This window comes from Limanda limanda, chromosome 21, assembly GCF_963576545.1.
Source record: "Limanda limanda chromosome 21, fLimLim1.1, whole genome shotgun sequence".
NCBI classification, from domain to species: Eukaryota; Metazoa; Chordata; class Actinopteri; order Pleuronectiformes; family Pleuronectidae; genus Limanda; species Limanda limanda.
In genome coordinates, this window is record NC_083656.1 from 5,347,539 (window position 1) to 5,623,482 (window position 275,944).

Sequence of the window (275,944 nt, forward strand, 5' to 3'; positions counted from 1 at the left end):
CATCCCAGAGGACGACACCTTTATTCCCACTGCAGGAAACAATCTCACATTTCCAGAGCTGATAAGATTCAGAGGGCGACACCCAGTGCAGTCGGGCTCGGCCGTGGACTCGCACCAGAACGAGCCATTTTAGCTCATTAAAAAGCAGACCTTTTCATATCGGAGGGAACAGTCCTGCTTGAAGTCTCCTAATTAACTCCAACCACTTTGAAAGAACACAAAGTGCCGTTTCAGACGTGGTGCATTTGTTACGAGGAACAGTCGCGTGAAACCGACTATAAACAACCGCTGGCGACTCTGCAAAGGAACATTTATTGTTTAATATCACTCTCTGGTTTTTTATATATATAATTTTATGACAAAATCCTGTAATTTGCCTTTTTTGATGCGCCCACTTTGCCTCAGCTTGTCTATGGTTAAGCAAACATCTTTTTTAATGTTAGGGAGCCTTTGATTTTACGGTTTAATAAAAGACGTTTATTTATGGTTATGAGATTATTGTGGTCATGCTTACAGAATAAAAATAAATAAAAACCAAGTGTTGGTTGGAAACAGGAGACAAACACGGCCTCTCATCATCCGACTGCCGCTGGAGGACTTTGTTGTTTCAGTGTACATTATTGTTGTTGCTCTTCTTGGGTGGACAAAGCCCCCCCCCGTACAATTACTGAGGCCTGTTGTAAAAACGCCCAGTGAAACACATGTGTGTACAACTAAGATGTTATTTGTTCTGCAGGGACACGATAGTGTTTGCAATACAAATATCCGGATGTTTACGTCTACCCGACAGATATCTACTGGCATAGAGAATAAATGAACCAATTAACAATATGGAGGAAATCCAAAGTGGTATTAAGAGGTTTAGTGGCTGAGAGGGTAATATGTTAAGGATTGGTCACTGAGATGCATTTATCTTTAAACACAAGCTCATTTACGTACGAGAAGAGATATCTCACTTTTAAATGCCACCGCCCAAACACCTCAATGTGTCTTCTAAAGTGGTATAGCTGTTATACATCCACTAGAGGGCAGCGCAGATTCGAGAGTCTCTGAGAAGTTGCGATAATATATACTTTTGAAGAAAGAAGCAATAGCGGCTGTAACGGGCAAAGTAACATCATGTAGATGCTGGAAGTATCTTACCAACTTACAAAGTCTCTCCTCAAAAAAATGAAATGAAATTTATACATTGCGTCTTCTGATCGTTTCACTTGTTCTACACTGCCCCCTCAGGATTTCCATTGGTACTGCTCCGTTTCATCTGTTGTGTTCGTATTCGTAAGCTTTCCGAAGACAAGCAGAAAAACATGGAAATGAAGTCGGAGAACGTACAAAAGGTTCCGTCTACTTCCGTATCTAACGATGAACATACATGAGCCTCGACTCCGATGAACAGTTTTTACAAATTGAATCTGGTGCAATACTGACGCAAAGTAAGTTAAGAGAGTCGGTTTGCATTCATAGATTGGACACATGTTTTATTTATACTGCAGGTTTGTTGAGCACAATGGGAGGCCGGAGGCTGTTTTTTGTCAAATTAAGTTTCAGAGAAATCCTCCTCGTCCTTTAGCTGCAGCGGAGTCTTTTGATTTGAACCCCTGGCCTGTCAGTGAGCGTGACAGCAGGGTCTGTGCTGGCTCGGGCTGTGGAAAACAAGGCCTTGTCACTTACCCGCCCCCCCCCCACCCCTACCACCCCTTGAGCGGAGCAAGATAAGCACTGAAAGACAAAAAGTTTAGAGCTGATGGACTGAAAAAAACATCATGATCTCATAATGGAGAGCCTCCACACTGTGAACTCACAGATGTGTGTCAGGACTCAGGGAGCAGGAGAAAAGCAAAAAACTAGCACATGTCACTGATGTGATGAGAGACGGCTTTGAGGATGACTGTCTTTTATCTGCGCCGAGCGGAGCTGACAACCAAGAACTTGAATAAAGGAAAGTACAGCGAGACGGCGTGCATCTCCAGCCTCATGCAAAAACCATGAGTACACTGGAACTCAAATCTCACCCGTCTGCAGACCTATTTTTCTGGGGGGGAAAAAGGTTCTATCACAGCAGTTCTCTGGATGCCATTATTGTAAGTGTGTGAGTGTGTGTTTGTGTGTCTGTGTGTGTGTAAACTATGCTCTAAACATGACATTCTCTGCAGTGACAGCTTTTGCAAGTCTGACAAACCTCTAACCATGTTCTAGTCTAACCATGTAACCGAGTAAACACGGTGGGAAAACACCAAGAACTGAGATTCTCCTCTTCCTCTTCTCACATTCCTGATCCTGAGCAGAATCATGTTCCTCCATATAAAAGTGGCGACTGGTGATCAACGGGAAATAAGTGTTTTCCCTTTGCAAAACAACAGGCATTACGCAGATTAACGGCCTTTGTAGAAACATACTATTACCACATAAGTCCCTGTCGAGAAGGACCAGATGTCAGATAATAGGCTGTGTAGAGTGAGGTAGGTGCTGGCCTGGAGCCATTGAGCAAGTAAGAACAGCTTCTTCCATATAAACCTCTTTACTTTATGGACGGTGGGTTGTCTGGGTGGGCAACCCCCTTCTAGGGAGGGTATACGATGAATATAGGTTACACAAGTACTCTATAATAGTCCTGTACGTGCACCTTGAAGTATTTTCCCCAGCAAGGTAAGAACATATTAGGGCAGATATTGGTTTTTAATAATGTAAACATGCTTTAACCCTCCTGGATACAGCAGAGCCTGGAGTCTTTAACTTGCAGTGGCCTGTCTACAGATTAGGATCTAGATCACTGTTTTGCTTTTTGTATTGGGCATTGTGCATTTCACCTTTTACTTCACTTTTGATAGCTTTTATCTTTTATATATTTTTATATAGATATGTTTATGTCTAAATAAATGCTACCTTGTATAAATATTAGAAAAAGCGAGTAAATAAGAAGTAAATAGTGAGTAAATATATATTGGGGTTTTTTATTATTACTATTGTTTTTCTTATGTGTGGTGTATTTATTGTGTTTTTATGTTTCTATGTTCATTGTATGCAGCAATAACCAAAGCAAATTCCAGGTAGGTGTAAACCTACTTGGCAATAAATACTTTCTGATTCTGATTCTGATTTTTCTTGAATCTATATCTTTACATTCATTCCTGAATTTCAGAATTTTGGGGATAAATGTCTCCAGTAGATTCGAGAATAGAAAAAAAAAACATTTAATCCTCTCAAATAAATATTAAAACCAGACAAAAATGAAAAATCCTGCAGTGGTGTCTTATATGTATATGAATGACTTCAAGCAGAAGATGAAAAACACACTAGACAATATGTTGCACATGCAGATCTACAGCAAACACACATGTTGCGATCTGCAGGCATTGAAACGCGTGTTGTTGTGCACAAAGCAGCAGATAAGTCCATCTCGTTAAACACTACTGGGGAAGGGGAGGGGGGGGTTATTGGCTTAGTAGCAACTGACTGAGCTTTGCCCATGAGCCCGGGCAAGAAATGAGCATTATGGATTATTGATTGGCTGAGCCGGACACCTCCGACACAAACACCTGATTAGAGACGTGATCAACTTCTGACATTAGGACATGGAGGAGCAGTAGAGGAGCAGTGGAAGTTCATGAAGGGTTCATTACCTCTCAGTCCAGCTCCGGCATCACCCGGCTGCCTCCGGCTCTGCAGCGGCTCCTCTCTCCCGGGGATTCACTCGACCTGGTCCCAGTCGCTCCGGAGCAGCTCGGCTGGAAACCTCCGCACCGAGCGACGCCTGCAGGTCGCAGGGCTGCCCGGGATCGCGGCTCTCTTCTCGGCTGCAGATTGTGCCAAGGGTCGGTGCCATTCACGACCTGTGTGCGCGCTGCAGCCGGAGCCAGTCGGTGCCCAGTGAGTCCCAGTAGCTCCCAGTAGCTCCCAGTTCCCCCCAGTGCTTCCTCCCAGTGCCACGCAGCGCCGCAACATGGAGCGGAGCCGCCGAGCGATGCGTGAAGATCCCCGCAGCTGTCAGGCTGCACACTTCCGGTGCTGCTTTTCAAAATAACACATCTGCAATGTCCACGAAATGAAATGAGAATACGCATAAAAAAATAAACACACACAAATAGAAGATATATCAACTACGTTTGAGGGATTATCATGCACCATATACACAAAATAACACAGAGACTAAGTTAATAGAAAATAAATAAAAGAGCAGAAAGAGCAGAATTAAAGAGGTCAAAAGATTCCAAGAGGCAATATAAAAAAAAAAAAAACACCAATAGAAGAGATGTATATGGATTATCAGGGACCATATTCACAGATAACATTAATTTAAAAATAACACAGAGACTAAGTTTATAGAAATTTTTTTATAAATTTTAAAAATAAAAGGATGAATTTGAATGAAACATTTAAAATTAATAGGAAAGAGAAAAATAGCACATATAAAACAGATGGAACTGTTTTAAAAAATAATAAAGTAAAATACTATAACCTTGCAAGATAAATTCGTTGAAGGCACGTGTGCATTTAAAAGAATAAAGCACTTCCGGTATGAGTGTGCTCTCCAGCTTGACGGGAGGTCCCAGGAGATCAGAGGCAGCTCAGCAACAAACATCCAGTGGGGGGGCAGGAGGCAGGTCTCATGGATTATTCATGAGACCAGAGGAGGAACTAATACCTTAAATCATTCATAATTATTCAACGCAAACAAGGTCGATGCCAATCAAACTTCAATCCCCCCCCCCACCCCCCCACCCCTCCACCCTGGCAGGACCACGGCGTGTGCCATTTAAAATGATAGATGGACAGAAGGTGGGTCGGTGTCAGACATTATCCTGACCTCCTCCCCCTTCTCCCCCTCCTCCCCCTCCTCCATCACTCAATAACATTACAGGCCCATCAGCCAGAATCACAATCAGGGGAGGATGGAGCAACAATAACTACACACGCTGCTCCATGGCATCGACCTGTGAGGTGTGTGACGCACATTAATACACACAGTTTCCTTAAAAGATCAAAGATAAAGGACATTTTAAAGGTGTTTTAGAACAATTTATATTGATTCTATAGTTTCAAATCGCTGCATCAGGCTCAGTCCGGAGCGAAGGCCTGTCAGCTCGCGTTTGGGACATTAAGATTTAGACCTTGTTATACTTTACTGAAACAAAACAGTTCCAACAAAGAGCAAACACTTGCCGATTAATGGGGAGACACCCGACTCGGTGAGGGTGACCATCTGCCTCGACCGGCTGGGGTGAGGGGAGAGAAGTGGGGGAGAGAGGAGAGGCCAGGGACAACTGTGCAACTGTCATGTTTCAGTCTAGTTTTACTTATAGATGTAATGATATAGCACCACCAGTTTTAAATAATGATAATAATGTGGCCCTCTTATTGCACAGTGGTCTTATTTTAAATGCTGTTTTATTTACCGCCACACAAAGTGCTGATTCGCTCAGATTACTTAGCGGCAGATAATGTCCTTATCTGGCATTAGCTGTAATCTTCTTATTCTCTAATTAATTTGCAAACCAGTATTCAGATATGAACTGAAGAGAGGTAGAACCCGTCGGTGCAGTTGTGCAGCCACTTCTTTCCCAGTGCAGCACAGAGTATATTTACTTCTCAGGCACCACTGATTTGGAGACTCTACCTTCTCTGACAGCCTGTTAAGACACAGTGAATAAACTTCAAGAGCTATTTTGACCTTTGTCCGTTCAAGTGTGAGCTTCACCGAGCTTCACTGGCATCGAATCAAGAACTCCTTTTCCAGTTTTCTACTGTTTGTGTATATTACTGCTTTAATGTGTGTATTTTTTGTGAAAGATCTACTATTACTACTACTAAGAGAGGGATATGAGGTGCAAGGTAAAAGCTACATTTATCAGAATATCATTTTCATCAGTAGAAATAGAACAATATACTGTATTATATAGTATAATAGTTGTGAGCAGGTGGAACCATGGATTGTTAATAGTGTAGGTCATAAACCCCGCCTTCTCCATGTCAGTGGATCGGACATGGACCAAATAAAAAAGTAAAAATACCTGTTGAATATGTTCATTTAATAATCAACACGACAACGTTAGTATCACGGTTATTTTGGCTCCATTTCTGGATAGTGGGAGAAACAGGAGACACGTTGTCCATCTTTATTTGCAGTTTATGGGTTTAACTCTTTATTAATGTGTCATTCGTGCATAAAGAAGAGTTTAAACACCACAACCCTTCACTCAGAGGCATAAATCAGTCTTTAAACAAAAAAAATGTGACGTTTATCATAATAAATATTAGTACAGACTGATATTAAAGTTCAAATATAATATTTGTGTCCTCCCGGCCTATGATGGGCACTAAATCATTAAAAAAAACTAATTACACAGTCTCTCAGAAAGAAGGAAAAACCTTTTGCTCTCATGTTTGACACTTGCCAACATCATAGGTCTGAGCTTGTGAGCAGTGCACCTAAATATATCCTTCAGTTGGCAGACATGACAAACCTGCCAAAGGGCATATTTGTACTTTAAAAGGCTTCCCTCCTCTCTGCAAATGGAAATGAGAAATACCTGAGGGAGGCCATGGAAACAGGCACTGGTGCAGGCTATCTGCCACGGTGTGTGTGTGTGTGTGTGTGTGAGTGTGATGGACGAGTTGGTCACAGTGGAATCCACCCCCCACCACCACCACCACCACCACCATCAGAAACCCATGCGTCTCCACCAGCATTGAATCAAACCCTGCCACATCCTTCTCTGTGTGTCCTCCACTGTACTTTTCCCTGGGTCTGAATATAAAGAATGGAGAACAGTGAAGGTTCCTTCAACTGACCACAGTGAGATTAATGGAGGGAGAAACATAAGGGAGAAGCTGGAGAAGTCTGACAGCGACTCAGTGAAGCCCGGCCCGGCTGGATCCTCTGTTAGACCACTGCAGCTCAGCAGCTCCTCTGGAGAACTGTGTGTGATGCCTGCAGGTGATTTAAATGATTCTCAGGTGTAATGCTGATTTGTGAATGAAAGATCCCTGCGTCTTTTATCAGCATTTTTAAATTTTGGTAATTTAGGTAAATTTGGCATTTTAAGTTTTTCTTCATTTTGAATGTAGTGATACTTCCTCAAACTTTCTGATGAGGCATCATTTAAAATGAGGTTTACTCTTCCCTACTTTATTTACCAATGCTTTTTAAATCGGTGATTACAGATGAAGGACAAAAACACATTTTGCCAAGTTGTGACAAATCTGCCTCCAAGACATTGTTTGGCTCCTTTTTAGTTTAAACTCTTTAATATTTCAGGTCGACCTCTCCGCCAATGGATCATTTCACTGCCTGTGTAGAAAAAAGGCTGCAGGACATCTGGATTACTTTCTATTGATGATGGATTATAGAACCTTTTATTTCCTCCTCCAGTGTTTATCAAAAGTGATTTACTAAAGAACCAAGAAGCTGTATAAATGTCAGACTTACATTTATAACCTCAATCCTTCTGAAAATGTGAAACACATTATTAATGTATTATTCTGACACAGTCTTTACAAACATATATTATTTTCCTTCTCGTATCATTAACATTCCTCATTTGCTTCATTGTTTTGTCCATATTTATGATGTTTTAAGTTTTGCACGAATTGATTTGAGTTTAAATGTCCTGCATCCCAGGAAATAAGAGGAGTAACAGCCCAGAGTCCAAAAGTTGTTCTTATTAATGACTTTTAAAGGATCTATAAAACATTAGTAGACCAAGTCATTTGTTAAACATCGATTAATCCATTAGTTTATAAATGGAGCCTCTTCAGGAAGTGCCACTGCTACCTTTACTTAAGTAAAAGACCTGAACCTTAAATATAACTGTTTCATTATCCTTTATAGCTTCTGTGTGTTTAAATAAAACGTAATATAAAAAGAAGGAATAAATGATAAAGCACAATAAGAGAAAATGAAAAGCTGCTCCGACTCCTAGAGCAGCAACAGTGGGCATAGCAACAGTTGCTAGGGAGAGACAAGGCAGATCCCCAAAGAGCTGATTTGCTCATTTGGTAAAGTCAGAAATAAAAAACATATTCCCTGAGGACGTGTATTTCCAGCATCGCAATTCCAAAACAATATGTAGTCCGAGGTAAACGGTAACCTGAGGCAGAATTATATTAAAATAAGTAAAGAACAATTGTAAAGTTGTTGTGTACGTCTCCATGGGGGGGTGTCTGTTTACCAGATGCGTGGGATCTCCATGGAAACACATCATTGGGACGGAAATACGAGAGGGTTGTTCACAGCGGACAACTTCACAACATCATGTTCCTGCTTTCATCTCTCACAGGTCTGTCGAGTGACTGAGGTGAAGCATCACAGCTTCATATACACACAAGCTGTATATCTACAGTGCTGCATATTAATACAAGGATCATTTGTATGGGATCCATCTGACACCCTTAGGCAACGTATAGTTAAATACTTAAATACTCACTTTCTGATCTGTTTACTGTCGATGTTTTATTCATAAAAAATCCTTAAAATGTCACTTTCAAAAACATTTAACTGCTCAAAGTATAATTGTCTCCCAGAGGTGTAGAAACGAACTTTGCAGATAAAGATTAAAAGTATAATTTAATTATACATGAATCTCAATTCAATGAATGTTTAATTAACAAATGTTTATTTCTCAGAAGAACACACAGGTTTATTAAATTTCTTGAAGACATATTTGCATTTCTACTGAATTTAAATTAAATCCGTAAAAAACAAGAATTAACTTTTTCAATTTTAAAGTTTGTGGCAACGCTTCCTCTCATAACAACTCGTGGTTAACTGTACAAGTCTTGGCTTAACGTTACCTTTAGCTTTGTGGCTACAGAGCCTAGCAGCAGTCGATCACACACAGTTAATACACCTGACACCTGACACCTGACAGTGGAAGCAGGTGTTACACGCTCCTACAGCCTTGTTTTCTCCGACATGATTTCACACCCGATGATGGCTGAGCCTGTAAATGCTCTTCTACACTCGCTGGCTGCCATCTGTTACGTTACAGGAGTCTTACCTCAGAACTCGGAGCGACAGGGTGCTGACAACCTCGGTAACAACAAATGTGTTTGTGGTGCACTTCCTGAAAGAGAATACTCCTTTCACTGGATCTACTGCATCGATGCTCCTTTTGAGGTGAAACAAGAGATTCCTGAGATGCACAAGTTGTTTGTTACCGTCATGGTTCATGTTTGCTGCACAGCTTGTAAGTAAAAAATACAGCAATGACAGTGAGGAGATTGGATATAGATTTTTATTTGGATCTGCACCAATATCTGAACATTTTTATCGAGATCCATGAACGATTCTCTAAGAAAACGACGGAAATATTGAAAACACTCCGATTCACCCTTTGATCAAGTTGAACTGGCTCTTCCTTGGGTCGTGCAACACCCTTCCACAAGTTTCCATGGATATTGGTTAAGTTGTTTTTGCTTAATCCTCCTAACTAACAATTAAACAAACAAATAACAGACAGAAGCCCGACCTCCTCGGTGGAGGCAACAACCCACTACATAGACTCAGGAATTGGAAATCCAACCATACAGTTGCATAATAGCGGTATTCAATATTCAATATGGCTTTCCTAGACAGCCAGACTCCAAACCCTCTTTGCATGCCACCTGCAGTCGCCCCCCCCACGTGCAGCTCTGGGAAAAGTGCTTCGTCTGAGCCGGTGGAACAAAGGCTCGGTGTCCTGCCTCCGAGCCATCTCCAGTGGAACCCAGAGCATTACTGCAGAGCTGGCAATGACTTCAAAGATCCCCCACCGAGGAAAACCCCCCCTGGCATCCAGATGTAAGTTTCCTGGGATATGTTTTGCGCTGCAGGTTTATAGCAGGTTTTCGACCGACCATTTTCCCCTCGCTACCTGCTGCTTTCCCTTTTTATCCATTCACTCGTTCGAGCTTCTGTTCCTTTTCATCTTCTCAGGTGTTATTATATATGTGGCCACGCTTTCACTGCAAGCCAATACGTTTGATTTCATCGGGAACACCGATTTTTCTCCTTCTCTTTTTCCAAGGCTGTAAAGTATACACCCTGCATAGAATCATAACAATCACAGATCTGAGCATGTGAGAGGAGGCGTATTAAATGGATCCACCCGAGGGGAAGCGAGCAAACAAACGCAAAGCCGAGACATCCTGAAGAGCGAGAACAAGATGAAACACCTCTTCAACCAAACAAACAGCGAGGAGATCACAAGACTCTGAGTGGACGACTTCCTGAGAGCGACAACCACTGTTCCACACAATTTTAATAAACTTTCTCTAGAGAATCTGAAGAGGACGAGACAGAGACGACTTCTTAACCAACCGTGCAGGACGCTCACAGCTTTCTGAGAAGAGTTTCTGTCACACTCCGACTCCACTTGCCTGACTTGTTATGGTTCTCGTAGATCACAGTCTGCACTCCATCAGATCACTAAAGCAGTACAACTTTCTTTTACCTTAAAATAGCTGCTGTTATATTAGTTAGGTGCTTCACTGACTTGGAATAAGGAGAATGTTTCATCTTTTATTCCAACTCCTCACCCTGATCGTCTGTTCTGTGGGTGCCATCTCCTGTGAGAAGTGAAGCTGAACTGTAGGTCATTTAAAAAGACTTAGAAGTCATTAAAAATTTGTGTTTATCTCTAATGTTCTGCAGGAAACTTTTTAAATATGATGAATTCTAAACATAGCTTAGTGGATTGTCACATTAAATTCAGCTACTACTGCCCCCAGTCTCAAAAACAAAACAAGGAAGAGTCATATATCATGCATGTTATGTGCAATGACATATTGACTATAAAACACAAATATAACAACAAACCACAATGCATCTAAATTAAGGCAAAGGAACAATATGTCATGGGAAATGCAAAAACTGTGGAAATATACAGTATGTGGTGAGGTCAATGTAATGTTTATTATATTTATATTGTTAATGGCAACAACAAGGTTGTTATACTGACAGGTCAACATCTTAACTGATTCACACAACACAACAAATCACTATCAATTAAGCTTTGTAGAATATACAATCAAAATAAAGAAGATATACTTCAACTCCTGACACACAGACTAGTATTATTCTCTCTTGTATCTACACTTCATTAAACTATAATCCCCTTTTTCTTGTTCCAAACATCATGGTACATCTACGACTAACACACAACCTCCACCACAAACAGTGACAGTACGACACAGTGCTCAGTAGGTGTGTGTCATCAGGACTCGACCTGGTGTTGCAGGGGAACTGGGTCTAACAATATGCACCAGTATCACATGGGTGAAGTCGCGGATGCTTTTGCTTGAGATTCCTGTGATATGACTCAGTTCTTCCACAACCTGTGACGCATGAAAACAAAGCAATTCTACATGAATACATACAGATGTAAGGATTATATACACGTACACATTAACATTAAGTGAAGCAGGTTAAAGATGATGACTTGTTTATAGTGATGAAATGACTGTAATTAATAATAAAAAAAAGGGGAATTCACACTCATATAAACCATGTGTGTTTTACCTTTGCCCATATCCGGACAGAGTGGGTGAACGTAGCCACGGCGATGACCCCAACACCGAGAAGCATGCAGTCCTCAGTCACTGTCACAAACTTCTCTCTGGTTTTTAAACAAGATTAAAGTTATTTCAGAGAGTAAATATTGGACTGTACATTTGCCAGGTGGCCACAAATGCTACATGTCTGCGGGATGTGTAAATAGGCAAATGTTTGCTAACAAGTTGGCATCAATTTCGTATTCACAGCTCGTTTCTGCTGCCCCCAAGTGGCCAAAAAACTCCACCACTTATCACAGGTTTAATAACTACCCCTACTAACAACACTAGGCTGTAGTCATTCTTAAATTAAAAACTGAGCACACACATATGATGAGTTTCTTTCACCCAGTGCGTTATATGTGTTTTTCTGCAAAGTTAAAAAGCCCAAAGGCTCTTGGGTAAAATGTTCCCAGGGGACAAGACAGAGGAAACCTGATAACACAAGACAGAGTTTGAAACTAAAACAACACTGACAGTTCCCAGCTGTTTGGAGTTTACCTCAACAGCTCATCCATCAGCTTCTTCATTGTACCATGACGCTAACCACCTGTCCCCAAGACATCAGGGAATCTGTCTCAAACCCAGATGTAATACCTCTGTTCTCTGGAGGGGCAGTTACACCGGGTGGTCATCTTCAACAACGAGTCGTAGACGGCTGCTCTGTCCAGGCTGACGAACTGCAGAACGTGGTGGCACAAGTCGTAGAGTTCCTCCACAGGCACAGACGACTCATTGTGACCTATCAGAGTTAAAATCACCACAGATCAGTGCAGTTCTTCCCATTACTGTAGTCTCATATAGTTGCTCTGTGTTTGTGATGTCTTACCGAGGACCTCCAGAAGTAGCTCTATGTATGTCAGAGGATTCGGGGTATTTAGTCTGAAATCAAGTGCTTTCAGGATCATCATCTCTGTCTCTTGGAGCGTCTGCTTGGAAACACTGAGGCCGGCTGTGTGCAGAAAGTGCACAGCAGCCATGTTTGTGATTACCTAAAAATCGTTAGAGCAATTATCGGGAGATTTATTTACTTTTAATTGCAGGGAATTGAAAGTTATCAAGGGCAGACGTCTCGGAACTTACGTCCTCTATGCTAAACAGTTTGCTGGCGAGTTGCACGCAGGCGAAGACTAACACGGGGAACTTATCCTTGATCTTGTCAAACACAGCATCCTCAAAGCGTCTGTCGGCAGCTGCTGCTCGAAGTGTGGTGGAGGTGAGCACATCGGTGAGGTGCTTGACCATGAACCTGAGGAAGATCAAAAACGAGCCTATAGAACATCAATGTATAAGGTGAGGCAGGGAAAAGGCAAATAAGCTGCTTCTTATTACCGCTGAAGCAACTCCATGGCGTGGTATCCGACCAGAGGATCGAGTCTCAGCTCTTTAATTAGGAGCAAGATGCATTCTGGGTAAAAGCAGAGAGGGACACATGTTGTTCACAAAAGCACAAAAGAGAAAAATCCATCGTTCCTTCTGAGTAAAGACGTGACAGACCATAATCAGAGCATACAAAATACATACAACAATAAAAAAATAATAGCAAGGCAATATCATGCGTGCAGTAAAAGGGAGGCAGTAAATGTGTGTGACTAATCCTGTGTAGAGTGACACAGGCAGAGATCTCGTCTACTTCTGTGAAATGGGATCAATAAAATGAAATCTGAGCCGTAACTCTCAAAGTGTCCGCTGTCATTTATGAGCTCTCTGCCGTGATGCTAATTGAACATAGTGCAAATGAAACACTATGAATATATCCCATCGTTTACCGAGGTACAAATCGTGCTCTGGATGACGATATAACATAACAAGTAGGCCTAGATGTTCCAATGAGGCAAAGAGTAAAGCATGTTAAAGAGACAGAACTTATAAAAGAGGCAATCCACGTGAATTAATTTTAGTAAAGTGCACTTTAGGTGTTGCTGAACTACTAAGCTGCTGGACGTTCATTACAAGTCATTAAAACTGTTTTATATCCTCCATCCATTGACTGTCAGCTAAGACACAGACAAAAGTGAAGCCGCCTTGTGTCTCGCCCCCTGGTGGCTTTTTGCAGTATAGGTCATAAACCCTGCCTCCTCCATGTTAGTGGATAGCACATGGAATAAACGAAAAGTCAATGTTTCTAGCAAATACATTCTTTCACACTGATGTTTGTACAGATCCTTGTTTTCCCAGTAATTTTGGTTTTAATTACTCATTTAAAGCTATAAATATGTGTAAAATCATGATTGACAGCTCGACACGGGATCCAAGTGATGAGACCTGGAGACAGCAGTGTTTGTATCTGGGATGTTTGGGCTTGATTCCTGGACAGTGGGAGGAAATTAAGATGTGTCGTCCATATTTATTCTCAGTCTTTAGCTCCCGCTGCATTGGCCGGGTTTGTTTGCTCAGGTGCTGACAGTCGGGAGTTTGCATTGCAAGTTGTTCTCCGTAATGACAGGGCTCACTCACAACCCCAGGTGGATGAAGCTTTACAGAGTGACGACAGCTCACAGCTTTATTCATACCTGGAGTCCAGAGCATTAAACACGTAAACATGTGCTCAATATCTTGGTGTAATCATGGATGAATCTGCATTTTGGCATCTAAAAAATATCACAGCTAAGATGAGAGACAAGGCAAAACTTTGTCTTTTCACTGTCGTCCAGTATATTTCAAAGTTGTACTTATTGTCTACAAGACACTACATTGGTCAGGGCCTTAACTATACTTCGTTAACTAAGTGTTCTATGTAATTAGGCCTAATAGGAATCTGCTGGAGCTGATCAGTTAGTGGTGCCTGGAGATAAATTAACTAATGGGATTTACTCACTCTACTGCCCCCTGCTGGAACCACTTTAACTCTGGATTAACTCTCTTCACTGTGCAATAATCTGTCTGAGCAAAGCAACAGTTCATGTACATTGTATATGTTCTCACACTGCACATAGTTTTATCAATTTTTTACACTGTGTATATGTACAAGTACTGTATTATTATCCTTACACTTGAGTATGTCATGTTTATTATTTCTTACTGATACCTATTTCTGACTCTTGCTGCTGTAATATAGCAAATGTGTTGTCTTACTCATGTTAACAATTACGATGTTTATTCGTTATTAAATCAAAATGAAGAATTAACTCACTCACCACATGTTCTCTGGTTCTTGAAGTTTGTGTAGTGTTGTGATAAGCTGTGCAGGTTTTCCTTGTTTCTCTTGTTCAGGTCGATGAGGACGTCAGACAGTAAATCACCTGCGGTTTCTCGAAACCTGTGACTCAACGATCTTTTTGCCATTTTCAAGTATTAAATGACTTCTGTCGAGAAACAACTCGGAAATAAAACCGTGTGAGTGTTCGATGTTTTTCCAGAAGATGGAGCTGTTTCTTCTAACTGCTACTAGGAACCTTTAGCTGCCAAGGGGGGCACATTTGGACGTAGCATATCGGTGTTACATTCACACAGGTCGTAAGCGGAAACCCATTCCTCCCAGCGCAGATCTCACATCACCCGGATGGACTCCTCTCGTCGGAGTTAAACCGGAACCTCGCTTGTAGCTCCGCGCTGCGTGTGACCGGTGAGGAAACATCCCGACTCCTCCGCGCACGGTGACAGCAGACATGGCCGACAAGACGCCGACGGAGCCCGGGTCCAAGGCGCCGTTCGCCACCAGGATCGACCCGATCAAGGCGGGTCTGTCCCTGGAGCAGATGCACTTCATCAAGCAGGTGGAGATGGATCAGTGGAAGAAGAAGACCGTGAGGCTGCGGGGCCGGAACGCGGTGACGGGGCTCGCCATCGGGGCGCTCGTCCTCGGCATCTGTATCCTTCTGTTAGCGTCAACACAAGGTGAACTATGTAACGTTAGCTTAGCATGCTAATTTGCTGGAGTTACATCACCCCCTGAGTTGTTTAATACTGAGGCTAATGCTAATGCTAACACACCTGCGGGACCGGATGTGTGTTTTAAAAGTGAATGTCAAAGCCCAAGGACTGGTTCACTGGATGCTAACGATGCTAACGTGACAGTTAGCTAATGAGTTTTTTAGCTCATTTAAACTTGAAGTGCCGAGAATATCTGGTTTACTCACCAGCTGGTTAGTCAATTAAACCAACAGTTAGTCAATTATAGACTTTAAATAACTTAATGTGATCAAATACTTTTAAATGTTCAAACTTTTTAAATGTATAGTTTACATAAAGGTAACTTAGGCACTAGGGGCTGTGTGATGCCTTCAGGGTCTGTGAGGACATGAACATCATATTCAGCTGTTCTTGGCTTATTGTATTAAACTATTAAAGGACACCATCAGTATTTTAAGCAAACTTTTTTGCTCTATTAAACTTCTACACTTAAAGAGATAGTTCACCCAAAAGTGAACATTCACTCATGATCTACTCGACTGATTCTTCAAATCGCCATAATGGTCAAGTCACAATTAAAAGATGCTAAATAATAGTGTAGGTCCTGGTTTGTAGTATTTCAATATATTATGCAATGATATTGACAAACGTATTATGACAAAGACATTGATTGAAGTGTTTCTGGCAGATATGTGGCTCATATGTTTAATATTCATATCAATAAGAGTTCTATGAATATTAAAAACAGCAACACAACCACCAGCCTCCAAAATTACCGTAATAGTGAATCAAAAACTGAATATTATAAGTGTCCTTAAGGCAGAATGTAAAACAGCTGTCAAATTGGGTTCCATAATCTTTATATATTATATTATATACCATAGAATCAAAGATGTGTATCTTTTGGTGTTTCAAAGAGTAAATAAAACATAAATACAGTTTGTATAGCCTCTGCTGTATTTACAAGCAGTGATGAGACAAAAGCATCGCTGACGTCACTTTGTTGCCATGTTGTGTCTGTGATATCATCATGTTTCCTGCTTCCAAGTTTCTGCCTTGACCACTCGCTCGTTAGACGGCTACACGTTTTACTCCGTGTCCCAGGAGACGGTGGTGGAGGAGCTGGATGAGGAGGCCCGACGTGCGAGAGCGCGGGGGACAAAGACTGATGCCAACTGAAAAACACAAGCAGCCTGGTGTTGTTGGACCGCGTGTCCGTCCTGCACTTAACCGAGAAGGGACTTATGGTGGACACTGATGCCACTGATTCATATTCCACTGCTGGCCGCTGTTTTGCTTTTTCTTCCCCCCCCCCATGTTGAGACACCACTGTAGTGGACTTTGTCTTGATTGTGAAGTTCCGCGTGTTAATATCAATTAAACTTGGCTGTCAGCGATGAGGACTAAATCCCCGGACCGTAACCAGACCTCTTACCTGTTAGACAAAAAGTCCAGATTGAGGATTAATTACAACCTGCCAGGTTTCCAGCCCTGGTGATCATATGACATGGATACAGTTTAAGGGGCACATACTTTACACCAGTCAGCAAATGTTAACTTTAGAGCAGCTTTTAACAGCAAAGAATGACCCAGCTGAAACAACACATGGATCCACTTGTTGAATTGTATTATTTATGTCAAAAAGAGTGATTTGTTGAATAAAAATCTATTGTATTTGAAGTTTTCTCCAACTATATGCAGTAAAGATGACACGAGAGAAGTGATATTTACAGTTGCATTTATTATTTGTCAAAGTTGGATACACTGTCTGATCTAGCCACCAAATCTCGAGAATAAAAATATAAAGTAAGACATTGTAAGGGAAAGGCACAGATTCAGCATGGCAGGACAGCAGCTTCTGGAAAAAGCAACACATTTTATATATTTACATTCAAAGTTCAGAACTTTCTTGTATATATTATGAATCTCACAGGAGAAAATTCAGTGTGTGTTGTGGATTTTCTCATCAAGGCCACAGCTACTGATTCACAGCTTGTCCCACAAAATGCACAATTATCTCAAACTGCAGGCGGGCAGATCATCTTCACTGGGATCGGACATGAACTGGAGAATACACTCGACCTCATGAAAAAATAAAAGGAAAACACATCAGCTCTTCCTCGACTGACTGAGAATCAAGATAGATTTTACTAAAGTGCACAAGGTGCTTGAATCATGAAACAAGCAACAAATAATTTGTCTTTTTTTGCTTGAGCAAGAATTAAAGTTGCGGAAACATTTAGTTTACTTTGAAAGTGTAAACGTGATCTATAAATGCATTCTACTATATACACATGTACAAGCCAGTAGTCTAAAACCTAAAATCAATATCAAGAAATACTTTCCATACTGTTCTAAGATTGTCGTGATGCTCTCTTTGTATCTTTTGAAGGAAGCTACGTGCACACATTCAGAACTGCTGCACAACTTTTTTCCTCCTGATGCATTAACATCTTCATGATATTTACATTATACTGCTTAACAAAGTGAGAAATCACCTTCATCCATCTGAAAATGTCAGAATCTTATCAGGTGTCAAAACCACTGAAGAAATTGTACTGAAACACAATCAAATTGTTCAATCCATCGTGACATTGTTCCCCAGGAAGGCAGCAGTCAGCTCCACTACATGACAAATATATATTAACTGTGCTGAGACATTAACTAACCACATCAGATATGAGATTATTCAAAATATTGTCGTCTGTGTACGAAAGCGAGAAGTAAGAGTTTCTCTGTGGTTCACGTCGCTGTGTTCAGAGCGATTAACGGCAGTGAGACGACAGAACTGCAGCTATCAGGCATCTGGGTCAAGGTCATTGTGTCGCCACGACTCTGCAGCACTCGACTGAAGAGCTCGATCACAGAAAACATTTAAAGGAGACATATCGTGCTCATACTCATCATTTTAATTTGGGTTATTATTTGAAAAATAACACGATTGCTGCAGCTCCTCTTTTCAGCCTCTGTCTGGAACACAAGGCCTCCTTCCTTCCTTTACCACAGACTTTGTGCTTTTCAACTATGCAGAACTTGTACATTCACACAAAAACAATAAAACACACAAAAACAGCATGATATGTCTCCTTTTAAACAAACTGTAATGGGACATTTACTGCGGCAGCTTGAACTGAAGCTGGTGACCTCTGACCCGTCGGCTCTGACACTTTATTTACAAGGACAATCAGGACTGAACGGGAATCCGATTGGTGAATATTCTGCGCTACCGGTGACAGTTTCTGTACATTTGAGGTAAATGACCACTGGCAGAGGGAAGCAGGTTTCCGTTGATCGGCGAGCGGGCGGGTGTGTGACAAGTGTTCAGTGATCCTCCTTCAGGACGGGTAGGAGCACTTTGAGTCACACTTCAGATGAGGTAGTCCAGATATACAGCTCAGCTGAGCGTTTCTTACTGGAGGAGGAAAAGATTCAAAGTTAGACTTGAGTAAGCATTTTTACGGTTATAGTTCAACTCATTGATATTATATATCATTTTATACAATAATATTGTCTTTTGCACGCTCTGTCTTCATATTCTTACACTCATAGTATATTATATTATCTATTGTATAGTCAAATACTTATATTTATACCTCTGCTATATATCATATCATATTATATCATACTCTTTGTATATTCTTGTATATACACATATTTATACATGTGTATATGTTATTATTATTATATTTACTATTATTATATATACTGTTGCTGCCATTATTACTATATACTGCTATTATATTGGTATAATTATTACTATAATATATAAATATATATTATGTTATATTATATACTATATATACTGTACTATTTTTATATACTGTCTAACAATAACATTACCATCATATCATCAGTACTATCACCATAATCTTGCCACTGCTCCTTATCTACCTATTTATCATGTGTTTCTGTTTTTATTCTTTCTACCTCAATATTTTTTATTTTATTCTATTGTATTGTATTTTATGGTATTCAAATATACCGGCTGCTATGACGACTTAATTTCCCTTCGGGGATGAATAAAGTAATCTATCTATCTATCTATCATAATTATATGAATGAAGTTTGTTTAGGCAGTGAACACTCACCATTCTACTTATGTCAGTGGCAAAGGTGACCCCTTTGCTGGGTTTATCCTGGGAGCCGCTACTGCTGCCTCCAAGAGAGTTTCTCCTAATGATACCTAGGGAAACAAAAACAGCACATTCACACGTTACCATCCTTTTGGACTTAAAGTCTTCACACATTCAGTGGAGGATGTTCTTGGATATTCCTCTTTACCTTGGAGTGGCAATATGTCCAGGCGCTGCAGGCTGTTCCGGCGCGATGAGGGGAAACCGTTTCCCTTGGACAGGCGGCGCTGTCGACTGGACAGAACCGCAGCAGGAGAGACGATGCCCGGGGGAGGAGCCTTACCCATCCGCTCATACAGCTCCTCGATCTCTTTCTTCTGGGCAGCCTGCAGGTCCTGCACCTCGGTCAGATGTCTGGTGAAGGAAGACAAATGCATAAGTCGGGGAATGCAAAGCCAGTAATCTCGGTATTTGTCTAACTGAGCACATAAACATGTATGTACAAAGCTAAACAAATGTTATGTTATTAAATTTGCAACTTTGAAAATACTTTGTTGTTTTTCCAATAAAAAGAAAATCACAGAATTTCCCAAATCACATTTGAAGTTTCCTATGTGTACAGTATGTGGATTTACTATGTTAAAGTGAGAAATCTATTGTCTGGCCATATATTGTATTGAAAAACAATACCTGGTAATGGTCTCTTACCTCTCTCTGAGTTCCTGAAGCTCCTCCACCATGTCCCCATCTTCACTGTCTGAGTCATCGCTGCTCAGGTAGGGAGCGCTGCGGCTGTAAGTCATCATCCACAGATGGTGAAGGGCATTGGTGTACTGAGGGCTGCCCGCCCCCCCGTCCCACGGCCTCCCCTCCATCTCCGCAGCCGTCAGCGAGAGTCCGCTGTCCGCAGACGTCCCCAGCAGGCTGAGGCTGTACGCTCTCCTCCGACTCCTCTTCTTCGTCCTCTGCCGCTCCCCAACTACCTCCACCTCTTCGTCCTCGTCTTCGTCCTCCACTCCTCTGTCCTGTGTCAGCTGCTCCTGCTGCTGCTCCTGGTTCCCGGGCCACACCGGCTGCCTGTCCAGCTCCTGGAGGACCACCGAGGACCCTCTTTGGGGATGTGGGTGAGGGGGGGACATGGTGAGGGAGGTGCACAGGCTGGTCTCAGACTCGCCCTGCTCCTCTGTGCTGCTCTCTGACGTGGTGCTGCTGCTGACCTCAGGCTGGAGGGCAGCAGGTACGGACAAAGCAGCCACAGGGATGTCAATGCTGGGCGTCACCTGGAACCGGCCGACAGTCACTGGTGTGGACTGGACTTCTGGAATATAGAGTGACAAAGTTTGAGTTAAAGCCATTTAGACTAAAATGATGCAAATACCTTGATCTAGGATCCTGACTTATGTCATTTAAACTGTGAGTTGTGTCCTCGATTGAGAAGTTACATCATCTGGACAGAGAGTTTATACGAGTGACAGCCAATCACTGGCTGAACAATGATTGTTCTCTAACCTGATCAGAGGTCCAAAACAAACCTGACGGCCTCAGTTTGATTAAAGAGGAACCCTTTTACAATGTGGTGCAGTGGTGTTGTGTTTCCACATGTTCCTTGATTTCTGGGGAAATAATTCATGGAAAAAAAACGTGATGGAAAAACAATCTCACAGGTTTAGGGGATTGATATCATGAGTGTTAGTAATTTGGTGCAGATCCAAATAAAAATCTGGATCTAGTGAATCTAAATGTGGTTTCATGAGGGGTCTGTTGTGTCTGTCACACCAATTTCTTACCTAAGGCTCGATGGGGCCCGACCACATCTAAATAAGATGGTTCTGGATCTAAATCCCGGTCTGGAGTGTGGGTGTCCTCCCAAAGTCTATAGAAATATAATTTGCCCATGAGTGTGAATGGTTGTTTTATGTGTAAGCCTTGTGATAGACTGGGAGTACCACCCGCCATTCACTCAATGTTAGCTGGGATTGTCCCCCCCCCTTACGACCCTCACTTTTAGCATAGCTCACTTTCTAAAATAATAATCTCCCGTTGGTAGATCTCCACTAAAGAGCCTTAATTTACAGCAGGGATAATAACTGATGACGATCGTAATGAGTAGAAACAGTCAGTCCACATCTGCAGACAATTTGAGGCTTCAGAATCCTGCAGTGTCTCACTCTGCCCACTAAGTGTCCTTCTTACAGTAAACACAGAGCGGGCCTGGGTGGGTGCCCGGCTGCAACAGAGGGTCTCTGTGCTCCGTGTGGAGGGAATAAACACTGACAGGTGTGGATGTGGGAGGAGAGGCGGGTAACGAGCTGCTCTGCTCAGCGATTGGCTGTCGACGGTGGGCAGGGCCGCCATCACACCTACGGTTGTGTTCATTTTGAATGGGACATTACATCCAGGCGCTTACGCAACATCTCCAGAGGCACCGCTAATGGATGATAATGTCGCCAAGGAGACGGCAGAGAGAAAGAGGGAGGGGGGATGGTGGGGGACTGAAAACAGCTCAAAAGGCAAGTTGTCCAGGACAGAAACTTCAGGCTGTATTTAGACCCAACACGTTATAAAACTGGAGCGCAGTAGAAAAACGTGGACTATTTGGCGGTGGGGGAGTTTGTGTATATACACAAGCATGTGTGTGGGTTTGTTTGGGGTGAAAACATGAACCTCGTCCAGTTATTTTACATCTGACGTAAGAGAAAAACACGAGAGAACATTCACAGAATTTCTTACCAGATTCAGGGGAAGAGACTTTTGGTTTTGGGACGCTGACGCTCATCTCAGGTACTGGGGGGTGCAGCTGAGAGCTGAAGGACGATAACTACACAGGCAGAATAAAGATTAGCAAAATAACTTGCATCAAATTGACCCAGCTTGATGGATCAACTTTAAATAAAGTCTCTCTGTCAATGTCGGGCAAATTAGATTTTTTCTATCCAAGATGTCAAAAATTTACAACTAGAAAAGAATGTTTTTTGGGGGTTGACCAACCAAATATACAAATTTAGCAGTTTTCAAAGACAAAGGTTGGATTGAATCATCTTAAAGTTTTTCCATTAATGATTTGCCCTTAAAATGTCAGGAAATTGTGAAGAACCCTGAGTTTGTGTTTTCAAATAATTAGTTTTCAAAGTATTCAAACCATTAAGATATTCAGTTCACAAGAAGTTTAATTCAAAAAATGTAAAACAAACAATGGAGACAAGACTTTCACATGTGATTGAAGCAGTGAATGTTGACTTGTTGCTTTACAAACGGCTCAAACTATTAATCAAGCATCAGAATTCTCTCCATGGACTTGTTGATTAATGAATCAACACATTTGCATATACAAAGACTTGCTTTGGAAATCAGATTCAATCCCTGAGATAAGAGTAATGCTGACTCACAGTGCTTTGAGGGCTCTCTGGGGGCGATGGGGAAAGATCTGACGAGGAGTCTGAGCTGGAGGTTTGTGGACTGGGCTGGGCCTGAGTTGGACCCTGTGCTGGGTACTGTGTCATGTAACTGTGGAGATTTTCCTCCTGGGTCAGACTGGGCGGACTGGAGAATCCAACCTGTTGCAGGAACTCCTGGGGAGTCGGCGGAGGAGTGGAGGCCATGGAAGGCGGAGAGACAGATTGCAACCAGCCGGGATAATTGTTCTGAGCAAAGAAAGCGGCTCCATCCATTTGTGTGTTGTCGGGGCTGTGGTAGGCATTGCTCTGGTCTGGGTTGCCTTGGTACTGGGCCTCTCCTGGAGTTTGGTACTGCTGTTGGTAGACCGAGGGGTAACCGGACTGCTGGGTCATGTGAGCGGGAAGCTGGGGGTGATACCCTGGAAAGGAGGGGATCCCCTGGCCGGGCAGGTTCGTGAAAGACTGAGCCATGCTCATGGCCATGGAGATGACATTAGCCAATGAAAACAGGGGCTGTGTGTGGGGGGGCCACATGTTGGGATGCTGAGGTGGGGACATGTTGATGCTCTCATTGCTGCCAGGACTGGGGGTCTCACGCTGAGGACTGGGGGACCCGGAGGAGGGTGAGGGGATTGAGGAGAAGGTGGGGTTGCTGGCTACGCGTGTGAGGGGGGGATGAAGCGCTGCTGGCTTGGGGGAACCTGGAGAACCAGGGTACGGGTACTGGAAGTGCGTGTGGCCCATGTAGGGTAAGTGGTAGTGCTGGTGGTGGGGCAGGAGGGACGCAGGGTGGGGGTGGTGCTGGTATTGAAGCGGAGACCCTGGGAGACAAAGACACAAAAAAAGAGTTTTAATCTGTGGTTTTGGAGTCAATCATCTGTGCAAAAAATAAATAAAAGATCCAAATGTCCTCATGTAATTGGTGCATCAGACGCAGGGTTGCACTGGGATGTTGGACGAAGTCGACCCAGAGGGACGAGTGAGATCACTCATTTCTCCTCTCGTCTGATTCTTCCGTGAACCTCCTGCCAAGACGTTCGCCACGAGGAACATAAATCTTTCCCATTCTTTCAAATAATGGGTTTCCATGGTGAACAAAGACATGTTGTTCAGGGTATAATTGCAGTCTTAAGCCGCAGCACGTGCACATTAGACTCAGATAGCTGTGAGGGCTTCTGCAGCAGTGGAGCGAGTGAGGCTTTTTGTGTATGACATCTTAGAGGAGTTTAAATCAAACACACGTGTGTGTAAACAGCCTTTTTGGGACCGCTTGTGAGATTAGAGCAGCCGGAGGTTTCTGCATCACTCCTTTAGGGAAGCCAACGTCCCAGCTCCATCCATTGATTTGACATTTACCTCAACAATGGCCCCTCAGTTATAAACCACACCTCCTGTTGCTGATGATGCAAACCAGCCTCTGCTTCTTTCCATGCTGACGGAAACGCAGGTTAGGCAACACTCTATAACAGTGGCGGGTGGCCAGGAGGCAGATTGCGAAAGCGACCACGCGGCGGACATCAAGCCGAGAGGGGGACGCGGCACGAGAGGGGATAAAGATGTTCAGATGGCCGCCGAGGCCGAGACACGGGGGCTCAGGGAGGATGTGTGTTCTTTAATTTAGTCCCGTGGGGAAGGAGGCTTTGAGGGAGGAGGAGGGGGGGGGGGGGGGCTTTCTTGGAAACTCTCTAGGAGTGTGAGCTGGCAAGCAGATGTTGCAGACGATGGCGGCGCTGGAGAGAAGCTCCCGGTTCACAGCGACAGCATTCACAGCCCCCCCCCCCCCGAGAGAGAGAGGGCCGCTCAGGTGAGGTAATTACCCAAGAGGGCCTGCTGCAGGGCAGAGACACATGAAGGCTTTGAGGTGTGGGAGACGGTGGATGGGCGGATGGCGCCATGCAAATGTCAGAACAATACAGAGAACACCCCCCCGAGGAGGGGAGTGGGGGTTTATGAGGTAGCAGAGCTTTGCTTGGACTTTATTCTCTGCCAGAGGACTGTACGAATATTTCAGTGAGCTGAAACAGTAAACAATGCTCGGCCTCTTCACGTGGGACCGGAGGGAGGGAGGGGGGGTGAGGGGGGGGGGGTATTTACCTGGGGCGTTGTGGAAAGACTGCGAGCGCATTAGAGGTCGCCCGGATGAGGTCACGTCTGCACCGTGGACGTCGCCATTGGGGCACGGGGGGGAGCCACGTACCCCTGCGCCCGGGTTAGCCAGGCCGAAGTCTGAGACAACACACACATGCATGAGATGATGACACACACACGCACACACACACACACACGTACATACATACACACACACACACACATGATGGTCATGCACAGAAAAATTGATTCAACACACAAATGCTAGGCTGTTATTGTTATTTGCCGATTTCAGGCTTGCAAGTAATTACTACATAAAGCACAGCGGTCGAGGTACTAAAGCAGTCATTAGTTTCTAGATTCGTATCAGTTTTAATCTCTTCAAACATCAGGTTGTCCACTTTCCTCTGACTGGGTTAAATGAGTTAATCAGAGCAGACGTGAGGTCTTACCGGGCAGAGAGGAGGACGAGTGTGTCCGGGGCAGCGGCTGACTGTGCAGATTAGGCTGTAAGAGAGAGAGAGAGAGAGAGTGGATGAAGCTCAGTGTCCACTTCACTTATTCATTATTCATGTTCATGTTCACATTGATTTGGTATTAGCACTGCAGCTCTCATGCCTTCATGCTCGACGCGAGACACAAATAGAAAACACAAAAAGGATAAAAGTCCTCAACACGGCTCCAAGCCACAACTTTGATTTCAACAAATACCAAAGAACTGTTTGTTTGGTGTTTTTTCAGACTTGTTTCCTCCCTCATACACAGACTCCGACACGTAAAATCCACGTAATGTCCCTTTAAGTATAAGACACTAAAGCTCAGGATGCATCTGAGTTATGATGATGAATTGTGTGACTCCCTGAGACCTGACCCCATTTACACGATGATGTATTTATTGTCAGTGTTGCATTCAATCCATTTGTATTAATTTGTGCAAAGAGCTGTTTTCTATCATAAATCTCAGCCTATTAACCTGTTAACAGAGCTATTATTGCTTTTGTTGCTCATTTAAAGGGAAAGTCTCCACAATCTGATTAAGTGGCCACTCTCATCCAGCTCTGTGAAAGCAGAGAGGAAGATATACAGAGACGTTTTCATTATCCAGGTTAGCAGCTGGGAGGATTCAGCCTCCATCCGATCAACCAGTCTGTGGGTTGGTGGGTTTCTTCCTGACTTAACCAGCTCAGAGTGGTTTTCGGGCAGGACGGTGCTGGGGAGCGCAGCCGTAATGGTTCTTACGGGATGTGGTGCATGTAATGTTTTTAATCAGGCGCTAGAGAGAAGCCAGGAGAGATCCGCCCCAAAGTGGTTCTGGGTAATTATAGTGGCCAGGGGGTCGGAAACATAGTGAACAAGGTAGATGGTTGAAGGTTGAGTCTGCTCTCTCGTCTCTTGTCCTACGTGAAACTGCATGTAACTCTTTTCTCCACTTTCTGCAAACATCTTGGATTATTTCTACTCAAGGGCCGAATGAGATTTGTTCTAGAGTAGAACATATCCTGGCAGAACAGAAGCTTCTTTCCCTTTAGCGGAAAAACTGTATCTGATTTGGCATCGGGACATATCTTGCACAGGATGGCACTGCCCTTAACAACCTCAATCATTCTTCCTGGAAATCTCCCAAGCTCACACAATCTTAATTAAAACAAACATTCATCATTGAGCCCACTCAATGTGGGCACATAATCTGGAAAATGTCCTTATGGTGGGAGCACTTGGGAACGATCTGTGGTTGTGGGAACAAATACAGTGTGTGTGAGAGAAGAGGGTTCTGGCTACGCTTCCACGAATCACAGGGTTTTATGACATTGGTGCTTTTAGGAACATTATGTTCCAAATGAAAGCGCTACCTCAGGTGGCGTTAACAACACTTAACCTTCCTTCTTAAGGCCGAGGCTCAGGAGGCGGCGTGAGGAAAGCACTCGGCCGAGCCTTTTCTTTTATCATCCAGTGTCAGAAGCACAGCGACAGCAGCAGCTATGCATTAACACCAGATTTATAGCCCTGCTTTAGATAAGCACGGCCACACACACACTAGAGCTGACTTGATTTATGACGATCAGTAAAACACACAATGCTTCGTTCCCAGCTAACAATGCTGCGATGTGGATGACTGGGGGGGGGGGGCAGGTGCTGCTGACCTGGGAGGAAGACAGCGAGTTGACCGCGCTGTGGAAAGCAGGCTGCGGCAGGGGCTGCCCGCTGGCGTGGACCGGGGGGTCTTTGGACATCAGAGCCTTGGCCCGTTTGATGATGTCACTCATGCGGTGGATGAAGCCCTCCTTCTCTGATGGCAGGATGAACTCATTGTGTACCTGGACGACACAAGGACAGTGGGAGAAGCGTTAAGATAGACGACACGACTGAGTCAAATCTAAGTAAAAACACACAGGTATTGTCAGTAGACGCCATTTCCTCCCATTGCAAAAAATTAAGCTAAAATATCCCAGAAATGTCCATCTTATATTTTTGACATCATTTGGAGCCAGAGTGAGTAAGAAGTGAGAAATGTATTTAAAGTGTACTTTGGCTGTTTAGTTTGGGCCATGTCCCATCTGCTAACGTGGAGGAGGCAGGGTTTATGACTCTTACTGCAGCCAGCCACCAGGGGGCAATCAACATGGTTTAGGCGTCATTACAGTCATGGTATTATCAGAAAATGTACCTGAAGTGTCAAAAACGTGTTATAGTGATATATTGTCAAATATTACTGTATTGTTGATAATAATAATTTCTCTGTTTAAGCTGTTTGAGGTGGAGCTAATCTTTTATGTATTTTCTTCACATATAGTTTAGTCCATCAAGTGTTAAAGCTGCAAAGTAACAACAGTTGTAAATTATTACAAGTGCAGAACAACGTGCAGCATATTTTGAAGAGTAGAAGTAGCAGGAAATAGAAAGTCAAAATACTTTTTTTAAACTGCACTTAGTTACACTGCCGGAGTCAATATTTTGTCTCCAGGTATAGTGGATGTGTATTTGTGTGTCCATCACCCACTCAGACACACACCCTTACCATCATCAGCTACTTGTTCTCAGGAAAAAACACATAAATCATTTCCTGCACAATGCAGCAGTTTATACGCAGAGGTCTATAGTTTTTTTGCATATTCATATGAATTGTGGGCAGGGGTGTGGTGAGGGTTTCCTGTCAGCGTGGCGTAACTCAGCTCATTTAACCACGGGGGCTGTTGTGATGCCAAGCACCCCCCCACTGTGCCAGGACTCAGTAAACAAAAGCCCACTGTTGGACGGGTGAGGAAACAGTATAAATTCAGTGGTGCTGCCTCTTCAGGCCCTCATCTCATTCGCCCCAACGCAAACCTCTAATGAAGCTAAGAGATAATGACAGGGGGTGGGGGGGGCTTGGCTGTTAGCCTGCGTCACTCACTTCCCAGTGACTTAGATTAAATATCAGCCACAGTTCAGATCAACAAACAAAAACACTGTTAACTAGAGGCAGAATAAATCATGTGTACGTTCGACTGTGACACAGGAATCTGCAAAACGTCTCAGCTGACACAGTGACCTCATGTTTCAGAGGAAACTGTTAACCCATTCATTTCATCTATATTTTTGCTTTGTCCGATATATGTGATGATCTGGTGTCTCCTCTATACTTTAAATATAATATGAGCAGTAATAAATGGTGCTTTGGTCGACCCATATATGTAGAAATGGAATATAAGGAGGTGGTTGACTTGACAAGTTGAAATATCATTATTGATTGTTTTTATTATTTGATCTGGTGTGATCATTTGGTTTTGGTGGCTAAAGTTAACACAGTGAGTTCAAAGTTCTGCTTATAAAAATGTGATTCTTCCTAATGTAACGTTTTTAAGTCTATCAGCATTTCTTTCAAGGTTGTATCTACCAAAAACTATAATGGTCAAATTGTGTTCTTATTGATATTATGAATATGATCTCTTGATCCCCACCATGACCGCAGCGATGTCTTCAGGGTTGTCTCCATCCAGGTCGAACTTGAAGGTCACCATCTTGTCGTTGTGCGTCTGCAGCTGACACTCGACCACCCGGTCCACTTTATCAGAGAGCTGCAGAGAGAGAGAGAGAGAGAGAGAGAGAGAGAGAGAGAGAGAGTCAGGACATGTGTCTGTTTGCTCTCTGACTCAAACACAGGGGGGTACGACATGTTTTTGTACGTATGTTTACATGTGAGCAATCGGTCACGTCATGTGTGTGAGTCTGTGACGTGCATTGTACTGTGCGCTCTTTGTAGAACATGTGCTTGTGCATGATGTGTTTGTCTCTGCCTCCTCAGTGTCCTGATCAGAGGAGACGTCCTGCGGTTGGAACAGCTCAGCTCCTGATAACACTGCACAACCAGGGTGGAGCCATCACTGTGCATCATGCCTCCGCTCATCCAGTCCTGCCCGTCGGTTTATCTGTTTACGATGCACTGTAATGCGACAGAGCTTTTGATTTATCGTACCCCTGTGATGCGCAGCCTGGAGCGAACCCTCTTCCTGAACAGCTTGGCCGCCGTTCGCCTGCCAGCCGTCTTCTCGCCCTTCTCCGATAGGCCCTCGTAGCCGTCGCTCAACCCTGAGGTCACGTCAGAGGCGTAGCTGGGGGGGAATAAAGGACAGAAGCTACTGGTTAGAACGTGAACTCAATGGTTCCTCACGCAGAAAGTCAATCTATCATTCGCAACAGAGGTGTGACAGGATGTGAATATCTATCACGGCTGATTATCTTGGCCTCACACATGAGGATAAACAGTAATCGCAAATGTCTTGATGTGTTTCTCCTGGGTGTAAACACTCAAAGTTAAACAATACGATGTAATGGGGTCTGTTCAGACTCTATAGGAAGGAGGTGTGGTCTCACGTCCATGTGATCTGTACAATGAAGGAGTTTTAGGTTCCAGAGAACTGGAGAATGTTCAGTGTGTTTTTTTTATTAAACGCTTCGGTTCAGCTAATTGCGTCTCCTGGGCCTTTTCAGTTCGCTGTGGTCACACACGCACACACACACACGCACACACACACACACACACACACACACACACACACACACTCCCCTCGGTCCGGCTCTGCAGCGCTCACTCACATTTACAGGCCTGCTGCTTGGCCTGCGTCCACTCGTCTCTATTTTAAAACCTCCCACCTCAAAGGTAACTCCAGTTCAAATAAAGCCTGTGTTCCACTCTAAAATGGAAATGACACAAAATAATATGTGTTGATATTTTTAAATCATTTCTCTATTTTGTGATCAGTATTCCAGGGCTTTTGTCAGAGGACAGAGAATAAAGCAACTGGCAGTAAGTTTGGTTCCTAGATAGTTTATAGTTTGGGGTCCTGAGCTGTTGTGAAACATGACACTCAACGAGACTGGACATTTATTTCAGTCCACCATGGACAAGCGGGAAAAACTAATAACACACAAATACATTTTAAAATGAACTGACAAGAGTTTTGAAATCTAATATGATCATAAAGGTCCAGATTTCTGTTTTCTTTTCTTTCATTTTAAACCAAATATATTTGAGCTTTGAACATGCAACCTGTCGACCCTGGATCATAGAGTTATTTTGAAAAAGTTCTTAGACTGATGAATAAAACACAAACTAGCACAGCAGATCCCCAAATTATTATTCATAAATAAACACCCTATCTTGCACTGTTAAAGAAAGTGAGACTGTGGAAATCCATCCTGTAGAAAACATAACCCCCTTGGTGGAGGTCACAACTAATATAATGAAAACAATAGTTTTAGAATTAGAAAGTGTCCCAGTCAATGGGGGCAATATAATTATGAAACATTGCCGTGTCTGAACAGAAGATGGAGCAATGATGAAAGCCCCTCACCACACAAACACACCCACACACACACACACCCAGTCTACACATCTATTATCAGCTCTCATGCCGAGAATAAAGCCCCCCCCCCTTCCTTATATCCCACCAACATGGAAAACAGGGCCTCCGCAACATCTGAGGCCGAGTCCCACAGAAACCTGCGAGGGTCCATTCTGCCTCGCTGCAATAAAAACACAGAGGAGCCAACTGCCTCGAGCTTGTTGTCACAGCCCCACAGATGTGGAGGAGGAGGAGGAGAAGGAGGAGGAGGAGGAGGAGGAAGAGGAGGCGCAGAGCGAAAACCCAGTTTCTGTTAGATTCATACAATGATTTTTCAACTCTCTGACTTTTTAAAGAAGAGAAAGTTGAAGTCCATTGTTCCTTGCATCCTGGCCAGAAAGGGAGGAGAGAGGAGAGGAGAGGAGAGAAGAAGGGATGAGGAGCGTTACCTGTCCACGGGGGAGCTGAAGCCGCTCGGGGGCTCCGAGTTGCCGTGGTCCGTGTTGTTGGAGACTGCAATGCTCTTTGAATAGAAAGGAGGAATGTGGAGGAGGTCAACATGGAGAAAGACTTGGATTCATATATTTTTAACTTTTGAGGTTTTCAGCACCAGATAGTAGCCATGAAAACATTTTCCATATGCTTATTTTTGAGTGCAGAAGTATTTAAAGTCATTCAGATTTGCACAGTTTACTTAGATAGATAGATAGATAGATAGATAGATAGATAGATAGATAGATAGATAGATAGATAGATAGATAGATAGATAGATAGATAGATAGATAGATAGATAGATAGATAGATAGATAGATAGATAGATAGATAGATAGATAGATAGATAGATAGATAGATAGATAGATAGATAGATAGATAGATAGATAGATAGATAGATAGATAGATAGATAGATAGATAGATAGATAGATAGATAGATAGATAGATAGATAGATAGATAGATAGATAGATAGATAGATAGATAGATAGATAGATAGATAGATAGATAGATAGATAGATAGATAGATAGATAGATAGATAGATAGATAGATAGATAGATAGATAGATAGATAGATAGATAGATAGATAGATAGATAGATAGATAGATAGATAGATAGATAGATAGATAGATAGATAGATAGATAGATAGATAGATAGATAGATAGATAGATAGATAGATAGATAGATAGATAGATAGATAGATAGATAGATAGATAGATAGATAGATAGATAGATAGATAGATAGATAGATAGATAGATAGATAGATAGATAGATAGATAGATAGATTACTTTATTCATCCCAGAAGGGAAATTAAGTCGTCATAGCAGCCGGTATATTTGAATACAATAAAATACAATACAATAGAATAAAATAAAAAATATTGAGGTAGAAAGAATAAAAAATAGAAACACAAGATAAATAGGTAGATAAGGTGCAGTGGCAAGATGATGGTAATAGTACTGATGATATGATGGTAATGTTATTGTTAGACAGTATATAAAAATAGTACAGTATATATAGTATATAATATAACATAATATATATTTATATATGATAGTAATTATACCAATATAATAGCAGTATATAGTAATAATGGCAGCAACAGTATATATATAATAATAGTAGTAATATAATAATAATAATTATAACATGTACACATGTATAAATATGTGTATATAGACTTATATATACAAAGAATATACAGAGAGTATGATATAATATATGATATATAGTAGAGGTATAAATATAAGTATTTGACTATACACTTAAAGGAAACTCACGGCCAAATCATGAAAATCAATCACTGATTATGAACATTCTTCATCAAGTAGCAAAAAAATACACATTCTCACTCCTCCTCTGGGAGTATCTCCCTCATCTTTACGGTCCTACGTACTCAATTCCTTTACAGTTATATACTGTTTGCATATGTGTCAGCGCTGTGTTTGATTTGAGTTGTGTCGTTTAACAAGGTCTCGTAAAATCTCTGGAAATTGCTCTTTATGGCGACCACTCACCGAGGGGAAGCGCAGGGCCGGGATGGGGGGGCCGCTTACTGTGGGGGAGCCGGCCTGCCCGGTGGGGGGGGTCGCGGGTGCGTTGAAGGTGCCGGCCTCCAGCGGATCCTGGAGCCCGGAGGAGCTCAGATAGCCGTCCGTCTCGCAGTCAGCTGTTTCAACAAAGGATGTAAACCATTAGCATGTGATCCACTGTGTGGCCTGATAGACCGACACAGACAGAACCACACACACAGGCAGGGGATGAGATATACCACACACACACACACACACACACACACACAAAAACACACAAACAATGACAATGACACCACTGTGCACCGTTCATTTAGACCAGATCCGACTGATTCACTCCCAATCTCTCAGGACGCCGTGTCGATAAAAACAGAAAGATTCGATATCTACAAACACAACTTTTGGTGATTGTGCGTCTGTGCAAAACAGCCGTGAAATCCCAGGGCCTGATTGATTCGGTTCTCCACAGATTCACATTTCACTGAACGCCTCTCATGTGCTCTGACATCTGAGCAGCTTTGACAATGGTTCAAGTAAATCAGTGAGAAACACAAACAAATCCAGCTGAGGTCAAAGGTCAAACATTGAGGGTCGTGAAGTTACTTTGTGTAGCTGCTTCACTTTGAGTTGCTTGTACTTAACTTGAGGATATATATGTTTTTTTTTACTTTCTACATATTTTCCACTACTACATGTATAACTGTTTACAACATTTATATTCGTCCTTGTTTTTGAACTGAAAACATGAAAACCAGCACACGTCGTGTTATGGGATGTGACATGAGGCCCCTCACAGTTAGCGGAGGACAGGCTGTTGTGTCGGAGGTGGTGGAAGTGCTGGTCGGCCTCGGGCTCCTCTGGTTCTGCCGGGTAGTTGGAGCTGACACCGGAGTCGGCCGAGCTGGTGACGGGGGACACGATGGGGGCCGGAGGCGTCACGGCCGGGGGGGTGGGAGACTCCGCTGCCGCGACCTCTCTGACTTTGGAGGGTGAAAAGGGCTGAGGCTCGGGTTCTTCCTCTATGGCCTCCTGCTCCAGCTTCTTCTTCTTCTTCTCCTCCGACAGCCGCCTCAGCTTCTCCCGCTGCCGCTTGATGGCCGACACCCGGTCCCGTATGGCCTTGGCCACCAGCTTGAAGTCGGCCTCGCACACGAAGCCGAGCACGACCTGAGTAACAACACACAGAGATGGTCAGGGCACAACACGAGCGGGGGCTGCATACGTCACGGTTTGGATGTGCTGTCTGCGATATGTCGACAAGTTACACAGATCTGTTGCTCTTAAGGACCTGAGCACGCAAACTGTGACATCAGCTTTGTTCTAACAGCGTTTGATTTGATTCCCTCTGACGGCTTGTCGTCTTCCAGCGCCTCTCGTGACCCCCGGTGCAGCAGAGCGGGATTCTCAGGCTGAACATGCCACTCAGCACATGGTCAGATTACAGCAGCACGGCGGCACTACATGTCCCTGTTCTGATACCAAATTTGATCTTGATGAAATACCCCAAAGAGATAAACAGGTGAGGAATTGTGGCTCGTATTTTCATTAAAAGTGACCTCTGCGGAGGACGTCAGGGCTTTTTCCTCACAACCCAGAGAGCCATTATATGATTAAAGATGCTGCTTCCTGAGACACCCGCTCAGGTTTCCACCAACTGATGATTAAAGGTTGATCCTTGTGCCCTTGACACACTCGTCAAGACTTTGCCTTTATGGCCGGCAGCACATCTCAATGTTCCCGCTGTCATAACAGAACCGTAAAAGTGTTATACTGTAATGATGCCAGGTGCATTAGTGATAATGCTTTCAGTGTCTGGGGTCGAAAGGAAGATGGCAAACCATTCATTTCTCGAATCATTTCAGAATCTGTGAATTTATGATGTCGGCGTCGTCGATAACAGGATCAACACAAGTGAATATCTGCATGTTCATGTGAAACTCTACAAAATCTACAATAACCAGGGAAAAATCAACACCTTGAAATTGATTTATGTATTTGTAAGTGATCCCATTACATTTAGCCATGGATCGAAATAAGGGGGCGGATCCAGGAACACTTTAAGATTGTGAGATAGGATGTTTTCTTTAAATTAATAGAAATATTTTCACAGATTTTTCATAGAATAATTAAAAATAAATTATCTAGGGGACTGAGATATATTAATGTGTGAAACTTGGTGGAGAATCGAAATAAAAATCAATAATTTAAATGTGGTTTCATAAGGAGACTGTCGGGCCCTGGCGGAGTTCTACGCTCTGCTGAGTGTGATTCTAGTTTTCTGATTATTGCTGTAGAAGTAAAAATAACTCATTAAGATAATGAGTCTACTTCAAGCAGCCATCTAATGACCCTTTTTAAAGCATCCAGATGAAAATTCTTTTGTGAGGAATCAATTGGAGCCTAACTGCTCTAAAAACAATAGGGGGTGGTGCCATATCCCCAGTCGTGCTCCTCTAGAAAACCTATAAAAAGCCATAATCATAAATCAAGACCAGGATGCAGAGAACATGTTGGAGCCGCGTCTATCTCATGATCTGGAATCAATTATTCAATTTCCTCACTAATGGCTGCAACAAAGTGGATCAGGCGCAGCAGCGGGGGGGCGGTGAAGCCGTGGAGGTCGACCTACCATCTCCTGCGCCACCTCCTCGGGCACGTCCTTGTAGAGCTCGAAGAGGAACTCGATGGCGTTGTTGTCCTTGTACTTCCCGTGGAGCTTCTTGGTGTCGTCCATGCGCAGCCACAGCTTCAGGCCCGACTTCACCATGTCGTCCTCTTCCGCCAGCTCCACGTGCACGCCGTTCATCTCCTGGAAGAAGGGGTGTTCCAGGAGGTCCTGGATGGTGTACCTGCAGGAAGAGAGGGGTTTAGTCGTTTACTCATGGACCCTTTGGCTAATTACAGGGTTTTCTCATTGAGCACAAACTGTGAGAATCAAAGTGTGAGCCCACAACAGTAAAAAAAAAGACAGTTACAAAACATCCTGTAACGACCTTGCCTCTCTGACTTCAGTATAACATAAAGTGAATACGATGTGAGAGAGAGTTTGGCTGCACTGTGAGAGAGCTGTGAATGTTTTGGAAAGACCAAACTTTCCAAAAAACACTTTACACTCAGTGAGAAGCTGCAGGAGAATAGTTTCTCAAACTTGACGCTCTTCTCCTGATGTTAACATCGTTCAAATGATGGAAAACAACATTTTGGTAACGTTTAAACTAGAAAAACATGCAATATTTTGTGTTATTTATTTATTTATTTTATATTTATACATTTCATGATAGCATAGGGAGACTAAAAACAGGAAAAACCTGGAAATATATAAATGATTGTATTTGTACCTCTCATCGTTGTTCATACGAATGCAGCCCTCAATGATCTCCTTCAGCTCCGGGACTTTGACTTTGTAGAAACTGTCAGGTTTTATCCCCTGTAAGAGAAATCAGAGGAGGGTTTAGATTAGATTAGACTGATGCTGTAGCCTCTTAAGCAGCGGGTGAGATTCGCCTAAAATGCCTGTCTGAGGAGAACCGAAAGTAAATTGAAAGCTGTTCTTGAACCATTTGGAGTACATGCATGATCTTGGTCTCTTTGAAAGGTAACATTCTGAACTTTCCCCCCCAACAGTCAGAATCAGTCTAAGTGCTACTGACATTGAGTAATAGCAGTTGGAACACAGTGAAGTAGAAGGTTTTTATTTCCGCCTGAATATTTTTTGTCAAACAAATGCCTGCAGATGACTCCAGCTGAGACTTATGAGCTGGACAACACACTGGGACCCTAGCATGAAGCCTTGACTAGCCATGGTTCAAATTTGATAACAATACCACAGAAAATGAATATTTCACAGATTTTTTCCTAAGGGCATGTCTAGGCGTTTTCCACAAAGGCCATTTGGAACTATGGTAACCAACTAGGCTAAAAAGGCTACTTTTACACTCAAAATATTTTTATAAAATATTATATAATATATTGAAATAGTTTACATCAGTCGAATCGGAAGAATCGTAGCTTTCTAATGATATGTTGCATCAGTATCTAGCTGTACGAGGCAGATCTGAAAATAACAATGTTTGAGGCTTATCGGCAGCACCGGCCCGCCCGTGAGCCGGTGCTGCTTAACAGTTAAGGAGAATAAGCCATCAGCAATAATGACGTCCTCTCTGTGCAATTATCCCGTGCAGTTTTGTCAAAGGAACAAAGCAAAGCGCTCGCGGCTCTCCATGCTTAACGTCCTCTTGTGCTTTGTGACATCTGCCCCTCGCCAGCATGACATTCTGCTCTGCAGTCATGTCAACACCAGGAAAACACAGCCACAAGTTCCAGCACATGGAAAAACCCCACAATGTGATAACCGAGAAGAGCTGCGGCTGGGAGCTCACAGAAAAGTATTCAGGCAGGATTCTTCTCTTACATGAACTGTAGAGGGAGGTTTTCTGAACTCTATCATGACAGCAGAGCTCCAATCCCTGTAACAACACTGATAAAGCAGCGAAGAGCCGAGGTCAAGGAGAAGTTTGTCCTGCAGATGTTCAAACAACCAGCTGATGTTCACTCAAACCACCCAAATAATTCGATCTGCCCATAAACATGTCACATAGTAACTGTGATCTTTTATTCTGTTGTGACCACAATTCACTTTCTCAAGATATTCACGCTTGTTTTAAATGAGACAAAGGAAAACAGCTTCAAGGAAGAAACGCTGACTGTGCAGAATTACTGCAGCGTTACATAATAATCACCCTAAATAAACCCCACTTAATGAATAACCATACGACCCTGCCAAGCCGGTGAACACCAACACAATCACAAAATGCTGTTATGGTGGTGAAATGTGATTCTGAGGATCTGAAGAGCAGCACAGAGGTTTCTTTGTGGAGCCAGTGTCCTCAGTCACCTTCAGAATAAATCAGTTTCTCTAATGTAATTTGCGGCTCCGCACCTTTCCTGTAGTGACAGAGCTCGAGATAAGATCTGGAGAAAAATGCCTGTGTCTCTGACTTTGTTTGGTGAATCACATTTCAGCTTGACCAGGGAGAAAAATTGATTGATTTGTTCATTTTGTTCAAAACCAAAGCAATTATCTGGCACAAATATTAGAATAAAGCACGGTGGTGGTTCACAAACAAAATGTGGTTTTCTTTGGCATCGATATAGTTAGAACAACTGAGGGAATTAACCCTGTGGCCAAAAGTATGAAGACGCCCCAAACTCATTTTCAAGATATGAGGAAAAGCACCAAAAATAACTGGTTTTAGCTGCTCGCATTTTAGAGTTTGCTGCTATTCTTGAAAACATAATAATAAAGTGAAACTCTCTGGGTTTATTCCGTCTGTACAGTTTGAGCTGTCAGCATATGTTTTTTCTGATATTCTCACATTTGATAAAGAAAATAGATAATAAATAGAAAATAGATAAATAATCAAATATCTACTAATCTCTACTGAAAGATTCCAAAAACCTGCCTGAGAATACAACTTCACAGAACATTATTGCAGCAGATTAAGTATTACATATGGGTGTGATTGTCCACATTTGCTTTTGGCAAGATAAGAAAACAACATTCCTTTATTTATTCTTAATCTATTAATTATAGATTTGTTTGTGCGGTTTCTTCCCTGACTTCATACGGAACATTATAATGACGTTCTGTTTGTGGAGGGGCCAGACGCACTCAGGCTTGTTGGCATTGTCGCGTTCTCACTTCCCAGCTTTCGTCAGCCTCGGCTTGTTTTGCATGTGCGACACTCAAGAAACAAACTGGCCTCTTTGTAAAGCGAAGCGTGAGACACACTTTTCCACAACATATACTTCTACCGGCGCCTGATCCTGCCCACCATGGCATCACCGCTGTACCTGGCAGCTTGAAGCACGGCCGCCTGGAGCCACCGCGGTGATGCTTTTAAATCTCACTCCTGTGTTCCTGGACCTGTTTTCCACATGTCTCTGTAAACCTTTTGTGTTGCTCTGAATCTTACACACCCTTAGTGGGTTCTGGGCTGGGATTCAAACCTTCGTCATCCTGCGTCAGATATTATACAATAAAAGAAAAAGAGTTTAATTTCCTAACAAATCCGTCATTTGTTAGAATATTAGTCTGCGAGGTTTAACAAAGAGCTTAGACAGAAGTTGTGCACATGTCAGCGTTCATAGGCTGCATAAGTTTTCCATTCAAACATAATTTCCATAACCAGTAATACAGGATCCTTGAACTGGTAAAGACGCCAGCAATTAGTAAGTCAAAGGTATGTGATCGTGCATTATGAAACATTTAGATCAGCGTGGCACGGTTCTGCACCCTGAGCTGGTGAAGGACAAATCTGAGCCTTTAATAGTTAAAGGTTTTCGTTCCATGTGGGCCCCACTTGTTTCCAACCATTCAGGATATCCGCACACCAGATATCCTGGTACCTCTCTAATTCCAATGTTAACATGGAAGCAAACGCACACATGTGGACAATTACATTATTAAACAAAATTAGCCGGTCCCTCTTTACTCACGCTGGTGACTTTGCGGTAGATCTGGGCGGCGTTCTGGCACTCGGAGTACGGGTACTCGGAGGTGGCCATCTCCAGGATGCACATTCCGAAGGCGTAGACGTCCACCGCCTCGTCGTACTTCTCCTCGTACATCTCCGGGGCCATGAACTCTGGTGTTCCTGTCGGGGCAGAGGGGGAAAGTCAACAGTTAGAAGCGATCAAATCTCTAGTTCTATCGTTTTTGACCTCACACATTAAGTAGAGCCGTTCTCCTCACACTGGATCTATGAAGAACTTTCCTACTTTTAAAATGCTGTTTCAAAACTAAAAAGTATTAATATGGATATGGTCTAAATAGGGTTGCAAAGGGGCGGAAAGTTTTCCGGTAAATTTCCGGAATCTTTCTGGAAACTTTCCACGGGAATATTTAGCTGGGATATTTGGGAATTTTGAAAAAAAAAAAAAACTATGCAAATTAAACGCTGAGCAATAAAAACATCATTCAAAACTCTATTTTAAAGATGCATGGAATGCAGGACACGCTGCACGTTGATTTTCAACCCTCCACTGTGCATTCTTCCATCACATGCACAGATAACTCCCAGCATGCTTCACTCTACAGCAGGGCTATTGAGGCCTGCTGTAGTGTGCAGGACTAGTCAGGTAAGATTCCATGATATTACTGGGGGAAATATATTAGCATGCTGAGTGAGGATTGTTCATCTGTTCATCTAGCCTATTTCTATTCATTTATCCATCAATTGTAAAATATTTTTACAGACATATTTTTTACAAACTTTTTCCAAGAACAATGCCACGTGCACTCTCTCATGTGTGGAGGCATTTCACCCCCTCCAATGTAGAAGGAGAGGCTGTGTACATTTGCAAATACTGTGCAAAGACCTATGTTAAGAATCCCACAACGATGCAGAAGCATATAGTCAAGTGCCCAAAGTTTCCTCAGGGCTCAAACCAGCCTATTACACAACAAAATGTTTATATTTATGTCTGTATATGACAAGGTAAATACAGTTAGTATAAATTACCCACAACATTTCCAGTTTATTCCTGTTAATTCCGGTTTATTCCCGTTAATTCCCGTGTATTCCCGTTAATTCCCATGGAAAGTTTCCAACTTTGAATATTCCCGGAATTTTGCAACCCTAGGCCTAAATATAAATATACAACAATGTATTTTTCGATAATGTGTGCACGTGCATTACTTCAATACATTTCAATCAAACAGCCAAAAGGCCGAACAAAGACAATAACTGCTTCAAGCCCGGACGTTTATCTAGATAAACGTTGTTTGCCTTGTGGTGAACTTCAGTGTTTGTGATTTCCATGAAAACCATTGAATTCAACGAAAAATTGAGCATTAATCAAATCAATCAAAGGAATCAAGTATCAACAAGTCGTTGTGACACCAACATTCAGCGACACTCCCTGCATGTGTTTGATGTGAAGGGCAAGTTCCCACTAAAATTAAAATACAACCGTATCAACTCATGCAAAGTCGTTCGTGGGAAAGAAGAAAATAAACAAGAAGGAGAAACTGGAAGCAAAACCTCAACATCTTCCGATTGGTGGCACGTTGCATGTGTTGGCTCAGCTCCAGTCGATCCCTGTCAACTGTTTCTTTCAGATTTCCGTGGAAAGTGATATTTGTGTAAATTATTCGAGGAGGGTAAACACACGCGGACCCAACTCCACACTCACCAATGACACTTTTAGCAAAAGAGGCACTTTTGAGGGTGGCCAGGCCCAGGTCTCCGATCTTGACGGAGCCGATGGGGCCGGTGATGAAGATGTTGTCGCACTTGAGGTCCCGGTGGATGATGGGGGGGGCTCGCGTGTGCAGGAAGTGGAGCCCCTTGAGGATCTGCCGACTCCAGCGCTGCAGCAGCTTCAGCTTCATCTCCTTGAACCTTTTCAAGTACCTGAAACAAACGAAGGATGAGATTAAACACCTAAATCTGAACACAGCAAGGAGAGGAAGCTTTTCTTTCGGTGTCCGAGAATAATTCATGTCTTATTTTGACAGTCCCAGAGGAAGTTTTAAAATTAGTTTGTTTCCTGAATCCTTTCCCAGAACAGTGTAACTTCTGCCGGGTCCTTTTTTATCATGACTTTAAAAGCAAAAGACAAACTGTCAACACAACACAAATGTTCTGGTTGCTACAGAGGACAAACGTATGACCATAAAAATGACATTTCTGTAATGGCTGCAGTTCAGAGGATCCACAGACTCACGTTTTGAGCGTGCCCGACGTCATGAGCTCCGTCACCAGGATGATGCACTTCTGACCCTTCGATGTCGACTTCCAGGAGTCGTGGAAGCGGACGATGTTCGGGTGCTGCAGCCCCTTCAGCATGTCCACCTCCTCGCTGAAGCGTTGCCGCTCCGCCTTCGTCAGCTTACGGGTCTGCAGAGACGGAGAAAAGCACATTTACATGAACATGACTGTTTATTATTTTTGCTAACTTTTGAGCATTTTCAAGATATGACAGGATAATTCGATTATAACCAGGAAAACAGAGCACATCTAAAAACGGCCACTGTCCGCAAGTTTAAAAAATAAATAAGAAATCATTTGACATAATCAAACGCTCCAGAATATGTTATAATTGTTTTGTTGACCACAGAAATGCACTTGTGTTGATGGGGGAGTCGCAGCCCAGCGAAGGTTGAGCTCTGCTCCCTTCACTGTTTATCTTACAGACCGGTTACGTAAGCAGGTATCAAAAAACACACAAATACACAAGACCAATTTTGATAAATCGCTGTTACTTTAGCTAATGAGCTCACTGGGGGACTGGAAACCACAGGCTGGTCCATCTGGGTGACCCCCTCGGTTACATAATCCCATTCACTTTCCATCGAGGGGAGGTCGGACCTTACAGATTGAAGGAGCAGGTTTTCCCCCCAAAATCCACGTTAAACCGAACCAAACACTGTAATCATGCTGCAGGAACAAAGACATTTTTGTGCTTCCTCTTGGATGAATGGACCAATTTTACTGCTGCTGGAGTAACTCAGTCTGCGGTGGGTGGTTGGTCGGAAAACTCCGGGGAGACTTCGGGGATCATGAATCCTGCATTGAGGCAGAATTCTGGGAAAAATGCTCTGCATATGTTTATGCTTACAATCAACGTGACCGCTACACTCTCTCCTTCCTGTCCGCTCCTTTCCCAGTGAGCGAGGAGGTGCTGCTGCAGTTAATGCACCGACTGTCTCAGGACCAGATGAAGTCACACAATGAAAGGCTCCATTTTACCTGCATCCGTCACCTGTCAACCCTCCACGTCACACCAACCACTCAGACAGGCCCCGAGCTCTTGAGCAAGAGGCGACTTCTGACTGAGTGCTTTGCTTTTAGGTCGACAGGGATCAGTTCATGATGTGAACACAGGCTGCAGCCTCTTCCTCATATGTACCACCGCTATGAGGAAGAGTCCTGCATGATGGTAATAGATCATACAGATGTACATTTATCCTCTGAGCATGTTACTTCTGATTTAATCTAATCTGTGCTACATATATTCAATTGTGCTTTCTGGTCCACATTACACACGCTGCAGTTAAGATCGACTCATCTCTGTTCTGGAGTAAACGCATGTAATATGACACAAACCAGGGTGAGTGTGTGCATTATACGAGCGCGCCAGGGTGAGTGAGTCAGTGGGTTTATGGGTTGATGGACATCTGGTTATTATCTAAGTGTGATAACATCAGACCCCCCTCTGTGCAGCGTGCTCCGTCTCCCGTGGATAGGCGCTTGCTCGGGGGAGATGGTGGCTGTTCCTGCACAGACTCCACATTAAACGCCACTTCCAAAACCACAGGATTCACTCGGGCCTGGCTTGCTGCATGGCACGGCTGCAAAATACTGAAATGCATAAAAAATTGAGGGAGTTCTTGGAAGAAGCAGAAATCCTGCTGAGGCCACTGTGAACAAAGCTATTCATGAAAAGCGAACTGGAGCGAATGTTTCTCGTGACTCATCGAAACCAGTCCCCGACTCAAATCTGAGAAATCGTTCATTTAAAATGTAAAAAAAGTTTAACGAGTATTGAAAAAGAAATGAAGCACAGACGGAGACAACAACAGCACGGAGTGTGAGTTGTGTTCACGCTGCAGTGGCGTCATCCCGTCGCATTGGGGCCGGATCTGGATAATTTCAGGGTAACATAACAAAGCCTCCTCCCAGTAAACACTCCCAGTTTAGCAGAAATGAAAAACCAGCCATAAAGTGTTGCTCAATTTCGACTGACACTTTTCAAAACATCATAACAACCACCAAATATTGAGAGGAATGACCACAAGTATTATAATGGAAAGTTTAACTCTAAATGTGATTTATTGATTTGTGTCTACAGTTGTAAAGGGAATCATCTGCTGACAGCTGAGTATCTATCTCACTTCTCCCCAGGATATTCGACTGCCTCTCTCTACCCCCACCTGTCTCTTGCCCCTGCCCCCCCGAGGCCAGATCCCCGGCCAAAAAACGTTGCATAACAGCGGAGAAAGGCCGTTCGGGGGGGTGGGGTTGGGGGTGGGGGGGGGCCACAAAAACAAACCATCTCTGTTTTGAAAAGACAAGTGGGTGTATCCACACAAACAGAACAGATTCAGAGGTGTGTTGAATGAGCCGCGGCTTAAAGTCCGATCTTTCAGCAAGACGATTTATTCTTAGCCGCTGGGAGCTGTGTGTGTGTGTGAGTTAATGTGTGTGTGTGTGTGAGTGTGTGTGTGTGTGTGTGTGTGTGTGTGTTGGGGGTCTGCAACAGCCAGTGGTGGAAATTTATGGGCTCGGTGCCAAATAGGTGGAGTTACATAAGCAGCGTCGATGGTAGAAGAGCCACTGGTATTAAGACGTCCCTGTCAACGCCCCTATTATGACAACCAGGACATGGACACGACATGTCAGCCAACATCTACACCACAACCAGGTGGTGTAACTCTGCGGCTCAACACGGGAATGAGGGGTTTGTTCAGCACTGATGTTTCACTCAGAGAGATACAGTCGGTGGCTCCGGGCTCTGGGCGACAGCCAGGCAGCGAGTGGTCGAGTATCTGTAGGAATCCACTCAGAGAGAAGTAGGGCAAGTGAAAGAAATGGATTCAGTCATACAAGTTATTGGCTGCAGGAATGTGTGTTAAGGGTTAGAAGCAGCGTTTCATATGACTTGACAACATCTTTGATTAAAGGATATAGCTGCTGTTATTCTCTCTGTCTCTTATTATTATTATATTATACGTCAATGAGAAGAAAATACTTCTCCTGGACTTCAAAGTGAAGCCTGTTTGTTCCTGAAAATGTCAATATGCAGTATAATTGTCACACAGTATCGTTCCTGTGCTTTCAATCATTTCTGAAAAAAAAAAACTGATGGACCTGTACGGCACAGAGGAATAATATAATATATGTAATATATGTTCCACTTTGTCAACACAGGCAAAACTTTCTAGTCAATTCATTGTTAGTTTTCTTCTCATTCTTCTTCAGCAGCAAATATATTTGAGTGAGTCTCGCTTTTCCAACCAATCAGAAAAAGCCAAAGTCAGGGGTTGAAGGATATAATGATCCTATTTCCACGTACGTGTTTCCCACTGTACGATAATGGCAAAATGACCATAATGCTCCATAATTTCATCAATTAGTGTAATGACAGTATTAAGATTCATGATAATCATCTGTAAGGGGAAAAAATTGATGATACAGAACAGATTTCCAGAACATGGATAATGTGGCTTCAATTAAGTCAAGTAAAAGTGCCCAAATGTTCCCGTTGGTCAATTTTTCCAGCTTATATCATTACATTTTTTCAGAAATTTTATAGCTGATGATGACAGTTAATTGAGGAATAGATGAATGGATGTTATCAGTTGCAGCCCATTAAAATCAGCTGTTAAAAGTAGAAAAGGACTGAGGGGGAAACAAGTCTGAACATTTAGTGTAATTCCAGAGATCTTCATTTTCAATCTGCCCTGGCCTCTGCTTGAATTCTTTTCGGGACTAAAAGTGCGACAGGTAAACCGGAGCTGTCCTTCCTGTCATGAACTTATTAAGTCCTGCGGCAGCTCATAACTCCCGACGCTCCAGACTCTGACAGTCAAGAGTCCTGCTGACGAAGACCAGAGTTCAGGGAGAGAATGCAGGACAGGACGTGCCCAGCGTCAGCAGCGTCACAGGACCACTGTCCATCACAGGCGCTGACGACTGACCCGCCAGGATCGAGGTCAAATGCAATGTGGGGGGGGGAAGACAGCTCTGACCTCACCCCTCTGACACGGACATACCCTCGGGGTAAACACACACGTAGGCACGCACACTGGCGCAGTGTTGCATTGAGATGTTTGCAGGTGAGGACTGAGGCGGCTGTGTGCTCCTTCCTAGGAAAGCCCAGCGTGTTCTGTAAATGGAGCGGGCACAGGGAGGTGAGCTATTAATCTGAAAAGGGATTGAGGACTCAGACCAGCGTCTCACTGCTGCTCTCACTCTGACAACCTGACCTAACGTGTGGCGCCCGGCTAATTACCTGCACAAGTAAGAGAGAGCTGGATGTAGGATTACACCGGCTCTGATAACGAGGGGGTCAAGAAGCTCTTTGTCCGTTTAGTCTAGAGACGTTTCCTCGATGTGAATAGATTTCATAGTCCAACCGTAACTGGACTGGAGGCAGATACTAATCAAATGACAGATATATCGGCCAATGTTTTTTTCTTTTCTATAAATGCTTGATGTAAACAAGAACGATATGATCTTGTTTGCATTTGTTTGTAGGATCTAGTGATTTTAATCATATCTTCATAGAGTTACTGCTTGGCCTTGCCCGAGCTATGCACTCTAATTGAATGTTTTATTTCTGGCTCCTCAAATGTTTTAATCCTGTTCCAACCACGTAAACCACTTTGTAAAGTGTGTTTTGGAAAGTTCCGTATGAATAAGGTTATTATTCCATGTGTCTGTACAGAGCTGTTGCTCCACCTCTCTGTGAGAGACACTGACGTGACTGTGTGTGTGCGAGCTGGTAGATCTTCTATCTTCGCTTGTGTTTACTTTGTTATACTTAACATCTTTTAACTGTCTGCTGTTTGCTTTTAGTCCCTCGCTGAAACCTCAGCTTCTATAAACTGCTGTGCACTTAATAGCTCGGTCACTTAAGACTTCCCTCCATATCTTCTTTGCTTTCAAACCCAGCTTCATATTGTGCAATTACCGTGACTGGTTACTTTTCCTTTGCTGCTGCCAGATCTGCCTCATCTCCTCTCGTCAGTGAACATTGTCTCGTGTTGTGGAGCTTGTGATTGCGGCAAAGACAAAGAATCCCACAGTTGCGAGTAGGTGTGGATTAAATGCTGTAATTGTGAGATGCAACGGTGGAAAGGTCAGCACAGCAAATGTGTATATGTAAGATGGTTGGGGACTTAAACTGGGCTGATCATAAATTTTGAATTATACATAAACAGAGGCTCCTTTGTGGCAGGGACACTCAGCTCTGGTGGTGTGTATGCAACAATCTGACGAACCGCTCTGACCTGTGGCACCTGCGACCTCTGGTTAAACACCGGCGAGAGGACATTCCTGTGCTACTCCGGTCGAATAACCCTGCGAGGGGAGGCAGGCCTGCCAAAGGCTGGAGGGGAGAGAGAGCATATTATCTGTTCTCTCCCAGTGTATTGGCATCTGGAGAGAGGAGCGTGAACGGGAACAAACACTTTGTCCTCACCGACCAAACCCAAAGAACCACGGCCAGATCACAAGACGCCTGGAGGACACAGGCCCGGAGGAGTTTGTGTCTCGAAAAGTACAGCGTCAACATGACGAGTGTGAGAAACAACGGAGAGCACATGTTACGGCAAGGCCGAACAACCTGGGACGTGGTTGCGAAAGGCTCTCTGTGATGAACGCAATTGAAACAAGGTGATTGTACTTATAATAAATCATATCGACCAACGATTTCTGAGCAAAAAACTGAACTTCACCACTTCGCCTCCACCACAGTTCACTGTAGCAGCCTTGTTTACACCCGTCCCGCTGCTTAAAGCTTAATGGAGCAGCTGTGTGAGGATTCAATAAACAAGTCATGTGTCACATGAGATTCGTGCACTTCCACGAATAAGCAACATATATTTAGCCGCTGCTCATCCTGGACAGCGAGGGATGTTATGGAAAATTGTTCGTCAGGAAGTCAAGGAAGACAAACCTGTTGGCTGCTAAACCATAAACTTTGTGGAATCTTCTGATCATAGAAAGCAACAACAAAAAAACATAAATATTTGATTGTCTATATTTTCCTATTGCTCAAATTCATACCATTCCTTTATCTTCATGCTTTGCTTTTGTACTTTTTTGGGCCAACATTTATTGAATCGTAAAATAAGAACGCTGTATTTTATCGTTTTACATATTTACTGTTAATGTTGATTAATGTCATTGACCTCCAGACATCATGGGGGGTTGTAGCAGACACATGCTAACGCTACAACGAGGGCGTAAATCATTTGTGTGATGTGAACACAAATCAGAAAGGCTTTGAACTGCCACAGTTACATCTATTATCTATTTTTATTGGCAGTTTAGCTTGGCTCAGATTTGATCTAATCGTTAACGTGAGTGAAACAATCAAGCTCCTACGATCTGATTCCGGGAAAGCTCTCACCCCAATTACCTAAAAACAATATTTATCAACCAAGCTGCCGTTACCAGACCACAGGCCTCAACAAGTTCACGACTATTCATATCTGACAGCTTGTTAACGTATGTCCTCCGGGGCCGACTCAGTGTCACAGTGTTACTGTTTGAAAGAGGTGGGTCCCCACAGTGATGCAGATGCTTGTGGTTACAGTTCACTTCAGTTGACTCCCATGTTACACACTTTTTACCTGTAGAAGGCAAACACTAGATCGTTGCTAGGTAAATATTCAGATTCCAAGAATCCTCTACAGGCCCGGTTATGTAAGATTAGTGTTAAAAGCACACTGGAGAGGAAGTGTAAAGATAAACTATACTTGATTTAATGTAGACGACAAATTGGTACCATTAAATTAAAGTTTTATAAGCTATAACTAAAGATTATGTGTTAATAAATCTTTCAGTAATACTTTGTTGATCACTTATAAGCCATAATTACAACAAATACAACAACTTTAAGTCGGCTAGGTTGCGACCAAACGATTTATTTTCTATTTTGATTTGAAAAAATGCATCTGTAAATGTTTGTTATCCATAGTAATGGTTCTTGGGTTTCTCACTTTCTAGTAAACCGTCAAATTTGTATTACAATAATAATAGTAAGTAAGTAAGGTTTATTTATGTGGCACTTTCCAAAACAAATTGTGAAAATTGATTTCCATGACATAGTTTGGAAGCAAGTAAGATAACAAATAATCATTTAATCAAAAGAAGCTAAATAAAATAAATATAAAAAAAATAAAAAACAATAGCGTTTCAGTTATGAGGTGAAAAAGAAAAATAAGTTAGAACACAAGCTCAGTAAAAGCCCAATTAAATAAATATGTTTTTAAGAGCGATTAAAAGGAGCATAAGGAGTCAGCCAGTCTGATCTCCTCAGGATGTTTGACATTAGTGGTAAATAACCCTGTTCTAGTTTTCTTGATCAAGACAAAGACTATGTTGTGATTAAATTATTCATCGTTAACGAAGCAATTACCTTTTGATTTCATATTTTCCCAGCCTGATCACAATTCCTTGAAATGAATCATTGTTTTCTCGTGTATCCCAGGAAGAGTTTGAAATTCATTTTTGTTCCTGTGGAAGACAACGTCCAGATGCAAGAATCTCCACACATCTGCTTCTCCGGGCAACATGCTAAGCGTTGTCGGGAACTGCCGGAGATGTGACCTCAAGAGTGTTAGAGCAAAGCCTTTTGAAATTGTCATGACCTCCGGCTCAGCAGCAGCCGGGAGGCAGAGAAGTCGCTTTCATCTCCACGCTGCTCGGCCTTTTTTTAATATAACGTTATGTGAAGTTAAAGCTGATAAAAAACCCTCAAATAAATCTGCGAATTCCAAATATCTGGAAAGAATTTCTACATTCTTTTATTCGCTTCAGAATCAAATAAAGATTTGTGTTTTGTCTTTGTATTAGTCTGAAAAAACTGAAACGCTCGAACTGAGATGTTTGGAAACGTGAACCGTGTGTTACTGTAACTTTGGTGTCTGGTGTATTTGTACTCCACTTTAGCGCTGGGCAGCAGCATAGTGTTACAGCGACAAACAGGGATGTGCTATCAAGTGCCACTGGCAACCAGGACCGGATATAGTTTACGAAGTGTCGGTATGCAAGGGGGGGGGGTGCCATGTCCCAGGGAGGCAACAGCATGAAAGATTTATGAATCCTCGACTCTGCTCGACTCGGCTCGAGGAGTCAGAATGATTTTTCCAGAGCATGAACGTGAGCACCTCAGAAACCCACCCAGCTTCCAGACTTTCTGTTGACTCAGAAAACACGTCGGAGTGTTTGTTGATGCGCGCTGCAAGGTGACGGAGCCCAAACAGGTGGAGTCATCGCTGTGCACCAACGGCCGATTCATCCTCCCAGGACTCGCATGGCAACTCGGAGCACATTCACACTCCTGACGCCTCCGTGCTGCACGCTCCGACACACACGGCCGGTTCAGAGATGACCAGAGGTTACCCCGAGGAGCAGGCTGTTCCCTTACCAACTATGGCCTCAGAGCCCTAACAGCTATTAAAACCTGAGTTCTTGGGTTTGTTTAGGAAGCAGAACTCACTGCTGCACGGTGACCACATGTTTTTCCCCCCCACAGGAACGACTGTACAGTCTCACAGTGTAAATAGCAAAAACACGGAGGTGAGAAGACTGTTTTTTCCACCAAAAGTGAAATAACTGATATTTCTCCTACAGGCTGCAGATGAAAGTCAAGTCAGTCGTCGGAGAACAAGATCTATCAAGCACATGAGATGTTTAGATTTGCCACAGAGAGACAAGCTGAACCGAGACATTCATATGTGTTTATAATCAGAGGAAAGAGCTAATCTGAATAAGGGTTTAGGTACAAGCACCACTTCAAGAATAATGAACATCCAGGATAGAAACACACATTCAAAGAGCAGACAAGAGTAAAATGCAAATACTGCTGCATAAATACAAAAGAAGAAAGAACGTTGATGTCGCTTTAAGAGAATCTCAGAGGATCAAGCCTTTAAAAAGAAACAAGCTTTCCGCTGTGACCTCTATCTAAGAAAAACAACGAGCAGCAGAGTTGGTGATTGTGCAAAATATGGGTCATCAGAGAACTATTACCAGCAGCTACAAAACTCTTAACAAACCTGGAGTACACACTTAAAACTCTCACATAAAGAGTCTCTACACAGAAGGAGCCCAATTAAAGCAGTGACTCATGTTTTACCAGCAGTACACAACTGTATATAAAAGTACAATAGCTCAGCCATTACATGTGGGAGATGAAAAACCAGTTTCCCAGTTTGTGTCCTGCAGAGTGAAGTGCAGTACAGACACTGGTGGGGATGTAACTGCACTTTTAATCCACTGCTGATCAATGCATTTTCCAAATATGATGATATGATATATCTATATATTTAATGTTGTGACTTGAAAGAATATTCTGGATGTTTGTTAAGGTTTTAAATGTAAGACCAACAGAAAGTCTGATAGCTGTGTTTGAATGAAGCCTGACTAATAATGGCTTATCTGAGCTAACATGTTTAACTTTCTGAAAATCAAAAACCAACTACTCAAGCAAGTTTATTTTATTTTTCTAAAACTTAATTTGTTACTTCTCTTTGATAGGACTAAAACAGATTTTTAAACTTTAAAAACATCCCTCTTTTCTTTTCTTTACCATTTCATTCCTGGACCCTCTCCTCCCCTAAAGGTCACAGCCTGCAGCCTCCCCCCCCCCCTGCACAGATCAGGTCAAAGGCAGGGTACAGTAAACAAGCCAAGACATACAGGAAAACACACATTCATGCTCGGCTTCACACCTACAAGCACCTTCGTTTCCAGTAGAAACATACAGACACGCCCCACGGCCCCGGGGCCCCTGAACACACCACGCTGCCCCAGCTTGCACCTTCATTATCCAGCCTGAGACGACACTCATCTACTATCAACAGCAGCCAATGTGACACTGTTATCTAGTCCCAGCGCTGAGGGGAAACTGTGCGGTGCAGACAAGCTGTATCTTGCAGCAGCAATCGCAGAATAAACGCACATTTAGTACAGTACGAGTTTCACAGGTGACGCAGTGAGGCCTTCCTCTCAGGACTGGGCAGCGCTAATTAAAAAAAAAAAACTAAACCAAACAAACAGCGCTCACGTCAAAGTGACGCGTCGCCGTGTGCAAACGCCGACTATCGTCCCGGGGCCTCCTTCACTTTCTCCTCTGAGAACATTGGCCGGCTCTGATAAGCTGCATCTCGCCTCAGCTTGGCCCCTACAAGGAAAGACAGGGTTGATGCTGGCTACAGTCGAACTGATAGGAAGCCCACAGCTTGTGTTGTGTCACTGAACACTAGCCACATTCAGATAAAGGTTACACAGCCAGGACTGTATGAGGCCAAGGCTATAGCTCCAGAGCGAGAGGGAGGGGCGACAGAGATTCAGGACTTGAGCCAAATTAGATTAATAATTTGTTATTTAGCCTCATAAGTCAAAATACAAACTGTGCAGAGCCGGTAACAGGACGTTAATAAGGTTCTACAGATTTAATTCGACCTGCTGTTATTATATGAGCTTTAAACTCGGAGCTCAAGCGTAAACAGTGCAGCTTCTACCCCACGAGCCCACGTTCACTGCCACAGTAATGCTCCCTGCTCTTATTACAGCGGGGGGGGGGTGGGGGGATGCAAATCTTCCACCACACATCCCCCCTGCCCCTAATATCTGTCCTCAGGTAACTCTGGCTCTTTGAGACTAATGACCTTTAAACAAACAGGTAAAAGCTGCAATCAACATAACTCAGTCTGCTCTGAAAGTCTGCATATCGGACAATTTGTCTTTCGCTGGTGAAAAACTGAGATATAAGATGGGTTATTACAGTTTAGCGCAAATGGAAAAGTCTTGAATCTGATTGTAAAATGAACAGGGAGCCAAAGAGGAGAGTTTAGGACTCAGGTGATGGGCTCACACTTCTTAATACCAGTCCACATCCTTCCATCTGTATTTTGGAACCTTCTCTAGGTGAGTTAATGAAGATATACAACCGGTAACAATGAGCAATAATAGCCCACACAGTCCAGTATCACCAGGAGACAGACTGTATGTGTTTCAGGGTTCAAATGTTCTCAATTTAAAAATAAAAGGTTTGTGCCATCAACAGAAACCAGGACCACACACAGAGTTCACCACCTTTGACAGGAGGGTTTGTCTCCATCAGCAGAAAACTGTCTCTGTTGGTATTTATGCATCAAAAGAGCAGGCTAATTGCTTTTGGGTCAGTTTTCTTTCTTTTAAATGCACTCAACCGGCCCATGTAAACTCTGATAATGCTGAATACACGTGGCTGTGGAGAGGATGTTTACACGGAGCATGATTACAGAGCGTGTGCTGCTTTAAGGTTAAAAACGAAACTCGAGAGGAGAAACGTGTCTCCAGAAGAAAAGTACTGAATAAAATCAAGCGGTGCCCTTTAGAGGGAAGTGGGCGGCTCAGTGACGGCTGCTCTTCATACTTGTTGCACCTTTATGAACTCTGCAATAAGTGAGACTTGCCAGCAGAGTGACAGCGGCTTGTAAACCCTCTGTCATGGCGTGATGAATGGGAGTGGGAGGGAACGATTGCAATAGCTCATCCATTTTTTATTACCACCGCATTTCCTTTCCAAGCTCTGTCGATGATGCTTATATTACACCCAGTCACCTGTGGAGCTTTGGGGGAAGGGTTGCAAGGTACCAGGTTGCTTTAAACATACAAGTGGACGTTCCATTTTTTAGAAACTGCAGTAAGACATGTAGTGAAAGGGATGATTTGCTTTCTGCTCTCTAAACTTTTTTAATGACCTGCTTTGCGTAGTAGTAACTGGAAACAAGGTGCCGTAAATAAACCCACTCGACCAGTTTCATCTGTCAATAATTACTTTTCACCTTGTTTTTATAGCATCACATAAATAATTAACAAACCTAAAATGACAGAAACGAGATGTGTCATGCCGTCCATCTTTATTCACAGGCTGTGACAGACATTTCTTGATTTAATAAGAGGACGTTCTAGATATGCTGGGGCTGGTATATCTGTGAGGAGATGATAATGCAAAGTGTAAGTGTCTCTTATCATCTTACACTTCAGGTTGATTGTTTTATTGCTTTTCTGATGTGTTACAGTCGTGATATAAACATCTGGTTCGTCTATGAGCGGTGACCTCAGAGCGTCTGGTGCTTAACGCCGTCCTGGATGAGCCGTGGTGTTGCCTGTCATGGAGGAATCTAAATGCATTGTTTACTTATTGTGCTGTAACACAAAGTTCCCCATGACAACGCCCTGACAAACCTGTGCTCAGTGCAGCCGCTGCCAAGTCACATGTGAGTCTCTCAGTGGGAGTCGACTCGTGACTGATTCCAATGATGATCCGTCCAGGTGGGAATCAGGTTAAAACAGATATTGTCTGAACTTCCTCCTGGTTATCTAAACTTCCTGCAGATTACAGCCCCGGCCTCGTAATATATAGTTAAATGAGCTTAAGGCATTTCTACCTGACTTGCAGTGACGCACCTTCAGCTGCTGCTGCATCAACATGACGGGAGTGATCGTGTTTAGCCACCAACAGCCGGCCTTTGTGTTGGTTTCAGCGATCGGGGGGGGCACATGCAACGGGACGGGTGGCGATTCTGGGGAAGACATTCCTCTGTGGCCGAGTCCGTCTCCTCTGAGGTTAACGTGTCACAACAGTAACCATATCAACAAAGGCCACCTTTAAGCTTATTAGGAGCGATTAAGGAGCTTAGCTGGGCTCACGTCCCGAGCGACGAGATGAAATAGCGTGCTCGTTTTCCAGCGTGCCCCCCCCCCCTGGTCATAATCCCAGTGTGTTTCCGAACCACAAAAGCAAGGAGCTTACTTTAAAAGTCAAAACAACAAACAGCGAGGATCTCCTGCCTGAGTTTGACCCGAGGCCGTGAGACAGTAAAGACTTGTGTTGTTACAGTAAAGGTGATGGGACGTGTGTGTCTATCAGAGGCCCGGGACTGACTTGTGTGTCTATCCCCATTTGACCTACACCTGTTGTGTGCACTGACAGGTGGGATCTTGAGGCAGCCGTCCCCACCTGCTGCTGCTGGAGCCTGAGCCTGGAGGGTGGCTTCACTTCACTCTGGGTAATCCCTGACTGTCTTTGCTCCGGTGTTTCCTGCAGAGCTGCTTGCATGAGAGACAAAGACTAACCTCTGTGCATCTTCTATCCAGAGAAGGGAGAAGGTGCTTTCATCTGCAGCTGGATCTTCAAAAAACAACATCCATTATCTTTAAGATCGGCTGAGGAGAAGAAAAGCAGCCAGTAGGTTTGTAGTTCCGTGTCAGTGGCACAGGACTTAATTTGCACCTCACACACACACAACCGGCAAATGTTAACTGAGGACGTTAAGCTTAAATCTTTAAATCCTCCAGTGTTATCAAACCATGTCTGCAGGAGCATGGGGCAGCTGCTACCCAGGCTGCTTGGTCTCTACAGGCCAAACACTGGGGTGTAATAAAAAAAAAGGGCTGACCCCTCTGCACCTTGACAGCAGAGTTCAACAGCAGCCGGCCTGTTCCACCTCTCGTGTTTACATGTGACCACGTGAGCACAAGCGCCCTGCAACACGCTGGATCATCCCCAGCTGAACGTGATCTCCCCCCCCCAGCTTCCATATCACAGGACGGAAACATTTCAAAATGCTTAAGGCTCTATTATCACACACCAAGGACCCCGGGGCCTCTGTGTCACCGGGTTGATAATGAAAACAGAGATTACAGGGGATCATGGCAGGAGGAGAGGTTCAGTTGGAGCCGGGCGCTGACAGGAGGAGCCGGGACGCCGGGCACAGGCCGGATACGTCCAGACTCAAGGTCAACCAGGGAGAGAAGGCAGTAGATTAGCTGCTTCACATGGAGAGGGAGGACGGGTGAGGGACGTGGGGGGAGGGAGGGAGGCCGGGGAAAGCATCAACCTAGATAGAGTACCTGGCCTACATGTGTTGATGGGGGAAGAGAGAGGGAGGCATGCTGCAGTGTGTGCAGGGTAAACAATGCAATGTTTGTGTGATGGACATTAAAGGCACAGGGAAAAGAGTTTTTAAAACCATTTCAGAGTAAAAAAGTGAAAATATGGAATCGGCCCATCCTACCTGGAGCTCACACCACGCCACCTCCACTGTCGTCTCGGTGTCCAGCCCTTTATAGACTGTCTTGAAGGATCCTCTCCCAATCTCTATGTTGAATTTGAGGTATCTTCCATCAGGGGAAGTGGCCACCGCTTTGGTCTCCACGTCCTCCTTCTCCTCCTGCTCGGACAGTATCCTGTGCTGCTTGCTGTGCAGGTCACTCTCAGAGTCCGAGGTGACCTCCTGACCCCTGGTTCTCTGGACGGGACCCCAGGTGCCGGGCACCAGGGGTCCTGGGTCCGGCTCCTGGCTGCTCGGGGGCGTGACGGTGCTGGTCCCCGGGCTGGACACCGGGGACGGACACGGTGGAGTGTCGGTGGTCTTCTCCTCTTCTACCCGGGACTCGCACAGGGTCGGGATGTTCTCCGCGGACCAGGACAGGGCTTTGGAGAGGACGCCGCTGTATAAAGGCGAATCCATGTCCATGCTGATCTTCTGGAGCCCGTAGGAGTTCCTCCGTGCGCCATGGCCGTGCGTCCTGAGCACGGATGGAACCCGGGACAGCAGCTCGTCGGTCATGTCCACTGGGAGGACTGGGAACCCGCGTCCGGCTCTCTCGACCTGTGCGTGGGACATGTTGGCAGGTTCAACGGCGTCTCGGTCTGGAGCCTGGAAGTGGAAACGGAGGACAATAGAGTACAGTTACTCCAAGTGACGCGTTACTTTTCCGTGATGTCAAAGGAGTGAGTGGCTTTAAATAAATAAAACAAACAAGGCTGTCAGACAGATAAAGAAACAGATCAAACCAGAAACTCACAAACTTCCACCCTGGGAAACGACCTGAAAGTTGCTTTCTTTTCAAAATAAGAGGAATAGGAATAAAACTTACTCATCCCAGCTGCTGTGTGGAGGAAATATTTCACTATTACGCACGAAAACGCATCGTTTCCATCAAATAATCCCCGGTGTCCTCTTGTCTTCACTGAGTCCTCAGCCATAACCTCCTCTGGAAGGACGGAGTTGTTCTATATCCACCGAGCACCGGAGGGTTGAGAGTCCCAATGCCCCCCCCCCAGTGCGCTCCCAGTGCGCTCCCAGCTCCGCCCACCGCTGCTCTGACGCGCCCACAGCTCCGAACCATAGACTGTATATATATTTATATAAATATAAATACATATAAAAATATTAGAAAATATGTAATATAATACAATATAATATAATATAATATTATATAATATTATATAATATATTAATATTAATATAACCGGAAGAATGTCCGCGAACCATCTCTCTGGAAAAGGCACCGTCATGTTTTTCGCTTGGATTTATGTTTCTTCTTATGCGTAATTGATATCCAAAGAAGATCAGGGTGATATTTTAAAGTCTGATAACTGGAGGAGTGTTGTGCAAAATGCATAAGATGTAAAAGAAGGGAAGGTTTTTTATTTAATATGAGGATCAGTATTTTTATGTATTTTTTTTCTTAGTATTCATTGGCTGAACAGGTGCCAAATGACATCTATTACTGCAACAGAACATGATGTATTCTCCTCTAATTGGCCTGTCACTGATCAAGACGTCAACTTCTTGCATTTCTCAGAAGTAAGATGAGTCACTACTCTCAAATCTCATTTGATTAGCGAATGGATGCTGCAACAGGGGGTGGACGGGCCTGCAGGGGGAGCCAGCCCGGAGAGCTTCTACAGAAACAGGACACCTTTATCACCAGTGACCACACTGGGCCCCACCTGTCCCACAAGATCTCACACGTTATCAGGCACACACACACACACGGACACACACGTGTCTCTGGAGCTGTGTCACCCCAACAGGCTGGGAGCCAGCAGCACATGATGCAAGTGGACTGGGCCTCCGTCACTCACTGTACAGCTGCAGCTACAGAAACTAGAGCTTATCTCCATCAGTGTGGCTGGAACCTGCACGTCGGCACAGTGGGGCCCAGTTCACATTATCCCACATCACAATAAAACCCTCAAACACACTTCAGGGATGTCGCATTGGGACGAAAAGATTGAAGAGACGTACAAGAAACAAGAAATAGCAAAGAACTAGTTTATTTTCCTACATGATATGAAAAAAGATTACAGAGAGAGGGAGTAGCAGGAGTGTCACAGTAGCAACTGCACATTATGACAGGATGACAGCAATCTGTACATGGAGTCCGCTGTTGTTCCACTCAGCTGCGTCCAGCCGGGGTCGGGGGGGCAAGTCTCTGGCCAGTTCCTCTTCTGGAAGCTTTCATTCTCAAAATAAAAGAAAGTCCCTCTGGTGTCGTGCACTGGGATTCCTTGGAGGTTTGAGGAGGAACAGCCGAGCAAAGGTCCCGAGCTAATTCTACCGTGTCAATTTATTAACATAGGAAAATTGCCATAAAACCGGTTCATATTTACTTCCTGTATTTACAATAAAGAGAGTAAAGGTTACAGCTGGTGGGAAAAGATAATTCCCTTAGGTATTCAAACATATCTATGCCCCTGATAGATTAATTGCATGTTTACACGGCAACAAAAGTTACCGGTGTCAACTTTGAACATGGCGTCGTTGCTCTTTTTACCCAAACACTTACATATTGGTTCTCCTCCAATAAGAAAAGGCTATGAATTTTAGGGCGAACCAAAAGGCAACACCACTTATTTAATATAAATATTACAAATTTGCCTGTAAGGTACAGTATGGGGGTTCACAGCTTTAGAAGAATTTGACGCCCTTTGCGTCGTCCACGCTGATGAACTCGGCTCGGCCGTCTGTTGTTAAATCCTGCAACGAGCGCTGCAGCATCGAGTCCTCCAGGCCGTGAAACTCTGCAGGAACAAAGTCAGGTTCCGGTCAGAAGGTGGAATGAAAATAAACAACTGCTGTTTAGAACATTGACTGCGTATAAAGATGGACGACATGACAGCTCCCCAGAAGGTAAGCCAACAATGTTTATCACCACCTGGTGGCAGGCTGCAGTATAGGTACAGGTTGATATTTGCTTACTCAGCGATTCAAAATTTAATACAAAACGAATAAAACTGAATAAATGTGTTGATGCAGATTGATTTAAGCATTTTAATGGATCCATACCTTCTCCCTCTGTATCATCCCCATTGGCCAACTCGTAAAGTGTAAACACAGAGTTGTTCATCCCATTTCTGGAAACCTGAAACATCACAATAAGGAATTAACGTCATTCAAATAAATGTCATGAATGATCTAAGCCCAGCAACAGGTCCTGCTTTACTGAGACTCATTTATGAACCAGCCCTCCTGTTACCTATGTACTGGAACAACATGTTTACATGCACTGTAGTAAACTGGGTATATGTTTACAAGCAGTAGGTCAGTGAGTTTTTTCCTTAAACCACATTTCAGACGCATTATTTACTTATTTTCATCTCAGCAGTGACACAATACACATGTACTCTACGTTTCATGTATTTATTCTGTAAAAAGCCTGAACCAGAGTCGTGATTTAGTCTCTTAGGTCTTAAAATGTTGTGCATATTAGCAACTAAATATCTTAAGTGGCTTTGATAACATCATAAAACTGTTACACTGGACAACATGTTCTAGATCAACAACGTACACTCGCTTTAAAACAAGGACACTTTGCACTTTCTCTTCATCTTTTATCAACTGGACAAATAAACAAAAATGCACAGTTTCTCAGACGGAACACGATGTCTCTTGGTTCGATGACTCACCCACTGGTATATTAACTTGCCCCACTCCTCTGGTCGTCTCCACATGACCAAACACCGGGACTTGTTTTTGTCCAACCATTCCAGGTTACCTGAGGTCAGCCGCAACAATAACACAAGAAGACAATTCACTCTCAGGAATGAATTTTCCACAGTGAGACAATGAGATTAGAGTTATTTCTGGACTCCGATTGAATGATCTGAACACATGATGCAAACGAGTTTATGTGACCAAAGGAAAAACATCTGGACAGAACAAAATGTACCTTTTTTCCTCAGCTCCTCAAACACAACTTGGATTGCTTCCATTGACAGTTTTCCTGGACTTCAGTTAAGGGAAGATGAAACAAAACCTGACTCATGCTCAGTGAACGAATGGATGAAAACCCTTTTAACACCTATAAAACTTCAGAGGTTCAATATTTTATATAATCATCAGACATGACCACCTGTACTGTAATGTGTGGCAAGCTTAATATCCTCTGGGTGAAGTTTAATTATATATCCCAATAAAAGCGGCAGCCTATAAACCTTTGACTCATGGTGCAAATTAAACAATGGAGGTAAAACTGATGAGCGACAACGGGGATTTGAAAACTGGTGCTTCAGGATTTACACGTGGACGGGTTAGGATACGTTCTATCTTCTTGTTGTTGAACACGGGGCTTTCCTGAGCCTCCATGATGTCCAGGGTGTAGAGCTTGTGATGCCGGCAGAACGACAGAGCCAGGGAGCACCATGCTGCCAGCTGCTTCTGTCTCGTGTCCACATTGGGCTGTAGCCTGTCCGCAGAGAGAAGAGCAGAAGATATAAAGCTCATTTTTAAGTGAGCCAGACAAGATTCAATACAGCTGTAGATCTGGTTTCTCAATCCTCTTCCTTAACTTTAATTGTATACATGAGATAATCAGTAATTCAGGAGGAAATGGGACAAAGTAGTTAGCACAGTCATCATATACTATCAGTGAGGTTTGAGTGTCACTGGTGTTACGACTGGAACTTATCAGAATAAAACTTATCAACAGGTTGCAGAGTCATACTAATTTCAAATAGTCACCGGTGTACAGCACAAAACACATAGTTACTATCTGCAGGAAAAGATAATGTTCCCTTTTATTTTCTTGTTATTTCAGTGTTAGATTTGTTTACAGGAATTTCAGCACTGGGGTCTGTAGAGGTGACGTCACAACCAGCTCCTTGAATACAACTCACTCAAACCTATAAAGTATAAGAGCTCAAAACATTAAATTACACTCTAGTCTCTGTGTAATAATCAGTTGGCAGATTATTAGTCTGCCTTATTAGTTATTTAAATTATAACTAGTTTAAATAATACATAAGTCCTGCAACAAGAAACAGTTTCAGAGAAGTGCAGATTCAACTGTTTGTTAATTAATTTTGATGGATGTCGTTTGTTGTGCTGTTTAATTGTAAAGCTTTAAACCGAGAGGTCTTTCTGTTACTTAGTCCACCTTCATTGATGGAAATAATTGTTTTATCAGGAACACGCAACATAATTTGCCAAATTCTGGTAAGTGATCCTCACATGTTTCTCTATCTCTGAGGTTTCTATGGTTTCTTCCCCTGTTGATAGGGTTCTTTGGTAGTTTTACCCTTGTTGAGGGTTAAGAACAGAGGACCTTGTTAAACCCTTTGAGACAAATTGTGAATAAGGGCTATACAAATAGAATTTAAAGTTGTTTAACATCTGTTGGTCAGTGTATGAAACAAACTGAGCACAGCTAGAGAATCTGTACGGATGTAAACACCTGTATCCATCTCAGCTGATCATACACAGCTTTGTAAACATGGACTTCTGATGTCTCTCTTGTTTTGTATTGGTTTCCTCCCTTTGCTGTGCTCGGTGGCATTATGATAATTTCTATATAACAATATATGAAGTGGGAGAATGCGGCTGCAGCTGCACAACATGTCCCAGAGTCGCAGAAGTGTCTGCTCCACCGGGTTCCTGGACGTGTTGTTGTGGCTGACAGCTCGGATCTGACACGGAGCTAACAGCTAGCCACAGCTAGCCACAGCTAGCCACAGCTAGCCACAGCTAGCCACAGCTAGCCACAGCTAGCCACAGCTAGCCACAGCTAGCCACAGCTAGCCACAGCTAGCCACAGCTAGCCACAGCTAGCCACAGCTAGCCACAGCTAGCCACAGCTAGCCACAGCTAGCCACAGCTAGCCACAGCTAGCCACAGCTAGCCACAGCTAGCCACAGCTAAACCTCGCTCCGAACACGATCCCGGAGTTAAATGTTGATTCGCATGTTTGCACGATGACCTGCTGAGACAATGAGCTCAACGAACACGACAGAAGCTGCTGGATAAACTTCTTTTTCTTTAAATCCTCCCGAGTGAGTGAATCCACTTCCCTAGCCGTTTAGCCAGTTAGCCGGCTAACATGATGCTAGCTCGTAAATCCACACATTTCGACTCGCTAACGCAGAAACAGCGGATGATAACAATCGATTTGTTCGTGTGATTAAAACAAGACTCGGGTGGAAAAGCGAACTCACGTATAAAACGGTGGGAAACTGTACTGCCAGGGCCACTCGAAGCTCATCGTGCCACCGCTGACAGCTTCCGGAAACACGTCCCCCTCTCAAAGGGCTCCGGACAAAACAACGACTCAAGGAATTAAAAAACACATTGAATCCTAGGGCTAGGTTGTAGCACTAATCACGCATTACGGTCCACTCCATCAAGTTAGAGCCCCTAGGGAAAACTTTATCTAAAATCGAATTTAGTTTTAAAACGAGGTTTACCTCCTTTTGGCAATAGGTGGCGCTATCGCCATCACTACACTAGACTAATAGATCTGTTCAGGTCAAAAACACTCTTTTCTCTTTTCAGATCGTATAAATCTTTCATCTTTGCATTTTAGACATCAAAGGATTCTAACATCACTGACACAGTGACATTGCTTGTTGAAGTACTGTACTTTCTGAGGAACTTACTTCCATTGTTTCAGTAGTAGCCAGTTTTGTTCAGTCCAGCTGCTTTACATATTAAGATTTTTGTCATAAAACAAGTGTTCAACGTACATAATACTACAGATTCTTATTGATATCCCAAAACTTCCCCTTGACTCATTAAATATAGATATTTGGAGATTTATTACACATAAAAGCATCTTTCAAAGGTTCAGTGTGAAGGATTTGGTGCCATCTAGTGGTAACGTTGCATGTTGCAGCTGAACACCCATCACCTGACTCTCCTTTAAAACATGAGAGAGAACCTTTGGTAGTCTTCAGTTGCCATAAAAACTCAAAAGGTTTAGTTTGTTCAGTTTGGGCTACTGTACAAAAAACGTGGCGGCCTCCATAGAGAGCACCCACTCCTGATGTAAATATAAAGTATTTAAATATAAAGGCTCATTCTAGGGTACAGAAAACAACAACTTTTACAATTTAGATGAAACTCAGTAGTGAAAACATCACTAGGATTGTTTTATATTCAATTTCTGCCAATAGATCCCTTATACCTGAATCTTACACCCTGGATCTGAAGGATGTTGAATATGTCTGCCTGTACTGTGAGTCATAATAAAAATATAATATGTCTGTTGACTGAAAATGTACTTGTATTTTTTTTCAACAAGAATAAACACACAACTTAGTTTTATTTTTTTACAAAGTTACTTTATTATTCAATAGCTTGTGCATTTCCAACACCTCTCAGCATAAACATTATTTCTAGTTCTATTTACAAGACATAAATCTCTGCTAATATCCAGTGAACTTGTTCATGGTCAGATTTGACCACCGACTGTCAAAAATATGTCTTACTTATTTATATTTCTATGTTATTGTACAGTTTCTTCAAGAACAGCATGATCCAAAAAACTTATTTTACAGTTCAGTGGAAGTATTCTATGTCACCATCTAGTTCACATTATTAATATTTATTTTTTATACATTTCTATATTACAATAAAACATATTCATGGGTCAAAACAAAAAAGAAAAAAAATGCAGTATTGGATTATAATCTCAGTTATTGCAATATGTGATATACTTTAATATCAAATCCAAAACAATATTTAAAAGTCATTATACTAGAATAAAGATGGAAGCAATCAGTGACAGTTTCTTACAGAGAGAATTGATGCATCTGTCCAGCTGTGACTTGGTTCCTAATTCAGCTGTGAATTAGAAAAATAAAACAAACTAACAAAAAAATAAAATAAACGATTAAATTCTCCAGAATGTGATTTGTTTCACTCTCACAGATGTGACACGGTCCTTCTCCCACCCAACAGACAGGCTCAATAATCTGAGATGGGAAACTGATCCACACCGACACCTGTGCAGGTCAATTTCCTCCAATACTGCCAAACGTAGTTCTAACTGTGTGAGCCTCCTATGGAGTAAATCTGGTTACACATGCTTCATATATTCTCAGCAAAGACTATTTGAAAGTCCCTTTACTAGTTTTTACGGTGTTATCTTCATATTCTGAACAGAGAAAGCTTCAGGAGCCCTTTCACTTATGTTAAAAGATGAGTTTTGCACCGAAGCTGTTTACGTGCACTTCAAACCACGTGAGCACATTTAGACATTCGCCCCCGTACTGCACCAGAGGCGTGTGACTGCTTTAGCTGGAGTGGAAGATACGCTCGTATTCGTTCAGAACAAACTCCACGATCTGGTTCTGAAACACCATGTGTATCGCGATGTTGGACGCCTCCATCTCTGGCCGGAGCAGCGTTGGACCGAACACGATGGCGACGTTCTGCACACTCATGCGATTCTCCTCCCAGCACTGAATGACCCTGTGAAAAGACGAGAAATAAAGTGAGGAGCTTTGTTCATGAAACACACACGGAACAGAAGAGAAGATAATAAAGTTTACCTGCGTAAATGACCAAAAAGCATCTCCATGGTGTCGTGGTTTGGAAGGGGAAGGGTTTTGACCAGATCACGCATGCAAGACACTTTTGCGTTATGATCAGGAATTCCTAAAAAAAACCCCAGTATCAATCAGTTATTAATTCATATAATCGTTTCCAATTAGCCAGACTGGAGCACTTTTATACTTAAGGATGTTAAAATGAGTTTACTGATGGCGGTGATGAAGTTTTCAAAGTGGCTGAAGGGGAAAAGCGGCTCGGGAAGCTCTCGGAAAAACAGCTTGAGCGCTCCGGTGATGACGTGGACGTCCTCCCACTGTCCGTCCTCCAGGTCCAGCTCCTCTGTTGGGACAAAACAGGTGCAGGGGCCATTACCACACAACGGAGGGCGCTGTGGTCCATTGTGAGATACGTCCACTTTCCATGCATGCACAACCATTAGGTGGATTATCCAGTTCAATGCATGGGAAGTTGTAAAATGGTTGTTTACCGTGATCCGCCTTGAAGCGCAGTTTCTGGATGACAGCAAGGTTCCCGCTCACTCTGTAGAGTCCGTCAATTTCTAAACCTGGGAAGAAAAAACACGTCAGCTCCTCAACTGCTCAACTGCAAACAGTAGAAACACTACAGTGGGATCCCGACTTTAATATGAACTCTCATTTCTCACCTCTCTTCTCCACTGCTTTGATACATCTCTCCACAAAACCGGGAACTGTGGTTCTCTCCTGTGCACAGAGTGTGGATAGGTGGCAACCAAACACATTGTCTGCAGGGAATAGTAACACAATCACAATTATCTTTATGATCATTATTATTACTTTTAGTAGTAGTAGCAGTAGTAGTAGTCGCCCTAGTGGTAGTAGTAATACTGTAGTCGTACTTCTAAAGCTCATAATTCTAACTGTATTATCATACAATTGAAGATATTAATAATCTTTATCAATATGTAAGATCACACAGAATTAATAGATGATCAGTTTGTGAAAATGTTGAATAGTTCTTAAATGGTATTAAAAGTAAAAAGTAATAAATATAAAGCCCATATAACATATTCAATATGAAATGAATAACTGAGTATAAGAGCCAAACAAGTATCAGAATATGATAATTAATGTCTATTGGTTCCATTCATAGTTTAGCACATTGTTTTATCCCTCTTGTTATCATCCCAGTTTTGTTTGCTTTGATTAAATTGACTTCCTGAAAGCTGCAGTAACTCTGGGGGTTAATTTTCTCTTTGTACTTGATTCCGCGAGTTTTTATTGGATTATAAAAGACCCACAGAGAACCACAGTACCTCGGATGTATCCCTTCTCCTTGACAGATTGCAGCGTGGGACGTTTCAAGAGGAACTTCATCAGCTTGGTTCGAACCCTCTTCTGGTCGGACTCTCCTGCAGAGCTGGATGAGTGCGTGACACTCGGCTTCGAGGCTGAAGACAGAAATATGACACATTTGAACTGGTTGTAACTGTGGCTAAAAATATCTATAACTAATCTAGTGGATCTAATTAGGTCGAAACGATTACGTCAATCATTCCACATTTAAAATCAGACAAAGTTTTTTTCCGCAGTGAAGAAGTTTGCTCCTCTTACGTCTTCGCTTGTCCAAGGCAACGTTGCTCGGCTTGTCTTCTCGCTCCGTGATCTTGTCGTATAAATTATCGTCCTCCTCCTCTGAGTGATGGTCCTGGTACTCCTGATGAACATGCACATACAGAGAGATCTCTGTTTAACAATCATCTCAATTAACAAACCTGACATGAACAGGATGTAATCCAGTGCTGCTGCACACAAACACACCACAGACTGCACACACACACACACACACACACAAGTAGGGCGCGAGCCTGAGGGTAACCTACAACCACACAGCTTATCAAAATTATTAATTTGTATTCTGACATGTTAGCAGAACAGGAAGCGTCAGCAACTATGAAATGACTGACAGAAATGATTTGACTGGGTACTTTCTTTTGTCCCCATTAAGACATTAGTCCGTGTAAACTAAGTGCCTGATCTTTTTCACTTATTGATCATTGGACATTTGAAGGACTTACCAGTTGTCGAATGGTGTCCATTAAGACTTTGTGCCAGTCGCTGATGATGCTTTCTGTGTCGTACTGTATCAGGAACTCCACTCCGTTCTTACCTTTTAACTAAAACAGATAAAATCACATATTAAATGGACGGTTTGACACATGTTTCTCATCTTAAAGGCTCTGAATATTAAAATTTAGAGCCTCTGAGGGAACCAATGTGAACACACTACTTTATATCAACATTAGTACTGTTTACTTTGTTTAGTTATAATTACTGTATATTCTATTTAGATTATTATCAATATCATTTTTTTAGCCAAGCTAGTTTCATAGCTCTGTGGTGATTCCATAACTTCTCATTTATGACCAAAGATAATTTTAATTAATGGAACTTCAGCCTAAGCAGCACTTTGTGTTATATTGTTGCTTCACAGAAACACTACAGCACATTAGAAGTGGTTGGTAAACACTTACTTTTCATGTTCTTATTTAGTAATGAGTATTTAATGACACATATTAAATAGTATAAAGTATTTTAGAAATGTATTTTCGCCGTCTTTAAGAAGAATGATGATTGGACTTGTTATTTGTTGCTTTACAGAAACACTACAGCACAATAGAAGTGGTTGGTAAACACTTACTTTTCGTGTTTTTATTTAGTAATGAGTATTTAACGACACATATTAAATAGTATAAAGTATTTTAGAATTGTTTTTGTCCGTCTTTAAGAAGAATGATGATTGGACTTGCTATTCACAGTAGGATCAAGTTAATATCAAGTTTTCTTGGGGAACATTCAATACGATGCTAAAAATAGACGTGTGTTACCTCCCCTGGATAAAAAACACACAATCAAATGCCGCACATTGCATTATGGTCTACGTCAACAAACGAACACACCTCTAAAACATTCTTTTTGCTGGACTTGTCCTTGGAGGCCCAGCCAATCGTGGCTCCTCGCAGGTCCACCGTGACCTCCGGGACAATCTGATTGGTCTTGCTCTGCACGGAGGGAAAGAACACAGCTGCTCACCAGAAACTGACGGCACCGCATTCCAAGAAACAAGCTGCGCTAAGAACAAAAGCCAGAGTGTCAGCTGATGACCGGAGGGTTGTCTGCTACGTCACTCCTCACAGAGGTGCCTCCAGACAACCTGCATCGTGCTGCTGCTTATCTTTCTATTTACTCTCTCAGGTATGAAACGTGATATGTAAATAAAATGTATTGAAAATTCAAAATAAAGCCTCAGTGACTCATTCTGAAGGTAACACGAGCTGGAACATTCAGAGTCTGATGACATTCAGAGTTTCTTATTAATGCAGGACGAGCACGTTCTCCTCAGACGAGTGTTTATCGTACCGAGGCCCCTGTCACTGCAGACTTTGGGTCTTTGTGGAACGTCAGCACTCCTCCGTGGAGAACCGTCCATGTCTGGCCCCAGTTTTTCCTGAAAAGGGGAAAAGACGCATGAGCAACTCAGGACAAAGCCATAAGAAGCTCTTTGGAGGGCAATGACACATGACTCCAACACAGTCAAACTCAAATACTGAAACGTGAGAACGTCATAATCTCACAAAGAGACTTTTTTTCATTTACCTGACTTTCTTGCCGTTCTCAGACACTTTTGTTTTGTTGAGAATTCCGGCTTTTTCTAAGTTCTGCACCTGAGAATGTGAAATAAAAACAACATTTAAGAAAACCTGCTGGATTATGTGTAATTATTCGGCTTACGCGTAAACACATATTACATGCTGATGCTGAATGAGGGACAAACCAAGCTTCGTCGAATAAAGACATGCAGACAGATTGTGTTCAATGTCATTCTCATCCAGGAGTTTCCCTGGATGACATTGATTCACAGGAATCAATACAAGATCTAGTCTTATCAATTTATGTTTAAAGTACAAAAACAGCTGTGTACTGCAGTTTTCACATGAATTCAAACAGGAGTAAATGTTCAGCACAGTATCTAAGCAAAGTATATATATACATATATTTTATAAATCTATATTTTGGCATCTACAGGTTTTTTTAAACGAAGGCTGAAATAAAGTATTAACCTAGTCAGGTATATTTAGCGCTGCAAGCCTCACAGATGCTCTTACTTTCAGAAAGTACAATTCCCACGAGCAGGTGATTATTTGCAGTTAAAAAATTTCCCCAGGACTTAAATTAGACGCTGGTCACTGTGATGGAAACGTGATGCAAAGGTTCCTACTTCCTGGTTAAAGTTTCTCTGGTTGAAACGCAGCTTCAGTGAGTTTACTTCAATGATTGTTTCCTACGGCAGGAACCAGTGAGCGGGACAGACTCAAAATAAACAAGTGTATGAAAGTACGCTTTCCCATCAAAGCTGTGGAGATCCGACTGTGACTGAACCAAGTGCTAAGAATTAAAAACTCTTATAAAAGACAAGCTTGCACTCTTCTTTAAGTCACAAGGGAGAAAATTCTTTCTTCTGCATTCAGAAATGGATCTGAAACTACGGCTCTGGCGGTTTGCATTGGACAAATCAACTGAGCCTTCTCCAATGTCAGTGTATTTTTAGAATAAAATTCCCTAATTTTAATATTTTCCATCAACCGCTGCTCAGCAAGAAAACACGGAAGGGACTTTCAAACAAAAAGGACAAACAGCACAGTCCCAGCAGGAGAAGTTCATCATTACATGGAAGACACGGTGGTTTACATGTGATTTGACGCATGGAATGAGACACAGGTACAACAGATGCTGCCTGGGTGATGTACAGTCGCCTTTTGCCTGGTCATAGATAGACAGTGTTATCTATGGATCAGACTCAGGTGAACACTAACCACCCACGTTATAGCGCAGCCACCTGGAGGTCAGATAATAAGGGCTTCTCCAGGGTCTAAACCCAAAAGCCTTAAGAGGAGAGATATACACAACACCGTTATTTTTCCATCTGGTTCATCTAGAGCAGAATGAGTCTCAGCGGACTGGGTCAGACTGGTGGGACACTCACGTTATGCTGCGTCTCTGGAGAGTTCCCTGTGCTGGAGCTGTCGCTGCTGTAGTCGGACGTGTTCCTCCTGTGAGTCGGCACGAATCTCTGAACGAGCAAGAGAGAGAGAGAGAGAGAGAGAGGGAGAACAGGCAGAGATTTATACAAAATCAGACAAGAACATCAAAAACTATACATCTATGATAAGAGAGATGTGTTAAGATATTCCAATATCAACACAAAGAAGTTATGTTCCTTTGAGGGAAAAGAAGCTGAAGATGTCAAAGAAAACGTAAAATTAGAGTAATGTCGACCTTTTTTATGTATAATTAAATATATATTTAATTCTATGTAGTGTTTTCAGCGTCTGAATGAAGATAAAAATGTATATTTGTACATTACGCATATATTTTTTCTGCGATTGTTTTTCGTAGCTTGTAGGACATGAGAGCTCCCAAAAAGTGACTCCAAATCGTCTTCATCGCCCCCTTGTGGCTGGCTGCAATGTAGGTAAAAAAAACATGCCTCCTCCATGTTAGTGGATTGGTCAAGCTAAAAAAGTAAAAACCACACATCAAACTACTTTTCTTTGTTCATTTGTTTTTTTCGCACTGGGAGGAAGTGGGGACATTAGGTGTGAATAAGCTCCGACCATAACCACATTTAGTTAAACGGCCAACTGAGGCAGACCTAATTGCGCGGCATCATTACTCCTCCTCCCTAACGCTCTCGTGGCTGAATGGGAACGAGTCCCTGCAGCCAAGCGCTGGTGGAAAACGCTCCCAGAGGAGTGGAGGCCTCCGCTGAATTCAATATTAAAGACACAGTTACACACAATGCAAAGGGGATCGGAACATATTTCTTTTAAAGCTGTGGAGGGAGATAAACCGCAGCCGTGACCTTAAATTCTACCACTGCTGTGTCCTTGTGTGAGGAATCGAACCCCCTGGCTGTCAATGGTGTGTTGCTAAAATAGGAACAAGCCCTTGTTTGTATCCAGCTGCTCTCAGGTGTGTGTGTACACATGCAGCCGCTCCTCCCTCCCCACTCTGTCCTGGAGCTCGCACTGTAAATAGGAGCAGACCACAGGTGATTTGACTTGCTAAATAAGGGTTAAAAACCTCGGAGCATCGCTGGATCAACAGAGACTCTCCCTCAGTACTTAGTGCGTAAGCCGGCTGCCACACCCTGGATGTGTGATGCAGCGCGTGCAGGTACACGCAGGTGTGAGAGAGAGAGAGTGTGTGTGTGTTTTTCTGTGTGTGTGTTAATGTACCACTTCATCCTGAGCTGAGCTGAGCTGAGCAGGTCCCATGGTGTGTCTCCAGTTTTTAATGATCGACACGTTTTCCTGCTCGACGCCGTTCTCCAGCCGAGAGTGACCCGGAGCTACAGGGGCCTGGAGGGAGCAAAACTCTGTTAGTTTAGTTCAAATACAAACAATTCAAAACTTAATGTATTGTAAATAATATATTTACAATAAAAGTTTTAATTTAAACCAGACAAGGGTAAAGAAACCATTTTCCAGGTAATATTCTCCAAAAATACAACAGAAGTAGAGGTCTGTTTAAAATATAAATATTTGAATGAACACAAACAAAACATTTTACTCAAACTAAATAAATTAAAACGGTTTGATAAATGTATCTAAACTTGCCTAAGATTGCCAAGTTTCATCTACTTTAAATAATGAACTTGGTGAATCCAGCAAAAAAGAAAGTGTATAAAATTGCATTATTACCTCAGGCAGGTTCCACTGAGACCTGGAGCCGTCTCTCAGGTAGTAGTAGGTCTGCCCTCGCTCGTCCACAGACTTGATCCACTGTTGCATAACATACGTTTCTTAGTTAGAAATGGTTCAGTTATGTTCACTAATGTTTTCAAAGAAGGAAAATTGAAGTATTTTACTGCCTAGGCATGAAAATGACGGAAATCAACTATAGCTCAGAACATAGAAATACTTTGGTTAACATTTGTTAGTATTTTAACATCCTTCTTGTAATTTAGAAAACCCTGTAGAAACTGTTCATGTGATCCAGCACTGGGACAAACCTGATCAGGAGACAGGTCACTGGTGAACACCCAGGTCCCGTTGGGTTCCACGTTGAGGCTCCAGCCACTCGGGGTGCTGCGGTCCAGGGTGGCCCTGGGGATGATGGTCCGGCTCACGTGGCTGAGGGTGTACTCTTTAGGGAGGGTGGGAGGTCCCGTGGCCAGGAGCTCCTCGTACGGCTCTGTTTGTTCAGCAGCTGATGGGTAATCCTCGGGGGGGTAGTCCTCCGCAGGCAGAGGAGGCTGCGGGACGCAAACACGACAATAACGATAATTAAAACACACACACACACACACCTGAAGGGAAAAGTCTAAAACTAGAGCAGCTAATTGGTTGGGTTTATGGTTTGTTTTTCTCTTGTGACACCGTTCACACCATTCACTTCAGTAGTACAACTCAGTAGTAGTCTATCTTTTTGGTCTTGTAACATGAGAAGTTCCACATTTTGAGATGAAGAACTTGACACCACTCTTGAACGATGAAATATGAACGATTGTACTTGACAGAACATCTAAAACTCACCAATAACATGATTTTTTTTTTTTTTTTATGAAATCAAATCTCTCGTGGGAATCTAAAAGCTTATTCCCACAAATCTGATTGGATTATTTCTCTCATCACGCCTGTGGAGTCCTGACCTTCAGACCGGGTGTAACCGCACAACTGAAGAGACTCAGACACACTGATCTTTGTCCCACTTCAGTTTTTGTGTTGAATAATGTCGGCTGAATAATTTCCTGCTGTGGCCCTGATGCAGAGCTAAAGGACTTGTCCATGACATTGATATATAGGTCACAGAATTTTCTTCAAAGTAGCTCAAGCTCGGAACACGTCATCGAGGAGGAGAAAAGAGGTCAGAGAAGAAATTGTAGGAAATCATTGGAATAATGAAATATTACGATGTGAAGTGGAACCTTTTTACATTTCTCGAAAGCCCCTGAAATCCTAAAACACTTGGGTCTCTTGAATTACTTCAAAATGAGGACAGATATTTCCGTTCTTTTAAAGTAATACTGGGGACAATCTGCACGGGAGCTGTTCTCTATCCTGATGAAAATGAGTCCTGTCTGCGACTTGGGTGCAGGAGATTTAATTTGATTAAAAGCAGACTGTATTTGCAGCTTTCCCCTGGGTGAAGCTAAAACAGGAGACGCAGAGAGGCTAAGTGGAGCAGCCAGCCCGTCCTTACCGGCCCCTCCTCGTGGAACCTGTGCACGCTCATGGGCTCCATCAGCGGCGGGTACGGGCTCAGCAGCTCCGGAGGCTCCCAGGACGTCTCCCCGGACATGGCGTTGTAGAAGTAGGGGCGACCACTGGTCTCATCCACCAACTGCTCCCACTCTGAGGTCCACGCGGGGGGGGAGGAGGTGGACGGAGAGAGGGCCGGGGACTGAGGAGGCGAGGGGTAGCAAGGGTCCTGGGCAGGGAGACGCTCGGGGTCCGTGGGCGAGTCTAGAAAGGGATTGTCCCAGGTGGTTTGCCCCGTGGACGGGTGGTAGTAGTACTCCTGTCCACTCTCCTGGTCAACGTGCACCTCCCACCCCTCCGGGTCAAGGTAGGAAGGGGAGTAGGACGAGGGAGCCGAGGGTGGGGACTCAGAGATGCTCTGGCGAAGCTGTGCTACGTTGACGTAGACGGCTGAGCGGAGGCTTTCATTCTCCACCTATGGAAAGAAAAATGAAGATTTAGAAACTCAAATACATCCATGGCTGGTTCTAGAAAACAAGGAGTACAGCCAGGGGTGAAGTCCCCCTATCCTGTCAGTCTTTTTTTAACAATACCAACATTAAATATGACAATATGAGCTTTTTTAAAGTTCACAATGTGCTAAAAAAAAATAAACACATCAGCACAAAAAGTTCTTCAACAAACCTTGAACAACTTGTAAACTCCGATTTCACGAGCTGTGTCTAAGTATCTGAAGAGGCAGGCCTCAGCTCACTAGTCACACTACAGCTCTTTATAAATCAGCCTTCCGTGTCTCTCACCCGGCTCAGGAAGTAGCCTACAGCTAAAAAAAAATACACAAACCACAACAATGATCGTTGCGTCATTCTCAGCTCATTTATCATGCACACACAAAACTTAAATTATCTTTGTGAGGAAACAATGTCGAAGTTGGTCCGTACTGATGAGTCCTCCCAGATTAGCATGTGCTGATCAGAGGTCTGTTCTGCTTAGATACAGACGATGAGCAACGATTCAACCAGCAAACCTCAGAGAACACAAGAAAGACTACTTCAGTTTTTTAATGATGATCAAGGTTTCAGAAGCTTGTAAACCTCCAGATCTCCACATGCTTCGACTCGCTGGGCGATTAAACAACAATAATTACTGTAATAGGAGTTTAGTCAATAGCAATACAACAAAAGTCCAATTTTTATCGATATATATTTTTTTGCTGTTATGGACATTTATATCTTGATATAATTTCTGGGAGCATGACCCGGCCCTACATGTAAATAGTGTCCGGAAAATGATGTTGTTTGTTCAAAGAGTGTGAGAGGAAACCAGAGTGTGATGAAAGGCCGACACTGTCCCCAGCAGCTCCACTGAAGCTGTGATGCAATGATTACACTTGAAATGACCCCGGGGCCAAACTTAAACAAACCAAAACTCAGTCATCGTTCCGCTTTCGGACTAAAAAGAATAAAACTTAGTCATCTTTCTGCTCTTCTCCCCTTCAGAGTCTAGGGGATCTACAGACCTGGAGACATGTGACGCACAGTGTCTGTCTCTGTCAGACTGAACCTCGGGTCACGCAGCTATTTACCTGAGGCTGTCTGTGCTGCGTGTTCATCACTGTGATCAATGCACAGAGCGATAAGGAAGAAACAGGTCAGTAGTGGACTGACACCAAAACTCATTCAGTCTAGTGCTTTTTACTAAAGTGCAGCTTTCATACATCATAGTTCTACATCGTACGACATTTTAAGTTACTTCTTACTTTGCAAATCATGTGACAAATTGTATCGTTTTCCTGCAGAAATCTGTTTTCTCACACCTGAGTAAATTTAGCAAGTAACTGAGCTCTGGAAGTTTTCTTTTCCTGCTAAACGAAGCAATATCTGACAAAGTGATTTCCGAAAACCTTTGAGTCATGCTTCCCTAGAAAAAAGTCTAGACAAACCGCTCTTCCTTGTTCTTTCTTGACCCAGGCTTCTTTTCTGGAGCATTTTAGATCAATTAACCGGTAGAAGACATTATTCTTTCAGATTTTTCACTTGTTGGACGATGTGATATTGAAATGTCTTCAATTGGCCTCATAGGGCACATGTCATATAAATACAGGAATTGTACTTGTCAAAGAAGAAATTCAACATTTTTTTGTGAAGCTCTTTACTTGAGTAAATGATCTGAATACTGTTTACTTGTGCGAGATGAAGATAAGATGAAGAATAAAAAAACAAAGCGAGGAGATGACAGCATTTCTTCATTATCAGCCGTGTGATTTTGATCTATTCATTGTTATCGCTTTGCTTCATTATTGATCTCAATGTAACCCTGAGCTGATCAATAGAGATAACCAGACAACTGACCCCGACACAGATTGATTCCACACGACGCTGCACAGAAACAGAGAGGAAATGAAAGAGCGGCTTCATCGATCTCTGACCCAGCGACACTGGAATGTCCCCGTCCTCTGGAACAAACCTTTAAAACCAACCACAGGCAATGAAAGGAAAACTACTCTCACTGTATTCATGGACAAGCAGATTCATATCAATAAACACTGTGATATAGATAGGCATCACTTTCAAGGGAATATTACAACTATTACTAGAGTAACTTTCAATTTGAGTCAGTCCAAGTGACATGACTCAAACTGTTTGTGGTATTTGAGGAACCTTTTTATGGTACTTTATTTTACTCCAATGCTTTTCAGGAGAACAGTCTGTATCTTTTGTTAAACTATATTTATCAGACAGCTGAACTTACAAGTTCATTTTCAAAATGGTACATTAAAACATGATTATAATCTTGAGATGAACCCGGTTTTCAGCCTTTTGGGCTTCTGATCCCTTAGATTCCTGACAGATCTGAGGGATCATTGAGACTGTGTAAGGGGCCTGACCCCTTGGCTAGAAACCAGGGAAATGCCGTATATGGCTGTAGATAAAGTGCTGCTAACATGCTGATGCATCAGTAACAACCTAAAACCGGATTTAGAATAATAATCAGTCACAAGGTTCATTTCTATCCAGGAGTACTTTCACTTTTGATTTGTTAAGTACATTTTCCTGATAATTGTTTTTAGTTATGGTTGTAAATGCAGAAGTTAGGTGTACAGTATTTCTAGAGTAATGTGGGAACTGAATATTAGTTTAGTTTCTCTGCAGTGAAAAGGTGAAAACCAACAGTTTTCTGCTCAAAAGCCACAATAACATAACACACGGTTTGAATCAAAGGACATTCGGTTTGTTTCTAGATGAAAAGCATTTCAAAAAGCTTATTTGGATCCAAAGACTCGCTCGTATCAACAGTTAGTGACTGACGTTCTCACTGTCGACAACCAAATCTGTCGAATTCAGACTATAACCCCCCAAAACTATGGTTCTTTAATACTAAAACTAAAAAAAGGCAAAAGAACAGCGTCTGAGCATCTGAACAACAGCTGCCAGCGCTGTCGCTTCTCTAGGAACGAGTGCAGATGTGAATGTTTAGGCAAAAGCAGGAAGCGAGATAGTCATCAACACAACAGAAAACACTCCGACCACACAGAGTGACACTTTGTTCTGTAGAAAGAAACGATGCCTCGATGCCGGCGTGACCACCTACCTGAGGACCCACCGGCAGGGTCAGGCCCTGCTTGGCCTGGTGACTCGACCAAACCCTGGAGTACATGTCCACCATGTTTATATGGCTCTACTGCAAAGGAGCCATTCGTCCAAATGTGCAAAACAAGGAACTCAACCCAGCGACCACGTTACACCAGCTTGTGATGGGAGAGAGTCGCGAGGCACACCCTCAAACACACATCCTCCCCTGGCTGCAGCTGTGACAGTTGCAGTGCAGACAGAAAAAGAGAACTGCGTTACAATAGCAGCAGGAAGGGACTGAGTGTGTGAGGACTGGGTGAGGGGTGTGTGTCTGTGTGTGTGTGTGTGTGAGTGTGTGTGTCTACGCATGAGCTGCCTCACACAGGATGGAGGGCTAGAGGGTAACTGTCTGTGTGTGTGTATGTGTGTGTGTGTGTGTGTGTGTGTGTGTGTGTGTGTGTGTGTGTGTGTGTGTGTGTGTGTGTGTGTGTGTGTGTGTGTGTGTGTGTGTGTGTGTGTGTGTGTGTGTGTGTGTGTGTGTGTGTGTGTGTGTGTGTGTGTGTGTGTGTGTGTGTGTGTGTGTGTGTGTGTGTGTGTGTACAGAAACAATGAAAAAAAGACAGAGAGGAGGTCTAGATAAATGGAGCAGCCTAAACTTCACAGGTCACATCAACCTACTTCCTGCCTGTGTGCCCATATGACCAAAAAGGAAATGACAGCAATGGAAACACATCTTTTACACAGTGCCTGACTTTCAGTTTAAATAACAAAACAACAATAACACGCTACAGAGCAGGAAAGCTTTTTAAAATGTCCTCTCCTCGTTTGCAGCATCTTCTCTAACATAATCTTCTGGTAAGTCACTGTGCCAATGATTCTTGAAAAAAGGGGAAGCAATCATTTCTCAAGATGAAATGGGAGAGGTGATTTTGACAATACGTCAAGTTGGCCCTGAAACAGGAAGTTTAATTGTTCAATCAACACTTCCCTCAACAGGAGACACTATTAGCCCGTCTGCAGACAGCAAACGCTGCATCATGTGGCCGAGCCGGTCGAGGTTTCTAGGTTGGGGTTGATCTCGAGGGGCCGGTGGGAAACTAGGACAACTTATCACTTTCACAGCTAATGATGAAATCGGTGGAAAATGGAATATCACGATCATGGTGACCATAGTATCACGGTTATCAGTATCACCGCAGTTTTGGTATTATGTGCTGACAGTGTTCAAACAGTACCGATAAACAAACTAACACTAACATTAAAAGGAAGAAGTTTAAGTTAATTAGGAAGCTTTGTAAAGACAAAACTTCCTCTAACGCTGGATTGAATGAACAAAACCGGAAATAAGTTAATTTAAATGTGCAAAGTTGTGCATATTGTTTTTCCTGGTAAAAAAACAGCTGATTTGTATAAGTCATTCCAGGATATCGCGATAATACTGAAGGCTTCTTGTTTCATTTCAGCTCAGTGTGAGCGTCTGTCCTGAAGTCCAGTTTCTCTCTGAGCGGAGGAGAAGCAGAGGAGAAGCAGAGGAGTCGGGTTCACGTTACGTTAAGTGCAGACCTCGACCCGTCAGGACACAGTATCAGCGTTTGTTTGCAGACAGCAGATGCTGGCAGCTGCTAATGGCCGGAGCTCCAGCATCTCCCCTGTTGTCGCTGCCTAAAGCTGCTTCTAGCATGTTTTTACTGCACATAGCAAATCTACGTTGTCTGGGAGACTGGCTAACTGTGGTTGAAGGTTCACCATTATACCGGTAAATGTTGATGATTCATTAGAAACAGGTACGCTTGTCAATCACGTTGTATTTTCCAGTATCAGGGTTTCTGCAAAAGAATAAAACATTTTTTAACACCATAACAAAGCAACTCAAGGCCGACAAGCACAACTGATATGAAAGAATATCTTCACTTTTTAATCACACTTTCCCATCACTGAAGAAAAGGAGAAGTAGCTGAGTAGAGAATAACTCTTGAAACTCTTCTTTATCTCTCAAACTACAAGACAATAAAGTGTAACGCTATAAATTCTGATCAGCTGATGTGGATTCTACCATCAGCTCCACGTTGGTCTAGTTTGTAGTTTTATTTCAGCGTGAACATATCTGTATCAACATGATTGAGACCAAGCTAAATGTCCTGTAGACCAAGTTCATACTATTTCAATGCGTTCCACTCGGCTGCAGTGGAAACATTTTGCATTTTTCCCCATTAACAGAAGACAGGAGATAATTTGTTATTCAAATGTGTCTTTGAGAAAAACCTTGACAATACTGGTGTTTTCAAATCTTATGGATATGTAGGTGAAGGTCAACGTCACATGTCACGGAAGGATTAGTCTCCAATGAGAAACTGTATTTGGCTTCTTCCTCTAACTATTAATTACAACTGCATTTAACCTTTTCAAGCATGATCTGGAAAGTAAACCCTGCAGAGCGGAGCGGGCGACTCTCTGTCCTCAGCAATGCATGAAGCAGCAATCCTCCTGATTACTTAACCACATTAGCACTCATCCAATCAGACAATGGAGCTCCAAATTGGGGCCCAAATCACGCCACAAAGCACACAGTCCGGCTATTGAATGGATGTGGCTCCGCCCCCTCTTACATAACACTCTCCGTGGCCCAGAATCCAGGATACCTCCACAAATACCCGATGCAGAATCCATCTGACAAGCATGATCCTTATCTTTAGAACTTCAGGTCAGGTCTGCACGAAACCAAACTCTGAATCTGCAACTTTCTTCCCACTCTTATTTTGTAGGTGAAATGCTTTGTGTGTAGGAGGGGAACTCTTGAATCGTCTCGGAGGAAACTGGAAACCAGCCGATCAAAATGGAAACCTCTCGGCTCTGAAAAGATTTCACACCTAAGTTTCAGGTGCAAATATCAACACAGAGCATGCAAACAAACTGCAGAACAGACTGTGCATGTGGAATCCACTTCCCTGTATCTGTTCTCACACTGTATATACTCTGTTTACACTGTTTTTATTCCATCTATCTTACTAATTACTTTACTGATGTCTATTTTTGAATTTCAAATGCCCCATTGTGAGACTATTAAAGGATTATCTTATCTTATCTTACACTTTGGGACTGCCCTTGTGGGAACCTGCAGCTCTGCACTGTGCTGACTGTAGGATGATCTGATTGTTAGGATCACTATAATCAAGCGTCGCATGGAAACTCAACAAAAACATATTACGAATAGTTATGACACAAAAGACATTCCTGCTCCTGTGACTCATGCAGCTCTTCACAGACCAGCTGAGGATTTCTGCTTTCTCTCTCCTCGTGGCTCAGGATGACAGTGAGCGCTTCTTCACGGAGCTCAACCCAATAATCGTACTGATAAAAAACTATTTCAGAATCTCAAATCTGCGTTGGCCCTAGTTTGACCTCTCATGTATGACTGACACATTCAAGTTACAGAGCAAACTTGGTGAGAAATATGAAAACATTTAATGCAGGAAGATTTAAACTTGTCTTGCTACAGTTATTTATTGTCCACAAATTAATTATTCATTTCCACACGAATCCGGCCCCAGGATCCAGATCCACATGAAAGTAGAGAGTTCATGGTATATCCTCAAAATGATTATATTGCAGGTAAATAGGTGTTGACTTCCCAGCTGCAGTCTCTGTGACGTGACTGTAAAGGTCGTATATATGAGAAGTACAAACGGGGGCCGGGCTTGTCGAACCCTCCATCACAGTTACATCCTGTGTGAGAAGCTTTAGGAACATACAGTTCGAACCAGAATGTCCCTCAGTGGAGCACATACCTCCGCCAGGGCCCTGCCAAACATTCAATCAGGTGCACCGAGTTTCACACACTCACAGGTTCCCTAAATGTGTCTGATCATCCAGATCCATGAGTTTAAAATGCCAGATCAAACTTTGTTAAAGAAAGTGACCCTCACACCGAATCCTTCCAAGTTTCATGATAACAAACCAACAAATAAACAGCTGTTAGAACACAACCTCTTCGGTGGAGGTGAATAAACAGACACTTGTGAAACTGACACTGAGACAAGATGTCCAGACTCAAACTTTCTGGTTAAATAAACACGACAACAACACTGAGAGTTAAAGGGCCTGTCCAGGTACAAGCAGGAAGTGGAGGCTCCGTGCACCTGTTCTCGACGTACACATATTCTGTCAGGTAGGCATGCACACAGAACACACACTCACACGACCTGTTGGAGCAGTTTGCTGGCATTTGATGTTTTTCTTTCGGCTCCACAGAGCAGCAATAATTAGCGCTCTGTCGTCGTGGAGGAGCTCAGGGTGGAAGCTGCCTTTCCTCCGGCTGAGCTCCGAAATGATTTCAAGACAGAAAAGGGATCGAGAGTTCAGGTAGAAACACAGAATCATCACCAACAGGACTATGATGTTTACAAGAGGACAAGAGGCAAAGTGTCTTAGTACTTGCCAAAGATCAATGGGATGTTGAACCCCTTATATCAAATATCTTGACGACAAGTGATAAAAATAAATCAATATCCATCATGAGTTCTTCAAAAAGAGCTGTGACACAATGGGGCCACACAACCGCTACGATAGAGTCAACACGATAAGATAAACAACACGAATTAGACTCAAATATTTACTTATTTTTATGTCAATTGAATCAATGAAATCGTATTCATCACAATAGGCTGTGACCTCTGACCTTAATCCTCAGCAACAGTGAGGATAATCTAACAAAAAACCTTAAATTGTACAGTTATAATTGAACAAACAGTGGATTATTAATCCCACCTGGACTGTCATCCACTAATCTGCCCTCAGAGATTCACAGAGCAGCCACTCGGTCCCTCGATATGACCCGACCCACATGTGAGCTAATTACACGTCCAGCACATTACATGTGAACTCATATGTCAGCTGTCATGGCAGGGAAAGGGGGGGGCACTGGAGGCTCCACAGCAAGGCATGCTGGGAGCCAGGCCAGGAACCCCACCACAAAGCCCTCTCCCTCCTCCTCACATCACCATGGAGATGGCCCTCCATTGTGGGCTAAGAATTACAGCACTTGAGGGGTCCTGGCACGTCTGAGGTCACCAACACACGTTTCAAGCAGCAAATGCATAAACTCATGTGAGTGCAATTAATTAATCCAAATAACAAGCGAAGCAGCAAACTTGGAATTACATGAATATAACGAACACACACACACAATCCGCTGATACACACACCAGGAGAACAATCCAAAGTTCAGAAGCGAACAGAAATCTCTCCCTGACGCATGGCTGACGCGCTCCCTCCTGCAACAGGTGCAGAGACACCACCTGTCTCCAGACTCATCGGAACCGGAGCTTCCTGTCTCTCGTACTCAGCAAACTACATCCAGCAGGACCAGGAGGCGACAGGAGGTTCTCATGGTTCCCCTGCGCTGCGGTGGATCAGGACTCCCTGGATGGACACCGGTGTTTGGGGGGGGGGAAACCAGGTAGAGCCAGCTGGTTGCAGGTTTGGGAGTGGCTGCCTCCCAGTTCCCTGCTGGTTAACTCCTTCCTCTCCACAGGTCTGAGCCTACACAACCTGTTCCTAGAACCTGTTCTAGACTGAGCTCCACTTCCCTCTGAGCCTGACGGTGAACCTGCAGCTCCTCCTTCACCAAGTTCAGCCTCAGCGCAGATCAACCATGAGTTCAACCCAAGAACCTGAGAACTGCTGTTTGGAAAACGAGTTCCCAGCAGCAGAAACTTTCACTTTTTCTACTGGTGTTGAAAACCAGCACCTCTCCTCGCCCAGTGAGAGGACAGTGAGGGGGGGGGGGGGGGGGGGGGGGGACAGGGGACCATTCATATGCTGATGAGCTGGCACAGATACTGTGAACCCGACCACTGAGGTATTTCACTAGGGAACGTTTCAGAATCAACAGGAGATTCAACAGCCGCAAGATTCAGCTAGTGTTAACAAGTTATGAATTATGATGATTAAAAACAATAATTAATTGAATATGAATCTTATAAGTAAATCAAATGAATCACAAGAGGAGTAAAGCCTTTTTATATAAGGAATATTTCAAAGCCTTATTTTTTTACATGATTAAAAGGCATAGAATATAAAATCTGAAATATAAATAAATATGTAGCAGGACTAGTCCTTATGCCTATACTCCTTTGTTGACCAAATACCGAGAACCCAACCAGTGAGGTATTATTAAATGTGTGTTTGTATATAAAAGTGGACGTAGACTCCGGGTCAGGAAAGTGAAGCCAATCTGGAAGTGTCTGAAACCTGTATTCTCTCGAATGGCCAGCAGAGGGCGACTTCTCTAGTTGTTTCTATAGCAGTCTGTGAGAAAATGTATTTACTTCTCACTTGGTTTGTAACGTCAATAAACATTTTCCTTTGGATTTTAATCAGACTAATACACTGAAGGTATTCAAACAGCATTGCAGAAACCCAAGCTCTATCTTTTATATCAAGATTTTAAAAAACTGGTTTAAGTAAAGAGCGCTCTAAGCCTAAACATGATCTTTAGAGGGAGTTTTCTGTGTTGCAGATTGTTTTTCTGCAGCTTTGTCTCAGGACTCTTTTGGGGCAACATGAAGCCGACTCTCTGTTACCTCCATGAATCAGAGCCAGCGTGAGCTCCCGTTGCTTCTCTGCCCTGCAGGCTCGTCTTTCCAGGACAAAGACTCTGTTCTGCTCGCTGTTTTTTTTATTTAACAAACTGCCCATTTAACACCAGGGTTTCATCATCTCTCCAAAAACTCAAGTGCATGTACTCTAGTAATGAACTTAAGTACCTCAAGGAAGTACGAGTAGTACTTTGAGACAGAAAACTTTAGAATTTAGTGTCTAAATTGACATCTTATAAAGGATAATACGAAATAAACACAGACATCAATGTATTCAGGAACTCAAACAAGTTAAAATCAGCTTTGTAACGCTCAGCTACATGATAAATCAAAACTTAGACTCATGTGTTTACAGGTGTATTTATACTATGATCAGCTGAGATCTCTTAACTACACACCAGTAATCCCCAACTGATCATGTGACCTTATGCTACAATGACAGCTCAGGTTTATCATATAAAATACTTGTGAATGAATTCTACGTGTATTTAATGTTTGTAACTTAGTTAAATTAATTTGTAAAATGTGTATTTTGACATTTAATGGTCTTTTCTTTTGATCAGTATCAAGAAGCCTCAATGATGACTTGTTTAAATTTGTTCACTGTAGCACACTAAATAACAGACCTATACAGTGTTATGTTATAAAACAGCGCCCTCTGTTGGCTGTGATATCACAATGACCCATTTCAACATAGACTGTAGATTTCCACCTATGAATGAAAACAGTGAAGGAGTCGTGAGTGATGATGAATGAAATCCTCACCTGCTCAGTGAGAGGAGCATCAGGGGCCGTGGGACTCAGACTCTGCTGCTCTGAGGCCGAAAGGTCACTGGAAGCCACAGGATCCGAGAGTGAGTCCAGCTCTTGGTCCAGCTCTGGGAACAGCTCTGGGTACAGCTCTGGTATGGTGTTGTATATGTTTGAAGGAGGGGGTGAAGGGAAAGAGACGTCCTCATCATCCTCAAACCACTTTTCCTCTCCGTCCACCAGCCGGGGGCTTGGTGGCTCTGGTGTCTCTGGTGTCTTTGGTGGCTCTGGTGGCTCTGGTGGTTCGTCCTCAGCCTTTGGCGGAGGAGGAGGAGGATCTGGAAGCAGCTGCAGGCCGTCGGTTTGCAGAGGAGCTGAGGTCGATGAGAAGCTTCCTGCTGAGACCTGCATCTGTAGATTATCCGGTGTGGGTGCAAAGCCGCCAGTGAGTCCTTTGTGAGGCGTCTTCACGTCTGGTAAACTGTCACAGAAACCAAATGTAGAGAACCGGTACTTCTCTCTTGAGGCATCCCGAGCCGGGACACGAATCACTGGTGTTGCTTTGCACGGGGTCATATCTGGGGTCACCATCTCCACCACGTACTGGGCAGGGACGAAGAAAGGGCTGGAGTTCGGATCCCTGCGGACGCGCCACCAGTGCTGGCTGGTCTTGGACACCAGGATGTAGCTTTCGTTAGGCTTGATGGACACGAGGCTGCCGTTCTTCGCCGTGTACTCAAACTCGTACTGTACCGACACAAGCCCCATGCTCCGGTGTGGCCTCGAGTCAACGTGCAAACATCACAGAACTGCGGATAATGGAAGAAGATGGAGAGGGTTACATTACAGATGTTAGTTAGGGTTATTATCTATAGAGAAATATCACTAATGAATAAACCCCCACACCAAATAGCTGTTTGTTGTTGAAGTTTTGTGTATTTTTTTATCTTTTTATAGTCATTTTCAGTGTCTTTGTTGTAGTTTAAGTGAATAACTGTTTTTTTTCTGCGATTATGTTGTTGTTTTCTGTCTCCTTATACTTTGTTGACATTGTGCGACTCTTTGTAGTCGTTTAATATCTCCTTGCTGAAGTTGTGTTTTTTCTGTTCCTTGGAGGAATTCATGTAACATTCTGTGTCTGTTTGTATTAATTTAGTTTTTCTTGGTTTTAGTGTCAGATAACTCTTTGTTTTTCTGTGTTTGTGTTGTTGTTGTTTTGGGGTTTATCTCTTTGTAGCCATTTAGTGTCTCTTTGATACTTTGTATCTTTTCTTTCATCTTGATGTTGTTGTTTAGTGTCTTTGCAGTCGATGGATTGACTGTGGAACAATATGTGTCACAACAGCAGTGTCAGTGTGGGTCTGTGTGGACTCAGTAATTCATGTTTGTCTAACGGTGGATGCACTTGCAGATATGAACTTGATGATTTTTATATCTGTGCACAGGAATGTGACAGGAAGTTGCTTCCATCTGCTGCAGAGCAGCTTCAGCCTAAACTTACAGACAATTTGAGCAGCAGCCTGGAAACTGCTGCTCTGCCACAAAACAGGAAGTCTGCACCAACCTCAGCTCAGTGTCGGTCCCACGTCACTTTGTAATCATAGTTTGCCTTATCGGGCTGTATTTCACCCATAAAGCTCTCGGCACATTAACAGTTATAAAGAACAAACACTACAATAAAACCTCAGGCCGCTTCGGTTAACAGCTGTATCACATGCAAGAGACACCATTTTGTGTTTTTGTTGCAGCCATATTATTAAATCTTAATATTTGAATTTATTTAATACATATTTGGGTCAACTGTCACATGTTGAAACTGTGTGTACATTGTCAAATTCATTTGAAATGCAAAACAAGAGAAGATATGGAAAATAAAACATTAACCAACATGGGAGAAGTAAGTGAGTTAAAGTTAAATTAACACAAAATGTAATTGTAAATTTGGCAAATCACATTCATATATAACTAAAGGTCAGTGTAACAACAAATAACTTCCTGTAATTTCCCGTCACATGTAATAATTCGTCTACTCGCCTGATTCCAAGATGTCCCGGTAACAGTTGTGTATCTGCAGAGCTGGAGTTGACAATCTGCTGCTTCACTGTAAACGTTTCTGTTCGCCTGCTCCTCGCTCTCATTTCCTGTTCTGTGTAAGTGCACCTCGACCGAGAGAAGCAACCGGTGACTGATCACAGCCCTGAAGCCACATGAAATGGGAAGTCTGACTTTGTATTTTTGAATTCTGTTTGTGGCATCTCATGGACGGATGCTTGTCTGGCATGAGCAGCAAGAACATGACTCATTGTGCTGTCACAACAAAGAAATACAGAAAGATGTAAAAGACTTGTTTTTAAAATATATATTTTTTAATTTGTTGCATTGTTTATGTTTATTTTAGGCAGATGATCAGCATAAAAAAAAGGTACAGTGCTACTCAGTTGAGTGCATAACTCTGCCAACGCCAGACAGTTCCCTTGTGAAACCACATTTAAATTTACTAGAACCAGATTTTTATTTAGATTTCTCATCAGTGTCACTCAACTAAACACGCCAGATTTTTTTGTTTTCATCAAGGTTTGTGAATTCCTCTCTGAAAAATCAACAAAAGTCCCACAATGTTAAAGAAAGTAATCCAGAACGCATCCTTTCACCAACTTTCTGGTCAAACAATCAAACTAATGCCAGAGAAAAACACAACCTCCCTGATGGAGCTTAAAAAACAATCTAACTTTATCTTCATCAGATTCACTGGATGCTTTAAAATTAAATCAAATAATAATGGGGTTTGTTTCATTTTTGCCTTGCAGTTACAGCCTTTGATCGATAGAGGGTGCTGCCGCCTCCCTTCAAGCCTCCTGGTCAACTAGTGAACACTGTGAGATAAGTTTTTCAACATAGTTTCTTTATTTAGGCTAAAGTTCTAAAGTTATACATGCTATTATAACTTCATGACATTTTCAATGAATTATATACATTTTCTTATTCACTTTCTGTCCTTGTCATCTTTGTATAATGCGTTAGATGTTTTAAATGAATTTGATAGTTTCTTTGTTTATAGGCTATAGGGGTTATTTTATGAATTAATAAAAGTTGTACATGTTTATAGGACTGAATCATAATGTTTTTTATTAATGGGGAATATGGAGCATGTCCCAGACGATAAAATTAAGATTATCGCACAATAAAAACTCATATCTCCACTCTTTCTTTATGAGTAGTCAGAAAACAAGACGTAGACGTAGAATGTGTTGAATCAATTTTGTAAAATACAAAGTTCAGAATTTGACATTCATGTGAATTCAGATTTTCAACAAATATCCTACATTTTCAGGAATTCAGCCAGAAAGTTATTAGATAGAAACTCTGTTACTGTATATATGTATATACTTTGTTCTACTTTATTCTATTTTATTTTATTCTATTTCTTATATATTGTTGTTGTTTTGTTTTTTTAATTGTTGTTTTATGTTCAGTGCACCAATGACACCAAGTCAATTTCCTATATGTGCAAACATACCTGGCAAATAAAAGAATTCTGATTCTGATTCTGATTCTGATTCTGAAATTCACTTGTTACAGCAGCAGGCAGGTTACAAAAAGATAGACAAGATAATACAGAAATATTATATAAAGGACTATAGACCACAACAATAAAGAATTAGATAGATAGATAGATAGATAGATAGATAGATAGATAGATAGATAGATAGATAGATAGATAGATAGATAGATAGATAGATAGATAGATAGATAGATAGATAGATAGATAGATAGATAGATAGATAGATAGATTACTTTATTCATCTCCGAAGGGAAATTAAGTCGTCATAGCAGACGGTATATTTGAATACAATAAAATACAATACAATAGAATAAAATAAAAAATATTGAGGTTGAAAGAATAAAAACAGAAACACAAGATAAATAGGTAGATAAGGTGCAGTGGCAAGATGATGGTAAAAATAGTACAGTATATATGGTATATAATATAACAAAACATAGAAATATATTTATATATGATAGTAATTATACCAATATAATAGCAGTATATAGTAATAATGGCAGCAACAGTAGATATAATAATTATAACATGTACACATATATAATATATATAGACAAATTAGAAAGTTTAAGTAAAGAATATAAATTAATTAACGCTAATATCTAAACACCAGTAGTCAGAACTCCCACTTTAAGCTGATGGGGAACTAGAGTTCTTCCATAAGAGGCTGGTTAGGAGGTTTTTTTCTTTTTCACAGTGTTAGGAGGCCCCACTTGCGCAGGGCATCAAAAAATTATTCGGAACTCATATTGTTCCTCTCCACGGAAATCTTTAGTAAAAGGCGAAAGATTTATTCGATCTGAAGAGAAACATGAGTGATCTGCCTTCCTGGTGATTGACCGGAGGTACTCACTCCCGCAGACACGTCCTTTACTCACGGTGCCTTCACACAGAAAATCCTCCACACTGTCAATAATACGCTATAATTGCAATCTAAGCTTGGACTTGTGCATCATGTGACAAAAACGTTACTTCAAATGTTATCAGGTCCAAATGATACATTTATAGGAACATTATAACTCTGTCGCGCGGTGCATGATGGGTAAGAGGGCGTTGATCCAGCCCTCTTCCGGTATTAACTCTGTCAGAGCTCGAACAAAGAAAACAACACGAACAGATGTGAAGTGAAAACCAGATGTGAAGGGAATGATTGAAAGGAGAGAAGATAAAGTTGTGTGGTCAAGAGTTAATAGAAGAATATCTCTTAACGTCACACACATGCGCAGGACACACACAGGAAGTAAAGAAACAAAGCGAGAATATTAACCCCAACTACTTCCGCCCTCACCGGAAGTCGTCCCAGCAGACGATAACACTCCCTCAATCAACCATAAAACAAGCAAAATGTAGTTTTGACATAAGGTTGAGGGTCCATGTATACATTTGATTCATAACATAATGGACACATCCTTATTTGTTTTTCATTTCTTAAAAAAATAGGCCACTTGATTACAACTTGTTCCTCCAGCGTCTGAAGATGAAGGACAACCACTCTTTGATTGAACTAAAAACCTGATTACACCAACACAAGTAAAATCCAACCTTATATATAACACTGTAAAGTCTCAACCTCACTGTGTAAAGTACCTTCATATAATGGATGCTGTGTTTGGAGTGAACACATAATACATCCTGAAAACTAAGATCGATGCAATATATTCTAGAGTATTGGGGGGGGGGGTGGGGGGGATTCATTTATTAACTTGTACAAACTTGCGGTATCTTTTCTTTGTACCCCAGCTTCATCTGTGTCCTGTGAAAGGATCTTTTCTAAAGCAGGCGAAATTATTTTTAAAAAAAAAGAAACCGCCTGAAACCCAGCACTGTTGAAAAGCTGTTGTTTTTAAATAACAATTAATAAACCATTATCTCTATTGTACGTGTTACATTTTGTCCCCCCACACACATAAGAACAGTCACAAACCCAGAAACACAAGCACATTCACATCACAACCCTCTCACTCATTTGTTTCCACTTTTGACCACGCCATTGTATCATAAAGACAGACAATATTAATAACTTTATAGACATTTAAATCTGTTTCACCACTATGTTTATTTAAAATGTCTCTCAAGGCCACACAGCATTTCACAATTTATCTGCATATTAGAGAGTTTGAACACAAAAAGTACAACACACACTCACACATATCTTCATTTCAGCATTTTCCATTAGTTCACTTTAATATTCACTCTGGCAGTGGAAAGTTTCCCACTCACTGAAAACAAAGCTTTCTCCCATCTTCCCATAATTATATTATTTAAGGATAGGCGACACATAATGAAGAGCATTCAAATGCTCTGGTTGAATATATAATTGCATCCATGTCAGGAGTGTAGTTATATTATTTGCACACACATCAGACCACACTTCAGTCGTGCAGTGACTGGTCAACCAAAGTTACTGAGGATCTTTATTATACAATACTGTCATGGAAAATACATTTTAGTAAGTTTAATATATGTAGTACTTTATTGATTAGAATATACATTTACGGTGAAGCCGTAACTTTACAATTTTTAAAAAAACAACAGATGTGATATTAAAAGTTCACAGTGGGCTTTCATTGGCACATGCGTCATTCTTTTCCTTGTTGACTTGACTGTACTTCAGCAGCTCTGGAAAAGACAGAGTAATTCAAAACTCAGCAAATGTTAAATTAACATTGGGGTAAAGCCATTCGTATGAAAATGCACAAAACTATTTGATCGGTGGTGCGATGAATGAAAACTCACCTGAAGGACTGTGACTTATATTTCTTTCATTTCATAACATCAAACATTATCCTTACTTAATTATTTTTCAAGAATTATTAGGGATGAAAAATAGTGATGTGTGTCATACCTTCTTTAAGTCTCTTATTTTCTGCTGATAGTGTTTTGAGCTGCTCTTCCAGCACGACACATCTGGCACAACCTGCAACACAAGCTGAATCATTACTGTGGACGAGGTCTCAGTCAATTTTTATTTCCTCTTTATATACAATGTTAGTTTAGTAACAGTGGTTTCCTCATTTATACATCCTCTGTGACTCGCACTTCCTCCAGCGAACACTGTTACTATCCAGAGACCAGAGGTGTAAAGTAACGAATTACATTTGCTCACGTTACTGAAATTGAGTCGTTTTTTCGTGTACTTTGTAATTTGAGTCGTTTTTGGAATGGGTAATTTTACTCTTACTTAAGTAGATTTTAACCGAAGTATTGTACTTTGCTACATTGAAAATTACAACCGTTACTGAGTAAAACAAAAACATAGTTCAGGGCGCAAGGCAATTTAAATATACAGTGGGACAGCGGCATTTTAACTTTTTATTTTAGCTGTCATTGACATGTTAAATGTTTAATGTTTGACATGTTTAATGTCATTGCACTTAAATTTGTAAAGATCTCCTTTAATTAAAAATAACTGTTTTTGGATTGGATTTATGACCCCTTGTCCTTTTTTGCACTGTATAGGAGCGGCCCCCATCAAGTTGTTGGAAGAAAAAAGTAACTTTTACTTAGAGTACATTTTAAATGAACTACTTTTTACTTTTACTTGAGTAGATTTTTAGATGGGTACTTTTACTTGTACTTAAGTAAAATTTCATCAAAGTAGAAGGTACTTTTACTTGAGTACAATATTTCAGTACTTTTTACACCTCTGCCAGAGACACCAGTTTGAGCTCCATTTCAACTACCTGTGTCACTTCTTTACTGATGTAAATATACATTTTGCAGCATTATAAAACAATCCAGTGTAAGAATTGGCCACAAAAATCTACATATACAGACTAGGTTTAACACAAGGTGTCATCTACAGAAAAACATGGATGTGCATTAAACACAGACATCCAATTCCTAAGATCTTATTATGCAGATGATGTATGAACAATTCCCTTCCTGCAGTCCCAGCTTACCATGTCCTTGTGGTTTAACTAGCTGAGATCTATGGTGGTTTACGGGCAGTTTCTGGTTTCTGATTCTGCTGGCTGCATTGCAAGATGTCATGTTTTCTGCAGCAGCAGCACTGACGGGCACTGCAGCGTCTGAAAGGCACGTAGCACGGTAAGTAAGTAGCTCACTAAAAGTCAAGAGCTTTGCATAACAGAAGAGTGTGGCATTTGTCCAACCTACCATCTCTTTGGGCTTTAGCTGGTAACACTCTCTGGTTACAGCTGGTTCCAAGCCGTTTCGGGTTTTTCAATCCGTTCCCAGCATCAGAGGCAGTTGAGGTCTCAGCGCCACTGGATGATGGTACAGGACCGTCTGACAGGAGAAGATATGTTGTTTTTAACACTATCACAATAACAGCTGAGTTGTTTTAGTCAGCGGGGTTGGATCCAACAATGAGTCCTAACAACAGAAGTCCTACAAAATAAAGATCGGTTGTAATGTACAACTACACATTTACCTGTTTTCTTCCTCTTTGGTGTTGGCAAAGGTTCACCTCTGATAAACGTGCGCTTCTTTGGTTGTGTAATCTTTGTCCCAGGGTTAGCAGCTGATAAAAAAAGTATATCACAAGATAGTTTTAGACGATACTCCAGGTCCTTAGTCCTCAATGATTGCAATATTACAAACCAAAAGGTAAAGCAATTTCAACCATGTACTGATACATTTTTGCACATATACTTTTCCTATTCATAACTGACCAAAACAATCTAAGCCTACAGTCTGACCACTGTATTATCACCTGCAGGTCCAAGGTTACTTTTAGCTGAAGGAGGCCTGAGTCCTGGTGCAGGTCTCTGGAGGCCTGATGGAATGCTGCTCAGCGGGGGTCTCGGCAGGCCAGTGTTGGGCTGCTTGGAAGCTGACATCAGCAGAGGGAAGATGGAGAGAGATGTAAATAATGTGCGACCAAAGACTTCTCATACAGAAGCCATTACACTGATGTACACAACACTGATGTAAAGCAAAATGAAACTATTTTGTGTAAACAAATATTTCACGAAATACAAAAAAAATTGCACCAGTGCCTACAAATCTCATCCCATTTTAATAATTTACTGTAAATATTTACAACTGTTTTCCACTAATCCCATTCTAAAAAGACGACTACATACTGCTTACCAGTTGTTGTAGGACGCAAGTTGTAGGAGCTTGAAATCCCTGTGATCTTAAACAGAAGATGTCAACAAGAGAAGATCATCAACACAAGCAGGCAGCGCTTGTTCTCTGGTCTCAATTATAAAAATTGTGACTTTAACAGATGATACTGACAAAGACCAAAATAGTTCATTTGATATATTCCTTTAAACAGAAATGCCATTAATCATTTGTACAAAAAAGACGTATCAGTCAAGCCCTACCCCCGGTGCTGAAGGTGCAGGGAGTTTCACGGCTTCAGTCTGGGTTCTCTGTCTCGTCATGGGCAGTCTTGAAGTTGCCGGATCACATCTTCCTGGAAGTGCGGAGGTTGGGTGGTATTTCAAAAGCTGTGAGGCAGCTTTCAAAGGAGGCAAGTGGGATCTGGCTGGCGGTTGCATCAGGGTTTTTCGGTTTGTGATTAAATTGGATGGAACATCGGGTGGCACCTGAACGACCTGCTTACTGGCTCCGTCCCCATAAAGCCTCTTCTGTGCCGCGATGGCTTTGCCCATGTCGTGTTCAGAGCCGAAGTTGACAACTTTACAGTGAGGCATCGGCGTTGAAGTTACCAACGAGTCTACCTTCAAATCTAAAGTGTCATCCAAATTGAAAGTGTGTGCTTGGTTGTTTTCCGTATCCATGCCTTGATGGCCCAAACTTTCGGAAAGACCGTCTGGCACAGATTGTGAATGATACTTTGTCTCAAGTCTACTCACTGCCGGAGCTACAGCGACACCTGGATTAGCTTCAAATGTCTTCTCAGGTGTGTCAGCCATCTTGACATCTGGGTCTGCACTAGCTGTCCCATTTTGTTTGGATACTTCAGGTGTGTGGACCTCAGAGGTGTTGTCTTTAGAGTCAAAGGTTGGATTACAGACTTTTGAAGGAGAGGGTTTGTCCAAGGTATTCTGGAGACTGTCGCTTGAGCTGGTTTCTGATATTGTTATCGTGCCATTCGGTTTACAAGGTTGATTATCAAAAGTGTTGTTCTTGAGGCAAAATGTCGCTGCACCGGTTTCCCCTAAAGCACTAGTGCCACAGGTTTTCTGAAGGGAATGTATATCAAAAGTCTCGTTCTCTACATTACCCGACTCACCTGACTTAGCAGCTGAACTATTCTGATTGGTATCAGGGGAAGTTTCAGTGGCGTTCTGAGCGTCAGCACTAACCTGATCTGCAGCCACAACTGTTTTGGGAGTGTTTACATTAGATTGTGGAAGATCCAGAGTCCTGTTCCGAGGGCAGGATGTTTGATCAGTGGTATTTAAGTTAGTGGAGGCGCTCAGATCAGAGCTCGTTTGCAGATCTTTGCCCGTTGACTCAGTATCGCGTCTGGTAAGCAGCTCTTCCTCGTTAGCCTCCACAGCTGTAGAAGTTTCCACGGGTTCGACATGAATCTCAATGGTGACATTTTTTAAACTGGTGTTATTCTTCACATCTAAGGTGGCGATTTGTGACGCAGTACTCTGAACTGACATGTCGCTGGAGGAGCTCATGTCGCGAGTCACATTAGAAGGAAGAATCTCGAGTGTGTCCTCAGCTGATGTTTGACTCTTCATGCTTTGTCCACTGAGCTCTGAGGAGGAGGAGCTGTTTTCTAAAACACTACCCACAGAAATATCCTGAGTTGCTCCCAAAGAAGACTTCACGTTTTCCTGCACAGACTTTGATTGTTCGCTAAATGAGCTTGTGGTGTTGGTGACACCGCTAGTAAGAGTACTTGACAGTTCTTCACTTTGCTTCATGTCCGGTCTGTCAGGCTCTGCCACAATCAATCCACTGAGGTCTGATGAAGGCCTGCTGGCTTTCACAGCATCCACTGGGGGAACATCCTGTGTAACTTCCATATTGGACATGTCTGCTCCCGGTGAAAGCTCTGAATCACGAGTAAGTTCGAGGAGAGTAATTTCTGGGAAATATCTTTCATCCAGCCAGCGCTCACGCTGACCATTCCTGTCAGGGGTGTCGACCATCTTAGCATTCTGATCTGTACCAGCTGTTGAGCCATTATGTTTTGACAGTTTAGGAGGCTGGATGTCAGAGGTGTTTCCTTCATTGCTAGTTATATGCATTGTGGAATCATACGTACAATCAAGGAGAGTAATTTCTGGCAGGCATTCATCCTGCAGCCAGAAAGGAGAATACTTATCGCCTGATGGTCGACCAGAATGGCTACTAGAGGGATTCGAGTTGGGATGTTGGCTCCACCCTCCAGTTGATTTTTTATAACTTGTTCCACCAAAGGAAAAAAAGGGAACACCGGGATGGGGACTGTTCCCACATTTCAAAGGCTCTGGAGATGGAGGTTTGTTTCCAATGTTTAAGTATTTTAAAATGGGTGTTAGGGCAGAATGAAGGCCAGACAGCCGTGACTTTGGCTGGGCTCCACCACTGACGCTTCCTGGGGCTGGGGTTGCAAAGGTGCAGTTCTCAGAGAGAGGCTTATTTTCTCCACCTGGATCTGCTGAGGAATATCCAGCCATGGCTCCTTGGACCTGGAGCTTTGAGGTCTCAGCTGCAGCGGCGCCTCCGGGTGGAATATTTTCACGAAATTCCTCAGCTTCTTCATTTTCTTGAATAGACGAGGTTTCCAGTGTCGACTCATCGGCCATGATGGAGAACTTCTCGTCTTCTTTCACACTTCTTTTAGGTGTCTTCTCAGATGCAGCCTGTGGATTAAAAGATTAAAACGATGGCAAACATCTTTACATTATTGTCATCATATCAACATCCTAGTTTCCAGTATGAATCTAGTGAGCCTGCACACCATCTTAGATCAGCTGATTGTATGTTGTCCTTCCTAGTTACTGCTTTTAAAACCTTCTGGGTGAATGTTAATTTACTGTTTTTATTTATTGATGTTTTATCCTGTTGTGCAGTACTTTGTAACTTTGTCAAGAAAGTGCTATTGCTGTTGTTATTAATATTATTAAAGGCAGATCTGAGACAGGCTTTTGTTTAAAAACACAAATACGTTTCTAACACTTTACGACAGATAACATTTTCCATACCATTTCCCACATCATCATCATGAAAAATGTCACATTATTATTTCTTTAAAGTTTAGATCCTGAGCAAAAGTTGAGGTCTGACATGATCAGTTGAGGTTATATTAACTTTAATTAGGTCAAAACATAAAAGTTCAGCTAATAACCATAACTCCAGTCAACACAGAGAAGTCACAGACACATAAACAACATGAAACAATCACTGACGGATGTTGTTTTTGTTATTTTAAGGAGGTGACAGCCCCAGGAGAAGCTAAGCTAACGTTAGCTCGGTAACGTGACCGTCAGTTAGGAGGCTTTTTAACAACTTACGTCAGCAGGAACTTCCGAGTGAACTTTATCCTTGAAAATACTGAAACAGGTTTTCTAAACAAATGGATCTGAACCACGAGTCCACTGATAAAAGTCAGAAATACGAGTGAAACGTCACATCTCGAACTTCAACTGAAGCAACAGAGCAGCCGCTCCAGTTCAAAGTAGAAGTCTCCCTCACGCTCATTGGACAGATCCAACCAATAAGAGCCCGATCACTTCTTCTTCGTGTGCACTGTGAGCGGTGTTCATAGAGGAAAGAGCAGCACTGCCACCTGCTGTCTCCATGGAAAGAGAAGTCCTAATTAACTACTTCTCATTAAACAAGTTTCTTTTTCACTGAAGCTTTATTATAAAACTCAAACACGACACGACGAACATCTCATCACTTTATCCAGTTTGACAAATACAACAAAAAATAAATCCATTTCTATATGATCATCAAATCTTCACACCATTCATCTTCATCACTCGTTTGTGGGCGTCCTCAGTCTGGGACCCCCAAAAGGTCAACAGACCATGGTCGTGTGTGTACTATCAAATATAAATATTCAACTCAGCGCTGAGTGCAAAGTTGTATTCCTGCAGGAAACATTGACCTACTGATGAAAACTGCTGAACAGTGGATGTGAAACAATGCAACTGCAGTGAAAACAAACTGATCTCACCGGGTTGTATTGCTCTCATAAAAAGAGGAAACGCCTTCAGGGAAGTTTCCAAACAAACAAGTAGACATCTTGTTATAGTTTCCTGTTTTTAAATGTATTTTTCACAATTCAAACTATTGCGGTTTTCTCAGACCTCACACTTAACCTTAATACTTGTATGTTGATTCCCCTGAACTGCGATTGTGACAATAACAAGTTGCAGGATGTTCACTTCTGTAACCTGATGATCAGAAGTAGGCCAAAGATTTCACACAAGACAGATGAGTCAAACATTTCCCTTTTATGTCCCAGTTAAAAGTTTCTATTATACAAATGTAATGACAGCAGAGTTAAATTTTCTTTGCATTTTCAGTCTTTGTATAGTATGAATTGTTACAAAATTGAACAATACAGCTACCACCATGAATTACTCCATCCAGTTTTATTACAACCGTACATAAAGTGTCACAATGAGAATGTAAGAAGTAAAAGAGACAAATGGCAGTTTTTGTGCAAAAAACATCATCAGAATCGCCACCAACACCCGAGCGTCAAGAAAACACAGTTAGAAACGGGCCCTGAAGAGCAGGATCCGTGCAGTACCAACAGCACTCTGAACACAGTCACGGTTTTATTCCTCATGTTAATAACGTTAGAGATCACATCAGTAGCTCTGCTGTAAACACACGGATGTTACTGGACATCACTGACAATTGAATTAGACTTTAAAAGCCCGTTTTAAAGAGGGCACCCTATCTTTGGCCTGCACCGGGAGGAGTCGGTTCCTTGGTCCTTCTGCATCAAACGGATTGATTGGTTCTACTTTAACTTTTGGTCATCTGTTCAAATATAAATATAGGTTAATATCTTAATATAAAAATAAGGCACGTTTCGTGCTCCTTCTAGTGGCAATTGTGGTCACATGTTTATGGGCATTTTGTCATCGCCCACAAAGCCACATTCTGTGTTATGGAACAACGAATGAATCAGAGCAGATTTCTGCTTCTTCATCTTCAAGGGGACAGTAAAAGTGATCCTTCAAAAGTGTCTGAGTGCAGCTTTGATCGCTCTGCTCATATAGCCTTGACATCGATGAGGTGGCCGTGCTGGGCCGACTGTCTCAGGGTCTTGATCCCTTGCAGTTTGCGGCCGTGAAGTGTGAAGCGGGACCAGGCGGCCAGCTGGAGCAGGGCACAGGTGATAGGCACGAACACCAACATGTAGAAGCAGCCCAGGCGGAGGGGCGGAGTCCCTGAGCCGGAGGCAACGTCAGGCACAGCAACCAGAGAGTCCTTCACCGGTTCCCTATCGAAAATATCATAACCTGGGACAGAGAGGAAATAGTCACACATTCAAATATACCTCTCAGTATGGATGATTCAAACTGAAAGAATAGGATGACTGACACCCCAATAATAAACAGATGAAATATTCAAATTGTTTCGTTTTGAATGTACGGCAAAGATAGTGTGGTTTGAAATAAGCTTAGCGCCACCCTGTGCTGATTTGTCCAGTTGTGTATTTCAGTCACACAACACATTACCAACAGTTTACACATTGGTCCATTTACACACTAATAACTCAAAAGAGCTGGAGTTCTAGTAATTTGAAAGGCAAATACACAACGACATAAATTTGCATCAGTTGGTCATGTGTACTTCCTTATGGAGGATCCAGTGTGTCTGTACCTGTGTAAACACACAGCAGCCAGGTGCCAATGAGTGGGGCGAAGGTCTGGCCAGGTTTGGTGAGCAGGGCGACCATCCCGAACAGGAGAGCGGAGGCGGCCTGCTGCCGTCGGTTCACCACAAAGTCTTCGTCCACCAGGTCGGAAATGACCAGTTTCAGCAGCTTGCACGTCCCCTCTGTAAACACTCGATTACTGGGAGGGAGAGAGGGAGGGTTACACTCATCAATCCGAACGGAAAACAAAGTAGTTCATCATTCATGTGCTGAGAGCAGCTTCTGGAGACGGAGACAGAGAAAGCTTAAGTGCACCTGTCTGTAAAACCACATTAAATTATGTGATCTAACAACATTATCCCCCTCATCATACGCATAGCTCAGCCTGAGGGTTTGAGAGAAAGGAACAAAATCATTCTGACACTTTTCACTTCTACCACAGCTGTGAATAATATGCAGAACACACACTCAGCTGCAAGTGCTCGACAAGGCAGTCGCATCCTGCTGTTAACTACAAGAGCAGCTCTGTTATTTAACATTCACAATGGGATAAGATGCCTGACTGAATAAAAACCTTTAAAAACACTCCTTATCTGAACAGATCTGTAGATAGAGGTTGTTTTTAAAGCTTTTTGACGCAAATTCATGATTTAGGGTAACATAAATAAAGAACTGCGTAGTGAAGTTTGTTGGAAAAAACTTGTTTAACTCAATATTTGGAAACAATCTGTAACAAATGTTGAGTTAAGTCAGTGTCTTTGTGAATGTTCTGCAAGAAGCAACCCAAACATCCTTGATAAAGTGATGTTGATAAGTGATATAAAACAAGCAAACAAAAGTACAAGCTGTCACCCATCAGATCCCTGATGCATGTCCACGGCCGTACCTAGCAATGAAGATGCACAGCAGATAAATGTGGTCGGCCCCTGCCAGCACCATAAACACACCAAGTCCCAGCTTGAGCATGAACAGCCAGCGGATAATCTGGTAAACCCCGTAGCGCTGGCACAGTGTGAGGAAATACAGGTTGTTCAGGTGGGGGGCAATGTAAGAGATCCCTGCATGGAAGCAGAAGACAGAAGCATTAAAAATGATGAAAACAAATCAGCAGAAATAATATAAGAAATTTAGGATGGATGCAAACAAACAAAACTACAAATAAACCTAGATAATGCTATTATAAGTTGTTCTTGTCTGTATAGTTTCATCACACCTGCATTGAAAAGATGTGAGAGTTAATGCTTGTTTCTTAAATATAGAGACCTTACCGAGTAAGAGAGAACCTGTGGAGGCAGAAATGTTGTCAGAGAGGAGATGTTCCAGGAAAAGAGGAAAGAAGTTGTTGTTGAAGTGGCAGTGAAATACCTGCATGGGGAGAAACAACATGAATAGAATATCACTGGACGTCGAAGTAAAAAGTACTCTGATTCAAGTAAAAATGCATCTTCACAATTTTATAGTTATTGTAATTGAATCACTAGAAAAAACGTGACTCCATAGGGTCAGCGATACTTTTACTTTTTACATGCCTGCTTTGACAACTAGTACAAATTAATCTTGTGAAAATAATCCGCCCAAACTTTTAATTCTGTTTCACGTAAAGTGATTATCTGTCATTCCCACTTTATATCTCCCAGCCCTCGTAGCACAATAAACAGTATCTCACCTGAACAAGATTCATTGACACAAACCACAAGAAATTCTTCTGTCTGGAGAGCTGCTTGAGGTACAGTCCAATCGTGACAGGTTTCTCTGGTTGGTTTAGTGCTGCATGGCCAATACTCAATCTGGGACAAAGCAAAAGAGAGTGAAAGGAGTGAGATTGAGAGGAGCAACACCAAAGTTATTCAGAATTTCTAAATCCATTAAAAATCCTTACTCTTTGAGCGTTAGTGCCTCATCCTGTCTCGGACGGACTTCCTTTTGAAAACGACGCTGTAGAACCCTGGACACTAACAAAAAGCCCATGATGGAAAAAGCTGCCAGAGCCACGCAGAAGAGACGGAATTTGTAAAAATCCTCCTTGTTCCAGAAATAATAGGACAGAAAAACGGAGAATGAGCCCAGAGCGCTGAACACCGAGCAGTGGAAGTTGAGGCGCGTGCGATCTGTGGCGGACACGGCGAGGTCGGCCATCAGGGCGCTGTGGTGGAGGTCCACCATGGTGAGGAAGCCGTCGTACACGCACAGGCACAGCATGAACTGCAGGCCTGGCCTGGCCCACGCCACCCAGAAGGCCAGGAAGGACAGAGCGAAGAGGGGGCCATTTGTGGAGAGAGCCTTCAGGCGCTTGAGCACCACCTCCGGAGTTGTGATCGCAGAGCCCGTCCTGGGGGGGGGGGGGAACAAGATGTCGACAGGAATAAGACACAACTTTGAGCTTGGTGATGATGTAAGACACAAACAAGTAATGCCAAAGGTAATGTTTTAATACTTTTAAGCTTTTGGAGAATTTTATATGAAGGTTTACTTCAGCGTTATATAACCACCTATTTAAATACAGAAAAGGAAAAATACGAACACAATGTAATAAACAAATCATATTGTAAAACTAAAATTCATTCATGAAAATACTGAGCTACACTTTGCTTTATGATAGTGAAACACAAACATAGGTGTCAGGTTCTTGTTGCATCTGATAAGAATCAATGCTGGAACATTTGCATGGGCTCCTTTTCCGTCACATGTTTGTTTAGATCTCACTGTGTAGGAAGCCCACATTAGACACATATTTGTTGACCTCTGGGTTTTCTCAGAGAGAACTGAGGAAGAAGGTCGGGTGGAGACACTTACTGAGGAGAGCTGAGGAAGGAGCGATCACTCAGCCATCCAAACAGAGGGTCATTCAGGCTGTTCCATAGAAGGAACACCGTCTGTGGAGCATCAGAGAGGAAGTCAGGACAATTATATAAATAAATATGTAGAAACATGGATTTATTGATATCAAGTTTCTGACAGTTTAAAGTAGGATAACAGCAGATTTGTTAAATTAAGCTCTTGTGTCTTTTATATGTTTATGGTGAGGAAATGAGGGGAAAAGAGAGACTTGCAACACAATAGATCTAAATAACTGTGATCCAGATGCAGAGTCTGACCTCTGTGACCATTAATCACTGAAAATATTACTGAGAACGATATACTTTTAGACTTTATTTACAGAATAATAATGTAAAATACTTGAGAGTGCCAAGTAATAGGTTCCTCTCAAATAAGGAATTCCATTTAGACATAAACACTCTTAACTTTCCAGAGTTTATCATCTTCTGGGTATAAATAGTCAGACCCCAGTTTCTTTTCACTTACCTCTCCCACCCAGAAGGAGACTTTATCAATCTTGTAGACGGACACGAAGGTCTCCATGTAGTAAAGCAGGAACACATTGTGGAGGATGGAGGTGAACAGGGCCAGTGAGCCGTACAGCACCGCAGTAGAGAAGACAACTTGCGAGCAGCCCCAGACGCTCCTGCCCATTCTCCTTTCTCAATCTCTCTGCTCCTTCCTGTCTTCGAGCCAAGCTGCAAACATCTCACGGCCTGGCCGACCCAGGGTCACCACTTCATCGTAGCCTGCCAAAACAAAAAAAAGTGATTTTATGTTCAGAAGGCAAGGGAGAAAGTGTCCTCTCACTGAAACATTACAGGCAGACTGTTAACGTGAAAAAGCTACAGACATTAGGGAGTATTCCTGTACGTCACTGCAGCGTCTCGTGGTGAAATCTCAGCATGAATAACCCAAAACCCTAATCTCTCACATTCCTGATTCGGTCTCCTCACACAGGTTCAGCAGACTAAAAGGAGCTGTGGTACGGTAAGTGTTCATTAGTTAGGCTGAGGGCCATTGCTTCCTTTCCCTCCGGCCCACTACCAGCTGTGCATTTGAGTAAAACAGTAATTTCCCTCAGTCATTTTTATGATGACTCCACCTCACTGTTCCAACCGCCCTTCTTCACAGTGAAACCACAACAGGGAAGTCACATGACCGTCTCCGCAGGCTCAGTGCTTTCACTGGGCTTTAGTATCCTCAGGTGTCATATTCAACATTGTGTTGTGATGGTGCCTGGAGTGTGCTACTCTGTAATTTACCAGTAAATGCAAAGGGTGTGGTATTAGTTTTGCAAGGCGCAACATAATGATATCTCTGTGTCACATCAGCCTGGGAAATAGAACGACACACATATTCGAGATCGTATCTACGTCAAGGCCCAACCACAGTCCCCTTGCATTTAATCGAGCTGCTGCAGATTTCACACACTCAGAGATATCAGTTCCCTTAGACTTCTTCCATTGAGGTTCCTGAATTATTGTGAAATGTTGCAAAACAGATAACTCATTTTATGGGTTCTTGCTTACAACCCAACCAACCAACAAACGGACATGGGTTAAAACATGACTTCCATGGCAGAGGTTAAACTGTCTCTTCCTACACCAGCCGAGGACAAAGCATTTAATGGAATGATGGCAAAACCTGCATCAGTTTTATGACCGTCAGTTTCCTCTCTCGCTCTTTGCACCCTTAGTGCGTCACTTCAAAAGACCTCTTACTTCACACCTGATCTACGAACCTCTGCAGCGGGAACGCCATTTTATAGCTCTCAATAACAGTGTCTCAAGGGGATGTGATCCCTTCTATCAGAGGCAGCCGCAATGCACTTTATAAACCCCTGCAAAAACCACATTTTCATCACAGCATCTGAGTGAGATAACGAACTTGACCAAAGCAATCTCCTTGGAGTGTAACTAAAAGCTTTCTAACCTTGCTCCTATCAGATGCAAGTAGTGAAGCAGGATGCCTATCAGTAGGTAAACACCACTTGCTGACATTATTGTACACACACTTTTTGCAGATCTAAATAACTGTGTTTAGAGTTGCACTTTTACATGCATGACTTATTTTTCACAATAATTATTTCAAATACTTGAGAATACAGATTTGGAAGAAAATAAAGAATGGATCTTGATTATCAGATGTATTTAGGGGAGTGATCCCTATGAGTGCTTGTAGTGCCCAAAGTTTACATTTCCCTCAGCCTAAAGACTTTAAAAGATCAAATCTGATAGAAAAAATATAGAACTGGCAGCAGAGGGGGAAAACATCTACGTTATCCATTTCCACCTGTGAAGAGTCTTCTAGGCTTCGAACATGGTGGCTGAGCAGGACAGGCGTCATCTGAACATGACAGATGGGGCTCGCAATAATCAGATGTAGGACTCCACACACCGGAAGAGAGAGACATTATCTCTTCTGTACTTGCATCTCTACTCTGGCTTCCAGTGAAGTACAGGATTCAGTATAAGAATCTTCTACTTGTTTTTAAAGCTTTAAGGACCCCACAAACCTAGAAGTGTCAGATCCTCTCAACAGCAGCTGCCAGCTGCCCCTCGGTCGAGGGTAAAGAAAGTCGGGCTTTTACTGCAGCTGCTGCACATTTTACCCATTCAGTGACATAAGGTTGAAAGTGAAGACCCACGTGTTCTCTCTACAGGCTTTAAACTGTTCCTAGTTATTTATTTATTAACTTTATAGCCTTTTATCTTATGCATTTCCTCTACCAATGAGCAATGTGATTTATTAAGATTGCACATAAACTACTGGATGGATTAGCAGGAAACTTGTCGAGGAGGAATGATGAAGTATTGGTGAGGGAAGAACACTTCCAACTTGAGTGCAGATCCAGGCTTTGTTCCACTTTGTTTAGAATCACATTTTTCTTTGATTTTTTTCAGAGAAGAATTCATGGATCTTGGTGAAAAATGCGAATGATATTTCAGAGTTTGTATAATTTGGTGCAGATCAAACAAGAACTGAATTAAATGTATTGAATTCTTGTATTTCTCTTTGTTTGGATCCATTCTACATTTTTCCAGTCAACTCTGTTTATCTTGAACATGCTTTGTAAATATACGTGACTCAAAGGCCCCAGATGCTAACACACATGAACAGTGTCTAATAAAACAATCAAGTAGCTATAGATTAATACGAATATAATAAGAAGAGCTGAAACACAAATAACAAAACGTGTCTTAACGGAAAGTTGAGGAAAATGTCGCTTCCCGAAAACAGCGACAGACATCATCGATAAACAACAACAGCTGTTATCGATAATCGATTAGAAAGGCGTCGTGATAATCGATCACATCCACAGGTAGCTAGCTAGCTAACATTTAAAGTGCTAGCAAGTGAAAGGAGCCACAACAACCACGTACAACTATACACTGATAACTGGTAGAGACTACTGGTTAGCACTGGTTAGCATTGGTAAGATGCTAGCTGGTTAGCACCGATTAGCTGACTCGTTAATTTCCAGCATTAACTTTCACGTCCGTCGGTACCGGAGCGAACAGCCGCTACGTACCGGAGGAAGGCGCCGCTGACCCGGGGGAGTTAGCGGTGTGTGGCTCGGTGTTTCCCGGGTCTGTGAGCAGCTGTGGTCGGTGGTGGAGGAAGAACACAGACTAAAGAGAGACAGACAGTCCACGTCATGACAACTACAGACGTGATGTGTCCTGTAGTCACACACACACACACACACACACACACACACACACACACACACACACACAGGAGCGCTGCAGCGACACCTAGTGGTGGACTACTGTGCATCACACCACGCCCACTTCCGTGTGACGAAACAGAGACAATAATGATGACATAAATAATCATAATAATACACTTTATTTATACAGCACCTTTCATACACTTCAAAGTAATTAACAATAACATCAAAGACATGAAATAAGATCGAACAATAACAACACGTTAGCAATGAAACAAAGACTTTAGGGTTAAAAGCATAAAACTAGTAAAATGTATAAAAAGAAGTGAAATATCAATCAAATTAATTAAAAAGCAGGATAATAGAGGTCTTGAGCTGTTTGTTATAACTATCAACAGAAGTAATTTGTCCGATGTGTGGTGGGAGTTTGTTCCATGAACTTTCTGTAGTTCATTTTTGGAATATTTAGCAATATATAATATTTACAAGACCTGAGGGAACGGATAGAAACATACTCCGAAACAGTTAGAAACGTATGAGGGTTAGGGGTTAAGAGACTTTATTACCCATAATATATATTTCTTTGAATATCTTTGTGTAGTGTTACAAATGCCTGGTTATTGTCTTTGTGTACTGCTTTTTTTTGTGGTGTATATTCAAAGAATCTGTGATGGTGGAATTCCATATATCCTTGTATAGATCAAACAATCATATCTGAATTGAAGGGCTCTCTTCAGGATTATGGCCTTCTGAAGCTCAGCAGGGGGCAGCATTGTATCAGTCGTGGTTAGGAACTTCCCAAATGAACAAGTCTAAATTGAAATAACTTCCCTATTGGTGAACATGTTATCAATACATGTAATTATGTTGGATGCAGTGGAGGTGTTTAACTATTACATGTGGGAAACATCATGATTACACATCTGGATGTTTAAATATTGGTATCACATGGAAACAGAGATACTTGCATTTAAAGTAACACTATATACTGCATTTATTGTACAATACTTCAGACTTTTTTTTAGCCAAGATATATGATGGTAATAGTAGCGATACAACAATATATTAATCACAGATTAAAACAGTGAATAAAGTTCATGGCGGCCCAAAGTTAGGGTTATGGGTAATGGTAGTACTTCAATGACTAGTGTATCTGAGCTCAGCAGGTTACCATCATATCTGTGAGTGTACTTGTCTCTTTGTCACTGAATGCATAATGGGCATTGAAAGCCGACAGTGTTAAAACTGTGAACGGACCAAATTTGATCAATACAAGGGCCTGTTCCGTCTCCACCCCCAGAAAAAGTCCTTTCCCTTCTTTCATCAATCAACAGAGGACAGGATTTATTAGCAAGGACATCATGCTACATGGAAGTGACTAAATATGCACATAGAATCACACACACACACACACACACACACACACACACACACACACACACACACACACACACACACACACACACACATTCCCCAATGCCTTTGCCATGACTCGGACACTATGCATCTGTCTCTGGGTTCAGGTCAGGTCACAGTTCAAGTGTCATATCCCGGGTTCCTAAACAGAGGAAACACAATAATTCACACACGTGTTCATTCAGAGTTTTAGAGGAAAGTAAAAGCAGCTTTTAGAGAATCCACTGCACCCAGAGCCTCTGCATCTGTATTAGACTGAGAGGGCTGAAAAGAAAGCAAACAAACACATATTTCCTTTTGTTATTACATTTGTGTTGTGTGTTTGTGTTGCCAAAGAGGTTAAAGGTCTTCAACACAGCTCCACTTCCTCCCACTATCCAGCAATTGAGCTGAAACATCCCAGATCTAAATTCCCCCTTCTTGCAACCTGCGTTTTGGAGGCTGTGCAGTAGTTGATAAATGCGCTTGACCAATTATGAGTCAGTCTCAGCTGTCAATCATAAAGTTTCACCCCACTTGTTATTAAAGCATTAAATAACACATTAAAACCAAACCTATTAGGAAAGGTGGACACTTGAAAAAGACATCAGTGTGATAAGAACTATACCTAAAACGACACAAACAGTCTTTGAGAAAACTTTATCTGACGTGTACTTTGACTTTTCATTTTGTTCCACCTCCCATCAATTCACATGGAGGAGGTGTGATTTATGGCCTATACTGCAACCAGCCACCAGTTGGCGATTGAGACATTTTGGCCTTACTTTTGGAGAGCTGTGTATTGTATATTGTGCCAACTGAGCCATATCACAACCCTGTGATTCTGAACATGGTTAATGGATAAAGAAAATGAATAGATGAAAGGTTTTTCGAAACTTTTTTAATCTGTGTCATCAGCCACGATCAAGCTACTTTGTATGATAAAATATTTGCTGTATTTATTCCTGAGATGTGGCAGCTGGTGAGCAGGGGGTGGAGGGGGAGGACGTACAGTACAGGGAGAGAAAAGGAGATCAGACAGTTCGGATCGATAAAGCACAGATGAGGGGGTCCCACGGGAAAAAGCAGGGTGTGCTGCCATCTGGTTTTAAAAAAATATCAGTTCACTCATCACATCCCGCAGCAGGAACACGCCGAAATCTAAGACATCTGCACAGACTCACCCATCATAACCTTCACTGTGCTTAATGATGCTGGTTTGCTGGAGTTCTTTTGTTTTTCTCATATTCCAAGTTGTTCTAGACATAACAGGGATGCTCCTCCGACCGCGCTGCACCGCTCTCACAACATGATACCTCTCTCATGCCGGTTATTGGTGTGAGTGCTCTCAGAGTAATTTAAGGGCTTCCTCGGCTCGTCATGTACTGCCTCTCCATCTATTACAGTACATTAGAAGGAAAGCTTGCACAGGAGGCCGGGGATCACGTTGCCAGAGCTGTTTATGCTCCTGCGTCACGGCTGTGTGTGAGTGACAGGTGAGCTGCTGCTTCTCCCTGGTCACTGTCACATGTAGAGGAATATGTACATGCACACATATACAGTATGTACAAGGGAGATATAACCAAACTGTACAGGGGCGGTCAGAGAATGCATAACTCAGCCAAAACAAATTGTAATGGAAAATTCCACCGATCAATGTCTCACTACTGTGATGAATGTCTGACTGCTGTTTTGACTGTTTTCTGTGCACTAAGCTGATGCAACCTCAAAGTTCATGCCCTTACTTGGTAATTCCACCTCCTGTTGACCAGTGTCTGTGCAACTGGGTGCTGGGGTTGATTCCTCTTTCTGTAGCAAGTGTTCCCGGACAGCAGACGATTCCTCCCTGCTTTCTTTATTGATTCCTGTTCATCACATTGTATAAAAAAACTTCCTTTATTAACTTCTCGTGGTTTCTGCGGACTGTGTAACCCTCTGCAGAGCTAATGATTAAAACTCAAAGACAACTCCTGTCTGAGAAACTCTTTGTTTCACATCTAGAGATAGATTTCCACCGCAAAATTTAAACTACAACTACTCATAGAAAACAGCCCCCTAAACAAGATCCATGAATTTTTCTCTGAGGATTCAACAAAAATGTTAATAAACAGCCTATTGCATGTTAAAGGTCCAGTGTGTCAGATTTAGGTGAAAGGAAACTTTTAGCAGATATTGAATATAAAATAATCTTAGTGATGTTTTCACTATTGTTTTTCATCTAATTTGTATGAATTGTTGCTTTTTACCCTAGAATGAACCCTTTATATTTATGTCAGGAGTGGCTCCTCTCTAAGGAGGCCGCCATGTTTTTACAGTAGCCCAAACTGAACAAACTAACATATTTTGAGTTTTTAAGACATCTGAAACTGTCACACATTCTCTGTCATGTTTGGAAGGGGAGGGTGAGGTGAGGGGTGTTCAGCTGCAACATGCAACTTCACCACTAGATGTCACTAAATTCTACACACTGAACCTTTAAAGAAAGTAATAATAAAAAATCCTGAACCAACACCAATGGTTTCTTCCCTGAAACAAATGGCATTCTTCCGTCCAGTAAATTTCTGTGTAATCCAGGACGCTAAAAGACAGACAGAAAAAATACATGGAAAGTGTAAGACTCAAACTGATGACACACACACACAAACACACTTTTCTCCGCAGCACCAACCACCTGTAACAGAATCCTTTTCCTGGAACCTGAGCTGGGACAGTGAGCGTCTTGTGGACCACCCATCCTGTGTCCCCTCGCCCGGCGACAGATGGTCAGTGTGTGCGTCAGTGTATCTGTGTGCATGTGACAAAATAGATATCAAGAGTAGAAAAAAGTTTGACTGTGACCGACAAGCATTTCACTTCTTCACAGATTTTGAGAAACTCTTCTGAAAAAACCTGTTTATAAAATGAATGGTTGAATTAAAAACAGAAATTAGGCTATTAAGTCAAACATCATGTGATAATTGATGTCTCTATCATCTGCTTATCGTCTCCTATTGAATGATTTATTATTCCAAAGTCTTCCACAGCCAATCTGTGTTAAAGTGGTTGCTTGAGGTATTCAGGCTGCTTGAAGGGCTCTTATGTCATCTCAGTATCAAAAAACACATTTTTCAAGAAAAGGAATTCAGGTACAGTTGACCGTGATTCTTTGTAATGAATCAAACAGGCCAGAAGAGTAGATAGAAAGCTGATTTTTTATTTTGAGGCACATACATGACTCTGAAATTGTGAAATTGATTATTTCTTTCCGTCTGACCCCCTCTCTCTTTCACGTCATGCATTATTTATCCAACCGTAGCATCCCAGCTTCCCCTCTCTGCTGCCCTTAGGTCCCCCATCGCCCTCATTCCTATCGTAGTGTGTGTAAATCACTTACTCAACGAGATGATGCATAGCAACGTCATTCTTAAATCTGAAAAAACACTGGCTCACAATAAACAACGTAATGATTGGATGACTTGAGTCTATCAGAAAGGATCGGTCAGTAAAGATTCTGTATACAGAAATATGACCTAGTACAGTACTGTGTGTACCTCCGCAAAGGCCCAATATTCAATCAAGCGGCACTAAATTACACACACTGATAGATATCAGTCTAACAAAAATGCCAGATTTCTTTTTTCATCAAGACCCATAAATTATTCTCTGAGAATTCAGTAGAAATGTGGAAAAATATCTCGCAATGTTCAAGAAAGTGAAACAAACTTTACTGGATTCTTTCTCTGGACCAAGCCTCCACAAAACCAACAAAAGTAGACAAAACCAGATCCTGAATCTGTGCTTCATCTCCTGAAAACATGCAAAACAGGACATACAACAAGGACGTCACTAATCCTTTGAAAAATTACTGTACTAGACAACGTCATCACCATTATTACTCCACAATGGATGTCTTGAACATACCAAGGAAGATTTGGTTTGTGCACCACTTTAGTTCTTATTATAAAGAGACATAACCACTTCTTTTGGTGCAGGGTAAATGTGCTAATAAAGACTGTGCACGACAAACTTGTTAACCTCACAAACAACTCTGTCAATCTTTGAAATCAACCTGGTCTCATATCTAATGCAATGACATGTATGGTCATGATCTGAGCCTGAGCAGAACATGATGTGCTCCCTGGTTTATACCAGGCCAACATATCGCCCCAGGTGTCGGCCTTTTCTAACACGAGCTACCCTCTTCTTATGCATAAAGGCAGCAGTGTTTCTGATGAGAGCCGCCCTGTTGTTTTTACTTAACTCCCACAGATTGATGATATTTAACATGGAGGTTTTATAACACAACTGTGCAGTTTTTATGTGTCAAACTTAGACCTTGTTCTAAGAATAAGTGCAGCTATAAAGGTTTGAGGAAGATAAACAACCTCTGAACGGATCTGATTCAAGTTTTTTTTTGCTTAATTGGTATTTTGAGTTGATACATGCACGTTACTGCAAATAGTTGAATAGCTGTAGGGATCTCAGGTGTTCTGGGTTAAAGGTGCATTCTGACAGCGTGTCCTCAGAGGGAAGCCTCTGTTGATGTGGCGGCTGTCTTCAGGCACCGACAGGCAGTGAAACAAGGTCAGCTCCATACTACAGGGAGACACAGTCACTCAGGCACCAGCACAGTGCAATCAGATGGTTCAGGGTAGAGAGAGATGAAGAAAACATCCAGTGTTTTGGGAGATCACAGCCCGGGAAACCCCACACAAGCCAAAAGCCACAGTTTACACAAGACTTAATTTGTCTGTTGATTAAAATGTAACAGGGTAGGTTTGTACGACTCAGCAAGAACCTCACAGAGGAAGATTTAAGATGTTAAAGAGAGGGCAGGTTCCTGAGTGTGTGTGTGTGCGTGTGTGTGTGTGTGTGTGTGTGTGTGCGTGTGTGTGTGTGTGTGTGTGTGTGTCTGTGTGTGGGCGTGGAGAGGGAGATGGCTCCTTCCCTGAAGCAGTCGAGCTGCGCGCTGCTGTCATATGAGCCAAGTAAAGCGCACGGAGCCAAACATCCAATGGGTCAATCTCAGCGACTTTACGCACAGACTGGATCCTCTCTGCAGCCGAGTGTGACACGCACCTGGTAGCGAAGAGTTACTTGGATGGTTTCATTTTTTTCCAACAACAACAACAACAGAAACCTAAAGAAACAGACGCGATGTTTATCCCACGGAGAAATCACTGAGAGCCGCATCCTCCAGCGTCGCATCCAACCCTTCACCCACCACCACACACCGCAAATGAGTTACAGGATGAATTCCGCGTTCCTAGCAGTGCTCCTTGCTGTGGTGAGTAGCCTCTTACATAATCAAAGTGGGTGTTAAATGTGTGCCAGGAACTTTACTTGGGTAAAACCTGCCTCGCTTTGCGGAGGCACCTGCGCAATTACGCGTCCACGAAGCCCGAGGAAGGGATGTGGTGACAAAAAGTTTCCCCCTTTCAATCTGCACAAATCTCTCTTTTTCTTTTTGGAATCGTGCCCATAAATCTCTGCGAAGGTATGTTTATAGCCCCGATTTTATTTTATGACAGCTTACATTTCATGCATTTATTGGGAAACTTTCTACAAGATGTCTTGGGGATTTAAAAGTGTTAGAAGTGAGAGTCTCAGTCCGTGCACCTGTCCTGAGCGGATGTACACAGCAGCCATTCAGGCTGTTACTCTATAGCTCCAGTTGCTGGATCTGTAGTTCCACCCGTCTCAGTTACATGTGGCTCTACAGACATCAGGACAATAACAATGTCACAGCGGCCGGTGTGGAGGAGCTCACCAATAAACTATATGCTGAGTTCACTGGATATTTTACCCCCAAAAGTTTGTGAGACTCCAGAGAACCGAGCTGTGGCCGAGAGAGGAGCAGCAATCAGCAGCAGAGATCTTGACTGAGTGGGTACATGAAATCTCTGCAGGGTCTCAGGAGGTCACAATTTCCCTCCCGACTTATCTCGGATTCCCTTGAGAACACGCAGGCAGGCCCATTAAGGAAATACACTTTCCCAGTTATGTCCGTCTGACAGGACATGGTCAGTAAAGGCTGCAGGCTCGTCAAGGTCCTGGTTTTAGGAATAGGCTGCATCACTGATACATGACAGCTGCTCCCTCTGATGGGTATGCATCCTCTGCTGGCTCAGCACATGCAATATTGATACAGTGAGCCCCCCCCTCCACACACACACACACACACACACACATTGTCCTCTCCCTTCACCTTACACTCATATCCCTTCTTCCTTGTCTGTCTTTCTCTCCCTCTCACCTCATAAGACATGAAGCTTCAGTGCAGTTTGGGGAAGACATTAGCGGTAATGTCATCGCCACCATGTGTTTCCACAGCGGTTCAAGACCCATGTCTGGATATTGAACTGGGCCCAGTTCGTTGGAAGGCAGAGGAACTCTAATGTCTTAACAAGCGCTGACAGCCGAGGTCCAGAGGTTAAGTGCCTCCAACTGAAAATTGACCGGAGCATTAGCCAGATTGGTTGGAGCTCAGAAGTTATTTCTCCAGATGCTTCTGCCCATGCATTTGAGAGTGCTCGCTGCGTTGAGTGCGTGATCGGCGGCCGTCCTGCTGTAGCTTCAGGGAGATCGGCTGACGAAAGTTGAAAAGTGCAACACACAAAGTCCCATCTAAAACCCAATTACAGGAATCAAGTCGAGCTACAACTTGCTAAGTGCTGCACATCCTTTACTTTCACTCCACAAGCTGTTTAGCTCAAATCCCATTGCCCTCTAATTCATCTGCATGCACATCTGAGCCGTGTGGATGAACTTTAATGTCAATGTTTAAAGTTTTCATGCTGTGAGACCTTTCGGTGTTGCACCCACACCTGGAGCTAGAGTAGGGTCAAAGAGAAAACAAGCATATGGAGTTGAAGACGTTTCAAAAGTGTCAGTCAGATATTTTGGAACAGGTTTGTTCACATGTGAGGTTGTTTATGGGTTTGCGCAAACGTATGTGTGCTGATGGGTGTGTACGGTATAGAAGAGGCACTCAGGGAGAAGCAGGAGAGGGACTGGCGTGTGCACTGACTTGATTCACGACATTAATGCTCGTTAATAAAGGTGCGTGTGAGGTGAGAGGAAGACATGTGTGCAAAGCTTTGGTACAAGGCCAGACATCCTGTGACGCTGAGGGTTGTCTGGTCTTCTACTGCAAGGTAACAGAAAAGATCTTTTAAACATCTCTTCAGCTCGAGGCTACTTATGTAGATTTCCTTTGTTTCTGAAATTCAAAAGGTTCATATTTTATCTGACAAGATGCATGAAACATTTCCACAAGGCCAAAGATGCAATCTGGAACATAAACGGGATAAATATATGAGTACCAGGAAATGGAAGGTGAATGGGCCGTGACACCATCCAGGGCAAGAGAGAAATGTGTGTTGGTGCACTCGCATGCACACACACACACACACACACACACACACCCACCTACACACATGTTATCTTCCAGCTGACTCAGAGGTGCCTGAGGGGACACTTGGTGTTTTGTAGACCTCCTCTCTTGTCAGCAGCATTCCACACACACCTGAACCCTGACGATTTTATATTGAGCGTGTAACACGTTCACACTTACTCAAGTCTCAATAAACACATATTTCCGGACACACGCACACTCACGCTCTAGCTGCGACTCACATGTTGCTCATAAGTTTGTTTGAGGAAACTTTACAATCCCGTTCTTTATAGTTTTAATGAAGATCAAACAGATAGATTTTTCCTATTCTTCCACACACTAAGAGAAGAACATCTTAACCTCATAAATGACGTCTTAAATCACTCATCTATCTGGAACGAAGGAAAGTCAAACCTCATCTCTGGCTCAGTGTCAGAGGGTAATTGCTGCTTTTATCAAGGTTTGATTTGGAGATGAAGGTGTGAAGGAAATTAAAGGACGTGGCACGATAGAGATTTATAATACTGATAAACTTTTAAGGCCACGTGAACTTTAAGGTTTCAGTCTGGAGTGTGTGAGTGTGTAGGAACTCTAACGCACATACACTCGCGTGTGTACAGACACGCACAAACATCTTCACCTGTCATCATCGGCCAAGACAAAGCACTCTGCAGGTTACAGTCTGAAGAATGCAGAGACAATGTAATCCAGCTTAACCTGGAGTTGCTGTGTGATTTTGTTCCCGTGACTTAAAGATCTACGTAACAATTCTTTATTAAAAAGACGTTTCGACCTATGTTACTTACATTATCCAGAATATCATGCAATAATTGCATCACATCCACTTTACCGTCTATCATGTGACGGAGGAAAGACACACTGGTAGCCACTGGGATTTTATTCCTTTTACCGTTTGTATTGGTCACTTTTCACGATTATTCGCTGCCATTAAGTGAATACAACTTGAATACGTAACCTCATCCATGAACGTGATTTGCATCTGAGTCGCATCAGGTAGATTTTCTTCAGCAATGGTGGTGAAGACACCAACTCCCATGATACCACTCTGCTACATGACATCATGAAACTAGGTCTTTTGTTATTGTTTTAATTGATAGACCCCTAGTGGCCAGAAGTGACATATTGGATGTTTGAGATGTGGCTTTAACTTTGAAAAAAGAAAATATATATTAGAATTACAGTTTCTCAAACTTTTTGGCTTGTGCTCCTTTAGGTCCCATGTGTCTGTGTGTGTGGAGAAACTCCGTGCTGGTTATTTTTCCTCCTTAGATTGATTTTGATACTGATAGGGGCCTGATAAGAACGAGCTATTTGGGATTACACAAGTACTAAGAAAATAAAGAAACAAGTTGGAACCATTAACAACTTTGTCTCTATGAAATCTACATTTTTGTATTATCCCATTAATCATCTCCCAACGGATTCCATTTATCTAGCAGCCCCTTGCAGGGTCCCGACCCGGTGCTGGGAACCACTGGTTTCGAGGTTCCAAAATAAATCTGAGTGGAAGCAGAACGATTAGAGCAGTGAGAAAGGGAACATGTTGGCTTCACAGAGCGTTTCTCATTTTCTCTTTCCTTCTAACGCCTTTTCTTGTGACGCACTGGGTGTTTTTACGTCTCTCATTGTTTGAACTGCTCTCAATGCATAATGCCAAACATTGCTTTGATTAGGACAATAAAGTTGAGCTCTCTCTAGACAATAATAAAAGTCACTCGTGTTTCTTGTTATGCACCAATAAACTTATGGATCGTGCTGAATGTGAGTGTTTCTGGGCTCTTCCCACTTTGACTCATCTCTCTGCTCATCCACAGGTCGGGGCTCTGGCCAATAAACAGGAATGTTTGTCGGGCCAGTACACAACCAGCGGGGAATGCTGCCTTCAGTGTCAGCCTGGAGAGGGGGTCATCTCACCATGTGGAGCCTCGCAGACCGTGTGCGAGCCATGCCTCGACAGTGAGTAACACACAAAAAAGACTGCGGGAATGTCGTGTAGCCACATGAAATTTGTAATGACATTCATACAGACGCACACAAAGGTACATGTGTGTACTTGAACGTCAGCGATGGTCACAAGCATTGATGGCAGACACATAAGAGCACACACACACACACACGGCATGTATTCACTGCTGTGGCTCCGGTGACCTGTGATTGTGATTTAGTGTTTCATTTGGCACAGAAATGTTTCACTGCTGCCACCATGACATCCTCTCTTTGTAAATTATGACCGCTAATACAAATCCTCGATTGTATTTGCTGTTCCAGAAGAAGACACGTGGTTATTAGTAGACTATTTGTAGTATTTGTAGACTGTTTGTACCACAGTAAGTATTCAGGGGTGTAAATTACATCCAAACTCTCGTAGGTGGTCTATAAAGCAGTGAATAAATCTAACTATAATGATGATGCTCTTCTTTTATTACCCCATTAATAGTTTTGCAAGCTCTGCTACAGCTTTTCCTTTTGACCAGTAGTAGTGGTACAAAGCACTTCATCACTTTCACTCTCTTTCTGCAGCAGAAATAAATAATAATAAAAAGACAAAGACCAATTTATTATTTTAATCGAATACAGGCAGATTGAATTGGGTGGAGTTTGTATGTTCTTCCCGTGTCTGCGTGGGTTTTTTGTCCGACCGTCCAAAGACATGCAGATATGGGGCTGGGTCGATTGGAGACTCTTAATTCCCGTAGAACATCTCAACATCAGTTTGGGTCAGAGGCAAAGGAAACTTTTGTAGACAACACTGGACGCACAAGGCTACTAAATGTCAAGGAAAGATGATAATAAAGATTTAAAGGCTGATTCAGCGAGATGCCAGACTTAGCTGAGCTCCAGTGTTACTCCCCTGTTCGAGGCCTTTACCATGTAGGGAGAGAAGCCGTGTCAGACCTAATGAGGACAGTGATGCTGAGAAGATGCACAAGCTGGACCGTTTCCAGTTGTTGTCGTTGCAATAAAATAATGTATTGGAAGATATTTAGAGCAGGACTTGGCTCAACAGACATGAGTGGAGATGTGAAACACTCGCGAGCAGGATTTAAGTTCTTCAGCAGGAGGTAGATTTCTGCTTTCGTGCAGGGACACAACATTAACATGTCAGGTTTTTTTTGTAACTCTATCGTAAGAGTTCAAAGATCAACTCGAGCCTGTAGAAGCCAGGGTTGGTCCTGAGCCAGTTTGGTCTCTGTTCCCAGAGTTCTCCCTGCAGCCTGTAAGAAATCCCTGACTATCCTGCGCCCGTGCCAGGAAGTAGTTGTAAACCTTCCCGGGTCAGTGAAGGATGGCAAACCGTGAGGCCCACAGTAAGAGAAATGATTCGGACTTCACAGGTCATGGGAGAAGTCACAGAGAATGTGGACTTGGAGGAGAGGATTTGTTTGTACAGTCGCGGCTCTTCTTTGGGATGATGTACACTCATGTGTCTCAGGTCAAGCGGTAGATTTTCTTGCCTTGTATAAAATCATTAATACTCAGACCACTTATCGTTCAACTTCATATTTTAGGCTTAAAACGACAGCTGTGGAGTTTGCTGCTCTCACGGTGCGAAGGTTCTTTCCGGGTGATGCGTTTTCACTCTGGCCGTGTTTGCTCTGCTCAGACGTGAACAAACACAGACAGTGACAGACTCTCAAAGCTGTCAGGGGGCCAAACCGGCTCTTTAGTGACTGATGGAAAAAGCAGTAATGCAGAGCAGACAGCTCTTCATCAGATAATACATCACAATAGTATTTTAGGAACACATCAATTATTGATTAGGTCTGTAATGCAGGCTGATCGAGCTCAACTGCGCAGATGTGTTTAAACAACATGTTCTGAAGCCTCACGTTTCGTTTCCACACAGTTTTGCTACGTGTCCGTAATTCCTTTTCATATTCTTATATCATTAAATTGTTACGAATGCATTTCTTTAAGGAGAGAGATTTCTGTTTTAGGTTTATGTCAATTATATATATTTCTTTTTTTCATCGTACATTGAGGAGTTTCGCGACCCATCAGAGATCTCGGAAGTTGCCATAGGAACGAATATACAACTGATTGACTTGCATACGAATACTATGAGCTCCAACATGTCCGTTAACCTTTCGCTAAAACCCACAAACGTGAAATAGTAGCTTATAGCTTGGATACCGTATCTTTGTCAATGTCTAATTCTATATTCAGCTTGTGAGAATATGCTAATATGCCGTTTTAATCTCAATCTACAACAATTCCTTTCATGTTTATAGCCGTCATGCACATATTCAATACTGTTGTGGTTATTATTAGGCCTGGAAACATAAGAGTCAGCTGCTTACTACAATTTCCCTCTTTTTTTCTATCTTCCACACCAACCATCCTTTGAGGGCCAGCACATCACAGGACCAACATTCACATCTACAATCGATTAAGATTCTTATGTATTTTCCAAGTAACCGTTCTGCACGTCTCTGGACTGTAGAAGGAAGCCGGTGTACCTGGAGAAAACCCACATGCAAGGCTGGGATTCAAACTGCACCACCCTCACAACATTTTATTTTTAGACTTATTGTTGTCCAGCATCAACTCCCAAACATCATTAGGTCTTTGCGTGTGCATTGTTTAAAAGCGCATCGCCCACGGTTGATCACTTCTAATGTGCGAAAGCATCCATTTATAAGAAACAGTCCGTCTTTGTGCAGAGCGCTAACAGGGGCCCTGATGTGCTGAAGAAGAAGTCAGCTGAAGCACACGGAGGAGTTGGTATGAATGAACAGATGAGTGGAGATGAAACAGAGCGAGTACAGCTGGAAGGAAACAAGGAAAACTTCTCAGCCAGCAGCGAACATTCATTCTTCTTCATTCACACACACACACACACACACACACACACACACACACACACACACACACACACACACACACACACAAAGTCTACTTAACTTCAGAGGACATTACATTGACTTACTCTAATTTCCGGAGATTTACTCTCACCTTAACTACTTACTATTTCTATAACCCTAACCTAAACCTAAATATAAACCTAAACTTAATACAAAACTAATCTAAGAACATTTCTTCACCTTAAGATTTCATGATTTACGTTATGGGGACTTTTATTCCCATAAGAAAGACTCCATAATGTGTGGTCCCCAAACCATGAGTTATACCAGGACCACACACACACACACACACACACACACACACACACACACACACACACACACATGTTTGCGCAGCTATCCTTAGGACCCATGAGCTCTACTGGTCTTAACAGGGTCAGGGTTTATACTTCAGTAGGTCCTAAAGAAATGAGTAAAACAAGTATACACCCACACATGCACATGGACACAGAATTCTCCCACAGATGCACACACACATGCACACACACACATGCACACACACCTCCCGGCAGAGCGGATAAACTCGGGAGTCCTTGTATGGCTGTTGAAAACAAAGCGAGGGATTGGATGTTGGACCAGAGGCGAAGCTCCTGTTATGATATGATATGTTGAGCTCGGAAAAGGCCGTCTGGTCCGTGCCCCCCTCCCCCCCTAATCCACCCCCACCCGCCCCCCCATGCTGCAGGCTAGTGTTATTAATGTATTGACTTGCATTATTGATGCATGGCATTATGATAATGGCTCTGAGAGCATTAGTGGGGAGTGGGGGTGAGGGTAGTCTGAGTGTGTGTGTGTTGTCTGTTTGAAGGGAGGGAGGAGATAATGGGGTGAGGGCGGGGGGGGGGGTAACAGTATATGACTGGTCACTAACAGGCGAGTGAGGGACGACAGTGTCCACTTCTGAAGACATAATTAAAGAAAAATGCGAAGCTCCCAGGTTTGACGCCACCGGTCGAGGACAGACGGATTCGTCCTCTCAAATGACACAGTCTCTGATTTCTTTTCACTCGTCCATCTGTGTCTCCGTCTCCCTGTCTATCTCTCCCCATCTCTGTTTTAATCTCGGCATCGTCCGAGCGATCGCCTCGGTTGGTGGGCTGGTGACGCAGAGCAAAAACTTGATATGCTGCAAGACACTGAGAAGGAAAAAAAAAAAAGGTCTTACATGGACACTGCATGCCAAAAACCCTGTAGTCTCCTGCCACACACAGTTTAGCTTGGTTTTGTTGTATCTAGTTTAGTGTAGAGCTGATATAAAAACAACAACTTTGAGATTAGGTGACGATTTGAGCCATTTTCCAGCCAAATTTCCAGATCCTATGATTCCAGCTTCTCAAACGGAACTTATTTGCTTATTTTCTTTATCATCTATGATAATATATTGAATAACTTTAGGTTTGGATTATAGGTTGGAGAAAACAAGACATTAAAAGACGATATCTGTTGCAATAAGGAAATTGATATCTATTTCTCTTTTTAATGAAAGCCAGCTCAGAAAATAATCAACAGATATTGAGTATTTAAAAGAATCTGGAAGGGATGAGATCTGGAGCTCACAGCTGCAGTCAGAGCTGAAATAAAGATTTGTTGAGTTGAGTTTATTATAACCTGACAAAGAAAAGTGTGAAAGCTTCACAAGTAAGACGCCGTAGTGAGAGAACACTTCATATCTTGAGCAATTATTAATTATTAATAATACATTTTCGGTCAATCATCTTACTGATTGATTGTTTCTACTTAACATCACCTCAACTGAAAATAAATCAAACGAGTGCTGGAAAGAATTTGCTTGTCAACTATTTATATGATAAAGATTTTGAGGATGTGCTTTCACCTCCCTCTCTCTCTCGCTCTCACTCACTCATGCACACACACAAGCACACACACACACACACACACACACACACACACACACACACACACACACACAGACACACTCACACACACACTAACGCACACAGGCTGCTCTTACAAATGGCTCTGTTGCATAATTTAGTGTGTTTCCCAGTTCTCTATCCAGCTGAAATACAATTCCATAAAACATGCAATATTGATTGCATCCTCTGCAGATATATCTGTCCACGAGAATATTGCAGGTATATAAACGATTCATAAAACATACATGATGCATGTACATTTGTCATCGAAAGAATCCTTTAAAAACAGCATATATGCTGTTATGTTATCATGTTATAAGTCATTGTGCTAAAAATACATGTTGTGGTTGTTTCTGTATATCTTTAGTTTCGTGGTAATCTGCCCAGTAGTTTTTGTGTAATGCTGCTAACTAACAGAAAAACAGGCTGATGAAAACACCACCTCCTAATAACCACGTCCTTCCTTCTTCTTCCAGGTGAAACTTTTTCAGAATACCTGAGTCACACAGACAAATGTGTTCCGTGCATACAATGCACGGGTCTATTCCGCATGGAGACACCCTGCACAGACTCCAACGACGCCACCTGTGTGTGCAACTATGCCTACTTCCTGAACGTCTCGTCTGAACGGTGCGAGCCCTGCACCAAGTGTCCGGAGGGCAAGGGCATGCTGCTCAGTTGTGAGCTGGACCACGACACTTTGTGTGAGCTGTGCACCGACGACACGTACTCAGACACGGAGAGCTCGAGAGAGCCCTGCATCCCCTGCACCACCTGTGATGACGAGGAGGTGTTAGAGGCCTGCACATCTTTGACGGATACAGTTTGTCAAGGTAAGTTGATAAGCTAGCAGAGGGTAGAGGTACAAAATAAAGTCATAGGTTATTTGCATGTAGCTGCCAAAATAAGGCACTATATTTACATATGTAGCTGGTTTGTGTGCCACGATTTCAGACTGTGTGCAAACGTCTGCTTGGACACTGCATCATAAATTGTATGTCCTGCATTTGCAGTGGACAGAGACAGACAAGCTCCTGGCTTCCTATTTACGAGCATGGTATCGATCTTTTCAGCTACAACTTGGCAAGAAAGGAAAGAAGTATAATTCTCTTCAGAGTTTGAACACATCACATGCATTGGTTGTCATTTGTACCCAATTACATTCCTGATGAGTTGACATTGACATTGTATTCTTCCTCATTGAAGTGAAAGCGGGAATCTCTGAGGTGGATTTCTCGAAGGCTTAGCAGATAAAACAAAATAAATAATCTCAATGATAAATTTAGTGAACTGTCCATTATAATTAGACTCCTGGAGGTCGTTGGCTCACCACTATTGGGTCCATGAAATGTTACCAGATCAATCCATTGTTATCATCATGCATTGATATGGTGAAATTAGTTTTAATATCTTTCTAAGACATTTATCTTGTGTTGTTCTTTCGCATAACTTAATAGAAGTGTAATTATACCAAGGGACATACTATAGATAGGATTATGAGGATCTCTGCATTATAAAGGTTACCAAGTCAAGAATGTCTAGCGCTGAGAACAAGACATGAACGAGGCCTTCATGAGGTTGTTCTACTCCTGGATAGAAAGAAAAGAGTTGAATTTCTCATAAATCAACCAATTCTTTTAACAAGACAATTAATCCACTTGTTCAGAGATATATTTTTTAGCTATTTAGCAAATGACTGTGGGATGACCCTATCAAAACAGTGGGCAAGTTTACCATGAACTTCTATGCAGAGCCATTAAAGCTGAATGACAGGGCGCATTGCCCGGGGTCATCATGGACTTATGGACATATTCCCTGCTCAGCGCTGTATGGACAGAAGCCACGATGGCCGTCCACATAATTGGACCATCTCAGCGTGACACTATACACATTGTTGGCCCATCGACCTAAATGCCACGCCAAAGGTTGTCGCACTGTCTTCACCGACTCATCCCGGCCAAAGATACAAAGACCACTCTCTCTCCGTGTCGAGGGTTTAGAGGGAGGTCATATCTCGCTGAATTTCTTTTATATCATTGCACCCTGTGGGTATCACTCTCCGAATCACAAATTCCTTATGACTACAGTCACTGCTCATTCCAATGACCTGATGCTTCGCAGATTAAATCAACGCTTTTGTGACAATAAAAGGAGTCTGTTGATCAGCCATGCAGTGTGTTGGGGCAGCAGTTTGAAGGCTGGTGTTAGCACAGTGATGAAGACAGATCGAGGGAACTCAGGCTAAAGGGAATCTTTTGTGCCTCTCCCATGATCCTGTTTGGCCGGAGAGGGGTTTCTGTTCAGCCCATGGGTCTACTTGAAGGGACGAGTAATGAGTAAAACAGATTTGGGAAACCTATGTAGATTTTTCCATGATATATTGTGATTACTTTTGTGTGTTGTCTTGGATGTGAACTTAAATTACACCAGGGGATTTGAGCTATTTTAAGGATATTGTAGAAATCAATGAAAGTTGGCTGCTTCTGCTCAGCCGACACTCTGCAGCCTAAATCTATACTTTAACCCTGAATTATTCCCCAATTTAAGAATTTTTCACCCGATCATCTGTGGTTTGATGTTCAGATTTAGAGGCGTTGATGAGATTTGTCTCATGGATCTCTGGTATGTCAGAAAACGTTGGTTGGTTGGTTGGTTATCTTGGAGTTGAGGTATTTTCATGATCCGATTTCCCACTTGACTGCCATCAAGGGATCCATCATTCACTGTAGTGAACTTGTTTTAATATTATGTGGTTACAACGTATTACAGTCATATTCACATTCATACAGCATTTGATATTTGTACTGTACTGTAATGTAATGTAATGTACTGCAGCCAGCCCAGGCGCCGATCAAGACACTTTGCCTTCACTTTTGGGAGCAGTTATGTCATCCATCTTTATATACAGTCTATGATAAGGAGCGACAAAACAAAAGAGGAAAACAGACTTGGATTATATAGTGTGAGCTAATGCAACACACAACATTAACTATATTAACAAATCACATTGTCTGCCCGGCGTTTAAAGAACCAGCAAAACCAGTTCTGATTATGTGATAACCAGAAATGGACACAACACGTATTGATGTTGCAGAGTGGTCCTCTGCTGTAAAAAAAACCAACATCTTCCATTGAGGATGAGGCTTTAATGCATCTTGATTCAACTTGCGGCCTGAGAGAGATGTGTGGTGGACGGAGGGATGATTCATCCATGATCAAGATATAAGGAACCAGAACTCCCAATAGGAAAACATCGTCTGGATAACTAATGCAGTATACCTCATAATTAATGTGAATTTGCTGTGTTTTCAGGCATGATGGCTCACAGTCATTGTGTATGAGCTTCATCATCATATATTGTTCCTCGCTCTAACTCAATCATGTGCTCTTTATTCCTAATGTAATCTCTTTACCGAAGCACAAGTGTTATCAGCACGTACAAATCGGTAGTGCAGCCAGACGTCCATATCCATTAGTGTTGTGGAGTCGTGCGACACAGGCCTGAAGGCTAAACACGCTCAGGAGGGTGGACGGAGAGGGAGGAACCCACAGGAGACCACTGCTCATGAAAAGACGATTCGTAACATGAGACATCAGAGACATATTTACACCGAAGATGGAGCAAAGGAGCTGAACATCACTTGGACTGTGGGTTATCTTTAGGGAAAACACTGGATTGGCTGTTTTATTTGAGTTGAGGCTCATGGGGAATTCTCCCTTGTAAGGATTTAGTTCCCCCCCTCTATGTGGCTCAGCTGATATCTGGAGTAAAATCCAATTTCCTTCCACATTTACAAAGGGACTAGTGGTTTGTTTTGGGCCTCACCAGCAAAAACTCCCTGCCATGGTTAAAAATTTGTAATACTGACCAGACTTTGTTTGGCTAGACCCACTGAGTTGAGGCTCTGAAGACAAGATGCTTATCTTGTGAAGTGTGATATGACTTCCACTCTTCTGTAGGCCACAGAGGTTAGAGGTTGAAGGTCATAGGGAGTGGGGGGGGGGGGGGCTTGTATGTGGAAGGGATCCTTTTTTTCGTGGAAGGTTCAGGCAATATTCCACCTTTGTAGCTTAAAGTTTCAGGTGTGAGCCCTCAAGGCGAGTGGGAAACTTTGACTCCGTGATCCTGTTCCTCCTTGAGATTGTACCCAGGGTTGACTGCACATATGTGGGCTGACCTACCAACCCAAAACCATGGGTTTCTGGTTCTGTGGCAGCAGCGGCAACTGGTTGTGGTTTGAAGGAGACTCGCAAGTATATTAACCAAGCATGTACATGCTGGATTGATTGATAAGTTCATGGCCTATTAGAGGAAGAAGCCAATTTCTGGAAACCTAGCACGTGTATTGCTTTTAATGTAGTTCACTCCTACTTATACTTACTTAGTCCAGCGATTGTGGAGCATACCGATCCCCTCTTTGTTGAATTCAGAATCTTGGAATTCCAAAAAGTCATCCACAGCAACAATGGTGCTGAGCTCTGTCTTCATGTTGGGCCAAATCAGGTCGGGAGGTGTTTGATGAATCCACATTCCTAGATGGCAGATGGATAATGCTACAAAGGCAGATTATGTTTTCAATTGTCTCAGCAGATGTTGACTGACTTGCAATTTGCAGTTGCCCAAAACAGAAATACCGCAAAAGTTATTAACTTTCTGCATTGGTGTGAGTTGAACTACATGTGAATGTAACGAGAGCTTTTCTCCCTGTACCCCAGGCCACGCACATGTCAATCACCTCTCGTCGTTTAAAGGATTAGTCGAAAGTGAGACTCAAACAGCACACACACACACACACACACCAAGCTGTGTATGCAGGCAGGCGGGATATTCCCACTCCTACACACGGATTTGGATAAACTATATGACGTATTGAGCATTACAGGTCTGAGACAGCATATGGAAGCCTGAAGGTCAAATGAGTGGGTTAGAGAGGAAACCAGAGGGGAGGGGGAGGTGGCAGAGGGGGGTTGGTTGATTGGGCCAAGTGCATTTGGTTATTGAATTGATAGGTGAGGAGGAGGAGGGAGCTGTTTCCTTCCTGAGTCTGGTTGACCTTAACGATTGACAGGCTGCCCTCCAGAAATCAGAAAGCGTAATCTGCTAACTAGCCCCACGTATGCTTGGCACTCAGGGCCAGGGCAGTTCAAGTAAATCCAGAAATAAGGAGGGAGGAAGGTTAAACTGTGGAGGGAGAAAGGGATGGAAGATGGTAATGAATTAAAGGTGGAGGGCCTTTCTTTACTTCTACTCCACCATCATGTCTATTAACCGTTCCGTTTAATCACTGCAAATCGTATGGCTTCAAATATGAATTGGTTGAAACATAATCTTTGTCTTATTTTATTTGTTCTTGAACCAAATAACTTCCCCAAATCCAAAAAAGAGCAGAACATGCAACATTACACGATAAAATAGTAGGACATGAACTGGCTTTTTTAAAGTAACATGTAACTACACAAAATATAAAGTATTAGTTTACTGGAGATGCTGATATTTGCAGGTTTTTTTCAGGTATTTTACTTCTGGGTTATGAAAAGGCTAAAAAGACACCAAACCCTTTGAATGCTGAGTATTTCTTTGATAAGAGCCCAGTGAACAGAGCTTGAACACGCTTTCCAGTGCCCCATTATGGCTGCCTCTGCTATGATTAGACTTTCCCTATATGTGGGCAGGCCTTAGCAAATGATCAGTTCCAGCAAGCGTTTGACAGACAGATAAAGAGCGGGAGACAAACGACAAAATGCCAAACGACATTCCTGATTTCCTGTGTCCGAAGCATTACCACATCAATAGCTGTGAAGAATCCCCCAGCCCCAAAGTGACTCAACAATTCACTGTCTTTGTGTGGCACAGTCACTCATTGTGTAGCTATAGCTTCATCTACACACATCTACTGACTTACATCTCCACTGACTTGGTTCTGCAGTAGAGCCACAGTTGACCTTCCCTCTATAACTCTTTTCCTCCACACTCCACACAGTGTGAGCATTGTCACAATGACGGAAGCGTTAAAGTCGACTGTGTCTCCGCCAAACAAGAATCGACCTCTTGTGGATGTGACTCGGCATCCTGAAGCTGTCCCGCCACCCCTGGGGAATTTGCCCCTTGAGGTTCAAGGGGACATTTTTGGAGGTGATTTGGCGTGAGTCAGACGTTCTGGTCCAAGGGCGACCAAACACTGGCGCTCTCGCTCGTGCCGTTCATTCATTGCCAGGATATCGGCCCAGGGAGTCAGGGTTTTCGTCTTTGGGAGTATTTGTTGGGGAATTGTGTCTCTGCCAAGCTACGCCTTTGTCTCAGCGAGATTTATCTTCCTATCTGTCATAACTGCCTAAAGCTGAATTACTACGCTGTGGCATGGTATAAGAATTTCATGGAATTTCGCATTGCATGATTTCTGTCACAGTGAAAATCTGACTTGTGGTAATGATCCATATATACAGCCATTCATTAAACCTATACAAGAAAGCAATGTCCAAACTTTAAATGACCACAATGACAAGCAAATCCAAAGCTGAATTGTACAACAGCAAATAAACGACAATGAGAGTGGTGCACAGGAGGAGCAGCAGAGAAGACAGAGATGGAGAAAGCACCAGAGAGCGGAGGGAGGCAGATGCTGAGAACAAGGTCTGGTCGATAGAAGCGATGGAGTTTGCACTCTCGGGTTTCTCTGGTTGACCTCTACGAGTGCTGATCACATTCTGCCGCAGAACAGACACACACATGCAGAGCGATGCAGGCGTGCACACACATGCATCCAATAAATGCAACAACATACATTGGGGTGTGTTTGCAGCACGTGGACAGAAAAATGTGACAGTTTGTGTGATGGGAGGAACCGAGCTTGAGAGAAAGAGATGTCAAAACAAAAGATAAGAGAAATGTCAAAGTCGTCAGGTTTGAACTCGTTGTAACAACATAAATATTGTAAAAAAACTGGACTGGTGACGGCATTTCAGGTTTTTGTGGAGCAGCTCTTGGCAGCAGTCTCAGCCGTGCTCAGGTGTAATGACATCTCATAACAAGCTTGTCTCGTAAGCCCCTCCTCTCGTTTGGTTTCAATCCAGAGTCTATAGAGATGAAACGGAGCAAAAGCAGCAACAGCTGTTTGCAAGAAAGTGGTGGGACTGAGGAGTTTAACTCAGGTGTGGCTGCCGCAGTGTATCGCACACGTACACACCTTAAATACAAATTACCCACACACTCACAGAAATGACATATATTTTTCTATATAATTACTCCTGTGACACTGACAAGTACATATGTGCCCAGATTTCCAGTCACAAGTTAATTACCCAGAAGGAAAATTCCAGTAAATTCAGTTACAACTGAATAATGCTTAACAATAAATACAATAAATGGTTTGTTGAGAGGAGTCACAATTGACTCAACCTATAATTTCGACAGTTCTTATAATTTATTGAAAAGCTGTTGCCACATGTTGACCAGAAGAACATCAGGACGTCTTTTTGCAAAGGATAGGATCAGACCACAGGAATTTTGAGGCCAATTTAAACCTCAAGAATCTGATGAGAATCTGGTCTGTAACTTTCAACTGTAAAATCTCTCCTCCAGTTAACGCTGAAGAATAGACACACCATGTTGAAGCATTGTTACCAATAGAGCGAATTGTCGCACTACACCAGTCTACATTGTGTTTGTTTTGTTTTCACCCTCACATCATAGAGGTGACGTGAGGTGGTGCCTGACTCTCTCTGGAGTGATAATCTTAATAATCTCCTGCAGTGTGTGATGTGGTGTTATCTTTAAATCTTGCTGTGTGTGTATGTTTGAGATTAGCGTGATGCCACCTGATTTCAGGGAATCGTTGCCGAGCTAATCACTAAAATGTCTTGACTCTCTCTCTCCGCGAGCATTGGCTCAGTAACCAGCTGTGTGCACTGGAAACAAGCTGAGGTCAGCAGGAGGCGGTCACTCCCCTCAGACCATCCAGCGAGTGGTTCAGTAAAGGCACTTAGGGCCCTGATTTAAGTGTTAAATATGGAGGGTGGGGGGGAGGGAGAGCACAGTCATGATGCGGAGACGTGGGGAGTAAATGGACGGATGGTTAATGAACAAAGAGAATAAAAGACGTAACCAGGAAGGGCAGACAACCATCATAGTGATGGCTTTTCAATGAAGGGGCTCGGAGAGAGAGAAAATTCGCCATCCAATCCGAACTGATTGACAGAAACTAAGATGACAGGTTGTGAGCGAGCAGAAGCACAAAGAGAAGCAGAATGGATAGACAGTGGATTGAAGGATACAGAGATGGGGAGGGGGCATTTGTACCGGACAAAGACGAGCTCTGTCAATGAATGGTGTCTGATTTCGAGTGTGTTTGTGTTGATGGGGGGGTTCGGACATTCAGCATTCAGGGAGAGACAGACAAGCCACAGTGGTGATGAAGATGATGATGATGAGGGTGTGTATGTGTGTGCCTGTGTTTGACCATGGGAGGATAGTGAAGAGGAAAGAAAAGGAATTTGATATTCTCCAGACCATCATTAGCAGCCACTTAGTTTTTATTTTGTGTTTTTTAGGCATTTGGTTCATAGATATTAGCCTAATACATCACACTGGTCATGCTCATCTTTCTAACTCCATACTTTTTCACATTTATAGTATTCAGGCCAAGCTGACACTGACTCTCGTGGGAATTATCTGATTTATCTGCCCCAAATGCTTTATGCAACTTGGTTCACATCTGCGATTGCATGGAGTTCCCCATAGCAAGAGTTTAGCTTGGTTTCCATTGTAAACAATTCAAATTAATGTTTCCATTCGCTTCTATGACGCAAATATATGGACTTGATGATACTAATTCTCTCGATGAGTGTCTTTAAGCTCTTGTAGAAGAAAAGGAAGAGGACCAGTACAACACAGTGACCTAATTACCTCTGTTCAACCCGGTCCTTTGGTCTGTTGATGGGTTTGCTTGAAGGCAAGATGACACAAGTACTACTGGAAGGATTACAAAGGAAATTGTAGTGATGAGTGTGTGCGATTTGGTTTAGATCCAAATAAAAATCAGGATCTAGTCAATTTAGATGTGGTTTCATAAAGGGAGAGTTTTGGAGAAGGTATGTGCCGTGAACCACTGAACCTCTTGGCAAAGTGAACCCAGAAGCAGGAAGCTCTACTAACCTGGCAGTGAAAAGGTGATGCTGGCGAAGCACCAATGCAAACAAACCAGCAGCAACACAATCAGCCAGTTTTGACAGTTATGAAATGTTAATACTGATAAACCTGAAATTAAATTGGCAGAGAAAAGTAAACAGTCCTGTGAAGCAATGAGTTTCCTGTAAGGCCTCGGTGCGACATGACACCCCTGCGATTTAAGGACAAAGTATTTAAGAAAAAAAAATCAATGCTTTTACATGTTAATGATTAAGGATGACGGACGTCCACCACTTTAAATTAAGAGGATGCTCTGTATATTGGTGCTGACATTGAATACTTCTCACATCCTCTTTGAGAAACGGCCCCAGGCTGCTACGTTCATCCATCTAAATAAGCTCTCTGTGAAAAAATGTTTTTGGCCTCATTAGTGAAAAATGGCCACCTTGCACTCAACAGCTCTCCCGAGGTTTTGCAGAGGCCTTAGAAGGCACCGGGATGATTTCCTGTTGATGATGTGAGTAACTGTAAGTAAGTGACAGGCGAGGATGGGTCTCCACATCCGCGGTGAGCAGCAAACAGGTCCGCTTAGCTTTAATGGCTGCAGGAAAGTGGGCCGGACTGGATGGACAAACTTGCTCTTATCCTCGTTCATGGCTCCCTGGGGACAAGGGGAAACGACCAAGTGATGTGGGTTGTAATGTATGCGTGGGTATGCTTGTTCTATGTGTGTGGGGCATTAGAGGTATTTATGGTTTCAGTGGCTACAGTAGATAGAAGCAGGGATAGGAGCTTGAAGATCTACTGTATTTGTCCTAAGCTGATCTTACAAATGAACGCTGGAAAATCGGGTCCGGCATTACAGACATTCCCCAAACGTTTACAGCAAATTTCAGATAAATGTCTGGACTTTAGTTTCCGTATTATTTATTTTCCAGCTGTTTTAGAAATAAAAAAACAAACATGCTAGCTAACGAAAATACCCGCAGGTCAAGATATTTCCAGCAGCAGTTGGTGGAGACCAAAGCGGTGGTAAAAATCAAATGAATATTTTAAGTTCAATAGATTGTTGAAACATGGTTGTAAATTAGTGCTAATTTGGCTCCTTATCTGCTTAATGCATACATAGCAACTATTTGCTTCGAATTTTGTATTATGTTTACAGTTTGTTTCTACTGCCCTCAAGTGGCCAAACCAACTGCAAATGTCGGATACATGGACAATGTCTCTTAATAAAATAAATGCCTGTTATTGAAGTACTGCTTTGTTTTTACACACTTGAATAATCTATTTCCCCTTATGAATTTTTCTCCTTCACAGTTCCATACCCTTCATTTTCCCCGACCCCCTTTTCCCCCACGTCCACCTATGACATCTTTTTGACGGATGACCCTCCACCAGAGGGCTCGACGGACCGGACCACCACCACCACAAACGGCGATTCCCAGAAGCGTCTCTACCAGGGTCTGAACGACAAACTCATCCCCATCTACTGCTCCATCTTGGCAGCTGTTGTGGTCGGACTTGTGGCCTTCATCATATTTAAGAGGTGAGGACAGAAACATTATGTTGCATCCTGGTGTCCGACCATCTCCCCCGAAGAAGTGGCCGGAAAACAGCAAAGACTTCTCTTCTGTTGTCAGTTTTAGAAAACGTTGGAATCTTTGATTCATCTGTTCTGGAAGCCCGTGCAAAATCCATTTCTCAAAGGCTTTGTTCACTAACCTTCATTTTTTCTTTGGCAAATGACACTGAGCGGAACAAAATAGTTGCATTTTTCTTTCTCTGTCCCTTCCCCCCCGTCTGCTGATCTGCACAGCTCACTGTCCGTCACAAACAAACATTTGAAATCCAGCCGTTGAAGGGAAGAGAGAGGGGAAGTTGCACTCATTACAACTTCATACAGACAACAAAACCCAATCGGATATTGAATTTCCGCAGTTTCATATTTAATGAAATCATCTGCTTCTTTCCTGGATGAGAGTGCACTGCTGCTCTGTGGGTCACAATATGGTCCCTCTAGTCTCTTTTTTCACATTTAGAGCCCATAGTCATGTTTCCTTCACAGACGACTCACGGTCAACTGCTTAAATATTGAATGTGCAATATGTTTATTGGATGGTGTTGTGTTGCATGTCAGTGCATTAAAACTCCAAAGCCTCAAGACAGATCAGAACACAGGAGGCTGAGCACTGACGCTGAGAGCAGAGTTTTAAACATTTAACTTCCACTGCCTCACTCAATATCTTTGAATTTCTTCAGTATATGAAGTGTGAAGAGGAGGCTGATGATAATCCTGGATCCCTGTGTTCATAGCTACAGACTAAAATAGGCACTTAGGTACTAAACTTACAGATCTGCTGTGTATTTACAGTATTGATAAGGTTGGTGCAGCTGGATGAACTGTTGTTTTGATGAAACTCCTCCCTTGTCCTCAAGATTTCCACAAATGCCAAACCAAGTGTTTTGCTTTCTTCCGCATTGAGACGATCTCCTCTTCTGACTCATCTTCATTCAGGTGGAACAGCTGCAAGCAGAACAAGCAAGGAGCCAACAACTGCCCAGCCAACCAGAACCAGACGCCATCGCCCGAGGGGGAGAAGCTGCACAGCGACAGTGGCATTTCTGTTGACACCCAAAGTCTGCAGGAGCAGCAGGGCCAGACTCAGGCACAGACAGGTGAAACACTGACACCTGCACCTGCACAATGGCTTGTCCCTTTCGTGCCAAGAAATACAATCACCATAATTTATCAAACTGTGCTACTGAAAATGGGTGTGAGCACATTTCAGCTCTAAAGCCAGTGTTTATCTGGGGTTGGATTCCACTCGTAATAAGTTTTCTTCTAATCCACACATAAGTCTGATTGATAGCACACCTGAAGTTTGGGTTTCGGTGAATGTGAACAAAGTGTCGGCTGCACCTCAAACTGTTCCACCGGGTCAAAGAAAGAATTTTCCCTCAGGAACGAGCCATCTGGTTGTTTCACCAGCTCCACCTAAACAACCTTTCAGACTTACTGTAGCAAATCAGCAAACAAGGATTGCAACACTGACAGAGCTATAATGTTTGTTTTTATTTGACAGCTCGTTTCCAGGAATTCCAAGTCCTGTCCCGACAAACCAGTCTGGGAGAATTCAGTTTTAAAACACAAAGATAAGATGGTAAAGACGGAAAACAAAGTTGTGAAAGAAGCAGAGAGAAAAACATTCAGACATAGGGTTTGTGGTGTGAGATATTTTTAGTCCTGAATAATTGTTGCTGTTGACCAGACAATCAGACAGTGGAGCCGGAGCTAAAAAGCCTTTACTCCTATTTTCTGAACTGATTAATGAATGGAACTTGTCGAGCGGAGAGAATATCCAGTGCTTCTCATATTTGTCCAAACAAACCACAGTTGCTGCTGCAGGAATCTCCATCACTTCCCTTTAATCGTTTTTACAGCCAGTTGAGAAGCTCACAAACAGGATGTGAGTGGAGTTCTGAAGGTGCTATCTTTGGCAGTCATGAGCTGTTTCCAGACATGTTCTCTCATAAACTCACATATGAAGAATGCAACAGGAGACTCTCCGGGTCGGATGCGTTCACAACAACAGGAACTCTGGGTAGTTTCAGGAGATTTTCCACAGTTCAGTGCATGTCTGAACGCACAAAGCAGAACAATGTGGTCATTTGATTCAGTTATTTTAATAATTTATTTGTTACGGTTCTACAGATTTAGTTCAAACATAAATCTACTTGGTTATTCAGTATTATCTCAACATCAGGAGAAGCTCGGTGTACTGTAAATAAATCCTAGAGTTCAAACAATAAACCAACTTGTTATTTTCCCTCTGCAGTCATCACCATGGACGAGGAGCCCTGTTTGCTCCTTCCTCTTCACACCAGAGAGAAAGTGGAGAAGCTGCTGTTCAGGGGCAACGAAGGGGACAACTGCGACCACATGGAAGACAGCGACTGGTGCAACCTGGCGGGCCTCCTGGGATACGAGGAGGAGCGGATTGCGACCTTCCGGCAGGAAGAGCATCCCGTCCGCGCTCTCCTGTCCGACTGGGCGAGCAAGGACTGCGCCAGCATGGACTCGCTGTGCACTGCACTGCGGAAGATCAACCGTGACGACATCGCCCAGAGTCTGCTGCTCAGCCCGAGCGCTCCCAAGCCAACCGCCACTTCAGTGGTGTGATTTACTGAGAGAGCGAAACCACCTGGACCTTAACCGTAATACTCCTCCTTCCTCAATCCAGATAAATCAAGCTACAACCACTTTCAGTTCCTCCCTCACTAAGATGCTGTGATTACACGTGTCATGTGTAGTGCAGTGTTAGGACGCCACGAACCAGACAAATTAATATCAATAAACTGAGTCAAGTGAAGGAAAAATACAGAGAATTCTTTTCTCTTAAGTATCAGGATGTGCCTGTAATCTGTCCTTGTCACATAAAAACAACACAATGCAAAAACCATTGACGATGAAGGGTAATCATTAGTAACCATTCCATTGTGAGCCTGGGAGCGCCGCCTGCCTTTCTTCTCTATTTCACATCCAGCTGACTGTTTCACTCGCCTTAGAATGTACGTTACTGTGGATAATCATCCTTCTTCTTCACTCTCAAACAAGAGTAATCCGCTCGGCCCTTAATTACAGCCTTCATACGCTACTGTCATACCTCTAAATGCTACCTTTCAAATCTACGCCACCAAAGAGGAGTGAACGTCTCCAGACGCAACCTGACAAGCGACATTACTGACATGCCATGTTAGGCGTTTTGAATTTGAGTTGACAAGTGGCTTGTGTCTGCAGCTGGGACCGGATGAGGCCTGCATACCACGGAGGATCTGGATCTTTGCAAACATGACAATCTGAGGAAAGATGCTTGGACGCTTTTCAAATGAGCCTGTTCTTCGAACGCAAGCCAAGTTCTGCTCCGGGCTCTGACTTTGAAAATGCTTGTGTTAGATTAAAGACATGGAGGTGCAGCACATGTGGGATTCATCTCAACTTTGGCTTAAGTGATTTCTGCAGACTGTTATATAAGAGCTGCCGGCTGGACTCTGCCAACCAGGTGGTCTGTGGGGCAGGTCACAGACGGAGGCAACATGAGACTCCAGTGATCAGGCCTATCCGCTTAACACAGGAGCCCCCCCACCCCCACAGACTCCCTTATGCTGACTCAGAAATGGGAAGGACGTGGTACAAAAATTATCCAACAACGACCATGTAAACTGTAAATAAGAGTGCACACACCAAATAGATTCTGTGTATACATACAAGTACACAATATGACCCACAATATGTAGCCACGCATGCATGTACTATACAAACACACGGACCATGTATGTATCTCCATTCTTATCTAATCTAGAAGACTCAGAAAACTCAACATCCTGCCATATACTGCACCGAGGGGACCATACACTGTTTAATCTCACTACTAATAGAACATATAAGGTAACTCTGTGTCTTCAAAATATGTTTAAAAACCATATAATTTTGCGGTGTGCACTAAAGATGGTGAAATGCTACGCTAACAGTAAACAGCATGCAGGAACTATAGCAACTAGCGCACAAATTCAAAGACAAAACAATCGCACATGGTGACAAAGTGACAAAATCCAGGGTTTTCTATCCTTTTCACTTCATTTCTCAGGGTTATCTCGAACTATTGTGTTCCATCGATATTAATGTTTTTGCCTTCTGTAGCTATCTGAGCGATTTCATTATTGTTCAAGAGGAGACAGTGATTATCCAAAGCAGAGATCCTTGCGATTGACAATCCTTCAAAACAGGTGAAAAAGAGACGGAGGAGAGAAAAGAGGAGGAAGGGCGTCTTGTTTCCTCATTGTTCGCATCAATGGCCTCTGGATAAAAGACATAAGTCACAGGATGTGGTGTGAATTCCCAGTGAGGGAAAACGTTCGGATGACTTAAACGTAAAAGGCCGAAACCCAGGTGTCTGCATTTACATTATTCATACATGTGATTTTTACTTTGTGTTGTGTTGCACTTATTTAGCTTTCGAATTTGTCAAAGCACACTTCAACAATCTCTTTATCGTGCTGCCAAACCCTCGGACCTACTTTTTGTTTCACTTTCTATTCTGGGGGAAGATGTGAAGGAGTCAAACCGCGTTAAACTCACCTATATCTCCGACTTCATCTGTTACTCACTGGTACAAATTGTAACTAACCACTCACATACAGAGCGTCATGTCATAGTGTTACTTTAAATGAAGGTATTCTCACTTGTATTTTAATTCCCAAATAACACGTGTAAATGGTATTATGTTTCTCTTATATTGTCCTAGATTGTAGCACTTAAATGTGTAATTATGTCTGTTTTGCATCACAAGTGCCTGGGAACTATTTCAGGTGTCCGCTGATGTACATTTGTTTTTGTATGTGTACCTTCTTTATTTGTTTTTTAAACTTGTAAATAACGTGTAATTTTCAAGTTTTTATTTCACTTAAAGCCTAGAGGGCGCCACTGTACAATATGTGAATGGGACTTTGTTACGATATCAGCGCTGTCCTGGTTTAAAAAGAAGGGCAAAGGGAAGGGAGCTACCTGTGCAATTAGCCGATTATCTACCACAAGGTGTATTAAGGTCCTGGGGACTGGAAATTAATATTAAAGTACCTTTAAGTACAGTCAGAAATGGAAATGCTCTAATCTCTCCTTTTGTAAAAACCACTTTTTCAGTCTAAGGGCTTTATGAGATTGACACCTCTGTATGTTAAAAGAAGCTACAGCAAGAATCTTAGCATAGCATAAAGACAAATTATTTTTATCACCTTAAAAACAAGCTTTTCCGAATCTCTCTTCTCAAAAACTGGGAATGAAGATACAAACTTTTCCTTGAGCACTTTTTGTTTGCTTTTGTAGATACTCAATATTAATTTAATCACAATGACCAGAAATTTAATTTCCTGTACAACAAACCGAGCTGAAGGTGAACATGTGACATCATTGCACTTGACATTAAGGTTGAGGAGGGAGAAATAAAAGACTGTGTTTAGAAGGTTCTTTGTTTTTTAACCCTGGTTATGTAGCTCAAAGTGACAAAGATGGACACCAGGACTGAATTGTACAGATGTGAGAAATACTGAATGTTCCTTGTATACTAATGACATATACTGTGCTATACTTAAATGTGAATTTGCAGAATTCCTACAGCAGACTAGCAGTAAAACCACTAATAAAGCTCTTAAATCCACTTATGATGTGTATTGATCCGACAATGTCAACACACTAACCAAAGAGTGCACGGATCCATAAGGACACTCAGTAAGATTAGTCTTAAAACACACACACACACACACACACACACAGGATAAATTACAGATTTATGATATAAATACTTGTTATAATTCAATAAAGACATTTTGTGAAATGTTATTACATTTTTCATTTTTTCTGGAGTCCATTCTGTTGCTCTAATTGGAAGGAAATAAAAAGAGAAATTCTGAAAAGGGAAATCATGGAACAAACTTTTAAAAAGGTGATTAAAACAAAAACTATAATGAAATTGAAATTAATGACAATAACAACTTTTGAAATAACATTTCATTATAATACATGGAGTTTGAATAATATCGCAACATATTCCCCCATGTATTATTTATTTATTCAGATATTTAAACATGTTTTTCATGGATTATTTATTGGAAAAAGATCTATTCCATTATTATTTGATATCGTCCCTCCATGGCTCCATACGGATTCTTTAGTGTTTCGCCTTAAGCGAGGACAAAATCCTTCTGTCATCCATCCTGAGCCAAATGAGCCAGACTGATCACTGGAGGCTTCACCAGTCACAACACAAGGAACAATGAGGGGCTCTTATAGGAGGACGACCTGTACTTCACTGGTTTCCTCAATCTGCATGAAATATGGAGACGTGCGTGTGGTCGGTGTGATGGTGACAAAACACTACCATAATAAACATCAACGGCCTGTCAACACAATTAGGCCGAGTGTGGTGAGTGACGTGGTAAAGTAACGGTGCGTGAAAAGACACGCTGTTTCCCACTGGTTTCATATTTTATGTCACTGTGGGCTTAACCCAGTGATGGTGTTACAAGTGTGAAAATATTGTGATAGGTCAGTATAAATTATGGTTGAAGGTACGTTAATGACTTTTTGTTAGAGGGTAAATATGGAGAAACTGTAAAGGAAGTCTGAAGATTTTAAAAGAAGATATCAGCTAAGACAACAAGGTTATATATATAATATAAACATGCATATTCTGTGTGTGGACTGTGGGAGGAAGCTGAGTTACCTTGAGAAAACCCACACAGACACAGGGAGAACATGCAAACTCCCAACTAAGAGGGGCTAACCGCTGGACCACCGTACCACCCTGCATGTGAACAATATATTTGTATCTTGTCAAAAAGGACTTTTTAATATAAAAAGAAACCTATTCATGAGACCTGCTCCCCTCGGTTCCCTGTTCAATTAAAACTGACGTAATTAAGCAGCAGTCTTTAACCCTCCTGCTTCCTCCAGTCTGACCTGCTTCTGTTTATCCAAATCACAAATGGCATCGGCGGGTTCTGACCCAGTCCCTGCTCCCGGGTTCGGTTTCTAAGTGAACCGTGGTCCCGAATGCAAAACACATTCCCCCAGCTAACCGTTGCTAACCTCCAGTGAGTCGTTAGTGAGGAATGCTGATGTGTGAAAGGAACCATGTGTGCAGGAGTGACATGCTGGTGAAAGAGGATAGGCCACGGCGAGTTTGGATGACCAGATGGGTTTTGGCTACAAGTTGAAGAACGTGAACAAAAGGCCGCGCTCACTAAATTACCTCAGTTCCCGACTCTGCGGAGGCACATCTCTTAAAATCAGAGATAATGTGTTAACAGAATATTTACATCATCTCCAATTATGCAAAACCTACAATGATATGACTTTTTAATGTGGTTGTAAAATGAAACAGTGGGTGTGAAAAAGATTCAAACACAACTTTCATTTGATCCATTATTCTGTTGGGACGAGAGAGAAAGAGAACTGTGTGAAAAATAAGTTAATCAGCTAAATCAATAATTAGGTTTGATAACAATAAGAACAAATCCCAGTGTCTCTGTGCACTTGGCCAGAATATTAATATAAAAGGTAGAATAAATCAAATAAATACAATGGCAAATATACATTTCAATTACAGGAAAAAGAAAACTCAAGTGATGATTTTCATGTGGTATCTCTCCCTCCTGAACAGTTACTGTGATTTACAACATGATATGGTCAATTTTATGACTTGGTCACAGTCTGAGAGTGACCCGATTATTTACTCTGCAAATCACCGCTGGGATGAAGAGAGAACATGGAAACTGGATTCCCCCGTGGACTGTCCAGACATGAGCCGTTGGGAAACCTTGGCAGTGACAAGACCTTTCCACAGGTTTCTCATGATAACACAACAACACATGATAATCTCGGGGGGGGCGTCGTCCTTCACGTCTCAAAGGAAATGACGCCCTGGTTTGAATTAACGATAATGATTCTTCATTAAACTTAACTTGTGTGCTTACATCATCCAAAATGTTTTCGACAACGTTCAAACCCAGAGAGAGAGCTTTAAAGTTACTTTTGGTGAAGAAACTGAGCTTCAAACATTCTGATCTATTCTTAAAAAAGTCTTGTTGATGGCATTCATTGGTTTCGTAGAATTATATTTGTAACTAGTCTCAGTACTGAAAGGAAACAGTCCCAAATACTTGACCCCAGTCTTCTAACCTGTATCGTTTACGCCTCATTCCAAGCAAGTTAGCACAGTGTTCTTTCAGGAGGCCGTCAGTGACAGGGGGTCAGAGGTCGGAAGCATCTTCATCTTTACGAGCAGCTGTAGAACACGTCCCGCAGGATGTCACCAGGCGCTCCACATGATGGACGGCTGACTGTAGCAGATCATCCCAGACAAGGGCACACGTGTTCTCTTTGGTCTCGGTGCACAGTAACAGGAGATCAAACTGCCGGCGCGGCCTTTGAAAGTAACTAAATGTTGTCGCTGGGTGAAGCAGTAGAGAAGACAGGACTGCTCACTGAGGGCAAAGGTCAACATCTGATAAGCTAATAGACGTGGGGCAGGTTTCTTCTGCGTCTGAGGTATGAATAAGCATGAAGTTTAGGGTCAGTTTTTCAATTTGTGTCCTGTTTTGTAAACAATGAATTTGAGGGTGAGCCACTTGAGAACGAAATACAATCTTCCCGATCCTGAAAAATTCAAAAACAAGTTCATGTTTGATCTTTGATCGTCCACTAACGTCCATAAACCTTCATAATCAAAAAAACACCTCAGCTAGGTTTTCATGGAGGTCTCCTCTGTGCAGGAGAACAAGGCAAGTATGAACTTTCACTTGAATATTCTCACCAGTATAAATGTCAAAGTTAATGTGAGACATGAGATGAAATAATCCAATTTGGAAAACACTTGTATATTGTGCTCCGTTTCTCTCGGGGACCTTGAGAAAGTTAGCCGCCCCCATATGTTGGCTTGGCTTCGGAGAAACTTGATGTTTGGGAGTTGTATCAGGGGAGAAGTAGCGTCCAGTAATGTAGATTTACAAGGAACTGCAATTCAGGATGTCTTGGCTTCTACTGGTGGGATTTTTATTTATAATCTGTCAACACGCAGCCTCCACAGCTTCACTCGCTGGAATATCTCTGATCCCCACAAACTTTACAGCCTCTTCGTTCACCTCCTATTGACCCGAAATGCAAGTATTCATCAAGACAATCCCAAAAACATATGGCCAAACTATCAGCAGGTTATAATATCATTTCAATAATTACATATCTGATGTGATTTTATCCCTTCATGGTAGCATCTCAAATATCTATTTATCAACTTTTAAATCTTTGGCCAAACTGTGTAAGTAGGGTTTTGTTATATGATCTCCTAGGGAACGTAATCCTTTGTGAGTCAGTTGTGTTCTTAAACTTGTAATTTTCAGCCAACACACAATTACTTGGTGTATTTCCACTGTAAATATACCGTGTGGTACGACACAGTGTTTCTCCTCGATCCCTCTCAGTGTTGCGCTGTGTTTACACTTGGCTGCTCAGAGGGGACCACGTAACCCATCGCTTTTACAAGCTGTCCGTCTATAAAAATGAAGTGATGTGGTTTCCCACTCTGTTCTATTATTCTGCTCCTCTTCCTCCTCACCCACCTGCCTCCGTTGGCTGGAACAGAGGGCCGGGGTTCTGCCGGCAACGCGCACAATTAAGTGAAGAGTGATGAAATTATATCTCAGGCCCCGGCAAATGGAGGGACGGGAGGAAGGAGAGGCAAAGTGGGAAAGAGGGAGAGTCCATTCTGTTTCCCTCTGGGGCCATGGGAAATTCTATTAGGCCTATAATAGAGCCATTTTTCACCTCCGTCCACATCAGTCTCTTGTACGATTCCTCCTCCTGTTCTTTCCTACCTCGTCTCTCCTCTTTAAAGATGGTGCAACATCGTTTAGTGACTGCTACTCTTCTCTCTCATTTCTCCAAGGAAAACACTTTTCTATTTCTGTCTCTTCTCTGTCAGGGGCTTTATTCTTTTATTATACTGCTGTATGCTAACAGTCGTATGTGGCTGCAAACCGATCGAAATAAAGAGTCAAGTCATTTAAAATACTGTTAATTTTGGGATAAATCGTTTCTTTGAGGAAACACTCTTGTTGACTGAAGGATTATAAAAGCGTCTGCGGCCTAAAAAGCAGGTTATTAAATCTTAATGACGGTAATGTGCCTCGGAGAGATGTGGCTTTTATCCTCCACAATCACTCCACTTTCAGTAATGATTAAGCTTTAATGGTGTGAGCAGGAAGTGACAAAATAAGTAACACTGACACAATTCACTAAGTCTCTTTCAGAAGACTTATAACTGGTGAGACATTCCGCCCAGTGGCTTTGTGGCCGGAAAAAGGATTTATTTGTTTGTCATGGTTTGGTTCAGGGAGGAAATTCATTGCAGACATTATTGGTTTAATTGCATTTAATGCAAAAGTTGCATATGCCGCCTGCTCACCAGGTGCCACAGTCAACTGTGTCGTCGGAAAGTTTTCTGCCAGGAAACTGCTTTGAAAGAGAAAATCCATCTGTTTGTCACTGTAACAACAAACGTCAAACCACACGAGCAGGTTGTTCAAAATGTTGACTTCACTCATCGCATGTTCGTGTGAACGGTTTGTACACGCCGGACATCTGATTCCTTTGTGAGACGAGTGAGTCACTGAACCAACAGAGCCCTCGTGTCATAACAGAAAAAAAATCTACAGCACGGCAACAATTGCACCAAGACAACCGAGTTCCCTCCGGAGCCGGATCTGCACCTAGAGACACGACACTGATACTCCGGGGCAGCTGTCGGCTTCCAGTGCCCAACACAGAGGACTGGCTTTGAAACCAATTAGCATGAAATACTTGATATTGAAACTTAGTTTTTGTCAGTGGACGTCATTAGACGACCTCAGATGACACGTTACTGAGGATAAGACCAATCGAATATGTTCTGTAAACAGGAATCATAAGATGTCAAGAAATTAAACCTTGAAAATGAGTTGACGACTGTAAACAACAAAGCTATGAAAAACAATCTTCCTCTTCCTACTCCTGCTTCAGACTTACTCAGCCAATTATTATCAGTAGCTTATGGCTGCTAATAGCCAATGATAAATGTTGCTGTGTTGACGACATTCTAACTTAATTAACCCGGCATTGCTTTCCTAACATAACCCATTCAACTCAATTAACCCTGCAGAGCGTCTCCTGTGCAGACGATGTCAGAGGTTTCCCCGACATTAGCAGCTCTTTATCAGAGTCAGGGAAGTTTCTGCTCTGGGAGACACAGTCAAATTCATTATCTGCAATAATGTAGTGACTCACCAAGTCAATGGTAAAACAAAACTCGTTTGAGGCTTAAAGAGTGGAAACTTACTCTTTGAATCACGTTTAGGGCGATATCGTGCTGTACAGAGAGATCCAAGACCGATTAAACATGAAAAGGTCGGTTAAAGACGCATGGAGCTAACATTAGCTGATAAAATCGTCCAGGTGGCCGCACTCCGAGAAACAAGAGCCCTGTTTGTCAACCTCTGACTGAAATCAGAGAATAGCTCATGATTTCAAGTAGTAAACTTACTACAGTTATCAATATAAACTAAATGTGCCATGCAGCAGCATAAGCTTAAACGTTACCAAGGGGGTTGAGGCGTAATAGACGATCACTTGCCTCATGGTCTGGGGACATTGTCAGAACTTCCTCCATCTTCTCCATGTTTGTTTCCAGAACCTCTCAACTCTGTGCTGCCCTCTAGTGGATGTGTTTCTTAACAGCCACTGTAAAGGACACATGGAAGTATGTCGGCAGTGTAGATTACATCGCTGGAAACAGACATATCACTTTTTATACATAAAGGCAGCAGAGCTAAGCCTTCAGTGTCTCCATGTGAGACTTGTGACACTTCCACTGTATCTGGTATCTGGACTTTGCTCTGCACACAGGAAACTGGAAATCTGTCGCTGTTCGGCCTCATGAAATCTGATTAGCCTTCAAAATAGCCAAAGACAAGCGCTGATGTGCTGCATCTCATATAATGCACAGGTTCGAGTTTCAATCCCGCCCCCCCCCCCCCCCCCCCCCCGTCTCTGCTGAACGCAGGTATAGAGTGATGGTCATGATGTCACATTGATATGGCCTCCAAATAAGAGAGTGATGTAATGTTGCACTGCGGATGTGGAAGAAGACACTGGAGCGGATTGTTGTGCTCCAGCAGATAATACAGCTCTGCAGAATGGCACGGACCTTTCCCACATCTCTCTCGACATCCAAGAAAGAGCCTGTGGGTTTCACTTCTTCATCTCAGATTGGTTCATGCTATATGAAGTCATTGACACCATGGTAAGCCAGTGTTTTCCAATAGCGTCTAGTGAATGGAGACATCGCTGAGCCAGAGATGCCAAAATCTCTTGCGTAAGGTAAGAAAGGACACCCCCCCCCCCTTTCCACCTCCGCCCCACCCTGCCGGTGTATGAAGATGATACAGCATTCCTTCAAACAAGATTCCTCAAGAGAAAGTCCAGAATACAAAGTAACACACAGTGAAGAATCCTCGTCTTTCCACTCCATTATTCAGGTATGCTCACAGCTCTTGATGACAGACATGGGCCCAATCGGTCAACATCAGTGTGAGCGCTGACCTGAGGCTGAATGTGTCGCAGCTTGTCTGTTTGTGGTGTATGCAAACTGCACTGGGGAGCTTGTGAACCAACAGTGCGCGGGCTTGCCTTTAAGTATTTCTGAGAAAACCTGAGCAAAGCACCGAACACTTCAGTGACGTGTGATAAGCTCGGTTAAGTAGATACACAATGAGACGGATGAATAACTGAAGGACGACGGGTTTTAAACACAAAAATACAGATGTCTTTGAATGCCCCATGTATCCCAAGGGATCTTCGGCTAGCCGCTGGTTAAAAGGCTTTTCTGTCAATTTAATTCAGCAGAGCTCAGATTGATGATGGCCAGACAGCACTCAGCCAATCAGAGCTTTGCAGCTAATGCTGGTGGGGCCCAGCTGAAGCACCTGCGGAGGTCTCACCAATCAGTCCATCTAGATTCCCTCTGATCCGTCCCTTCAAGGAAAATACAGTCGTCAGAACCTCAGAAATAAGATGAAAGTTATGACAGAGCTGTCTGAGGTGTCACTAAAATATCTTTCTGAACCCCACTGGTTCATTTCAAGACAGAATTCACTCTGTTATCAGTCATTCACTTCTCCCTTTGTAATATGCACTACTTTACTCACTAGTGAGCAGTACATCATCATCCTTTGCATAGTCACTGTTAGTTACAGAGATGAAAAAACATATAATACTTATTCATTGTTGCAAACCCTGTCAAAGTCTGAGGATAGAGTGATGCTATATTCATACTAATTTCATGATCGTCTGGAATTGTTATGGACTTTTGTTTTATTTCTTTCGGGACCTTTTTTTGGACTCATCGTTTTTATGGAATTTCATCTTTGCAGTTTATCTACTTCATAGTTGGTTGCTATAAACTGTTTCTAAACATCTCAGGTTTTGATTTTTTCAGTTCTTCTACTTTATAGTTGGTTGCTATGAACTGTTTCTAAACATCTCAGGTTTTGCACGTCTACACTAAAATTTTTGGGGGTTTCAAACTAAAGTGGGGCCAGACGTGTTTCTGGGATTGCACATGTAAAAAGGTGTAAAAAGTGTGGATGCAGTCCGTGTGTCGGCTCTGTGACAGACCGACGACCTTTCCAGGGTGCAGCCTGCCTCTCGCCCAATGTCAACTGGGGTCGACCCTCAAAAGGATCAGCAGCATAGACAATGAATGGAGGCTTTTGTGTGACGCAGATGCTGATACACAATCCCACAACACCATCGTGTCCAAGTTATATTTTATGTGTCCATGTGAACAGATGAAAGTGACAAAAGCATCAAGAGACACTTGTTTACCCTGGAGGCATCCGGCCTCTTCAGCGTGGGCTGTGATCTCCTCGGTCGAGTTTAACCGAGAGGGGTCGCCACGTCTGTCTGGCACACCAGACAAAAGACACTCTCGCATTCAGCCCCTGCGCTTCTCGATCCCATTCTCCTCTTCCCATTCCACATTTCTACAGAGGCAGCACCGAGTGTCGGGTTCAGCTGTGGTATCGACTGTCAGGCACTGGAGTCAGATCAAAGTGGCACAGAGAAAAGAGCGAGATCCACACCCCGACTTCGGATGGTACAAAGACGCTGAGGAGCAAACCCCCCTCCCCTGGGAGCGGTAATGGGAGCGGCCGATTGCCCCTGTGTACCGCTGCCATTTGGGCCAACCCAAGGGAGCCCTAAAGAGGCCTAGGAAACAGAAGCATGGACCAAAGGTAGACAATTTCTAACCCTGACAGTAGTATGTTCTCCTCCCAATGTCAACAATGTCAAACGCTTTGCTCACACACCAGCTGCTCTGGCTTGTCCTTACACAACGTATTTCTTATTATTTTAAAAAGGCATTAATAGCAGCACTCCACGGACCCATATTTAACTCCATCCTTGGTGTTGTTCCTGTTTGCTGCATCACAAAGAACCATCCTCCTCTTACCACCCACCCCCCTATGAAACCAGGAGCAAATCAAGTTAGGGCTGATCTGCAGCCCAATTTATCTCAAATCCTCGCCGATGCAGATCTAATTTCAGCCTCTTAGAACCACAAACAGGAAGGAGAAGCAAGTCGATAAACAGCCCATGGTCACTGTTGGAGGGAGAGAAGAAGTGGTCGGGGGTTGGTGATGGACGGGCAGGGTGGAGGAAAGAGAATATGGTGATAGTAGAAGAGGAAAGCATGAGGTAGTCATTATCCTCTGTCCAGTCCATCACTCTCTCCATCAACCTCTGGCCTCCTCATTTGTGGGATAAATGTAATTAAAGAATGGAGGCAAATTCTCTAAAAGGATTTTAAGTAAATTGGAAAACACTCGGAAAACTAAATACAACGGAGTAAATTACTTGAATACTGAAGCTGTGATATCATTTTTTCCCCCAGAGATATCGATTATTATTATATTATTTTATTTTTACATAAAATTCTTTTAAATTTTTTTTTTTTTTTAAGGAAAAACCCAAAAACCGACATGTCCAGATGCATTTTTAAAGATGTGAAACCCCTTTGGTGATATACAGTAGAAGTGAGGACTAGAGGAAGCAGTCACGGGCTGACAGAAGAACCAGATGGCAGGAGGAAGCCCTCTGGTAAATCTCTGATCTAATATTTCAAATGGATGGCTGATGGAAACAGCACAACACAGATAACTTCACAATTACCTCATTTTTATTATTATGGATTTGTATGAAAGTATAAGCATAATCACATACAAAACAAAATACAGTAATTATCAGAGACACTCACACACAATGTTAAGTATTTCTGTGTTTTACTTTGGAAGGAAGCCACAGAGACGTGGTATTAAAACACAGAAACACATCAAGACAGTTATTAAAACAGATTGGAATCTATTTCACTCTCTGATATAATGTTCAGGTCAGTAAAGGCGTCAAAGTGAATCCACAGTGAAGTCACGGTACATACTGAATATGTCACTTTACAAAGTGCGGATTTTTCACACCTGGTTTGCTAAGTCGATTTCATGACTTCTAGGATTGCAGCTGCGCTCCCCCCCAACCGTCCAGTTTTCTCAGGAGTATAGAATTCACCAGGGAAATTGAATTACTCTGTACAGAAACTGTAGATGGCCGGACTTGTCTTTATATGAAAAAAAGGGTCCAAGCAAAACAAAGGGCACAAGGAAGAAAAACAAAAACTTAATACTTCATATTTTAAACAACGGATGTGCCTGCAGAAATTTAATTTATCAGTAAAAGTATTTATTTGACCTAAATTAAAATACTACCTAAATACTACATACTAGTATTTTCGCATTATGTCTTTACCCCTGTCCATATCTTCATTGAATAGTTTGTATGTAAGCGAAGTTTCTCAAAAACTAAAGGACAGATTAGCAAGAAACTTGATAGAAAGACATCAGGCATATTTAGGGACCTGATATTTATGAGCGTATGCTATTTGGTGCAATTTGTTTTTATTAAAAGTGATCTTAGTTGTGGTTCATCTGATAGATAAATAATTGATTTGCTTATTCAGTCTTATTTTCTTATTCTTTTTATGACTTCATTGTAGAAGCCTAACTCCACTTTCCTACTCATAACCCTCAACATGCAGCATATACACTCTAGTGTGTAGTTGGTATGTTAAGGGGGGGTGGGGGGGAAATCCCAAAGCACAAAGCAAATCTATTCATTGAATCTTGAATAACTGGACTCCAGTTCAGATGGGATTATGAGCTGCAGCTTGTAGTGGCCGCTGCTGCCGACATGAGGGGCAGCATGTGGGGAGCAGGAGGTCAAACATCAGATGGGACCATTACTGACCCCTGCAGCACACCACACTGGGGACTCCATGAGGGAATCCAATTTAGCCAACTAAGCCCTCGACATCTTGTAAAAGTCAACAAGCTGCCACTCATATTTCCCTTAAGTCCCGTCCACCACTTTGTCCTCGTCTCCCTTCACTCCGTCCCCCTTAAACTCCCCTGTCAGAGCACTGGGACGAGTATTCAAGATGGTTTAATGGCTCAGAAAAGGAAACTGCTCGGGAGAAAATCCTCATGTCGATGAAGAGATTTAAACAAAATCAAAGCAAAACTGAGGGAAGCTTCAACTTGAAAAAGAAATGTGATATTACGAGGTGCAGACTGTGAAGACAGCTATTCAAACTAAATAATAAAATCACAATATAACTATTTACGTAGTTTGATTTTTCACTTTCCTCTTATAGACACTCTTTGGATCAAGCAGAGTAGAAAACAGAGATCGTTTGCCAGCGGTTCCCGAATGAAAGATAAGGTACGACTCGCCCACATGTGGATGTTGTTAAGTTTGACTTATGTGCGCGGGTTCAAAAAGGTGAGACAAAATCTGCGAAGTTTCAGGAACTGCATTTACTTAATTCGATTAGTCACTGCATAGACGTGTGGAAGAAAAGAAGTGAGCCTCTGCAAAAGACAGAGTGATGGATTTAAAGGTCACATACATTTACCTTTGAAATTGGGGGTAAAGACTTCAGGGTTATGGCCACTGTTCGCCCCTCCACAGAATTTGGTTTGTACATTTATGGTTTCAAGAGGTTAAAGCTTTGCCGACGTTGGCAAATTTCTCTTGAATTTCATGTAACATTTATCAGCTGAGGTTAAAACTAATCCGGGAAAATATCTCAACATCAGAGAGTAATTGAAAACAACACCACAGTGAAACCCTTTCATTTTGAGGCAATATTCAGTCTCTTAGGTATATTCACAACTGATCTTCAAAAATGTTAAAAGAGAGGAGAAGATCCACACGTGGGAAAACATCCAGTTAAAGGATTGTATTTATCAATATCAAACTTTTCAGTGAGCAAATCTACTTTCAAACTTCTGTGATATCCATCCATTTCCCTTCCTTCCCTGCTTTCCCATTTCTTGGAGGAAATGTATTTGAAAGACCTGTTATTTCTTATTAGTTCTCTCTTATAAATCCTCACACATTGACTTTGACAGCCTGCAAATGCTATAAGTGATAAAACAGTGACTGCTACTCCCATCATGGATTAACACGATCATACACTTCCATGTTAAACACTGCTCTGAAGACAGAAGATGTGAAACATGATGTGTCATCTCCACATAACGTGTCAGCAGTGTGGAGAGCCGGTGTCTTGGGTCATGTGTTGTCGGACACACAGCTCTTTTCTCTTTGAAGTCTCTGTACTGTAAAATACCACCTATGACAAATTACATGTTGTGGGTGTGTGGTGAGTGTTGCTATGTCTACAGTAGGTCTGGGCTCCGGGCTCAGGGCTCTGCTGTGGACACACTGACTGACAATGATGAATTTCTCCCCTAAAGAGCAGACGTGGGAGATAACGGCTCCGTCCGTCTGCACAAAAGACAGAAACCCGACCTCCTGTATCAATGAGAGCCTCTTTCATGCCAGATGAGAACCATCCTGTATTAGTCATTGAGGATTATGGTTATCCTTACATTTATGTGTCCGATGCAGAACATGCTGTCCAAAGTCCAAATTTAATTCAATGCCATTTTTATTGAAAACAAGAGAAAAGAAAGTAGAAAGAGGAGGAGACCTCGATTTTTGGTTTATACAATAGGATTCGTATTTTTTTTAATGACAATTTAAATGTTTTATTGATAATAAATGAAACTGATAAACATTTTACGGAAGAAACCTTGATTGAAGACAGATGCTGATGCAAAATGTGTGTAACGTGTACTTGATATTATGCTGCCCTCTAGCGGTGGAAATAAAAACAAATACTACATTTCAAACAGGACCGATTTGAGGGAAACAGTTCAGGAGAATGTATTCCAAAATATCCTGTAACCACAATAACTTTGTTCCATAGATTTCTGAATCACTACTACACTTATCTGTGAAGTACATAAAGAGCATATCATAAAATCAAACTCGCACTATTTTAAATCGATCACAAGGAAGAGAAATATCCACCAATTTTTAAATCAATGCACACAGGTTAAGCTACTGCTCGGTGAATGATGTGTGTATCTTGTGTCTGTGTGTGTGTGTGTGGGGAGGGGGGGTGTGTGTTTGTGTGTGTGTGTGTGTGTGTTGCCCCTTTCATTTAATTTCCCTAAGTCAGAACTTTAGAAGTCAACAAACAGACAAGCAGAGTCACCACGGAGGTCAGTCGTCCTGCAGCACTGCTCTGTCTCATTCCATCTGCAAGAGAAGAACCGAATTCTAACTTCAGCTTTTAAATAAGACAGATGGATGAACACTGCGGTCTAATGCCATTTAACACGCACATGAACCTTTTAACCCTCGGATTAAATCATCGACAAGAATACAGTTACCTTGTTTTTGGAAGAGTGGTCCTATTGAGATCGCTGCGCTGTCATGGTGAGAGACATCCCTCGCTACTCTGTTGTGAAAGCCAGGGTAGCAGTGCTGCCGGAAAAAGAATATGACAGGTTTTCAACTGAAAGTAGATGAAAGTGTCTACAACAAATCAAAGAGGTTTTGTTTCCGGGACTGATCTTTAAAGGTGGTACATACAGCTGTGCAGTTGCTGTGTCTCATGAGACAGAGATGGACTTTGCAGTGCAGGAAGATAGATGTAAAGTTGGTGAAGGTGAACATCCTGAAGGAGAAACGGGCGACGGTAGAGACGCCGTTCTGAACCAGCTCCACTGTCCCATCCTCTTCATTAGGACACCTGAAAGACAGGGAGGACTGAAGTAAGAATAGAGGGTACTGGTATGATGAATTAAAGAAGGGTTTACTGAAACAGCTTTACTCTTCACTAATGAGATTCCAGCGGACAGGGTAGCTGGCATCATTGAAAGGCGTCGCCCAGCACGAGTCCAGAATGGTGGAGATCTGCCGATCATCAACTCCCATCGTCTGAACCTCGATGTACAACCTCTGATCGATTTCCATTTCTAGATTTCGGCTTCTCGTCAGCGGGAAGCGGAAGCCAGCGTCCTCATAGGGGATCATCTTCAGGTGATAGCGACCTTGGCCAGATGGAAGCCTCTTGTTCACAATGCTACACAAAAACATGACACAATGCAATATACTCTTAGATTGTGAGTAGTAGGATTAATGCCAGAGTGGTTTTGTCAGGTATAAAAAAAAAGGTCTGGCAATAAGTACGCTGATATTTTCAGAACATGAGAGTGAGAGAGCTTCAAAGTCTGTATCATATTATAAAGTCAAACTCTTACATAGCTCAAAATCAACAAAAAGTGTGAGCAAGGTGGTACAGTGGTTATCACCTCTCCATAGGGTTGATGCCAACATCCATGGACAGGGCCTGGGCCAGAGGATATTCACAGGAGAAGTGCAGCTGAATGCTCTTCTCACGGCTAATGAGGCCCTCATGGGGGTCGACTTCGCCTTCAACAGTGTTCTCATAGATGAAATGTGTCCCGTTGCTCTATGACATGACGAAGAAGGCAAACCATGTATTTTTAATGGAATATGACTTTTAATCATTCATGTAATATGAAGCTGTTGGTTAGGAGAGTCTGCTTGTAGACAGTGTTTATGAGATGCATGGTCTGTACCCTGAGAAGTGTCCCACACAGCTGATCGTCATTATTAAAGTGGAACACCAGTCGTCCGTCCTGGAGAGAACCATTGCAGGAGTCGTCCCGCAGGTGCAGGGAACCAGGATGGAAGCCAGCCTCAAACAGCTGGCAGCGGGACAGCGACATGTTGGCTGAGCTGCTGACGCAAGTGATGGACGAGTCTGTGAAATAGAAAGGAACCAGAAACGAGGTGCAAGTGAGAACATGATGCGTTTTTGAGCTTGTACAAGGATTTAAAGTTGAAGAATTTGAAGTTAAAGTCAGTGATATGTACATAACTGTGAATATCCTTGACTTTAAAGAAATCAAATGTGAGTTGAATAGACAGCTATTATTAGTGAAAGACACGTGTTACTAGGGATGAGCGAGTACAGCATTATCTGTATCTGTATCTGTATCTGTTAACCATATGAATTATCCGTATCCGTATTCGTACTCGGAGTGGGCGGGGCCTAACCCGGAAGTGGGTGTGATTTAACCCGGAAGTGGGCTGGTTCAACATAAGTTTCTTTTTTAACTTTGAAATTTTTTTATTTTTATTTTTTTTAAATTTGTTTCCACACCAGGTGTGTGTGTGTGTGTGTGTGTGAGTGAGATGCGAGGGACGTTCACTGTCTCCCGGAGAAATGAACACTCTGTGTTTTTAGTATAGAAAGACGTGAATTATATTCGTTCACAAGTCATACAGACTGGTTTTGTTATTTTCACTTAACATTAACACTTAAAGTTTAGTGCAGTGTAATTGTTTGCCGTGATAATTAAATGCCAGTGTGATAATAGATGACAATTTCAAACCATACAAACTGTCATGTTGTACTGTATTTAATAGAGGTTTACTTTACTGTAAAGTAAGTGTAAATGTAAAGTGAAAATAACAAAACCAGTCATTATGACTTGTGAACAAATATAATTCACGTCTTTCTATACTAAAAACACAGTGTGCTCATTTCTCCGGGAGACAGTGAACGTCCCTCGCATCTCCAGCGCTCCTCTACTGAGCCAATGCAGGTCTCGTGAAAATTTTTTCAAAGACTCGTACCCGAAGACCCAGTCGTGAAATGAACGAATCATTTCTGCTTCCTTGACTGAGCCTATGGAACAGTCCCAATGCGCAGTGAACCTGAGCGACTGAGAGACAGAGAGCTGTTCTGTGAGTGAGTGAGCAGAGCCGTGTGTGACGGGAGGAGCGCTGTGACGCTGTGTGAGGATTTTCATTCAGTCCGAGCACAGATAATGACTCCGATTACTCGTATTATACTCGTAATTGGCAAAAGTGCTTTATCCGTACCGGATACTCGTTTCAGCCGAGTATCTGGCTCATCTCTACGTGTTACCCTCACCATAGCTCTCGTTGTTGGGCCGATGGTGGTGTTCGTCACACAAGCAGCCGTAAACTCCGTCCTTCTCACCGCACCACTCATGCTCGGCGCAGTCCTGCTGTTCACAGGGGTCGGACTCAGCTGCAGAAACCATGGAGAAAGAACAGAGGAGACTCAACAGGTAATAGAGAGAAGACGTTTCCTTCATTTTTCTCCTTGATCCACCCACCACATACCGCATTGCAAAGCCGGGCGCCACTCTGGGATGTTCAACCCCAGCACCGAACAAGTACTCTCATAGGCTGAGATGGCAGAGCACAGTATGCCATTGGCTGGAGTGTAGAGGCAGAGATCATAGACACAGGAAGTGAAGAACGGTTGGGGGTCAGAGTGCAGGTGACAGGCTCTGAACGGGCCGCTGGTGTTGGTGATGATGCCGCACAGCTCTGTGTATTCTTCCATGAAAGCACAGTCATTCAATCCATCATCATTTTCATCATCTGTGGATCCACATCTAGAAAAATGACAGATCATGTGCTGCCATTATTGTCTGCTGCAGTTTTCATAAACGTATCCGACATGTTCTTTTCAAAGCAGCTCACCCTGATTGGCTTATAGGTGCCTTCCAGCTGTGTCCAAACTCATTGTCATTTTGTGCCAGTGTGCCATTGGGCAAGACTTTATCATCTGCAGGATCACTGTTGAAATTTCCACACATCCCAGTGACTCTGTTTTGATGATTTTGGCCGATTCTGACCAGTAAGGTACTGGTGCCGTCAAACTGGACCATCAGGTCATTGGCATTGACCACTATGTAGCTTCCCTGCCTCTCAATGTGAGCTAAAGCTCCTCCGGTGGTGGGAAGAGAAACCTCACCTCCATTTACCTGGAGGGATGAGAGATTAGTGAATGACAAGAGTGATGCTGACACCAGACAAACGTAGAAAGTTACACAATAACACAATAATAAGTCTGTACCTTTACTCTTTTGTTGGGTCCAATCCTGATATACACTCTCTCTGGTTGATTTGAGAGGAATATATCCACTGTTGATACAAATGACACACGGTTGTTGCCACGGTGTTTATTGGTGGCTACTACCTGGAACTGGGTTTCATTGGTGCCGTGGCTCACACTCTCAGTGATGGTGTAAGAGCAAGTGCCCTGGAAATGAGCCAGTGCCCCATCAAAGGTGATGTAATGTGGATCCCCCCACACGGTGCAAGTGGACATTGCATCGAAACAGCCCAGCTCGCCATTTCTGATGGTGCACTCTTGTTCAGGCGTGCAAGATGCAGCAGAGCAGCGCAGGTCGTTTGGAGCATGACATTCACATCGCTCAGAGCAGCTGTCGGTCCAGAAGGACTCACCAGCCTGCAGTGTGGGAGGAAAAGAGACACACATTACATAATAGGCCAAATGGGAAATGCACAGGTTGGCGTGACAGTGAAGGCTGTGTTCTGTTTAGTTGAGCCACATCTCGATACTGATATTGTACATGCTGGGTCTTTGAATGGAACAGAGCCATCAATAATATTGTTCTGAGGCCACCAAGTGACAGAGAAACCAAACATAATTGTTTATTCTGGCCACAGAGGTTGATTGTCAAGTAAGCCTAACCCTGGAATGCTACCTGGGAGGTTCTTCTAGCGGCTGCATTCCTGGTTGAGCAGAGGTTATGATTAATAGTTTATACTTTTGTGTCTAATTTAAAATATCAGATTAAATCGAAATGAAATGAATGGTAATTTGATTCTGATATGATGTTGCTGCGAGCTCATAAAGAGCATCACATCGCAGAAACTACAGGTTTTCTCAAGCATTCTTCAGCATTTTAAGTAACATAGTAGCTCTGTGGATCATTTTTTATATTTATTGAGATGTGACTTACATCATAGTAGAAGCCGTCGTATTGGCAACCACAGTTTTCCACAGGGACGCACCTCGTCCCACTCCTGACAAACTCCTCATCACAGAAACATCCCTCAGAGCAAACCTGCTCACAGGTGGCATCAACGCTGCTGGCACAGGTGTGGCCACAGTCGGTACCACACAGCTCATAATGGCTGTTGACTGGACAGTCCAGTCCTTTTTAAGTGAGGAGACCATGGTAAGTGTCAGAAGGTTATGAACTAATTATTTTAACCATTAGTGGATGACTAAGACTGAACAAATGCTTGACTCACTGCAGGTTGTGTTCTCTCTCCAAGGGTAGATTTGAACATTAGCAGACTGACAGGCAGTGACATAAGCTTGAATGGCCCTGCACAGAAGATCTTCACCCGCATTTCCCGACACACAAACGTCAAACACACAGTCGTTGAAATATGGCGCCGGGTCCACTTCCTCGTGGCAGAAGCTGAAGGGGCCGTCAGCTGCTTGAATTACTTCACACTGAGCTCGAGCAGGGCGCTCATCGGCACACTGAGGGCAGGAGGAACCACAGCCATCGCTGCAGGTGTAGTTTCCTGCCACCTTCCAAGATGTTCCAAATTGACCTGGAGTGGGGACTATTGCTCCAGATGGGGTGCGGAAGTCATCACTTTGATTTCCATTGAAGTTTCCACAAAGTCCACATGTTTTTCCTCTGTGTGGGTGACAAATAATTAAGTAGATGCAGTGTCATGAGTCAGAAGATACGTGATAATGAACATGACACATGAGTCATATTTTAGCTTAGGTGAATGAGAGATACCTGTAACTGGCAGGTACAGAGATGAACACTGTACTAGATCCATCGTAAGTGACACTCAGGCCAAAATCAGCACTGACAAATACACGAGATCCACTTGCATAGATAGACACCTGACTTCCATTTAAGAGAATAGGTAAATTTCTGTTTATTCCATTGACCTAAAAGGGAAAATGGACAAAAGATCAGTTTATTTTCTAATCAAGATCACATGTACTTGCTTGCATCAGATTTAATCTAAATGATGCATGGCAGTTATGGTAAAACAATTTCAGGCAGGATTTGAATGACTTACTTGAACCACACCCCTTCTCTCCCTTACAATATGCAGTCGGTAGCCCCACACATTCACAAAAACCTCAGCTGTGACTGAAACTGACAACCCATTCCACGGCTCATTTTTAGCCTCCACTGAAAAATGGTGAAGTCCATCAGTGTCATTACAGAGGGTTGCAAGAACATATCGGCAGGTTCCCTGGAAGTCAAAGGCCTTGCGATCAAATGTGAGGTAATGGGGGTCTCCAGAGGCAGAGCAGGTACCATGAGGGTTGGGATGGCAGCCAAAGTTGCCCCCCACCACACGGCAGGACTCCTGTGGACCACAGGAGCTGGGACGACAGTGCACTAACCCAGTTGTGCCATTACAGGAACAGAAGCTCTGACATTCTTCACTGTCCCAGAACTGTTCTCCACCTTGCCGATAGCGTCCATTGTGATGGCATCCGCAGGATGTTGGTGGCACACACTGGTTGCCATTGAGGACAAAACCATTATCACACTGGCAACCCTCCTGGCACACAGTGTTACAGGTGAAGGGGAAAGAGAGGCTGGGGCAAGTGGAAGGACAAGTGGTTCCACAAGGTTTATAATGACTGTTAAAAGGACAGGTTTGTCCTAGAGGAAAAGAAACAGGTTGAAAGAGTTGTTCCATTGTTTTATACCATATTTAAAGTTAACACAATGGGAGGAAAAGTGCTTACCACAGCTAGTTGCATTCCTCCAGTGTGGCAAGGCGACGCCCTTCTGCTGACAAATCAGTGCATAATCCCGAAGGACCTCACAAAGTGTGGATGCTGGATCACTAGAGGCTCCCAGGATCTCCATGCACACTTCCACATGGGGTCTAGGGTCGACCATGGCCCAACACTGGGTAAACGGACCCTCTCTTGAGCCAATGATGCCACAGTACTCACTGGAGTTGTAGTTTGGTGTAGAATTATTATTTACACTTTCTACACAGTGTGCAGCGAGGGAGCCGTCTCGCCAGCTGTCTCCAAAGACCTGAGAGCTGTTGACCAGAATGCCATTGGGTGTGCGAAAGTCGTCATGTGAGTGACCATTGTAGTTACCACAGAGTCCACCCAGGGAACCATTGTAGACACCAGGTGCAGTGACGCGCACAAAGTGAGGCCAGACTGTCTGCACGGTCACACCAAAGGACGTGCGAATGATGATACTGTGAATGCTGCTGTGGTAGATTTGGATTCGGTTGGATGCTGAGCTGAAAGGTAGTCTGATCCGCTGACCGTCCACCTAGAGAGCCATACAGTTTCAGACTTTGTAGTTAAGACTTCAAAAAGGTTATATGCCATTAACTTTTCAGGGGAAAAATATAAAACAATGTTTTGAAAAGAGACACTAGTACACACAGATTCTAATCCCTTACCTGCACCGTGCTGCTGTTTGCCATCTCAATGGAGACTTGTGTTCCCTCTGCCTCAAACTTTAGCAACCTTGCAAAACCGTGTTGGCCTCTGGGTACTTTTTCTGCTGTCATCACAAAGTGGGTGTGAGCAGACAATCCCATCACTTTGGCCAGTGTCAGTCGACACGCCCCAGGATACTGGTACATCAGTCCATCAAATGTTTGATATGACCCTGGTCCCCTTGTCAAGCATGTTGCATAGCTGTTAGGTCTACACCCTCTTTCTCCATCCTCCACCCTGCAGGACTCAAGGGGACTGCAACTATGTGAACGACAAGTCATGCGGCCAAAACTGCAGCTACAACTTCTTCCACAGTCCTCATCAAGCATCACAGTTTCCCCAGAGCTGTAGTAACGACCCTCAAAGCTGCAGCCACACTGAGCATGTGGGACACAGACCCCAGCACTGAGGATGTAGCCTGAATTGCAGATGCAGCTCTCCTGGACAGGGAGAGGGCAGTTTTGGGTGGAATTGGGATTGACACAGGTAGCTGGACACCCTGTGCCCTGGGACTCAAAGTGGCTGTTGGATGGGCAGGGGATTTCTAGACAAAAACATAAAATAGACATTGACTATTGAATGAAAATGTTGAAATGAGGTTTTAACATAATGTTAAATGAGTGACAGACATACCACAGAATCCTTCTCTCCTCCAGCTTGGCAGCTGGATCCCACTCTGCTGACACTGACTTGCGTAAACATTTAGGGCTTGACACAGAATGGGCTGGTACCCTTCTCCTACACATAGATCAAACACACAACTCTCCACATAAATCTGTGGGGGAAATTGTTGATGGCAGGCGGCAAAAGGTCCAGAACTGCTCTGGAGGATACCGCAATGGTCTGCATTGCTGTATAAAGCTGTCTGCTGTTCAGTGCAGGCAGCACAGTCCAGGCCTTCACATTGTGCCTCGCATCCAGGCTCATCGTCGTCTAATGCCTGCCAACTGTTGGCAAATACCACATCAGAGCTCACGATTTCACCTTGGCGAGTTTTAAAGTCATCCCTGGTGTCATTGTTGAAGTTTCCACATAGGCCACAAGTTGCATTCTGATAAGTGTAGGGCAACCGGATTCTGACAAACAAACTTTTGTCATAAGAAACCTCCAAGCCAAAGTCTGTACTGATGACCGCAGAAAAACCTGACTGGTAAACCTGGACAGATCCGTTACTGAGGTAAAGCGGAGTGGCCACAAAATTTCCATTTATCTGTAAACACACAAGCATTTTACGTGTAAAAAAATACATTTGTTTTTGTATATAAATACATACTGAGATTAACTGTGGTCAAAATCACCAACCTTGGCTTTACCAGGATGTCCCTTGAGAAGTTCAATAGTGTCATCGTACACAAACACTTTAACCAGTCCAGTCCAAGAGACTCGTGTACTATCCCGATGCTCGTTCTTGGCCTCTACTCGATAGTACGGCAGCTCATGACCACATTGTTCCGACAGAACATAAGTGCAGGCACCTTGAAAGTGAAACACTTTGCCATCAAAGGTATAATAATGTGGATCACCGCTCACGGTGCAGGTGCCTTTCTGCACCGTCTGGCAGGAGAACTGAAATGCACTTGGGCGGCAGATTTGGGAGAAGGAGCAGGATTGACTGACACACTGCAGGCCTGCTGAGGTGCAGGTGCACTTCTGTGCGCAGGTTCTGTCACTCCAGAATGAGTCTCCAATCTGCACAGGTTCACCTTGACAGAAATCAAAAGAAAAGTTCACTTTAGGGCATCACTTAATTTGCGCGGTCACTACAATTACATTGCACACACAATAACATTACAATTTGGATAATCTCATTTACTATTGTTTAAGTAGGGAAGTTTTAGTGCTCTATATAAACTGCATGAGTAATTTATTGGGTCGATAACAAGCCAGGGTGTATTGTGTTGCCAGTATATAGCTAAGGAGTGGCCGCCACTGTTTCACTGATCTGAGTTTCACAATCTGACCGGGAAACAATGATTTCCAACTTAATGTCATATTGGTTCAGTGTTGGGCAAGGGTTGGTTTGTTGCACAAGACTTCAGATATGGCCTAGTTTAATGTGAAATGTGTTGGATTACCCTCAGGAAGGGGCATATAGTGCACAGCAGTAAACCTCCTCTGTGTCTGATTTACCGTTAAAAGCGCAGCCTCTAGATCCATGGTCCGTCCGGAAGGCCCAGCGACCGGGTACATTCACATTGCTTCCCAGGCGGAAAGATGAGCTACTGCCTGTGGCGGAGCCAGTGAATGACCCGGGTATGGTGGAATGGTGAGCAGAGCGAATTGTATCATAGCCAGCCTGCATAACAAAAACATAAAATTCTATAACTTTATCAAGTTAATCTAGTTGGTAGTCCTGAAATGAATCCATATAATAACTGAAATGAATCAGACCTGCACAGATTTGGAGGTTGAGGCTATTATCCCATAGTTCAGTATGACAAACGAGTACTGGCCTCCAGAGATCAACACGGCTTGGAAAGTGGTGCTCTAGAAAATATGAATGGATCATCATATATACAGCTTTCTCTATGCTCTTCTGTAGATACTGTATATATATGTATAGATATATATATTCCAATTTATTCATATTTTAATATCATCACAACAATAAGGAACATTGGCTTTGAGTTAAGACTGTCACAGAATCTATTTTTGAGGATTTGTCATTGTCCTATCACCATTCAAGAGGTAATTCTTTGGGTAATGCAGGATTAGGTTTAAGAAGTAAACTACAACTTACTGTTCCTGATGTGGGATAGTAGGCCACCCCATACCAAGTTGCAACAAAGACAAAGTTGGCATTGAAGTTAATGCTTGGGAAGTAGGTATTAATGTCCTGTGTAGCTTGTTGGAGGACACTGCCACTGGTGTACTGGTTGTAGTAGATGTGACCATTTCTCCTGTTGTCCAAATCGGTCCAGAATGGAGCGATGATGTCGAAGGAACCATGCATTGGAAACCTTTGAGGCGTGTAACTACTCAATGGAGCATTAAAAGTCAGATGTCCATTCTGGTTGACCTGCAAATATCAGTCTACAATCATCAGCTGCAATTTAGTAATATAATATTTTATAATTCAATGTGAAGAAGTTTTATCGTACAGTTTGTAATCTGTGGTGTGGGAATTTCATTCAATAGGAAAATATAAAACATGTAAATTATTTTTGATGATTCTACATACATAAATGTAATTATATGTATGTCCAAAATAGACAAAAGATCTCTGCAGAGTAATCCGTGGAGAACTTCCATCATCTGATGCAGGACTTGCAGTTCCAGATATTGGGTAAAGGGGTCCTAGGAAAAAATAAAGGGTCACACACAATTCTGTATAGTATTAAGTATATTGGTCTGGAACAGAGCAAGGATATAATTGCTATTCTGATGTGGGGCAAAGTATTTGAAACACCAGACATTTAATCTTTAGCGGAGATGTATGAATGACGGTATAACTCTCATACACTGAAGTGATGAAAACCACATTTTAAAAAGGCGTCAAGAGACGTGAACTTACTCAAATCCTGAGGAGTCACCAAACCTGTCAGGGAGAAAAAAGAGGCAGATGAGGAAAGAGATTTGTTTCTGTATCAATGGAACAACCAAGGGTGACTAGATATAATGATAATTATAATGAGAAGAAGAAGAAGAATATTTATTTAGAGCCTTAAACAAAGTCTCAAGATGCTGGTAAAATGTGAAAGAGCGAATAAAAGCGAATAACTAAAAATATAAAATTTACATCCTAATCACACAATAAAATGCAAATTGTTAAATAAATTAAATTACTTACTTATCATCCCCAAAATTAGAAGTGCCAAAAAGATTTGATTTGCCATTCTGGTTGGCTCCGGAATCAAATCTGTTCAAACAGTAAGACATATATTAACATTAAGACAAGTATAAGCTAAATACTGCAAGTACGAATTTAATATAATTGAAATGTTATTGAATGAAAAAACATTCACATTTTACCTCTTTAAAATAATCACCTGCTACCACTTATGCTGTTGCTCTCATCCGTGTGAGAGGACAGAGCTGAAACAAGGCTTTAAACAGTAAAAGCTGGCGTGGTTCCAACAACCTCATTTACTAGTTACAGATTTGTTAAACATGTGTTTTCTCATCTCTTTTTGGCTCATTTCAGTGGATTAAAGTGGCAGAATCAACTTCCCCCGAGATAAACCCAACATTTCTTTAAGCACAAATAATGATAAAATGTTTATTGCTATGTAAAAAATGTAATCGAATACTGTGCATTTAACTAGTTGTCGAGAGGGTATTTCTCAATGCCAGTTTATAAAAGAACTGTGGTGGTGAAAAGCTCTGCAATAACTTTTACAGCCTTAGATACTGAATATATTGCCCCATGTCCAATGATTTACTCAGTAAATAATTCTCACAATATTAGGGATGGGTTAGGTCCTTTCAGGAGAAAGACACAAGGAAGTATTGTTCTTTATTGTGTGTGTATCCTCCCATGATGTTGCAAGATCCATCAAGATTTAGAGACAAGCACGTAAACATGACGTACAGAACCTGAGACACAGTTGAACTCTCGTTGCATGTTGATGATGCAGTTGAAAGTTCAGCCCGAATCAAAGACTGTGCACTGCTCCACCATACCACAATAAAATAATTCATAAGCAGCCATGTTTATTCTGTCTTTATTCTTTGGTTTGAAGATGCTCCTTCAAGTTTCTGGTTCCTGCAAGTTGTTTTACATATCACAGAAGAACCACAGGGAGGATGTGTTTGTCTGGAAGGGAGGAAGGTTCCATAGGAAGTTCTGAAAGCATCAGTGTTTGCCTCAGATGACGGTTTGCAGCTTTGTTAAGACGTGTATTAGCTACAACATGAAAAACTATTAACTTAATATCCCCACGACTCGTTATAGACAGTCATGTATATAGCAGTTAACTGCTAGTTTATACGTTTGTACCATTGGTTGGCCCAGATCCTAATGAGAAGGGTTTACACACCACATGTTCTTTCACCAGGGAAAACTCCCGACAGGTATGTCTGGACTCATGAAAACACATGAGAAGTGATGATCCTTTGTGTGTCTTCCCACATTACAGATATGTGCAGTTGCCCCATCCTGCATTCTGATCGCCAGGTGTTGTTACTGACTCATCCAGATATTTAGTGAGAGTCTGCATCATGTCATTATCCCCCCTTGACGTGCATCTCTGAAGAGTTCACACTTTGCGATTGGCGTCCAGTGATCGAACGCAGATTTAGCTCTGATCTGATCTGATCTGTCAGCGACTTCCAAAACTTGCAGCGACAAGAAAGTCTGGCTAAAAACTCTGGCGTGAACTGGGCTTTACTTGGATTGAATTAAACACTGTGATACTTGGTCATTGATACACTCTGCATCTTGTGTAAAAATCGTTTATTATAGTTATGCAACTCTGTTTCAGTCTGTTGTGTTATTGCCTTCAATGATTTATAGCTTTTTATTGTAGTCTTTATAATAGTCGTTTCGTTTTTACTATAAACTGTCAAAGTAGTTTTGTTTTTAGTGTTTTATGTGAGTAGTAAGGTCTGGCAGACAACCAATTTCCTCCTCTGGGGCAATTAAGATTGGATTACCAGTAACAAATAATAATGTTATCATGCAGGAGGAACAGGAGCAGATAAAAGATATGATAGTTTTTATAAATCGTTATCATCCAAAGCCTTGTCCTGGAGGACGCAGTGCATTTCCTGACAGCCTCAAAGAAAGAAGAGATTGTTGTGTCAGAACCAATCCTATCACAAAAATGAAATAAGGTCAAATAACAGTAAATCGAGAAAGAGATGGTTCACGGTCGGAAAACACAAATGAAAGCATTTTATTCAACCGATCATTGCTAAACTCAGAGTTGGGTTCAACCTTTTTGACAAACAAATGAGTTACTCCACCAAGGAGGTCACACTACTGTATGTCTGCATTTCTGTTTGTGAGCAGGATTATGCAAAAACTACTGAACGGACTTTATTGAAATCAACAAAGATCCACCCGAACTAAAGGGTGGATCAAATCATTTTAATCAACGTCTCTGACATTGTATGTCTTTCTTTTATTTGACATTTTATCAATTTCCTATATAGAAATCCTGTATTGTAATGTAAAGCACTTCTTTGAGAACCCTCCACTTTGAACAATCACATACTTCAGTGTTCCTACTGGACTGTGATTGTGTTAAAAAAATCGGAGGCAACAAATTAGATCCACATGAAAATTCTTTAATTACCCTTGGAACCTTTACGATACATGATCATTTGATTAGACACGGTCATTTTATTACATTACATTTCATTTAGCTGACGCTTGTATCCAAAGCGACTAACAATAAGTGCATTTAACCATGAGGGTACAAACCCAGAACAGCAAGAATCAAGAAAGTGCAATTTTTCAAAATAGCATGGGATTCAATCAACGAATATAATCTGTCAACAAACCAGTGGTTTCAGCTTTATCATGCTGTATGTAAGTGCCCCTACTGATGTAAATAAAAATAAAAATCACAAGTTATTATCCAAATATGTTGAGTAATTTTAAAATACCGATCATCAATGATCTCCCTAGATCAGAATTTTGGCGGTAAGCAGACTGAGCAACAGGGTCACCAGTGGAGTCAACAGGCCTGGGGCAGAGCTTGTTTCCCTTAATATGCCTGCAAGAGAAGAATCAAAATTTCAAAGCATGAATGAAATCACACTCAAGCTCTGTGTCATCTACAAGAGTGCAAAAGTTGTGAAAAGATAAGAGAGCTTTACCCCGTGATTCTCTATTCAGGCTTAGGGGTCCAACTGACATGTATGAAGTGTCATGGAAGTTTACGTCCCTCTCAACTCGCCTGTGGTGGCCCGGGTAGCAGTGCTGCAAGAAAGAACATGAGAGGATTATGCTTATTCACCTGCTGACAATTAATCTATTCCATAAACTGCATGTTAAGATGTATTTGCATTTCTTCCCACTATACGGAAATGGATCTAAAACCTTCTGGATACGAGATGCTGCCATCTTTTGCAACATCAAATAGCATCAAATAGCATCAATTAGCTAATCAAAACCAAACTTATCAGGAGAAGCTGACCCCCAGCATTGCTGCATGGGGTTTATGACCTATCCTTTAGCCAGCCACCACATATTTTTAAAGCAACTCACAGCTGAGCAGTTGTTGTTTCTCAGAAGACACAGGTGAACCCGGCAGTGCAGGTAAATGGCAGAAAAGTTGGAAAATGTGAACATCCTGAAGGAGAAACGAGCCACAGTGGATTTGCCATTCGCAATCAGATCTACTGTCCCATCCTCTTCATTAGGGCACCTGAAAGACAGGGAACATAAAATCGTGAAAGAAAGAAATGGTAGACCAAGTGAAGAGAAGTACTTGCAATCACTCTGTTAAGACGAAAGAGTTGCAAAAGTTCCTTTACTCTGAACTGATGAGATCCCAGCGAACAGGGTAGGTCTCCAGGTTGACTGGCGTGGCCCAACAAGAGTCCAAAACAGTGGAGATCTGCTGCTGATCGACTCCATCTGTGCGCACCTCCACATACAATCTCTGGTCTACTTCCATTTCAAAATTCATGTTGCCGGTGAAGGGGTGGCGGAAGCCAGCATCCTGGTAGGGGATCATCCTCATGTGATACTCCCCTTGACCAGCTGGAAGCTTCTTCCTCACAAGGCTATGAACAAAAGATATAATGACTTTAGAAGGAATCCATTAACAGGTATTTGTTGACTTCCAAGCTCAAGAGTCTAAATTGGAAATTCGTACAAAATTAACCCTTTTCAAAAATTGAAATGCTGGGTGATGAGTGTAATTGTGAGTAATTACACAAGGTTTCCGTTCAGTGTTTAATATCATTATTTTTGAAATAGGTTACAATTGACACTCTAGTAGCATCTTATACACCATGACAGACCTTGATGGACCTAAGTGATGAAATCGATCAAATATAACATATAGAGGAAATGGGATGGTTACCTCTCTACAGGATTAATGCCCACATCCATAGACACGGCCTGAGTCAGAGGGTAGACACAGCAGAAGAGCAGATTGATGTTCCTCTGGCGGCTGATTAGTCCATTGTGAGGGTCCACATTGCCCTGGATGGTATTCTCATAGATGAAATGGGTTCCATTGCTCTTCAAATTGAAATGACAAAACAGCATTAGATGGTTTTGAAATAAACGATCAGAAATTATATTCTGAATGAACTGATCACGAGTGAATGCACCTTGAGGACCGTGCCGCAGTGACGCTCGTTGTTGTCGAAGTCGAACACCAGTCGTCCATTCTGAAGATCACCTTTACAGGAGTCCTCTTTGAGATGAAGGGCGTCGGAGTGGAAGCCTGCTTCAAAGAGCTGACAGCGGGACACGGACATGGTGCCCGAACTACTGGCGCAAGAGATGGACGAGTCTATGAGAGAGAGAGTTAGAAATAAAAATGTGACTCTTTAGTTTGTTAGAATTTAGTCTTGTTTTAGGCCACAGGAGCTTCTATAAAATGTGTATCTGTTCTGTAAGTGTCCGTGAGAATGCCTTTGTCGACAGTGTTTTAAGAGGCCTCACCGTAGCTCTCGTTATTGGGCCGATGGTGGTGTTCATCACAGAAGCAGCCGTGAACCCCGTCCTTCTGACCACACCACTCATTCTCTGTGCAGTTCAGCTCTTCACACGGGTCGGAGGTGGCTGTGGAAGTAGTGAGGAAAGGACGAGAAACAAAATGAAATAAGTCCAAGTGGTGCCAACGGCTCGCTCTATTAACCTATGGAGTTATTGTCTCATTTATCATCTCGGCTATCAATTAGTTAAGTTAAACTTTACCACAATGCAAAGCCGGGCGCCACTCAGAGATGTTCAACCCCAAAACGGTGCAGGTTCTCTCATAGGCTGAGATGGCAGAGCACAGCATGCCATTGGCTGGAGTGTAGTGGCAGAGATCATAGACACAGGAAGTGAAGAATGGCTGAGGGTCAGAGTGTGAGTGGCAGTCGCTGAATGGGCCGCTGGTGTTGGTGATGATGCTGCACAGCTCAGTGTATTCTTCCTTATAGATGCAGTTGTTCAATCCATCATCGTTCCTTTCATCAGTTGATCCACATCTAGAAAAGGCATCATACGTATTTACTCTTGAATAGACTGACTTTGTTTACTTTGCTACAACGTACTTCTCTGTAAGATTTCAACAATCCACTTATATGAGACTTGGAAACAATGTTTTAAATGTGTAGTGGTGAAACTGTAGAAGATACTATCTACTCTATGTAGAGGAAGTGTTTTAACTGACAATCATAATTCGGGTGTGGAATATCCTACATAAGTTTATTCCATAGCAGCTCACCCTGATTGGCTTGTAGGTGCCTTCCAGCTGTGTCCAAATTCATTGTCATTTTGTGCCAGTGTGCCATTGGGCAAGAATTTGTCATCTGCAGGATCATTGTTGAAATTTCCACACATCCCAGTGACTTTGTTTTGATGATTTTGGCCGATTCTGACCAGTAAGGTACTGGTGCCGTCAAACTGGACCATCAGGTCATTGGCAACGACCACTATGTAGCTCCCCTGCCTCTCAATGTGAGCTAAAGCTCCTCCGGTGGTTGGAAGAGAAACCACACTTCCATTTACCTGGAGGGATGAGAGACAGTCAAAAAGTGAAGAGGAACTTGTTCACACCAGACAGATACAGTGACTTGTTCATTCTTAAAGTAATATCAGGCTTACCGTTACTCTCTTATTTGGTCCAATCCTCAGATTCACTCTCTCTGTTTGGTTTGAGAGGAATATATCCACTTCTGACACATACGACACGCGGTTGTTTCCACGGTGATTATTGGTGGCAGCCACTAGAAATTGGGTTCCCCTGGTACTGTTGCCAACACTCTCAGTGATGGTGTAAGAGCAAGTGCCCTGGAAATGAGCCAGTGCCCCATCAAAGGTGTAGTAATGTGGATCCCCCCACACGGTGCAAATGGCCATTTCACTGAAACAGCCAAGCTTTCCATTTCTGATGGTGCACTGTTGAGCAGGTGTGCAAGATGCAGCAGAGCAGCGCAGGTCGTTTGGAGCATGACATTTACATTGTCGAGAGCAGCCGTCTGTCAAAAAGGACTCACCCGCCTGCAACATGGTAGGAAAGGAGACACATGAAATCTTCCAAAATTTAGCATTTTCTACAATAATAACACAAACAACGGAATGGAAAATGTTTTATAGCACACATTAGTTACTTATCTTGATTCATAGAATGAAGACTTTATGTAAATTATGTATGTATGTAGCAAATATGTATTCCTGGCTTAAATAATCTGATGATTGACCAAGCAACTTCACTTTTATTTAATGAGGAGGATACAGTTTTTTGATAAGCATAGTGAGGGGTGACAGACTCAGGAAGTGGACATCAGGATTCTGACATCTAAGAGAACTGCTTAATAGCTCTTTTCCAATGGTCAATGGCAATTATGTACAAAAACTGACATATTTGCGGAATTCATCTGCTAGGAACTATTCAATATTCTACAGTTCAATTTTTTTAGCATATTGATAGAAATCTTTTTTTATTGTTCATTTGTGTGACTTACATCATAGTAGAAGCCGTCGTATAGGCAGCCACAGTTTTCCACAGGGACGCACCTCGTCCCACTCCTGACGAACCCCTCATCACAGAAACATCCCTCAGAGCAAACCTGATCACAGGTGGCATCAACGCTGCTGGCACAGGTGTGGCCACAGTCGGTACCACACAGCTCATAATGGCTGTTAACTGGACAGCTCAGTCCTTAATAATTCAGGAAAGAAAAGGTGGTAATTAGATTGTTATGGTAGATTTAAAAAATCTTGATACAGTCGTTCAGTCAGTTTGCTAGTAATGCATTAATGGCTTGACTCACTGCAGGTGGTGTTCTGTCTCCAAGGGTAGATTCGAACATTAGCAGACTGACAGGCACTGACATAAGCTTGAATGGCCCTGCACACAAGATCTTCACCCGCATTTCTCGACACACAAACGTCAAACACACAGTCGGTGAAATATGTTGCCGGGTTCACATCCTCGTGGCAGAAGCTGAAGGGGCCGTCAGCTGCTTGAATCACTTCACACTGAGCTTGAGCAGGGCGCGGATCGGTACACCGAGGGCAGGAGGAACCACAGCCATCACAGGCTGTAGTGTAGTTTCCTGCCACCTTCCAAGATGTTCCAAACTCCCCTGAAGTGGGGACTATTGCTCCAGATGGGGTGCGGAAGTCATCACTTTGATTTCCATTGAAGTTTCCACAAAGTCCACATGTTTTTCCTCTATAAGGATGATAATTAATTGGGAAAATTCAGTGCTATTAACCCGGTACAATCACTCAATCAAACATTACTTGTTTTGCCCCTTTAATGTACAGTAGGTTAATGTAAAATAATTTACTTATTTACAACTTAAACAGTACTGTGAAGGTTGTTAGTGATTTAAACTCTGAATGGCAAATACCTGTAATGTGATGGCACCGAGATGTACACTGTGCTCCATCCATCGTATGAGACGCTGAGGCCGAAATCAGTATTGATAAATGTGCGTAAGCCACTTGCAAAGACCGACACATTTCCACTCAACAGAATTGGCAGATTGCTAAGTATTCCGTTAACCTAAAACATTGGAGGAAAAAATTGCAAGAATAAGTTATTTATATATATATTTATTGTTTTACTTAAAATTTGTTGGATATTTGTGACCTAGCTTCAGTTGCCAGTATTCTATGGTGATCAAACTTCTGTATGTAAAGGCAACATTTGTGAATTACCTCAAAATTATCTTCAATTTTTCAACTATAATTATGTGCTACCAGTTACACAACTTTGCAAATGCCGATGTGTTTGCAGTAAGACAGAGCCCAAACTCTGGGGCCTCAAAAACTGATAATGACCTTCTTAGCATTGTTCAACTCACCTCTACTAGACCTCTGTTGACCCTGGACACACGCAGTCGGTAACCCAATACATTCACAAAAACCTCAGCTGTGATTGAAACTCTCCTCCCATTCCACGCCTCATTCTTAGCCTCCACTGAAAAATTGTGAAGTCCATCAGTGTCATTACAGAGGGTTGCAAGAACATATCTGCAGGTTCCCTGGAAGTCAAAGGCCTTGCGATCAAATGTGAGGTAATGGGGGTCTCCAGAGGCAGAGCAGGTGCCATGAGGGTTGGGATGGCAGCCAAAGTTGCCCCCCACCACACGGCAGGACTCCTGTGGGCCACAGGAGCTGCGACGACAGTGCACTAACCCAGTTGTGCCATTACAGGAACACGAGCTCTGACATTCTTCACTGTCCCAGAACTGTTCTCCACCTTGCCGATAGCGTCCATTGTGATGGCATCCACAGGATGTTGGTGGCACACACTGGTTGCCATTGAGGACAAAACCATCATCACACTGGCAACCCTCCTGGCACACAGTGTCACATGTGAATGGGAAAGAGAGACTGGGGCAAGTGGAAGGACAAGTGGTTTCACAAAGTTCATAGCGGCTGTTTCGAGGGCAGGTTTGATCTAGAGGAAAAGAGACAGGTTGAAAGTGTCGTTACATTGTTTTATACCATATTTAAAGTTAACACAACAGGAGGCAGAGTGCTTACCACAGCTAGTTGCATTCCTCCAGTGTGGCAAGGCGACGCCATTCTGCTGACAAATCAGTGCATAATCCCGAAGGACCTCACAAAGTGTGGATGCTGGATCACTAGAGGCTCCCAGGATCTCCATGCACACTTCCACATGTGGTCTTGGGTCGACCATGGCCCAACACTGGGTAAATGGACCATCTCTTGAGCCAATGATGCCACAGTTCTCACTGGAGTTGTAATTAGTTGGAGAATTACGATTTACACTTTCTACACAGTGTGCAGCGAGGGAGCCGTCTCGCCAGCTGTCTCCAAAGACCTGAGAGCTGTTGACCAGAATGCCATTGGGTGTGCGGAAGTCATCATGTGAGTGACCATTGTAGTTACCACAGAGTCCACCCAGGGAACCATTGTAGACACCAGGTGCAGTGACGCGCACAAAGTGAGGCCAGACTGTCTGCACGGTCACACCAAAGGACGTGCGAATGATGATACTGTGAATGCTGCTGTGGTAGATTTGGATTCGGTTGGATGCTGAGCTGAAAGGTAGTCTGATCTGCTGACCGTCCACCTAGAGAGTCATTTAAACAGCCAGAGTCAGACATGCTTGGAAATAAGACGTTCATTTAAAAAATCCAAAATGTATGTATTTGTTTGGACTTTCTTTCTTTTTTTGTAATAAACTTAATAATCTTACCTGCACCGTGCTGCTGTTTGCCATCTCAATGGAGACTTGTGTTCCCTCTGCCTCAAACTTAAGCAACCTGGCAAATCCGCGGTTGCCTCTGGGTACTTTTTCTGCTGTCACCACAAAGTGGGTGTGAGCAGACAATCCCATCACTTTGGCAAGAGTCAGTCGACACGCCCCAGGATACTGGTACATCAGTCCATCAAATGTTTGATATGACCCTGGTCCCCTTGTCAAGCATGTTGCATAGCTGTTAGGTCTACACCCTCTTTCTCCATCCTCCACCCTGCAGGACTCAAGGGGACTACAACTATGTGAACGACAAGTCATGCGGCCAACACTGCAGCTGCAACGTCTTCCACAGTTATTGTCAAGTATCACTGTTTGTCCAGAGCTGTAGTAACGACCCTCAAAGCTGCAGCCACACTGAGCATGAGGGACACAGACCCCAGCACTGAGGATGTAGCCTGAATTGCAGATGCAGCTCTCCTGGGCAGGGAGAGGGCAGTTGTGGGTGGAATTGGAATTGACACAGGTAGCTGGACACCCTGTGCCCTGGGACTCAAAGTGGCTGTTGGCTGGGCAGGGGATTTCTAGACAAAAACATAAAATAGACATTGACCACATGCAAATGTTGAAATGAGGTTTTAACATAATGTTTAATGGGTGACAGACATACCACAGAATCCTTCTCTCCTCCAGCTTGGCAGCTGGATCCCACTCTGCTGACATTGACTTGCATAAACATGTAGTGCTTGACACAGAATGGGCTGGTACCCTCCTCCTACACAGAGATCATACACACAATTTTCCACAAAGGTCTGTGGGGGAAGTCGTTGATGGCAGGCGGCAAAAGGTCCAGAGCGTGTCTGGAGGAAACCACAATGGTCTGAAGTGCTGTATAACGCTGTCTGCTGTGCAGTACAGTCAGCACAGGCCAGACCTCTGCAGATGATCCCACATCCCGGCTCATCATCTCCTTGTGCTTTCCAACTCTCTGCGAATGCCACATCAGAGCTCACAATGGCCCCTTGGCGTGTTTTAAAGTCATCCCTGGGGTTGTTATTGAGGCTCCCACATAAGCCACAGGTTGCATTTTGGTAAGTGTGGGGTACGCTGATCCTGACATAATGATATGCGTCGTAAGAAACCACCAAGCCAAAGTTAGTACTGATGACCAGAGAAAAACCGGACTGGTAAACCTGGACTGAACCATTGCTCAGGGAGAATGGAATAGCAGCATAACTTCCATTGACCTGTAAGCACAGAAACAGGCAAAGACGTCATTGTTAACAATACAGAATACATTCAAAAATACTATACAAAGAGGTGGTACACATGTCGTGAGGTTGATGCGTACCTTAGCCTCACCACGATGTCCTTTGACGAGCTCGATAATGTCATTGTTCACGAACACTTTCACAAGTCGTGTCCAAGAGACTCGTGTACTGCCACGGTTCTCGTTCTTGCCCTCTACTCGATAGTACGGCAGCCCACGACCACATTGTTCTGAGAGAACGTAAGTGCAGGTACCTTGAAAGTGAAACACTTTGCCATCGAAGGTGCGGTAATGTGGATCACCACTAACGGTGCAGGTGCTTCTCTGCACCGTCTGGCAGGAGAACTGAAATGAAGCACGACGACAGATTTGGGAAAAGGAGCAGGGTTGCCTGACACACTGCAGGCCTGCTCTGGTGCAGGTGCACTTCTCTGTGCAGGTTCCGTCACTCCAGAATGAGTCTCCAACCTGCACAGGATTCCCTTTGAGAGAAATAAAAATAAAGGTTATTTGAAAGGCTTCTGTTACTATTTAACCATTTAACTTTTGGGGGCATTTTGGCCTTTAATTTCAGAGCAAGCAGTAGAGTTGTGACACAAAGAATGAGAAAGGATGAATGGTTTGCGCTAAAACAATTTGACTTACAGAAATACTTTAGCTTCCTCATAAATTCATCTTTACAAATCACCACGTTCCCTGTGTAATAGCCATTGGCTTTGTGCAGCATATAAAACCTTAATCAATGGCTTATTTGTTGATCACATATCCACATCACATTAAATAAGTATCCCCCTCTGGTTCTGGTCTAACCATTAAAACTGCAGCCTCTTGTTCCATGGTCTGTCCGGAAAGCCCAGCAACCGGGTACGTTGACGTTGCTGCCCAGACTGAAAGCTGAGCTAGGGCCTGTTGCATTTCCACTGAATGATCCTGGGATGGAGAGATGGTGAGGAGAATGGGCCGTGTCATATCCAGCCTGGAAACACATGTTGCAAAGACACAATTAATGTTTGTTCTCTTTCTATTTCTTCACTGCCATTACTGCAAGAACAGCATGGAAACTTAAAAACATGTTTTGCAGCTGTTTTTATTTGTAGGCACTAACCTGTACACTGCGGCTTGTTGCTGCTATTCGACCATAGTTCATCAACACAAATGAGTAACTGCCACCAGAGATCAAGACTGCTTGCACCGTTGTTCGCTGTAAAAAATGAGTTGTTTTTACGAATAGTAATTGATAGCACACACATGCACAACAAAATCAAGTATTTCCCCAATAAAAACAAGCTGACTTACTGTGCCAGTTGTTGGAAAGTAGGCCACCTCATACCATGTAGCAACAAAGACCCAGTTGGCATTAAAGCGCAGTAATGGGAAGAAGGTATTAATGTCCCGTGTAGCTTGTTGGAGGACACTGCCGCTGGTATATTGGTTGTAGTAGATCTGACCATTTCCTCTGTTATCCAAATCTGTCCAGAATGGAGCGATAAAATCTCTGGATCCACGTAGTGGAATCCGTTGAGGTGTGTAACGCCTCCATGCAGCATTAAAGGTCAGGTGACCATTGTGGTTCACCTGAAAACACATCAAAACAGTAATTAATAATAAAGATTTAGTGGGGATTGATCACAGACAACCGTACAAATATCATCATATTTATTTACATAAATGATGCAAAATGTTTTATGTTTATGTTTCACTACAGACTATTTCATTCTTCAAATCACTTTGGCTTTTTATCTTTACAACTAAGATCTTGAATTGGAAGGGATTGTCTAACCAGTGGATGCAAATGGGATTTGTCCGCATAGAATACAAAAAGAAAATCAAACCCAACAAAAACAATTTTTACATACATAGATCTGATTATGTGACTGTCCAAAGTAAACAAAAGCTCGTTGCAGGGGAATTCGAGGTGAACTTCCATCATCTGATCGAGAGCTTGTTGTTCCATAAATTGGGTAAAAGTGTCCTGTGTAAAGAATGAAAGAAGTGACATTACAAAATTGAATAACCATATTGCTGTTATTATCATATAAAATGTCTAGATCATCACACCTAACCATTAATATCCTTATTTGATCCTACTTGCAGAAACCCTGTATTTTTGTGGTCTCTTAAAGCAATGTAATGACCGACTAGAACAGATCTTTTTCATTTCAGAAATCTTTGCATGTCCACACGTTTTGCTTTGATTAAAAATAATAAGCAAAACTAAAGAAAAGGGCCAATTAATTGAGACATGACTTAAAGGTTCATTGTATAGGATTTACTGACATCTAGAGGTGAAGTTGCATGTTGCAGCTGAATACCCCTCACCTCACCCTCCCCTTCCAAAAATGATAGCGAACCTGTGGTAGAGTTCAGTTGTCATGTGAGTTCATAATAATAGGATAAGATAATCAGTTTGTCCAATTCTGGCTACTGTCAAACAAACACTGCTGTCTCCGTAGAGAACACCCACCCCCGATGTAAATATAAAATATTTAAATACAAAGGGCCCATTATAGGGTTAAGAAAATAACGATTCGTAGAATTGAGTTTAAAAACACACACAAATGAAAAAAGACTAGGATCATTTAATTTTCAATTTCTGCCAATAGATCCCTTTCACCTGAATCTGACACATATTTTAAAGCAAATCACTCTCGACACTGGTAATGGATGTAATCCGGTGGTAAAAGGTAAAACCCTGGCAACAAATGCTTTGAGCTGACTGACCTGAATGTGTGACTACCCTCAGAGGAGAATGATAAAAGAAAAAGTAAGAGTTTACAAAGAGTGTATTCAAACTTCAACTTACCTCGAGGATGTGGTGCCGCAGTAGCTATTAAAGCAAATGATTAGATATTAATTAGAAAAACCATGAGATTTTTTGACATCGATCAACAAGATGATCAGGTCCAAAACGTTTTCAAAGGCAAACAAATACACAGAGCTTATTAAAACTTCAACTTACTTGGACGCTGAGTAGTCCCCAAAGCTATGAAAGAAAACGTATAAATATAATTAGAAAAATACAGAGACTTTTAACATCAATCAACACAGATCAGTCAAAGAATTATGTAAATACAAAGGTAAATAAATACAAAGAGCTTATTAAAACTTCAACTTACTTGTAGTCGTTGGTGACGTTGTAGCTAATAAAGCAAATGATTAGATATAATTAGAAAAATACTGAGACTTTTAACATCAATCAACATAGATGAGTCAATGAATTAAAGTAAATACAACAACAGATGTGTATCTCATTCACATTGACCTCGGATAAATCAGCTCCAAAAGTTTACAAAGGTAAATAAATACAAAGAGTTTATTAAAACTTCAACTTACTTGTAGTCGTTGGTGGCGTTGTAGCTATAAAGCAAATAATTAGATATAATTAGAAAAATACTGAGACTTTTAACATCAATCAACATAGATGAGTCAATGAATTAAAGTAAATACAACAACAGATGTGTATCTCATTCACATTGACCTCGGATAAATCAGCTCCAAAAGTTTACAAAGGTAAATAAATACAAAGAGTTTATTAAAACTTCAACTTACTTGTAGTCGTTGGTGGCGTTGTAGCTATAAAGCAAATAATTAGATATAATTAGAAAAATACTGAGACTTTTAACATCAATCAACGTAGATGAGTCAAAGTCAATGAATTTAAGTAAATGCAACAACAAATGTGTATCTTGTTGACCTTGACTTTGGATAAATGAGTTCCAAAAGTTTACAAAGGTAAATAAATACAAAGAGCTTATTAAAACTTCAACATACTTGTAGTCGTAGGTGGCGTTGTAGCTATAAAGCAAATAATTAGATATAATTAGAAAAATACTGAGACTTTTAACATCAATCAACATAGATGAGTCAATGAATTAAAGTAAATACAACAACAGATGCGTATCTCATTCACATTGACCTCGGATAAATCAGCTCCAAAAGTTTACAAAGGTAAATAAATACAAAGAGTTTATTAAAACTTCAACTTACTTGTAGTCGTTGGTGGCGTTGTAGCTATAAAGCAAATAATTAGATATAATTAGAAAAATACTGAGACTTTTAACATCAATCAACATAGATGAGTCAATGAATTTAAGTAAATGCAACAACAAATGTGTATCTCGTTGACCTTGACTTTGGATAAATGAGTTCCAAAAGTTTACAAAGGTAAATAAATACAAAGAGCTTATTAAAACTTCAACATACTTGTAGTCGTAGGTGGCGTTGTAGCTATAAAGCAAATAATTAGATATAATTAGAAAAATACTGAGACTTTTAACATCAATCAACATAGATGAGTCAATGAATTAAAGTAAATACAACAACAGATGTGTATCTCATTCACATTGACCTCGGATAAATCAGCTCCAAAAGTTTACAAAGGTAAATAAATACAAAGAGTTTATTAAAACTTCAACTTACTTGTAGTCGTTGGTGGCCTTGTAGCTATAAAGCAAATGATTAGATATAATTAGAAAAATACTGAGACTTTTAACATCAATCAACATAGATGAGTCAATGAATTAAAGTAAATACAACAACAAATGTGTATCTCCTTGACCTTGACCTCGGATAAATCAGTTCCAAAAGTTTACAAAGGTAAATAAATACAAAGAGCTTATTAAAACTTCAACATACTTGTAGTCGTAGGTGGCGTTGTAGCTATAAAGCAAATAATTAGATATAATTAGAAAAATACTGAGACTTTTAACATCAATCAACATAGATGAGTCAATGAATTAAAGTAAATACAACAACAGATGCGTATCTCATTCACATTGACCTCGGATAAATCAGCTCCAAAAGTTTACAAAGGTAAATAAATACAAAGAGTTTATTAAAACTTCAACTTACTTGTAGTCGTTGGTGGCGTTGTAGCTATAAAGCAAATAATTAGATATAATTAGAAAAATACTCAGACTTTTAACATCAATCAACATAGATGAGTCAATGAATTTAAGTAAATACAACAACAAATGTGCATCTCGTTGACCTTGACCTCGGATAAATCAGTTCCAAAAGTTTACAAAGGTAAATTAAATGCAAAGAGCTTATTAAAACTTCAACTTACTTGGTGTCGTAGTTGGCGTTGTAGCTATTAAAGCAAATGATTTGATATAATTAGACAAATACTGAGACTTTTAACATCAATCAACATAGATGAGTCAATGAACAATGAAATACAACAACAAATGTATATCTCATTGACCTTGACCTCGGATAAATCAGTTCCAAAATTTAAAAAAGGTAAATTAAATGCAAAGAGCTTATTAAAACTTCAACCTACTTGTAGTCGTTGGTGGCGTTGTAGCTAATAAAGCAAATGATTAGATATAATTAGTAAAATAATGAGACTTTTAACTTCAATCACCATTGATGAGTCAATGAATTTAAGTAAATAAAACAACAAATGTGTATCTCGTTCACATTGACCTCATATAAATCAGTTCCAAAAGTTTACAAAGGTAAATAAATAAAAAGACCTTATTAAAACTTCAACTTACTTGGAGGCAGAGTAGTCCCCAAAGCTATGAAAGAAAACGTATGAATATAATTAGAAAAATACAGAGACTTGAAACATCAATCAATACAGATCAGTCAAAGAATTATGTAAATACAAAGGTAAATAAATGCAAAGAGCTTATTAAAACTTCAACTTACTTGTAGTCGTTGGTGCCACTGTAGCTATTAAAGCAAATGATTAGATAGAATTAGAAAAATACTGATACTTTTAACTTCAATAAACATAGAGGAGTCAATGAACTTTGTTAATACAAAAATAAATGTGCATCTCGTTCACATTAACGTCGGATAAATCAATTCCAAAAAATTACAAAGGTAAACAAATACAAAGAGCTTATTAAAACTTCCACTTACTTGTAGTCGGTGTTGGCGTTGTAGCTATAAAGCAAATGATTAGATATAATTAGAAAAATACTGAGACTTTTAACTTCAATAAACATAGAGGAGTCAATGAATTTAAGTAAATACAAAAATAAATGTGTATCTCGTTCACATTGACCTCAGATAAATCAGGTCCGAAAGTTTACAAAGGTAAACAAATACAAAGAGTTTATTAAAACTTCAACTTACTTGTAGTCGTTGGTGGCGTTGTAGCTATAAAGCAAATAATTTGATATAATTAGACAAAACCATGAGATTTTTCAACATCTATCAACAAGATGATCAGGTCCAAATGTTTTACAAGGCAAACAAATACAAAGAGCTTATTAAAACTTCAACTTACTTGGAGCATATGTTGCCGCTGTACCTATTAAAGCAAATGATTTGATATAATTAGACAAAACCATGAGATTTTTCAACATCAATCAACAAGATGATCAGGTCCAAAAGTTTTACAAGGCAAACAAATACAAAGAACTTATTAAAACTTCAACTTACTTGGAGGCAGAGTAGTCCCCAAAGCTATGAAAGAAAATGTATAGATATAATTAGTAAAATACTGAGACTTTTAACATCAATCAACATAGATGAGTGAATGAATTTAAGTAAATACAACAACAAATGTGTATCTCGTTGACCTTGACCTCGGATAAATCGGGTCCAACAGTTTACAAAGGTAAACAAATACAAAGAGCTTATTAAAACTTCAACTTACTTGTAGTCGTTGGTGTCGTTGTAGCTAATAAAGCAAATGATTTGATATAATTAGACAAAACCATGAGATTTTTCAACATCTATCAACAAGATGATCAGGACCAAATGTTTTACAAGGCAAACAAATACAAAGAGCTTATTAAAACTTCAACTTACTTGGAGCATATGTTGCCGCTGTACCTATTAAAGCAAATGATTTGATATAATTAGAAAAATACTGAGACTTTTAACATCAATCAACATAGATGAGTCAATTAGCTATGTAAATACAACAACAAATGTGTATCTCGTTCACATTGACCTCGAATAAATCAATTCCAAAAGTTTACAAAGGTAAATAAATAAAAAGCCTTATTAAAATTTCAACTTACTTGGAGGCTGAGTAGTCCCCAAAGCTATGAAAGAAAACGTATAGATATAATTACTAAAATAGTGAGACTTTTAACTTCAATCAACATAGAGGAGTCAATGAATTTAAGTAAATACAAAAACAAATGTGTATCTCGTTCATATTGTCCTCGGATAAATCAATTCCAAAAAATTACAAAGGTAAATAAATAAAAAGAGCTTATTAAAACTTCAACTTACTTGTAGGCGGTGGTGCCCCTGTAGCTATTAAAGCAAATGATTTGATATAATTAGACAAAACCATGAGATTTTTCAACATCAATCAACAAGATGATCACGTCCAAAAGTTTTACAAGGCAAACAAATACAAAGAGCTTATTAAAACGTCAACTTACTTGGAGCATATGTTGCCGCTGTACCTATTAAAGCAAATGATTTGATATAATGAGACAAAACCATGAGATTTTTCAACATCAATCAACAAGATGATCATGTCCAAAAGTTTTAAAAGGGAAAAAAATACAAAGAGCTTATTAAAACTTCAACTTACTTGGAGCATATGTTGCCGCTGTACCTATTAAGGCAAATGATTTGATATAATTAGACAAAACCATGAGATTTTTCAACATCAATCAACAAGATGATCAGGTCCAAAAGTTTTAAAAGGCAAACAAATACCAAGACCTTATTAAAACTTCAACTTACTTGGAAGCTGAGTAGTCCCCAAAGCTATGAAAGAAAATGTATCGATATAATTAGTAAAATACAGAGACTTTTAACATCAATCAACACAGATCAGTCAAAGAATTATGTAAATACAAAGGTAAATAACTGCAAAGAGCTTATTAAAACTTCAACTTACTTGTAGTCGTTGGTGCCACTGTAGCTATCAAAGCAAATGATTAGATAGAATTAGAAAAATACTGAGACTTTTAACATCAATCAACTTAGATGAGTCAATGAATTTAAGTAAATACAAAAACAAATGTCCATCTCGTTGACCTTGACCTCGGATAAATCGGGTCCAACAGTTTACAAAGGTTAATAAATACAAAGAGCTTATTAAAACTTCAACTGACTTGGAGCATATGTTGCCGCTGTAGCTATTAAAGCAAATGATTTGATATAATCAGACAAAACCATGAGATTTTTCAACATCAATCAACAAGATGATCAGATCCAAAAGTTTTACAAGGCAAACAAATACAAAGAGCTTATTAAAACTTCAACTTACTTGTAAACTGAGTAGTCCCCAAAGCTATGAAAGAAAACGTATAGATATAATTAGAGATTTTTAACATCTATCAACAAAGATCAATCAATGAATTCATGTAAATGCATCAAGATAAATAAAGGGAATTTTACTTAAAGAAAATACTTACTCATCATCCCCATAAGTAGCAGAGGCCACAGGATTTGACTTGCCATTTTTGAAAGTTCAAAAACCTGCTGATCAAATATGATGCATCAAAATTCAATGAGGGAATAAAGATCTAAAAACTAAACTAGGAATCTCACAGGAAGCACAGACCCCCACAGGAATGCAAAATCCTGTATATTTCTATCCATGAAGCACTTAAACAGTGTCTCTGTTATATTCTGCTCACTGGCTAAAGCAGGAATGATCCCCTATGGGACTGAGGTAATAATGGTATTAAACAATAAACTGGCAATGTTAGAGGATGATAAACAAAACATTGTTTCATTAGATCAAATTTGTTGTCATTACAATTAATAGTCTACAGACGGTAATCAAAAAAAAATACTATCATGCACCATCGCGCTTCTGAAATGTTGTTTCAATCTGACAAAGTGATGGAATTACCTGTGCACTGCTTGCTGCTGCTGTTCGGTTCTGTCACCTCTCATCGATGTCAGACAGCTGGAAGTGTCCAGCCTTTATACAGTGAAAGTTGGCTCAGCTCCAGGATACTGTGGTTTTACCTGTTTGCAGATAAATTCTAGTTGCTTCCTCATAACAGAGTGTGATGCAGATAAACTGCAGAAACCGAGAGGGGGATGTTAGGTATATAATTATGGTTTATATCATTATTATAAAATTCAGTTTTTAGTTATAATTATACTTTTAAGGCAAACTGTGCAAAATCATTACAAAATACCAAAAAGCAAAACAGCAACTCATTGTTGCTGAACTCAAGTTCAGCAACAATGTTTGACTATTCGTGGGGCACAGATTTGGGTGTGGACGGTCGGGACACGTCTCTACCATTGATCCACTTTTGTAAAATTGCCCTTATTAAATTAACCTTTATCATTTTGTATCACCAGCCTATGCAACATTTTGGAGTTGCCGCATATGTGTTTTCCACAGTTGCTTCTTATGGAAAGTTGGGGTCAATACTTCACTCTGCATTATGCATTACCGTGCAGCTGCAGCTCGGCAGTAGGAGTGGTGTTGATGATGACCGGTGTCGAACCTGAAGTATTTAAAAGCTTAAAGGTTGTCATGGAGTTGTAAAAATTGTCTTACTGTAAAGAAAACATCGCTTGAGATTATTTTTTTAAATTTTAGTGCTTGCACGTAAGGAAATTAGGACATCAGGTCCTTCTCATGTAAAAAAAAAGAGCCAAAGGTTACGGCTGAAATATTTACTGTGGAATGTCTGCCTCACCTTGTCCATGGGCGGATCAAGACCGGAGTTCTCAGTACATGATGTTCAGATGTCAGGTGATTTATTTGGACATGATGATGAGTTTGAGAAAAAAATTTAAAAAAGGGGCCAGTTTCTGTTAAGTTATATCAACATTCTCATTGCACTTGTGTGTGTGCGCTCATGCCCGCATATGAATGACAGGTTTCAAGTGAGCTTTGTCATTTTGGCCATCTGACAACAAAATGTCAGATTAAACCAAACCTACGCCCCAAGATCTGAAGATATAATTTAAGTCAACAACTTCCTGTTACAATGCCTTTGATTTAATTGAGACTATGCAAACTTAGAATTGAATTATTGTCGCATGGCCTCTTTTGTGTGTTGATGATGTTTCTAACACACGATGGACGCAAAACTGAAAGAAAGAATAATAAAAAGAAACAAAACAATACAAATGAATAAAAACAAGACGGCGACAATGACAATATTCACGAGTTATTACTGTCGGTGTGAGACAGCTGGTCTGTTTTCCTACTTGATCATTTTTTTAGGCTTAAAGTTTTCATTTTATTATGTTTCATTATGTTTTCGGCTAAAATGTCGTTAATATATTTGTAGTACGCCTTCAGGGAATTTCTTCAAATCTGGTTCATAGATCATCCAATGATGAACTAAATTGATTTTGTAAAGTAAAAGGTCTGACTGCTGACCTCATGGTCTATGAGTGTGATGTAGCAGGAACACCCAGTTCGTCTGTGTCTTCTCAGTGTGTGTCGTGTCACTCGGAGACAATTGTTTTAATTTTGCGTCGTTGTGTGTTAGAATCAACACCCCCACTCGTGAAACCAGAGGGTGAACCCCTGCTGTGTTCTCACATCGACTTCTCCTGGATTTCTACGAACTTTATACCCGGAGGTCAGGTGGATAGAGTCAGTAGAAAGAGCACAGAGCGTCTCACACATGCAGCTCCTCTGGAGAACATACAGAGCAACTGTGGAGGTCCGTCTGACAGAAGTTCAAAACGGATTGCGGAATCATGCCACCTCAGTCACCTTTGACTATTCCAGGATGTTATCACTGCACGTCAACAACACGAAGAATTTGGACAAATGGAGGAGGGGCCAACATGCTTGAACTTACGGGAAAATAAAATGCATCCTCATATAAACATACTTGCATACCATTCTATTCATCGAACGCAGTTAAGTAGGGGTGTGACTTATTTTGGCAACTTCTTGAATGTAAATAACTTTGTAATAGCATAACTTACTTCCCATGACCCGTCGCTAAAAGTTACATCTTGATATCACACAGCCCAGTTAAGGTTTTCTGATTCTCTTATGTAGTAGTTTTGCAACCAGGACATCAAATTCATTAACACTGCATACACTTTTCCTGTGCTTTAAATAAAACAGCAGTCTACACAGAATTATTTCAAATTATACACAAATGTTCCCTTTGACTCAAAGATTAACTGATTAGATTTCAGTGGGAAAAGGTCATTCTGACCTCATTGTAGTAAATACAATTTACAAAGTACTCTGTGACTGTTATGATGTCGATTTTTAATAATTAAAATATATGTAATTTCTACTCTTTACATTTTCAAAACTAATTTTTTTTTTTGGATCATCCAACACAACATCAAGACATACTTGAACTTAAATGGACAAGAACACAGAAACGTTTCCTCGTCCATCACAACATATGTAACGCGGTGGAACGATGTTTCTAGATGCAGCAGACGAGAGGGAAGGTCAAACTTGGAGAAAAGGCGCAGCGCAGAGGCAAGGAGTGACAGAAAGTGAAGAAGCTGATTAAGTCAACAATGTCCGAGCTGAAGCAGAGACACAAAACATTCCTCATCTCTGACCTTATTTAAATGAAGAACATTCAATTCGAAATATTGTAAAAGTTCCCTCCTGGACTATTTTTCATGCTTACAAAGATTGTTTTGCTTAACTCCTGTTTTTATTGTATTTTATTTGAAAAAAGAGTTGTTGAAGTTTAATAGACTTTGAGTCTGGCTTTGCTTTGCAAAGATACAGCTGTTAGAAATGGTTTTCGGAGGTGGAGTTTTTATTGTTATACTTTGAGTACATTTCAGAGTTTGTTGAGTAGTTTTTAACACAAGTATTTGTACTTCTACCTGAGTAATTTTGCCAGCGCTGGTCATGAACACCTGGAAGGACTGAGAGTGCACTGGTTGATGGAGGCATACATCTATCGCCCAGGGATTCTAGTTTTAGAATTCTTTAAAATTTGCTTAAAAGCTAATCTTGACAATCAGTTGATGCAGAATAAGACAATGGGTGAACAGAGAACGTGATGTACGAGTGGTGAAGGCACACAACCCTCTCTTCATCTTCATCAGATCCAGGAAGAAACCCGTACAGATGATCTAATTACTTGACTGACTTGTAAGCAGGCTAAACCAGTGTGGGTAGATGTCTCAGGTTTTAATCAGTGGTTAGTGTGGAGGGGACTTACAGTAAACCTACAAGGAAGTCAATATATATCAACTGAAACCGGAGCTGGATAATAACACATCAACAGAAACGCACACTAAGCTTTTAATTGTTTCTTGTGTTAACAATGAACTGACGTTCCCAATGGCGACTATTCGTTTTTTCAATATTTACACGTTGCACAAAGGACGGGAATATTTTTACTTCAGGTTTAATTATGGACGGGCATTATTTGAATGTGTGATAGATTAACAGCATCTTGTGCAGTGCCTGTTCGATAGCTGCCTGGTTGGTGTAGACCAGGGGTGCCCACACTTTATAGGCTTGTGAGCTACTCTTGAAATGACCAGCTCAACAAGATCTACCCCCCCCCGCCCCCCCCCCCGGCGCACGTACCCCCTCTTTTGTCGCTCCAGGAAACACACTGACAAATGATTTTAAACGATATTGATAACATATTTTATATTTTATATGAAATAAATTATTAAATATGCATCCAATAGTTTGTATTCCCCTTCTGTTGTCCTGGAGATTTAATTTTACCAATTTTACCAATCACATTATTAAATGTCCCCCTCTGCCCAGCCACAAGCAGTCATATAGATAAAAAGAGAGAGGGGGGGAGGGGGGGGCTACATATTCTCCACATAGGTTTGAGTGGAGAATACATAATTTACCCTCCACATCCGACATAGCAAACAGATGAGAAGTTCTTGAAGATGGATGATATTAAATTAATAATTTAAGTGGAGAAGTACAGTGAGCTGTATGATCCTCAGCACATATGAGACAAAGAAGACACATGTTGGGCTGTGTTGCAGTTAATGTTGGAGCAACAAGTAAGTATATGCTTGAAAAAAATGATTAAATGCCGTTTTTACTGCAGGCTGATAACAGCAAAAGTATGTGATATTATTAGCGTGGCGCTTCAGCGTCCGGTGTGAAGAGCCAAGCGCCGGCGATCTAGGGATTAGCGCGGCGCGCTTCGGCGGCGCTTCCGCGTCCGGTTTGAACCCGGCGTGACGAGCAGTCCGCCCCGCTTGACGTTCGCAACATCGGCCAGGGCGGGGGGCGTGGCGGCGGTGACGACAAAAAAAAAAAAAAGTGGGTTCGTGCTCCGGAGCGTCCACGTGACTGCCTCTTGTCCAGTTGCGCGATCGACCCACACTGCCTTCGCGATCGACCGGTCGATCGCGATCGATGTATTGGGCACCCCTGGTGTAGACTGTCAACTTGTCCTGTGCTAATGATGGTTGTAGCTGTATTTCTGAAACTGTAGAATTGACCTGAAGTCAATGAGCCGCGTCGAGTGAAGACCGGCGACAGAAACCCGAGGCCACGGCTGCTAAACAAAGAGCTGTGCACCTGTGTTAGGTGCAGCTTGATTCATTCCGCTGAACCGGTAGTTATTGTTGTTTTTGCCATTGTCACGAACATGCTGTTGTGTTGTAGTGATCAATGTCATGTCAATCAATGAGTCCCAGCTGCTGCTGCTACAGAGCGCTGGTCACTTTCTTGGGCCCTTAACAGTTCAAGTGCAAAGCCGACAAGATGAACGCTTCTCAAGATTATTATTATTATTGTTAGATAGATGTTGACGCTGGAAACTCTCGATTGCTTCAAGACTTTTGTCTATGTCAACATCATGTTTTCATAAGCGTTCAAACACACACGCAACAGAAGCAAATCTTTCACTCTGACACGACTTGATGCTGATAATATGAACCGGTTCTATTACACATAACCAATGTAATGTGGGTTAGTTCCAAAGAAGGCACGCTTCGCCTTTTTGATTTATTATAAATGAAACCCTGCGGCTGCTTCATGCAGGTGGCATGTTTAACATTTCCTAAGATGCTGTTTTGAAACGCAGACTCTCAGATCCATGGTAGCAAGAAGGAAAACAAAGGTGGCACCTTTTAGAGGCGGATAAACTATAATTACTGATTGAAGATTTATGCAAAGGAGCTTCAGGCAGGTGTATTAGAGGATTGCATGAGACATCTACTGTGTCTACTGTAAACTTTGATTGCTTAGATTGAACACTAAACAGATAATACGCAGGTAAGGTCAAGTTACAATTTATACCTGTGTTCACATTCCCCATTAGAAAATATGATAAAGAAAAACAAACTGTAGGAGTCACACTTCTCGCTCACATTCCACCGTGGGACGGATACGAAGAAGAGTTTGTATGTTATCTGCCTTTGGATCTGTATTTGTGGTGGTAGGTGTAGTTCAACCCTGCCACACTTGATGGAAGTGTGGATACTTGTGTGTTCATTACTTCACGTCCTCCTTGTTGCAGGGGTCAGGATCGGTATCATGTCTGCTGGGCCTTCCCAAGGGCTGGACGATCTCTGGAATCACTGGCTCTGAGATCTCCTCTGGAGTCTCAGTCCATCGAAAGAAGACTTTATGCAACTCAATAAATACCTGATAAAGGTTCAAATTAACTTGAAGCTCACTCCATAAGCATTTCTGATGGGAGGATAAAGGTTATTAAATCAAATCAATACTGATTGTTAGAGCGGCCCCACAGTCAGTGCAAACAGTAAAGATTATCCTTCACCACAGTTTCCATGTCTGTCTTGGAGATGTCACAAACAGGATCAACTCCATGCACCTGATGGTAAGTGATGATGTATTAATTATAACATTCAGTCGTCAAACCAGAAACTAGTTTGCGGGAAGCAGCCGTGTACCCAGGGCATCCCATCATTGTTTCAAACCCATTGTTACACAACTCTTTCGGTAAAGATTCCTTTAAATAGAAATGTTTACGTCATTGTTTCTGTAAAACCCTGAGATATTTCCCCTCAGGCTTGTTTGTTTGTTGACTTTTCAACGTGCGGCTGGTGTGACCGCAGTGATTTTACATGGCACCCGTTAGCATTTAAGCTAGCAGACATTTTTCGCTAACACTTGTAATCACAAGTCAATGGAGTTTTACATTGAGAAAATTAGCATCCCCAGTTAGCTACAAGCTAGAAGTTGACTCAACTCAATTGTGCAATGAATCAGCACATGAGCTAGAAATATGGTGTCTGTCCTCAGTGCTGTTGTTTTTTATCAATAATAAACGCGTGAGCACAATATGAATGGAAAATTTGTCACTACAATAACTTTGCTATCGGGTGCTCAGGTAAAAATGGTGTTTTGTCCTTTCACCTTCAGCATCTAACTCACCTGTCCGTGAGGAGGCGGGCTGAAGCTTCTGATTGGCTAAGGGTAAAGTGAACTGGACTTTATTGGCTGTTTCCATGCTTGTCCACAAAAACACAAGTTCATCTCTAAGGTGGTTACTGCAGATTAAGGTAACACATTCAAATAAGTCAGTCTGGAACAAGGAAACTGGCCTCTAGCCTTGAGTGAGCGACATTTGATTGTGTATTAATCTCCCTCTTTTTCGTAAACCAGGGCTTAGAAACCGAATCCTAGAGACAAACAAAACTCTGCAATGTGACCCTGAGCCACGAGCAAAGAAGTTCTTGGGAAGAGGCGGAACAGTTAATAAGTTCCCGTTAAACCTGATGATCTAAGAGCACATTCTTGTTTGTTTGACCGACACCTGACCTTCATCTCAACAAGGCAAATTAACTCAATCCACCGCAAAATAAGGTTTTAATGTACATGATTATTAAGTACACTCTTTTTCTAAAAACACAGCCACTAGAAATGACTGACACTTGATTGGTCAGGGTTTAGCAAACATTGCTTTTGATTCAGTAAGATTTGCGTGAGTCAGTCGTCCCCCAACATATGATAAGAGCAAAATTACATGAGGTCCCTAGTGAAACTGTCACAGGTCAGTGGACATCAGCTGAGTGGAGCAAAGACAAGGGCGTCAAAATCATGTGTTACACCGAATGCATATCAGGAGTCAGTGTGGACTGTGAGTGTTATGCTAGTAGCTTATGTGCATATTTCTGTGCTGTCTGGGCTGAGAGGTGATGAGGAAGAGAACTTGAGAGCTTTGTTATCTGAACCATCAGAAAAACCAACACAGTTAGAACCAGAGACAAGGTCACATGAGGCGGACCGATCTACATAGAGACTCAAGTCAGAGTTAGACAGAGGTTCGTCAGTGAGGTCAGGTCGCGGTGAACACTGGACTGGAAGTTCAGCAACACAGTTGTGTTCTTCCACGTCGTCCCAAAAAAACCCAACATTGGACACATTTAGAGAATCCTCAGGAAAAAGCCAAAACAGATTCATAAACGTGATCTGGTGCGTGACATGGAGAGCAGATCAGTTGAGGTATTTATAGGAAGATGCCCATGCTCATGTGTGGTTTGTGAAATGGGGAACGGAGGTTAGGAGGTTACCAAATTGAGCCTCATCATCAAATATGTGTGTGTGTGTGTGTGCTGCTAGTACAGTAAGCTGTGTGTGTTTCACTCTCCGCCCGCTTCCCCCTCACTTTCTGTATTTCAGTCAGCAGTGAAAGTTCACCCCCCCCCCAGCCTCTCGCTGCTGGGGGCAGTCCTTTGCCCAACATCCTTTTTGTCTGCAGACGAACGATCATCTCTGCCCAGTGGAAGGCGTTGAGGGAAATGTCACACTTTCCAGTCCTCACTTCACTTGGATTGTTTCGAGGATGTTTTAACAACAATAATCCAGAGACTAAAACTAATACACCCGTTCCAAATAAAACAAAATTCAGAAATGTGATTTTAAACCTTCCAAGTTCTGGCTGTAACTGTATTTTTTACTTTACATTTTTGGGCCTATTATTTGAATGGTAATGTTTCACAACACACAAACTGAAACTGCAGCACACTCTCCAAAGTGACGCTGATAAAATAATAATTAAATAAAATAATAATTAAACAATTAACAACACAATGCAGAATTACAGCTGGATTCATGAAGCAGCCCCGCCTCACTGTGAAATGTGCCGGTGGCTTTATGTAAGTTCCAAAAAAAACATGACTGTTGGCTTCACAGATTGAACTCATATAATAGCAACATTTCAGTCAATCCTTTCATAACGAGCAATCTAAACTCTCTCTGGTATTCAGGGCCGGGCCCGTTGTTTAATCTAGTGCCCCCTGTCATTCCTGCGCTGAAGGTTTCTGTCCTACATTCATCATGATTAGTTCCACACCTTCCTTTGTGAAGAAGTATCAGGACTATTCTGGATCCTGTATTTTATCTCTAACAGAAGTAATTTTCCTTCCCTGAGCCAAATGAACTGGAGTCTATGTCGGTAAAGTCTCATCAACTGTGGCAGCACTTATTGGATCTGGCCACAAGATGGCAGTGTTACATTTGCCTTGTACACAACAAGAAAGGGAAAAATGAATATTTTTCAATCAACTAGAAATTAATGCAAGATGATTTTCAGTGGGGGGAAAAGAGGGAAGGGAGGGGGCTACAGTGTGATAGTGTTAACATTGCATATTCTAAAAGAATTGTGTGTGTGTGTGTGTGTGTGTGTGTGTGTGTGTGTGTGTGTGTGTGTGTGTGTCTGTGTGAGTGGGAGAGAGAGTGAGAAAGGGTAAAGCAGAGAGAAAGTAAAAGTGTTGAAAATCTCCAGATCTGAGAAAACCTCTCAGTGTGTGATGCTGAGGCTGCAGATCTCTCTCTCTCTCACACACACACACACACACACACACACACACACACACAGGCTCCTGCTGGTCTTTCATGTGGATGTATCTGTTCAATGTGGAATTTCCACAACTCCACTCTTCTTTAACCAGCTTCACGTGAGAGTGGATGGATCTTCTTGTAAGATTTGATGCAACATGAAGCTGCTCGCCGGCCGCTGCTTCACGTGGATTCTTCAGAGAGGAATCTTTTGTTTGGTGAGTAAAGAAAAGCCGGAGACAGTTAACACAAATTATATGTAAGGAAAGTAAAGTGTATTCCCTAGATACAGAGCACTGACACTTACATTGATTTCTTTATGCAATTATTTCCAGCTATATTGAGCTGTTTTTCATTATAGGGCTCTGAATTGTTATTTTTTCCAGTTTTACATGCAAAAATTCATTATAAACTATTTAAATTGTGATGCATTTTTATAATTTCATCCATGTGTACAGGGAAATCACAAAGATTATTACAGACCTGTTGCTTTTAGATTTTTAAGAACATTATTTATGACTGTACGTCTTCAATTATTTTCCATCCTGGTGTTTCTGATGTAAGTTTTCCTTCTTTCTTAGTTTCACATTTTTTTGTGAGTTGGAATGCCCTGTTTAGCCTTTCTTTTTTTTGTTTTGTTTTAAATTTACTCCCAGTTGTACCTGATGTCTAATTCCTCCCTTACGTCTGTAGTTGGTCGTTGGGCAACGTCATCATGGCGTCTTCACCTCGGGCCACAGAGCATCAGCTGAGCTCAACGGAGACCAGGAGGATTCTTCACAGAAGGACCAGGAGCCTCAAACTCGGCGACTGATTCAAAACACCAAACTTCCCATCAGCCCCTTCATCCCTCTTTCAAAACAGGGACTTTGGGAAATACTTGGAGGAAACTCCCAGTCCCATTCCAACTCGTCCTTAAAAATCAAGTTTCAGCCAATAACGAAGGTTCATGGAACTTCTAAATTCTCCAGGAAGTTCAGTTGGGGGGCCTTCTACTCAAACATCAAGACGGTCAAACTGAACTTGCTGATAATGGGGAAGATCGTGGATCACGGGAACGGCTCTCTCGGAGTGTACTTCCGCCACAACTCCACAGGTGTGGGCAACGTCTCCATCAGCCTCGTGCCTCCCATGAAGGAGGTGGAGTTCGACTTGGAGCGCCAAAGTGTGGTCAACCCCAAAGACTCCAAGACGTTCAGCTGCAGGGTGGACTACAAGAAGACCGAACGCAACAAGAAGGTGATGCTGTGCAACTACGACCCATCGAAGACGTGCGACCAGGAGCAGACCCAGAGCCACGTCACCTGGATGTGCTCCAAACCCTTTCAGGTCGTCTGCATCTACGTGTCTTTCTACAGCACGGACTACAGGCTGGTTCAGAAAGTCTGTCCCGACTACAGCGACCACAAACCAGGTGCCCTCCAGCCCACAGGAGGTTGATGTTTCAGTAGATCCAGTTTCCAGCTGTACCGACACTGTGGTGGATGTTTTTGAAGGGATCGTCAAATGTAGCATTTCTCTCGATATAATATTTTCAAGTCTTGCATTTTACTAAATACTGTGATTTACATGCTTGAGCGGAATATATTTCTTGTTGTAGACTATAAGAGTTGTATTAGCCTGCTTTTTTTAAAGACATGCATAGTGCTGTAATTTAGAATTCGTCTCACTCTATAGGTGAACATGATTAGATGATTGATTAAAAACTTATAAGATTTGATCATTTTAGTCATTTTTCATGAAAAGGTTTTAGAAAAACACATACTTGTGTCCAGCTGAACCTTATCTGTTTGAAAATTTAATATCTTTGGGTTTTTGACTTGTGATTGAACAGAACAAGAAATTAGAAAATGTCACCTTCCCCTTTGGGAAACTGTGACGTAGGTAAGATGCTGCGTTCAAGGCTCGGATGAGGTGAATGTTCCAGGGGGACCAGAGTTCAGAAGGGGTCCTGGAATAAATTTGGGGGTTTTACAGATTTGCTGATGTCAATTGTGGCTTTTGCTTCAATGGCGACAACTAAACTACAAATCAGCCAAAGGTCTGAGCTTCAGTTAACTCCGGACCATCGTAAACCTGAAGGTTTACACACATACACTAGTTAAGTATTTTGAATAAAACACAACTGTAGATTTTAGATGGTAGCTGCTTGGCATTAAGTTAATGACACCTTTGTGTTGAGAGCACAGACTGTAAATAAAGATGGACGCCATGACTGCTCCCAAAAGTGAAGCCAATGCCTCTTGATTGTCCCCTAGTGGCTGGCTCTCGTATTGGTCATAGACTCAGCCTCCTCCATGTTTGTGGACTTAAATAAAATAAAAAATATATTCTCAAAAATGGTTTCTGTCATTTTAGGTAGTTCTTCTCACACTGATGTTTGTTTGCGTGTGAATTGGTGTTCTTAATTGGTTATTTGATGCTGTAAAAACAGAGGGGAGTCATCATGATTGACAGCTGAGACTGACTCACGATTGGTCGAGTGCATGAATGGGCAGCGTTTGTATTCTGTATATTTTGGCTTCATGATAAATTCCAAGTGAAACTTCCGCAGGGTTTTTTTTAATGACAACTAAAGGTAAAAAAATTCATCACATTAGTTTACACAAAAATACCCAGACAAATGTTTGCATTGCATTCAATACAAAATAGTTGTGGTTTATTTTTTTTGGGAACAAAAAATGGCAACAACTAAGTGTCACTTCTCATGACCAGCGATATCTACAGGAAAGAAACAACGATTGGTTCCTTCTTTCGATTTACCATTTCCCACCAGGTTTCAAATGATAACTTCAAATGTATTACATGTGGTTCTCCATTGTTTCACATTCTGTCTTTTCTGAACATTAAAACGTGTTCATTTCAATTTCACTTCCCCCCTCAGTCTTCATGCCTGCAAAGAAAACACTTGTCCACTTCTCTCTCTCTCTCAATTTCATGTTCAAAAATGCTTTTTGTTTTACACAGCTTCAAAAACACTAGTGTCTGTACAAATTCCTATGAAAAAAATAGAAATGACAGTTCTGAGGGGAAAAGAACAAATAAGGAATTTGTCATTAAAGAACATTAACATGCCCGACTGAATCCAAACGTTGTTTTTTGACTATATCTGGACATTTCATTTCTCAGCCACTTGTTTGTCTGGTGACACCTTGAATTGCATTTTCTCTCAGGGGCTACAAAGACAGATCCACACACACAATACTGTTTCCCCAAATATGACATCCAGTTGTGCGTTGCTGTTTTCCTGTATCCTCTCAACACTGGCTTATATTTCTGGGTTTTTTAAAAATGAAAACGGACGCAGATGAAGCTTGGAGAGTTCTGTATGGGAGTGTCTGTGTTGTTTTTGTCACTTGTTGATAAATCTTCTTAAAGGGAACTTGTTCTTGGTGGTCCAGCTGCGTCTTTAGTCCATGAAGCTTGCTTCAATGTGTGCTTGCCGACAGTATTTCTACATTACTGCTGGTAAGGGTTGACAAGGTGTAACCTGTGACTTTAGTGCAATGTTTTCCCAACGTCATTTAGGAATATGATTTTGATTTTCGTCCCATTTTCTGCTTCTTTGTGACTAGCCCTTGGTTGTCTTTCTCGGGAGTGGGGGGGGCTTCTAGTTTGTAACCAACAGGCCCACGTCTACTTCTTCAGTCCGTCACGGACCCCTATGTCCTTAAGATCAGGGGCTTCTCCACCGGCTCAACTCCAAACTCTAAGAACTGCGCGAAAAAAAGCCTGATGATTAAAGTTGACAGTTTAGACTTAATTTATCTGCACTTTTCCTTTGAGCCTTTGAAATTTCCAGATACTCGTCTATTCGCTGAGTTCTCGTGTCCAGTTCGTCCTTCCGATCGGATTCCCAAGTTGGAACTAGCAGGATGTCGAAGGATTTCATTTTCACACGCAGGAAGGAACACAACGTCAGATCTCACTACGCCAGAGCCGAGGAGAAAAGGGAAGGTTGTTGTGGTTCTTATGTAAACGACAATCATCCACTTCACAAGCCCACCTGTCCCTCTCTTCCTGTTCCTCCTCCTCCTCCCTCTTCTTCTTCTTCCCTCCATCTTTAGAAGAGACTAAATACAGCAGGTTTGGATGGGGCAGAAGGGGGAGATTTGGGGGAGGCTGTAGGTAGTGTAGTAGGTAACAGCGAGGGGAAGGTTTGTCCCTGTGTGTTTGAGAGGGGGGGTCTCTGTATGTGTGTAGGTGCGTATGAGTATGTTGACGCCTTGCTGTGAGGCTGTTAGGATTGTTTGAGGCGCTTGCGGGGGGGTCCGAGGAAAGGGCACTGAGCGGACGCCAGGGAGCGGTAGGCCTCGGCCACCAGGTGAGGATGAGACGCGACCATGGACTTCCAACCGGCGGTCTCCATCACCTCGGCGGCGTGGCTGGAGAGGCGAGGAAGAGAGACAGAGAGACAACAGTCAGGGGAAATCAATTTGTGCAAATAAATACAGCGCAGCATCTTAAGGATGAGATCATCATCGATTATTTCCTTGATTAAACAAATGCTAGATCATATTCTTTAAGGTACTAGTCCAGTTAAGTCTCTCACAGTTGTTGAGCTGGGAGCTACACTGGAGACTCGTGTAATGTGCTTCCTGCTGCACAGGAAATGATGAAAGCGTTTGCGGTCGTCTTTATTGCACAACCAGATTGAACTGAAGTCATGAGTAAAGCAGCCAAGATTCATCGCTGTCACAGCTGATGTGAGAAGAGACAAAAGTCTGAGGAAAATCATTTAGCGAGTTTCCAGAGCCTGAAAGTCGAATGTGAGAGTCTGTGGTAGATTGACAAACCTCACTAATCAGATTTACATCATGTTTTAATTGTAATATCTTTTGTTTCACTTTCACGTGTATTATTTAATCGTTCTGACTATTTTCTCCTTGGATAAGCTGCATCTAAGATAAATTGGAATTGAAAATCTTATTATTAGGAGTTTACTTGTGACACAGAACTGCAGGTGTCAGAAGTCTAGAAGTTGAACATTTAGATTTAAATTTGTTTAATATTTTTCATTGGCAAATTACTTAGATGATCAATCAATTCATAAAAGAGTTAGATATTTAATTATTTTATCTGTCAATCCACTAATCTACTCCTTGTTTCAGTTCTGTGAATATAAATCCTGAACCATGTAGCCAGGGGAGAAAAGCAATCTGAAGAGATTTGTGTGAGAGGAACATTCTGCTGACACATGTCCTAAGTTACGTTTGATCACACGTTCATCTGAGTCAACAGAGGAGGGGACGGCCGACCGAGTGAGGAGTCAGGTTGCCCTGATCCCTCAGAAAGCCTCTACAGGGTTTAATAATATCCGACAAACTACTTGAGGAAGGGACATGTGAAATTAGATTAACTGTGACACCAAGACATGAGTGGAGAGGATGAGACCGGGTGCTGCCACAGTCGGTAATGATGCGGAGATAAAGAGGAGAGGGATATAACAAATCGACAGAGACAAAATGTGCAGCGGACACTGGATGAGAGTTTGTGAAACGCTGCTTGAAACTCAATTAGAAGTGATGAAAAGCTCCTTCCCGCGTGTGAACTCACTAGTTGATGAAGTCGACGGCCTGTGTTTTGAGCTGGTCGGCGCTGTGCAGGTCGGCCAGGATGAGGATCTCAGCAGCGTTTTCCACGGACAGGCTAGTGCACAGAGCGTCCTCGCACATGACCTTCAGTCTCTCCAGAGCATACTAGCAAAGAGAGGAGAGAAGGTTAACACACCTCCCTTCTTCATTGCTATTCAGTTATTCTCAGAAATGATCTTTGAGTTCAAAATGACAGTGAAACCTCAAATATGCATTTAGTTTTAAGGATGCAGGACCAAGGAATAAACATTTCAATGCTAAACCTCTGAGGGAAAGTAAGTAATTCTCCCATTTGGTTGCACAGTCCGAGGAGTGAGATCAGCGTGAAATCATCCAACTGTCTCTTGGAATCCTGATGGTTTACTGCGACAGGGTTTGTGCACTGGTATCTTCTTATTACCTTGTAGGAAATATTGGAAATCTCAAGTGTTTGCCTTAAGCCTGCAACTTTTAAGATGAATCTTCATCCAGACAAATGTTTCAGTTCTGTATCAGAAATGATCTTGATCCAAACTGACAGAATTGAGAATCGTATCACAGTACATCACATGACCATCCACATACACTGGCCAGGTTCTTGCCGGTGTAGGAGGAAGCAGATTGTCTATTTGACATAAATGAATGATGAGACATGAAACCTCTTCAACGATCTGCAACCGAGTCCAGTTACTTCTTGGAATATATTTATCACCTTGTCAGCTGCTGCCAGCAAGTCGTCAGCCATCTTGTCCAGGTTGGGAGCCTTGTCTGTGTAGATGAAGCACATCATCTCTTTAAACACCTCGGGCTCCACGTCGTTGATCTCCACGCGGTTCTGGCAACAAAGAACAAAGCAGAGTTAGACTGGAACAATTCACCGGGACACAAGCTTCAACTGCTGTGATGGAGAAGGTGAAAACAGGAAAAAGTCATCTTACAGCAAAGAAAGACATATAATTCCATCTTGTATCACTTAGGCCAATTATCTGAATTATTATTATTAATTTAAATTGTTTTTCATGATTATTCAATGAATAATTGATTGGAAATAATACCAGACAATGTGGTTCTATTTGCTGGACATTCAAAACAAAATTGGAAATGTATGCTTTCCCTGTATTCCATCAATCGCTTCTCAGGGAAATATAATACTCCACATTTTGAAATGTTTGATTCTTCCAGACGGCCATGATTTCAAAAAACATCAGAGCGGCTTCTCCTGCAATTTCATTTGTTGCAGTCACGTGCACAAATAGGAAAAAAAGCAATTCTCTGCTTCTGCGGCTTTGTCAGTGAGGGATGAATCCTGACCCTCGTGTACAGCAGGACAATTTCATTTCAGGTGGGCGCTATCATTCAGTTTCACCAAACAGCTTTGTGCTGCGGCCCTTTGACAGCACACAATCCTTTACTCACTTTAACCCTTCAACACAGCAGTGGAAGTCTGAGCTGGAACAAAACAAATTTATTTCTAAGAGTAAAAAAGCTCTAGGACATCGGGCTCACCTTTTTGCTCTCCTCCATCTCGTGCTCAAACATGGCGCTGAATACAGGGGAGCGAGCTAAAAGCAGTGTTGTGGAGAAAGATTAGGACAACAGGATCAAACATTAATGTGTGAGTAATTTGTGGGATTAAACGACAGGCAGAGGGCCGAGTGAGAGCAAGGACAATAGAAGTGACTCATGTTTGTACCTGCCAGGATGGCTTTGTGGGCCTGAAACTCCTGACCGGCCACACAAAGGGAACAGTCTGTGAAACGCGAGTTCTCCCACAGCCCCCCCAGCTCGTCTGCTAGCCGGCAGTCAGGCACCTTCACCATATTCATAGTGTTCTGACCCGATATGTTGACTGAGTCTTGCACTACACTCACCTGGTGGAGAGAGAGATTCAATGAGATGCAAGACTGAACACTCTGCGTGCTTTCAAAATAAAAGGTTGAACCAGAGGAGAAAGCTACCTCACAGAAGAGTGTGAGCTTGTCGTCAGGTAGAAGACCGTTGGCCTCATCTAGAAGGAAGTCTCTCCGGATGAACTTTTTAAAGCCCCAGTCCTTCCCCTGGACGAAGCGATATGCTCTCTGGCTTTCTGCAGACAGCCGGGAAACAAAGTAAAAGACATAAGTCCAAGTAATCTTTAAAAAGTACAAGTCCATGTGACTCTTTAATGGCCTCTGTCACAGCTAGAGAGTTTGTTGTATGCAGCTGACTCACCCATGGCTTTGGTCTCCTCTCCCTTGGCGTTGAGGATGGAGAACTTGAACTTGGCGCGCACCTCGGCCTTCGGACAGCTGACCAGCAGCAGGTAGAGAGACAGGTAGTCTTTACTCTCCTCATCTAGGCCCTTGGGATTCACTCGCAAACACCTGATCGTGGCGAAAGTTTCAGAAATTAAGATCTCTAGTAAAGGGGATAGAGTTAGTAATGCATTAATCATTTGATCAAAAAGATCTGAGAAGTCACAAGGTTCTGATTTGAAACTTGAAACTTTAAAATTGGTGGTAGACATAAAAGAAAAAAGGACAAAAAGCCAGTAATAAAAAAACATGTTGGATTTTGTAAATGTTTCTTGTGTAAATAAAATACTGAACATTTGAATAAGATGAAACCCGGCAGCATCTTTCCCACTCACCATTTCAGCTTGTCATTGGCCCCTGAAGAGAAGGTGGAGCTCTTGATGACCTCACCCATCTCCTCACGACAGAAGCTGAAGTTGTTTATGGTCCACATGTAAGAGAACTTCACCACTTTGATCTGGTTGGTAAACACACAAAACACACGTATTAAGTCAGCAAAACATAAGTGGTGACAAGAGCGTGCTGTGTGGGGTCACGTTTACCTGTGTGTAGCACCAGCTCTCGGCCACTGGCCCGCTGGACATTTCCGCAGGGGGAGGGGGACTCGGGACTCTTGACATTGCCAGCGTGACAGAAGGTGTGGGGGCAAGAGGGTGAGGGGGATGAATCCGTCACTTCCACTCGTCAACGTGCTGTCCTGACGTCCATCTGCATCCGCACGCGCCAGATGGAAGCAGTTTGCCCCCTAGAAACGGACAATGCGGGTGTGATTAACTGATGAGACGAGGAATTAATCCCACCTCCAGAAAGTCTGGTTAAACCTGAAACTCATTCTTCAAAGACAAACTCCTTAACTTGTTTATTTCTATATGAGATCAAAGCCTTTGCACCTCGGATCCTTTGAACCTTGAACACAGGCAAGCAATGCCAGAACACCATGCCTTAAACAAAGCACAACTTATTGTGATGCGACACACAAACTCAGCACCTTCCATTAATCCAGTGTCTTTTAATTCATGTGGCCCTACAGCCTGCTGCTTGGGTCTGTGGTGATGAGGAGAGGAGAATGGGCCCTGACCCATCGGGGGACAGCAGGAGATCAAAGGCTCGTGTCTCTTTGAAAATCAATAACCTCTACAATTGCAATTAAGTCTAAAAAATGAACTGTAAATAAACAAGTCGTCTCACAGGACTTTGGTGAGGGTCGAAGGCACTCGTTAAATCCAAGGTTCCCAAAAAACCTTCATGTCATAAAGGGAAGAAATTAAAAACTGGTCAGCTAAGACTATTTGATGCTACAAAATATTAAATCCTTGGAAGAATGAGTTTTATGTCCATCTCTCAAAGGGTCAGTTATCTTTTCTTGAACTAAAAAGGCTTTTTACAAGGCTTTCACATTTATCCTGTGAATTGTTTGCTTGTGTGACAAACTACTGCAAGCTTTTTGTTCCCTGAACATGGTTTCTACCACACAGGACAGTGAGGGGGGGGGGGGGGGGATAATAATGCAACATTCATGCCTGTATAAAAAAGGCCACCGAGTCTAAACAACAGAAAACGACCCACGACAGATGACTGGTTCTGCCCGGTTCCAAGACTGGCTTTACAAAATTCGATGAATGAAGAACCAACCAATCTGTCCCATTCCTCAACACTGGCCACCGGTAAGATGGAGTGAGACGATGAAGATAGAGGAAGGTGGCACAGGGGAAGAAAATGAAAAGTAAAGTGATAGAGAAGCCAAATGGAAAAACAGGTGGCGAATGAAAGATTGACCAAACGTCTGCAGGACCAAACGCAAGGAGATAAATTGCCACAAAAAGGAGGTTAGATGGAGAGAAAGTTAAAATCAAACAGGGGTATGAGAAAGGAATAAAAAGCCTGAGTATTGGGCTGAAGAAGACACAGGATTAAAGACAGATAGTTAATTAACAGTGAAATAGCACAGTAACAGTATATTTTAACAATAAAATCTCACAATAACTAAGTTGAAGCAGTATTCAGTAAATACAATACATTTTCCATACAGTTTTCTTTACAAATAGTCATTCAGTGAATTTACATTCAGAAACAATCTGTGGTTTTGTTTTATGAGCAGAGTCAAAGTCCACCGTTCCCACGCTACCCACACACGCCATCACTGCGTGTTCATGCCAGCGTCACAGTTAACTGATCGTTCTCTTCACTTTGTGTCAGAGCGGAATTGAGGAACTGCCAACTGAACATTTTTCCACTGTCACTGTGATCACTCACCAAAACTGCACCTCAAAAGCAAATGTGTGTTCATTTTCTGCAGTTTTTTTAAAGTAAGCACATCGACAGTGAATGAGCCGTTTCCGTTGACGCCCTCAAACACGACGGCTACACCAACGTCACTTTGTAAGAAACAAGAACATCAGTCTCCAAAAGCACAAGCTTCCCCTAGAAGAGGTCAAAGGCTAAAGGCAAATACATTTTTATAGTTGTCAGCTGAACTTTAACCGGTCGATCTTAACACTTATCACCAATACACAGTACATTGATTATCTGTGGGTCCAATACTAATAAAAAAAGTTATACCTGGCAAAGTTTGTGCAAATTACAATGGCTACAAGTAAAATCCATTCACAGTAGATGGCGAAGATATTCAACAAACAAGAACTCTATTCTGTGAATCCTTCAATCTGATGTTTTTACTTTTCTACATTGACCCTGAGAAACCAGACAGACTAGATCTCACAGTTGTGGCTCTACTGACCCAGTTACTAAAAGCACAACCACAACAACAGGATGCAAATATCTTCTAATCCACTGAGTCACCTTGTATGTGCAGACCTCATTGATATGCTTCGGAAATCAGCACTTATTCAACTAATGTGATCTACATTTTCCGGAAAGGCAAGATGACACAGCGAGAAAACAAAAAAATTCATACATTCCTCCATATCTCTGAAATTCCTGAATCTTTATCTGTGAGAATATAACACATAAGGTGGCAGTTTAGACCACAATGCCTTTTCTCTCCTGACATTTCACTCCACAGATCAAATCAATCTCTGCTCCAAATTAAAGGCAGGAGCTGTGGAGCCATTTCAGACGGCAATTTCCAAGGGGGATGAAAAAATTGCAACCCCTTGTTGAAGTGTCAGTGAACACAATGTCTATTTCCAAAGCTTTGGTCTTCGAGGACTGCAGTAAGCCACACACAAACCTTAAAACTATAATTGGTACAGGGCCTGGGGATCGATTGCACGGCGCGTGCTGGGCCTCTATGGGAGTGATTTCATATTCTGCCCTTGGTCGTGGTGCTCTTCCTTTCCTAAAAACTCAATCTCAGAAAGGTATGAACTATTGATTTTGCTGCAGCGATCAGCTTGCCTCTCGCTGGTATCCTCGACTTTGTGCAGACTCACAATTACACTGAAGGGGATTTGACGGGGCAAGAAAAGCATTAGCACCCAGGCTTCACTGTGCTGCCTGCACTGCTTCACTAAACCCACCCCTCACTTCACAAGGCATGGGAGGTTAAAGGGAGGAGGGAACTCAATGCATATCTAATGTCTCCAGTCACCTGCGTCATAGCATTACAGCACTAACACTTGACATGTTGACCTGCCAGACTCAAAGTGATATTAAAACTTCAAAAGGGGATTTAGCTTCACACCACAGCAGAGGAACTGTACTCTCACAAAATTAGAATGTGATTTCCACTGGAAAGTTCTTAGTTTACAATTTTAGAGAATAATCTGGTTTGCCTGAACTCCTCAGGGAACTATCTCTCTACTAACACCAGAACCCTCTCGAGAACAGCTCATTTTATAGGCTTCAAACTTGTTAATTGTGTTGTTAAGTGCAGTGTGAAACTTAAGCAACAACAACATTTGTTACTTCAGTTCGGGTCTTTACTCTCCTGGACTCGACGTTATTCAGGATGGGAAACGGGAACAGTCATGAGCACACGTCAAGCAAACTACATGCGCGTTTAGAACGTGCACTCGTTCACATCAAGTTTGTTCAACACTGACAGGCTTTTGGCAAACTAACTTTCCTCAATGATTTACTTCACTTGAGCGATGTTCTGATCAAAAGGTGGATTAGTCTTTCCCTCGGACATGCTTGTGTTGTTCATCAGGAATGCAATTGGATTCAATCAATCTCCCAAGGACACAAACCTCTGAAACAACAATGACCAACAATCCACATTTGCCAAGATGGTAACAGATGTTCATTTTAGAAAAGTTTCCATAAATCAACAACAGTATTTTAAGATACAAACAAAGACACGTTTTGCACGTAAGCACCAGAGTTTCCCTTGAAACTGTTGATGACATTGTGAGGGCAGAAAAACAGAGCAACACCTTTTTACTGGTGGCTATTGGCACAGATCATTGTTTTGAAGGCCTGTAAATACATTAGTTGACATTCATTTACTTAAGTGTGATTTATAATACTGTGATACGGATATAAACAACCAGCAATATTGTACTTATTAGGGATGGGAAAATGATTTGTCTGTTAAAATAAACAAAATGCTCTTACATGACGCGACAATGGCCTGAAACTGACAGGATTTTTTTCCAGCTGAATTGAGTGATGTTTACTGAGAGTATGAAAACAGATGAACTCAGGTAAAACCTCAATTAAAAGCCATTTTAAATCTAAGTGAGTAAGAAGTCTTGGATGAACACAGGTAAATGCTACTTAGAAAAACACCCCTCTTCCATCAAACCAAACCAAGTCACAGTGCTGGTTTGAAACTGGTTTTGAGAACATTTTAAGAACCATTTTGCTTTTCCACATAATAACATCACCACAAACCTCACTGTGTGCATCTCTATGCTTCATGTTTAAAATAACTCACGACCTTGCACTTATTAAACATCATATCAAATATGTATATATGTATTCATTGATTCATTCACACCATCCTGACTCCGACAACAGACAACTTATTCACAGACTTTACAAAAAACACTGATTGTCTAATTATAGTTTCCACCAAAACACAAACTGTGTGGAAGCCACTTTTCTAAGTTCTTGGTTGCACAGATGAATATTACAATCTTTACAATGGACATTTTCTAAAGGTATTGTGCTGGAATATCTGAGATTATACTGTCACCTCCTGCATGGATTAATCAGCAATAAAATCAAGAATAAATAACATAAATCATGTCATACATCCAACCAACCTGCAGCATCGAATGAGCCATAAAGTTTAACTTTAAGAAAACATGTGATGAAGGCCCAGGACGTGTGTCCTCTCATTCCTGAAATCCACTGAGGAATCACACAATCTACACAATGCTTTTAACACAAAGTCTGAACCCTTCTGTTAAGATACGTGTTAACTTGAAGGAGGTTGTTGTTGGGGACATGGAGTCAGACAGTGGATGCAGGCGGTGACAGTAGCAGGTAGTCAACCTGCTAGCAACACACATAAAGTAGTGTTTCTACACTTTTAACTTGGCTCCTTGCTTCGGCTGCACGTCAACACAACCCGGGCTTTCAGAGCAGAGTCACACATGGACACCAGCACCTGCTTCTTCAGTGATATAAACCACACGAACCCACGTTAGCTCGGTGGCTAGCTGCCCCCGAGCTAGCTGTCCAGTTAGCCCAGTTCCTGTAGCAGCTAATCTGAGCCAAACAAAAAAAAAAGGTCGTGGAAAGAACCACAGACACCGCGGGAACACACGTACTTCATGGGTTACGTGTTGTGTCACCGCGTCGCCACCTGGTTGTGTGTTCAGCGCCACACTCACCTTTGTGTTGGGTTTGATTGTAACGGTGGTCGACCGGGATCTTGTGTTGTTGTTAGCTAGCAGGCTAGCTGTCTTCATGAGGGGCAGACATTGGCAGCCTCATCTCACAGCCAGCGCCCCCTGCTGCACGGGAGGGGTTTCATCCCCAGGGAATAGTGGGAAATAAAAAGAGATGAATGAGAAATAAAAATGTTATTAAGTTTAATGATTCATATTCTGAAACAAGGGTCAGAAATGATCTTACAGAGCCTCAATGGGTTATTTAATACTCTAGTAAAAAGACGCTTCAACACAGACTGAATGAAAGTGTTGCAAATTTATATTATTGTATTGGAAAATAGCTTCTTACTTGAAAGGTATATGCATTTTGGATGCACATTATATCTGTTATATTGGGTTTAATCAAATATTGTACATACAGTGTGATTTTACAATTATTTTAGTGTTTTCCTGCTTTTCTTGTGAGGTTGAATATTCAAGTCGCAGGGGCCAGATTTGACCCACAAGCTGCTATGTTCCCAAATTAAACCACAGTGCATTTACAAATATTTCTTGCTATCTAATTGAGTTTGGTCTTTATTGATTTTTTTGCACATTAGTTAAAAAATCTCTACCGGTCATTCCCCTGGTTCCACTGCCTCGGTTTAATTTCCACCATCACTGACGACTAATTTATCATAATTTAATCAGCATAGTAGATGAGCTATCGTACGTACGCCAAGATTAACACCAAGATTAAGAGATATTGACTGTTGAAGGTTGAATTTAATTAAGATGTGAATGGCATTAATCTCTGGATTCATCCGCTCAGCTTGAATGTGTCTTTAATACATCTCTGTCCTCTCATGTTCACATACTAACACACGCTCTGCTGAGGAATTGCGATAGTAAACTTTAAATATCAAAGATGTGTTAGTCCTTAATGGCTTAAAATTAAGCACAAAGAACAGGGACAGGGACCTTTATTTCAATATTTATTCATTTTCAAAGACTGTGTAGCCTCTTTTTCTTTCATGCTGTCAGACAAGAAATCATGTGCATAAAGAGCTCACTGAAGAAAAGTGACAAATACATCAACACTCACATTATTTCATTACAGAAAAAGCCAAGACAGAAAGATTCATAAACATCACTGACAAAATAAAATTGTCAGTGTTGAATATATTAACAAATATTTACAAATCTATACAAAACTTAACATTCAAAATAACAGCATTTTAAACAAATGCAGTGTAAGAAAAATGTGAAGATATCAGAGATGAAACCAAATAAAAAGCATGAGGCTGTACATGAAATATTCAAATCAGTTTTTTAGGGATGACAACATTTCCACTTGTCGCGATGGGGATCAAGAGCTTACGCTGCTCCATGCGAAGATATTTCTCAATGAGCACTTCCACCGGCACCTTGTCATTCACATGACCCTGCCTGCAGAGTGACACAAAACACACAGCAGTCAAGTTTAATGGTTAAAACGAATGCTCCCATAGATTAGTGTAGTGTATCAGAGGGAGATTTCAGAGTAAAAGTTTCCTTCTTCACCATCACGTCCCCTCTTAACACGCCACATGGAGTTCAAGGTTGCCATCTAGTGGTTACTATAATATTTGTGTGGCACTGATGTCTTAATTTTTGTCATGTTCTGCTACAAACTTTAATTCTTCATACTTTATGTCTAGCAGCATTGCAACCATCTCGAAGACTATTGCTCTTCTTCACTGTCAATTCATAAAGATATACTGTGAATTCCAGCAGGGCAATGTTGTCCCAGATCAGGAAGCATTTAGCCACTAAAGAACCACATATTTTTGTTAGGAGCCAAAAGAACATGAAATATTGTATTTACATTTATCACATTGTAGTATGAATTAAGACCAATGTTGGCCTTTGTCTAGTTGGCATGTCATTTATTCATTAATTGCATCTAAGCCTAATGGCAAGTTGGAGCTGGAAGTCAAACTAATAATAAAATATGAAATAATGATGTTACAATGTTTTTTTAAACACCTAGTATTTTGTTTTTGTATGTAAATATGTCAAACTACTTTAACACATTACTACTACTATTTTTTTTAAAACTCTCCATCAAAAAATAACTTCAGAAAGAGCTAGTGCACGCTGATTTAAACCCAAAACCCACTGACCTTTTCAGCAGCAGCACAACATCCTCGACCTCGATGGTTTTTCTCTTTGCATGACCTGCATAAGTCTCCAGGTCGTCCGCCAGCCGCTCGAAGAATTTATCCATTCTGTCAAAAAGATGACGCACATCGGTTATCTCACTAGTAACATATTCACCAAATTACAAAACAGAAGATTCCAAATGGCTTAGAAAGAATTTCACAACTTTTAATTTCACTTGTTGCTTAATTTGTTCCAGCAGTGGTCCTGTAGTCCTGGTTACTTACACTTCATCCAGGACAGGGTACACATCTGCAGAGACCTTTGCTTTTGCAAAGTGTCTGAACGCACCCATCAGGTAGCTCTTAGGGAGGGTTGTTTTTTTCTTGTTCGGGGCGCTCTTCTTCCGCGGCACCTGCTTTGGTTTAGCTGCTGGTAAAACTTCACTTGTACCACTGGTGGAGCTGCAGAGAGAAGAACGGGTCAGTTACATAAAACATGAGGAATTTTCAGCACATTTAAACTGACTGTACTGTGAACCTCCAGCAAAACACACAAGCTTATTTTAACATGTGTTATTACAATGGAAATGCAACTTACCTGGTTTGAATATTCTTCGGAACAGAAGTTGAGGCCTGACGGTCCAGGAAGGAAAAGTTTCTTTTCTCTTTCACAAAGGCTGGGGCCTCGCGCATGTAGTCTGAGGGGTTAGAAATGGTAAAACAACATGTTACTCATTTGTTTAAAATAAAACACATACACACGATAGGGTCAAAGAGAGACTCCATAGACTCGCATTAATTTCCTGGAGACCAACTCAACATCCACCTGGCACCAAGTTTAACCACGGACCCATAAATCATCTTCAAGTGTGGACACAATGACAGAAACACTGACCCTCGTTCTCTTCTCCATCTTCTTCCTCCCACTCTTCTTCCTGTTCAGCAGGGTCCAAAGCAGCGGCCTCTTCTTCAGATGCAGCATCACTCAGGTGGTCGTCATCTACGATATCATGCGTCAACTCCAGTGGAAGAGGAAGGTTTTCTTTACCAGCATCAGACTCTGTCTCTGACTGAGAATCATCATTCTGTCCTCGGGTCGAAGACTCAGCCACGTCAGGCATCTCAGAATGAGGATGGCTTCTCTCGCTCGGCTCTATAGCAGCGTGCGCTTTGCCCTCACTCCATCCTACATGCAAGCAACAACACTTAAATAAGAAAACTGGGAAACATCTATAACTTGCATTGAAACATATTTAATATAAACTAGACATGACGTTCCGAACAAAACAGTCTTATGATTGGTAATGATAAAGAGTTTGTGTATATTATTATTATTTGACAGCATCAATATTTAAATTTAGTCTGTCAGTGATAAATAAAAACTGTATTATCTATACTTTAAATTAAGTGACAAGTGAAGTAATCCATCCCCGTCGAGTTTTGAATTGTGAGTGGGCGAAAAAAAACAAATGATATTAGAAGATCCCTATTATCTACAGTAAGAGATTCTATTTGTGACTTTACCTTCTATCGTTGCATCCGGCAAATCTCCCACAGCTCCTGCAACCGGCATAATGAGGCCGCCCTGCGAGCGCTGAGCCCTTCGACTGATGTGCTCCAGCAGGTCTGAGGCCTGCTCACCTTCCTCCCCCTCCTCTTGCTCATCTTCAACCACAGGCTTTTCTTTCTCAGATTGAGAATTGGCTGCAGGTTCTTCTTGGTCACTTTGATATTCCTCTTCATCACCCACTGCCTCCGGCTGAGACCCGGCTTGAACATCCTCCTCAGACCGAGAATCAACTGCCCCTTCTTCTTCCTCAGTTTGAGACTCAGGTGCAACCTCCTCTTCCTCTTCCTCAGACCTGGCTGTCACATCCTCTTCAGGCTGAGAATCCACTACAACTTCCTCAGTTTGATACTCAGGTGCAACCTCCTCTTCCTCCTCCTGAGACATTGATACAACATTCTCTTCAGGCTGAGAATCCACTACAACTTCCTCAGTTTGATACTCAGGTGCAACCTCCTCTTCCTCAGACCTGGCTGCGACATCCTCTTCAGGCTGAGAATCCACTACATCTTCTTCTTCCTCAGTTTGAGACTCAGGTGCAACCTCCTCTTCCTCCTCCTGAGACATGGCTACAACCTCCTCTTCAGGCTGAGAATCCCCTACATCTTCATCTTCCTCAGTTTGAGACTCAGGTGCAACCTCCTCTTCCTCAGACCTGCCGGCAACCTCCTCTTCAGGCTGAGAATCCACTACATCTTCTTCTTCCTTAGTTTGAGAGTCAGGTGCAACCTCCTCTTCCTCAGACTGAGACCTGCTTGCAGCGGTTTGAGAATCAGATGCACCTTCCTCCTCCGTTTGAGCTTCAACTCTGTTCTCCTCTTCCTCAGAGTGTTGACCATCAGATGTACTCTTCATCTCCACCTCTTCAGCTGCATCCACATCTTTCTCTGACTGATCCTCAGAAACACCTTCTTCACTCTGAGGTTCTGCTGCACCTCCTCCCTCGGTTGGCTCCATGTCTCTCGTCTCCCCTTTGTCCTCTGGTGCAACGATGGACGAGCTGGAGGTCATGGAATTAGGTTCTGTGTAGAGGGCTGTGTTACAGTTGACGATATCTGTTGAGATATCAGGTAAACTGAGAGCACTTAGGCCCAGGTTGAAGCCCTCAGAGTAGGTGGTCATATTCGGATCCTGTGGTTTGTCTAGGCGATAAAAGAAAATCAATAACTGTTGACACATATGTTTCATCATTAACTAAAAAAAAAAAGAATAATCAGTGCTCTCTTCAACTTGTTATACATACGATATAAAATTGGGGGGAAAATAGAACATTTGCTAGGTTAAGAAAAGCTATTTAATCACCATGACCGTCTCCCATATGCCATTTATTTACACCAGCACCGAATTCTTCTTCTGTGATTTTTCTACGGTTGGTCAGTCTCCTCTGCAGACCCCTCCTTTCTGACCGCATGTCTACGAAGGGGGTTTTCAAACCCAAAGAAGTGGAGCTGTCAAACAGAGTAAAGAGACAATACAGTCAATTAGATACTCAAGGTATTCAGGAATCTAATTGTTGTAACAACAAACAGATAATACCTAATTACCAGAAGTCAACTTTCTATTTGTCAAAATGTACCTTGTTAAGGAAAGTGATGATTGATCACTCATCGAAACATTACTTTCTTCTCCAACATCTGTAAACATAAAGACCCGTGAGCAAATCAATAAAACTGCTTTCTGATGCAGCTCAAATGATCCAAAACACAAACATCTCAGTAAATGTATGAATTTACAAAAACAAACATTCACAGCATCTTATACAATCAGTGGTTGGATCCCATTAGAAGTTGCTTTAACCTTACCACTTGTGCCTTTAAGTCGTTTTTCAAAAGTGGTAACGTTAAGACTTCGGTGGGGCCTCTTTCTGCTCAGCCCCTTTGCGACGCTTGCCGCGTTGCCAAAAGTTAAATCAGGCAGATCCAGCCCTGAGAGCTCAATACTTAAAGAAAACAAGAAAACATCAAGTTATAATATCTATATATAAAGACAGAACATAATTCAGCCAGTGGCATACAAACAACCGATAATGAGACATCCTGTTACACACACTGCTCACCTGGGACGCTTGCTGGTCATGCTTGAGTCGGCTGAAGGCAGCTGTGGCTCTTCTGACGCAGCTTTTTCATGAACCACCGGGGACCTCACCGGCTCTGAATCACACAATAAAGGACTCTTTTAAAAAGAAAAACAAACATCTGCATCATGACGCGTGCAGAAAGACAGACAGGCCCACGCACCTGTCAGCAGGATGTTCCTGAGCATGTGCCTCGGTGTGTCTCCCTCATCAAAAATCATTGAGGTTGGGGCGGGAGTTTGCATCTTCCGGGGCCCGGCCGAGGCCGTCCTCCTTGAAGTGGTGGGCAAGGACTTCCTGGTTATACTCTGAAAGGAAGCACGATAAATCAGTTTCATTAGACTCAACAACATGTCAATCATCCGCATAGTAATTACTCTTCCACCTCACCTCACGCATTTTATGTTTCAAGCTGCGCCTCAGGATGTCCTGTGGGGTCTTGGCTCCAGCATCTTTCCTTATCAGTCTACTGCTGCGCCGGCTCCCGCTGGGGCTCAATTCTTTGGAGGCACTAAGACAAGACAGTTTAAAATGTGTTCAATACAAAGTTGAGGAGACAAACGTTTTATCTTGAAAGCATTTATGGCCACAACTCCTAATTCATTGGCATAAAGTTGATATTTTTATATGGAATTTGCTCCTCACTTCCAGACAGTAAGTTAGCTTTGTTTCCTCCAGTCTGCTCAGTCAATATCAATAATTGTAACATTATTATTTCTTCTGGGTCTAAAAACTGATTCTTGCTTCTGAATGAAAGTTGTGGTTTTAAATTCTATGTCAAACACTAGAGACTTTATAGCACCAGTTATGTGTTCTATGCTCACTGTACTGCACAGTGCACAATCAGTAAGAAATGTATGTATTTTGAATTTTGTTATATTGCTAATGATGAAAATGATACTGCAATAACTATTGATATTGTTTTATTGCCCAGCCTCCTTTGGAATTTTACAATTTAAAGTCAGAATACACCAGAGAGGGTCTGGGGCTCAAAGTAAATAAATCAACTAATCAATTAAATAGTTATATAAGTGAATAAGGCAAAACAATCATCAGCTACAGTTATTAGCTTGATTTTGGTTGTTTTACATCCTCAGGATTTATGGCTCATGCTCAGTCACAGAAGACAAACTTAGTACAGACTTGTTATTTACTTCCTATAATGTTTGTCAGGTCCGGTTATTCTTGGCAGATACAGCAACAACTCAAACGGGTACAGATTTTAATCATTCGACTCTCGACCACAACAAAGAACACAAATAAAGGTATAGATGAATGAGTGAATGAATGAGTGAATGATGGAGGGATGAGGACCTGCGGGTGATGGGGGTCCTGGGGGTCTCGGAGCTGAGGATGTTCCTCAGCAGGACCCGAGCAGACAAATCCTCCGTCAGATCCATGGAGCGGCTGCTGATAGCTACTGTTAGCCGCTGTTAGCTGCAGTTAGCCGCTGTTAGCTGCTGTTAGCTGCAGTTAGCTGCAGTTAGCTGCTGTTAAGCTAACACAAGGTACAACAAGCTGCGTTAACCGCGTTTAAATCCCGACTTTATAGAAACCATGCGATTTAATCCAAGTGCACAGAGTCCGAGGGTCGCAGCCGAACCCGAGTACGTGTCATTTATCGTAGATTCCACCGCGTTATACGATGTCTTGAGTTTGTTTACGTTCAACTCGACCTGCTCCTGTCGCGCTGCCTCCCGCGTTATATTCAAGTGAAATCTCGCGATAACTTAATCTTCTCGTTCACCGCCCATTCAGCTCGTTGCCGCCATCAAGTGGAGAATCGAGGGAAGACATGGAGTTTACTTCTTGGGGGTAAATGATTTAGTTTGATGTTATTGTTTTTTCTTTTTTATTATTATATAAAACATTATATTTTAATGATCTTTGCTTTATTATTTATTTTTATTTAGTTTAAACCAACATGTTCCTTCATTGAGGTAAAAATATAAATAATATGTTTTCTTATGATTCAACACATAGAAGCTGATTTATTTATCAGACTCTTAACTAACTTTGTTCATTTAACCAGCTCCTGAAACCCTGAAGCTGGGATTCCTGAGGTGGTTTAGTTTCAAGTCACAAGAGATACACATGAACAAGAGGTGGGGTTTATATAGATTTAATGATTTACAACAAAAATAAATTCATTCAGACAGTCACTGAGAAAGTGATTGATCCCGTACTCCAGAATAAGCTGAATGAGTGCGGCATGTTCAGCGTCACGGGTTTATTTCATATTTGGTAAAACAAATAAAAGTGCAACGGCTCTTCACACTGAAGACGACGTCAGAGGTGGACGTGCAATTTAGAAATCAGGCCTGTCCTTCTCCAGCTTGGAGTAGTCCATGTTAACTGCGAAAAGCTGGAAACACACACACACACACACACACGCACACACGCACACACACACACACACACACACACACACACACACAGAAACAAACATACACAATCAGTATAAAGGAATATGGACTTTGAGGTGAGATAAGATATGGGACGTCCTTTACAGATGGAGGTTAATTCTTTGAATCAAACCAAACTATCACACACAGTGTGAAATCAAAATATTCCATATCATTATTATTATCATGATTATTATTATAATCAGAAAGCTGTTACTTTGTACTGGTAGGTGGGCCCCAGCTTGTTCCAGGGCTCAGGGTTGTTGTTACGATCCCATCTGTGGACAAGAACAGAAGACACTTTTGGAATTTGACTTTTTGAGGTTATTAATGTTCCTCATGCAACATGTGGTACTTACAAATAGACTAAGGTTTAATAATCATTTACAATATGTGCTGGGTACAAAACAATAGATCCACAACAGGAATTTCTGTTTGCTGTCTGTGATAAAACGAGTACGTACGAGACATCTGGGTTCTTCAGAGCCAGACGAGCCAGGTACGTGGCACTCATGGTTACACCACCACCGATGAAGATGAAGAGGGGGATCAGCTGGTGGGAACAGAACAAAATCTTTGAGTCTATTCCATTCAAGGATCAAAATGTCAGAGGTGCAAGTTTACAGTTTTCACGTGTCGTGAGTTGGTGTCTGAATTCAACCTTAATTTTACTTCCATTTATTTAATTTGAATCAAATTAAAACTTACCGTATTTATCCTATTAGTATTATTATTATTAGTGGTAATAGTAGCAGTAGTAGTATTATAAGGCTAATATGCTTCACCTTCTTATCTTGGTACTCTTCTGTCAGATGCTGTCATTGTTTTCTATTATTTTCTATAGATCCATAACATAAAATACACAGGATTTCCATATTGAGCCAATCTCTACCAAGTGAACTGATTCAAATGGGATTATAATCACATATAAAACCGTTAATAATGATTATAATAAATGTTTAGAGACGCAATGTCTCTCCTGAAGCACAGTTCACGTTTGTAGCAGGAGACAGACACACTCAGTCTCTATTCAGTGATCTATAAATAACAGCTTGACTCTGTCGCCCTCTGATAAACAGTAGAGAGTCATTCCAGCATGGAGTCCATATACAGTCCATACAGTACAGTACAGTACGTGCTGCAGCGACCTTCAGACATGGCTGGAACGCAGTGCTAGCATGGTGGCGCCTGATTGCACCTGATCTTTCCCTTCAGATCATCATTATTATAATTTTTATCATTATTATAACAAGTGAATATCATGAGGATGTTTTCTGCCTCGTCACTGCAGGTGATTCGTCTTTTAAAGCTGCCAAAAAGACGCTGAGAGGGTGGCACAGCCCAATCTACATGCGTGAGGAGAGGAAACACCACAAACAAATGGATGAGAGAATACAGAGTGGGTTAAGAATGAAAGGTGCATTCAAATTACCTGACTGGAATATTATTTAATCGTTAATTTAATCACAAATCTGTGGCTGTAGAGGAATCATCAGATGAATAAACATGTTGTAAAAGTCGCGTTTTTCTCTTTCACCCTAATCACCAAATGTGTAAATCTGCCTTTACGCATTGGGTGAATTTGGTGTAAATGCCATTGCGGTGCATTTGAATTATTACCAATTATGATTAAGGAGTGAATGGGAATAAACGGGAGGCGCGCTCCAGGCATGCGCGTCCTCGCCGGCTCCCTTCAATGTCACCGGGTCGTTCACGCGTTAGAATCAAACACACTTACAGCCGGGTGGCTCCGGAGCTGCTTGACGAGGAGGCTGAACACAGACATGGCAGCGGGACCTCTCTCCGGCCGAGTCCGAAGAAGAGCTGAGGCTGTGCGGCTGAGGGAGCGAAGGAGGACCGCTCACCGGGTTCCTATGGTTCCTACAGGCCGGGACGTGCAGTGAAGTGAACACCACCTCCTCGCAGCCTCAGCCAATCACACAGCTAGACGTCACGACAGCTGCACATCTGTATCGGGCTGCGTCATGTGACATGGACGTATATAAATGTGTCAGCAGGTGATGGATGATAAATCCTTCTCCTTGACATCTACATTCATTTACACTCCAGAAATGGTTCATTGGGAATTTTAGAAGATTCAAAATACAGGCAATTTGAATTAATGGAACAATGCTGGAGGAGGCAACTTCCATTATTGTTATTGGTCTGCAGATTCTGTCTTATTCCCAATTTATCATAGACCTAGGTTGTGTTATTTAATCCATTCATAAGCAGCACATGCTCCTGTTCAGTAAACTGGAAACAGATTGTTCAGCACTTTGGTTTTAACTATACAAACTTAATCTAATTCAATGCTTGAATTTCTCAGTTTTTTTCCTACTGAGAAACAACAGATCTGAGTTTGGTTTTATCAAACTGAGGTTGAGATCTTAAAGACAAACTCTGTTGTCTCACATATCGCGGTGTAACACCAACCACCCCCACCCCCCCGCTCTGTTCCTGTGACACTGTGAGCGGGAAATGTTACAGCACAACTTGCATATTAGATCATTACAGGTGCTGAAACCTCAAAACCATTGCATCAACAGTCATAACCAAAGAGCAGAAATTCACACGGCGACAGCGAATAATCAATAATATTTATTTATGTGGACAGAACACAGAACCTGAGATAACAGCACGTCCCTGGATTCTTTGCAGACTCAATAAACATTGACCTTGAGGCTTATTTGGAAAAAGACAATGTTTAAATGCATCAGCAATTCACCAGGACACTAAAACTAGCAGAAGTTAGTCGAACAGTCAGACTAGTTACCTTCCCATCAACGTGCACACACACACACACACAGACACACACCCATTAACAAAACTCCTGTCAGACACAATAAACCCAGGATTCACAAGCGTTTCCTCCAAATAAAAAAGCCTCTCCTGGAAGTGCATAAAAATCCACCTGATACAACATCTCATGTAACACCCGCCTCACTTATACTGACAGAATGAAACTAAAAGTAACTGTTTTATAGCTTATGTTGCAGGTAATTGGAAAAAAAGGTGTAGAAAATACACATTACTACAATTTACAATGAAGTACAAAAAGTGGATATAAAACTAAGAATTGCGACTCAAACGTAGCAGTTCAATTTGTGCAAACATGTCTACCAGAAATAAACCTCAATCTGAACATCAGCATGGCAGATGAAAAAGAGAACATGGTCAAAGAAAAACACTTGATGACAAATCTACACCACTAAAACTGGTTAGGTAGTCAACTAGGCTGTGAAACCTCCAAACTATAAACATACAGTCAAGCACACATCTAGAACATAGAGGAATAGCAGGTTTTCATCCTTTAACATGTGTACAAGTTACCTTTTTTTGCAAGTTAACGAGATACAAAAAAAACAACATCGGATCAACGTTTGAAGCAGGAATGCAAGAAGCTGAAGCCTTCAGGTACTGAATGTCCCCAAGTCAGACAACTGGAATATTCCCTTCAGTCTACAGCTAACAAAAAGTTCATTTTCAAATCAGGTAAAAAAAAAAAAAAAGAAGTACCAAACTGATTTGTCATGCTTTGTACACCAGCAACAGCTGAAGGGTCGTGTTAGGTGAAAAAAATCTAAGGAGAATCGCAGATAAATATCTTTAAATGCTTAAAAACAAACGTATTCCCAATGTGTTTTTCTGACTGGACCCAAACTCTCAACATTTTAGACCGAGAGGCACACCACAGTCAAGGGTTTTATAACCAGCATCAAATAAAAAGTCTATATCATGGCTTCTTTGGGGAAACGGAAAAATCTGTGCAGCAAATCAGTCAACGAATCACATCTCAGATCGTGTAAGAGAAAAATGAGCCGTTGCTCACACTCTGGTTTGGCCAAAACTAAATCTTTGGATAATGAAAAGTCTCAACTATAAAGCTCTTAATTTAGAGATGTCACGATGCCTGGAAACCTGACACAAGTAACGTATAAAGCAAAGCTTTGGATCATGCATGAGTATCATATTCAATTTCTTTCTATATTTTTTTTTTTTAACACGTTTTTTTTTTATACCTGCGTAGAAAAGCAATGGGACCTTCCTAAAATAAAGCAACTGGGATAAATCTGACCCAGAAGACTCAAAGATTTGCATTATACAAACTCTTCAGAAATCAATCTGCAGCATTGATCAGAAAGCGAAGGCCCGACCGGAGCTTTCTCCCACGGTGGCAGCGGCAGCAGCCGGAGGATCTGAAGCAGCAGAAGGGTTCTCAGAGGACGCCGCCTGACAGGAAATCGTACCCTGGTTTGAGCAGCTGCCTGCTGGGGAGATGGCGAGGCTGCGGAACAACAGGTCCATGGAGGGGAGCAGGGGCCTCAGGAGGCTGACGGGCCAGAAGGCTGAGCCCCCGTGGGGGGTGAAGTTGACCTTGTTGGGGTCCGGGCAGGAGGAGAAGAGGGTTGGCTTTGATTGGCTTCGAGTGCTACAGAATGAGAGGAGAGTCGACATGAGATCAAACTAATATCCAACATAGTGTAAGTGGTGGAAATTTGTGTGTGCCAAACTTTATTCTACTCAAGATCGAAACAAGCTACAACTCACCAGGAGATGAAAACAACAAGAGAAACAAAATAATAACAATGACGAGGATATTATCACATGAATCGTCAAAACTTGTCCAAAAGGACATAAAGACGTATTTAAACCGTACTGAAGAATGAGACTATTAGTGTAAACACTTACACATCAAATTCTAATTTATTCTACTTTGAATAAGAATTAAGTATGTACTGACAGAGTGGTGTCTTCACTCGGTATAAATCAAAAGGTGAATAGGACAAAGAACAAACTACAGTCACCACTAGAGGTCATCATCGCACTGACAGAGAGACGATACAGTCGAGTCCTGTCTCAACTACTGTAACGAGTGTTAAAACAAGAATAAATTAAAAAACGTACCTGGTCTCCTCCCAGACTCGGACCTTCTCGCAGCCTTCTGGAGGTTCTCGCTGGAAGCAGGAGCTTTTGTTGGGTCCTGGAGACGAGGAGATCAGCAGCGGCAGGGGGAGGTCCGCCTCGTTCTGGCAGGAGAACTTAGACAGGAGGCACATCTCTGCGCTGTCTGTGGAACCTGAAAACAAGAGGGAAGAACACGCTCACAACAAGATCTCTATGCATCTTATTAGAGACATTTACTAATGTTTGAAATTAAGTAATAATATCTGTTAACTGGAGTTCAAGAGCATGAAATTTCTTTATTTAAGTATTTAATATTTCTTCCATTAGGGGCCAAGTTTATTTCAAATATAAAAACTTATCAGACACGCATTATTCAAACTTGTAGGAGTTCTCCGGTTTTTATGTCTCCAATTCATATTTTCAGCTGAATTATAAAACTTAAGAAATATTCAATACCACTTGAAAGTTAAAACCTGCTTATGCTTTATTCAGCTCCTCCCCTGACCCACACAGCGTACTGCCTCATCAGTACTGACCTTAAGATGGCCCCCTGTGCTAAAAGACTAACCTTGTTGCCGGTCCACAGGGGCCTCTCCAGAGTAGGGTGGGGAGGAGGAGATGTAGCAGGGAGAGGAGCAGGGGGAGGGGGAGCATGAAGACAGGGTTGGGGTTATGGGGTCACTCTGGGAACCACTGCTGCAGCTCAGTCGAGGGACCGGAGCCCGGTGACCATCAGGCACCTCGAGGAGCTGAAAAACAGGAAACAACCAACGTTATTAACATAATCTATATTATATTTGAAGCGTTTTTACATATTGTTCCTTTCTTTGAGAGTAAAACAGTTCCTGGGGTTTTTTCCATGTGTGGATGGTGGGTGGTAGTTACCCTGTGCTGAGGATGCAGCGGCTGGCAGATGAACATGCCCTCCAGCTCCTGGTTGAGGCCCTCCACGCTGCAGCGCAGTCGAGGGACCAGCGTAGACAAGGGAGCGAGGGGGATGGGAACCGACTGAGTCTGAGGACACACGAGTTGAATAGAGTTGAGGCTGCATCACGGTTGAGGAGCAACTTTCAACACATCAGACGCCTTTTTGCACAGCTGTCTTGTCAGCTTTTCTTGTTTCCTCTTATTTCAAAGCTATGTGTGTTACATCATTTGAAGAGTGCAATAAAAAAAGGTTGTGACTGTTATTACCAAATCACATCCTGAAGGCTTCCTGTACAGTGTCCAAAGCTCAGACTTCATGAGGCCAGTATCAAAGCTACGTGTGCTGGAGATAACGGCTGAATTCACAGAATTCCACAATGACAATTACAACTGGCAGGCGTGCAACGTCCTTATAAATTCTTTAATCTTGTTTGTAACCTTTGTATATCAGTTTGCTAAGTCTCCACACGTTGGTTTCAAACCACCTGAGACCAGGCATGAGTGGTAACGAGCAACGAAACAGAGCAGATGTGCTGAAAAGAAGAAATTTCTCTCTGAACACAAGTAGCATGATGTCGTCTTCCTGTTGCTTCAATGTGTTTTTTTCATTCACTTCCTGCAATGGGCTGCAGCATTTCCTTATTCACTTTGATGAATGTCAGCAGTGATCATTTGGAGACAGGTCACCCCGGTTAAAGATGTTTTTTAACTAAACTTAAAGAAAAACACATACATGAAGTAAGTGGGACGGTGTGTTTGTGTGTGCTGATGCTGGTGAGTTACCTGGGTGGTTCCTAGGCTGCAGCTCCTCTGAGGATACCCTCGCTGGGAGTTTTTGTCGTGTCCCCCTGAGAGCGCAGGTCTGTTGCGCTGCTGCAGCTGTTGTTTTAGTTTAGCAATCTGCAAGGAACAGAGCGTTACAGTCAGTCAATAAGGCCTTTAAACATGTCTCACACACACACAATCTGCATGATCCCTTCAGTGGCTTGTTGTGATAATCTGATCGTTATGTTGGGATAAAAAAGATGTCACAAGGAGTTGAGCTCTAGTGGAAAAACGGGAAGTTTCTTTACGATGAGGTCATTTGATCTCCTCTTGCTCAATGCTGCCACAGTAACCGAGTCAGGGCTTCGTTCGGCAGCTTGTCGTCTTTGATTAAAAAAAACAGCATTGTCCGGAGTGTTAAAATAACTTATGTTGACCAGAGACGGCCGATGCTGACCTCCCGCAGATGTTCATCACTGCTCCATGATGCTGATCGCTTGTGGCTGCCGCTGCTGCTGCCTCTCCGGCTCTGAGACCCATCTGACCACGAGTCTGGTGTCTGGAGGTGGAAGAAACCACAACATGGTCAGCTGCTATGAAAACGAAAACCCTCAAAAAGTAATGTGGATTGTCACTGAGACATGAGCCTGTATATTAAAGCTTTGTGTGAGGCTGTAATATTCAAGTCTGACACTGTCGTCACATTAAAACCAGAATTCAAAACCTATTGCACAGACGTTTCACACCAGGTACAGATCAGCTTTTCATGCTCACAAGCTGATCTGCAGCCACATCACATCATCCACACCCACAGACTCTCTGTTCACACTCGTACGAGAGTAAGAAACAGCCGGAGAAACTGAAAAACAAAAGAGGGGGGAGGATGTGGGCAACCGAGGCGCAGTGGCGAGTGCCTGCGCTGAGCAGAGAGGATGGGTGCAGCCAAAACGGCCTCGTCAGCTGACTTCAGGGACTGTTCTCACTGCTGTGGTTCTTAAGTCTGCAATAGCTGTGCAAGCACCGGACACTCCCTCCCTCACAGTTTCTCATTGCAACCCTGTTCTCTGCAAAACATGCAAACTAATCTTCCACCATATCCTGACATTAGTCACTTGAAAAGGTCAAAACAAACAAACGTATGCATTATTCCATTCAAACTTGACAGCATCGTTATTAAATTCACTTTTTTCATCTGGGGGCTGACCTGAGTGGATTTGTCTTTGCACGAGGGGCTGCTCTGTCCCTCTGGTTCTTTGGGCCAGTGTCCCTGCAGGTAGGGTCCGATGATGGCGTCCAGGGACATGGTCCGCCTCATGCCAGAGCTCAGCTGGTGCAGTGTGGTGGTGGTTCCAGCTGTCAGCGTCAGAAACAACTTTACATTATACACGTGACAACAGATTCACATCAGCTGTTTATTCTTTGTTTTTATATGTCAGAAAAAGAATTGTTGAATTTTGAGCCTAGTGTTATTTTCAGTCATTTTAAAGATATCAGAAAACACATAAATAATATAATAAAGGTTATGAGCTAAACACAAGGGTTTAATGTAGTTGCATTACAAAAGTGTTAACCTACTTTACCTCCATGAACAACATTCACAGCTAAAATAACATGTTAATTGTTTTAATATATTTTGCTGCCATTTTGAAAATAGATTGATAGTTAGGAAATCCTCATATTTGGGGTTTAGGGTACTTTTCCTTTTATAGCTAAGAATCTGCAGCCGTCACCTATGGAAACTTTTAACGGCCATTTTGCAGTATTGTCTGACATTTAATAACCAAACGATTCTCTGATATATTGACAATGTGTGACCTTTATAAAAAAGTCATAATTGCTAGTTTCTATTATCTGTATTACTTTATTTCCAAAGCATTGTTGTTATAAAGTGTCATATCCATTTCTTTATTCGAAATCCAATGACAGTACAACAAGAAAACATAACACTTTAATATAGAGAGATAAAGATATTCACAGAAAACAACACAACACACTTAACAATGATTAGTTGATCTGTAAATAAATAAATGATAATCACCAAACAATGAATATTCAATTAGTGATTCTCGATCAGTTGAAAAACTTGTGGTTAAGAAACTTACAAAATGACAGAGGAACCTCAAGAACCAGACGTCATGTGGCCCAGTGTGGTTTTATTCTTATCTATTTATCCTAATTAAATGATTGTAATAAGTTTGGAGCAAGATTTGGCTCAAGAATGTTAATTTTACTATTTTATTTTAACTTTTTTAAGTCATCAATGACATAACAAGTATTTAACAAGCAAAACAATGAGGATGTAGCTGCTTTGCGAGGCTGCATTTATTCTGAATATCTTTTTATTATATTAGCAGCACATTAATTATTTGCTTTTCAACTTTTAATGATTGTTTGCCTTCACTTCTTAACTTTTAAACCACCTGGTCACTGAGTTTTGTTTACAGGTGCAACTTAAATAAAGTTGATCATGATTCTTATTTAAAGCTTTTAAGCATGAATCTAGGGGACCGGACTCGTGTGACAGGTGTGGGGGTCTTACCGGACTTCCCCTCCCGGTGCTGGGTCCGGGGTCTGCCGGTCAGCTGGTACGGTACGGTGGCCTTGAGGGGCTGTGGAGCCCCAGTTCGGCCGGACATGTCTGGGTCGAACCGGGTCGGAGCTGGGGGTCTCTGCGGCGATGTGGGGGTCGTGGTCCGGCCTTGAGGGTGAAGAGTGGGGGGCTCTGTGGAGAACTCTGTCGAGTTACCAGCTCTTCCTCCTCCTCCTCCTCCTCCTTGAGGGTGAAGAGTGGGGGGCTCTGTGGAGAACTCTGTCGAGTTACCAGCTCTTCCTCCTCCTCCTCCTCCTCCTCCTCCTCTTCTCCTGATGATGATGATGACGACTCAAAACAAAAACCCCTTTTAAAACTCAGGCTTTTTTAACTCATTTAACCTCCGAGTTAAAAGCTCCAGGAAGACTCGACAGATGACTGGTTCCCAGGCCGCTGGTGGTGCCCTCTCCCCCCGGGGAAGCTCACGGTTCTCCTCGCCCCCCCCACCAACCGGAGCTCGGTTAGCAGCCTAGCAGGAGAAACTTTCTTTGTGAGGATGTTCGGATGTTTCCACTCGGTTCTCGACACCAGGAAGCGGCTCCACTCTCCAAAACTCACTCGTACGTGAAGCCCGACGTCTTCCTCTCAAACCCCAGCGGGTGTTTTCATTGCACTCACGCCGGGTTTAGTGTGTGAGTCCCCCGCAGGTTAACGTGTGTTTCTGGGCCCACGGTGACTCTCCGTGTTTCCACAAACTCTTCTCCTGCACTTCCACGCTGCTGTGGGTTTAATCGGGGAGGAGGCGGGACCCCCTCAGGCCAAGCTCACTTCCCATTGGCTGGTGGAGACCCCAGCTGTGATCTTATTGGACAGTCCCATGTCAATCCGTCAGGCCTCTTGTTAAAGAAACTTCGCTGTCACCGCCCACATGTTACTAAAACTTAAACTTTAAACTCCAGATTCTTAAAAGTAACTGTCGAGCAACACAATTAAAAGTTTCTGAAATTAAGTTAAAACTATTGTAAGCTGAGGAAGCTACTGTAATTTACCATTCCATGTACTTTACTTTGTTTATATGTTTTATATTTACACAAATACAACACAGCAAATTCCTTGTTTGTGTAAACCTTGCTTGGCAATTAAACCTGTACATGTATTAAACTACATATCATATGTGGTCGAACACAAACAAATTCAAATAAACTAATAATACCACAGTATAGTAACACATCTATTCAAAACAATGCAAATATATTACCATTGTATACAATGTACAAAGTAAAAGTGCTTTTGTATACATGTCCGATTGTATTATTGTTATTCTTAGGTTTTAATGTGTGCGCTTCACTAAAGTTAGTTTAACTTGTGGATATTTTATATTTAATTTTTCATTTTCCGTTAAACAAATGAAAAACACATAAGGAAATGACAATAACATGTCATAATTTATTTATTGAAACACATAAAACCACCGGTATGGTCCTCTTAATAACTTCATCATGATAACCAGGGGCCTATTAAATTACCCCAACTGGGTGTGTATGCAGCGCCTGGGTGGACTGTGAAGTAGTTATGGGTGGTGTGCGAGTACAGTGTGCATTTAAGGAGATAAATGTCCAGATTCTGCGTAAAAGGGAGTGCCAATGGTGGGACAGGAGATGGGGCCAAAGATAACATGACATGTCCTTTTACAAACAGACCTGTGGGCTCCCAGTGTCCACTCACAAGCCGAACTGGCCCAGAGTTACCCCATGCAGCCAACGCTCAGATGACATGCTCGTGTGTCTGGCGCTGCTGAATGGGAGTGAAAGTGCTTTATCACGAAAGGGTGAAGTGCTGAACCATGTGTCCAGTGGCCTGCTCATCTATCTCCTGCAACTGCACCCGGCAACTGATGTCACCGTCACACAGCAGCCAAAGATAAAACCCAGGAACGAAACCAAACCTCTTTCAACCCCTCAGTGTCCATTCATTTACAGCCAGGCAGTTAATTGGACAGTGTGTCGATGTGGAATGTGTCTCCTGCATAAAGCTTTTCCAAAGGAGCTTCAGCCGCTGTTTGTTCAGCTCTGTGCATTTGTCGGTTTTAATGAATGAATGATCCTGACCTCTGACCCCACGTGGGCCATTTTAAACCCATTTGAAGAGACACGACGTCGTGCTTCTCAAAGTGTAGCAACAAAGAGGAGGCATGAGGACAAAAAGTGACCGAGGCACAGGGCCAAAGGTCATGCACTCTTGGACCTACAGTTAATTCATTCATTTTTTAAACTTATGTCAAGAAAAAAGAGAGAAATTATATAATAAAAAACAGAAAGTTTTATTTACAAACAGTGATAAGAAAAAAAACACCTAATGATTTAATCTACATATTTGAAAAGGAGTGAGAAGTACAAACTTACCCCTTCCCCATAAATCATTAATTCATAATTATCTAATACGTAACCAGCTTCCTATACAACTATAAATATGTTGTTGACCGGTGCTCTACATTGTATATAATGCACAAATAATATATCTAGAGGTCAAAGAGCGACTTAGTTCTCGGAGCGTTTGTGATTTTGAGCATTGCTTCTTTTCAGCGAATTTCAAATTCCCACATAGACTCACTACTTTTGGTGTAAAAGAGGTGTTAGAAGCATCAATGCTAACAATAATAAACATACAATTCCTGCAAGTATTTAATGTTTCAAAAAAAGGCAGTTTTATTGCAGATTTAAATAACACAACATAACCCAACTCTCGACAAAACCACATGAGATAGCAATTTACATAATGCTAACAAGAAGACAAAAATTAAGACAAAAACCTGATGACACACACCCAAGTTACACATTCACAATTTCTCTCAAACTATTCTATCGAGCCAGGTTTGTAGAAAAAGAAAATGAAAACATTCACGCTGCATAGTCACAATGCATTTTTGCATTTGTATGCAATAGATATTACATCTTTATTTTTTTGTGTTCACATCGTAGTGCCCCTGCAAACCTTGGTAACCTCACAGATCATTTGTGTCACATCCCCAAAACCTGTATCTAACCTACTGTATGATTGATTAAGGTCTATACTGGCATTCATCCTAACATCAACAACCTCCTTTTTTTATCTCTTGTAATATGGCAAAAACATTCTTTATGTTTCCTCAAACAGCTCAACAGCCCTGCCTGTATTTTGCAGCGGACACACTGACCGACTGATAAGACACTGACAAACAGACAGGGACATACAGAACAACCCTTACAGTGAGTTTGGAGGAGAGGGACCGGTACAGATGCAGCACTGACATTGCACAAAATCAAGTGTGGTGATGCAAGAGAGGTCAAACACGAACCAGTTGTTTGCATTCCAGGAGGCTTAATCATGTCAAGACAATGAGAGACAGTGAAAGTGAGGGAGGCCGTCGGCAGCACAGCAGCTGATCCCTACGTCTTTGTTGGGACAGTCCCAGACGGGGGGGCCACTCTTCCTCAAATGCTTGACAGGTGTAGCTAGAGAGCGTGGCGTGCTCGGAGCGTAAAAGGTAACTGGTAACACATTTGTCCGCCTACCAAAAGTCCTCTTTTTGTTTTTTGAATTGTCTGTTTGTTGAGTGGTTGGCAGTGTTTCTTTGGCGCCCCCTAGCTGGGAGAGAGCGCAGGACTGTTTTCTGTGCTGATGTCAACCAGGCACTCACTGGACTTGAGGCTTGTTAGAGACTTGCAGCTCGGGATGGAGGCCAAGGACCCACACAGGCCCATCATGGAGGGGGTGTAGTCCTTTTCTGGAGGGGGTGGGACGGACATAAAGTCAGTTACTAACAGGTCAACTCACATAAACACAGTGTGTCACAGTCACTATATCACTTTTTATAATGTTACCTGTGCACCAGTCTCCGTTCTGTTTCCCAATCCTCTGAGAGTCTGAATCCAGGCTGAGCTCCACTGACAGAAGCTCCGTGCTGGGGAAGCTCCTCCTGCAGGACAAGCAGAAATAAACGATACTTGATGCAACATCTTTGTCTTAGTGTGTAATGAATGTATTTAGTATTTCTGATTCTATTTTTAGTTGTTGTCATGAAGGAGCAGAAATCCTCCATAACCCTAAACAACTGGTCTCCTTGTGTTGCACGTGAGATAAGTTACACCAGGAGTCAAACCTGCGGAACAGCTTGACGTCCTCCTGGTTGTTGTACGGCTGCAGTGCCGGCCACTGGTTGATCAGGGGGATCGAGAGGTTTTTGGCCAGATGATTGGAATCACATGGAATCAAGCTTGTCCTGGGGTTCATGAAGGAAGATATTATCAAGAATTGATCATATCCAGACTTCTGGATCAGCCATGCCTCAAACGTTTTTACTGTAACAAATCATCCAATATCTCATTGGGACCTTTAGTGTCTGTTGCACTCACAGTTGCTCCTGAAGCTCCAGGACGACGGCCTCCAGCTCCTTCTTCTCCAGATGGCTCTGGCTCTGTATCTCCTCCAGCCGACTCTTCAGGCTCTTGTTCTCCGACTCCGTGTTCTTCAGCTGGGACTCACGCAGGCGCACAAGCTCCTCCAGGTAACCCTGGCAACACACATCCACGCTGAGTGAAAATAAATGTCCACCCTCAGCTGATGCATTTACACTTATGAATCACTTTAAAATTATTGAAATGTTCCTTTAAGTGATATTTTCCTTAGTATATTCAAACCATAGACTGTTTAAACATCGATTCTATGGTTCAACCATTAAAAGATGGCCTCCTACCTTCTGAGCGTTGACAATCTTGAACCTCTGCTCCATCTTGCGACACTTTGTGCTCCAGCTCTCCTCGTCAGTGACCAGGGGGACGTAGGGGTGATCGGGGACGCTGTCATCGCTCATGCTGCTGTCGACACTGTGCTGATCGTCATCATCACTCTGGTAGTCGTAGCTGCAACAGACGAGGGCAATTATTTCAAAATCATCAAGTATATAGTTGACTTAGTGTGTAAAGGTTGTTATTAAGAGTTATTCCTGTGAGTTGTTATTGTGATATAGAGTGTAAACCTTTGTGGGCAGTTGAAAATGTGTTGTTATTTTAAATATCTGCACTACTAGCTGATTATTTATTACATTGTCAATGAAAATACCTTTGTGTGAATTTCAAGTACGGTGTGTAATCGATCACTGCTGCAGATTTTCCATCCAAGGCCTCCCCCTTAAGACAGAAACTGTGGAACAGAAATCAAACAGGAGGGAATAAAAATAATTAAAGACAAACAACACAATCAAATGTAAATGCTTAAAGGTCAACTTAAAGGTCACCTGAAGTCTATGGCTCCGAGACCGATGAGCATCCCCGTAAGAACTGTGGCTTCCTCCCTCAACATGACGGCTCCTTCTGCGTATAACCTCCTAAAAGAAACAGGTACGAGCGGGTGGGAACATGGTTCTAGTAGCGGTGCGGTGATGTAGCTGTGTAGTTGTTGGGTCTCCTACCTGGTTGTTTTGCTGTCCCTCAGAGCAGTAACGATGTATTCAGACAGTCTCTTCTCCATCAGGGCGACTCTCACCCAGGCTCGGCCCTGCAGAGGTCACCAACGTGTGAGAAAAACATCTTCACAAACAAACCGAAATATCTAGAAATAATTATTTATTCTTAATATATTGAGTCAAAGGGACAATTGGTCAAAGTGTGAGGAAACTGTCTTAAGGCAGAATTTATAAATCATATTTATGAGGCCAAATACTTATGTTGTATGAGGACTACATCACCTTTGACTAACTAATCTAATCTTAATTCACAAGTAAATATCTGTGACAAATTTGAAAGGATTCTCTCGAAGTGTGATTAAAATGATGCGTTTACGTGGCATAAGAGGGACATCAGAGGTCACAGTTGCCTTGACCTTTGACCTGTGAGCCCTAAAATTGAATCAGTTCCTCCTTGAGTCCAACTTAATGTCTGTACCAAATTTGAAAAAATGATCTCGAGGTGCTCTTGAGATATTGTGTTCACAACAATGGAATGGACGAATGGCCCTTAGCCACTAGGTGTCGCCAGAACGCAGGTACAGAACCGAATATTAAAATATGAAATTTGCTTGATTAAACTATATTGCTTTAGCTCTGAAACAACTTATGATGGTAGAGTCTAGAAAAGAGACTGAGATTAATTTAGCTATTACAGTTTATGATCGTTGTCTGATGAAGAGATTTTAGCATCATTGCTTTATTATATGTGTTGAAACTCTTCCTCCTTCCTCTCTTTGCTTTTCTTTATTCATGTCATCATTTATAGTACCGTCACTACCGTTATATCGGTATGTGGGACTTGCCTTGGCTCGTGACGTGCTGATGTTTTCCATGCTCTCGATGCTGCCGATGCAGCTGTTGGGGACTTTGGCACATGCCAGGCGGACGTAGTCCCAGTAACTCCTCTGTCCATCGAACCAGTTGCCAGAGCCTGAGGAGAAAATGTTACATGAGCACAGTGTATTAAATGTGAAGCAAACAGACACATAACATCAATATTGATCCAATTAATTTGTTCAATTAACCATTTTATTTGATTCCACTGAGAAATAACGAGAATCGAGAATCATCTCTTGCTTTAACAGTTTTAATACTGACAAACTTTCTGTGTTGTTTTCTCAGCATCAGTTTTAAATGACAGCTTTTGAAACTATTCAATGATTTTAATATCGAGTTTCTCTAACATGCCGTCAGTCTATTATTCTTCATTCGGGGATTGGCACCTTTGAATCGGTGGCTGAGGATGTGCTCGAGGATGGCGGCGAAATTGATGAACTCCTCGGATGAATCATCGATGGGCTCGGCTGTGTATTTCTCCAACAGCGACTTTACTGAGAATCTGTGTGCGGTGGAGAGAGCGAGAAAACAGAGGCTTTAAACAAAGAGTGTGGTTCCCAGTAATAAAGTCATGATGGGAATTCATTAGTCAGGGAACAGATTAAAAGATTATTGCTTTTCTTTCTTCAGTAGTAGAGTTAAAACTATAATCGCACTTTTTGTTATATAAACTCATTTGGTGAATAAATTAAAGTCTAATTTATTGAATAAACAATAACAGATAATTAAATCTATTGAGTGTGAAACTTAATTGTATTTATCAATGTCATTCCTTTGAGTAACTCTAATGTGAGCACTCACACTGAGCCATCCATTTCCTGCTCACTCCCATTTTTACAGCCAAGCCAGACGTCATCAATCTGTGAGGAAGATGAGCTTCACAGGAAGTGGCCTCATGCTGTAATATCTGCATCACGTACCAAAACCTTTTGTTCTGTGATGGTTCTATGTTTATTCCGGGTTAAAGCTCGTGCTTCTACTGAAATGACCACTCCTCATCATTTTCCTAGAGACTGAATAATTCATCGAGTCTATTTACTGCAAGAACACCTGCCAAATGTCATTTGTTGGATTTCCTGTGTAGTTGAAAAGAGCCATATGGACCAATAACTCCAAGTAGACGGACACGGCCCTGAAGCCGGCACAAGAATAATGTCAGATATGCTGACAATGCATTACCTCTGCCAAGGATGTTGTGTTTTAGTCAGTGATTGTCTGTTTATAGCCTTTTTCAGACATAAACTCTGGAAGATGTTTAGAAAACTGGGTCTAAACAATTTTCATGTGAGACATCTGAGAACTTCACAGTACACAGTCAGTTTGTGGTGTGTGTGTGTGTGTGTGTGTGTGTGTGTGTGTGTGTGTGTGTGTGTGTGTGTGTGTCAATAAGACAATGCTTATCCTACAAGCCACTGAGGCAAGTGATTTCACGCCCATTGTTCCAAAGGCCACAATGTCTCATTGAGCTGCTCCGACTGTGGCCAGATACAAGACAATAATTGGCTGACGGACCTCAAAGCAAGAGACAATCCCCTGTGTATTCAGTGTATCAGCACTGAGACGTGACACACACACACACACACACACAGATACACACACACACACACACACAGTGGATCTGAACATACGTTGTGACTGGATCTTGCAATCACATGACTTGGCCTTTCTGCTGAAGTGGAAAACTAACAAACTGTGGTTGTGGACATTTGGAAACAGAGGTCAGACTCAGCCACAGAATAATATCTGCTGTCTTTTCTCAAGGTCTCCTCCATCTCTGCCTGAATAAATACACATGTGCTGGATTCCTACATGAACACATGCTGCTCTTGGAGTGAAAAATATATTTTCATGTACACTGAGAAGTTCACAGATGTATATATATACTCGTGTAGGCTAAAGCAAATAACCTAGTTTGGGCCAATGACCTGACAAGCCTCACACTTGCCTCCCTGCACTGAGTCCCTGGGGTGCCAGCCAGTCCTTGCCCCAGGAAGGTTGTCGTCATAGCAACCACGCCATCAGCTGGTAGGAAACACATCAACCCCTGACAAGGATGACAACGCTAAACTCCAACACTGTCTGCGTAACGTCACATTCTACGTGAAGAAAACCCAGCAGCTGTCAAATAAGCTCCTTGGTGCACATAGTGGCTTCCTGGGCTCATTCTAATGACTTATTATAGGGATGATATAGGCATGGGTGTCAGATTATATTATAGACTTTATATATGTTGTCTGTGGTGAGAATTAAACACCAAATCCAACGTTTATTATCTTATTAATCCCAGTCACATCACACATGACCACTTAGAATAAACATCTGGACCAATCAAAGCTCAGCATCAGCATCAGCATCATCATCCTCCTCCCTGACGGTGAACTGACCTGCACACGGTGATGAGGTTCTTTCTCTCCACCGACACGTTCCTCACCGACGCTTTCTTCAACACTTCTCCCGTGGCCATCGCTGCCTGCACACCGCTGGGTGGCAGGAGGAGTTGGAGGAGGAGGAGGAGGAGGAGGAAGAGGAGGAAGGGTATGGATGGACCCCTCCCTGTTGGCTCCCCCCCACACTCACCGCTTCTGGAAGCCGGAGAGGAGGATGCGATGTGCCGGCATCAGAGCTGCAGATTCATGCATCACACCCGCACACTGCTGTTGGTCTGCTTGTTTATTATTACTCCTCTAAAACACACAGACGAGCCACTTACATCTGTTCTCTCTCTCTCTCCCTCCCTCACTCTCTCTCTCTCTCACCCTCCCTCTCTCTCTCTTCCTGCCTCTCTCCACCTCTTTCCTCTTACATCATCGTGACGTCACTGGATGCTCTCCCATCATGCAATGTGATCATGACAAACCATCTCAGCAGCTTTACTGACATGCAACTTTAATATGTGACTCATGTATAAGGACTTAAATTATTGTGCATGTGAAACACACGAATACACCAATATCAACATCAACCTTTTTAATCTATATCTATTGAGTTTTATATATAAATATGAGATACAGTAATGTGCTGTTTAATTATATATTGTATAAAAAATCATTTATTTCACATGTATCTGTCCATGAAAGAAGGTTTTGTATCTGTAATTTCTTTCATTTCTGCTTTAATGGGTTTTCATCACAATAAGGATGATATCATCAGCACCATCATCATATTAAATCTTTTGCTCCTTCTGTAATTTCCCATCAGCCTCCTCCACCCTCTCTTCTTTCTCTTCCTCTCGCCGCCTGAAGACGTTGTTGTTCTTGTGAATCGAAGTTGAACTCAATCAGTTTGGAAGTGTCATTAAAAAGCTCGTGGAGACGCCCTGATCTTTTCCTCCTTAATGAGGTGACAGCTGGTCGGCCACCACACGTTGGGGGGGTTGGGGGTCGTGGTCTTTTTGTCCTTGTGCAGGAGGAGTCACTCATGCATATCTGTCAGTGCTTCAGTGCTTCATATTCAGGTCTTCTGTGAAATTGACGACCATTGTCTGGGACGTGAAAACGAGCACATGAATCCCACCAACCTCTTCGTCAGCATCACAGTAGTTTGCTTTGTGAATGTTTAATTCCCCCTAAAATAAATAAAAATAACTGTGCACTCATTTTTATTCCTTACAGGGGACTATGTTCGCTGAAGATCAAGAGAGGCCACAATCTTTTCATATAAAACATATGCTGTGTTGCTTATAGAGATTTTAATGAAGAATTGTTAAATATTATATATTTAAACAGAAAATAATTTGCGAAATATAACCAATAACCATATTCCCACAGCTCTTCACTGTTTATAAGTCTCAGATTGCATATATGTATGACACAGAAACACGAGTAACTCAAAGAAGTCAGAAAGTCCCAGTCAGACACAATCAGTGTCAGTCAATATTGATTTACTTCACCGCTTTATGTGTTTTACTCTAAACCTGCACTCAGATCATCTATATTTAAGCAGCCGGACTGTAGCTGATATATCTTTCTTCTCTATGTCATTGCCAACCCTTTGCACTTCTTGTTCTTTGCTTTTCCTCTGTGTTGGTGATCTATTCCATCTATTATCATCTATTAGTCTGCAGTCGATCAAAATAAGTTGCAGCTGCACTAATGGTTTCCTGCATGGTTTGCAATTTGAATTAGTGATTTTTAGGGAGATTGAGGGGAAGTGTATGTTATATTATTTAAAATATCTGATATCAGAAAATAAGAAACAACAAACAGCTTTTTTTTAAACACACAGAGTTGAGAAGTCGAATGAAAATCAAGTACATTCTGCTCAGTCATTCAATTAACTTTATTGAAACTCCGATTAAATATTAAATTATCACAACTATCTTACACTGTACATACCATAAAAACTCAGAACAGTAATGTGGATACCTAACGCTTTCCTGTCTGCTCATCCTGTGAATTCCTCGGCAGCACGTTTGTCCGTCACAAACAGCTCCGGTGCCTCCTGCTCCGAGCCAAGGAACCGAGGGGAGTGTGTGAAATTCTGTACGGTGTTGTGAAGGCGTTTGGGGCAGAGGTTACACGGTGGGGGGAGTGTTGCTGGCGAGGGGCAAAAGGTTTGTGCATCAGCCCTGAGGGTCCTGACAGACTGATGCATGGAGCTGAGTCGACAACATTGGACAACAACAAAAGGTGCAAAGGGTCCCGGTCTGTCTAGACGTTCAAAATAATCAATCTGGGACAGTTGTTGGGGTCACCGCTACTTGATAGATATTCAGAAAGCTCCCCCTACCAAAAATGTGCAGTGGGAACCTAGAGGTCAATATTTGGGAAAAAAGGGAAGATTGTCACACACTCACACACACACACACACACACAAACACACAAGTGCAGTTTGAATTGGGGTCAGCCAGTCTCGCATGGAAAATCCAACACAGGAGAGTCGAGGCAGAGAAATAAAAATATGTCATTGTCTAAACATCCAGGTCTGTCAGGTCTGTCCTTTAACTCATCCAGCATCACATTCCCACACATTATTTTTAATCAAGCTGCACCAAATTTCACACACTCGTAGATATCACTTCCCTAAATATTTTTTATGAGGAAACATGAATACTTTTCAGGGAAATCAGTGAAATGTTGAAAAAACGCAGTCACTTAAAGTTTTCTCAAAGGTCAACCAACGCGGAGGATTTTTTGCAGATGAACTTTCAATTCAGACGAAGCCAAGTCTCTTTGTGCTCATCTGATTCATATGAACACAATCACAAGATGGTCTCCAGCTCTTTCAGAGTTAAAGAGTTTTCTGGATCTTCAGCTCCAGACGATTGGATCGAAGGTAGCGCGTGACTTTTGGAGTCATTGTTCCCTTGGCTGGTTCTGACGTGCGTGGCAAAGACACCTGAGGTCTCCGTGTCACCAGGAACAAATCCAAGCTGGGTGGTTTGTGTTTGCAGCAAGTTGTGGCGTGGCAGCCTGACCCCTGACCCCCCACCAGCAGCTCCACCTGATCCCAACGCAGCTCCTGTGAAGGGAAGCACTCTGGGGTTGACGGCAGACAAGCTGACACTGTGCGTGGTGGTGTGTGACATCATGCCGCCGTAGTAACAGCTGCCTCCACCGCCGCTGCTGGTCATCCGGGTTTTCTGTTTGAGGTCCTGAGCGAGGCTGCGTCTCAGCCAGGCCTTCTTCACCTCCGCCTGCACCTGAGAACAAGAGGAAGGAGACAAACAGAAGGTCGAGCTTTACTACAGTAAGTAAATCTGAGTGTTTTTCAATCAAACTAAATAATAGCTTTAGTACATTACCTCCCCATTGCAGAAACAGTAGATAAATGCAACAAAGAAGCCCTGGTAAGAGGAAATGGAGAAGTTGTTAAAGAAGAAGAACCTCCACATCGGTGTAGAAGATGTATTTGGAGTATAGATAACTGCATTCTGTACCTAAGAGGATGAATATTCTGACCTGGGAGGAGTTGAAGAACATCTCATAATGCATCTGCACCTGCCACAGCAGCCCAGTGACGTCAGTGTAGGGAAGAGCCATGAACACCATGTAGTGAACGCCGAACAACGGCATGAGCACTAATGTGGACTTGAGCAGCTTCCTGCCGATAAAGAGAAGAAATTATCATGTTTGTCATTGTCAGTGTCTCAATTCAGGGTCTGCATCCTTAGGATATACGGGATTGTTTACAAACAAACAAACATATAAACCAACCAACAGACAAATGGATAGCGGTGAAGACAGAACCTCACTGGCGAAGGTAATTACCGGTACTGCTGTCGAGGATCCAGTTTGCCAGTGTTGGTTTCCCACAGTTTAGAGGCCAGAACTCGGATTATGTTGACAAATAGGAGGAAATTCACCTGCGGGGACAGAGATGACAAACTAAATCTCAAATATGCTTTAACAATATTTAATCATTCAGCTGTTTTCCTTACAACAATGGCTGCCAGAATGGGAACTTGGTAGATCCACTTTAGGTTCCCGGCACTGATGTCCCAACATCTGAAAGCAGAGGGACAAAGAGTTCAAGCAGGAGTTTGTGATAGTAGTGATGTAAACACAAGGCACCTGAATGCATCACGTGACTCACTGCGTGTCGGCCAGCGAAGCTCGTGCACTGACCCAAATGGACACAAACACAGCTGGAACACCTGGAATGAGTGCAGAGGGGGGGGGGGGGGGGGGGAGATAAATCTGCAGCGTGACGATTCACCATTAGCTCCATTTGTGACGACGGAGCGACCTGCTCACCCCAGCCGATGATGGTGAGGGCCCACAGGTAGCTCTTGTCGGAGAGGAAGGCCATGAAGATGAGGCTGTGTAGGTACAACCCCTCCACCAGGATCCAGTAGTGATTGGTTGCCAGGAAATACAGGAAGAGAGTGACAGCGACTTTACAACCGGCCTGTAGACACAGGACAGAAGATAAACAAAGTTAAACAGACCATAATATGCTGATAAACTAATATATACTGTCAGAAAAACTATGAATAAATGGACATGCATATAAAAAAGCAGATGTTTTACCATATTTGGCTTCTGTGCAGTGAGGTCAGGCTCAGCCCGGCTGTCATCGGAGATGGAGTAGAGCACCGCGTCCTTCACGAAGATGCTGACTGCTCGACATATGAAGGAGGTGAAGAGGTGAATGTGGATGTAATTGCGTGTGCAGTGGAGGCGCCTGGAAGTGTGTGTGGTGTGTGTGTGTGTGTGTGTGTGTGTGTGTGTGTGTGTGTGTGTGTGAGAGAGAGAGAGACAGAGAAGTTAGCTCAGGAAACGATTGATGTCTTGTCATGAAACAAACCAAATCAAACCATAATTTGTCTTAATTGGATTGAATTCAATATGAACAAACGCTCGGTTTTGTGGACAAAGCTGTAGATTCTTTTTGAAAACAGAGGCAGCTAAAGATGGATTCTTACTATTTTAAGATTCTTACTTGAAGTAGCAGAGGATGGAGACGGCCACCATCAGCGATGCGAGAGAAACCGAGTACCCGACGGTGTACATGAGGTGGAGTCTCTCAAACACCTTCTGAAACAAGACAGAAAAACACTGAGAGAGTGCATCTGTGCAGATGAAAACAGATGTGACACAGAAATAAGGGTCTGGACAGCTGTGTATAATATGTGAAACACATTTACAGGATTCGGACTCTTTAATACAGGCAGAACAACAACCTGTGGGCGGCAGATTATTTGTAGCACAGTCTCTCCTCCTCCACAGAGAACAGAGAGGTGTGGAAAAGAATTGTGCAACATTCTAATGTCTGCAAACACACATTCAGCCAATAACCAGATCACATGCAGTCCATATACACATCTGGACACATGCACTCACCTCTTCTTGCTTCCTGTGGTTGGAGCTCAGGTATGAGGTGCACTCTGTGTAGTTGGCCCACGTGCGGTTGATGCTGGACACCTGCTCCCAGTTTCCCGAGGCATCACACTGGCGGTAGGCTCGTCCTGGGACACAGGGACATTGTAAACTTCAGCGATTGTCCTCCTCACATGTCAGTTCCTCATTGGGACCGAGGAGCTCTCCTACCTCCGTGGTTGAAGTCGTAGATGTACTCCGGACACAGCACTGAGACCAGCTGACCCTCCATGCTCCGTGGCCAGCAAATGATCCCGTCCCACTCTGGGATGCAGTCGCCCTCTTCACAAATAAAACAAAGCAGATGGACTTTCACTGTATGGTTGTAGCTCCACCAAATAAATTGATAGATTTAGACTTCTACAACTCAATGGTTTTTCCTTGTACTCTCAGCCTCTGCAGAAGGAATCAGCTAAATCTTTGTTTCTCTGTGAAGGTTCAGAGATGAAGAACCTTATTGCTGTTGTTTAAACCCAAAAAAACTGCAATATCTAATGAACAGAGATTTAGATTAAAGTTTAATCTGCGGTTGTTGGATTTATTGTGTGTCCATTATCTGCTAGTGGAGGAAGGATTGATTGGTGTGACATTGCTATATTTGTCCCAATCCTTCATCCTTGTTTATTACAGTTATATTTAGGTTTCCGTACTGCTTATCTGAAAGTACGCTGTTGTCTCACTGGACCATTACGCTGCCTCTCTTCTGTCGGACTGTCGGGCTCCATCCTATTAAATTTCTTTTCACATCAACCGTTGAAACGCTGTCATCAGCCTCCACGCCACCGACTCAGTTTAAAATGTCCTGCTATTGTCTGCACCTGCATTCAGCTCTACTGTGATCTCAGTGATACTGGGCTGCAGCAGGATATTGGATGGGTGTTATATCGGATGTAAATAAATCAGCCGGTTCTGTATTGGGACACAAACTCCCTGACCTCTCTGAGTACGGTTATTAAATCCTTCCCTCCTAAATAGGTAGAGCTCTTAAATATTTAACTTTTATTTTATCTGGAGTGAAGGTTTAAATCTGATATAACAGAAAGATTTCGGATGAATGCAATAATCCAAACAGCACATTTACCTCTGACCTGGGCCATCTGTGCCTGGATGCTCCTTTCACACCTGGCGTGAGCACCAATCAGAACGTAGATCTGCTCGTCTCGCGTGATGACATCATCTGAGTCGATCTGCAAAGAGAGAAAGAGCTGAACCAAACCTCTAGAGACAAACCTCTGGAGTAACAAATTAGACAGACACAAATAAAATCATTGGTGACAGGATCGTTTAGAAAGGTCTCATTTACTCAAGCAGCCATTTTCCTATAATGCCTCTTCAGCAGTTTGACCAAGTGATTGGTTATTTGTCCAAGACTCAGCACTTTTATTCATCTTTGAAGCTGCCCATATTTCCCGAATAAAAATCTCTCTGAAGTCTTTTTCCAACCGGGGCCGATCTATCAACCACAAACGCTCCCGAGGATCCGATGTGCTGCCTCCAGGTGTCGTGAAATAGTTGTGTGAGGGTGCGGTATGTGATGATCCACCGTCAAACCCTTCTTCTGCCTTCGGCCACATGGGGGGGGGCCTTGTCCTCGGGGCCTCGGCCACGCCGGTGAGAAGTTGCCCACACAAGGGGCTTTGTGCTCCGGGGTACATTTCACAACAGAGCAGCAAAACTAGCAGTGAGTCAACCAGAGGACTCACATGAGAACACTTCGCCAGAAGAAGAGGAGAGAGAGACGGAGAGGGAGAGGGAGAGGGAGAGAGAGAGAGAGAGAGAGAGAGAGAGAGAGAGAGAGAGAGAGAGAGAGAGAGAGAGAGAGAGAGAGAGAGAGAGAGAGAGAGAGAGAGATCAGACCGAAAGAGGAGAAATGCTCAGAGATTTGTTGTAATTCAATATTAATGAATTTGCAACTGCCAATTTTATATTTCCTCTGCAATTGGAAGGGATTATTTACAGTTTGTTTTAGATTAGATTATACAAAACATTTTTTTATGATTAGATAATTTATAAAATAAATTGCAGTGCCCCCCAAACTCGATATGGAAATAATACTTACTGAAAACGTTACCATAATCAAGATCTGATTGTTTATCTCTGGTGTGAGAGTATTTTTAAATAGTGAAATTGGCACAATAAAGTTTCTGAGAATATTACTTCCTCTCACCGCCGTCGTTCTCACCTGCTAAACAGCTCCGGTTAAACAGACGAGAATCCAAGTGGAACAATCAATGGACATGTGATAACTAACATTCTTTGCACGGGCCAGTAAAATAATCTGTGAGTGGGTGTAAAGTGTTTTCTGTATTGTCTCAGATCCTTTCATCTCCTACAGGGATTTGTTTGGGAAAGAGACTCTCAGCCAAAGTCCACACACACACATTGAGCAGCTCAGGCCACTTGCTGTATAGTGAAGGATTATAACACTTCATATATGTGTGTGTGTGTTTCTAGCTTATGGGTTTTAAAGATCACATATTCCTGTTTCAACCTTGACATGCAGCATAATTCAATACCCGAAAGTCAATTCAAAAGTCATTTACTTTTCTTTGTTGCAAGTTTTTCTGCTGACGGACAGGGAGTGTTATCAAAACAATTAGTATTGGGAAGTCCCCCTCGCCTTTGTGTCGTAATTGAATTTATCCTCTCAGGCCTCTGCTTCATGTAAAGTGATTTTCAGGCTGACTGAGCAGGAGGTTGTAAGTCTGCCGGACGTCGACGCTCGGGATCGACCCGGGGGAAGATGAAGAGAAAAGGTTTGTGAGGTAAACCGGACGACAGGTGATTTGTTGTCACCACTGCTGCATTGTGATGCTGTGGATGTATTTTGGGTTCAATCAGGTGTTTGTGTTTTGTCTCGTGTCCTGAATGAAAACAAATCTTCATACATTCTCCTCTTTGTGTGTTTATTTTGTTTCTGCAAAGCCCTAATGAATGCATTGGTTTTTCGATCACCTGGAACCGATACTTCCCTTGTTTCTGATAATGCATTGACTCTGGATGTCAAGGCTGCTTAACATCTTATTTGACTTTGTTTTACAATTGGAAATAAACTATAAACAGTGGGGTCCACAAAAACAGAAATATCTCACTGATACATATAGAAAACGTCATGTTTCTCTGAGTCTTTGAGCATTTTGAATTATAGACATATTAGCTGTAAAAAAGTAAAGTCATCTAATCCTTCGAAAAAGTACAAGACGCTCAAAGAAAGTCACAGATCCATGAAATTTTCTATATGTGACCCAAAGTGCAGCAGCATGTGGGTGTTACTTCTGACGCACTGTCATAATAAAGTGTGTGATATGATGCTAACGTGTGAAAAGTTTTCATTCAGAACATAAAATACATAATTTTTAATAAGAGAAGGGTTATTTCATTGCTGCTTTGTTAATTTATCCTCATGACATCCCACAAATATTTAACAATTATTAAACATCACACAAATCTGCGCTGAAATGTTTTCACAAATGAAAAAAACATTAAAACTCTGAGATGTTGCAATTATTTGTGCTTATTTTGAGAGACTTAAAGTAAAACCAAAGCAAAAACACAACTGTTTCAACAATAGAGTGACAAAAATTGTGAGTTTAAACAAAGAACAAATACATCTACGACGGGTAAATAATACCTATTTAACCTATTAAATCAATGAAGTGGTCATAAACTCAATCACCTAAATATTGAGGATAAGTCGAGTACACTCACCAGAGCAGTCGCTGTTATTACACAGTGGAAAAGAGCGAGGGCACCGATTCCCTGTGCACACAACATGATGTCTTTTCTCCAACAGAGCTGAAGTTCACTTTCCACGCTCACTCAGATCATTTTCTCCTCCTCAGGCTGTGTTGAAGGAACTTGTTTCCCAGAGTTAAAGACTCTTCTTCTGCCCCAGTGCCTCATCAGAGCTCATTCTTAAGTTTCAGGCTCTGGTGACCTCCAGTTTCAAAGATGTCTCATTTTCTTCAGTCCTCTCCTTGAGGCTCAGTGGACTGATCAGGTTTGAATCATCATGGTACTGACAGTGGTCTGAGGAAGAGGAGCGCCTTGACAGACGCCTCCTTCTCCTCCTCCTGCACTTCTTTGGACTGTTGTCTGTTGGAGATGGGTTGGTCATGATTGGCTGAAGCCTCCACCTCTCTTAACCCTTTGTGCTCCTCTGCTGTGGTCATCTGTCTCCGTCTGATCTCCTCTAAACCGGTATGTCTCAGATATTATTGATCCTACAATCAAATGCGTTCTCAAGTATAGGTCCGTATACATGCAGCATGTCCCTGGCTTTTGAAAGAATGTGTCAAATGTACCATCATCACACATAGACGCAGACTTGATATATAATCCTGAACTTCCTGAAGGTAATGATCTCTTTAACCATTAATTGAGAATACAATACGTGGGGATGGTTGGATGAGTGGATGGATGATTATTCTGGATAATAAACAACATATTTTAACTCATTACTATGCGTAACACTTCTGAACAACATAAAATGAATAATGTACTTTAAGTCCAATCCACTAAGTCAGCAACATTTTTTCACTAGTTCCCACTAGTGGAAACAATATGATGACTTGTGTTGCTGTTTATTTTTAAAGAGCAGCTGTCAAACATGTGTGCTGTTATTTGCAGTTAATCCCCAATCTCAACCAGAAACACCCAGGGGTCCTCAGACGGATTTAAAGTTCCCATGGTTCAGGATTTGTTCACTTGTTGAATACACTGAATGAGGAGGGAGGCATGAGAATCTGTTCATCCGAATGACTCAACTATAAACAGAAAATAAAAACCAGCACAAGAGAAAATATTAACTTGAAGAGGAGCCAGAAAAGTGCTCGGAAATATATTACATGAAAGTAAGAGTCTGAAAATGTCTGCCAGCTTAAATCTTTAGTTGTTACTAGAGCTTGGTCTTTATTTCAATTAGTACTATTTGCTTAATACTTATATACTTAAATACTTAAAGGCAAGATATAGGATATTGCTAGTTAATAATATTTAAAATAATAATTATCTGAGACGAAAAGTAAAAGTAAACAAGGCAAACACAGTAATAATCGTAATAACACACTAATTTAAACTATACTAATTTTTATGATAGAAAGAAAGCTGTACATACTTTGTTACCTTGTAGATGATGATGATGATGATGATGATGATGATGATGATGATGATGATGATGATGATGATGATGATGATGATAATGATGATGATGATGTCATAACACGATTATAACAGAGCGAAGTTGAACTTTTATTTTGAAAGTCCAATCTGTGAGGTCACCGGAACCAGGAAGTGCCGGGTTCACAACAAGGACAGAAGCTGCAGCGTGTTTCCCACTAAACTCTGTAAGTTCACTTCCGCTGCTTCCATTCATTTACACAGCGCTTTTTGAATTAACAGGCGTGTGTGTGTCTGTATTGTGTGTGTGTGTCTGTGTGTGTGTCTGTGTGTGTGTGTGTGTGTGTGTGTTTGTGTGTGTGTGTGTGTGTGTGTGTAAAGGGCATGGTGGGGGCGGCGGTGCTGCGGGCTCTCCGGACCCCTCTCCTCCGGTCCCTAGCGGCGGCCTCCTGCCGGTGCTCGGCCCCGGTGGAGACCCTCCTGTCCCCGGCTCTTCGTGTGTTCTCTCCCCCGTGGTCCAGCTGCTCCGTGCGGCCGCTGCAGCTCTGCCCCCCGCTGTGTGCCGGACACAACAAGTGGTCCAAGGTGAAGCACATCAAGGGTCCCAAGGATGAGGCGAGGGGCCGGATGTTCATGAAGCTCGGCATGATGATTAAGATCGCAGTGAAAGGTGAGGCTGCACTGAGGGACTGGCACAGATCCACAGTCCTGCCCTGGACCCGCAGCTAACCTGTCACTTGTTGTGGTTTCACCCACAGAAGGTGGGACAAACCCGGACATGAATTTAAACTTAGCTCACTTACTGGAGCAGTGCCGGACCAAGAACATGCCCAAAGCCTCCATCGACACAGCCATCAAGAGTGCGGTAGGTGGACAGCACCGGCAAGGTGGAATTGATGGTCCAACAGTCTCTTAAAATGTAATCAAGCTGCAACACATTTCACACAATCATAAATATCAGTTCCCTAAACATTTCTGGGGTTTTTGCCGTCAAGGTCTATGAATTATTCTCTTAGAAAGCTTTAAAACATCCCATCTCACAATCTTAGTGGATCCATCCCCTGATCCAGATCTCCACCAAGTGTCAAAGATCGATAGATAGATGGATAGATAGACATATAGATAGATAGATAGATAGATAGATAGATAGATAGATAGATAGATAGATAGATAGATAGATAGATAGATAGATAGATAGCTAGATGGATAGATATATAGTTAGATAGATAGATAGATAGCTAGATAGATACATAGATATATAGATGGATAGATGGATAGATGGATAGCTAGATAGACAGACAAAACCATCAATCACAAGAGCATAAGAATATGAAAAGGTTAAAATTAGTCAAGATTAAGTTCACTGCAGTGAGACTAAAGTCTCGCCACCGTAACTACTACAAAGCTGTCACTTGAAGAAGTATGTGCTCATGGAGATATTGACAATACAATTATGTTAGGTAAGTGAGCTGATTGAGTATTAAAGACAAACATAAATACAGATTTAAAGATATAAAAACGCACTTCATCAAAATCTGTCCTGTATCTTGCTCAAAAACAAACCAACCAACTAACAGGGGTGAAAACATAACCACCTTGGGAGAGTTCATTCATTTTCAAAGTAAATTTCTGTCACACAAATGGCTCCAGTGCTCCATTCTCTCAGTCTCTGGAAAGATAAACACCGCTCCTCTAAAAAGACAAAATAGATATCCATATGCTGCACAAGCCTGATTCGTGTCCTCGCTCCTGGTTCTGCAGGAGAAAGCCAAACCAGTGTCCCAGCAGATGTTTGAAGCTCGGGGGCCTGGTGGATGTCTGCTGCTCATCGAGGTTCTCACCGACAACAACACCCGCAGCCACCAGGAAGTTAAACGCCTGCTCAACAAGAACGGGTCAGAAATAAGAAATTATACTGATACAATACTGAAATTTCACTATGTCATGTGCCTTCACCGCAAAGACAATTCTGTTTGGATGAAGGATTATCAAGGGGAAGTGGCAGGTTTTACACCAGTATTGTTTTACACAGGTCATAAATGCAAATTCAGGGTATATATTGTATCATATGTACTTGTATTGGAAGTAGTTTGCAGTGGGTGTAGAAAGAAAAAAGCTATGATAGAGCATTGAATAAATTCATGCATTTTATCTAACAATCCATAATTATTGGTGAGCACTGTACAATTCTGTGTTTCCTTCCAAAGTGTAATAGCTAGTAACTACAGTTTATTCATTTCATTCCAGATTAATTAAATTTACTGCTATATTTAAAAATACATGACTGGTTTTAGTAAAATAAATCACAACCACATGCATTTTACTTAACCCTACAAATATAAAAAAAGTAGAGAGTAAGCAAATATGCAACATACGGAAATTACATGTTCAAAAAGGTCGATGTGATGTTACTAAAGGTGTAATTCTCTGCTTGTCCACAGTGGGATGCTGTCCGACGGGGTTCGCCACAACTTCACCAAGAGGGGGGTGGTGGGGGCGGCGGGCGACACCATCTCGGCGGAAAGAGCTCTGGAGCTGGCCATCGAGGCCGGAGCCGAAGACGTCCAAGAGACGGAGGATGAGGAGGAGCTGCCTCTCCTGAAGGTCAGAGAAGAAGAGACGTCTCCTACGTGCAGCAACACGAGGAGACAAAGATGCAAATAGCAGAAGCTGTGGTTGTTGAATTGACATTTTAAATGAACGTATGTGCCTGAATGTCCTCGGACCAGTGGTGTTCAGTTAAAACTCAGAGAGCTCCAGATAGAGACAGAATGACTATTGGGAGTTTTTCAGTGTTTATTGTTGCTTCTTCTTTACAGACTGAAGCTGCTTCCTGCTACAGTTTGACTCATTCTTTGATTTTTTCTCCCTCCAGTTCATCTGTGACACGACGGACCTGAGCAAGGTGCGAGCCTCGCTGGAGAAGCTGGGAATGCAGATCACGTCTTCTGGGATGGAGTTTATTCCCAACAACATGTTGTCTCTGGACCAGGACCAGCTGGAGGCTGCCTCATCACTAGTAGAGGCTCTGACTGACTGTCCAGACGTAGTTAGAGTGTGGGACAATATCCAGGCTGACAGCTGAGAACGACCCCTGGACCCCGGGCTGGACACGGAATAATGTGGAATATAAATTTACACAAAGAAAGGTTTTGAAAACCTTGTACATCTGTTGGTTCTGATACTGAAGCTTGTTGCGTCATTATATGTTTTTGCCCATTTTGAAATCATCTATATGGAAAAAATTAAAGAGAAAATAAACATAGATTTATTCATAATTTGTGTTGTGGTTTGGTTTTTGTCTTTCAAGAAAAAAGTTTGATTACCGATTTAAAAGGTTTAAAGACTAAAATTACTTTTTCCTCATTGAAAAGTCATGCAAAACTGTATTTATGTTAAGTCGATGGGGAAAAGTATACAGACGATTGAAGGTCAGAGCTGAAGGACATTTGGAGCCAATGTCATTACAGGTCATTACCCCCTCATATTACTGTAGAGTCAACAGTTGGGTCAATAAGATCCCACATTAACAGTATGCATGCAACATATTGAGCGGATACTATACATTCAGCTGATTTTAGGATTTTTCTCCGCGCTGACATCTACGTCACAGACTGAACTATATTTTAAATGTCCAGGGCCGAAGCCGACTGCCCAGGAGAATGTTGAAATGGTAATTTGATGTTAATGGGGAAGTCCTGTACACCAGCCCTCAGCCCATTTGCTCTGTTTATCAATGCCCGTCATCGATTTTTCTGTCAGTTCCTCTCAGCTATAGTATGTTATCGATTGTTTCCCAGTGTTGGCGAATGTCGCGCCGCCGCATGCGAGCTGCAGGCCAGTCCTCAGCCCCGTGCCAGAGCGGAGGGTTCAGCATCGACGTCTGCGTCCAACAGAGAAAACAGACGTGCATTTGTTTTGGGTAAATATGAAGCAAGAAAGAGGAGAGTGAAGGTTTTTTTTTAAACATACTCGTCCAAACTATAGTGTTCCGGAGGATGGAAGTTTGAGGGATGGCTGCGCGCTGGTCAAGGTCGAGGAGGATCTGATATTCTGGTGTCAAATCAGGTGAGTTGTGTTTATGACTGGAGTTAACAACCTGAGAGTTGACAGACTTGTGAGAGCTCATCTTTCTGCTGCTGCCTGCTCTGTGCAGTTACACCTTGAGAGACTTTCCTGTGTTTAAGGACAGAGAGGGAAGGGGAGCAGAGCTAGATGGACATTCTGGGAAATCAGAGTAGAGAGGAATTGGTCGTAGGTTGCAGTGATTATTTAACGTCCCAGCGTATAGTTCCCTATTTGGCATCCAGGGAAAATTCAGAACGAAAAATTATAAGGCAATTTTGTTTCAATTTTTAGGAGGGAGCACAGATTATATTTATAGATTTATTGATTGACAATGTAAGTCTGAATTGGGGAGAGTTGGGAAGACATGCAGCAGACAGCCATGTTTTTAATTTATATAAAGTTTTCCTCAACTAAACCTCAACGAGTTATAGTGAGCAAATGTCCCTTTAAAATGAAGAATCGAAGTACTAAAGAGGTTGTTTTCATAAGTATAAATAAATAATGGGATAACCTGTATTCCAGCAGAGCTCCATGTCTGAGTCAGACCTCATGAAGAGTGGGGGAGCCGGCAGCAGGGGCCCCGAGTGCCGCTCGCCTCCAACCCCCCGGGCGGAGCTGCTCAGCCCCTCCAAGGTGAAGGACTGCTCTCAGCACGTCACAGAGAAGGTCACGCAGGTACAGGGGCCAGGAACCTCGCACAGGGCTCACTCAACAGTTAACACGCTCATTCTTGACCACATTTCAAGTGAGAGTCTGTGACATTAACGGCCTGTGATGCTTTAGAGGATTGTCAGGTTCATTTTAAGACATCACACCTACTAATTTTTGATTTTAAGAGCCTTCTAGGAAGTTGGCATCATGGAAAACTGCTGTAATTAACCTGCTGGTGGAAAAATCAGTAGGTTGTTTAGTGGCTGAATGTTTTTCTCCTGGGTGTGAAAAGCAGATTTACACCACAGTTCAATGTGGACCTGCTGCTGTTGCTGCTGCAGCCCTGGGGCTCAGCATTCTGCATCACTGCACTCGCAGGACGCTGATATGAAACAAACACAAAGGAAGTCTTTGTAATGACCCCGCGACCGTGGTGCACAAGGTCACGTGTTGATCCCTGTCTGCGTGTCTGTTTATCTGATGGTCTTTCACGGGAACCTGTTTATGAAGCTTCGTGTTATATCAGCGAGATTCATCAGGGCAGCAAGCGTCACTTTGAAATTGGGCGAGAGAGAACATGAGGACTTTGGCAGCAGATGAACTCATGTGTCGTGTGTCTGTGACGCTCAGTTTATCATTACAGCTCCAGGCCACCAGCATCAGTAAGCTCAGGCCGGGGTGATTACAGCACTCTGCTCATTTACCTTTGCTCTGGTTTTTATCGTTTGCGATCTCGAAATTTAATACTATAAATACTAAGTGGATGTAAACTTTACCCAAGTCCGAGATTCACTAATGACAAGGATTTGTTGGACTTACAAGGTCGTAGAGCGCGCAGCCTCCACCAGCTCCATCAAAACAGTGTGTCTTCTACAAAGGTCTGTTGGGTAGGATGAGAAACCTTTGGAGAATGTATCTGGTGTAGTGTTTTTTACTTCAGAATATCTTGTTTTCTGAAATTGCAACGAATAGTTTCACCTACAATTTCCCCCTGAAAGACTGAAATCCTGTAATATGCGTGAGAATCATTGCATTCTGCTGCATTCTTTATGTGCAGGTACTTTCTCTGGAGTCGGATGTGCTTCCTGAATACAAACTCCAGGTGCCAGATACAACATGGCTGATCCTGCTTCACTACAGCCCCTTCAAGGCGTTTTGGGACTGGATCATTCTCCTGCTGGTCCTCTACACGGCCGTCTTCACTCCTTACTCGGCCACCTTCCTCTTGGACGTGCACGGGGATTTACGTCAAAGGATCTGTGGCTACACGTGTAACCCTCTGAATGTGGTGGACCTCTTGGTGGACGTGCTGTTTATTGTGGATATAGTCATCAACCTTCGCACGACGTACGTTGACAAGAACGACGAGGTGGTGACACAGCCGAGCCGGATCGCCAAGCACTATCTTAAAGGCTGGTTCCCTATCGATCTGTTTGCAGCGATCCCCTTTGACCTTCTCATATTCAGATCTGGCTCTGATGAGGTAAGAACTTTAATTGTTCTCTCGTTATTATTATTTTGGCAGTGATCCTTAGATATAACTTGCTGTCTAGTTTCAGAAACAGCTCTGACAAGACGGTTCTGTTTTGAACTCTGTCCGTTTGGTTGTGACCAAGATTAAACAAAGACAACTGAACCGATTTTCACAAGACTTGGTTGAAGGATGCAGTTTGCGTCAGGGAACAACTCATTACATTTTGGTGCAGTTTCGAGTCAGGGCCGGATCCGCCCCCTGAACGGGATTGGTACCAAATGTTAATGGTTTCTTCCCTGACCCAAACAGCATCCTTCCACCAAGCTCTGTGAAAGTCCATCTCGAAGTTCTTTTGTAATCTTGCTTACAAATGGTCAGGGGTAAACACATAACCCCCCTGGCGGAGGTTATGGTTTTTAAAAGCTACTCTAAATCGAATGGTCATTTCCTTGCTTAACATCTTCTTCCCTGTTGTTGTCGGACACCAAAGATGGCCACCTTAACAAGCCTGCTGAAAACCGCTCGGCTGCTACGATTGGTCCGTGTGGCAAGAAAGCTGGACCGATACTCGGAATATGGAGCTGCCGTCCTCTTCCTACTCATGTGCACCTTTGTCCTCATCGCCCACTGGTTGGCCTGCATTTGGTACGCCATTGGCTTCGTGGAGAGGCCGTACACGGAGACGGGCTGGCTGGACAACCTGGCTGAGCAGCTGGGCAAGTCGTACAACGACAGCGACTCCAGCTCCGGTCCGTCGGTCAAAGACAAATACGTCACCGCTCTGTACTTCACACTGAGCAGCTTGACGAGCGTCGGGTTCGGCAACGTTTCTCCAAACACCAACTCGGAGAAGATCTTCTCCATCTGCGTCATGGTGATCGGATGTGAGTCGAACAACACTGTTAGGCACATGTGTAAAAATGACACTCATAAACATTAGTCAACTGAAATATCCTGGGTCTTATGGTTCGATTGTGTGTGTCCTCTTCTGCCTCAGCTCTAATGTATGCCAGCATATTTGGGAACGTGTCTGCCATCATCCAGCGGCTGTACACGGGTACAACCCGCTACCACACCCAGATGCTGCGAGTCAAAGAGTTCATCCGATTCCACCAAATCCCCGGGTGCCTGCGTCAGAGGCTGGAGGAATACTTCCAGCACGCCTGGGCCTACACAAACGGCATCGACATGAACGCTGTACGTTAAAACGAAGACAGTTTGCAGGTGGTTGTTCAGGGTTCAGGTTTTGCTTCTAATCGCTGATTATTCTATTGTTTTTGTCCCATATTGAGGTGTTGAAAGGGTTTCCAGAGTCGCTCCAGGCCGACATCTGTTTGCACCTGAACAGATCCCTGCTGCAGAACTGTAAGGCTTTCCGTGGGGGTAGTCAGGCCTGTCTGCGCGCCTTGGCCAAGAGGTTCAAGACAGTCCACGCTCCTCCAGGCGATATCCTGATCCACTACGGAGACATCCTGGACTCGGTCTTCTTCATCTCGCGTGGTTCGATCAAGATCCTTAGGGATGATATGGTGGTAGCCGTATTAGGTAACGTCTTATTACCAAGTAGCCCCTGAAAATCTCCTAAATCAAACTTTAAAGACAGCAGTTACTCAAATAAAACGTGTTCATGCTCTTGCAGAAAGGAATGACATCTTTGGTGAGCCCATCCACCTGTATGACGACCCGGGGAAGTCCAACTCCGACGTGCAAACCATAACCTACTGTGACCTGCACCGCATCCAGAGGGAAGACCTGCTGGAGGTGCTGGATATCTACCCCGGCTTTGCAGACAAGTTCTGGAGGAACCTGGAGTTGACCTTTGACCTGAGAGACGTATGTTTTGTTAAGAGAACGATTAAGATCTTGCTATTTTGTATTTCACAGAATCGTGACAATGTCTTTTTTCCCCCTGTGTTCATCAGCCTGATCAAGTCCCGCCAATAATAACAACTGATGACTCTGGAGACGACTGTGGATATCACCACAAGCCAAGACACAAGCTCCACTCCCTGGACTGCAGAATCAGACCAGGTGAGATATGTAGTGAGTTCAGTGTGTTTCAATCTATCCTCTGATAAATTACTGCATAGGTTGTACTCCTGATCTGTGTAGACTAATACTGTAACTGCAGTTCTCGAAATTCTTTTCTTTGAACAGATGGAATCGATCATGAGGATTCCTACCCCCTTCAGTCCTTCCGTCATCGTCACTCCCCCTCCCAGGCCCACTGGGACGACCGCTGCAGCTGTGGATCCCCGTGCTCCCAGTCCAGCGAGGACCTGGAGACGACTCTTGCTCACGGTGCCAAAGTAGAGCTTTGTCCTCCAGAAGATGCAGAGCGGGACTACTCCCCCTCTGTGATGCAGCTGCGGCCCCCGAGTGGCACATCAGTGGGGAAGGAAGCAGGGGACAGAGGACCCCAAGGTGGGTGGACAAGGTTCTCAATTGTCCTGGAAAGAGACACAAGACACTTACAATCTAATTATATGGATTAAACTTGTTTTATTTCCCTCAGCTTCATCTGTGAATGTGCCGGCGATGTGTCGCTACTGGCCGGAGCGACAGTCACAACAGTTTTCCGGCCGCACCTGGCGATCGTCTTCTGTCCGTAACTCATACCATCCACCGCCGTTCACAGAAGAACGGCCCTGTGAGCTTGAGTCTCGACTGGAGGTTTTACATTCACAGCTCAACAGGTGAATTTTCCTTATAAACTTTAAGAGTCATTAAAAGAGTATTTTCTCTGTAGCTTCTGTGTGTGAAGATAATTTTTTACACGTTCTTCTCCAGACTGGAGACTCGCATGACAACCGACATCAGCGTCATCCTCCAGCTTCTCCAGAGGCAGATGGCTCCCGTACCTCCAGCCTACAGCACTGTATCATCCAGTACCCTCACCTCCAACTCACCCAGTCTGTATGGGACCGGGACACCAGTAGTGCCCAGCATGTATCCCAACTCTCCCATACAGATGGACACACAGGTAAAGATTAATGCCACAACGAATGTCTCCATGTGAAACCACATTTAAATTCATTCCATGCAGATTTTTATTTGTATCTGCGCCAAATTGCACACATTCATAAATATCAATCCCCTTGTAATTTATACTTTTACTTAAAAGTTTAGTGTGTAAAATGTAGTGACATCTAGTGGTGGAGTTGCATATTGCAGCTAAATACCCCTAACCCCACCCTCCCCTTCCAAAGAGAAAGAGAACCTGTGGTAGCCATCAGTTGTCATAGAAACTCAAAAGAAGTCTAGTTTGTCCAGTCTGGGCTACTGTAAAAAAAACATGGCCGCCTCCGTAGCGATGATTCTGACGCTTTTGATGTAAATATAAAGTATTGAAATATAAAGTGCCCATTCTAGGGTAAAGAAAATAACAATTCGTAAAATTTAGATGAAAACATCACTAGGATTATTTTATATTCAGTTTCTGCCAATAGATCCCTTTCACCTAAAAGTTAAACACTCTCATGTCTCCTCTCCACATTCACCCAGAGGTCCCAGGAGTCTCTGTCCAGCGGTATCCCCGTGACCGTGGCCTCGGACGACACCATGTTCATGACCGTCACCCCCGAAACTGAGACCCGTCCGGGGTTAGCTCTGCAGCCCCCCCGGCCGTCAGACAAATCCTCCCTGGTGGAGAACCCCCCGCTGTGTGGGAGCCTCCGCTGCCCGTCGCTGCCGGGGAACCTGGACATCAGCTCGGGACTGTCTGAGATCCAGAAGCATCTGTCTGACCCGGTGCTGCCCGTCATCTGAACGCCTGCAGTGAAAGAGACAGTGTGACCGAGAGAAAGTAGTAAAACACAGCTACTTACAGATGTGAGGAAGAGTCCAATAGTCTGCTATCGATACAGGACAGGAAGTAGTGTCTCGACGTCAGATAGTGGAGGCCTGCAAGGATTTCTGACTCACCCAGGATTACACTCAGTCAGCGATGAGTACTACAGTTATCACACTTCCCACAAGACATCTGCTGATGTACAGTTTGTGCATGAGTCAGATCATCAAGGTTCCGTTTTGTGAAACCACTTCTGTTGTGGTTCAATACTCTGTATTTTACTTCCTGTTGCTGATCAGGTCCGAGCCTCTATCCCAGATTAGAGCCTGATTTACACTGAGTCCACAAATCCATCATCAATATTGTTATTTAGGAATAAAGGAAAAGTTTCCACCTTGAAAAAGCTCATCTGGTTCTCTCTAGATTTATAGCTAATACATCATACTTGGTTTTTTAAATTTCCAACATTGTCCAAATACTCATTTAAAAAAACCTGCCCACAAAACATGGGCTGATTTTCACATAAAACCATTTTGATGAGGATCCATTGAATGTGGAGAATAAACCAAGATGCATTGGTTCCGACACGTCAGTGAAAGGTTTTTATCAACTAACAGATTCATCGACCGGGCTCCACTCGTGTTTCCCACCAGATTCTGATTCCACTGTCACAACAGCGTTGACATTGATTGACAGCGCTCGTGATCCAATGTCAGTTTCCACACAGTAACAAAACTCTCTTCTCTCAATCTATCATTTCTAAAATGTAAATTTGTACGATATAAAGTCTCATCATTGTGTTAATGAGTCACTGAGTTCATATTGTCTAAATATTAAAAAAAAAGTGTGTATAATGGTTTAAACTGTGATGGGAAGGGGGGGTTGTTTGTTTCTGTTTATAATTAAGTTAGGTTAATAAAGTTACTGTTGCAGAAATGGCAGATTATGGTCATTTAATACCATTAAACTGATATGTACTGGTTTTCAGTGGAATAAAACACATTTATATAAATCACAAAAAAAATGAACATGAATGAATATTGAGGCCAAACAACATGTAACTGTCTGTTGGTTGATTAGACGACCTGCTGAGAGACTGAAGGGAATTGAACCTTGCAACACTTTTGTCTCGGTGCTCGTTCCAGTTTTCTGATGCAGTGCGATTTGGCATCGTTGTGTAACAAGGTCAAGTAGTGGGGTCAGCTGCTTTCACACAAGCAATGAAGTCCGGATATTTTCCAAATTTATCTTCCTGAAATCTACCAGAGGGGCTCGTATAGGACAACACCAATGCTTGAGTCAGTTTAGTCAGATATTTACGTGTACGTGTCTGGAAGCAGCTATTGTAAAAAGCTTTACACACAGTATCTGCATCAACTTGGCACCAACACAATCCTGTGGCTTTGTCCTTTGTCCTGTGAACATGACTGAGAATGGTTTTGCCCACTGTACATTATTGATCTCTCCCTCGGCCGTATAGGCCAGCATAGGGTCCTCGATGGCCCCCGGCAGCTGCTGGATGTCCCAGATTAGAGCCTGGTGGTCATCCGCTAGACGGAGCCGAGGGGAAGAGGTTTGATTTGAATCGATTTATCTTGTTTGTACAAGAAGAAAATCATGTTACTAAACACCACATGCTACTGGCCTGATTCTGCTCGGTAGCCGTTTTGCACCAGGTTGTTTTTCATCCAGCAGGACAGAAAGACATCCAGACAAGATAAGAGGAAACACAAAAACACAGTATTGTCCCACAGGAGCAATTCACTGACTGCAAGCTAATTGAATTTCACACAGTATTGTGTGTGTGTGACTGTGTTGTTTAGTGGCTTTGGTCAAACGTATATCGGTGAATGAGATTAACTTCAAAAACATCCAGAGATTCTGTTGCAGACATCAAAGCTTCTTCTCTCTAGTTCCTGCTCAATTGTACTTTTCAGCTTTGATGACGACAAACGTGTGTTTACTGGCACAACGTTGAGACGAGTTCACACGTGTGGCATAAGAAATACTTCCCCTTGTGGTCAATGTCAGCGGCTGCAGAAATCAAACTTATAATAATTTATAATAATAAAGATAATGTCTCTGCTCTGCTCCTGCAACAGCCCCTCGACTTCTGGACGGAAAACAAACTGGAAAGACAAAACCCCAACTGCTTTGGTTTTTGTTTTTTTTTCCAACTGCAACAACAACAGTTTTAAAATTTACATCAAAAATGTTTTTTTTTTAAATTTAACATTTAGATTTAGATTTAGCATTTAGATTTAACATTTAACATTTAAGTGTAACATTTAACATTTGGATTTAAATATTTATAATATCTGTTGTTGACAAATGTTGACAAATATGTTTGTAAATGTTCAAAAATTCACACCAGTTTTTTAAACATGGTTTGAAGCTAAATGTGACAAAATGTTGCTGTTATTTTCAGCGTGAGCTGCTTTACAAACGGCACCGCATAGAGATGCAGCATATGTAGTTTGCATCTGCATCACTAGGTGGCAGGATTGTTGTTTACAGTAATTTTCATAAACTCAGGTCTGAGTTTTTCACATTTTTCTATCTCATAAAACTACAACATTCAGCCAGGAGACAGTTAACGACAAATTTGAATCATATTGTCTTGACAGAATCGATTCACACATTAATGGAGTTATTTTCAAACGACAAAACCCCAACTGCTTTGGTTTTTGTTTTTTTTCCAACTGCAACAACAACAGTTTTCAAATTTACATCAACATTTACATCAGCTCCGAGAAGCTGAGGTCGATGGTTATTTAAAGGCTCGGAGTGTTTTCTTTACGTTATTATTATTAGCTTTACATATTTTTTCCTATCTTTTCCATGATCATCACGAAAACTCATATTTCCTCCTCACTTAAACCATGTTGTTTACATGTAATGATATTTTGTGCTGACATTCATGGTCCAGGATGATAAATCAAAAGACAGTTTTGGCTTTGAATTAAATGTCTTAAAAAACAAATATTATCCATTCTGCCCAGGGGAGGAACCTCATTGGTTTTTACTTAAAACGTAAAATATTTTAAAGTTTTTGATTAGATTTATTTAGAACAGATCAAACAAATACATGGAAAAATGACAAATAATAATGTACAGTGCAGGGGGAGGCGGGGATTATTTTAAAAGACTCAACCTAAATATTGTATAAAACAAAGTTAATGTGCAGAAGATAATGTGACTACTTGAGACACAGATTAAAAACAGCAACGCCATCATCAATCCAAAAGTCAACCGACAGAAGTCACAGACTCAGAGTGGGCAGCATCATCCACCATCTGACCTGCTGTGAACTGGGACTCACTGTTTTGTTTAATTAAGTATTTAAAAACCTTTTCTTTGTGCTTCACTGATGCCGCTGATCTGCCTTCACCTCAGAGGAGATCAGCTGATGGTGCAGAGTCAACACAGAAAACACTGGTTTTGGATAACAACCATTAAACCCATCATTACCCCTGTGAATCCCCTGTAACCTGTGGGTCTGCTCGTTTCCATAAATGCTTTTGCAAAACAGCCACTGACACATTGACTGATGTCTCAACACTAACCGTGTGCAGCAGCTTTCAAAAACGTCTCCCACTTCCATCAAGGCAACAAATCAGAGGAATCTGCAGCAAAACAACCTCATCGAAAGGTAGAGTGTTCACCAACGTGGATCAGTATTTTGATGGGTTCCTGTTTGTTGTAGAATCTTCTTTGTCACAAATGTATTTGTCATGCTCTAAAACACGACACCTGTTTTCCTCAGGTCTTGAAATCTCCTGCTCTGCCCAGTCGTGATGCTTCGGACACATTTTGGCTCCAACATCTCTGGCTCAACCCACTATGATTTTTTCGAATGTTCAGGGTATGAGTCGAGCAAGAACATATGGGTCTTTTGCACATTGCTGTGCTCAGTTGTTGGTTTTCCTGCATGCGTTGTGATCCTCTGGGAGATGTTTCAGACTCGCAGGAGAGGAAGTCCCCTCAAACCACATGATTTTTTCATCCTTAACCTAACCATCATGGATGCTTTCTTCTTGGCCTTTATCCCACCTGCAATGATAAATCACTTATTTTGGCAGCATATATGGTATGATTATGTCTGGAACGGTGTTTATGGCTTGAACATGTGTGGGAGACCCTTGCTGATGGTGTGCGTGTGTCTGGACTGCTACCTGGCTGTGGTTCATCCAATCACCTATCGTACCAGGAAGAGTATGACGCCCCGGGTAGTGATGGCCGCCATCGTCTGGACTTTGACGGTTGCCTATGGTCTTGTATCAATGACTCATCCCCATTTATACATAACCATGTTAATCCCTGCACCATTTATAGTAGCCATTGTAATGATTGGTGTGTGTGATTATTTCATCCTTCACACTTTGATCAAGTCCGAACAAGGCAAGAAAAACATCCACCCGCAGAAGCAAAGAGCTCTTCAGACCCTGATCAACAGCCTGGTCTTGACTCTCGTCTCGTACCTTCCACCAGTGCTCATGTACATATTTGGCCTTACTCTCATCAGCAAATGGAAAATCTTAGTGTGTGTTGTCTCTATTCCGGCCACCATTACTTCCAGTCTGGGATCTGTTGTCATGCCTCTTCTCTACCTGCATAACATTGGGAAACTGGATCGTTTCAGGTGCGGAAGCTGCAGGAAAACCTAACTCCTCTCGTCTCCTTCCTGCCAATTCAGACTGAGGTAGAAGTTCAGGTTTTTTTGTTCCATTGGGAAATGTGTTTATGTGTTTCCTGTTATTTTGTTCTTATATGTTGTTTTTCATTTCCTTTAACGTGTGCGTGTTTTATTTTTGCATGAATATTTGTATTTTGCTGTGATGAAAAAGTACTTTAAAATGTAGAAAAAAAGTTCAAGTGTAGTTCTCCTTCATACTTTGATCTGTATCCTCAAGACTCGAGACCTGTTTACCTAATGTTCATATTGAAGTCATGAATGAATAGTTGTGCTACAAAATAAAAACGTATAATGAATAATAAAGTTTCTTTACTCAGTAGGAACCAAGCTAATCACATTGTAGGGAACTGCTATCTATCTATCTTTATGGTAGTTTCTATATATTAGCCTTGTGATACACTGGATAAGTAGCATAGATAAAAGATGGACACACATATGGTGAGATGTATGGGGTGCCGTTTGTAAAGCAGCTCACGCTGAAAATAACAGCAACATTTTGTCACATTTAGCTTCAAACCATGTTTAAAAAACTGGTGTGAATTTTAGAGAGTCACTTTGTTGCATATTTACAACAATATTTGTCAACTTAGAGATTTTTTAAATATTTAAATCCAAATGTTAAATGTTACACTTAAATGTTAAATGTTAAATCTAAATGCTAAATCTAAATGTTAAATTGAAATCTAAATATTAAATTGAAATCTAAATCTAAATGTAAAATCTAAATGTTAAATCTAAATCTAAATGTTAAATTTAAATCTAAATGTTAAATCTGAATCTAAATATAAATCTAAATGTTACATCTAAATGTTAAATCTAAATCTAAATGTTAAATTTAAATCTAAATGTTAAATCTAAATGTTAAATCTAAATGTTAAATCTAAATGTTAAATCTAAATCTAAATGTTGAATCTAAATGTTAATTCTAAATCTAAATGTTAAATTGAAATCTAAATCTAAATGTAAAATCTAAATGTTAAATCTAAATCTAAATGTTAAATTTAAATCTAAATGTTAAATCTAAATATAAATCTAAATGTTACATCTAAATGTTAAATCTAAATCTAAATGTTAAATTTAAATCTAAATGTTAAATCTAAATGTTAATTCTAAATCTAAATGTTAAATCTGAATCTAAATCTAAATGTTAAATCTAAATGTTAAATCTGAATCTAAATGTTAAATCTAAATGTTTCGGGTGAAACTAAATATTTAACTAATATGCAAATTCAAATGCCAGTAACAGGAAGTAACAAACTAAAAGCTCCCCCTTGTGGCTGGCTATAGTGGCTACAGGTCATAAGTCCCGCATCCTTCATAAAAGTGACACTAAAAACTCAAAGTACTCTTCAAACAAAGTTTCTCCAAACGTGTTCGTTATATTATGTTGTTAATATCACGATAATCCATGTCCAAGACTAGTCCATTTCCCCGGATAAGATTTATTCGTTATTTGCCATTATAAACACACTCTGACCTCCTCAAGCTTTTATTTTGTTACTTCTTCCTGTTAACGGCATTTGAATTTGCATATTAGTTAAATATTTAGTTTCACCCGAAACATTTAGGTTTAACATTTAGATTTAGATTTAGATTTAACATTTAGATTTAACATATAGATTTAGATTCAGATTTAACATTTAGATTTAAATTAACATTTAGATTTAAAATTAAAATTTAGATTTAACATTTAGATTTAGATTTAACATTTAGATTTAAATTTAAATTTAACATTTAAATTTATATTTAACATTTAGATTTAAATTTAAAATTTAGATTTAAATTTAACATTTAGATTTAGATTTAGCATTAAGATTTAACATTTAACATTTAAGTGTAACATTTAACATTTGGATTTAAATATTTATAATATCTCTGTTGACAAATATTGTTGTAAATGTGCAAAAAAGTGACTCAAAAATTCACACCAGTTTTTTAAACATGGTTTGAAGCTAAATGTGACAAAATGTTGCTGTCATTTTCAGCGTGAGCTGCTTTACAAACGGCACCGCATAGAGATGCAGCATATGTAGTTTGCAGCTGCATCACTAGGTGGCAGGATTGTTGTTTACAGTAATTTTCATAAACTCAGGTCTGAGTTTTTCACATTTTTCTATCTCATAAAACTACAACATTCAGCCAGGAGACAGTTAACGACAAATTTGAATCATATTGTCATGATAGAATCGATTCACGCATTAATGAAGTTATTTTCAATACCCTGGTCGGCAGCTGTCTCTGTGTAGATCTCAGGGTTTAATTCAGTTTATACAAAAGTTGGAAAATTAAAACTGCACTAAGAAAATCCATCATTACCCATGTGAATCCCCTGTAACCTGTGGGTCTGCTCGTTTCCATAAATGCTTTTGCATAACATCCACTGACACATGTGACTGATGTCTCAACACATACATATAGAGCAGCTTTCAAAGACGTTTCCCACTTCCATCAAGGCAACAAGTCACAGGAGTCTGCAGCACAACAACCTTATCGCAAGGTAGAGTGTTCACCAACTTGGATCAGTATTTTGACGGGTTCCTGTTTGTTGTAGAATCTTCTTTGTCACGAATGTATTTGTCATGCTCTAATACACGACACCTGTGTTCCTCAGGTCTTGAAATCTCCTGCTCTGCCCAGTCGTGATGCTTCGGACACATTTTGGCTCCAACATCTCTGGCTCAACCCACTATGATTTTTTCGAATGTTCAGGGTATGAGTCGAGCAAGAACATATGGGTCTTTTGCACATTGCTGTGCTCGTTTGTTGGTTTTCCTGCATGCGTTGTGATCCTCTGGGAGATGTTTCAGACTCGCAGGAGAGGAAGTCCCCTCACACCACATGATTTCTTCATCCTGAACCTAACCGTCATGGATGCTTTCTTCATGGCCTTCATCCCACCTGCAATGATTTCTCACTTATTTTGGCAGCATATGTGGTTTGATTATGTCTGGAACGGTGTTTATGCCTTGAACATGTGTGGGAGACCCCTGCTGATGGTGTGCGTGTGTCTGGACTGCTACCTGGCTGTGGTTCATCCAATCACCTATCGTACCAGGAAGAGTATGACGCCCCGGGTAGTGATGGCCGCCATCGTCTGGACTTTGACGGTTGCCTATGGTCTCACACTAATGACTCATCCCCATTTGTTCCAAACCATGTTTAGAAAAGCGCCATTTATAGAAGCCATTGTAATGATTGTTATGTGTGATTATTTCATCCTTCACACTTTGATCAAGTCCGAACAAGGCAAGAAAAACATCCACCTGCAGAAGCAAAGAGCTCTTCAGACCCTGATCAACAGCCTGGTCTTGACTCTCATCTCGTACCTTCCACCAGTGCTCATGTACATATTTGGCCTTACTCTCATCAGCGACTTAAACATCTTAGTGTGTGTCGTTTCTGTTCCGGCCACCATTACTTCCAGTCTGGGATCTGCTGTCATGCCTCTTCTCTACCTGCATAACATTGGGAAACTGGATCGTTTCAGGTGCGGAAGCTGCAGGAAAACCTAACTCCTCTCGTCCCCTTCCTGCCAATTCAGACTGAGGTAGAAGTTCAGTTTTTTTTTGTTCCATCGGGAAATGTGTTTCCTGTTATTTTGTTCTTTTATGTTGTTTCTCATTTCCTTTAACGTGTGCGTGTTTTATTTTTCCATGAATATTTGTATTTTGCTGTGATAAGAAGTACTTTAAAAAGTAGAAGAAAAGTACAAATGTAGTTCTCCTTCATACTTTGATCTGTATCCTCAAGACTCGAGACCTGTTTACCTAATGTTCATATCGAAGTCATGAATGAATAGTTGTGCTACAAAATAAAAACGTATAATGAATAATAAAGTTTCTTTACTCAGTAGGAACCAAGATAATCACACTGTAGGGAACTGCTATCTATTTATCTTTCTTTATGGTTGTTTCTATACATTAGCCTTGTGATACACTGGATAAGTAGCATAGATAAAAGATGGACACACATATTGTGAGATGCAGCATATGTAGTTTGCATCTTCATCACTAGGTGGCAGGATTGTTGTTTACAGTAACTTTCATTGAATCATGTCTGAGTTTTTCACATTTTTCTATCTCATAAAACTACAACATTCAGCCAGGAGACAGTTAACGACAAATATGAATCATATTTTCTTGATAGAATCGATTCACACATTAATGGAGTTATTTTCAATACCCTGGTCGGCAGCTGTCTCTGTGTAGATCTCAGAGTTTAATTCAGTTTATATAAAAGTTGGAAAATGAGAACTGCACTAAGAAAATCCATCATTACCCATGTGAATCCCCTGTAACCTGTGGGTCTGCTCGTTTCCATAAATGCTTTTGCATAACAGCCACTGACACATTTGACTGATGTCTCAACACATGCATATAGAGCAGCTTTCAAAGACGTTTCCCACTTCCATCAGGGCAACAAGTCACAGGAGTCTGCAGCAAAACAACCTCATCGCAAGGTAGAGTGTTCACCAACTTGGATCAGTATTTTGACGGGTTCCTGTTTGTTGTAGAATCGTCTTTGTCACAAATGTATTTGTCATGCTCTTAAACACTACCCGTGTTTTCCTCAGGTCTTGAAATCTCCTGCTCTGCCCAGTCGTGATGCTTCAGACACATTTTGGCTCCAACATCTCTGGCTCAACCCACTATGATTTTTTCGAATGTTCAGGGTATGAGTCGAGCAAGAACATATGGGTCTTTTGCACATTGCTGTGCTCGCTTGTTGGTTTTCCTGCATGCGTTGTGATCCTCTGGGAGATGTTTCAGACTCGCAGGAGAGGAAGTCCTCTCACATCACATGATTTTTTCATCCTTAACCTAACCTTCATGGATGCTTTCTTCATGGCCTTCATCCCACCTGCAATGATAAATCACTTCTTTTGGCAGCATATGTTGTTTGATTATGTCTGGAACGGTGTTTATGCCTTGAACATGTGTGGGAGACCCCTGCTGATGGTGTGCGTGTGTCTGGACTGCTACCTGGCTGTGGTTCATCCAATCACCTATCGTACCAGGAAGAGTATGACGCCCCGAGTAGTGATGGCCGCCATCGTCTGGACTTTGACGGTTGCCTATGGTCTTGTATCAATGACTCATCCCCATTCATACATAACCATGTTTAGCCAAGCGCCATTTATAGTAACCATTGTAATGATTGGCGTGTGTGATTATGTCATCCTTCACACTTTGATCAAGTCTGAACAAGGCAAGAAAAACATCCACCCGCAGAAGCAAAGAGCTCTTCAGACCCTGATCAACAGCCTGGTCTTGACTCTCGTCTCGTACCTTCCACCAGTGCTCATGTACATATTTGGCCTTACTCTCATCAGCGACATAAACATCTTTTCGTGTGTCGTTTCTGTTTGGGCCACCATAACTTCCAGTCTGGGATCTGCTGTCATGCCTCTTCTCTACCTGCATAACATTGGGAAACTGGATCGTTTCAGGTGCGGAAGCTGCAGGAAAACCTAACTCCTCTCGTCTCCTTCCTGCCAATTCAGACTGAGGTAGAAGTTCAGTTTTTTTTGTTCCATCGGGAAATGTGTTTCCTGTTATTTTGTTCTTGTATGTTGTTTCTCATTTCCTTTAACGTGTGCGTGTTTTATTTTTGCATGAATATTTGTATTTTGCTGTGATGAAAAAGTACTTTAAAAAGTAGATGGAAAGTTCAAATGTAGTTCTCCTTCATACTTTGATCTCTATCCTCAAAACTCGAGACCTGTTTACCTAATGTTCATATTGAAGTCATGAATGAATAGTTGTGCTACAAAATAAAAACGTATAATGAATAATAAAGTTTCTTTACTCAGTAGGAACCAAGCTAATCACACTGTAGGGAACTGCTATTTATTTATCTATCTTTGTGGTTGTTTCTATATATTAGCCTTGTGATACACTGGATAAGCAGAATAGATACAAGATGTATGGTAAGATGTAGCATATGTAGTTTGCATCTTCATCCCTAGGTGGCAGGATTGTTGTTTACAGTAACTTTCATTGAATCAGGTCTGAGTTTTTCAAATTTTTCTATCTCATAAAACTACAAAATTCAGCCAGGAGACAGTTAACGACAAATTTGAATCATATTGTCTTGATTGAATCGATTCAAACATTAAATGGAGTTATTTTCAATACCCTGGTTGGCAGCTGTCTCTGTGTAGATCTCAGGGTTTAATTCTGTTTATATAAAAGTTGGAAAATGAGAACTACTCAAAGAAAATCCATCATTACCCATGTGAATCCCCTGTAACCTGTGGGTCTACTCGTTTCCATAAATGCTTTTGCATAATTGCCACTGACACATTTGACTGATGTCTCAACACATGCATATAGAGCAGCTTTCAAAGACGTTTCCCACTTCCATCAAGGCAACAAGTCACAGGAGTCTGCAGCACAACAGCCTCATCGCAAGGTCGAGTGTTCACCAACTTGGATCAGTATTTTGACGGGTTCCTGTTTGTTGTAGAATCTTCTTTGTTACAAATGTATTTGTCATGCTCTAAAATACTACACCTGTGTTCCTCAGGTGTTAAAATCCCTGCTCTGCCCAGTCGTGATGCTTCGGACACATTTTGGCTCCATGCATCCGTCCAACATCTCTGGCTCAACCCAATATGATTTTTACGAATGTTCAGGGTATGAGTCAAGCATGTACATATGGGTCTTTTGCACATTGCTGTGCTCGGTTGTTGGTTTTCCTGCATGCGTTGTGATCCTCTGGGAGATGTTTCAGACTCGCAGGAGAGGAAGTCCCCTCAAACCACATGATTTTTTCATCCTGAACCTAACCGTCATGGATGCTTTCTTCATGGCCTTCATCCCACCTGCAATGATTTCTCACTTATTTTGGCAGAATATGTGGTTTGATTATGTCTGGAACGGTGTTTATGCCTTGAACATTTGTGGGAGACCCCTGCTGATGGTGTGCGTGTGTCTGGACTGCTACCTGGCTGTGGTTCATCCAATCACCTATCGTACCAGGAAGAGTATGACGCCCCGGGTAGTGATGGCCGCCATCGTCTGGACTTTGACGGTTGCCTATGGTCTCACACTAATGACTCATCCCCATTTGATCCAAACTATGTTTATCCAAGCGCCATTTATAGTAGCCATTGTAATGATTGGCGTGTGTGATTATGTCATCCTTCACACTTTGATCAAGTCCGAACAAGGCAAGAAAAACATCCACCCGCAGAAGCAAAGAGCTCTTCAGACCCTGATCAACAGCCTGGTCTTGACTCTCGTCTCGTACCTTCCACCAGTGCTCATGTACATATTTGGCCTTAGTCTCATCAGCGACATAAACTTCTTATTGTGTGTCGTTTCTGTTCCGGCCACCATAACTTCCAGTCTGGGATCTGCTGTCATGCCTCTTCTCTACCTGCATAACATTGGGAAACTGGATCGTTTCAGGTGCGGAAGCTGCAGGAAAACCTAACTCCTCTCGTCTCCTTCCTGCCAATTCAGACTGAGGTAGAAGTTCAGTTTTTTTTGTTCCATCGGGAAATGTGTTTCCTGTTATTTTGTAGCTATATGTTGTTTCTCATTTCCTTTAACGTGTGCGTGTTTTATTTTTGCATGAATATTTGTATTTTGCTGTGATAAGAAGTACTTTAAAAAGTAGAAGAAAAGTTCAAGTGTAGTTCTCCTTCATACTTTGATCTGTATCCTCAAGACTCGAGACCTGTTTACCTAATGTTCATTTCAAAGTCATGAATGAATAGTTGTGCTACAAAATAAAAACGTATAATGAATAATAAAGTTTCTTTACTCAGTAGGAACCAAGCTAATCACACTGTAGGGAACTGCTATTTATTTATCTATCTTTGTGGTTGTTTCTATATATTAACCTTGTGATACACTGGATAAGTAGCATAGATAAAAGATGTATGGTAAGATGTAGCATATGTAGTTTGCATCTTCATCCCTAGGTGGCAGGATTGTTGTTTACAGTAACTTTCATTAAATCAGGTCTGAGTTTTTCACATTTTTCTATCTCATAAAACTACAACATTCAGCCAGGAGACAGTTAACGACAAATTTGAATCATATTGTCTTGATTGAATCGATTCACACATTAAATGGAGTTATTTTCAATACCCTGGTCGGCAGCTGTCTCTGTGTAGATCTCAGGGTTTAATTCTGTTTATATAAACGTTGGAAAATGAGAACTGCACAAAGAAAATCCATTATTACCCATGTGAATCCCCTGTAACCTGTGGGTCTGCTCGTTTCCATAAATGCTTTTGCATAACATCCACTGACACATTTGACTGATGTCTCAACACATACATATAGAGCAGCTTTCAAAGACGTTTCCCACTTCCATCAAGGCAACAAGTCACAGGAGTCTGCAGCACAACAACCTCATCGCAAGGTAGAGTGTTCACCAACATCAGTATTTTGACGGGTTCCTGTTTGTTGTAGAATCTTCTTTGTCACAAATGTATTTGTCATGCTCTAAAACACGACACCTGTTTTCCTCAGGTCTTGAAATCTCCTGCTCTGCCCAGTCGTGATGCTTCGGACACATTTTGGCTCCAACATCTCTGGCTCAACCCACTATGATTTTTTCGAATGTTCAGGGTATGAGTCGAGCAAGAACATATGGGTCTTTTGCACATTGCTGTGCTCGGTTGTTGGTTTTCCTGCATGCGTTGTGATCCTCTGGGAGATGTTTCAGACTCGCAGGAGAGGAAGTCCCCTCAAACCACATGATTTTTTCATCCTTAACCTAACCGTCATGGATGCTTTCTTCTTGGCCTTTATCCCACCTGCAATGATAAATCACTTATTTTGGCAGCATATATGGTATGATTATGTCTGGAACGGTGTTTATGGCTTGAACATTTGTGGGAGACCCTTGCTGATGGTGTGCGTGTGTCTGGACTGCTACCTGGCTGTGGTTCATCCAATCATCTATCGTACCAGGAAAAGTATGACGCCCCGGGTAGTGATGGCCGCCATCGTCTGGACTTTGACGGTTGCCTATGGTCTCACACTAATGACTCATCCCCATTTGATCCAAACTATGTTTATCCAAGCGCCATTTATAGTAGCCATTGTAATGATTGGCGTGTGTGATTATGTCATCCTTCACACTTTGATCAAGTCCGAACAAGGCAAGAAAAACATCCACCCGCAGAAGCAAAGAGCTCTTCAGACCCTGATCAACAGCCTGGTCTTGACTCTCGTCTCGTACCTTCCACCAGTGCTCATGTACATATTTGGCCTTAGTCTCATCAGCGACATAAACTTCTTATTGTGTGTCGTTTCTGTTCCGGCCACCATAACTTCCAGTCTGGGATCTGTTGTCATGCCTCTTCTCTACCTGCATAACATTGGGAAACTGGATCGTTTCAGGTGCGGAAGCTGCAGGAAAACCTAACTCCTCTCGTCTCCTTCCTGCCAATTCAGACTGAGGTAGAAGTTCAGTTTTTTTTGTTCCATCGGGAAATGTGTTTCCTGTTATTTTGTTCTTATTTGTTGTTTCTCATTTCCTTTAACGTGTGCGTGTTTTATTTTTGCATGAATATTTGTATTTTGCTGTGATAAGAAGTACTTTAAAAAGTAGAAGAAAAGTACAAATGTAGTTCTCCTTCATACTTTGATCTGTATCCTCAAGACTCGAGACCTGTTTACCTAATGTTCATATCGAAGTCATGAATGAATAGTTGTGCTACAAAATAAAAACGTATAATGAATAATAAAGTTTCTTTACTCAGTAGGAACCAAGATAATCACACTGTAGGGAACTGCTATCTATTTATCTTTCTTTATGGTTGTTTCTATATATTAGCCTTGTGATACACTGGATAAGTAGCATAGATAAAAGATGGACACACATATTGTGAGATGCAGCATATGTAGTTTGCATCTTCATCACTAGGTGGTAGGATTGTTATTTACAGTAACTTTCATTGAATCAGGTCTGAGTTTTTCACATTTTTCTATCTCATAAAACTACAACATTCAGCCAGGAGACAGTTAACGACAAATATGAATCATATTGTCTTGATAGAATCGATTCCCACATTTAATGGAGTTATTTTCAATACCCTGGTCGGCAGCTGTCTCTGTGTAGATCTCAGAGTTTAATTCAGTTTATATAAGAGTTAAAAAAATGAGAACTGCACTAAGAAAATCCATCATTACCCATGTGAATCCCCTGTAACCTGTGGGTCTGCTCGTTTCCATAAATGCTTTTGCATAACAGCCACTGACACATTTGACTGATGTCTCAACACATGCATATAGAGCAGCTTTCAAAGACGTTTCCCACTTCCATCAGGGCAACAAGTCACAGGAGTCTGCAGCACAACAACCTCATCGCAAGGTAGAGTGTTCACCAACTTGGATCAGTACTTTGACGGGTTCCTGTTTGTTGTAGAATCTTCTTTGTCACAAATGTATTTGTCATGCTCTAATACACGACACCTGTTTTCCTCAGGTCTTGAAATCTCCTGCTCTGCCCAGTCGTGATGCTTCGGACACATTTTGGCTCCATGCATCCGTCCAACATCTCTGGCTCAACCCACTATGATTATTTCAAATGTTCAGGGTATGAGTCAAGCATGTACATATGGGTCTTTTGCACATTGCTGTGCTCGTTTGTTGGTTTTCCTGCATGCGTTGTGATCCTCTGGGAGATGTTTCAGACTCGCAGGAGAGGAAGTCCCCTCACACCACATGATTTCTTCATCCTGAACCTAACCATCATGGATGCTTTCTTCATGGCCTTCATCCCACCTTCAATGATAAATCGCTTATTTTGGCAGCATATGTGGTTAGAAATTGTCTGGAACGGTGTTTATGCCTTGAACATGTGTGGGAGACCCCTGCTGATGGTGTGCGTGTGTCTGGACTGCTACCTGGCTGTGGTTCATCCAATCACCTATCGTACCAGGAAGAGTATGACGCCCCGGGTAGTGATGGCCGCCATTGTCTGGACTTTGACGGTTGCCTATGGTCTCACACTAATGACTCATCTCCATTTGTTCCTAACCATGTTTATCCAAGCGCCATTTATAGTAGCCATTGTAATGATTGGCGTGTGTGATTATGTCATCCTTCACACTTTGATCAAGTCCGAACAAGGCAAGAAAAACATCCACCCGCAGAAGCAAAGAGCTCTTCAGACCCTGATCAACAGCCTGGTCTTGACTCTCGTCTCGTACCTTCCACCAGTGCTCATGTACATATTTGGCCTTACTCTCATCAGCGACATAAACATCTTAGTGTGTGTTGTTTCTGTTCCGGCCACCATAACTTCCAGTCTGGGATCTGCTGTCATGCCTCTTCTCTACCTGCATAACATTGGGAAACTGGATCGTTTCAGGTGTGGAAGCTGCAGGAAAACCTAACTCCTCTCGTCTCCGTCCTGCCAATTCAGACTGAGGTAGAAGTTCAGTTTTTTTTGTTCCATCGGGAAATGTGTTTATGTGTTTCCTGTTATTTTGTTCTTATATGTTGTTTCTCATTTCCTTAAACGTGTGCGTGTTTCATTTTTGCATGAATATTTGTATTTTGCTGTGATGAAAAAGTACTTTAAAAAGTAGAAGGAAAGTTCAAATGTAGTTCTCCTTCATACTTTGATCTCTATCCTCAAAACTCGAGACCTGTTTACCTAATGTTCATATCGAAGTCATGAATGAATAGTTGTGCTACAAAATAAAAACGTATAATGAATAATAAAGTTTCTTTACTCAGTAGGAACCAAGCTAATCACACTGTAGGGAACTGCTATTTATTTATCTATCTTTGTGGTTGTTTCTATATATTAACCTTGTGATACACTGGATAAGTAGCATAGATAAAAGATGTATGGTAAGATGTAGCATATGTAGTTTGCATCTTCATCCCTAGGTGGCAGGATTGTTGTTTACAGTAACTTTCATTAAATCAGGTCTGAGTTTTTCACATTTTTCTATCTCATAAAACTACAACATTCAGCCAGGAGACAGTTAACGACAAATTTGAATCATATTGTCTTGATTGAATCGATTCACACATTAAATGGAGTTATTTTCAATACCCTGGTCGGCAGCTGTCTCTGTGTAGATCTCAGGGTTTAATTCTGTTTATATAAAAGTTGGAAAATGAGAACTACTCAAAGAAAATCCATCATTACCCATGTGAATCCCCTGTAACCTGTGGGTCTACTCGTTTCCATAAATGCTTTTGCATAATTGCCACTGACACATTTGACTGATGTCTCAACACATACATGTAGAGCAGCTTTCAAAGACGTTTCCCACTTCCATCAAGGCAACAAGTCACAGGAGTCTGCAGCACAACAACCTCATCGCAAGGTAGAGTGTTCACCAACTTGGATCAGTATTTTGACGGGTTCCTGTTTGTTGTAGAATCTTCTTTGTCACGAATGTATTTGTCATGCTCTAATACACGACACCTGTGTTCCTCAGGTCTTGAAATCTCCTGCTCTGCCCAGTCGTGATGCTTCGGACACATTTTGGCTCCAACATCTCTGGCTCAACCCACTATGATTTTTTCGAATGTTCAGGGTATGAGTCGAGCAAGTACATATGGGTCTTTTGCACATTGCTGTGCTCGTTTGTTGGTTTTCCTGCATGCGTTGTGATCCTCTGGGAGATGTTTCAGACTCGCAGGAGAGGAAGTCCCCTCACACCACATGATTTCTTCATCCTGAACCTAACCGTCATGGATGCTTTCTTCATGGCCTTCATCCCAACTGCAATGATAAATCACTTATTTTGGCAGCATATGTGGTTTGATTATGTCTGGAACGGTGTTTATGCCTTGAACATGTGTGGGAGACCCCTGCTGATGGTGTGCGTGTGTCTGGACTGCTACCTGGCTGTGGTTCATCCAATCACCTATCGTAGCAGGAAGAGTATGACGCCCCGGGTATTGATGGCCGCCATCGTCTGGACTTTGACGGTTGCCTATGGTCTCACACTAATGACTCAACCCCATTTGTTCCAAACCATGTTTAGCCAAGCGCCATTTATAGAAGCCATTGTAATGATTGTTATGTGTGATTATTTCATCCTTCACACTTTGATCAAGTCCGAACAAGGCAAGAAAAACATCCACCCGCAGAAGCAAAGAGCTCATCAGACCCTGATCAACAGCCTGGTCTTGACTCTCATCTCGTACCTTCCACCAGTGCTCATGTACATATTTGGCCTTACTCTCATCAGCGACTTAAACATCTTATTTTGTGTCGTTTCTGTTCCGGCCACCATTACTTCCAGTCTGGGATCTGCTGTCATGCCTCTTCTCTACCTGCATAACATTGGGAAACTGGATCGTTTCAGGTGCGGAAGCTGCAGGAAAACCTAACTCCTCTCGTCCCCTTCCTGCCAATTCAGACTGAGGTAGAAGTTCAGTTTTTTTTTGTTCCATCGGGAAATGTGTTTCCTGTTATTTTGTTCTTTTATGTTGTTTCTCATTTCCTTTAACGTGTGCGTGTTTTATTTTTCCATGAATATTTGTATTTTGCTGTGATAAGAAGTACTTTAAAAAGTAGAAGAAAAGTACAAATGTAGTTCTCCTTCATACTTTGATCTGTATCCTCAAGACTCGAGACCTGTTTACCTAATGTTCATATCGAAGTCATGAATGAATAGTTGTGCTACAAAATAAAAACGTATAATGAATAATAAAGTTTCTTTACTCAGTAGGAACCAAGATAATCCCACTGTAGGGAACTGCTATCTATTTATCTTTCTTTATGGTTGTTTCTATACATTAGCCTTGTGATACACTTGATAAGTAGCATAGATAAAAGATGGACACACATATTGTGAGATGCAGCATATGTAGTTTGCATCTTCATCACTAGGTGGCAGGATTGTTGTTTACAGTAACTTTCATTGAATCATGTCTGAGTTTTTCACATTTTTCTATCTCATAAAACTACAACATTCAGCCAGGAGACAGTTAACGACAAATATGAATCATATTTTCTTGATAGAATCGATTCACACATTAATGGAGTTATTTTCAATACCCTGGTCGGCAGCTGTCTCTGTGTAGATCTCAGAGTTTAATTCAGTTTATATAAAAGTTGGAAAATGAGAACTGCACTAAGAAAATCCATCATTACCCATGTGAATCCCCTGTAACCTGTGGGTCTGCTCGTTTCCATAAATGCTTTTGCATAACAGCCACTGACACATTTGACTGATGTCTCAACACATACATATAGAGCAGCTTTCAAAGACGTTTCCCACTTCCATCAGGGCAACAAGTCACAGGAGTCTGCAGCAAAACAACCTCATCGCAAGGTAGAGTGTTCACCAACTTGGATCAGTATTTTGACGGGTTCCTGTTTGTTGTAGAATCGTCTTTGTCACAAATGTATTTGTCATGCTCTTAAACACTACCCGTGTTTTCCTCAGGTCTTGAAATCTCCTGCTCTGCCCAGTCGTGATGCTTCAGACACATTTTGGCTCCAACATCTCTGGCTCAACCCACTATGATTTTTTCGAATGTTCAGGGTATAAGTCGAGCAAGTACATATGGGTCTTTTGCACATTGCTGTGCTCGCTTGTTGGTTTTCCTGCATGCGTTGTGATCCTCTGGGAGATGTTTCAGACTCGCAGGAGAGGAAGTCCTCTCACATCACATGATTTTTTCATCCTTAACCTAACCTTCATGGATGCTTTCTTCATGGCCTTCATCCCACCTGCAATGATAAATTACTTATTTTGGCAGCATATGTTGTTTGATTATGTCTGGAACGGTGTTTATGCCTTGAACATGTGTGGGAGACCCCTGCTGATGGTGTGCGTGTGTCTGGACTGCTACCTGGCTGTGGTTCATCCAATCACCTATCGTACCAGGAAGAGTATGACGCCCCGAGTAGTGATGGCCGCCATCGTCTGGACTTTGACGGTTGCCTATGGTCTTGTATCAATGACTCATCCCCATTCATACATAACCATGTTTAGCCAAGCGCCATTTATAGTAACCATTGTAATGATTGGCGTGTGTGATTATGTCATCCTTCACACTTTGATCAAGTCCGAACAAGGCAAGAAAAACATCCACCCGCAGAAGCAAAGAGCTCTTCAGACCCTGATCAACAGCCTGGTCTTGACTCTCGTCTCGTACCTTCCACCAGTGCTCATGTACATATTTGGCCTTACTCTCATCAGCGACATAAACATCTTTTCGTGTGTCGTTTCTGTTTGGGCCACCATAACTTCCAGTCTGGGATCTGCTGTCATGCCTCTTCTCTACCTGCATAACATTGGGAAACTGGATCGTTTCAGGTGCGGAAGCTGCAGGAAAACCTAACTCCTCTCGTCTCCTTCCTGCCAATTCAGACTGAGGTAGAAGTTCAGTTTTTTTTGTTCCATCGGGAAATGTGTTTCCTGTTATTTTGTTCTTGTATGTTGTTTCTCATTTCCTTTAACGTGTGCATGTTTTATTTTTGCATGAATATTTGTATTTTGCTGTGATGAAAAAGTACTTTAAAAAGTAGAAGGAAAGTTCAAATGTAGTTCTCCTTCATACTTTGATCTCTATCCTCAAAACTCGAGACCTGTTTACCTAATGTTCATATTGAAGTCATGAATGAATAGTTGTGCTACAAAATAAAAACGTATAATGAATAATAAAGTTTCTTTACTCAGTAGGAACCAAGCTAATCACACTGTAGGGAACTGCTATTTATTTATCTATCTTTGTGGTTGTTTCTATATATTAGCCTTGTGATACACTGGATAAGCAGAATAGATACAAGATGTATGGTAAGATGTAGCATATGTAGTTTGCATCTTCATCCCTAGGTGGCAGGATTGTTGTTTACAGTAACTTTCATTGAATCAGGTCTGAGTTTTTCAAATTTTTCTATCTCATAAAACTACAAAATTCAGCCAGGAGACAGTTAACGACAAATTTGAATCATATTGTCTTGATTGAATCGATTCAAACATTAAATGGAGTTATTTTCAATACCCTGGTTGGCAGCTGTCTCTGTGTAGATCTCAGGGTTTAATTCTGTTTATATAAAAGTTGGAAAATGAGAACTACTCAAAGAAAATCCATCATTACCCATGTGAATCCCCTGTAACCTGTGGGTCTGCTCGTTTCCATAAATGCTTTTGCATAACATCCACTGACACATTTGACTGATGTCTCAACACATACATATAGAGCAGCTTTCAAAGACGTTTCCCACTTCCATCAAGGCAACAAGTCACAGGAGTCTGCAGCACAACAACCTCATCGCAAGGTAGAGTGTTCACCAACATCAGTATTTTGACGGGTTCCTGTTTGTTGTAGAATCTTCTTTGTCACAAATGTATTTGTCATGCTCTAAAACACGACACCTGTTTTCCTCAGGTCTTGAAATCTCCTGCTCTGCCCAGTCGTGATGCTTCAGACACATTTTGGCTCCAACATCTCTGGCTCAACCCACTATGATTTTTTCGAATGTTCAGGGTATGAGTCGAGCAAGAACATATGGGTCTTTTGCACATTGCTGTGCTCGTTTGTTGGTTTTCCTGCATGCGTTGTGATCCTCTGGGAGATGTTTCAGACTCGCAGGAGAGGAAGTCCCCTCAAACCACATGATTTTTTCATCCTTAACCTAACCGTCATGGATGCTTTCTTCTTGGCCTTTATCCCACCTGCAATGATAAATCACTTATTTTGGCAGCATATATGGTATGATTATGTCTGGAACGGTGTTTATGGCTTGAACATTTGTGGGAGACCCTTGCTGATGGTGTGCGTGTGTCTGGACTGCTACCTGGCTGTGGTTCATCCAATCATCTATCGTACCAGGAAAAGTATGACGCCCCGGGTAGTGATGGCCGCCATCGTCTGGACTTTGACGGTTGCCTATGGTCTCACACTAATGACTCATCCCCATTTGATCCAAACTATGTTTATCCAAGCGCCATTTATAGTAGCCATTGTAATGATTGGCGTGTGTGATTATGTCATCCTTCACACTTTGATCAAGTCCGAACAAGGCAAGAAAAACATCCACCCGCAGAAGCAAAGAGCTCTTCAGACCCTGATCAACAGCCTGGTCTTGACTCTCGTCTCGTACCTTCCACCAGTGCTCATGTACATATTTGGCCTTAGTCTCATCAGCGACATAAACTTCTTATTGTGTGTCGTTTCTGTTCCGGCCACCATAACTTCCAGTCTGGGATCTGTTGTCATGCCTCTTCTCTACCTGCATAACATTGGGAAACTGGATCGTTTCAGGTGCGGAAGCTGCACGAAAACCTAACTCCTCTCGTCTCCTTCCTGCCAATTCAGACTGAGGTAGAAGTTCAGTTTTTTTTGTTCCATCGGGAAATGTGTTTCCTGTTATTTTGTTCTTATTTGTTGTTTCTCATTTCCTTTAACGTGTGCGTGTTTTATTTTTGCATGAATATTTGTATTTTGCTGTGATAAGAAGTACTTTAAAAAGTAGAAGAAAAGTACAAATGTAGTTCTCCTTCATACTTTGATCTGTATCCTCAAGACTCGAGACCTGTTTACCTAATGTTCATATCGAAGTCATGAATGAATAGTTGTGCTACAAAATAAAAACGTATAATGAATAATAAAGTTTCTTTACTCAGTAGGAACCAAGATAATCACACTGTAGGGAACTGCTATCTATTTATCTTTCTTTATGGTTGTTTCTATACATTAGCCTTGTGATACACTGGATAAGTAGCATAGATAAAAGATGGACACACATATTGTGAGATGCAGCATATGTAGTTTGCATCTTCATCACTAGGTGGCAGGATTGTTGTTTACAGTAACTTTCATTGAATCTGATCTGAGTTTTTCACATTTTTCTATCTCATAAAACTACAACATTCAGCCAGGAGACAGTTAACGACAAATATGAATCATATTGTCTTGATAGAATCGATTCACACATTAATGGAGTTATTTTCAATACCCTGGTCGGCAGCTGTCTCTGTGGAGATCTCAGAGTTTAATTCAGTTTATATAAAAGTTGGAAAATGAGAACTGCACTAAGAAAATCCATCATTACCCATGTGAATCCCCTGTAACCTGTGGGTCTGATCGTTTCCATAAATGCTTTTGCATAACATCCACTGACACATTTGACTGATGTCTCAACACATGCATATAGAGCAGCTTTCAAAGACGTTTCCCACTTCCATCAGGGCAACAAGTCACAGGAGTCTGCAGCAAAACAACCTCATCGCAAGGTAGAGTGTTCACCAACGTGGATCAGTATTTTGACGGGTTCCTGTTTGTTGTAGAATCGTCTTTGTCACAAATGTATTTGTCATGCTCTTAAACACTACCCGTGTTTTCCTCAGGTCTTGAAATCTCCTGCTCTGCCCAGTCGTGATGCTTCAGACACATTTTGGCTCCAACATCTCTGGCTCAACCCACTATGATTTTTTCGAATGTTCAGGGTATGAGTCGAGCAAGTACATATGGGTCTTTTGCACATTGCTGTGCTCGCTTGTTGGTTTTCCTGCATGCGTTGTGATCCTCTGGGAGATGTTTCAGACTCGCAGGAGAGGAAGTCCTCTCACATCACATGATTTTTTCATCCTTAACCTAACCTTCATGGATGCTTTCTTCATGGCCTTCATCCCACCTGCAATGATAAATTACTTATTTTGGCAGCATATGTTGTTTGATTATGTCTGGAACGGTGTTTATGCCTTGAACATGTGTGGGAGACCCCTGCTGATGGTGTGCGTGTGTCTGGACTGCTACCTGGCTGTGGTTCATCCAATCACCTATCGTACCAGGAAGAGTATGACGCCCCGAGTAGTGATGGCCGCCATCGTCTGGACTTTGACGGTTGCCTATGGTCTTGTATCAATGACTCATCCCCATTCATACATAACCATGTTTAGCCAAGCGCCATTTATAGTAACCATTGTAATGATTGGCGTGTGTGATTATGTCATCCTTCACACTTTGATCAAGTCCGAACAAGGCAAGAAAAACATCCACCCGCAGAAGCAAAGAGCTCTTCAGACCCTGATCAACAGCCTGGTCTTGACTCTTGTCTCGTACCTTCCACCAGTGCTCATGTACATATTTGGCCTTACTCTCATCAGCGACATAAACATCTTTTCGTGTGTCGTTTCTGTTTGGGCCACCATAACTTCCAGTCTGGGATCTGCTGTCATGCCTCTTCTCTACCTGCATAACATTGGGAAACTGGATCATTTCAGGTGCGGAAGCTGCAGGAAAACCTAACTCCTCTCGTCTCCTTCCTGCCAATTCAGACTGAGGTAGAAGTTCAGTTTTTTTTGTTCCATCGGGAAATGTGTTTCCTGTTATTTTGTTCTTGTATGTTGTTTCTCATTTCCTTTAACGTGTGCGTGTTTTATTTTTGCATGAATATTTGTATTTTGCTGTGATGAAAAAGTACTTTAAAAAGTAGAAGGAAAGTTCAAATGTAGTTCTCCTTCATACTTTGATCTCTATCCTCAAAACTCGAGACCTGTTTACCTAATGTTCATATTGAAGTCATGAATGAATAGTTGTGCTACAAAATAAAAACGTATAATGAATAATAAAGTTTCTTTACTCAGTAGGAACCAAGCTAATCACACTGTAGGGAACTGCTATTTATTTATCTATCTTTGTGGTTGTTTCTATATATTAGCCTTGTGATACACTGGATAAGCAGAATAGATACAAGATGTATGGTAAGATGTAGCATATGTAGTTTGCATCTTCATCCCTAGGTGGCAGGATTGTTGTTTACAGTAACTTTCATTGAATCAGGTCTGAGTTTTTCACATTTTTCTATCTCATAAAACTACAAAATTCAGCCAGGAGACAGTTAACGACAAATTTGAATCATATTGTCTTGATTGAATCGATTCACACATTTAATGGAGTTATTTTCAATACCCTGGTCGGCAGCTGTCTCTGTGTAGATCTCAGAGTTTAATTCAGTTTATATAAGAGTTAAAAAAATGAGAACTGCACTAAGAAAATCCATCATTACCCATGTGAATCCCCTGTAACCTGTGGGTCTGCTCGTTTCCATAAATGCTTTTGCATAACAGCCACTGACACATTTGACTGATGTCTCAACACATGCATATAGAGCAGCTTTCAAAGACGTTTCCCACTTCCATCAGGGCAACAAGTCACAGGAGTCTGCAGCACAACAACCTCATCGCAAGGTAGAGTGTTCACCAACTTGGATCAGTACTTTGACGGGTTCCTGTTTGTTGTAGAATCTTCTTTGTCACAAATGTATTTGTCATGCTCTAATACACGACACCTGTTTTCCTCAGGTCTTGAAATCTCCTGCTCTGCCCAGTCGTGATGCTTCGGACACATTTTGGCTCCATGCATCCGTCCAACATCTCTGGCTCAACCCACTATGATTATTTCAAATGTTCAGGGTATGAGTCAAGCATGTACATATGGGTCTTTTGCACATTGCTGTGCTCGTTTGTTGGTTTTCCTGCATGCGTTGTGATCCTCTGGGAGATGTTTCAGACTCGCAGGAGAGGAAGTCCCCTCACACCACATGATTTCTTCATCCTGAACCTAACCATCATGGATGCTTTCTTCATGGCCTTCATCCCACCTTCAATGATAAATCGCTTATTTTGGCAGCATATGTGGTTAGAAATTGTCTGGAACGGTGTTTATGCCTTGAACATGTGTGGGAGACCCCTGCTGATGGTGTGCGTGTGTCTGGACTGCTACCTGGCTGTGGTTCATCCAATCACCTATCGTACCAGGAAGAGTATGACGCCCCGGGTAGTGATGGCCGCCATTGTCTGGACTTTGACGGTTGCCTATGGTCTCACACTAATGACTCATCTCCATTTGTTCCTAACCATGTTTATCCAAGCGCCATTTATAGTAGCCATTGTAATGATTGGCGTGTGTGATTATGTCATCCTTCACACTTTGATCAAGTCCGAACAAGGCAAGAAAAACATCCACCCGCAGAAGCAAAGAGCTCTTCAGACCCTGATCAACAGCCTGGTCTTGACTCTCGTCTCGTACCTTCCACCAGTGCTCATGTACATATTTGGCCTTACTCTCATCAGCGACATAAACATCTTAGTGTGTGTTGTTTCTGTTCCGGCCACCATAACTTCCAGTCTGGGATCTGCTGTCATGCCTCTTCTCTACCTGCATAACATTGGGAAACTGGATCGTTTCAGGTGTGGAAGCTGCAGGAAAACCTAACTCCTCTCGTCTCCGTCCTGCCAATTCAGACTGAGGTAGAAGTTCAGTTTTTTTTGTTCCATCGGGAAATGTGTTTATGTGTTTCCTGTTACTTTGTTCTTATATGTTGTTTCTCATTTCCTTAAACGTGTGCGTGTTTCATTTTTGCATGAATATTTGTATTTTGCTGTGATGAAAAAGTACTTTAAAAAGTAGAAGGAAAGTTCAAATGTAGTTCTCCTTCATACTTTGATCTCTATCCTCAAAACTCGAGACCTGTTTACCTAATGTTCATATCGAAGTCATGAATGAATAGTTGTGCTACAAAATAAAAACGTATAATGAATAATAAAGTTTCTTTACTCAGTAGGAACCAAGCTAATCACACTGTAGGGAACTGCTATTTATTTATCTATCTTTGTGGTTGTTTCTATATATTAACCTTGTGATACACTGGATAAGTAGCATAGATAAAAGATGTATGGTAAGATGTAGCATATGTAGTTTGCATCTTCATCCCTAGGTGGCAGGATTGTTGTTTACAGTAACTTTCATTAAATCAGGTCTGAGTTTTTCACATTTTTCTATCTCATAAAACTACAACATTCAGCCAGGAGACAGTTAACGACAAATTTGAATCATATTGTCTTGATTGAATCGATTCACACATTAAATGGAGTTATTTTCAATACCCTGGTCGGCAGCTGTCTCTGTGTAGATCTCAGGGTTTAATTCTGTTTATATAAAAGTTGGAAAATGAGAACTACTCAAAGAAAATCCATCATTACCCATGTGAATCCCCTGTAACCTGTGGGTCTACTCGTTTCCATAAATGCTTTTGCATAATTGCCACTGACACATTTGACTGATGTCTCAACACATGCATATAGAGCAGCTTTCAAAGACGTTTCCCACTTCCATCAAGGCAACAAGTCACAGGAGTCTGCAGCACAACAGCCTCATCGCAAGGTAGAGTGTTCACCAACTTGGATCAGTATTTTGACGGGTTCCTGTTTGTTGTAGAATCTTCTTTGTTACAAATGTATTTGTCATGCTCTAAAATACTACACCTGTGTTCCTCAGGTGTTAAAATCCCTGCTCTGCCCAGTCGTGATGCTTCGGACACATTTTGGCTCCATGCATCCGTCCAACATCTCTGGCTCAACCCAATATGATTTTTACGAATGTTCAGGGTATGAGTCGAGCAAGTACATATGGGTCTTTTGCACATTGCTGTGCTCGGTTGTTGGTTTTCCTGCATGCGTTGTGATCCTCTGGGAGATGTTTCAGACTCGCAGGAGAGGAAGTCCCCTCACACCACATGATTTTTTCATCCTTAACCTAACCGTCATGGATGCTTTCTTCATGGCCTTCATCCCACCTGCAATGATAAATCACTTATTTTGGCAGCATATGTGGTTAGAAATTGTCTGGAAAGGTGTTTATGCCTTGAACATTTGTGGGAGACCCCTGCTGATGGTGTGCGTGTGTCTGGACTGCTACCTGGCTGTGGTTCATCCAATCACCTATCGTAGCAGGAAGAGTATGACGCCCCGTGTAGTGATGGCCGCCATCGTCTGGACTTTGACGGTTGCCTTTGGTCTCACACT

The 275,944-nt window shown here is 42.1% G+C and overlaps 18 protein-coding genes and 1 non-coding gene across 19 annotated transcripts; 5 read left to right on the forward strand and 14 right to left on the reverse strand.

Moving 5' to 3' along the window:
- Nucleotides 1-11,073: 11,073 nt before the first annotated feature.
- Nucleotides 11,074-14,814, reverse strand: cntd1 (cyclin N-terminal domain containing 1). The gene is made up of 7 exons (XM_061095570.1): nt 14,667-14,814; nt 12,862-12,937; nt 12,613-12,778; nt 12,359-12,521; nt 12,127-12,271; nt 11,498-11,594; nt 11,074-11,313 (listed from the first exon to the last, which is right to left on the reverse strand). Exons 1-7 carry the CDS (start codon nt 14,812-14,814, stop codon nt 11,176-11,178), a joined length of 933 nt encoding a protein of 310 aa, XP_060951553.1. The 3' UTR covers nt 11,074-11,175.
- Nucleotides 14,815-15,094: 280 nt separating this feature from the next.
- On the forward strand, nt 15,095-17,061 carry LOC133027731 (cytochrome c oxidase assembly factor 3 homolog, mitochondrial). The gene is made up of 2 exons (XM_061094821.1): nt 15,095-15,339; nt 16,457-17,061. Exons 1-2 carry the CDS (start codon nt 15,138-15,140, stop codon nt 16,558-16,560), a joined length of 306 nt encoding a protein of 101 aa, XP_060950804.1. The 5' UTR covers nt 15,095-15,137; the 3' UTR covers nt 16,561-17,061.
- A 43-nt stretch (nt 17,062-17,104) lies between these two features.
- wnk4a (WNK lysine deficient protein kinase 4a) lies at nt 17,105-56,613 on the reverse strand. Its single transcript, XM_061094820.1, has 21 exons — nt 56,459-56,613; nt 55,594-56,238; nt 41,517-41,689; nt 40,983-41,203; nt 39,285-39,442; nt 36,125-36,213; nt 35,416-35,635; nt 33,581-33,953; nt 32,772-32,923; nt 31,209-31,282; nt 29,391-29,526; nt 28,876-28,992; nt 27,079-27,252; nt 25,390-25,444; nt 24,944-25,075; nt 22,841-23,670; nt 22,185-22,272; nt 20,163-20,772; nt 19,663-19,868; nt 19,470-19,564; nt 17,105-18,793 (listed from the first exon to the last, which is right to left on the reverse strand). Exons 2-21 carry the CDS (start codon nt 56,203-56,205, stop codon nt 18,791-18,793), a joined length of 4,518 nt encoding a protein of 1,505 aa, XP_060950803.1. The 5' UTR covers nt 56,206-56,238; nt 56,459-56,613; the 3' UTR covers nt 17,105-18,790.
- Nucleotides 56,614-57,628: 1,015 nt separating this feature from the next.
- vps25 (vacuolar protein sorting 25 homolog) lies at nt 57,629-61,875 on the reverse strand. The gene is made up of 6 exons (XM_061094804.1): nt 61,800-61,875; nt 59,910-60,055; nt 59,540-59,593; nt 59,277-59,365; nt 58,657-58,732; nt 57,629-58,391 (listed from the first exon to the last, which is right to left on the reverse strand). The coding sequence occupies exons 1-6, from the start codon at nt 61,844-61,846 to the stop codon at nt 58,279-58,281; spliced, it is 525 nt and encodes a 174-aa protein (XP_060950787.1). The 5' UTR covers nt 61,847-61,875; the 3' UTR covers nt 57,629-58,278.
- Nucleotides 61,876-62,925: 1,050 nt separating this feature from the next.
- On the reverse strand, nt 62,926-76,196 carry arhgap27 (Rho GTPase activating protein 27). The gene is made up of 17 exons (XM_061094658.1): nt 75,971-76,196; nt 72,381-72,854; nt 71,191-71,433; nt 70,880-70,960; nt 70,415-70,537; nt 69,160-69,246; nt 67,773-67,840; nt 67,536-67,623; nt 67,076-67,177; nt 66,194-66,292; nt 65,730-65,832; nt 65,432-65,566; nt 64,802-64,900; nt 64,625-64,702; nt 64,345-64,476; nt 64,137-64,242; nt 62,926-64,056 (listed from the first exon to the last, which is right to left on the reverse strand). The coding sequence occupies exons 1-17, from the start codon at nt 76,043-76,045 to the stop codon at nt 63,879-63,881; spliced, it is 2,271 nt and encodes a 756-aa protein (XP_060950641.1). The 5' UTR covers nt 76,046-76,196; the 3' UTR covers nt 62,926-63,878.
- An 11,368-nt stretch (nt 76,197-87,564) lies between these two features.
- Nucleotides 87,565-87,678, reverse strand: LOC133028411 (U5 spliceosomal RNA). The gene has a single exon (XR_009683301.1). It is a non-coding gene; the product is annotated as a U5 spliceosomal RNA (small nuclear RNA).
- Nucleotides 87,679-89,402: 1,724 nt separating this feature from the next.
- LOC133028065 (arginine-glutamic acid dipeptide repeats protein-like) lies at nt 89,403-92,340 on the reverse strand. Its single transcript, XM_061095261.1, has 8 exons — nt 92,157-92,340; nt 91,918-91,963; nt 91,538-91,657; nt 91,256-91,345; nt 90,979-91,110; nt 90,762-90,890; nt 89,705-89,776; nt 89,403-89,478 (listed from the first exon to the last, which is right to left on the reverse strand). Exons 1-8 carry the CDS (start codon nt 92,331-92,333, stop codon nt 89,411-89,413), a joined length of 834 nt encoding a protein of 277 aa, XP_060951244.1. The 5' UTR covers nt 92,334-92,340; the 3' UTR covers nt 89,403-89,410.
- A 3,842-nt stretch (nt 92,341-96,182) lies between these two features.
- On the reverse strand, nt 96,183-104,087 carry mfsd13a (major facilitator superfamily domain containing 13A). The gene is made up of 9 exons (XM_061095262.1): nt 103,938-104,087; nt 100,889-101,151; nt 100,379-100,458; nt 99,465-99,914; nt 99,252-99,372; nt 98,854-98,950; nt 98,472-98,643; nt 97,591-97,784; nt 96,183-97,226 (listed from the first exon to the last, which is right to left on the reverse strand). The coding sequence occupies exons 2-9, from the start codon at nt 101,054-101,056 to the stop codon at nt 96,976-96,978; spliced, it is 1,533 nt and encodes a 510-aa protein (XP_060951245.1). The 5' UTR covers nt 101,057-101,151; nt 103,938-104,087; the 3' UTR covers nt 96,183-96,975.
- Nucleotides 104,088-110,404: 6,317 nt separating this feature from the next.
- ngfrb (nerve growth factor receptor b) lies at nt 110,405-135,949 on the forward strand. The gene is made up of 6 exons (XM_061094644.1): nt 110,405-110,739; nt 114,684-114,825; nt 120,088-120,444; nt 130,056-130,284; nt 131,254-131,414; nt 132,575-135,949. Exons 1-6 carry the CDS (start codon nt 110,554-110,556, stop codon nt 132,916-132,918), a joined length of 1,419 nt encoding a protein of 472 aa, XP_060950627.1. The 5' UTR covers nt 110,405-110,553; the 3' UTR covers nt 132,919-135,949.
- A 13,005-nt stretch (nt 135,950-148,954) lies between these two features.
- LOC133028193 (IgGFc-binding protein) lies at nt 148,955-186,009 on the reverse strand. Its single transcript, XM_061095386.1, has 44 exons — nt 185,934-186,009; nt 172,555-172,670; nt 171,995-172,273; nt 171,804-171,899; nt 171,509-171,674; nt 170,780-171,180; nt 170,099-170,675; nt 169,429-170,012; nt 168,750-169,302; nt 168,065-168,663; nt 167,609-167,763; nt 167,024-167,427; nt 166,715-166,911; nt 165,855-166,250; nt 165,475-165,758; nt 164,958-165,235; nt 164,703-164,822; nt 164,366-164,550; nt 164,113-164,273; nt 163,559-163,810; nt 163,290-163,449; nt 162,899-163,001; nt 159,315-159,430; nt 158,874-159,152; nt 158,525-158,620; nt 158,264-158,429; nt 157,436-157,836; nt 156,767-157,343; nt 156,094-156,677; nt 155,408-155,960; nt 154,723-155,321; nt 154,431-154,588; nt 153,922-154,322; nt 153,627-153,823; nt 152,714-153,109; nt 152,338-152,621; nt 151,972-152,249; nt 151,757-151,876; nt 150,393-150,577; nt 150,102-150,262; nt 149,621-149,872; nt 149,380-149,539; nt 149,178-149,271; nt 148,955-149,064 (listed from the first exon to the last, which is right to left on the reverse strand). Exons 1-44 carry the CDS (start codon nt 186,007-186,009, stop codon nt 148,955-148,957), a joined length of 12,309 nt encoding a protein of 4,102 aa, XP_060951369.1.
- A 2,485-nt stretch (nt 186,010-188,494) lies between these two features.
- LOC133028094 (neurexophilin-1-like) lies at nt 188,495-189,883 on the forward strand. The gene is made up of 2 exons (XM_061095290.1): nt 188,495-188,557; nt 189,033-189,883. Exons 1-2 carry the CDS (start codon nt 188,498-188,500, stop codon nt 189,777-189,779), a joined length of 807 nt encoding a protein of 268 aa, XP_060951273.1. The 5' UTR covers nt 188,495-188,497; the 3' UTR covers nt 189,780-189,883.
- A 1,088-nt stretch (nt 189,884-190,971) lies between these two features.
- LOC133027595 (speckle-type POZ protein) lies at nt 190,972-202,021 on the reverse strand. Its single transcript, XM_061094643.1, has 10 exons — nt 201,951-202,021; nt 196,749-196,951; nt 196,542-196,663; nt 196,124-196,275; nt 195,871-195,998; nt 195,606-195,783; nt 195,419-195,474; nt 194,625-194,747; nt 193,896-194,038; nt 190,972-192,724 (listed from the first exon to the last, which is right to left on the reverse strand). Exons 2-10 carry the CDS (start codon nt 196,824-196,826, stop codon nt 192,580-192,582), a joined length of 1,125 nt encoding a protein of 374 aa, XP_060950626.1. The 5' UTR covers nt 196,827-196,951; nt 201,951-202,021; the 3' UTR covers nt 190,972-192,579.
- A 1,211-nt stretch (nt 202,022-203,232) lies between these two features.
- Nucleotides 203,233-209,114, reverse strand: cenpt (centromere protein T). The gene is made up of 14 exons (XM_061095558.1): nt 209,029-209,114; nt 208,105-208,225; nt 207,878-208,022; nt 207,697-207,790; nt 207,443-207,579; nt 207,217-207,274; nt 206,943-207,088; nt 206,549-206,782; nt 205,598-206,458; nt 204,969-205,259; nt 204,672-204,771; nt 204,359-204,526; nt 204,095-204,199; nt 203,233-203,378 (listed from the first exon to the last, which is right to left on the reverse strand). The coding sequence occupies exons 1-14, from the start codon at nt 209,112-209,114 to the stop codon at nt 203,249-203,251; spliced, it is 2,676 nt and encodes an 891-aa protein (XP_060951541.1). The 3' UTR covers nt 203,233-203,248.
- Nucleotides 209,115-209,899: 785 nt separating this feature from the next.
- ndufa4b (NDUFA4 mitochondrial complex associated b) lies at nt 209,900-211,996 on the reverse strand. The gene is made up of 4 exons (XM_061095403.1): nt 211,858-211,996; nt 210,584-210,672; nt 210,337-210,397; nt 209,900-210,079 (listed from the first exon to the last, which is right to left on the reverse strand). Exons 1-4 carry the CDS (start codon nt 211,903-211,905, stop codon nt 210,023-210,025), a joined length of 255 nt encoding a protein of 84 aa, XP_060951386.1. The 5' UTR covers nt 211,906-211,996; the 3' UTR covers nt 209,900-210,022.
- A 709-nt stretch (nt 211,997-212,705) lies between these two features.
- Nucleotides 212,706-219,450, reverse strand: LOC133027842 (glucocorticoid-induced transcript 1 protein-like). Its single transcript, XM_061094984.1, has 8 exons — nt 219,259-219,450; nt 217,924-218,072; nt 217,177-217,278; nt 216,738-216,854; nt 215,913-216,041; nt 215,596-215,776; nt 215,028-215,199; nt 212,706-214,551 (listed from the first exon to the last, which is right to left on the reverse strand). Exons 1-8 carry the CDS (start codon nt 219,353-219,355, stop codon nt 214,257-214,259), a joined length of 1,242 nt encoding a protein of 413 aa, XP_060950967.1. The 5' UTR covers nt 219,356-219,450; the 3' UTR covers nt 212,706-214,256.
- A 3,419-nt stretch (nt 219,451-222,869) lies between these two features.
- Nucleotides 222,870-228,053, reverse strand: rundc3ab (RUN domain containing 3Ab). The gene is made up of 11 exons (XM_061095254.1): nt 227,953-228,053; nt 225,955-226,070; nt 225,535-225,662; nt 224,696-224,781; nt 224,522-224,611; nt 224,347-224,427; nt 223,982-224,147; nt 223,641-223,798; nt 223,388-223,507; nt 223,110-223,204; nt 222,870-223,012 (listed from the first exon to the last, which is right to left on the reverse strand). The coding sequence occupies exons 1-11, from the start codon at nt 228,030-228,032 to the stop codon at nt 222,870-222,872; spliced, it is 1,263 nt and encodes a 420-aa protein (XP_060951237.1). The 5' UTR covers nt 228,033-228,053.
- Nucleotides 228,054-230,768: 2,715 nt separating this feature from the next.
- Nucleotides 230,769-237,168, reverse strand: pth3r (parathyroid hormone 3 receptor). The gene is made up of 13 exons (XM_061095240.1): nt 237,097-237,168; nt 234,470-234,575; nt 233,560-233,670; nt 233,353-233,477; nt 232,952-233,046; nt 232,540-232,693; nt 232,264-232,417; nt 232,103-232,163; nt 231,948-232,014; nt 231,778-231,872; nt 231,469-231,610; nt 231,312-231,353; nt 230,769-231,209 (listed from the first exon to the last, which is right to left on the reverse strand). Exons 1-13 carry the CDS (start codon nt 237,160-237,162, stop codon nt 230,769-230,771), a joined length of 1,659 nt encoding a protein of 552 aa, XP_060951223.1. The 5' UTR covers nt 237,163-237,168.
- Nucleotides 237,169-238,673: 1,505 nt separating this feature from the next.
- LOC133027855 (translational activator of cytochrome c oxidase 1) lies at nt 238,674-241,784 on the forward strand. Its single transcript, XM_061094996.1, has 6 exons — nt 238,674-238,733; nt 238,888-239,176; nt 239,265-239,371; nt 240,268-240,401; nt 240,948-241,110; nt 241,382-241,784. Exons 2-6 carry the CDS (start codon nt 238,891-238,893, stop codon nt 241,589-241,591), a joined length of 900 nt encoding a protein of 299 aa, XP_060950979.1. The 5' UTR covers nt 238,674-238,733; nt 238,888-238,890; the 3' UTR covers nt 241,592-241,784.
- A 531-nt stretch (nt 241,785-242,315) lies between these two features.
- Nucleotides 242,316-248,467, forward strand: kcnh6b (potassium voltage-gated channel, subfamily H (eag-related), member 6b). The gene is made up of 13 exons (XM_061095389.1): nt 242,316-242,393; nt 243,100-243,249; nt 244,283-244,708; nt 245,190-245,583; nt 245,697-245,896; nt 245,992-246,244; nt 246,339-246,532; nt 246,622-246,730; nt 246,857-247,123; nt 247,215-247,395; nt 247,490-247,714; nt 247,956-247,962; nt 248,204-248,467. The coding sequence occupies exons 1-13, from the start codon at nt 242,316-242,318 to the stop codon at nt 248,465-248,467; spliced, it is 2,748 nt and encodes a 915-aa protein (XP_060951372.1).
- Nucleotides 248,468-275,944: the final 27,477 nt, after the last annotated feature.

Bases quoted from the DNA above. Each gene is read 5' to 3' on its own strand.
- cntd1 (XM_061095570.1), bottom strand. From the start codon at position 14,814: ATGGCAAAAAGATCGTTGAGTCACAGGTTTCGAGAAACCGCAGGTGAT. The intron at 12,522-12,612 runs GTAAGTTCCGAG...AACGATTTTTAG, and splicing joins AACTGTTTAGCATAGAGGAC to GTAATCACAAACATGGCTGC. The intron at 11,595-12,126 runs GTATTACATCTG...TTTAAAAACCAG, and splicing joins TGCCCCTCCAGAGAACAGAG to AGAGAAGTTTGTGACAGTGA.
- LOC133027731 (XM_061094821.1), top strand. From the start codon at position 15,138: ATGGCCGACAAGACGCCGACGGAGCCCGGGTCCAAGGCGCCGTTCGCC. The intron at 15,340-16,456 runs GTATCCTTCTGT...CTCGCTCGTTAG, and splicing joins GGCGCTCGTCCTCGGCATCT to ACGGCTACACGTTTTACTCC.
- wnk4a (XM_061094820.1), bottom strand. From the start codon at position 56,205: ATGTCCCACGCACAGGTCGAGAGAGCCGGACGCGGGTTCCCAGTCCTC. The intron at 36,214-39,284 runs GTGAGTAAAGAG...TTTCTCTTACAG, and splicing joins TCTACCGCAAAGTCACCAGC to GGGATAAAACCTGACAGTTT. The intron at 33,954-35,415 runs GTAGGTCGACCT...GTTGTTACTCAG, and splicing joins AGGAGGTGGCGCAGGAGATG to GTCGTGCTCGGCTTCGTGTG.
- vps25 (XM_061094804.1), bottom strand. From the start codon at position 61,846: ATGAGCTTCGAGTGGCCCTGGCAGTACAGTTTCCCACCGTTTTATAC. The intron at 58,733-59,276 runs GTGAGTCATCGA...GTGATGTTTCAG, and splicing joins GCAAGTTAATATACCAGTGG to GTTTCCAGAAATGGGATGAA. The intron at 58,392-58,656 runs GTATGGATCCAT...TTGTTCCTGCAG, and splicing joins GGATGATACAGAGGGAGAAG to AGTTTCACGGCCTGGAGGAC.
- arhgap27 (XM_061094658.1), bottom strand. From the start codon at position 76,045: ATGGTGGACATGTACTCCAGGGTTTGGTCGAGTCACCAGGCCAAGCAG. The intron at 65,833-66,193 runs GTAAGTCCTTCA...CATGTTCATCAG, and splicing joins TGGACACCATTCGACAACTG to GAGTACCAGGACCATCACTC. The intron at 64,477-64,624 runs GTAAACAACCAT...TTGTCCCAACAG, and splicing joins GCGCTTCAAGGCGGATCACG to AGGAGCTGGACCTGGAGGAC.
- LOC133028065 (XM_061095261.1), bottom strand. From the start codon at position 92,333: ATGCAACCGCCAGCCAGATCCCACTTGCCTCCTTTGAAAGCTGCCTCA. The intron at 91,111-91,255 runs GTAAATGTGTAG...TTCTCCTGTCAG, and splicing joins ACCAAAGAGGAAGAAAACAG to ACGGTCCTGTACCATCATCC. The intron at 89,777-90,761 runs GTAAGCTGGGAC...CTTGTGTTGCAG, and splicing joins AGTTAAACCACAAGGACATG to GTTGTGCCAGATGTGTCGTG.
- mfsd13a (XM_061095262.1), bottom strand. From the start codon at position 101,056: ATGGGCAGGAGCGTCTGGGGCTGCTCGCAAGTTGTCTTCTCTACTGCG. The intron at 99,915-100,378 runs GTAAGTGTCTCC...CCCCCCCCCCAG, and splicing joins TCCTTCCTCAGCTCTCCTCA to GACGGGCTCTGCGATCACAA. The intron at 98,644-98,853 runs GTAAGGTCTCTA...GCTTCCATGCAG, and splicing joins CACAGGTTCTCTCTTACTCG to GGATCTCTTACATTGCCCCC.
- ngfrb (XM_061094644.1), top strand. From the start codon at position 110,554: ATGGTTTCATTTTTTTCCAACAACAACAACAACAGAAACCTAAAGAAA. The intron at 120,445-130,055 runs GTAAGTTGATAA...TCTCCTTCACAG, and splicing joins GACGGATACAGTTTGTCAAG to TTCCATACCCTTCATTTTCC. The intron at 130,285-131,253 runs GTGAGGACAGAA...ATCTTCATTCAG, and splicing joins GCCTTCATCATATTTAAGAG to GTGGAACAGCTGCAAGCAGA.
- LOC133028193 (XM_061095386.1), bottom strand. From the start codon at position 186,009: ATGGAAACAGCCAATAAAGTCCAGTTCACTTTACCCTTAGCCAATCAG. The intron at 163,811-164,112 runs GTAACCATCCCA...TTTTGTTCATAG, and splicing joins GGCATTAATCCTGTAGAGAG to CCTTGTGAGGAAGAAGCTTC. The intron at 159,431-162,898 runs GTAAAGCTCTCT...ATTTTTTCCTAG, and splicing joins CCTGAATAGAGAATCACGGG to GACCCCTTTACCCAATATCT.
- LOC133028094 (XM_061095290.1), top strand. From the start codon at position 188,498: ATGAAGCTGCTCGCCGGCCGCTGCTTCACGTGGATTCTTCAGAGAGGA. The intron at 188,558-189,032 runs GTGAGTAAAGAA...TTACGTCTGTAG, and splicing joins AGAGAGGAATCTTTTGTTTG to TTGGTCGTTGGGCAACGTCA.
- LOC133027595 (XM_061094643.1), bottom strand. From the start codon at position 196,826: ATGTCAAGAGTCCCGAGTCCCCCTCCCCCTGCGGAAATGTCCAGCGGG. The intron at 196,276-196,541 runs GTGAGTGGGAAA...CGCCACGATCAG, and splicing joins GCCAATGACAAGCTGAAATG to GTGTTTGCGAGTGAATCCCA. The intron at 192,725-193,895 runs GTGAGTTCACAC...TCGCCTCTCCAG, and splicing joins GCCGTCGACTTCATCAACTA to CCACGCCGCCGAGGTGATGG.
- cenpt (XM_061095558.1), bottom strand. From the start codon at position 209,114: ATGGATCTGACGGAGGATTTGTCTGCTCGGGTCCTGCTGAGGAACATC. The intron at 208,226-209,028 runs GTCCTCATCCCT...GTCTTGTCTTAG, and splicing joins AGGACCCCCATCACCCGCAG to TGCCTCCAAAGAATTGAGCC. The intron at 204,200-204,358 runs GTAAGTAACCAG...TCTTTTTGACAG, and splicing joins TACCCTGTCCTGGATGAAGT to AATGGATAAATTCTTCGAGC.
- ndufa4b (XM_061095403.1), bottom strand. From the start codon at position 211,905: ATGTCTGTGTTCAGCCTCCTCGTCAAGCAGCTCCGGAGCCACCCGGCT. The intron at 210,398-210,583 runs GTACGTACTCGT...TCTTGTCCACAG, and splicing joins CTGAAGAACCCAGATGTCTC to ATGGGATCGTAACAACAACC. The intron at 210,080-210,336 runs GTAACAGCTTTC...GTGTGTTTCCAG, and splicing joins GGCCCACCTACCAGTACAAA to CTTTTCGCAGTTAACATGGA.
- LOC133027842 (XM_061094984.1), bottom strand. From the start codon at position 219,355: ATGTCCGGCCGAACTGGGGCTCCACAGCCCCTCAAGGCCACCGTACCG. The intron at 215,777-215,912 runs GTAACTACCACC...CCTGTTTTTCAG, and splicing joins CGCTGCATCCTCAGCACAGG to CTCCTCGAGGTGCCTGATGG. The intron at 214,552-215,027 runs GTACGTTTTTTA...CTCATTCTGTAG, and splicing joins CGAGTCTGGGAGGAGACCAG to CACTCGAAGCCAATCAAAGC.
- rundc3ab (XM_061095254.1), bottom strand. From the start codon at position 228,032: ATGGCCACGGGAGAAGTGTTGAAGAAAGCGTCGGTGAGGAACGTGTCG. The intron at 224,782-225,534 runs GCAAGTCCCACA...TGACCTCTGCAG, and splicing joins TCAGCACGTCACGAGCCAAG to GGCCGAGCCTGGGTGAGAGT. The intron at 224,148-224,346 runs GTATTTTCATTG...CGTCTGTTGCAG, and splicing joins TACTTGAAATTCACACAAAG to CTACGACTACCAGAGTGATG.
- pth3r (XM_061095240.1), bottom strand. From the start codon at position 237,162: ATGTTGTGTGCACAGGGAATCGGTGCCCTCGCTCTTTTCCACTGTGTA. The intron at 232,418-232,539 runs GTAAAACATCTG...CTGTGTCTACAG, and splicing joins CTGCACAGAAGCCAAATATG to GCCGGTTGTAAAGTCGCTGT. The intron at 231,354-231,468 runs GTCAGAATATTC...TCCTCTTACCAG, and splicing joins TGTTCTTCAACTCCTCCCAG to GGCTTCTTTGTTGCATTTAT.
- LOC133027855 (XM_061094996.1), top strand. From the start codon at position 238,891: ATGGTGGGGGCGGCGGTGCTGCGGGCTCTCCGGACCCCTCTCCTCCGG. The intron at 239,177-239,264 runs GTGAGGCTGCAC...TTTCACCCACAG, and splicing joins GATTAAGATCGCAGTGAAAG to AAGGTGGGACAAACCCGGAC. The intron at 240,402-240,947 runs GTCAGAAATAAG...GCTTGTCCACAG, and splicing joins CGCCTGCTCAACAAGAACGG to TGGGATGCTGTCCGACGGGG.
- kcnh6b (XM_061095389.1), top strand. From the start codon at position 242,316: ATGTCGCGCCGCCGCATGCGAGCTGCAGGCCAGTCCTCAGCCCCGTGC. The intron at 245,897-245,991 runs GTACGTTAAAAC...TCCCATATTGAG, and splicing joins ACGGCATCGACATGAACGCT to GTGTTGAAAGGGTTTCCAGA. The intron at 246,245-246,338 runs GTAACGTCTTAT...ATGCTCTTGCAG, and splicing joins TATGGTGGTAGCCGTATTAG to AAAGGAATGACATCTTTGGT.